This window comes from Culex pipiens, chromosome 3, assembly GCF_016801865.2.
Source record: "Culex pipiens pallens isolate TS chromosome 3, TS_CPP_V2, whole genome shotgun sequence".
Lineage (NCBI taxonomy): Eukaryota > Metazoa > Arthropoda > Insecta > Diptera > Culicidae > Culex > Culex pipiens.
Genome location: NC_068939.1, coordinates 45,313,100 through 45,568,174, shown reverse-complemented (window position 1 = coordinate 45,568,174; position 255,075 = coordinate 45,313,100). Strand labels below are relative to the sequence as shown.

Sequence of the window (255,075 nt, the reverse complement as noted above, 5' to 3'; positions counted from 1 at the left end):
ATTTCTGACGATTTCGTTGACAGCGTGAAATTCGTGAAATTTTTCAATTTCCTCAAATATTTTTTTAAAATAACAACATAATAAATATATCATCCATAAAGACTGATTAAGTAAATTTTAATAGTTTTCAATTGAAAAGCATGATATGTACCATTTGAAGAATCGGTCAGTTCCTTTTAGAATCTGACTAAATTTAGTAATATCTTCATTCGCTGCAATACAAATTTTACTGCTATTTTATTTGAAACAAAAAAAAATCAAATACATAAAAACGAAGAGTATTTCTTTAAAACTTTTAAAAACATTTCAGTTTTTTCCTGTTGAGTCCTATTTAATTTTAACGATATTTGCTTATTTGGGTGGATGATTCCCGTGAAAGTTAAAAAAATACTACTTTTTATGTTTTCTGTTCTCATTTTCAATAAAATTTTTGACTTCGTTACATTATTTTTGCCTTTTGATTTTAAGTTTTTGATAAGTGAGATGAAAATTTAAAAAAAAAAATTTCGTGTGCTAAACTGCCGTTCTACCCCCATGTCCCATGCCATTTTTGGACGATTCTGACTTTTTTCATTTTTAAGCTTAATTTTACGAATATTTTCAGAAAAAACACATAAAATCTAATACTTTGTTCAGAAAATCATTGAAAACAACACCAAGTCTGTTTATCCCATCGTTGAACTTCTACGCATATGTGTCCCACCAAGTATTTTCTATCGCGAAATCATGAGTTTTAAGAAGCATTTCATCTTGTGTACCTGTTTAGCTGTAAGAGGATTACAAATAAGGGTGATAAAATGCTAACCGAGGTGAATAGGGACATATAGGGCGAAAAGGGACCCACGGGACAATTTTGCATAGAAACACAGAAAATTAGTATATGTTCAGTAAATGAGAATACGCATGCCTTAAATTTTGTTTCAAAAAATATATAGAGCTCACCCATAAAACAAGTTGAAACTTTTTTGAAAATTTGGAGGATTTTTTTGTCACGTTCATATTTAGTGTAGTTTTTTTTAGTTTATCGAAGAATAAAATATATAAAAGCATAAAATGTAGTTTTAGTGATTTAAACATAAGTAGGCTTAGTGATTTTTCACGCTCGAAAATTGCAAATTTCACGGGGACCACAATTTCAAAACACCAAATTTCACGCAAATTTCGCGGAACTTTAAAAATGTTCAAATGACTCTGAAAATCCTATGTTTAAATCACAGAAACTACTTTTTATGCTTCATTATATATTATTCTTCAATAAACCAAAAAAAAATTCACTTAATTTGAATGCGACACAAAAAAAATCTCCTAATTTTCAAAAAAAAAATCCTCCTGGTATAGGGATGGACTCTACACATATTTTGAAACAAAATGTTGGGCAAGCGTATTCTCATTTACTGAACTGCTCTTTTAATATTCGACTAATAAAGCTTAAATGTTTTCGCTAATTTGCTTCTGTTATATCATTTTACATTTTATTGAATTTAATATCAAAGCAAGAATTAACAATCTTCTACGGTCAAAATCGGTAAAATAATTTAAATTTTCTGCGACATTTAGACAATTCAACAAATTTTATAAGGGTTTTAGCTCACTTTTCAAATACCGTAAAACGGGGTGACTTTGATAGCCGGGGTGACTTTGATAGGTTTGCGATTTTTCCGTAAAATGAAGAGTACAATTAAAATACGTACGGAAATGTTTAGAATCATACTGACCGTGGTAGAGAAGTGTTCAAAGTACCTCAAAAAGAACCTTTCATAAAATTTTGAAAAGTTTAAAAAGTTAGTTAACTATAGTTAAGAAAATGTTGATGAAAGTCATTATTTTAAACTTCTCAAAGTGTCATGATTTTCTCAGTGAAAATTATTTTAAATCGGAAAACGGATTGCATTTTCGGATTCTTTGGACAATTGTCCACTAGGAGAAGGTTAAATAAGTTTGTAAATAATAAATAATATGTGTTTTAGAAACACAATTTAAAAAAAAATCCAAATTTAAAGGCAATTTCAAATGAACAAAGTTCATGTCAAGTGTGAAAAATTGTGATTCGTGCTTCGAATTCAGTATAAAATGCAATTATTTATCGATAATTTTATAAACAAATTTAGTTAAACAAATTTCAGGTAAAATTCCGACTTATTAACAATTTTACCTAAAATTTGTATGTATTTTGTTAAAAAGCTTATAAATTTAGTTAACTAAATATAAACATTGATATTTTTTTTACTAAAACCTTTATTATCTACTTCAGTAATGGTATATTCAACGTACAAATAAGGTTTGAGCATCTTAAATATGATTTTAACAAAAAATCTATGACTATCAAAGTCCCCCCGGAATTAAAACTAAGAATTTTAAACGTAAATATTTTTCTAAACACTATTGAAAAAACTTTTTTTCCAAAATAGTTCATGGACTTTGTGTGGCCTACCCCAGTACATGTTTTAAAAATAATAATCTTGAGAAAAACCTCACCTGTTGGAAAATATTCCAAAAACAAATTGAAATCCTATCAAAGTCACCCCGGTTTACGGTACTAAATTTAACAATTTGCAAAAATAATATCATTTTTAACAAAATTTAAATTTTTGAGAAAGGAAAACAAAAAAAGTAATATTTTATAACTTTCACTGGAAAAAATGAAAATTTGATATGTTTTTAAAATATGATTCCAAAGAAAAAAAATACTCTTCATTTTATTTTAAGCTTAATTCTTTTAATTTCTTCCAAAACTTAATCATTCAAATAAAATAGCAGTAAAATTTTTAATACAGCAAATGAAAATATTACTTAATTTAGTTATTTAGATATATTTCTTCAAATGGTTCGTATCAACTTGACATACATGTATATTCAAAATATTTATCAAGTTGTTGTTGTTATTAAAAAAAAGGATTTGAGAAAATTGATAAATTTCACGAAATCGTCAAAAACTACTAACCCTATGTTAGTAATTAAACCAGGGTATTATTTCGCGGATTTCACGCTGTCCACGAAATCGTGAAAATTCACTAACCCTACTTATCACCATTAAAATTTCATCCATTTGATCCATCCAGTTAGGGGGAGAGGGGGTAATGTGCACCCTCGGGGCAAAATGCACCACCTGCTTTTTTCGGTATTTGGAAGAATTGTCCGGGAAAAAATCATTGAAATTGGATGCCTAATATTGCTAAACCATGCTGAAAAAATTTGAGCTTCGTAGTATAAAATTAGCTTAAGTTATTTGCAAAACATTAAAATGTTGTGTTTTCATCTAATTTTCATTGAAATTTCATTATGATTTTTGGACAATATAAAAAGCACTAACTGATATTGTAAGTGTTGAGGCATATAGTTTTTGCCATAATCTTCATTATTCTGTAGATAATTGAGACCAAAAATATCAAAAAATACATTTTTGATTGAATTTTCTACAAAAAGCGTAGTCGGGGCAAAATGCACCGATGTGAAGCTCCTTTGTAAAAACAGCGGTGTCACCTAGTGGTGACTAGTGGGAACTGCTTTTACCCGGTGCATTTTGCCCCATGTTGTGGTGCATTTTGCCCCGTTGTTGTAGTGCATTTTGCCCCAATGTTGCGGTGCATATTGCCCCGCATGGTTGTTTGAAATGAATCAGATATGCTATTAGAAATTTGATATTTTCAAACAATTTTGAGGTTTTTTAAGGCTTTTTCACATGAATGACGAAGAATAATAGTTGACTTAGAACATCGAACAAAATTCTTCCACAGTAATGCTGTAATGATTGAGAAATAACAGCTTTCCCTTAGGGGGTGCATATTACCCCCTCTCCCCCTACAAATAATGAAGAAAAACGTAAAAATCTCGATTTTTCTCTGGGCGGGAAGGGGTTAAGAATAAAAACAAATATTTTTTTTAGAGTGTCTATTTTTTTCCGAATTGTCCTTACCTACACAGCAAATTCTGATGATCGTTTTGAGTTAATATTTACTGAAAACTGCACTACTGAAATTTTCAGTTAGATTTTCGCTGAACTTCAGTTAAAATTGGTATCGAGCTGTCAAAGTTTGCTGAAATTTCAGCAAGTTTTCATTTACTGAAAATCTCAGTAGTGTAGATTTCAATAAATTTAACTGAATTCAGTAATGGGAAATTGGTGTATACCTACTTTGCCAAAAACACATAACAAATTCTCAAAATTAAGATTTTAGAATACCTAGATACAATTTTGGTATGGATAGCTGTCAAATTGTACCATGGCCATGGCAACCATGGCTTTTTGGTCAAAGGGAAGACCCTATTTTTAATGGCCGAAGATTTGGAGAATTTCTCTTTTGGCAAATGACCTTCTCATTTTCATCGAACCGAGGTGACCGATACGGAAAAAGCACTGTTTTGATATGCCTTGGGTTTGATTCTCGATATCGATACAATCAAATCAAGCTCACAATAAAAAGATTATTAAAAACATTATGAAACTTTTAAATCAAATTTCATGAGGCAATCAGCCTAGATTAAAATTTTCAACTAATTCAGTTAAAAACTTGTATCGTTTTTTTTTTATTCTGGAATTCGGGTTGCAGCTGATCCCAACATCCGGTTCGCTGCTAGAACAAACAACTGTTCCAAGGAGGCTGAACTGACCTCTGTGACAATGGTGCATCCTCCTCCGTCAAATCTCCAATCACGTTTTCTAAGAACCTATTTTCTATTCCACTCTCCCACTGCCACTCACAGCGTCGAAGATTAAGATGCATCGCCAGTCTATCTAACAAATTGTTTTGTCAACCTGCTGTGCAACCCCCCGCCGTCCTCCTCGTCGCCGTCGTCGTCGATTCCGGCAATCTTGACGGGGAGATCTCCGCGGCTTCGATGACCGCGCGCGCGCGAGTTGCATCGTGGTCTGGGCATTGTGGACCAACAAGCCATCAAACAAGCCATCAACAGGTAGATTATCTCTAGTTTGGTTCCCCCCCGGGTTGACCTTCGGGGATGCACGGCTCATTGTCTGCGCAGCGACCTGGATCATGACCACCTTCAACTTGAACGAGATTTGATCCCGCGGGCTTTGTGGGTGAAGAAGACGACTCAACCGGTTTTTGTTTTCCTGGGTGGATCGAAACCATAGAGCGCTGCTGAAGACAATAGTTGGGAAAATTAAAATAATTAATTGTCTAGTTCTAGTTGACGGAACGTGCTTTTAAACAGTGTTGCCAGCCATTTCCTATCTGAGTTTTTCATAATTAGTCTAAATCAGTGCTATGTTTAAGAATCAAATCATTATTAGGTTAGGTCAGTTCCTTTAATTCTAATCAGATCAAATTGATTGATAGACATTTCTCCCAAATCCAGCTAAGACCAATGATTGACGAAGGTTGACATGCCATAACAAAAAAAAGCGAGGTAATTTGTCCTGCCCAGCGATAGTTACGACGCGATAAGGAGTCCAAATTACCCATCCCCGACCGTGGGTTGGGCAGGGTTTGGAATGTAGGTTATACAACAGCCATAAAAAGCCGACTCGACCGTCCAAAATATATGATAATCAAATTGATCGAGCTTTGCCACTGTCTCCGTCGTCGTCTGCGAAAAATATGTCTTCCAGCAATTTTATTTGCCTACGCGAGACCGCGGACGTGCCCAAACGCCATGTGTGTGGCAATATTATGGCAACAACAACAACAACGCGTACCAATCGGCCGTTTGATCAACCATCGTAACACAGTCATGGGAAATTGCCAGCATGCGTTTGTGCGAAAATGGAAATCAGGGATGTGCCGTCCGAGTAATTAACCCCGAAAATAAATCATCGCGAACATTCGGGGTCGAACGGGCGCGCGCGCCATTTTTATGGCGGATGTCGCGCACCTGTCAAACGGGGTGTGCCATAATGGCGTCGCGTCACCATTAAGGCATCCCTAAACGATGTAACAAAATTCGGATTATCTCCCGCCGCGATGACAAGCGTGTTTTGTCTCTCTACCTTGTCTCTCCGCACGCAGATATTGACAATATTGGACCGGAACGAAGGATTCGAATGCCGAACGAAGGAGAAAGTCGACACACATTTTTATTCGCGCGGCCCCTCGTCGTCGAAGAGAAAGAGAAAAATGGATACAAATAAAGGCAAATCTTTGCGTGTGAAGTAATAATCCTGGCTTGGCTTGGCGGATGCTGGGGGTGGGCCACCGTTACGGTCGTGGTGACACAAATGGTATAATTTGTGAAAAATAAATATTATTTTTTTGAATATGAAACTCTTGCATCATACAGGGACATCGCGTGTTTTGGGGTGAGTGTATTGAACATTGTTGGGGGTTTATGTCATTTGCGATTCACTTGTGGATGTTTCTAAGTAATAATTTTGTTTTTTTTTTTTTAAATTAGTGAAGGAGGCAAACCGGGACTACAGCAAGGACTACAGTCTGCGAATTGGGTTATCTGTCTACTGGGGTAAATATGGAAATACATAGAAGATGGGGGCAGCAGGGACAAAAGGGAATAAAACATTCAATCGCTTATTTTCTAAGTTTACATAGATAAGTTATTAACTACCTGTTATGGAGTTGGCATTTATGATGTCAGGATTTTTTGAGGGACAGCAGTTGGAGTTGGATTTGACAAATTTGGAGTAATCATTTTCCGTGTTTCAACATAATTTCAAACAAAAGCAATTCTTTGATTTTTTTTCTGAGGAAGTGATTTTCATTTATTTTTCTCAGTTTTTGCATTCTTATGAACATGAGTAACATGATTTTCCAACACAAAATTCTATGACTTAGTGCCACTTAGTGCACGCTTTTATATTTGGAAATGAATAGGTTTACATTTTTTTGTGATTTTTTTTTTGCAATACAACTCGTGAGTTTCTTGCATTTTTCAGAATTGAAAATAAAAATTAATCGGGTTTGTCAAAATTTATAAATTTTTTCCAGGCTAGACCAGTTTTTGAATCTATTAATTATTTAACAAATTTATTCTTATTTATTTTTACATTCTTAAAAAAGCAGTTTATTAAGGACACATTTATTTAAAAATACAGCTCATTGAAAAATTTTAAGTTTCACAACTTTCATTTATTTATTTATGTGAGTTTCAAACATGAAAAAAAATCAAAAATACAAAAAAAATGCAGCAACAAAAAAAATCAAAAATAAACAACATTTCTGAATTCAATAAAATTACACAGTTAGATAAAATTCGAAAAGTCAATTAAATTTCCAAAGAAATTACTTTTTTGCAACCACATGACTTATTCAGATATAAAATAAACCTATGCGGAACCTATGCGATTTTCATTAATAAAAAAAATCTAAAATTAATAAAATTTCAAAAATAAAAATGATTTAAAAAATAAATAAGGTTTTAAAAAAAAGCTAATTTTAAAAATAAATTAAATTTTAAAAAATAATATAATTATAAAAATAAATTAAAATTCAAAATCAAATAAAATTCAAAACATAAAAATGAAATAAAAAAAAAATATCTAATTTCAAAAAAATGTTAAATTTAATAAAATTTCAAAAATTAATAAAAATTCGAAAAAAAAATAAAAAAAAATTTCATTAATATTTAACATTTCTAAAATAAATAAAATTTTATAAACAAATAAAATTTAATATAAATAAAATTTCAAAAATAAATATAATTTCAAAAGTAAACAAAATTTCAAAAATTGATTAAATTTTAAAAACAAATAAAATTTTGAAAATATAAATAAAACATTTTCGAAGGTTTTTTTTCCTTTTCTTGCCAAATCCATTGTTAGAATATCCAATTCAATCAAAATGAATTATAGTTCAAATCATAGTTGAAAGGAACTTCAAAATTTTGTTAGGTTATAAGAAAAACGGAATTGTAAAATGATTATTTACTAATAAAATAAATTTAATTGAATTGAATAAATAAAACTTCAAAAATAAATAAAATTTCAAAAATTAACAAAATAGATTAAATAGATAAAATTTCACATAAAAATAAAATTTCAAAAATAAATAAAATTTCAAAAATAAATAAAAATTTCAAAAAAATATTAAAATTTCAAGAATAAATAAAATTTTAAAAATATGTATAATTTCGAAAATTAATAGAATTCCAAAAATAAATACAACTTCAAAAATATTAAACATTTAAAAAAAATGTTTTCAAAATAAATAAAATTTCACAAATAAATAAGGCTTTAAAAAATAAAATTTTAAAACTAAATAAAATATAGAATATAAATAAAATTTCGAAAATTAATAAAACTTTAAAAATAAATTAAGTTTCAAAAATGTATAAAATTTCAAATAGAAAAAAAATTTTAGATTATATAAGGCTGGTACAAATATTTTTAAAAGTTTTTGTCACCCCCCCCTCCCCCCCCCCTTCGAAATTGGCCCGAAAAATCAGGGGGCAAAAAAAATATTTTTACAATAAACTTCAAAATTTCAATGAAAATTCAAGTGCAACCAGCTGAAATCAAATTAAAATACATTCTCCTGCATTTAAAATCATTTTTAGCATGTTTGGGTTTGTTAAAAAATCTTAAGATTTTTTGAAAATTTTCGATGCAAAATCTTTTTTTTCGATACAATTTTTGTTTTTGTCAGATCTTAGATTTTTTGAAAACTAATGATTGCAAAACAACTGAACTAGTGTAAAATGCATTTTAAAACACTTTTTTCATTGAAATGTGAAGACTATGGCTTGTTATTTAAATTTTTATATTTTTTTTATTTTTTTGCCCCCCCCCCCCCCTTGACCTTGGCCAGGGCCGAGGGACAAAAACTTTTTTAAATATTTGCATCGGCCTAAATTTTAAAAATAATTAAGGCCGTTGCAAATATTTTTCAAAGCAAAGTTGTCCTGATAATCAGGGGGCAAAAAAATATTTTTTCGAAAAACTCCAAAATTTTAATGAAAATTAAAGTTAAATCAACTGAAAACCAGTTAAAATACATATTCCTGCGTTTATAATCATATTCAGCATATTTGAACTCCTTTGAAAACATTTTAAATTTTCATGAATTACTAATGTACAGTCCCACGAAAAGTTTTTTTTTTGCGAAAAAAGAAAGCCGTCAATACCTCGATATTTTCAAAACAAATTATTGGAAAGCAACTGTACGCCTGTAAAAGTGTTTTAAAATCACTTTTTCATCCAAATGTTGAAACCTAGGCTTGTAATTTAAATTTTTATTTTTTTTTTATTTTTTCGCCAACAATTAAAATTTTAAAAATAAATAAAATTTCAAAAATAATTAAAACCACAGCCAAAAAAAATCGAAAATAAATAAATTTTCAAAAATAAACAAAATTTTTAAAATTTATAAAATTTCAAAAATAAATAAATTTTTAACAATAAATAAAATTTCAATAAAATATAAGGTTTCAAAAATGAATAAAATTTCAAAAATCAATACAATTTCATAAAAAACTATTCTTTCAAAAACCAATAAAATTTCAAAAATCAGGCCGTTGCAAATATTTTTCAAAGTTTAAGTTTCAAGTTTCAAAAATAAATAAAATTTAAACATTTTTTGCAAGTTTGGCATATTTGCAAATTTTTGGGATGCAGTTAATTCTGCAAGACTTAGTTTTGGATTTTCAAACGTTTTATAAAAATCTGCTATTGAAAATTATATTTAAAACACTACCGATACTTTTTTAAATGTAGAAATATACTTTACGCAAAATGTCTAATCAGCGAAACGACATTCGGCGAAATGTTCATTAAGCGAAACTACTTTTAGCTAAATGTGCTTTTGTATTCAGATGACTGACTGTATTCAGATGATTGCATTTTTGAATATAAAATCAGTTTGCAGAAGAATGCTTGAAGGTTTCTACAACTAAAAAACAGTTTTAACTTTGTTATATTTGTACTTTTTATGCCAAATATAACAATGTTAAAACTGGTTTTGGGGTTTTAGAAATCTTTGAGTATTTTTGGGATATTTTCAGAATTTGGATTTTTTATTTCAACATACTCATTAAACTTCGATGGATAAATGCACGACTCGTACTGAAAAAATCTGCATTTTTGCAACTTTTTACATACATTACTATTAAATACAGGTGATTTTTTGTCTTTTGCTCACAGGGTTTTGTGCAAATTGATTTGCAATTTAAAAAATATATACTTATATTTGCGCGAATGACCTGCATTATTCCTTTAACAAGGCTGTTAAGGCAAAATATGGAAAACCAATTCCGTGCAACCTGTCTCAAAATATCAATTTATACTGATTTACGTTTTTCTCATTTTTCCATGAAATGCAGCGGAACTTCATTATTTCAGCTTGATAAATCGCCCAACATTATGCCGATGGATCTCATCGCTTTTTGCTGATAAGCAGTGCCCTCCGGGCAAGCAAACAAGCCACTGATGACCCAGAAGGTAGCCCAACATGACCGCGTATAGCCGCCAATTCTTCATCTGCTTTTATGTAACGAAAAACGAAGAAGTTCCGCAGAGGACGCGTCCCCGCGCGGGAGGACCACGCACCAAAATACCATGCAAAATTAATCGCTGGTGTCTTCGCGGGCCAAAACCGAATTCCAAAGGCGGATGCCCCCGCCGTGATAACGTAACATGCCCTCGGCGGTCCCCGGCCGGACCCGAATAATGTAACGAAAAGACGACGCGTCGCGATAATCGCAAGCGGAGACTTGAATGCTTTTTACGCGCGCCAAAGCGATGAACCTTCCCTGAAGGGGGACCGCAGAAGGTCGTCGCTACCGTGTGTGCAGAGTTCACCACAGCATTGTAACAATATATCTAATCTATTTGGCAAACTGAAAGCAAAAGCAGCACGTGGAAGAACCTGGATTAGTATTCAGGTCGACCGTTCGCGTTCTTGAGGTCTTTCCTGTTGTGGCTAATGAGGCTAAACGCACTGCAGTGTCACTCGGTGGGTCGATTGTCCTATCGGCTGAGAATGCTGATGCAGTTTGGTCAGAGTGGATGAGTAATGCTCGTCAGTTATGGATTTGAACTTGATGGGTGGAATTTGCCAGAAGAAGTTCAATGTGGAGTAATAACTTGTCACTAATGTTTAACTGAATTAAACGTAGCAGAATTTTAATTCTCCTGCGAAACATTGTATGCTTTAGTTGTGTGAATTTATTCAAATTTTAAAATTGATGTCTCAGCAGTTTGTCCTATTATTTCATGTCAAAAATGAATCAATCTTGAGTTTTATTTGATGCTTTCAAACATTTTTTAAATAATGTTGAAGATTTTTTTTTAAAGAGGAATAATTATGAATTGATTAGCACTTACTCGAGAAATCTAAAATCAATTTCAATAAAAATTTTGTTTGATTTTAGACTGATCTTCAGTAAATTAATAGTTCCATAAAAACATTTTTAAACTTTTGACAATTCAAATTGTGAGTTCATTTAACACAAAAAAAATGCAATACAAAATTGATTTCATAAATGCATAGCCTTTTTAAATTTTTAAGTAACATGATAAATTTAATGATATCTTGTTTGAAATATAAATAGGTATTTTTAGCCATACAGGCATACAATTTACGTTTTGCTTTTTTTATATGTTTTGAACAGCGATGGAAGAATCATCATCAAAAGAAAATCTTTTGACGGTCATCAAGAGAAAAAATCCTCTCTCGTGCACGAAAAATCGGTAAAAGGAATCTCCAAAAATCATCATCTTGATTATTCGGTGGAACATTTTTTTCACTATGTACTACACTTGCAAGTGTATCGTCACACGTCGAAAAATAACCTGTCACTTTTTGTAGATGTGCAATGTGTGTAAACAAAGTGAAACAAACAATGTTAAGTGATGTTCGGGAGCGATTTTCTTTTGCGTGATTTGCCTGCTCGCTTTTTCGCTGGTAAAGCAAGTTCGCAAGCGAAAATGATTTTTGCCTTCCTCACGTTACTGAGGAAAGGCTATAAAATCACTCGAAAAATGAACTTCTCAATTAGACCTCCTAGACCCACCTTCATGTATACCTATCGACTCAGAATCAAATTCTGAGCAAATGTCTGTGTGTGTGGTGGGATGTTGATCAAAAAATTGTCACTCGATTATCTCGACATTAGCTGAACCGATTTTGTCCGTTTTGGCGTCATTCGATCCGTCTTGGGGTCCCATAAGTCGCTATTAAAAATCATGTAGTTTAGTTAAGTACTTCAAAAGTTATGCTAAAAAACTAACTAAATCCACCTATGTGGTTGATGCCTTCCTCACTTTTTACCAACAATGGGTAACATTGGACACATATTTCAGCTATTTTTTTAGATCCAGAAAAATAAGTACGCATATATAACTTAAGTGGTCATAATTCGGGACAGGATTGCCAGATCTTCAATGTTGTGGACTCGTTGGAAAGGTCTCTTGATTACCTAACCAACGATGGGTCGGATGATGGATCCGGACATCGTTTACATACATTTAAGTGAGATCCGGCTTCAAAAAACTCGAGACAGGGTCGCCAGATCTTCAATGATGTGGACTTGTTGGAAAGGTCTCTTGATTACCTAACCAACGACGGGTCGGATGAAGGAACCGGACATCGTTTACATACATTTAAGTGAGATCCGGCTTCAAAAAAGCACATAAATATCACTTAAGTGGTCATAACTCGAGACAGGGTTGCCAGATCTTCAATGTTGTGGACTTGTTGGAAAGGTCTTTTGATTACCTAACCAACGATGGGTCGGATGAAGGATCCGGACATCGTTTACATACATTTAAGTGAGGTCCGGCTTCAAAAAAGCACATAAATATCACTTAAGTGGTCATAACTCGAGACAGGGTTGCCAGATCTTCAATGTTGTGGGCTTGTTGGAAAGGTCTTTTGATTACCTAACTAACGATGGGTCGGATGATGGATCAGGACATCGTTTACATACATTTGAGTGAGATCCGGCTTCAAAAAAGCACATAAATATCACTTAAGTGGTCATAACTCGAGACAGGGTTGCCAGATCTTCAATGTTGTGGACTTGTTGGAAAGGTCTTTTGATTACCTAACCAACGATGGGTCGGATGATGGATCCGGACATCGTTTACATACATTTGAGTGAGATCCGGCTTCAAAAAAGCACATAAATATCACTTAAGTGGTCATAACTCGAGACAGGGTTGCCAGATCTTCAATGTTGTGGGCTTGTTGGAAAGGTCTTTTGATTACCTAACTAACGATGGGTCGGATGAATTATCCGGACATCGTTTACATACATTTAAGCACAGACAAACAGACGTAAATCTCTTTTTATGTTCATCAATCAGGAATATAATGGCTGATTTGAATTTAAATGAAGTTTTCGGAACGTCCACCAGCAAGGGATGGCGCTACAGTCAGAGCGCATATCACACTGACGTTTCAGCTAGCGCGCCAAAATATGTCTGCCTTTGTTTGTCGACAGTGAAAGATGAGAAACGACATGCAGAGAAAAATTGTTCAACGATTTTTTGCATCTTGATCCAAACTCCGTGTTAGAATTTGGAATAATCGGGTATACATTGCAATCAAGACTAATGCTAAACGAAAACGAAATAATGCTAACGATAGTGCATTGAGTAAGATCGGGAACGGAACGCGACGGGTGGTTTTCCGCACGCATAATCGGATAATGATTTCAGGGCTAAGTTATCTGACTTCTATCGGGAATCTCCGCCAGACATGTTATTGATAACGGCTTAATCATTTTCCTGCCACCCAAAAATTTCCTCACCTTCCTGCGAGGTGAACCTTCTTCTGAAAACATTCAATTTGACTCGTCAAAAAAAACCATTTTCTTACATGTCAGTAGAGTCTTATCCAGTGGACACTTTGTTGGCAGAGGAAAATTAAAACACTTTCTGTTCGTTTCTGCCTCTCGGAGAAGACTGGTCCTGATCATGCGAGGAACCGATCGCACTCACCGGGATTCCGAAGCCAATCAACCGGTCACGCCGGTCACTAGCAGCAATAGTGCTGACCTCGGTGCTGACTGTTATATTTTGAATTCTCGATTTGTCCTGAAACAAAATAGCTCGGCTGTCCTTGCTGCTGCTCCACCCACATGTTGGTTTTAGTAAACAAATTTCCCTACCCTCACTACCACATGAAAGATTGCGTGTACTAACACTTTCACTTTCTCTTTTGTATAGCAACACTCAATTTTAGAATTGGCCACCAGATTGAGCTAGTTACTATTGAATTTTTGTTGCATTTAGTGATTGATGGATTTTAGCGAAATTAGTTCATTGATTTACGTCTGTTTGTCTGTGATTTAAGTGAGATCCGGCTTCAAAAAAGCACATAAATATCACTTAAGTGGTCATAACTCAAGACAGGGTTGCCAGATCTTCAATGTTGTGGACTTGTTGGAAAGGTCTTTTGATTACCTAACCAACGATGGGTCGGATGATGGATCAGGACATCGTTTACATACATTTGAGTGAGATCCGGCTTCAAAAAAGCACATAAATATCACTTAAGTGGTCATAACTCGAGACAGGGTTGCCAGATCTTCAATGTTGTGGGCTTGTTGGAAAGGTCTTTTGATTACCTAACTAACGATGGGTCGGATGATGGATCCGGACATCGTTTACATACATTTAAGTGAGATCCGGCTTCAAAAAAGCACATAAATATCACTTAAGTGGTCATAACTCGAGACAGGGTTGCCAGATCTTCAATGTTGTGGACTTGTTGGAAAGGTCTCTTGATTACCTAACCAACGATGGGTCGGATGATGGATCCGGACATCATTTACATGCATATAAATGAGATCCGGATATATGTGAATACACATTTTTATACATAACTTTTGAACTACTTATCGAAACTTCAAACAATTCAATAGCGATGTATGGGACCCTAAACCAAGTCGAATGCAACTGGTTTGGTCAAAATCGGTTCAGCCAGTGCTGAGAAAACTCAGTGAGAATTTTGGTCACATACATACATACACACACATACACACACACATACACACACACATACACACACACAGACATTTGTTCAGTTTTCGATTCTGAGTCGATATGTATACATGAAGGTGGGTCTTTGAGCTTTTAATGAAAAGTTCATTTTTAGAGCAGGATTATAGCCTTACCTCAGTGAGGAAGGCAAAAACGATTTTAACAAAAGTCCGGAAGATTGTAAAAAGGGTGTTTTTGTAAGAAAACCCGTCATGCTATACATTTTCAGAAAGGAATTTAAAAGACCTTTCCAACTCGTCCAAGACATTGAAGATCTGAGAAATCTATCAAAAGTTATAAGCACTTAAGTGTTATTTATACGCTTTTTGGAGGCTGGATCTCAGATATGTTGATGAAAACGTTGTCCGAATCTCTCATGCGACCTATCGTTGGATAAGTATTCAAAAGTGCTTTCCAACGCGTCCTAAACATTGAAGATCTGACAACCCTATCAAAAGTTATAAGCACTTAAGTGTTACTTACGCACTTTTCCGAGGCCGGATCTCAGGTATTTTGATGAAAGCGTTGTCTGGATCTGTCATACGACTTTTCGTAGGATGGGTATTCAAAAGAACTTTCTAACGCGTCCAAAACATTGAAGATCTGACAATCCTATCAAAAGTTATAAGCACTTAAGTGTTATTTATGCATTTTTTGCATTTTGGATGGCACCCTTTAAATGTGAGGAAGGCGCCAACCACCTAAGGGTGGATTAAGTAACGTTTTTTTTTTTTGGTATTATTCCATCCCTGATTTTTAAACAATCTCCAACACTTCAAACTTACGTGAAATTTCCGGAAGATTCCTAATATGTCACAATTGATCCCAAAAAGTGTCCGTCTTGTTGACAAAAGTTAACGGTGTTGAAAGTCCGTAATTTAAAAAAAGTGAAACTCGACGGTAACATTTCAAAAGGCATCATGTACATTTTGACACTTTCTGGTTTATAAAATATTCTGAAAGTACTCCTAATAAGCTACCTCTCCACCAAAAATGAGCAAAATTTACTTCAGTAAAGTCTGTTTAATCAAGTTTTTAAATAAAGTAACATAAACAAAATCTCTGCCATCAGCAGTCCCTGTTTATGTAGCCCTGTCAACCTGTTAAAAAAAACTACATGAACCTCGTTACGAAAAAAAAGCATCATGAAAAAAGCGCCATGTACATTCGGTGAAGAAAAACGAATCATAACAAAGCGCCCCCCTCAATGACAGCAGGGTTGGTGATTTCAAAAGAAGTTACGTTTGTTTTTCTCAAATAAAATTACGGAAATAATGTTTTATTGAATTTGGATGATCAAGTATCAAGTATCATCACTTTTATCCCACTTCCCATTATTGTAAAGAGCTTATATTTCGTCGCTTGTGTGCTATCTTGTGACACGTCTGCTGTAAAAAGATAGGACGTGTCACAAGATAGCAAGAAAGTTTCTTCCAAATCGGAGCACCTCGAAATGACCTCTAGAACAAACCGAGCAAAATCTACAAAAAAGAGGCCGTTAAATCGAAAATTAACAAGTTTAGTAAAGTTCTACGTGTGTGGGCATCAACACACCCCTCGTAAGCAGTGTAACGTTTGACGTCTGATGACACGTCAAGGCAATGCAGCATCAGCGCTCGACGCAAGCTGCCGACTCGGGCTTTGTCCTCGTCCTCTTTCATCGTCCAACCTTCGTAGAGGTAAGTCATCATCTCCACGCTGGGAATCTCAAGTTGCACAATGGCGAATCCTGCCAGTGAATTTTTTTGTTAACTCGGTTTGGCATGGTTTTAACGAAAATTTTAAAACGGGTTTATCGAGAAAGTTTTCAGCAAAACATGGGAGAAGGGAAGTGATCAAGAGGGATAATGGATTTAAAAAAATGGTCCGTAGCGGAAGTTTCTTTTTCTTTGCACCCTGATTTTTTTTTCTCCACCATATTTTTCTGTGCATGTCTGCGATAAATGCTAATAGGGTCTAAAAGGGAATCGCACTGTGAGAGAAGAATACAAATGGGAAATAGTGAGATAAATTGTGATTTTACGACGGATATTTTTTTATAAGAAATCGAAGAATTTTATGGCTTGTAGACGTTCACTGAATAGGCCTGAAGGGGCTTGTGAACGTCTGCTGAAAAGGCCCCTCCGGATTGTGAGCTCTCACTGAATAGGCCTGTCTGGCTTGTGAACTCACTGAATAGTCCCAACGGCTTGTGGGCGTTCACTGAATAGGCCTGATGGGCTTGTGAACGTCTGCTGAAAAGGCCCCCCCGGATTGTGAGCTCTCACTGAATAGGCCTGTCTGGCTTGTGAACTCACTGAATAGTCCCAACGGCTTGTGGGCATTCACTGAATATGCCTGATGGGCTTGTGAACGTCTGCTGAAAAGCCCCCCCCCCCCCGGATTGTGAGCTCTCACTGAATAGGCCTGTCTGGCTTGTGAACTCGCTGAATAGTCCCAACGGCTTGTGGGCGTTCACTGAATAGGCCTAATGGGCTTGTGAACGTCTGCTGAAAAGGCCCCCCCCCCCGGATTGTGAGCTCTCACTGAATAGGCCTGTCTGGCTTGTGAACTCACTGAATAGTCCCAACGGCTTGTGGGCGTTCACTGAATAGGCCTGATGGGCTTGTGAACGTCTGCTGAAAAGGCCCCCCACCGGATTGTGAGCTCTCACTGCATAGGCCTGTCTGGCTTGTGAACTCACTGAATAGTCCCAACGGCTTGTGGGCGTTCACTGAATATGCCTGATGGGCTTGTGAACGTCTGCTGAAAAGGCCACCGCGATTGGAAAGGCCTATCTGGCTTGTGAGCTCCGACTGAAAAGTCCCAACGGCTTGTGGGCGTTCGCTGGAAGGTCCTCTGGTCCTTTGGTTAATGAGCAGACTCAACAGGCATTTACTGGACAGAATGAAAAAAGTGTTTTTATTGGTCTACTTTCAGGAAAAACATGAAGCGTTACAGAGGCGGGAGATTTGTAAAGTGGCCCCCGGAGAATTGGGAAGTTGATTCGGAAGGCAATCAAAGCTCGGACTGGGAAATATCGGATAGCATCGGAGGAGAGAATGTCGTCGAATCGACGAGAGTCATGAGTTCGAACCATCCTAACGTCGCTGAAGGCATCCAGAACACCTTCGTCGCTGAAGGCATCCAGAACACCTCCAGTGAGCCACCCCGGTCGATTCCCGATCGCCAGCTGAGGAACGTGTCATCGGACCCGCCAAGAGCTCTTGGGGCGTCGACTAGCTTCGACGATCGAATGACTGCAGTTGAGAAAGTGTTGAACACAATTGCTGGATCTCTGTCAGAGAGACACCAGAACAACGAAAGTTCGACAGCTGATGCCACCTGGTCGGCCACTGCAGATCCATCGACCACGCCAGCAAACGCGGTCAATACGGTCCGTGGATAATCCAAAAACAGTCGCGCTCAAAGGGAGACTGCAAATTCGGCTCAACAAAATACATGGTCATTGAACAAACTAACGGGAACCTCACCCTGGAGGACGACGAAGGCTTGCGCATTAAAAGACACGTATCCCAGACGAAGCGGGCGCACAAGTGGCGAGGTGAATCCCCCGAACACGGCGTTCGGTCTAGTACAGCAAACGATTCGCCGCAATCCGAAGAGGCCGTGCGGCCAAATGCATCTGCATATCCACTCCAACCTGGTGGCAGCGGCCGGCGAAGCGCTATACCCGACCTGTCCCGATCCGGACAGGAGGCTCGTCCTTCCAGGCAGAAGCAGGTTCCACTCTATCTGCAAGACTATGTGCGGCTGGTGGAGGAGGACTTGGCGTATCAGAAAGCGAAACAGGTAGATGCATGGGTTTCTCGGCTGTGTTGTTCGATATGACCTAAAATAAAATTATTTTATTTTCCAGAATTGATTTTTGTTTCACAGCATTCCGGTCCGGTTAGAAATCGACGATTCGAGGAGATTCTTCGGTTTAATTTTTTTTTTGTTTGTGCACAACGATTTGACAAGCAAAGGGCTCAAAGAATAAAGGGTTCAAAACAACAATTTCTAGCTTTAGTAGTAGGTATTTAACTGTTACGAGTGAATTTTATCTGGACAGAAACTGACTTGGCTGCTTGAGTTTTGAACATTTCGATGCAATTTGTCAGTTGTCATGCCAACTGTCAGTTGTTGAGGGATTCTGATACGATTTATTTTGGTGTGGAGATGGATTTTGATGTTTCACGACATCCAAATAGGAACAAAACGGAAAGTGAAACAACCCAGTGAGAAAAATCGAGGCAAGATTTAATTTTTTTTTCATTTCACCAAACGAAAGCATAGACTAAGAGCTAAGATCAAGCAAGGCTAAACAAATACCAAAACTTTTTAAAGTTTTTTATGTCTGGAGAGGGGGAGAGATGTGTGGGCATCAACACACCCCTCGTAAGCAGTGTAACGTTTGACGTCTGATGACACGTCAAGGCAATGCAGCATCAGCGCTCGACGCAAGCTGCCGACTCGGGCTTTGTCCTCGTCCTCTTTCATCGTCCAACCTTCGTAGAGGTAAGTCATCATCTCCACGCTGGGAATCTCAAGTTGCACACTACGCATACAAAATTCTCGTATGTTTGGCAGGTTAAGCACTCGCTCCTAATTCCATCCGATTTCTACAATCAATTGGGTACTAAAGCCCTATGTCAACTTTTATGTACAACGGTAAAAAAACACGATTAAAAACCATTTCTGATCGCTTTTTTTCATTTAAATGCAAAATTTATTTTTGACAAGACAACATTTTTTCGATGGATCAACTATGGTCCCCTTGGAACGAGCTGTCAAGTAGGAGCTTTTCTGTCAAGAAGGACCGCGAGGTTAATTTTTCAAAATTGATTTAAAAATCTATTTTAAACTCTTTGTGGTCGTACAAAGGGTCATTGAACTCAGAAAAATTAGCTTTATCGCTGTAAACAATAATATCAGCAATCTAAGCTTCATTTTAGGACCCAATTCTACAACGTCCAATCGTTATATTTTGCCTCGTTGCTATTTTGCATAATTGTCCTGTAACTTTATCAATTTTTTGAATGTTTTTCACATTTTTAAATATATTTTCTATTCTTAAGGCCGTTGCAAATATTTTTCAATGTTTATATCCCCCCCTTCAAAATTAGTCCAAAAAATCAAGGGGCAAAAAAAACTTTTTTTGTGCAAATATATACATTTTCGTCAATACTTAGGAAATTTGGAAACTGATTATTGCAAAACAACTGGACAGGTGTATAAATGCATTTCAAACACTTTTTTCATAAAACAGCAAAGCTAAAAGACACATGTCGCCACCTATGAACAAATAGCGTAAACCTATGATTTTTTGAAAAACATAGTTTTTTCCTTCTCAATCAACATTTTTATAAAACTTATGCCGGATTCGGATGAGAAAAAATATTTTCAACAATTTGGTGTACAACTTTCCAATATTTGATTGATTTTTCTATGAGAAATCTGTAAATTTAGAAAATGATAGTAATTTGGAGTATTTGGCAAGAAAGTCTGTCAAAAATCAATAGAAATGGTTTAATATACCTACGTTAACACATCTTCTATCATGATTTTCTTCCCTATCAACATGTTTTTAATTTTTTTTGTCTAAGCCTACTCTCTTGTTATCTTTCTGCGGCGATTAATTGAAGCGCAGGATTCTAATTTTTCTTGAAATCATTAATAACTGGTTATTTCATTGATATATACGGGGAAACTCATTTTTTCGAATTCCAAAACATGTTTTTTAAAGAAAAAGTTCACAAATTTTTGCACGCTCAACCATTGATGTTTATTATTTATTTTAAAGCAAAACATTTTCTCGTCTTTTGCAACCAGTTTCATTAAGATTGATGCAGGGAGTCATGAGACCTACATTTGAAACACAGTATCGCTGCAAAACCTCAATGGGTCGTAAATTAAATTTTTAAACTTTTTTATTTTTTTGGCGTTTAATTTTTTTTATATGATTCATTTATATATTTAATATTAAATTTTTATCCACTCCAATTTAAAAAAAATACCGATTCTACCATTTTCGCAGAGATTAAATCTCTTTTATTAAATACCAGCACTACGCTATTCACCGCTAGGTGTCGCGCCCTCCGTGTTCTCTGAATCCGCGCCCTGAATGCGGCCCTTTGCTTTTTACGCCGTCCGCAAGTCCAAAACATCAAAGCAAACCTGTCAAACGGAGAAGAAAAAACAACGCGCGACGCGTAAAAGGTTCTCTTTCTTGTGAAATTTCGTGAAAAATCCGGATTGCGAGTCGCATTTCTGTATACATCTCAGCACCGCGATGGGCGTCCGCAAGTGCATCATCGCCGGGTGTCCGTCGACGTCGGACCGGAAGGAGGACCGGGGCGTGTCGTACCACAAGATTCCGGCCAACGAGGAGCAGAAGGGACGGTGGTGGGTGGCCTGCCGGCTGCCCGACAATTACGTCATCAACAAGGGCTCGAACCTGTGCAGCCGGCACTTCCGGAAGGCGGACTTTCAGGCGTTCAAGGGGACGAAGTACCTGCTGAAGAACGGGGTCGTGCCGACGATTTTCCCGTGGACGGTGGCGAGTGGAGGGGGAGGCGGGGGACGCAAGAAGAAGGATGAGGAGAAGAAGAAGGCGGCGGCGGCGGTGGTTGAGGTGGTGAAGGAGGAGAAGAAGGAAGAGGTGGTGATTAAAAAGGAGAAGGTGGAGGAGGAAGTGGGAGAGAGTTCTAAAGCGGAAGTTGAGGAGGTTGCTAAGGATGAAACGAAGGAAGTTAAGGTGGAAGAGAAGAAAGAAGGGGAGGTGGAGCAGCCGGTTAAGGAGGATGAGAAGAAGGAGGAAGTGATTCCTAAGGAGGAACCGGTTTCGACTCCGGTGGCCACAGCCTCTAGCAAGAAGTCAACTCCGGCTTCGAAGAAGCGGTCCACGCCAAAGCGTCCGTCAAAAACTCCGACTTCGGCGCCGTCTTCGAAGAAGACGCGTCGGAGTGAACCGTCGGCGTCGACGTCCACTCCGAAGGACCGTAAATCGGTTCAAAGTCCGCGCAAGTTGAACCAATCGCTGATCAATTTCGCTCCCGGAACGAAGATCGAAGCGCAGGACTTTTCCGGCAAGTGGCATCCGGCCAAACTGGGCGAAGTGGACACCGAGGAGGGTGAAGTCCTGGTTCAGTTTGAGAAGTCCGGCGGTAAGAGCAAATCGGCCGCCCTGAACGACGAGTGGATTCCGATGGACAGCGTCCGCTTGCGGCCATTCCAAGCCCAGCCCAAGACTCCCCTGGGGAAGACGCGCTTTGTGGTGGGGGAGAAGTGCTTTGCCCGGTGGAGTGACTCGCGCAAGTTCCGGGCCACGATTCAGTCCGTGCTGGAGAACGACATGTACGAGGTGCTGTTTGACGATGGCTTCGTGAAGGTCTGCCGGGCGAATCACGTCAGCAAGCTGAAGAAACCGGACGGCACGATGGACACGGAGCAGGTTGAGGCGGCCCCGGAGATGCCGACGATCAAGCAGGAACCGATGGATGGTGAGTTGGGCATTTGGGTTGGAATGAATAGAATATTCAAATTTGTCTTTTTTCAGATTCAATCGCAACGGATACTTCGCTGCTGTCCCCGGGACCACCGCCGGCCGTTCCGGCCACGCCGACAGTCGCCCTCTACATTCCTCAGCTGGCCAAGGTGAGCGACTTCCCGGAGATCGCCCAAACCGGCGAGTGGTTCTGTCCCTGGATGAACGACTTCCCCGTCGGAGAAGAGGCCATTCTCGAGGTGGGCAACTCCAAACTGAACACGGTCATCGTGGCCGACTGGCGCCTTCCCGAGGGCTGGGTCAAGCACATCTACCAGCGGATCACGGCCTTCGGCAAGATGGACATCATCCTGGTGAACGCCGAAGGGAAGCAGTTCCGTTCGCGGCAGGAAATGAAAACCTACCTCGCGGAGAAGGGCGAAGAGTACGACGGCAACGTGTACGACTTTGGCCTGCACAAGCGTCGCGCCAAGGACATGGGCTTCTGCCGGTACACCCAGGAGTACAAGGACGCCTTCCTGCCTCCGCCGGTCCCCGCGGAACCGGTGCTCCTCAACACCGAGGTCAACATCGGCTCCGTCAAGGTCAAAATCATCGACAACCTGTTCCAGTGTCCGGATGTGGACTGTCTCAAAACGTTCCGCAAGGAGAACCACCTTCAAATCCACATCAAGCACTACCACAAGGAGCTGGCCAAGGGCCTCGGCGAGATCCCGAACATGCAAGATTTGGCCGCGCTGCGAACGCCTCAGGTTGAAATCGTCGAGACGCCACCGAAGCCAAGCCCGCGACGATCGCAGGCCTCTAATTCGGCCTCCAAGACGTCGGTCAAGTCGGAGGACGTCAAGAAAGAACCGACCGGCGATGACGTCGAGAAGAAGTTGGACTCCAACGCCGCTGAAGTCGACCCCAAGAAATCACCCGCAGCTTCAGACCCAACAAAGCCCGAATCCTCAACCGACATCAAGAGCCCCAAACCGGAAGCGTCAACCACGTCAACCGAAGGTGCCGCAGCTCCCGATGTAGCCACTTCCGGTTTCGACCCGGAAGAGGCCATCGAATCGCACGCCGTCACCAAACAACCCACGTCCCAGATCCCTTCAGCGACCTCACTCCCAGCTGTCCCAACTACTTCCGGCACCAGCGTCAAGTCGAGTGCCGCTGCCCCGAAGATCAAGCTTTTCTCGAAAAAGAAGAAGAAGAAGGGTGCCAAAAAGACCAAGGGCGGATTCGTTTCGAAGCGTGCCGTTCCCACAAAGAAGGGCAAAGCGAAGAAGAAGAAGGCCCCCGTTGGGCGGGTCGCCTCGATGGACTACATGGACGCCGTGGCCGAAGAGACGCGGCACTCGTTCGCGAACGAGAGCTTCTTCCGTCACGGCTACGGGTACGATCCGGACGCGAGCCAGACGATGACGACGAACGCGAGCATTTGTGGCCAGTACGGGGACGACTCGATCAACGCCGCCGTCAACAGCCCGCGGTTCATCAGCGAGAACGGCGAAATGATCAAGATCGTGTCGATGAAGAAGGAGGAGATCATCAACTGTCTGTGCGGCTACGGCGAGGAGGACGGACTGATGGTCCAGTGCGAGCTGTGTCTGTGCTGGCAGCACGGCATCTGCAACGGGTTCGAACGGGACACGCAAGTCCCAGACAAGTACGTGTGCTACATCTGCCGGAACCCGGTTGGAGGGCGCGAGTCGCGCCGCTACATCCACGACCAGGACTGGCTGTACGAGGGCAAACTCCCAGTCGCGAACTACCACGCGACCAACGCGCAAAAGAACGCCGCCAGGTTCGACATCCTCAAGCAGAGTCACACCCTCGGCGGGAACCTGCTCGAGCTGAAGCGCTTCATGCACAGTCTCAAGGTGAAGATCAACATCGCCGAGCGGAAGGACCACCCCAAAATGTACCTCTGGTCAAAGAAGTGGGAGAAGAGTCCTCCCCGCGGCGGAAACGGAGACCTCTCCGGAATAGTCCCGCTGAACGCATCGCTCACATCCACAGGCGGCACGCCTTCGGCCGCCGCCCAAGGATCCGGAGCGCAACCCAACCGCAGCGATCAACGGCCCGTCCCCATCCCACACATTCCCGTGCCGGAAGCGGCAATCGACCCCGCCGAATGCCAGGCCATCCTGCTCGAGCACATCCAGAAGCAGCAGAACGCGGCCATGGCCCGGCTGCAGGCGATCGAGGCGCAGATCATCGGTAATTTAACAAACCCAAAAAAATATATCTTCTCAAGCAAACTCAATTTCGATTTTTGTTTCAGCCCTGGAAGCGTACGACGACAAGTCCGAGCTGCTCGAGTCGCCCACCGCCAAGAACTACCCCAAGACGAAGCAGACGATCCACATGCTGCTGAACGATCTGACCAAGATGAAGAAGATTGCGGCGATCCACCGCAGCGCGCAGCAGCCGCCGCCGTATTGAGGAAACGTAGAACGGGCGTACGTTTTGTGGGGCAGGGATTTGCGTAAAATGTGGATTGTTTGAATTATTTTAACGTATACCTACATGAATAAACGTGGTTTGAACAAAGCTAAATGTTGAAATGTGTTGATTCATTTCTTCGATTATATAATGCATGCTTAAGAATGCAAATGGGCCTACGAAATAGTTGTTTATGCAACAAGTTGCAAAAAGAGGATTTTTTCAGCACGAGTCGTACATTTATCCAAAGAGGTTCACCGAGTTGGATAAATACGAAGAGTGCTGAAAAAAATCAAGTTTTGCAACGAGTTCCATACATTTTTTTTTGCAATTCCAAAAAACACACACTGAGTGAAATTTTATGTCAAATTTTCATGTATTTTGTCAATAAATCGTTCAAATCAAAAAAATGTTGAAAAGTGTTACTTTTCGAAACAAGTGCTGAAAAGTTCAACTTTTCAGCACCCATTTGAGTGCTGAAAATTAGAACTTTTCAGCATTTATGTTTAAAAGTGTTGCTATTCGATTCTGTTATTTTTAGTACAGAAAAGTAGGCCATTTCGTCGTTCAAGAATGACAGGAATAGTAAGTAGTTTCACGACGGAATTGCAAAAAAGAGTTTACAGAAATTTCATTCTGAGTATGTCGGTTGCTCTTGAAGTTAGGAACGAGCAGGATGGACTGTTTACACTTCTTTGTTGATTGCTTTACTTTGGCGCGGATGGCAATTTTGATAAATAAATAGATAAATAGGAGAACCGCATTTAATTCCAGCGTGCCTCTAATGTTGGCAGGTCAGAACTTTGTCATTCAATTAAAGCTAGTTAAAAGCGTTTTCAACTGAAATCGAGTGATAAATAGCTCAATAAGAAGTGAGCAAGCAAGTTTCTATCAAAAGTTTTGCAAAATTAGTTGTTTATATACTGCCCATAATTGAAAATTCGGCTATTATGCCAAATCAAGTATTCCGAGAAAAACGCGTTTTAGTGTTTGTCACAAAATCTCCGTCAAGGCAATTTCCCATAAGAGTGGCATATTAGCCGTTTGGTTTTTCGCATCGGCAGCCATGTCTAAACACTATTTCAGTGAAATTCAAGTTCCAGAAAATGCGTTGGAACATCCTCTACCACCTAGTGCTAATATCTCGTTTTTGCCAAAAGTGGATATTATCCGTTTTTTCAATGGTGGGCAGTATAGTGAAAATCAGCAAATTGGATCGAGTTAGGAGCGAATGCCTAACCTGCCAAACATACGAGAATTTCCTCTAGATAGAATTATTTACTTTCAAGTTTTTAAGAAAAATATTATCAAGAATTACGAGAAATTGTTTTTTTTTTTTTTCATTGAGTGCAATTTCAATTTCTTATTAATAGATTTTTTTTCTGAAAATGTTTGTTTGTATTTTCTTAATACGAACCGTAGAAAAATGAAGATGAAGATTATGTAGAGATTATTTTACAAACATGAGAATTCGCAATTCGCAATTTTCAGTGTAAGACCTGGCCTTGACCGATCTTATGCACTAGGTTCCCGACGAACACGCACTGCCCTTACACCTACATCTCACCCTTGCTCTGAGTCAGTACGAGCAGCACGCTAGAACACGCTTTGAGTGTTCGTGCCAGGCATGCACACCTTCTTTTCCGGTTACGCATTTTAACTCGGCCGGGGGTGGTACATTACGTAGGGTTTGATGCAAGTATAAGCGCTTAACCATTTAAAGTGTGCCTAGCAACTTTCATTAAAGCAAAAACAGTTTTATTTTTAGTTTGAATTCAAAAACTAGTTGTTATTTACTGTGTATTGTTTTCTCCTGAAATCTTCCCTATTGTTGAGTCGTGTTTATCTGTTGCTATTTCTTTTGTCGCGGTGTTTTGTTACAATATTTTGGTCCTAAGCATTTTAGAAAAGTTTTTCAAAAGTACAATAGTAATATTTGTGTTAATCCTTTAATCATTCCATAAATTGAGTAAGGGCTCAAACCTCACTTGTTTGAAAAAAGGGTGAAGATTGAAAACAATAGACAGTAAAAGAGAATTTATTTTATAAAAATCAAGTATCAATAGTAAGGGAATGATGAGCGTATTTTGAAGAATTAAAAATGAGAACCTAGATGTATTAGATGTAAAATTAGACAATAGTTAATAAATAGAGATACAAAACAAGCTTAGATTATAGTAATGATAATTTATAGGACAGATAAAGAATTATTCAAATAAATAAATTCGCAATAAAATCAAAAAAGATTAGGCGAATGATAAATAGACTTGATATTACTAGTACATTAAGGAAAAGTATATTTTTAAGGAAAAAAAAACAAAACAAAGTTTGTTACAGCAGTATCAATTGATAGAAAAGAGTGGAAAAGCTTTGAGATATAAGAGAATCAAAAGTTAGTAAAATTAAAATCAAATGTTGGATATTAAATAGAAGAATCAGTGACGAATTGGGAATCAGAAGAGCAAAATAAAAATAGGAGATAGGTGGTAGCTGAGAATGAAGAGAAGAGAAACCCCGTTGTGCGATGTTCCAGGTACATCCACAGCAGTTGACTCAACATACTGCGAATCAAAACAATACCGTCTACAATCACAAATTACTTCCCTTTCCCACATTGTCGCGCCCCTTTCTTTTAGCCGTCTCGACTCTGACCCGCGGTGGTCAAAGGTTTACGATCCGTTTCCACAGGCCACCAGCTAGGTCATCATGAAAACCAAGCCAACGTGGAGGTAAGAAAATAGGACACTCGCAAGGAACCAGAGCTATACTGCTCTGATCAAGATAATTCGGATGATCTAACAGAACTACGGATGTAGTTAGTTACGCTCCTTCCAGGATGTTCCTTACGTGAACGTCAACCGAAGAGCACGCAACAAGGTCAGTGCCATTGCATGCTCTTAGGTATCAATCCTTGGCCTGCTATTTTACAAACATGAGAATTTCTTAAATAAAATTATTACTACACTTAACTCATTTCTTAATATATCCGGCTCTGAATATGTAATTTCTTTTGAGTAATGTTTTTTTAGCCTTATTTATTTTTAATTTATAGTGGATATAATCAATTTGCATTTAAATTTTAAATAGGATTTAACCCGTAAAAAAAGATTTTTTCAAAAATGTAATTTTTTGAGGCATTTTTACCACTAAAGCGTTTATTTTCAGACTCATTGCAATGTTAACATTCAAAAATTAATGCTCCACCATTCAAAATTCAAATTTCAAAAATTCGAAACTTTTTCTATATTTTAATGGTTTTTTTAATCAAATTTTTTAAAATTCAGATTAAAAAAATTTTGATTTTCTAAAATCGTAATTAAAAAAAATCGAAATTTCTAAATTGAGAATTTTAAAAATCTGAAATTCAAAACTCCAAAATTCTAAAAAAAACAAAAATTCCAAATTTAAAGAAAAATTAAAAATTAAAAATAATCAAAATGAAAAAAACAAAATAAAAAAATTAAAAATTAAAAAAAAAAACAAAATATAAAAAAATCTAGATTTAAAAACTAAAAAATATTAAATTTAAAACAAATTTGAAAACAAAAAAAAGGAAATCTCAAAAATCTCAAATGAAATTTAAATGCTTAGATTCTTAAATTCTTATATTCTTAAATTCTTAAATTCTTAAATTCTTAAATTCTTAAATTCTTAAATTCTTAAATTCTTAAATTCTTAAATTCTTAAATTCTTAAATCCTTAAATCATTAAATTCTTAAATTCTTAAATTCTTAAATTCTTAAATTATTCAATTCTTCAATTCTTCAATCTTAAATTCTAGAATTCTTAGATTCTTAAATTCTTAAATTTTTAAATTCTTAAATTTTTAAATTCTTAAATTCTTAAATTGTTAAATTCTTAAATTCTGATATTCTGATATTCTTAAATTCTTAAATTATTAAATCCTTAAATTTTTAAATTCTTAGTTTTTTAGAAGAATATATTTCAAATATTGGAAATGCAATTTGTTTCGGAATGAAATTTTAGTGAGGTATTCATAGATTTAGAATTTTTAGAATTTCGAAATCTAAAATTTAATCATATTTCATTTGTTATCCGAGCATTCGTTGGTGAAGGTTGTCTGAATCAACATGACTCGTCGCGTCCCGGCGCAAAACGCCGGCAACACAGAAAAAAAATCAATTCCCGTAATCGTGAATAAAGTTCACGAATGTGAGATCCACGAAGGAATTTATTCATGAGTATGGTGCATTTGCACCATAAACGTGAATATATTCCTTCGTGGTTCTCATAATCGTGAACTGACTTCACGGTTTCGAGAATTGATTTTTTTCTGTGAATATCGCCCTACCTGCCGCTCAAGCAGGCAAAAAAGTGGGAATTTCCAAAAGGAAGGTTGAGGCCTCAACTGATGGCCAAAAACCGGGGATTTCCAAAAGGAAGGTGCTTTTGGAAGTGACATCGAACAGCAAAAAGACGAAAAAGAGCGACGGTACTGTACCGATGGATGAGGAGGAGGAGAACTCTTCATCGCACGAGGAGCAGCTTTTGAAGAACAACAAGTTTGCTGGACTGCCTGACGAGGACCAGGTAGCGGAAGCAAAGGAGAATGAAGTGAAACAGCGAAAGGAGAAACTGCCTCCTTTTTATGTGAGGCAATCAGCAGCAACGATCGACTTTCGAGCGGGGCTGGTTGAACTCATCAAGTCTGGGAAAGTCCTAGGCAACATTCGTCTGTGTCAGGACGGATTTAAGGTGCTGGTGCAATCCAGGCAGCACTATCAACTGGTCAAGGATTACTTGACCGAAAACGAGGCGGAGTACTTTACCCATGATGTCGCCATGGATAAGCCGTACAAAATCGTCGTCAGAGGTCTGTACGACATGCCAGTGGAGGAATTAGCTGCCGAGCTAAAAGTTTTGAAACTGGATGTGTTGGCCGTGCACAAAATGAGCCGACGCAACAAAGACATCAAGTACCGTGACCAGCTCTACCTGCTGCATTTGGCTAAGGGATCGACGACGCTTCCTGAGCTGAAGGCAATTCGAGCGGTTTTCAACATTATCGTGTCGTGGGAGCGATACCGACCAGTGCATCGTGACGTCACACAATGCTTCAACTGCCTGGGTTTCGGGCACGGAGGTAAGAACTGCCACCTGAAGCGTCGTTGTGCCAAATGTGGTACCGATGCGCACATCACATCCCAGTGCATCCAAGATTCGCTGGTGAAGTGCCTCAACTGCAACGGCGAGCACTCGTCAACCGACCGAAAGTGCCCCAAGAGAGCTGAGTTCGTGAAAATTCGGCAGCAAGCATCGACGAAGAATCAGCCTCAGCGTCGTAGAACTCCTCCAACCCTGGTGGAGGAAAATTTTCCACCTCTTCAACCGCGACGCCAGGTCCCGAACTTGGCACCGTTGCCGTTGGATCCCAGGAAGAGAGCTGAGATGAATCATCCACGGCCGGGTTCCAGCCAGGAGCCGAGACCGCCACCACCGGGCTTCAGCCAGGAGCCAAGACCAACCCAAGAACCAGCAGTTGAGGAAAATGGTAATGATCTTTACACCTCAACCGAACTCCTCAATATTTTCAAACAGATGTCCGCTGCACTACGTGGATGCAAAACCAAGACCCAGCAGATTGAAGTGCTGACCTCGTTCGTCATCCAGTATGGATCGTAGGTCCCTCAAGCTGCTGAATTGGAACGCTTGCTCCATTAGGAGGAAGAACTTAGAGCTGGTGGATTTTCTTCGCGATAAGGAGATCGACGTAGCTGCCATCACGGAAACTCATCTGAAGCCCGGTGAAAAAGTTTATCTGCAAAACTACAAGATCGCGACGCAGCTCGATAGGACCACCTCTGGAGGAGGAGGTGTGCTTGTCGCTGTTCATCGTGATCTCAAGCCACGCCGGCTGCCACACTTCAAGCTGGACATCATCGAGGCCGTTGGGGTGGAAATTCCCACTTCGGTTGGCCCAGTACTCTTCATTGCTGCATACTGCCCACGTCAGGTGAATTCCAGAGATGGTTCAGCAGCAAAACTGAAGGGCGATATCCAGAAGCTGACACGGCGGAGCGCAAAGTACATCATTGCTGGTGACCTCAACGCGAAGCATGAAGTTTGGGGCAACAGCAGGAGGAATCGGAACGGAGTGATTCTGCACAACGATCTGCAAAACGGATACTACAACGTTGTGAGTCCGGATCGTCCAACGAGGGTGGCTCGGTCTGGGAATCACTCAATCATCGACTTCTTCATTACCAATATGGCTGAGAACGTGGCTCATCCTGAGGTGTTTGAAGAGTTGAGTTCTGATCACTATCCGGTGGTTGTGGAGGTTGGAGCTTCCGTTACTCCGCAGCGGCAACCAACCCGGAAAGATTACCACAACGTTGACTGGCAGCAGTTTCAGCAAGTGGTCGACAGCAACATCGACTATGATCAACACCCGGAAACCTCTGCCGATATTGATCGTTCGCTGGAAGTGATCCAGCAGGCTATCAACCAAGCAGAAGCTGCCAACGTTCGGGAGGTTCCTGTTAATTTTAAGGTAACTGATATTGACGTAGATACTAAACACTTGATTAGACTTAGGAATGTTTATAGGAGACAATATCAACGGACTGGGGACTATGACAAAAAGATTTCAGTTAACAATTTAAACAAAATCATACAAGACCGACTTGACAATATCAGAAATCAAGAATTTTCAAAACATGTAAGCCAGCTTGGGATATTCAAAACCATTTTGGAAACTTTCAAAAGTTCTTAAAAACAAACCAAAGCCTATTCCTCCACTTATTGTTGAGGATTCTCGTTTGATTACATCCGAGGAAAAGGCAAATGCACTTGGGCTTCATTTTGTTAGTTCACATAATCTTGGCGCTTCCATGACCAGCCGTAAAGAAACATCAGTTGCCAATAGTATTTCAACAATCAATGACTCTACCTTTGAATTTCCTGCAGATTCCCATGTTTCTGGTGAGGAAGTCAAAGATGCAGTTAAACAAATGAAAAATATGAAAGCTCCAGGCTTTGATAACATTTTTAATCTAGTGTTGAAAAAACAGAGTGATCAGTTCTTTCAACATCTTGCCAATATTTTCAATAAATGTTTGCAACTTGGTTACTTCCCCACCAATTGGAAACTGGGCAAAGTCATACCAATTTTGAAGCCTCAAAAAGATCCAACATCGCCAACAAGTTATCGTCCCATTAGTCTTTTGAGTAGTCTGTCCAAACTCTTTGAGAAGGTCATCTATTCAAGGCTTTTGGATTTTACCAACGATAATAATATAATTTTGAACGAGCAGTTTGGCTTCCGCAAGGGACATAATACTGCTCATCAGCTTACGAGAGTAACTAAAATCATCAAGCAGAACAAGCTTGAGTCTAAATCAACTGCTATGGCTTTGTTGGATGTTGAGAATGCTTTTGACAATGTTTGGCATGATGGTTTGATACATAAACTGTATTTATACGGTTTTCCAATGTATCTTATCAAAATTATCCAGCACTATCTTTCGGAGAGATCGTTCAGGGTTTTTCTGAATGGGATTGCTTCTGGATTATTCAACATTGATGCTGGGGTTCCCCAAGGAAGTATTCTTGGCCCACTTCTGTACAATATTTTTACATCTGATTTGCCTACTCTTCCTGGTAATGGTGTGTTGTCACTTTTTGCTGATGACACTGCCGTTATTTATAAGGGTAAAATAACCAGATATTTAGTTGGCCGTCTTCAGAAGGGTCTTGACGTTCTTTCCGAATACTTTGGCGACTGGAAAATTCGCATAAATGCAGCCAAAACTCAAACCATCATTTTTCCACTTTCCAAATCGGCCAGATTTGCCCCAAAGGATGATGTTTTGATTAAAATGAATGATGTTTCAATACCCTGGTCAATGGAAGTTGTCTATTTAGGTCTCATACTTGACTCGAAACTATTGTTTCGGCAGCATGTAGAGAAAATTTTGAACAAGTGCAGCATTCTCATCAGGTGTTTGTATCCTTTAATTAACAGAAAATCAAAGCTATCTTTGAAAAATAAGCTAGCAGTTTACAAACAAATAATTTACCCCGTTATTGAGTATGCAGTACCTGTTTGGGAGTGTTGCGCTAGAACTCATAAGTTGAAGCTCCAGCGTGTCCAAAACAAGGTACTCAAAATGGTTTTGAATGTTCCTGGCTGGACAAGATCAAGTGAGGTTCATGAATTAGCAGAAGTAAAAATGTTGGATCAGAAGATTCAAGAAAAATGTTTGAAATTCAGGGAAAAATGTGCTATTTCTGAATACCCCTTGATTCAAGGATTGGTTTAGTTTATTGTAAGTTTAAGTTAGTTTTAGGTTAGGTTATGTTTTCTTAACATTTTTTTTTTCCTCATTGTATCAGAGTTACAAAAATGATAAATCATATACTTTTAAAGTTATGAAAATGAACAGTGTTTAAATCACGAAAAGCAAACTAAAGCTGAAGAGCCACAGCTGACCACTTATTATGTAAACCAAATGTAATTATTATAAGAAAGATTCAATAAAGTATATTTAATTCAAAAAAAAAAAAAAAAAAAAATTAATCATATTAAAATTTTAGATTTTGTTTTTTTTAGCTTATATTTTTTTGAAGTTAAATTTCATTTATTAGATTTTAAATATTGTTTATATTGGTTTATAATTTTCTATTTTGTTTATATTGGTCAAATTTATTGTAGTGTCCCTCTGATATGCAAAAAGCGTTTTTTTTTGTGACACTTTTCTTGACGTCTCTTGAGGTATTTTTAAATGGATTTTTTGCTTTCATTCTTTCAAACATAAAACGAGTTTTTTTTTTATCAAACACTTTCTGTATTATTTTTTTTTTCTTTGGAAATAACATTTCTTGAATGCTGGTCGCAATTTTTTTTTATGTGGCGCGGATTTCGCGCGGATTGGGGTTTTGCTCGGCGAGGATTTGGCGCGGATTTTTTCGACTTTCCCGTAACAACCCTATCTTTGATTAAATTGAATAATAATCCATAAATTTTGATGGAAAATAGAAATTATTTAAAGCATTATAGACGACTAACCCAAATCAGACTGCAGTCCCGATTGGCCCCAGTTGACGGTTTTTTTTACTGTCATAGAATGTTCAAATTGATGTTTTTTTTAAATGTCATTTAAGATTATTGAAAGCTATTTTTTAAGATTTCATTTCTTAAATAAATTGATGCTGAAAATTTCTGAAATTATTTAAATATAAAAAGCTTTAAAGCATAATTCTTTAAATTTTTTTAACATAAAAAAATAAATAACAATTCATCTCAACATTTGAATGAAAAAACTTCAAAAAAGTGTTTAAAAATGCATCTTACACTAGTTTAGTTGTTTTGCAATCATTAGTTTTCGAAAAAATGTAAGATTGACAAAATCGAAAATTTTACCGAAAAAAATGTTTTTGCGGTACTGTTCGTCGAAAATTTTCTAAAATTCAAAAGATTTTTGAATAAACCCAAACGCAGAGAAATGCATTTTTTTGGCGACAGAAACTTTTTAAAATGCTCAGCAATTCCCCACGAAAACAGCATGAAAAAAAACAAAAGTGCTCGGATCTGGCACACAAATTTTCTGGGGGATCCCTGGCCGAAATAGACTCGAATGTTTTGTTTGTTTGGCCATTAGGGTGACCTACGCAGTGTTAGGGTGGTCCGAAAAATGGCAATTTTCGTTAATTTTCGCAAAAACCACTTTTTTCAAAAAATCATAACTTTGTGCCATTTCAACCAATTTTATGCAACGTTTGTCGTATGAAACTTTAAGAGCGAGTTTTTCACCAATGTGTAACAGGTCGTATCGAGGTGCTCCGATTTGGATGAAACTTTCAGCGTTTGTTAGTCTATACATGAGATGAACTCATGCCAAATATGAGCCCTCTACGACAAAGGGAAGTGGGGTAAAATGGGCTTTGAAGTTTGAGGTCCAAAAAACCTAAAAAATCTTAAAATTGCTCGCATTTCCGTAAAACTTCATCAATTCCAACTCTCTTAGATGCATTCGAAAGGTCTTTTAAAGCAGTTCAAAATGTGCCATAGACATCCAGGATTGGTTCGACTTTTTCTCTTAGCTTTTGCAAATTACTGTCAAAAATGGATTTTTTTAAAACCTTAATATCTTTTTGCAACAGCCTCCAACACCCATACTCCCATAGGTCAAAAGATAGGTAATTACATGGACTATAAGCCTATGGTATTAACTTTTTGGCCAATCGCAGTTTTTCTCATAGTTTTACGATTTTTATAGAACAAACATTTTACAACGTTAGTTTTTGGCCGGTAGGCCGCCATAGCGGCACTTTTTAGTGTCAATTTTGTCATATTCGGAATCCTTGGACAATTTCACGTAAGTTAGAAGTATTGGAGTTGTAAATTTGATTGGAAAAATTGCCATTAAGAATGAATTAAAATATTTTTTAACAATTTGTTTAATTAGGAGTAAAACAGGTTTTCGCCTACTTGATACAGCATTTGACGTATTGATCACAGGGTAAATATTGCGCCTTGCAGCAATTTATAGAGTTTTGTGTCAATCGTGCTAGGCCTAGATTTTTTCATCACACTGCTTTGCATGACTGAGAACTGTCAACTTTGCGCACTTTGCACCTTGCTAGAGTGCTGCGGGATTATTTTCATCACAGTTGCCAGAAAAAAAATTATCATCACAGCTTATTCCAATAAACAAAAAGTCCCCGAAAAAGTTGAGAAACACAGATAAAATATTATGGAAATTGTTGTCCGATCAAGATCCGTTACCCAGTTCTGTGTTCTGAGAGCCTTCATATGTGGTCTGCTTTATGGGAAGGTTATATAATTACCTTTAAGTGAAACAGTCGTGTGTCTTGGCGCCAGAAGAATAAGTACCCTCGGTGTCACAAGTTCGTTTTGTTTGAAGCCCAATCCTTCCTTCTTACTTCCGTTTGCTGGTGTAGCTCAATCAAAAGACGCAATTTTTGAACTTGTTTTTTTCTCAAGGCGGAAACCAGCAACTAGTTTATTAGGGTTTTAAAGTCACTTCTAGCTAGTAATTTAGTGGATAGGTTCTAAATATTCGTAATTAAAACAGTTTTTAAACTATCGAAGAGTAATTATATTTCAGGACAAGGCAATTACATGTGTTCGTTATCGTTCTGCGTTCCAACGTGTTCAGCAAGAGTGTTAGAAAAATCAGTTTCTTCTACGCGCACCGCATCCTCAGCAGCATCGATGAACGAGCCAGTGCAGCTTGAACGTGCCTCCAAAGCCTCAATGCTTCGATCCAGAATCTGGAACTGCGAGGTTATCGTCTGGATTCCTTCTTTTAAGATGTTTGCGGCTTGACGAAGAGTAGCGATTTCATTCGGATATCCTGCTTGTACGTTATGCGCCATTGAGAAGTTTCGTTGAATGTTCCGTACAACTGCTGACTCCTTGGCTGCAAATAGTTGCACGATGTTCGCCGGTGGTGGTTCTAGCAGCATTTGGGAATGTTGGTGCGGTTCACCAGCGGTTATGTAGGTGGCCCACATTTTCCATGCGATGTCATGGGCCCTCCATTTGTCACCGTGTACCTCTCGAAGCTTCTTAACAACGTCTTCTTCGGCTCTTATAGCTGCTGCTCCAGATTTATCCTTTTCTGCCGGATCCAGCAAAGCTTCCTTGACGGTTTTAAAAACAGCTTTGCTGCTTACTGACAAGGAATACTGATGCAAAAGCACGTGAATTTCCTTTTTGCGCCAGTGTTGCAGAATGTTTTCCGTTAGCTTTTCTGGTGCATAAAGTCTACGGTTCGACTTGTCGTTGAAAAGCACAAATTTGCCGAAATCAGATTCTTGTGGATCACTTCCGAGCCATGCTGGCCGTGCTTCACCACCTTGCTGCTCCGTTGAAAAAACGACTTCCTGCTTAAGGTACTGCTTACACAGTTCCCAGCTGTTGTGAAGAAACGTCTGGACATCTTCACCTGCCACACCCCACTTTCCGATCTCCTTCCCCGAGGAATGTCCCTTGAAGTCGCGTATAGATATTAGAACCCATAATCCGTACTTTCCATCGGGGATTTTCTCTTTGGAGTACACGGTGGAGACCCCGGCAGAGGCGTCGACGTTTACTGAAGCCTTGGTGCTTGTCGATGCTCGAACAGGTTGATCACCATACACAGTACCCAGCAGATTACGTACTTGCCCCTCAACATCGTCGCTTTCCGACTCATCCGTATCAAGCGCACAGTCCGGATTGTATACTTTGTCGTAAACGGTTTCCGCTTCGTCGTCGGTATTGATTTGAGAGTCGTCCAAGCGTGGTCTCTTGTTGGGTGCACCGCTCTCCATGGTGGACTCTGTTTGGAACCAACGATTTTTTTAAAATGTAAGATTCTTTTGAAAAAAGTTCTTACCTTGCAACGATCTAATCAGCACGAGTTGTGTTCAATCAATGTTTTGAAAGTGCAAATGGCTTGACAGGTAGATTACTTGGATTTAAAAAAATTTGAATCTCAGCCAGCATGGTTATTTCAAATGTTGTTGACACTCGTTGTTTAGAGTCTGTCACTTATTTCAATCTCTGGATTAGTTGTTTTCGATTGCACGCTCTAGAACTAATTACCTAAATTTGAAGAAATCTAAGATCAAAACTAGGGTGATTTGTAACGGAGCTTTGCTCGGGATCGTCCGGTATAAAGTGTCCTGCTGCTTTTTCTCGACGGCGATTGCATTGAACGAGATCTTTTGTCCGCGCGCCTGTCTGTTGTTTTGGTATTGCTCGTCTTAGGTATTTCATTAAAAGTGTATCTAATTTTCAATTGTGTTTTTATGTTTGCAGCTAAGTCAGTTTTCGGTTCATAAGCTTCGAATATAGACGTCTTAATGGGTGATATTATAATCGAACAGCTCAAAAAGCGAGCTACAGAAAATACGGTCTACCACGCTCTCTACGGATATTACTTCCTCGGGTTAACCAAAACTAAACTGGCCAAAATCTACCGCAAGCACATTTCTACAATAACAAGCTGGGTCTCCAAATACGCCGCCAACGGATTCTTCTCAAGGAAGAAATATGAACGGGACGTTAAAAAGTTCGGAGTTGAGAAGATAGACTGGATTCTGAAGCAATATGAGAAAAAACCGACATTGTTCTTGGGAGAAACGAAGCAAATGTTTGAGCAAACATTCGGGTTAACCATCTCAGCATCAACGGTTTGCAGAATTTTGCACCACGCTGGACTTACTTGGAAGACAATCGAGAGGAGAGCCATTCAGATCCGGTCAGCGGACATCGTTCGTTACTGGCAGGAGTTGGCAAGCCTGCTCTGGGACTTCCACTGTCTACTTTTTCTTGACGAAGTTAGCTTCGACAATCGGACGCTCCTACGCAACAAGGGATATTGCATGCAAGGAGAGCGACTAGTTTGTACCGGAGAGTTCCTGAGGAAGCCTAGGGTTTCTCTTTTATGCTTCTTAGGGCAAAACGGTATGACTGAAGTTTATGACACCGAGGGCACCTTCAACAGGACGAAATTTTTCGAGTGTGTCCAGAAGTTCATTCGCGACAACAATGTGGAGCGTTATCCGGGCGCAAATTCCATTTGGATAATGGATGGCGCTCGGATACATTGCGATCCCATGATCATTTACTACCTTCGATCACTGGGAATCATCCCGATCTTTTTACCCGCCTATTGTCCCATGTACAATCCGATTGAGATAGTGTTCGGTCTGGTCAAGGATCGTCTGAGGTTCCTGTACAGAGAAAATTCCAAGCAAGACATCAAGATCGTGATTGCAGAGGTTCTCCAAACGTTTTGCGATCGTTCGATGGAGAATTTGTTCCGTCACTGCGGTTACATAAGAGGAGGAAAGTTTGATCCGACAAAGCGGATGCACCAAAATGTTGCAAACCTGTCCGCGTAACGGATTTTGTAAATAAATATATTGTAAAGCCTAAAAACTGATTTTATTTGAAAACTCGAGAAAATGATTGCATCGGCAAATGTGTTGTATTTGTAAAACTCTGATTCACCAAGGTTCGATGCACTTACGATTCGCTGCTGAAAACAATGAAAATTAAAGTCTTTTTAGAAACATCTACACACTCACAAAACGCTCTTGTACCTACTTCCCAAAAATCCGTTCCTTTCCTCTTTAGATAGTGTTTTAAAACACAACTCATAAAAGTTGATCTTTCATAAATAACATTGCCACTCAATGCAAAAATACAAATCAAAACATAAACAGCTTTCCTTGGCAACCCTTGGAAACCATACAGCTGTGATGAAAAATCACTGTGATAAAAAGGTACTGTGATGAAAATAATTGCGCAGGACTCTAGTAAAGTGCAAAATGCGCAATAAGATCTATTTCTTTTTTCAAAAATGTTTTATTTAATTATATTTTAAATAAAATTTACAGCTCCAATACTTATAACAAACGTGAAATTGTCCGAGGATTTCGAATATGACAAAATTGAGACCAAAAAGTGCCGCTATGGCGGCCTACAGGGCAAAAACTAACGTTGTAAAATGTTTGTTCTAGAAAAATCGAAAAACTATGAGAAAAACTGCGATTGGCCAAAAAGTTAATACCATAGGCTTATAGTCCATGTAATTACCTATCTTTTGACCTATGGGAGTATGGGCGTTGGAGGCTGTTGCAAAAAGATATTAAGGTTTTAAAAAAATCCATTTTTGACAGTAATTTGCAAAAGCTAAGAGAAAAAGTCGAACCAATCCTGGATGTCTATGGCACATTTTGAAGTGCTTTAAAAGACCTTTCGAATGCATCTAAGAGAGTTGGAATTGATGAAGTTTTACGGAAATGCGAGCAATTTTAAGATTTTTTAGGTTTTTTGGACCTCAAACTTCAAAGCCCATTTTACCCCACTTCCCTTTGTCGTAGAGGGCTCATATTTGGCATGAGTTCATCTCATGTATAGACAAACAAACGCTGAAAGTTTCATACAAATCGGAGCACCTCGATACGACCTCTAGAACAAACCGAGCAATATTTACAAATACTGCCTCTTAAAATGCCGTTTTGACAGTGTCTGGACCAAAGAGCCTATGTCTGGCAAAATTTTTATCGGATTCATCGGACATTTTTACGTAACATACTAAAAAAATTAAGGAGTTCATTAACAACGCCCTAATATGATTGTTGAAAATAAAATCCGAGGTTTTCTACGCGTCGCACGCTAAAACTGCGATAACTTTAAAATTTTAGCAATGACCTATAGTTGTTTGGGTACAGTCATCCCACATATTCGGAACACCCACAAATTCGGAACACTTTTGTGGTAATTTGTCAATAGGATACTAAATGCAACTTTTCTGTCGTCCCTGCTATTTTTAGGACCTTTATTTGGACATTCTCTTGCTATGTCACTAGTAAAAATAGTACTTTTTGAACAAAAAAACTTCATTTCAAAACTATTAAATATCCAGAGCAGCAAAAAACTGCCTCCAAATTGCCTGTTCCATCATTGTGGGATGTTATTGTGCCTCCCACAATTGTGAAACACCTGAATTTAATTGATATTTTCACAAAAAAAAATTATCAAACTATGTTTAAAACATCACTAAGCTTGAGTTTTATTGGTTACAAAGTGAGAAGTCATTTTTTTTTTGTAAAAAATATGTACTCTTGGAGAGAAAAAAAAATTTGTTTACATTGTAAGAAAAAAATGTTCCAAATTTGCGGATTTCAAGGGTCAAAGTTTTTCTTCAAAAACTTCATATAAATGGTAAAATTTGCAGTTATTCGATACAGCATTCGAAAGATCGCAAGAAAAGCTTTCACATGAAGGAAAAAGCAAATCATTATGTTCAATTATCGATTTTTTATGATTTGTTGAACATTGGCAGATTTGTAAACTGTTCCGAATATGAGGGATGACTGTACCAAATTTTTCATAATTAAAATACGCAAAACGCGTCGAAAAACACGTTTTTTTAAATCATATCTAGGAATCCTGTTAATGAACTCCTTAATTTTTTTTAGTATGTTACGTAAAATTGTCCGATGAATCCGATAAAAATATTTCCAGACATTGGCTCTTTGGTCCAGACATTGTCAAAACGGCATTTTAAAGTTTCATACGACATACATTGCATAAAATCGGTTGAAATGGCACAGAGTTATGATTTTTTGAAAAAAGTGGTTTTTGCCGGGAACCGTGGTGTAGGGGTAAGCGTGGTTGCCTCTCACCCAGTCGGCTTGGGTTCGATCCCAGACGGTACCGGTGGCATTTTTCGAGACGAGATTTGTCTGATCACGCCTTCCGTCGGACGGGGAAGTAAATGTTGGCCCCGGTCTAATCTAAAAAGGTTAGGTCGTTAGCTCAGTCCAGGTGTAGGAGTCTTTTTCTTCAACCATGCATTCCCGATTTCCCGACATGAGTGACAGGCATGTGATGTTGTTTTTTTAATTTATTTTCCACGCAATTTTGAATGAATTAATTATTTTATTTATTTATGCGTAACTGAAACCTTCAATCGATTTTATACTGTTGATTTCTATTTTCCCTTGTAATACAGAAGGGAAAGATAAGAAAATTAACCATATTTAAAAAAATATTAATTATAAATCAAAGCAAATCTTGTCCGGCAATAAAAAAGAAATAAAAAGAAATAAAAAGAACGATTCGAGCCACTCTGGCCCTGGAAGTGAGACCCTTCTAAATCTTCCGCTTGCGTTATGCGTTAAGTTAGGCCGCGGAACGTGGAACAAACTTTTCGTTGACAAACACGCGACAGAAACGGTTCAACCCGGAAACGCTGCCCTTCCAGGTGCCCTTGGCGTGAAGCTCCTGGAGCGTCGCGATGGCCAGCACTGGGTCCAGAATAGACAGATTTGCCTGAAACGATTAAAATGATTTGTTGAATAATTTTGAAAATGTTACTAGAATGGTTGATTCCATACCGCCTTGTAAACTCCCGACAAGGCCAGCTTGCGAAGATTCGACAGACTTTGCAGCGTTTTCAGCATACGAACGCCAAGGAACTGGTTGCCGACTCTGAAGTTGAGGTTCTCCAGCGTGGGCCACGCGGTCACTAGCGGTAGCCAGAGTTCTCGGTTGAACGCGATCGATTGGATTTCGAGCGCTTTGAGGTTCGGGCAGAGCTGCTTTAACTTTTGGAGTTCGGTGGCGTCATTGATTTTTATCGAAAGCGTTTCGAGGTGAGGCATCGGTTGGATGATTTCGGGGAGCACGAACGAATCGACATTCGCGATAAACTTGTTTAGTTTGGTCAATTGCCAAACGCCGTCCAACTTCAGAGGATGTTTGCCAACCATGGCGAAAAACACGATCGTCAGATCTTCCAGGTTGGCCATTCGGTAGACCGCCTGGGTAAGTTCGTCCGCGGTAAAACCTTCAACGCTGAATTGAACCCGCAAGTAGAGGACCTTCAGCGCCTTGAATTTCATCTCGCAAGGATAGCGCGCCAGGAAGCAGTTGATGTTCAAGCTCAGCGAGAGCAATCTGGGAGCCAAGGCTTCCAGCAAATCCATCCATTCAACAATCTTGTGAAAATCCGGATCACAATAGCGAATGACAAAGTGACGAATCGTCCGGTTCCGCATGAACAACTTCAGCAGATCCGGAGAATCCGAGTCCCGAAAATCACCCAGCTGCTCGAACGCCAGCCGTTCCAAGTTGGGCAACAGCCCACGTCCCTCATCCTCCTCGTCAACCACGTAAAACTCCTCACAACTCATCGTCAGCGAGCGAAGGTGGCAAAACTTCCGCAACAGCTGGACAAACTCTTCCTTTTGCGGTTCGCGAATTTCCAGAACCAAACTCCTTGCCCCAGCGGCCAATGCCTCAATCCGTTCGCCGTGAACATCCTCCAGACCGTCGAAAGTACTTCCGCACAGCTTAACCTGCCGGTAGGTCCGATACTCGGACAATGCTCCCTCCGGAACGTTGCGATCCTCTTGGCTAAGGCACAGGAAAATGTGCTCGTCGAGGAAACTGAAAACCAGCCCATTCCAGCGCTTGCAAACGATGCACACCTGAAGACGGTCGGCGAACGGAAGCAAGCGGAAGATCATGACGAGGACCTGGTTTTGAAGGAAAAAGTCGATTATTTCGAAACTTAATCCGAACTGGAAATGTGAATCCTTTCACCTCATTTGGAAGATCGTCGATGGAGGGCACAACCGGGGAAGTCGGAACGGATTGATTTTCTTTCACTTCCATTTTAGTTTGATGACTGCTGTGCAACTTTGGGCAATTACTTTATAGTAAAAAAGCTGAAAATTAAATTTAATTTGGTTTCAAATTTTAATCAAGATAAGCACAGAACAAAAGTGACAGTTTTCCAATTTTTGGTTTTTTTTTCCTGATGAGCTTGGACGCTCGTTGGATAATCTTCAAAATGTTATGAAAATTACCCACACTCAGCCAAAACAACTTTTAAAACATATATGGTCAGCCATATAACCAGTTGAGAAATCATTAATTTTTCAATTCATAAGGCGACCTTATACATATTCGCATAAGCTTTCAATTTTATAAGGTATGCTTATGACTTTGATACACATTGTTTATGTGAAAAAATCATAATCTTGCCATATAAAATCAAACGTGAAGATGGCCGTTTCGTACGACGAGCTGACACTCATCGCTGATCTTTTCGGAGACGCTCCGGCGGAATCAGAACGTGTTTTCTCGCAGTTTGGCCTAACTACAGTTGATTTGGTGACTATTGGCCAGACGGCATTCGAAAAGCGCCTCGGATTGCTTTTCCCGGAAACAATTTGTTTGTTTTGGGACGCAATTGTTGTGGAGAACCCGGAATGTAAGAATATTAACAAAATTTGTGATTTAAGTAAATAAGTTTTATATTCAATACTTTACAGAACTTAACGAGTGTGACTGTCCAGGAGCAGTTCGAAACAAATCCAACCCAAGATCCAGCCCCACCGGAAGAGGGACTTAGTCAGGATTATATTGAGGTTAAGTTCATTCCGGACCGTGAAACAGGGTCTGAATTGGTCGAGAGCGATCCAGACGACGAGGAAGTGAATCCGGGCGTCTTAGAAATGAGTTCCTTGGAAGAGGTAAAACATAAACATAAAAGTTATTTCTCGTATCAAAAGCTCATTTTATAAAATTTGTAGCCTAAAATCATTGTCCAGTCCCACCATGGTTCTGGGACACTTCAACCGAAGACGTCGCTTCAACGGTCCGCTGAATTCGACAGCACTGCTGTAGGCAGCCAAGAAGTGATTGTAGCCAGTACGCCCCAAGCGGCCAGTACGCCCCGAGCGGCCGGCAAGTCCCGAGCGACCGACACATCCAAGGCATCTGACACGTCCCAAGCGGCCGGCACGACCCATGTAGATGTGGACATTCCGGATGCTGGGCTTACGAAGCAATTGGAAAAAGGGTATCTTAAGCATTATAGAAATGAGCACAGTCGATAGGATGTCGCGTAATGTTATCGAAGTTAACAGCAGATATTATTTTAGATTAATGTAAAACTATGTTGTTAAGATCTGATTGTAATCGGAATAAAAAGTACTGAAATCATATTTCTTAACTTAAAACAACGTTTTCTTGTTTACAAGATTACTTGTAGCAATATAAAGAGAAAATTACATTCATAAGTTTACTGTATAAGTAAAAAACAGCGAGCCTCGGATACTTTAATTCTATAAGGTTTGCATATAAAAGCAAAAAAACAGTCATATATCAAATTTATAAGGTTTTCATATGGAAAAAAACCATTCAATGTTCCTATGAAATCTATATGGCAAGCGTATGGAAAAAATCTATACGGTTTCCTTATGGCTTGTAAAGGATGTTTTGGCTGAGTGCAGTTTTCCTCGTTTTCCTTAACCTTATACGCAAAAATGAAATTAATCAGCACATGTGTTAAAATTTAACACAGATTGATACCACTTTAATGACGCCCGGTCTTTTGTGGTCTCTATTAAATAGAGTTATCTACGTGCGCATGTATTGCGTGTACGTACACGAAAAAAAGTGAGGTTAAATTTTGTACCGTCCAGCAAAACAAATGGCGTGCTAGTGTTCGTGAGAACGGGCTTAGATAACTCTGAGATAAGATAAGATCTGAGATGATTTGAAAACTGCATTTTTTTCTTCTTTTTTCAAACACCAACAAAAAAAACTGAATTTAATTGCATTCGTACTAGAAAATTCCTATAACAATTACTAAAACGTTCATGTAGAGTTCACCAGATGATTTTTTTTTTTTTTTTTTTAATTTATATTTATTCAAATTTCTTTTCCATGTACATTCATTCAGTTAAAATATTATTGAGTGTCCAATCACAAACGATGACTTTTCACCTCAATTTTAAATACTAGCAACTTTCATTTATTCATGAAATATTGTAGCTTTCGCTATTCAGTGATTTCAAATGTAGGAGGTCCTACATGTACAAAAGGGAAAAGGGATACCTTAAAACTAACTTATAAACTATATAAAGAGCGGATCAATGCAGCTGAAGACTGCAATGATTTTTGTCGAAATGCATCAATTATCTTATTGGACATAACATCCAAAGTGTCAACTTCGGCTAATTGATGAAGTTCACTGGTGCTGAACCAGGGAGGAAGTTTCAGAATCATTTTCAGAATTTTGTTCTGAATCCTCTGAAGTTTTTTCTTCCTGGTTAAGCAACAGCTTGTCCAGATCGGCACAGCATAAAGCATGGCAGGTCTGAAAATTTGTTTATAAATTAACAGTTTATTCTTGAGACAAAGTCTAGAATTCCTGTTTATAAGTGGATACAAACATTTAATATATTTGTTACATTTAACCTGGATACTTTCAATGTGATCCTTGTAAGTAAGGTTTTTGTCAAAACCAAGTCCAAGATATTTCACTTGATCCTCCCACTTTAAATTTACCTCATTCATCTTTATAATGTGATGACTTTTTGGTTTAAGAAAATCAGCCCTTGGTTTGTGAGGGAAAATAATAAGTTGAGTTTTTGCAGCATTTGGAGTAATTTTCCATTCTTTCAAATAAGAATTGAAAATATCCAAGCTTTTTTGTAATCTTCTTGTGATGACACGAAGGCTTCTGCCTTTGGCGGAGATGCTTGTGTCATCAGCAAAAAGTGATTTCTGACATCCTGGGGGCAAATCAGGCAAGTCAGAAGTAAAAATATTGTATAAAATTGGACCCAAAATGCTTCCTTGAGGGACGCCAGCACGTACAGGTAGTTGATCAGATTTGCTATTCTGATAACATACCTGCAGAGTACGATCCGTCAAATAATTTTGAATAATTTTCACGATATAAATCGGAAAATTAAACCTTTTCAATTTCGCAATCAAACCTTTATGCCAAACACTGTCAAATGCTTTTTCTATGTCTAGAAGAGCAGCGCCAGTAGAATAGCCCTCAGATTTGTTGCTTCGAATTAAATTTGAAACTCTCAACAACTGATGAGTAGTTGAATGCCCAAGGCGAAATCCAAACTGCTCATCAGCGAAAATTGAATTTTCATTAATGTGCGTCATCATTCTATTAAGAATCATTCTTTCGAATAATTTACTAATAGATGAAAGCAAACTAATGGGCCGATAGCTTGAGGCTTCAGCAGGATTTTTATCCGGTTTCAAAATCGGAATTACTTTGGCATTTTTCCAACTACTGGGAAAATATGCCAAATCAAAACATTTGTTGAAAATTTTGACCAAGCAACTTAAAGTTGCTTCTGGTAATTTTTTAATTAAAATGTAAAAAATGCCATCCTCACCAGGGGCTTTCATATTTTTAAATTTTTTGATAATAGATTTTATTTCATTCAGATCCGTATTAAAAACTTCATCTGATGAAAATTCTTGTTCAACAATATTCTGAAATTCTACTGAAATTTGATTTTCAATAGGACTCAAAACATTAAAGTTGAAATTATGAGCACTCTCAAACTGCTGAGCAAGTTTTTGAGCTTTTTCCCCATTAGTTAATAGAATATTATCACCATCTTTTAAAGAAGGGATTGGTTTTTGAGGTTTCTTAAGAACCTTTGAAAGTTTCCAAAAAGGTTTGGAATAAGGTTTAATTTGTTCGACATCTCTTGCGAACTTTTCATTTCGCAGGAGAGTGAATCTGTGGTCAATAACCTTTTGCAAATCTTTTTGAATTCGCTTCAGTGCAGGATCACGAGAACGTTGATACTGTCTTCGGCGAACATTTTTCAGACGAATCAGAAGCTGAAGATCGTCATCAATAATGGGAGAATCAAATTTGACTTGGACTTTAGGAATAGCAATATTCCTAGCATCCAAAATTGCATTAGTTAAAGATTCCAAGGCTGAATCAATATCAGCTTTGGTTTCTAAAACAAAATCATGATTCAAATTATTCTCAATATGATGCTGATACCTGTCCCAATTAGCTTTGTGGTAATTAAACACAGAACTATTGGGTCTGGTAACTGCTTCATGAGAAAGTGAAAAAGTTACTGGAAGATGATCAGAATCAAAATCAGCATGAGTCACTAAAGGACCACAATACTGACTTTGATTTGTCAACACCAAATCAATTGTTGATGGATTTCTAACAGAAGAAAAGCAAGTAGGCCCATTCGGGTATAAAACCGAATAAAGACCAGAAGTGCAATCTCTGAACAGAATTTTACCATTGGAATTTACTTTTGAATTATTCCAAGATTGGTGTTTGGCATTAAAATCACCGATGATCAAAAATCGAGATCTATGCCGAGTAAGTTTATTCAAATCCCCTTTGAAATAATTTTTATTTTCCCCAGTGCATTGGAATGGCAAATATGCAGCTGCAATCATAATTTTCCCAAAAGAAGTTTCAAGTTCAATGCCCAAACTTTCAATAACTTTTAACTTAAAGTCACGTAACGTGCTATAAGTCATACTACGGTGGATAACTATTGCAACTCCACCGCCATTTCGATTCATTCGGTTATTAGTTATAACTTTATAATCTGGATCACTTTTCAAATAAGTGCCAGTTTTTAAAAATGTTTCGGTTATAACAGCAACATGCACGTTATGAACTCGTAAAAAGTTGAAAAATTCATTTTCTTTCGCTTTTAAAGAGCGAGCATTAAAATTCATAATATTGATGGAATTACTTAGATCCATGATTAAACTTCAGGGTAAGAACAACATCATTCGCAAATTTTAATCCAATCTGGATTGCTTCTATCATGGATGTAGCATTACTCATTGTTTGAATCAAACCAAACAGTGAGTTTTGCAAAAAAGTCATTTTTTCAAACGTAACATCGCCGAGATCAGAAGATCCCAAAGCGTTGCCAGCAGAAATTTTTTCAAATGAGATTTGAGGTACCTGCCCAATTTCAGAAAGATTGGTAGAGGATTTAAAATTCGTGGATGAACCCGAAACGACGTTAGCATAAGAAATGCCATTGTTGTTACCTAACTTTTCCACGGTAGGGGTATTTCTAGAATTGTTCGAGTGAGACAGCACGAACGTTTGATTTAAAGATGCAGGTACAACCTGACTTTGAGAAAATTTCGGTTTGGATTTCGGCTGATGCTTAGCACGAGAATCCAAAACCTTTTTTCTGATGGGGCAATCCCAAAAATTTGATTTGTGATTTCCACCACAATTTGCACATTTAAATTGGGTGACTTCTTTCACGGGACAATTGTCCTTGTCGTGAGAAGAATCCCCGCAAACCATGCATTTTGGAACCATGGCGCAATGATCAGTACCGTGACCGAATGCCTGGCAACGCCGGCACTGGGTCAGATTCTGGCCATTACCGCCATGTTTCTTAAAATGCTCCCACTTTACCCGTACATGGAACAAAAACTGAACTTTGTCCAAAAGTTTCAAATTGTTGATTTCATTTCTGTTGAAATGAATCAGATAAAATTGTGAAGTCAAACCAAAGCGAGAAATATTCCCGTTTGATTTTTTCTTCATCGGTATTACTTGGGATGGGGCAAAGCCAAGTAACACCTTAAGTTCGTTTTTGATCTCATCCACCGACAAGTCGTTGGAGAGACCTTTCAAGACCGCCTTGAATGGACGAGCATTCTTGGTCTCATACGTGTAGAAATTGTGTTTGTGGTTTTTCAAATAACCAACAAAAGTTTGGTGATCTTGTAAAGATTCCGTCAACAAGCGACATTCTCCTCTTCGACCAAGCTGGAACGAAACCTTCAAATTGCAAGTTTCCTTGCAATTCTTCAGTTGCGTTCGAAAGCTGGCCAAATCGGAGACGGAAGTCACTACAATTGGCGGAGCCTTTACTCGTTTCTCGACGGCAGAAGGCTCAGTACGAGGAGAAGGTTCCTTGTCATCAGTTTCGGATAAAACACCGAAACTGTTTGTCAATGGAATTGGAGGATTGACCTCACATTCAGAATCAGAATCAGACCTCAGAAGAGGCTGTTTTCTTTTTCTGTTTCCGTTAGCCGGTTTAGCGTTCAAACGCTTCACCGACGTAACGACCAAATCTTCAGAAGATTTGCGTTTACCTTTGTTTTGACGCATTTTGCAAGCAAAGTTCTCTTAAAAAGATGGCTTCGTTTGTAAAATACAACAAAATTTCAGGCGGGGTTAGTCTTGAAAAGACTGTTTAGAATTTTGGAAAATAACTCAGGTAGTCTTTAAAAAGACTGTGAATTTTGTTTTGAAATAACTCTGAGCTTAGGTAGTAAAAAATACCGCAGCTCTAGTGTCCGTTCACCTCGAAGGTTCGCAAGACACTCGTTCACCAGATGATTCATTTAGCATTTACGTGTTAAGCACGTAGAAACGACGTGAAATGATCTGGTCAAGCAAATTCCGTTTCTACTGGGCCGCCTCGTAGAAGTTACGTGAAAACTTTAGTGGAAAAATACCACATAGCTTTTCACGTAACTTGAACGTGAATATTTTTTTGAGTGTATATATATGTTTTCTGCTCGAACCTAGGAGTCCGAAGGCTTGAATGAGGAGGGCACCCAAACCTCATTCTACTCCAAGGAACCTTACACGCCAAAACGCCAGCCGATCGCAATTTTTGAGAAAAATGTCTCAAAATCGATTTCTTTTAATCGATCTCACTGTTGAGATGGAAATTCTATTGTTTGCCTTCTCAATTCTGAGTTGGCATATGCGAACTCAATTGCCGAAAAAAACCTGTTTGTTTTGATCAGTACTTAGACTCATTTCAACTTATTTTTTTTTTGTGCGGCAAAGTGCAGGCACTTTGCAGTCGTTGCAGTTGATTTCTTGCCCTCGGAGAAGAAGCCAAAAAAGGAACGATGTTTTTCGTTGACTCGGCCGTCGAACCTCTTTTAGTTTTCATCTTTCATGCCAGATTTAAACATCTTCTCATCCTCCAAGCTCAATAGAGATATCCACGCGCGAGAGTGTGTTAGTTTGTAACAAAATTTACACGCAGACATAGGCAAATCGAGTAGAATGATTCGTCTGTCAAAATCAGCTGTGTCCTTTGTTATACCACGAGCACGTGGTAAACAGCTGGTTTTTACAGGCGAATTCGTCTACTCGATTTGCCTATGTCTGCGTAAAAATAGTGTAAACAAAATCAGCTGCTTGGATTTCAGCCAATCACAATCGATCAAAACCAAAACAATATTATAAATACCAATACTAACGCAGGTTCATGGTGTTCGTGAGAGAAACCGTGGAGATCTCTATAGAGATCTCCACGGTTTCTATCACGCACACCATGATTCTGTGTTAGTATTTGTAATTAATGTATTGTTTTGGTTTTGATCGATTGTGATTGGCTGAATTCCAAGCAGCTGATTTTGTTTACACTAATTTTACGCAGACATAGGCAAATCGAGTAGACATATCGCCTGTAAAAACCAGCTGTTTTCCACGTGCTCGTGGTATAACAAAGGACACAGCTGATTTTGACAGACGAATCATTTTACTCGATTTGCCTATGTCTGCGTGTAAATTTGGTTACAAACTAACACACTCTCGCGCGTGGATATCTCTATTGTTTTGGTTTTGAACGATTGTGATTGGCTGAATTCCAAGCAGCTGATTTTGTTTACACTTTTTTTACGCAGACATAGGCAAATCGAGTAGCTCAATCGTCTGTAGCAAGGCTGTATATCAAAGGTACTCGTCATCTTGCTTTGCATTAGTGTGAGTGCATGACCCCGTGCCACTAAAACCAAAACAATAACAAAAGAACAATGGACCGTGCCAGGAAAACCAAAACATAAACAATGTCAGTGTCAGTGGAGTGAGAGAGTCAGAGATAGCGATTTTGACAACCGCACTACTACACACTCAATCGCGAGTACCTTAGGTAGAAAGCCATGCGTCTGTAGAAACCAGCTGTTTACCACGTGCTCGTGGTATAACAAAGGACACAGCTGATTTTGACAGACGAATCATTCTACTCGATTTGCCTTTGTGTGCGTGTAAATTTTGTTACAAACTAACACACTCTCGCGCGTGGATATCTCTATTGAGTCCTAAAATCAAGGTTAAATTTGTGATATTTTCGTTCACAACGTTAAAGCTTATTTTTCTTAGTACAATGACCCTTTGTACGACCGAAAAGGATTTAAAATCTGGAGATTTTTTTGTTTTGAAAAGGTCCAATAAACCAAATTTTCAGTTTTTGCTTTTTGTGTGTTTTTTTTAATACCCCTGACTCAAGGAGGTTTCAAAAACACCCAAACAACAAAAACTGGAAATTTGGTTCATTGGACCTTTAAAACAAAACTCCAGAAATGGATTTTTAAATCAATTTAAAAAAAAATAACTTCGCGATCCTTCTTGACCGAAAAGATCCTACTTGACAGGTCGTTCCATAGTTGATCTATCTAAAAAATGTTGTCTTTCAAAAAGTGAAGCAGGTTTTCTTTTACTTCTTCTTGGCGAAAACCTGCGCAAGCGAGATCGCTTTTTTCAAAATCTTCGCGCCACGTGGTTTAAAACGTAAACAAAGTGAGCCGATGATGCAAATTCATGGACACTTTTTGAAATGGTCGTATGAATTTATATTAAAAATACAAACTTAATGCCAAAAAACAGTTTCTAGCACCATACTAATGCTAAATGTTTTAATTAATTATTGCATGAGACATTTTGAGAAATCATACGTAATCGCGCGATGCTACTTCGACAACTTGAATGTAGATGGCGCAAGTGATAGTTTGCTTCAGAAATTTGAAGAATTTGTTCCTAGTGACATGTCCGTTCGTCCGTGATAAAACCATTACTGTTTTTAATCGTGTTTTTTTCGTTGTACATAAAAATTTACATTGGGCCTCGCATAAGGCCTTACTGGCCATGTTCGCATAAATATCTCATACGCAAAAACAACAATCTGCGGAAAACGCAAATCAAATTTGTCCCACACATAAGGCTACGTGTTAAGTTCTCACAAAAACACTGAATTTCCTCCTGATTTCTAGAACAAGGGCCTGGATGTTTTAAGCTTTTTTGAAAGAGCACACGATTTTTAACCAAACTGCATAAATAACTCAAAAATAATGAAAACGCATATCGGACAATTATGCGATCCAGGGGCAGTTTAGGACCCTATTTTCTGTTTTTTTAAAACATGAAGTTGAGTTGTTTAAAAAAAAGGGCCGGGACCCGTGGTGTAGGGGAAATCGTGGTTGCCTTTCACCCAGTCGGCCTGGGTCCGATCCCAGAAGGTCCCGGTAGCATTTTTCGAGACGAGATTTGTCTGATCACGCCTTCCGTCGGACGGGAAGTAAACACAGCAAATTCTGATGTTCGTTTTCAGTTAATATTTACTGAAAACTGCACTACTGATATCTTCAGTTAGTTTTTCGCTGAACAACAGTAAAAATTTGTATAGAGCTGTCAAAGTTTGCTGAAATTTCACGATGAAAAAATAAATGAAAACCATTTACTGGAAATTTCAGTAGTGCAGATTTCAGTAAATTTAACTTTATTCAGTAATAAGAAATTGGTGTGAATGTTTGCCCCGTTCTAACCTAGAAGTTAGGTCGTTACCTCAGTCCAGGTGTAGGAGTCGTCTCCCTGGTTTGGACTAACAATCCAAAGGTCTTCAGTTCGAATCCCGAGTTGGATGGAAACTAAGGTGTAAAAAAAAGGTTTGCAATTGCCTCAACAATCTCAAGCCTTTGAACACCTAAGGGCTTTTGTTAATTTGATTTTTGTTAACCACGGTGGATTTTCTTGAAATAATTCGAACTGTCAAAAATCCACCAAAGCATCTACCACATTGATCGCACAAAAATCTGTGGTAGAAAAGTATCCACCGGTAGATGCTTTGGTGGATTTTTGACAGTTCGAATTATTTCAAGAAAATCCACCGCGGTTAACCAAATCAAATCAACAAAAGCCCTCTAGTTTCGAGTAGGATTTCACAATCGAGAACGCCAAGGCAATGCTGTAGAGCGAATAATTTGATTTTTTAAAAAGACTAAATCAAATGCGACGACTATACCTTTCTCACCTAAACGTGCACAGAGTTCATCGCGTTCATCCGCAGCTTTCAGCTCAGCAGCAGTGCCAGATCAAAACAAACTTCAGCCTTCTTCACTGCAGTCCGGTTCAGTATCAGTTCGCGCGTTGGCCAAGCCGGTTCCTCTCATTACGCTCTCGTCCGTTCGGCGTGTAGTTTGCCGCTGTTCCGTTTCGGGTAGATTCTCTTCTTCGCGGCTCGTGCTCCTCTTCTCCCCCCCCTGTTTGTGGCACTTCAATCCACGCATCCCCACGATGTGGCCCCACTTGATAGTGTGCAGCTTGTGACGAAGGCGGTGTGTTCTGTGTTTGCGTTGCAAGTTTGGGAACCGGGTGCCGGTGTTCCTGTGTGTTGAGGACACAATAGGGATAGGCAGACAGTGTGCGGTGTGGTCCCCGTGACGTTGACCACGCGGAGAGTGACGCCGGCCGCTTGTTTTATCGTAGAGAGTTCAAGGTCGAGCATTTGTTCGAGAAGGAAATTTTGAAGAGATTTGAATTCCTGGAATTGAGGCGGAACCGGTTAGTTAGTACAACTCAACAGTTGCGGAGTGACCGCGACTTGTGGATGGATTAGGTGGAAAATACAGAAGAAAGAAATTCAACCAGCAGAAATTTAATCAAAACCTTGAGGAACGTGGCCATCCCCCCATTGGCATCACAGGTAGGTGGACAAAGGCCGACAATACATAATTTTATTCCTTGAAAACCCTTTCGCGAGACACACAAGTCTCAGTTCAAAGCACAGAGAAATGTGAAATTAGTCATAAGCAGAGCGGAAATTGCAGCTCTTCAACGCAGAAGTCGCAAGTATTTCGTAATAATGGTTCACTACAACCAACGAAGACGACGACGACGACGAGGATGGCACACTATCGTGTGGTAGAAGAGTGCATGCATTCTGTCTGATGTGGTTTACAGATAGAGGAAAAACGACGACCGGGCGGCAATACCAAGCTGTAATCGTCGTTTTTGTTTGGGTACAAAATAATAACCGCACAAGTAGAAGCTGGAGCTGGGGGAGCAATATCACATGGCATTGTGTAATTTGTCATAGTAGAAGTTTCAATCGTTGATGGATTTTGTGATTTAATGATTGTTTACTTCCCTACATTGTGTGTAGGTCAGCTGCTCATAAGCTCGTTTTTGATATTGAAGGTTAGCCCTTTGACATAATATCAAAATATTTTTTTTTTGAAGATTGATTTAGAGCAGCATGAGTAGGATAATAGTCCTTACAGGGCTCTAAAATTTTCAAATAAGTATCGATGTGGCTAATGTACGGCCACAAGTTTGAATTATTTTATATGTTGTCAAAGACATCATGATTTAAAAAAAATAAACAAAAAAATGGGTCAAACATTTTGTTTTAGCCTGAATGTTTTCCTACAAAGTTTAAAAATGACATAATTTTTCATCAAAGATTCACTTAGTGACATTCAAAATCAGACCAATAGCGTCTAAGATATCAAACGAAGAACTTAGAAAAAATGACCGAAGTTTGCCACCTATCTTGACGGCAAATAAGATTGAAACGGGAAAACAAACGGATCACTGAAAACAACCTTTTTAATGGGTGTTCTCCCAAATTGCAAAAAAAAAATGAAGATTTTTTCAGCACTAGAGCAATTGGGTACTAAAGCCCTATGACAATTTTTATGTACAACGGTAACAACACGATTAAAAACCATTTCTGATCACTTTTTTTTCATTTTAATGCAAAAAAAAATATTGACAAGACAACTTTTTTCCGATTGATCAACTATGGTCCCCTTGGAACGAGCTGTCAAGTAGGAGCTTTTCTGTCAAGAAGGACCGCGAGGATAATTTTTCAAAATTGATTTAAAAATCCATTTTAAACTCTTTGTGGTCGTACAAAGGGTCATTGTACTCCGAAAAATAAGCTTTATTGCTGTAAACAATAATATCAGCAATCTAAGCTTCATTTTAGGACCCAATTCTCTGAGATTTCGGTCATACGATTTTTTTTTTGGTATTTTTATCCAGCTGAACTTTTTTGGTACCTTCGGTATGCCCAAAGAAGCCATTTTGCATCATTAATTTGTCCATATAATTTCCCATACAAATTTGGCAGCTGTCCATATAAAAATGATATATGAAAATTCTAAAATCTGTATATCTTGAAGGATTTTTGACTGATTTGGTGTCTTCGGCAAAGTTGTAGGTTTGGATAAGGACTTTACTGAAAAAAATGATACACGGTTAAAAAAAGGTGATTTTTAACTTTTTGTCACTCAAACTTGATTTGCAAAACAACACAACTGTTATTTTTTTTTCTGATTTTTATTTTAGGAGATATCAATTGCAAATTTTTCTGAAATTTCCAGAACAATATTTCACATTTTTTTTTTATTTAAAACTAAAATATCTAAATATTACGCAATTTTGAAATGTTCGTCTTGATTTTTTAAATATTGTTTTCGAAAAAATCTAAAAATTTCACGAATGTTTCATATTTTAACATTGTATATCGGACCATTAGTTGCTGAGATATCGACATTAGAAAATGGTGGGTTATTTGGGTGAAACTTAGAAAACATCAATTTGCATAGCAATATCTCAGCAACTGAGGGTCGTAGCAACAAAGGTCAAAAAAGCAAAATAAAGAGAGTTTCTCAGCCTTTCAAAAATATTTTTTTCAAAATTGGGCGAACATGGGCACTAATTAAAAAAATTAATAACTTTAACTATTTTCAAAAAAAAAGTTACCTCAAGTAATGACTATAAATTGAAAACGGTGCACTTTATCAAAATTTTACCAAAGTACTTTTTGATTGCATCTAAAAATGAAGTTGAAAAATTTTGCGACCAGTAATTCGATTTTTCGAAAAAATCTTTATTGATTCAAAAAATCATAACTTGGTCAAAGATTTTTCGCCGGTTCTGTAAATTTCTGAAAAGTTGACATTTGATGTCTCCTAAAACATATCAGAAAATAAAAAAATAAAATAAAATATTGTTTTTTTTTTTGCAACTTTTATCATTTTTTTCAGTTTAGTGTATGTGTATTAGAGTGTAACAAAAATGATTTTTTGGCGAGCATTCAAGGGTTGTGGCTTTTATTTAAAACTATTGACGCTTTAAAAGGTTACCAGTAGAAGTTAGAGCTGGGTTGACACCCTGTAGGTGTGTCACCCTGCATGTCAATAATTTTAAATAAAAGCCACATTCATATACAACAACTTTTCCTAAGGCACCATTTTGCTAGGTTGCTTCCTTATTACGTTAAAAAATAAGATTTCGAAATATCTACCGAAGTACTGGCAGTGTTGGCAAGAAATATAATTTTCAGCACTTATTTTGAAATGCCTTTTAAAAAAAAAGTTTCTTTATCCACCATTAGGCGGGTAATGCCTTCCTCACATTTACAAAGTAATAATGAAAATAAGTTCATGAAAAAAATATATACCTGATACAGACTTTTCCAGAAAACATGCAGACTCTCATTTGAAGCAATATGGCAACCGGGCGTTTCGCATCTGGCGCGACTCTCGCACGTAAACAAAAAGACCCGGCCTTTTGAGGTTATGCAAAAAATGACCCTTTTTTGTAGATACAAATATCCTTTTCTTAGCATAACTTTTAAAATACTTTACTAAACAGAATAAATTTTAATAGGGTCTTATGGGACCCCAAAACGAATCGAATGAGGCTGACCCGGCCAAAATCGGTTCGGCCAGTTCTGAGTAAATCATGTGGAAAAAAAAATCATGTCTACACACATCCCCACAGACATTTGTTCAGAATTTGATTCTGAGTCGATATGTATAGGGGAGAGTGGGGAGACTTGATCCCCGGGGACACTTGATCCCAAGCCTGTATCTCGTCAGCATGTGGGTAAAACAATTAGCTTTGTTCTAGAAAGTTGTGCGAAATTAACTAAAACTCATTGTAGAAAACAAAGAAAAAAATTAAAAAATGTTTAGATTGAGTTACACACATTTTTTTAAAACGAGCTGCAAAAAATTTCCAAGAGATCTTTTTTGCTTTTTTTGATATGCATAAAAAACACTAAAAAAATATTCAAAAAAATATTTTTTGTATATGAATTGTTTGATAAACTTATCAACTTCAAAACCCTTACGCATTTGATGTTAAATTTATCGTCATACTATTTTTACAATCAATTGTTTAAAAAAGTGCGTTTAGGGAGACTTGATCCCTGCATTTTTGCAGTCACTGGAATCAGCCTCAAGATTAATTAATTGGGCTGGGATTTCATACTTAGTTTCCTTTAGTATAGTTGTACATAACTCACTGCAGTTTGAACCTTTTTTCAAAAGTTTTGTAAACAAAAATTTCCAGCTTTTGTAAACATGCTTAATTTTGATCTAAAAAATAATATTTTAAGTTTTTAAATATTTTACATACTAAACTTGTTAAATTTTGAACAAAAACGTACAGGTTTTATGTGAAATTGCTGTAACTAATAGAAAATTTAAAGTTTGCATGAATAAGAAACATTTTGCTTAAGATTTCTTCAAAATGTTGAAAGGGGGATCAAGTTACCCCTAACATTTTAAAAATGCCGGTTTAAAATATTTTTTTAAAACGCTTGGCTAGATTCGAAGAGTTTATCTGATGATATATCCTTATTAGGCAAACATACATGAATGTTTAAGCTTTCAATTCATGCAAAAAGATCATAGTTTTGTGAGTGATTGACAGAGTTATGTGCGATACAAAAAAAGGGGATCAAGTCTCCCCACTCTCCCCTACGTGAAGGTATATCTAGAAGGTATATTTAAGAAGTTCAATTTTCGAGTGATTTTATAGCCTTGCCTCAGTGAGGTGAGGAAGGCAAAACTCTGTATCTTTTTCCAGTAGCAAGACAGGACCATACTTTCTTCGGGAAAGTTTTAGAGGACATTGAGGACTATACTTCTACGGTGTTAGTTTTTAAATTGAGTGAAAAATGAAAATTTTAAAAATCAATATATGTAAAAAAGAGGGTTTTCCATACAAATTTCCACACAAATTTGAATCGCTTTGCGGAAAGTCGGGTGTTCTGTAAAATCGATCATGTCGAGCCACCCTAATGTCCATACCTATAACTTTGCTGAAGACACCAAATCGATCAAAAAATTCCTTCAAACGATACAGATTTTTTAATTTTTATACATCTTTTTTGTATGGACAAACTAACGATGCAAAATGGCTTCTTTAGGCATACCAAAGACAACACAAAAGTTTTAACCAGATAAAAAAATAAATAAAATAAAGAAAAAAAATGTTTTTTCTGTTGAAAATGCATTTAAAAGTAGGAGTAAAATTAGTTTGTTTTAACTCTGAATGTTAAAAACATCGTCACAAACTTTTTTATGGTTTAACAAAAAAAAAATCAAACAGAAACATCCATTCCAAACTAGTTGAACAAAAGTCAAAGTGTTTGTAAAATATTTTAAAAAGATAAAATTTATAAGACTTTTATAATATAGTTGATTCCTTGCTCATTTCATACAAGAAAACCAAAAAAAATCATGCTTATGAAAAGTATTTCTCCTGAAGCTTGCAACAGTAGTTTGTAGCTCAATTCAAAATTCTTTTGATAATAAATTTTGATACGGTTTTATGATTTTCATTTCTAAATATATCCCACATATTCAAAAACTCCACTAATCAAAATTTTAAAAATCTTTAGTGTTTTGCAATCTTTTATAAAGTTTTTTCTTTTCTGATTTGCACATTTTTATGAGTAAATGACACATAAAACACATCATTTGACAAGTTTCGTTAACTGTTAATAAAAAGTTTCCAATAAATAATAAAGGAATTTAAAACAAAAACTTTAAAAATATATATCTCTGAAATTTCTCGATGAATCATTTCGGTAGCAATGACTATTTTTTTCTCCGTAAGGTTGTCCAGAAAGCACGCCGTGATACGATACTAGATCAATCTTGAGTTTCGGGCCGGAAATGAAACTTTCTTAATTAACAAATACGACTGCCCTTTGAACTCAGAATTTGCAGCTACTCGCGATGTTGGAGAAAACTTGAGTCTCGCCGTTGCTCTTTGCGAGGCAAGGCCTGCTTCGATCGTGTTTGGCCCTTCGTCGTTGTTTCGCGCGGGAAAAGAGGAAGAAAAAGTGTTTTTACCCAAATGCCACTTATTCATCATTATGTACGCGCTGATCCCTGTTTTGCCTGATGGGATTGGAAGTTTAAAGATAGTTCGAGGATCCGTCTGGTTCTTGTTCTATGTTTAGGCGGGGCCAGACAATGCCCAATGACCTCGGAATTGGGCCGCTAGGATCTCTGCCATTCTGAAATGGGTCATTGGCAGGGTGGCCACTCAAGTCGGGAAATCGGGAAAGTCGGGAATTCGCCAAAATCCGCCAAAAATCGGGAAAAAGTCGGGAATTTATGATTTTTTGTCAAAAAGTCGGGAAAAGTCGGGCATTCTAAGCATACTTGTTTGAAAATTATTTTTTAACTCTTGAATAATTTTGTTATATTTTGTGTAATTTTCAAATTGAAATCGTTCAATCCTGCTTTAGTAACTAACTTTAAATTTAAGGTTCTTTTCACTATTTCAATATATTTGAGTATGGAAAAGCTGTTTAAGACCTTAAAAATCTTAAATAATATTGGAGACTTTGACACAGATCTTCATAATATTTTTCATGAATCATATGATCTATATATTTTTTTGTTTATCAAACAAGAGGTTAAGTTAATGAACAACTAATATAAAAATAGAGCCTAATGGCTAGCTATGAGTTATGATTCTATTTCATTTTGTCACATAGATTTAATATTTGAAAACAGATTCCAACTTGAGTTTGGCAATGGTTTTTTTGGTAAATATTTTCAATTGTTTAACTAAATTCATTAAGTAATTAAAAATATGTTTTTTTTTTCAAGTGTTCCCTTTAAACTTTTTTTTGAGAGTATGGGTAAATCACCTACTATACATAAAGCATGTTTTCGGAAAACTTAAATATCGAATAAAATCCAAAATTGAAAAACAAACGTTTTGAAAACATAAAGAAAATTTTGAAATTGCAAAAAAAAAATCCAAAAAGTTTAGAGTTATTGCAAAACTGTTAAAAATTGTCTCTTTAAACATTTTGCTCAAAATAAGTGGAAAAACATAAAAATTGAAAAAAAATTAAATACTGACCACAAGATAAATTAACATTGATTAAAAAAACAATATCAAAAATTACAAAATTAAAAAGGGAACTTGGCGGAAAAAATAAGAAAATATAAATTCCTTTACATTTTTCTAAATCCTTTGAATGAATGATATCAGTAATTATGTTTTAATCATTCTTCGATTTAAAATGATGATGAAGATTTAAAAAAATAGGAACGAAATTTTAAGTTCAGTTATCTTTGACTTTTTGTCATTTCCAGATGAAATGAAGTATTAAAAACCATACTTTTACCAATTTAAAAAATAACATGTTAGCTATAACTTAGCCTATAAGTATTGTTGAACTTTCGATATTTTTTCAAATACTAATTGTTTGTGTTTCTACTCTGAATCATAATAATTAAATTCCATCTTTGAAGTTTTTTTTTTTCAAATTGTTGTTCAGTTTCTGTATTTACTGAAAATACCTAAATTTGGATTGGAGTTCGATTTGCGATGCCTTTTCGTTGGGTCGCAAATTTTTTCGCGTCCGTCGCAGTGTGTTTTTCGTTTTTTTCGCGTGCGTGTGTGCGTGTGAAGGTGCGGCTGGCTTTGACTGTCCCGATGACAGTCAGTTCGATTTGCGATGCCTTTTCGTCGGGTCGGTAAATTTTTCGCGTCCGTTGTCGATGTGCAACAACAACAAAACCCTATCATACCATTTCATCTCGATACATCGTAACTCGCCGTTCGCAAAGTTAATCAGTACCTCACTAAACATCAATCATTCAAAACTCGTGAAATCATCTCAAGTTAAAAATTACACTGTTTAACCCTTCAGTTTTAATTACAAATGATTTTGGTTCTATCTTTCCACAGCCGGCTGTCTAAGACTAGACCATTTCATTTAAAATTTAACAACAGATAAACGGGAAATGTCTCATCCGCAGCCTCCGATTGCTTGCCTTGAGAATAATACAAAATACCGTTCAACAAACACTATGATTTTGGGTCGCATCATCATCTTCTATGATGAATCCTGACCAAACACCCTATCCTACTAACAAGTTTTCAGGTTCCTGGCGCTCGTGGGGTGTAAGCACAGAGTAAATCAGCTGCCCTAGTAGCAACCTGCGCTAACTAACATTCCCGTCCCTTAAAATCGAGGTCTACAAACTGACATGGCGGGCGCCGTTGGTGGCCAATGACTGTTACCTATTCGCAACTGATCTAGCTTTAGCAATCATGGTGTTTTATCTTTTCAGCGCATTCATACATGCTGTTGATAAGGGAAACACCACTAGATCGTCGAAGCCTATAATCAGTAGTGCTGAAAGGATATTACGGTTCTGTTCAGCAACGGAGGGGCAACCATGGGTGATCTCTCATGCTCATGCTCATGCTCATGAAAATACCTAAATTTGGATTATTTTTAAATTCATTTATTTTTTTTCGATGGTTAATATTGACTTTTCTTATAGAAAGTTTTTTGTTTGAAATCATTCTTTAGATAAGAAATGCGTATTTTTTGAGCATTCTGGAGTGGTCACCCTGGTCATTGGAAGCAGCGCGAGGGCTGTCACCACCTAATACCCGGGACTGAGATAAGCTGTATCAGCATAACCCAAGTCTGATACAAATTATACTTTCCCATAATTTCGCTGCCGGCCAGCGGGTATTGGATTGGACCACACACACACACACACACACACACACACACACACACACACACACTCGCGATGTTGGAGAAAACTTAAGTTTTCAAAGCAAGTTGTTTATTTGCTCAACGCGCTCAAGTGCCGTAGTTCTTCGCCTAGCACGTGAGAATTAATTCCTGTTTATTAAAGCCACTTTTAAAATAGCGATAAAATATACTACCACGAGATAAGGGCGATATTCGAATTCAAAGAATCATTCGATGTTCAATCTCATTTTATGTGGGAGCTATGTTCACGAAGTTCCCTGTTGAGTTTTCCGAAGCAACAATTCACATCTGATGACGCATGATGACTTTGCATAAACTATTCTTCAAAGTGCCACCCTTGCATTATTTATCGTATCGCAGACCACAACTGGAACCGTTCTTTTTCAAAGCATAAACACCAACCGTCAGCATTGTGGGGCTTCTCACGCAAAAAAAAAAGCTTATCAAGGCGTAAAAAATCATGGGTCGTCCAACCGGTATAGAACCACAACAAAAGTAAAACTTGTAACATGATGCATGGAATACAGCACCTCAATATAACTCGACTCGACAGGATTCGACTTACGGTGGGAAGCGCTGGATCGATTTACTTCTTGTTCTGTTCTGTAATTCAGGAGCCGATATGATAAGTGGGGTCATCGCTTCTTGGGGAACACGTGTTAACCCAATTGTTGCTGATAGAAGACAGAAGAAGAAGGAAAATTGACTTGCGTGGTAGAGAAAGCCAAGAGCAAGGATTTTTAGTTTCTGGTTGAGTCTGACGGTATCGGAGTTCGATCAGCCGTGACGGGCAGACCCGAAGTAAGAGGTCATCTATGTCCAGATAACCATTGAATTTACATCAAGAGCTCCGCTCAAAATAAAACTCATTCATTCAAAAGCTTAAATCTCAGGCGACACAAAACTGCTCTGATGCATTTCTACCGTTTGTCACTGGGTGCTGAATAGTGGTTCGCAAAACGGCCTCAATTTTGAACTGTCAAAGTGGAACCAATTTACTGTTCGCCAAAAGTAAAGAGTATTGTTATCGATCATTACATTTTTTCTGCAAGAATGAAAAATTAGTGGCTTTTGAGGACCGGGAGTTGTAGTCAAGAAATCTTAAGAAAGTTGGAGGCGAGATCGTCATTTTTTATAATTATGAATTGAAGTTGTTTATGAAATAGATGCGGTTGTATCCATCTAGAAGCTGTCTTTATTGATTGATTCCGTTTGAAAACCTACTGGTTTAGTGAAAATCTTCTCTGTTTGTTGGATCAGCTTAACTAGAATAAGCGATGTTTTTTTCGCTGGACCAGGAAGAGCTACAGGTTGACTGCAGAATTCCACCAGCCAGGGGTTTTATCTGCGACATCGCAAATGACACTCGCCGCAGTTCTTCATAACCCGTAAAAAAGAAAAACCTCATCTAACCGATCGAAACATGAAAACACACACACAATATTCCGGCTAAAAATTTCAAAAACTAGACAAAATAAAACCCATACTACAGATTATAAAACAGCTCATTTACCAGCAAGAAAAAAGTCATGCTTATGCTTGAACAGCCTCCTACTTTGTAGATGTAAACAAAGTGGAATCATTCGAAAATCACGTTACACATTCTCTCTATTCATCACTGATTGCGCTGCATTGAAATTTACAGTCCACATTTTTCCCAGTGTACCCACACTAACACATTGCAAACCCCAAACCCATCATACCTCAAAACTATGACACTTTGACACTGAAAAACACAAGTAAAACCGTTCTTGCACCGAGCAGACGTGTTCCCTTTATTGAGCATGAGAGCATGAGCATGAGAGATCACCCATGGTTGCCCCTCCGTTGCTGAACAGAACCGTAATATCCTTTCAGCACTACTGATCATAGGCTTCGACGATCTAGTGGTGTTTCCCTTATCAACAGCATGTATGAATGCGCTGAAAAGATAAAACACCATGATTGCTAAAGCAAGATCAGTTGCGAATAGGTAACAGTCATTGGCCACCAACGGCGCCCGCCATGTCAGTTTGTAGATCTCGATTTTAAGGGACGGGAATGTTAGTTAGCGCAGGTTGCTACTAGGGCAGCTGATTTACTCTGTGCTTACACCCCACAAGCGCCAGGAACCTGAAAATTGGTTAGTAGGATAGGGTGTTTGGTCAGGATTCATCATAGAAGATGATGATGCGACCCAAAATCATAGTGTTTGTTGAAAGGTATTATGTTTTATTCTCAAGGCAAGCAATCGGATGCTGCGGATGAGACATTTCCCGTTTAACTGTTGTTAAATTTTTAATGAAATGGTTTAATCTTAGACAGCCGGCTGTGGAAAGATAAAACCAAATAATATTTGTTTTTAGTATGAGGTGTTAAACGCAATGCTGCAATGATAGCGTAGTCTGATTTTTAATTATATAATCATTTAGTTCATGAATTTGTTACGGAATAGACGCGACGAACTCAATCATCAAGTGCCTTCCTATCTTCTTTCTATTAGCTAGATTAGGTATTGATTTTCGTTGCCTCTCGAGCTACGATGCTATGGAGAGGGCTTAACACACAAACAACCGACGTCGAGCCCTCCGAGCTACGGAGCTATGGGAAGGTCTTTTCAACACAAAAAAGACTAGCGCACCACACGACGTTCTTGATGAATCAAAATAATTTTGTTACGCGATAAACCTAACGAACTCGGATCGTTTTTATCGAAAACTATATCACAATTCACGACAAAAATGCGAAACAAAAGGCACACACAAAAAAAAAATCACTTTTCACTCCGAATATTTTTTACGACCACGCGCTCCCTTTGCCAATTATGCACTGATGACGCTGCATTTTCAGAGGGTCATCTTCTCCTCGCAGCGCACAATTCACGACAAAAATGCGAAACAAAAGGAACTAACAAAAAAAAAAATCACTTTTCACCCCGAATATTTTTTTACGACCACGCGCTCCCTTTGCCAATTATGCACTGATGACGCTGCATTTTCAGAGGGTCATCTTCTCCTCGCAGCGCACAATTCACGACAAAAATGCGAAACAAAAGGAACTAACAAAAAAAAAAAATCACTTTTCACTCCGAATATTTTTTTACGACCACGTCTCCCTTTGCCAATTATGCACTCCGAGCAGACGTGTTCCCTTTATTCGCTCGAAACCACGAAAGAATTCGCGAAGTCCGACCAGTGAAAAATTCCCCCGAACATTTTGGTCCTATCGGAACCGGATAAGGACATTTCGCGATTCGGAAGTGACTCGGTTACGCGGATCGGTCGCGAGTGCAAGAAAAGTTCTCGGATTTGCATCACGTGCAAAAGCGTGCCGCCATTTTGTACCGTCGCGTCGGTGGTGTGCACAAAAGAGACGTGTGGAAGAAGTGCGAGGCTTCTAGAAGCACGAAAAGTAAATCTGCACCGTGTGCGGAAATTGTCCCGGATCGGCGCTACGCCACCGGACGCATAAAAAGTGAAGTGTTTAAGACGCACCAAGTGCGGAAGATCGCCACGCGGTCATCTACCGGATTGCCGCTACGCCACCGGTCTGGAAGAAAATAGTGAAAAGTGACGCACCAAGTGCGTAGGTCGCCAAGCGGTCGTTTTCTCCCAGATTGGCGCCGCGCCATTGGTAGGAAAAAGTGAAGAATTGAAGTGTCGCACCAAGTGCGGTTTGATCGCCACGCGGTCGAGTGTCCCGGACTGGCGCTTCGCCACCGGAAGTGAAAAGAGAAAAAGCTCCGTGCTTGCGAGTTCGTCGAGCGAAAGAAGAGAGGAAAAGCTCCGTGCTTGCGAGTTCGTCGAGCGAAAGAAAAAAAAAGTGTGAGGTTATACGTAACCTAAAGTGAGAGTGCAAATGAAGAAAAAGCTAAATGAGTGAACAACAAAAGAAAGTAAAAGAAGAAATCAGTGCTACTCCAAGAGTAACGAGAAGTGTAACAAGGAAAAATCTGCTAGCGGCGTTAACGGGATCGGGCGCCGATCGTGAGGACGCTGTCACGACAGTTGAAAAAGCTGTACAGTTTCCAGAGCCGTTGCTACCTGCCGGAAGCGCCGTGCTGAGTATTGCCGAACAAAAGGAGTTGGATCGGCTGAAAAAGGAACGGGAAAAAATGGAGCGCAACTTGGAGAACCTGAGCGATCGTGTGGACACGATTAAGCAGAAGTTGTTCCGCATGAAGGAGGCGCTCGGGACGATGGACAATGTGCACTACCTCAACCTCCAGTTGCAAACACTGCAGCGCTGCAACGAGGAATTCGACACGCTGCACAGCGAAATCGTCGCTCTCGTCAAGAAGGAAGACAAAGTTAAGTGGAACCAGGAGTACCTGAACTTCGAAGCCCTACACGGTGAGTTGTACGTGAACGTGCAGACAAAGATCGCCAATCTCCAGAAAGCTGATTCGAACCGGGCTTTGACATTGAACGCCAGCGCGTCAGAGTTCCTCCCGAGAACGCAAGTAGTACAAAACGTCCCCCACCTGAACGTGCCGTTGCCTTCCTTCGACGGAGCCCCAGAGAATTGGTACGCATTCAAATGCATGTTCCAAACAGTGATGGGTCGGTACCCCAACGAATCGCCAGCGATTAAACTGTACCACCTGAAAAACTCTCTGGTAGGGCGCGCTGCGGGCAAGATTGATCAAGACGTGATCAATAATAACGACTACGAGTCGGCATGGCAACTGTTGGAAGACACATACGAAGACGAGCGCCTAATCATCGATACCCACATCGATGCGTTGCTGGATCTTCCAAAGCTGACACGAGAGAACGGTGACGAGATGCGAAAACTGGTGGAGACTTGCACGAAGCATGTGGACGCCCTCAAGAATCGTGAACTGCCGGTGGAGGGCCTGTCGGAGATGATTCTCGTCAACCTGATCAGCAAGCGATTGGATCGAGAGAGCCGAAAGCTGTGGGAGACGTCGCTAGTTCGTGGGGATCTTCCGTCTTTCGATGACCTAATCGACTTCCTCAAGGATCGGAGCCGAGTTCTCCAAAGGTTGCCGAGCAACGCCAGCACGAGCCAGTCACAAGCGGCACCGAGAGCCCCTGGTCAGCAGCAGGTAGTGGCGAAGCTGTTCGTGCAAACCAACAAGGAGTCTTGTCCGTGCTGTTCGAGCTCGCACCCCGTCTTCAAGTGTCCCGAGTTCAGGAAGCTGCCTGTTGGTGAGCGGTTTGAGAAGGTGAAGAAGGCAGGTATGTGCTACAACTGTCTTAAACCTCAACATCGTGCCGACGCCTGCGCATCGACTCAGCACTGTAAGACCTGTGGCAAGCCGCACCACAGCCTCCTCCACAGCGAGCGCCCCGATAATCCCAAGAAGCATACCGAACCAGACCAGCCGAAGAACCCAGTGGACGCAGAGAAGCAAGAAGAAACACCAGCTGCTCCCGAGCAGCGCACAGTGAGTTGCTGCACGCAAACGCAAGCGGCCCAGAAGCAGATCTTCCTGTCTACTGCGAAAATCGTGGTGTTTGGTTCCGGCAATGCGACTACGACCTGTAGAGCGTTGCTTGACTGCTGTTCCGAGTCCAACATCATCACGGAGAGGTTGGCCAGAAAGCTGAACATGCAGATGCTGGAGATGAAACCCCCGATCACGATCTGCGGACTGAACGGGATGAAAACGACGGCGAACAAGATCGTCCAGACGAAGGTGTCGTCGCGAGTCGGCGATTTCACTGCCGTGCTCGACTTCATCGTAACGCCCTCGATCACCGAGTTACCAACAGGTAAGGTAGAAACCCATACTTGGCCCCTCCCTGCTGGCATTGAGCTAGCTGACCCCACATTCAATGTTCCTGACGACGTCGACGTGATAATCGGCGCTGAGCTGTTCTACGACGTCCTGAAGAAGGGACGTGTGAAGATCGGCGGTGACTTCCCGACACTAGCCGAAACAGCATTCGGGTGGGTCGTCAGCGGTCCTGCGCGGACCAAGCTACCAGCTGGGCAGAGAAGAGTCTGCCAACTGGCCACCACGTTCGAGGACGTCAACCGTACTCTCTCCAAGTTTTGGGAGTTGGAGTCAGGGTACTTCTCCAGCAAGATGACCGTGACGGAACGTGCGGTGGAGAAGCATTTCGAGGAGACGCACAGCCGCAACGCCGAAGGACGGTACGTTGTCCGACTACCGTTCAACGAACTCAAGAGTCAACTGGGCGACTCGTACGAGAACGCCAAGCGTCGATTTGGGAGGCTGATGGTTGGCCTTACCAAGAACCCATCCAAGCGAGAAGCCTACACGCAGTTCATGAAGGAGTACGTGGCGTTGGGCCACATGAAGGAAGTGAACCACAGCCCGGAGGAGGGCTACTTCCTACCGCACCACGCGGTCTACAAGGAGGCCAGCTCAACGACAAAGGTTCGAGTGGTCTTCGACGCCTCGGCGGCGACGACAACGGGCGTGTCCCTCAACGACACCCAGCTGGTGGGCCCGACGGTGCAGAGCGACCTGGTAACGATCATGCTGCGCTTCTGTACGCATCAGGTAGTGCTCACAGCGGACGTACCTAAGATGTACCGACAGGTACAAGTGCACCCTGACGATCGAAAGTACCAGCGAATTCTGTGGCTCAACGACGCAAACGAGATGGCTACTTTTGAACTAGCAACAGTCACCTACGGCTGTTCGAGCGCGCCGTACCTCGCCACGAAGGCGTTGACGCAGCTGGCCTCGGACGAGGCGGACAAGTTCCCGAAAGCGGTTCGAGTAGTCAAGGAGGATAGCTACATCGACGACTTTCTCACCGGCGGAAAAACGGCGGCTGACGTCGTCGAGATCTACGAGCAGCTGAAGGACATGCTGAGTCGAGGTGGATTCGGTGTGCACAAATTCTGCTCCAACAGCGCCGAAGTCCTGAAGCACATCCCGGCCGAGCTCCAGGAGAAGCTGGTAGACTTCGAAACTTCCGAGATCAACGACACGATCAAGACGCTTGGGCTGATCTGGAATCCGAACTACGACTACTTCACCTTCAACGTTCCACACCTGGTGCTCAAGGGAAGTCGGCCCACAAAGAAGATCGTGCTCTCGGAAATTGGAAAGCTCTTTGACCCACTTGGTTTTCTGGGACCGGTGGTAACGAAGGCGAAACTGATGATGCAAAAGCTTTGGGAGCTAAAACTTGGTTGGGACACCGAGTTGCCGGACGAACAGATGCAGCGGTGGTTGGTGTTTCGCGAACAACTCGTGCTTGTGCGGAATATCAAGAAGAGGAGATGCGTCATCCCGGCTGACGCCAAGAAGTTTGAGCTGCTTGGATACTGCGACGCCTCGAAGGCGGCGTACGGAGCGGTCTTGTACGTCAAGAGCGAGCTCAAACACGGCACGATCAACATTCAACCGGTGTGCAGCAAGTCACGCGTCGCCCCACTGAAAACCACGACGATCCCTCGACTCGAAGCATGCGGAATGGTGGTGCTGGCAGAGCTGACACACAAGACGCTGGGAGCCCTGAACGTGAAGTTCGACAGAGTGCGCCTTTTCTCCGACTCCATGATCTGTCTGAACTGGCTGAAAAAGTCCCCGGCGCAACTGAACGAGTTCGTGTGCAACCGAGTGGCCACAATCGTCGAACTGACCCAGAACTACGAATGGGGATTCGTCCGATCGGAGAACAACCCCGCTGATTCGTTGTCACGAGGCCTGGACCCCGAGGAACTGATCGACGACGAGCTTTGGTGGGACTGCGACCCAAACCAGCGACAGCCCAGTGACACCAGCGAAGCCGAGGTTCCTGAACTGGCTGATGAAGATCTCCCGGAGCTGCGCAGTGCGAAGGTCGTCCTTGCTGTAACCGTGGAGAAGCCGTGCACCAACTTTAATCGCCTCAGCAACATCAACCGACTGTACCGCGCGTGGGCTTACGTGTGGCGGTTTATTGAGATCACCCGATCGAAGAAAAGGAATCCTCCCAGCAACCCGTTGACGGCGAGTGAGTTGTCCAGGGCAACCACAACCATCGTCAAGATCATCCAGCAGGAGGCATTCACGGAGGAGATCAAGCAACTGCGTACGGGACAAGCGAAGCGGAACAAGCTGTCGAGTCTTGCGCCCTTCCTAGACGGCGATGGCTTGATTCGAGTTGGCGGGCGATTGAAGTACTCGAACATTCCCTACGCCGGCAAGCACCAAATCCTGTTACCCGAAAAGCACCCGTTCGTCACTCTACTGGTTCGCCACCTGCACGAACTGAACCTGCACGTAGGACAAAACGCACTAGTATCGATGATCCGCCAGCAGTACTGGCCGATCAAAGTGAAGAACACGGTCAAGCGAGTCACCTTCGACTGTGTCATCTGCTTCAAGCACAGACCTCCACAAGTACACCAACCGATGGGTGAGCTGCCAAGCTACCGTGTGACACCCGCGCCAGTGTTTGCTTCGACCGGTGTGGATTTTGCTGGACCCTTCACACTGCGAGAGAGTGGCAGAAAGCCGAAGTTCTACAAAGCCTACGTAGCAGTGTTTGTGTGTATGGCGGTCAAGGCGGTGCATTTGGAGCTGTGCACGGATCTGCGGACGGAGACGTTCCTGGCAGCACTGCAGAGGTTCACCAGTCGACGAGGCCTCCCATCGAACCTGCACTCCGACAATGCCACGACATTCGTCGGTGCCAAAAACGAGTTGGCCGAACTGCGGGAACTGTTCGAGAACCAGGTGCACAAGGACAAGCTGGCCGACTTCTGCAGTTCGAAAGGCATCACCTGGCACTTCATCCCACCCCGTAGCCCTCACTTTGGCGGGATATGGGAGGCAGGAGTCAAAGCGATGAAGTACCTGCTCAAGCGCGTCGTGGGTGAAACACGACTCACCTACGAAGAGATGACGACATTCCTGGCCCAGGCTGAAGCAACAATGAACTCTCGTCCGATGTGCCCCCTCTCGGACGACCCAAACGATTTGCAGGCTTTGACGCCCTCCCACTTCCTGATCGGGCGACCGGCTCACGCCCTTCCAGAGCCCTCGTACGAGCAGGAGAAGATCGGCAGGTTGTCCAGGTGGCAGCACGTGCAGTACATGAGGGAGCACTTTTGGAAGAGGTGGTCTGCGTTGCACGTTGCAGCAGCGGCAGAAATGGAAGGACGGCGTGCTGGACATCAAAGTCGGAGCCTTGGTGTTACTGCGAGAAGAGAACATTCCACCCCAGCAGTGGAAGAAGGGCCGCATCACAGCCACACATCCCGGCGAGGACGGTGTGGTGCGTGTGGTCACCGTGAAGACGGCGAGCAACGAGTACAAGCGGGCAGTGACCAGGATCTGCCTGTTTCCGGATGTTGACTCTAACGACCCAACGGGGGGAGTATGATTGCGCTGCATTGAAATTTACAGTCCACATTTTTCCCAGTGTACCTACACTAACACATTGCAAACCCCAAACCCATCATACCTCAAAACTATGACACTTTGACACTGAAAAACACAAGTAAAACCGTTCTTGCACCGAGCAGACGTGTTCCCTTTATTCGCTCGAAACCACGAAAGAATTCGCGAAGTCCGACCAGTGAAAAATTCCCCCGAACAATCACCCAGGTTTGTCACTTCCGCACCAATCGCTCCTGATTACTGCTCTCTCTTTGGCTCTTCCTCTCACTCCAATCGGGTAGTACAGCGAATGAGTCACAGAGATCGATTGCGCTATGTCACTCAAAGCTGACTGAAAATAGTCCGCGATTGGCTTTGTTTTACTCATTTATTTAACTGCTTAAAATCAATGTAATCCAAAATGTTTTGCAATTTTGTTTTTAAGACACAATTAAAGACTCAATTGACAGCAGGCCAAAAGAGCACTGCGCTGGTATTTTGTTAGATTCTCTCCTCTCTGAGCATATTCGTTTGTGACTCTGGTCGACGAACGGAGTAGGTATCGCTGTGTAAAGCAATTGACCAAGTCGATGGCAGCTAGCGAGTCGTGTTCGCTCACGAATGGTTGCGCGCTTCAATCTGCAAAGATTTGTTGGGCAATGAGTGAACGATTTCTGATCATTTAAGTTTGTTATTTCCTACTTTTTTGACAAATTTAAAAATTTTAATTTATTTAGTTTGAGCACTAAATTCTCGTGTTAAAATCAGAACGGAACAATTTACCAGTCAATTAGTGAAAACATGTTGTAGCCTTAGCAAAAAAAACTCCCTCAGACTAAGAAGTAAGTCGATCGCACTCTGTGTAACGAACCGAAACGGCTTGTCAGGGCATCGCCAATTGCCAAGAGTGCGTGTGAAGAAGCTTCAGTACAGGAAGTCTGCTAAGTCTAGTCCAATCCGGAACTGACCGACTTAATTTTTTTTAATTGTCGGTCACTAGAGCGCGATTGAGTAATAAAATTTATAGTTTTGTTTTAATTGAAAGTGACGATTTCCTCAAACGTTGAAAAAATCCACTTCGATAGCCTTGGCTAAAGAATATGCCAACCAGCAGCGATGAGCTGGATTCGCTGGAATGTCTGTTTGGGTCGACGGCGTTGTTCCACTTTGTGCGCTGATTATCAATTCTAGCTTCTCGGCTGATGCGACTTGAGGACGTTTTGTATCAATTGATCGTGATTAATGCGTGCCGATTGAATCGACACGCGACGATGCATCATGAGATTTGTGTCAGCATGGTGCACAAAGTCTGTTTTTGCTTTTTGGTTGTTTTTCAATACTCCTGACTCAAGGCGGTTTCAAAAACACCCAAAAAGCAAAAACTGGAAATTTGGTTTATTGGACCTTTTCAAAAAAAAACTCCAGACTTGAAACTTTGGCTCCATTTTTGTCGGGGGGATGGCAACCCTATTCCGACCAAAGCAAACTGTCAACAGTCGACATTAGCACGGTTGTCAAATGAGGGCCCACAACAAAAGCACTAGCTGTCAAATGGTAGCCCATAACAAATCATTGTTTGGGGTTTTGATTTTCAAATTTTCCGCAATTTAAACGATAAATTCCTGAAAAACACGTGAATTTTGTTGCTGATGGCAAATTCTATCATATTTTTGTAGATTCAATCCCAATATTGGCTGAAAATTCATATCGTAATTTTCTGTTTACCTTTTTTTGCTTTTTTTTCTTTTGGTCGACAAAACCAGGGGGTAGTGAAGAAGACGCCATCTTGGAAGTTTCAGGGTTGTTACGGACGGCGCGGATCGCGCGGATCTGGCGCGGATTTGCTGGCTAATTTTGCCTAGGCGCGGATTTCGCGCGGATGGCAATTTTGATAAATAAATTAATTGAGAGAGATAGAATTACTTTCAAGTTATGAAGAAAAATATTATCAGGAATTACGATAATTTGTTTTTTCCTTTGAGTGCAAGAATTTCATAATTTTATTAATTGAATTTTCTTCTGAAAATGATTGTTTTTATTTTCTTAGTACGAAACGTCAAAAAATGAAGATGAAGATTATGTAGAAATTATTTTTTATATGTTTCTTGTCATTTCTTAACATCTCCGGCTCTGAATATTTAATTTCTTTTGAGTTTTGAGTAATGATTTTTAACCTTATTTATTTTTAATTTTATACTGGATTTACTCAATTTTTAATTTTGTAAATCAAATATTACAAACTTTTCCCGAAGATAAAGACATTAGAATGTGTAACAAAAACTATTATTGGGGCTTGTTCTGGTGACAGAAGCTGGCCTCCACTTTCGAATGGAATTTAATCGATAAAAATATTTTTTTTTTCTAAATTTAAACATTCTTGGTGAAAATAAAAAGATCAGATTATTCAAAATTCAAAGCTTTAGAAATTCAAAAATTAAAAAAAATTAATTCAATAGTTTTTATTATAACACCAAAAAATCAAAATACATATTAATTTTTTATCGAAATTTCTAAAATCGTAATTTGAAAAATCTGAAATTTCTAAATTTAAAATTTTAGCAATCTGAAATTCAAAATACCAAAATTTTTTGTAATCGAAAATTTAAAGATTTTAACAAAAATTAAAATTAAAAAGCCAAAATTTAAAAACTTAAAAAAATCAAATTCAAAACAATATAGAAAAAAAATCTCAAATCTAAAATAATTTTAGTATTCTGAAGCTTATTATTTCTAAAACTTTTAAATTTTTAAATTCAAAAACCTAAATTCTTGAATTCTTAAATTCTTAAATTCTTAAATTCTTAAATTCTTAAATTCTTAAATTCTTAAATTCTTAAATTCTTAAATTCTTAAATTCTTAAATTCTTAAATTCTTAAATTCTTAAATTCTTAAATTCTTAAATTCTTAAATTCTTAAATTCTTAAATTCTTAAATCCTTAAATTCTTAAATTCTTAAATTCTTAAATTCTTAAATTCTTAAATTCTTAAATTCTTAAATTCTTAAATTCTTAAATTCTTAAATTCTTAAATTCTTAAATTCTTAAATTCTTAAATTCTTAAATTCTTAAATTCTTAAATTCTTAAATTCTTAAATTCTTAAATTCTTAAATTCTTAAATTCTTAAATTCTTAAATTCTTAAATTCTTAAATTCTTAAATTCTTAAATTCTTAAATTCTTAAATTCTTAAATTCTTAAATTCTTAAATTCTTAAATTCTTAAATTCTTAAATTCTTAAATTCTTAAATTCTTAAATTCTTAAATTCTTAAATTCTTAAATTCTTAAATTCTTAAATTCTTAAATTCTTAAATTCTTAAATTCTTAAATTCTTAAATTCTTAAATTCTTAAATTCTTAAATTCTTAAATTCTTAAATTCTTAAATTCTTAAATTCTTAAATTCTTAAATTCTTAAATTCTTAAATTCTTAAATTCTTAAATTCTTAAATTCTTAAATTCTTAAATTCTTAAATTCTTAAATTCTTAAATTCTTAAATTCTTAAATTCTTAAATTCTTAAATTCTTAAATTCTTAAATTCTTAAATTCTTAAATTCTTAAATTCTTAAATTCTTAAATTCTTAAATTCTTAAATTCTTAAATTCTTAAATTCTTAAATTCTTAAATTCTTAAATTTTTAAATTCTTAAATTCTTAAATTCTTAAATTCTTAAATTCTTAAATTCTTAAATTCTTAAATTCTTAAATTCTTAAATTCTTAAATTCTTAAATTCTTAAATTCTTAAATTCTTAAATTCTTAAATTCTTAAATTCTTAAATTCTTAAATTCTTAAATTCTTAAATTCTTAAATTCTTAAATTCTTAAATTCTTAAATTCTTAAATTCTTAAATTCTTAAATTCTTAAATTCTTAAATTCTTAAATTCTTAAATTCTTAAATTCTTAAATTCTTAAATTCTTGAATTCTTGAATTCTTAAATTCTTAAATTCTTAAATTCTTAAATTCTTAAATTCTTAAATTCTTAAATTCTTAAATTCTTAAATTCTTGAATTCTTAAATTCTTAAATTCTTAAATTCTTAAATTCTTAAACTCTTAAATTCATAAATTCTAAAATCCTAAAATTCTTATATTCTTAAATTCGTAAATTCTTAAATGTTTTTATTTTTAAATTCTTAGTGCTTAAATTCTTAAATTCTTGAATTCCACAATGTTTGAAGTCCTATTTTATGTAATAGATTTTGAAATTATGAGAAGACATTATTTTAAATATCGGAAATTAAATTTCTTTCGGAATGAAATTTTAGCGAGGATTTTGGATTACAAACTGTATAAAAATTCTTAGATTTTGAATATTTAGGCTTTCGAAATTTAAAATTTTATCATATTATAATTTTAGATTTTGATTTAATTTTGAGGATATATTTTTGAAGTAAAATTTTTTGGTTTTTAAATAAATTGTATTTTCTATTTTGAAGATTTTTTTTTTCATGACCCTTGCCTTGACCGTCTCCTGAGGATTTTTTTAAATGGCTTTATTGCGTTCATTCTTTTGGAGCCTATAAACATAAAACGAGTTTTTTTTTTATGAATTACTTTCTGAATTAGTTTTTCTTCATTAAAAAATAAAATTTCTTAAATGTTGGTCGCGACATTTTTTTATATGGCGTGGATTTCGCACGGTTTCGGATTTTAGGTCGGCGCGGATTTGGCGCGGATTTTTTTTCGACTCTCCCGTAACAACCCTGCAACTGTTAACAGTTTGCTTTGGTCGGAATAGGGTTGCCATCCCCCCGGGCAAAACAGTGCGCCCGTACACTGAGAATCGGCATTACACATTTACAGTTTGCTTTTACACATTTGCATGGGACTTTTGAGTTCAACCAGGATAACGCACTTCGTGTAACCATAGTAATATGTATAATACTAATTCTCAGTTTTCTGAACTTCCAAGATGGCGTCTTCTTCGCTACCCCCTGATTTTTGTGTCCAATTTTGTTCGACAAAAACATCAGTTGTATTTTTTGTGCAGCCTGAAAAACTGAAACACTGTTCTGATTAAAATACCAACGACTGAATCCCCGCGTACAATAACAGCTGATAAGAGATTTTTGAACTTAATTCGAAAAATAAACAAACACAAATTGTGACTTTACAATTTTTTGCCATATTTTTAAGTCCAACGCAATCTTGAAACTGCTTGGGGTCAACAGTTATTAATTGAATTAGTGTAAACACCTCGTCTAACACATGTTTTTTTTAACACTCTCTAATTTATTCACGGTCCGATGCTCTCAAAAGGCAGCCCCCCGGAAGCGATTAGAGACACCGCGGTAATGTGTTTGCAATTTGTTTTTGATTAATGTGGGGCTTAATTGAATGTAAGCTTGATTTTTTTTTCTATATAGTGATTCGCTGATAAGAAGCTGCGTGTGTTTTGGAGTAGCCGTAGATTAGTACTAGATGAGTTATTACATATTAAGTATGAAAGCAGATTAGATAAGGAAGTTGACAGCAGGGATTTTAAATAAAACAAACAGACGTAATATATCTGTAAGAAATGTTTAATGTTATGCTTCACGATGACAAGGCACTTTTTCTATACGCGGTTTATGGACGGCCCCCCACTTATAACTCAGTTTATAACTATCGGTTTACCCAAATTACCTAATTCTGATAAATTTGTTCAAACATCGTTAGCGCCTGCCAGAGTGGTGTCCTGTTTTCAAACTGACGTCATTCGACGGAACCAACCACGTGTCTGCCACAGGAAAGCCATCATCAAGCCACTCCCACGTGCTCGCGTTTTTTCGGCAATTAGGAGAGCCCAGAACAAACAATCAGCCGCGTCGGGAAGTGTCTGGCGTGCGAGTTTGTTTTTTGTGTTATCATTAATACCTGTTGCCATTCACGTTCGTTATTCTTTTTTCTTTGCGAAACCTTTTTGCCATCGTCATCATCGTCCCTTATCACTACCTGAAGTCTTCGTCGTGGTCGGCAATTCAGATTACGCGCCGAATTCAATTACGATTGGTGTGATGGTCCTATATATTGATTGTAATAGATAAACGCAGACATGGGGCATGACGAAGCAGTTACTGTGCAAGAGAGACAGGAGGAATGCTATCGGGAAACCTCTTGACAGGGTCATAAATAACGTCTCGTTGCGTGGCATGATAACGCGCCTGGACCGGAATATTTCCAGAAGGAATGAGTTTTTATTTTTTCGAGTCTTTTAGAAAATGCGAACATTGCTGGTTTTGCACATCTTTTCAGTAAGGTTTTCAATCAATGCTGATATTTAAATCACATGCTCAAATCAAACCATCAGCTGGATAACAATGATGATAGACAATTTAACCTTAACCGTTCCCACCTGGCTTTTCTCACATCAAATGGGTTCAGTGAATAACATATCTAGGCACCTGTATAGTCGCTTTGAGTGAATGCACTTTTCCACGTGACTTGATACAACGGTGGTGCACTGTGTCAATTGAGCTCGAGCAAACGCACAGAATAAACTTTAAAACGAATACACGGTCCGACGTTGGATTATACTGCCGTTCTACGCATAATTGTCCCATGTTCAAAAAAGTGCAACTGAGGAAAACGCGATTGAAATTTTTCGACCGATTTCTGTGTTTCTACGCATAATTGTCCCGAGGGTTCCTATTCACCCTGTGTGTCCCTAATCGCCCCCATTAGCACTTTATCACCCTTATTTGTGATCCTTTTGCTATACAACATGTAAACAAGACACAATACTTTGTAAAAAGCAGTTCTCTCAGATTTCGGTCACTCCATTTTTTTTGTATTTTTTAATGCGACTGAAACTTTTTTGGTGCCTTCGGTATGCCCAAAGAAGCATTTTGCATCATTAAATTCTCCATATAATTTTCCATACAAATTTGGCAGCTGTCCATACAAAAATGATTTATGAAAATTCAAAAATCTGTATCTTTTGAAGGAATTTTTTGATCGTTTTGGGGAGCGTTCTTTTATTACGTAACGCGAAAAATCGGACTTTTAGACCCCCTCCCCCCCCCCTCGTAACAAAATTTCCATACAAATTTTAAAAAAATTGTATGGAACGTAACACGTCCTCCGACCCCCCCTCCCCCCCTACTGCGTTACGTAATAAAAGAACGCTCCCTTGGTGTCTTCGGCAAAGTTGTAGGTATGGATTGGACTACACTGAAAAAAAAATGATACACGGTAAAAAAAAATTTGGTGATTTTTTATTTAACTTTTTGTCACTAAAACTTGATTTGCAAAAAAAAACACTATTTTTTTTTTTTTTATTTTAGAGGACATCAAATTCCAACTTTTCAGAAATTTCCAAGTTGTGCAAAAAATCTTTGACCGAGTTATGAATTTTTTAATCAATACTGATTTTTTCAAAAAATCGAAATATTGGTCGTAAAAATTTTTCAACTTCATTTCTCGGTGTAAAATCAAATTTGCAATCAAAAAGTACTCTAGTGAAATTTTGATAAAGTGCACCGTTTTCAAGGTAAATCCATTTTTAGGTGACTTTTTTTAAATATTTTTTTCGAAGAGATCGGAAAATTTCACGAATGTTTCATATTTTAACATTTTAAATCGGACCATTAGTTGCTGAGATATCGACATAAGAAAATAGTGGGCTGTTAGGTTAGGATGAGACTTAGAAAACATCAATTTTCCTGTTTTTAAACACTTGCATGGCAATATCTCAGCAACTAAGGGTCGTATCAACAAAGTTCAAAAAAGCAAAATATAGAGATTTTTTTTACCGTGTATCATTTTTTTTCAGTGTAGTTCATATTCATACCTACAACTTTGCCCAAGACACCAAATCGATCAAAAAATTCCTCCAAAAGATACAGATTTTTAAATTTTCATACATCATTTTTGTATGGACAGCTGCCAAATTTGTATAGAAAATTATACGTAGAATCTAATGATGCAAAATGGCATTTTTGGGCATACCGAAGGCACCAAAAAAGTTTTAGTCGGATTAAAAAATACAAAAATTAAAAGACCGATTTCGTGGAGAATTGCTCAAAACTGATGATTTCATGTAAGAAAATACTTGGTGGGACAATTATGCGTAGAAGTGTAACGATGACAGACTTGGTGTTGATTTTCAGTATCCAAAGTACTAAATTTTATGTGTTTTTTAAAAGAATACATAAAAATGACAAAAAGTCAGAGTCGACCAAGAATGACATGGGACAATTATGCTTGGAACGGCATCCAAGAAAGGCATCGGAAACTAGAAATGAAAATGGCCTGTTCCATGTTTGATTCTTTTTCGCAAAACTGGTTAGTACGATCAAAGATGGCAATAACTGAATAATACCATGCCCTTACAAAATTGTATGGAAAATTAACCCGTCTGCAATCGTGTAGATTTAACCACTAGCATGCACAGAGTGGGGTAAAATGAGGCAGCTGCCGCACCATCCTCTCATTTTTCTTTTCTAAATTTAACCAGGGGGTGTTCATAATTGACGTAGTTTCAAAAACGCCCGTATTATTGCCCCATCTTTTTTCATTTTCCCGTGTTACCGTGTTTCTTGTTTCTGTTTTAGTATTTTAATTTGCATTTATCTTTTGTACAATTTCGCAAAGGGTATTCGATTCAAAGGTGCTTTAAGTATATGGTGGTTGCTAACCGAACCATATAATTTTTACTTTTTAGAATGAGTTTTCACAATTGATAAAAAAAAAAATATTCAAAAATATCTGTCCCCGTGAAATTTGTTGTCCATGTTTCTCTGTGGTTCAAAAGTAGACTTTTCGATGGAAATTGTATATAATATATAACTTCACCAGAAACAAAAAAAAACATTTTTTAATGTTTATCAATGCCACAATGGTCGGAAATCGGGAAAGTTCGGAAAAAGTCTGGAAATCGAGAAAATGTTGAGAATTTGTGATTTTTTGTTGAAAATAGGGTTACCAGGTCAAAGTTTGGAAAATCTGGCAAAGTATCGATTAAAAATCTGGAAAAATCTGGCAGACGAAAATCTAAGTGAAGGGAAGGGATGATATAATTTTTTTCTAATGTTTGTAGAATTCAGATGGTTTCACTGATTTTATGGCCTCAAAAATTTTGAATTTGAATTTTCGTTGAGAAAAAACACCTTTTTTATTTTTTTTGGTTGTCAATTAAATTCGTTCAAATTAATCAAAAAATTGTTTAAAATACTTGTTACCTGGCAACCCTGGTCAAAAAGTCGGGAATAGTGTGGAATCCCATGCAATTTAAAATAATGTTGTGATATTTTGTTCAATTTTCAATTCAAATACACCTAATTCGTTTTGAGTTCTTAACAACAAATTTAAGGATCCTTTACCTATTTTAATCTATTTATTTTGGTGTTGTTGATTTGTATTTCAAATCAATTGTTTGAAAGTTTTTTTTAACAAAACTGTTGGAAAAATGTTATTTAAAATCCGGCTCCGTGGCTTAATGGTTACGGCTTCTGCCTCACAAGCAGAAGGTTCAGGGATCAAATCCGGTCGGTACCTTTGAAACATGGAATCATGAATTTGAACTTTGAATATGAACAAAAACGAAAATGAATCAGGTGGGATTCGAACTCACACCTCTGGATTGGTGGTCTGGGACGCTAAGCAGTCGGCCATCAGAAGGTTTACACTCTAGCAGTGAATTGATCCGTAGTGTTGAAAGATGTTATCTATCTTCTCATATTAAATACGCGCTGATCCCTGATTTGCCTGACGGGATTGGAAGTCTAAATATAGATCGAATTTCCTTCAGATGCTTGCTTCTATGTTTAGGCGGGGCCGAACAATGCCCAGCGACCTCGGAATTGGACCGCAAGGAGCTCTGTCATTCTGAAACGGGTCGTTGGAAGCAGCGCGAGGGCTATCACCACCTAATACCCGGGACTGAGATAAGTTGTATCAGCATTCGGCATATACAAAGTCTGATACAAATTATGCTTTCCCATAACATCGCTACCGGTTAGCGGGTATTGGATTGGACCACACACACACAACTGTTGGAAAAATGTTATTTAAAAAAGCCAAGGCATACCTGAAAAAAAAACAACTTCATTTTTTTCTTATCGAAATATCAAAAATATTGAAGTTGTAGAAATGATAGATTCAAAAATTAGTCTCTTAAAAAAATTCGCATAAAATCAGAGGTAAAGTTCTTATTAAATTGGATGTTTTCTCGGATTAGTTTTCAAAGAGCCCGAAGAGTCATTGGTAAACAAAGTCCTTTTTACATCGGTATTCGACCTACTTTTGTAAAATTAATATCAAAAAAACGTTACTTAATCCACCAATAGGTAATTAGTGCCTTCCTCGCATATTGTTATCAAAATATCTGAGATCCGGCCTCAAAAAAAGTTTATTAAAAGTACTTATAGCTATTGATAGGGTTATCAAATCTTCAATCTTCTGGGCTTGTTGGAAAGGTCTTTTGATTACCTATCCAACGATGGGTCGCATGACAGATCCGGACAACTTTTTCATCAAAATATTTGAGATCCGGCCTCAAAAAAGTGTATAAATAACACTTAAGTGCTCATAACTTTTGATGGGGTTGTCAGATCTTCGCGTTGGAAAGGTCTTTCAAATACCTTTCTAACAATATATAGCATGACGAGTTTTCTTACAAAAACCACCCTTTTTCAAAATATTTCAAACTACAGGCAAATCGTATTTTTAGCATAACTTTTGAAGTACTTTTCTAAACTTCATAATATTAACTAGGGTCTTGTGGAACCCCAAGACGGATCAAATGAGACCAACACGGTCCAAATCGGTTCAGCCAGTCCGGAGATAATCGAGTGCATATTTTTCGGTGCACACGGATAGAAATCCTGTCCGCGAAATCGACAACATTGTTGTCGATTCGTTCTAAGATTCGTTTCGGAATGTTTTCGATCAGTCGTCCGGTAACAATTGCAACGAAATCGATAAAAAATGTTGTTGATTTCGTCAACATCAATTTCACGGTTAGAATGCGCCTAAATGTATGCATTTTGCAAAGCATCGATATAGCGTCGATATTTTGCTTTTCAAGTTGGCCGTTATTGTTCAAAACTGTTTCGGAATAGTAAATCATATTAGAAAACTATTTATTTGCTTAAAATTTCTTTTAATTTTCAAAAAATTAGTTTCGCACAAAGGGGTACACTCAATTTATGTATAATGTGGATTAAAATCTAAAAGACTAGTGGTAAATTCCGTCAGTTTTGGGCCAGCACAGGCGGATGGTCCAATGTCCAAATTGATGTCGGAACGTGGCATGTCAGCATCGCTGCGTAGTCGGGTTGACGAACTCCTTTGGCGAGAACAGAACACTTCTGGACCGACGAAGCGGAGCCCTTAAGTATTCGCGCAGTGTAAGCAGGTGGTTTGTAGTCATGATGAGCTGGCATCCAAAAATCCGCTGGCATTTCTGATGTTCAAAGAGCTGAATGGATTAGGAGAGAGATTAGTGAATGTACAAAGGAGTTTGAGCTTTAGAATCTTACCCGCTGCCTTTTTAGATCAGCACTTGGAGCGAATCAGATGCGATGTACCCATCGGGCGAAGTCAGCGTGACCGCGTCGGTGCGCAGCATCAGCTCAAAGAATTCCGGTTAGTCAGACATGAGCGAACGGCAGGCGCCTTGACAATCGGCATTATGGAAGTTACTGCTTGGAGTTGCCGAATAGATGGAGGACTCCGACCTGTTGAAAGTGGTGGTTAGCCTGATGAAACATGAATATAAGACTACTTACTTCCAGCAGACTATGGGACACTGCTAGATTGGGATACACGTCGGGGTCCCAGTAGCTTTTCCTCGCCACCAAGAGCAGACCCCTGACTACTTCCAACGCCGACGACGTCGCCGCAATCAACCAACAACATGGTTGCGGTCTCTGGACAACGACAACGGGTAATGGTCATCGAATTAGACCACAAGGAATGACACGAGCTGCATGCACCAAGCAAATCTCATGATCGTCTAGCAACCCCTGCAGAAGAAAGGAATAAGTTAAAATCTAAAAATCTAAAAATCTAAAAATCTAAAAATCTAAAAATCTAAAAATCTAAAAATCTAAAAATCTAAAAATCTAAAAATCTAAAAATCTAAAAATCTAAAAATCTAAAAATCTAAAAATCTAAAAATCTAAAAATCTAAAAATCTAAAAATTTAAAAATCTAAAAATCTAAAAATCTAAAAATCTAAAAATCTAAAAATCTAAAAATCTAAAAATCTAAAAATCTAAAAATTTAAAAATCTAAAAATCTAAAATTCTTTAAATACTTTAAATTCTTTAAATTCTTTAAATTCTTTAAATTCTTTAAATTCTTTAAATTCTTTAAATTCTTTAAATTCCTTAAATTCTTTAAATTCTTTAAATTCTTTAAATTCTTTAAATTCTTTAAATTCTTTAAATTCTTTAAATTCTTTAAATTCTTTAAATTCTTTAAATTCTTTAAATTCTTTAAATTCTTTAAATTCTTTAAATTCTTTAAATTCTTTAAATTCTTTAAATTCTTTAAATTCTTTAAATTCTTTAAATTCTTTAAATTCTTTAAATTCTTTAAATTCTTTAAATTCTTTAAATTCTTTAAATTCTTTAAATTCTTTAAATTCTTTAAATTCTTTAAATTCTTTAAATTCTTTAAATTCTTTAAATTCTTTAAATTCTTTAAATTCTTTAAATTCTTTAAATTCTTTAAATTCTTTAAATTCTTTAAATTCTTTAAATTCTTTAAATTCTTTAAATTCTTTAAATTCTTTAAATTCTTTAAATTTTTTAAATTCTTTAAATTCTTTAAATTTGTTAAATTCTTTAAATTCTTTAAATTCTTTAAATTCTTCAAATTCTTTAAATTCTTTAAATTCTTTAAATTCTTTAAATTCTTTAAATTTTAGAAATTCTTTAAATTCTTTAATTTTTTTAATATTTTATGTTCTTTGGATGAACCAGTTTAGCTAAATCGGTTCAGTTTTGAAACAGAACGACTATTCATGAAATTTTGAGAAGTTAGATGTATTGCATAATTATGTTTCTGATGAAAAGTTATGTTTTTTGTTCTCTTTCTGGAGTAAGTATATAGAACAATATAAGTTTACCACCCTTTTAGTAAAACTTTGTTGAAAACGTACTCTTTTTATATTTTTAACGCTAAGTTTAGATAAAGACCTTTCGAAAACACTATTTAACTTTGAGTTTTGGTCATGTTTTGCATGAGATATAAATTTTACAAATTTACTGTAACACATTTTGCTATGATATTTTTTTCGTTCAGCCCCTCTCCCCCGTGCCCTGCCCAAATACACTAATTTGCATATTTTCTCCTTCAAGTAGACATCCTGACGATTCCAAAGCATTATAAAACATTAAAGTTGCAATTATGCCTATTTCCCAAGCCTGCGAAAATTTACTTTAACGCATTTTGCAGCCTTCGGGTTGAACAGGGTTTTTTTCCTTCGGGTTCGGACTGTTAAGTTGTCCCGAAGGTAAGAATTGTTGGTGGTGGCCGATGAGCTTCACTCTATAACACTCACTTGGCTGATCCGGGCTGTTCCGGCTGAAACTTACCAAACTAACCCATCCAAAACTGCGACCAAAGAAAAACACTGACAAAGCACTTCATCACCGCACCGGGACTGTTTCGTATTCGAAAGCTTGGACGAGGAACCGGTCGCGTCTGCCGAATTCGCCAATAAAAAAACGACCACCGTAATCAAAACTCCGGAAACGTTGACGACATTGGAAATACTTGGCCACGGTATTAGCAAAACGGCCCGGAAACCCGGCGCTACGCGACTAAGTGGCCAAAAAGCATGTTTTGATCTGTTTGCCAAAAAAAAACAAAGTCCCGTAACGTCATCACTGTTTACCGTGGTGGTCGATATTTTGTAAAGCAGAAAACGGCGGGCGCCGAAATGTAGGCAACAAAATCGCCGATTTCGTCGACATTGTAGACATTATCGAAAACTTTGTTTTCAAAATCGAAAACATTCAATGTTTTCGATTTTATCGCCAAATGTTTCCAAACACACGGACAGGATTTCTATCCGTGCACGGACTTACAGACATACACACGCACAGACATTTGTTCAGTATTTGATTCTGAGTCGATAGGTATAAGCGAAGGTGGGTCTACGAGGTCAAATGAAGAAGTTCATTTTTCGAGTGATTTTAAAGCCTTTCCTCATTGAGGTGAGGAAGGCAAAACGCTCGAGATTGTTCATCTGCACGTCCTTCAAGTGCCCTATACTAAAAATAAATTAAATTTTGTCTAATTTTCGAGAAAAACGAAAATTAGTGGAAGAGGTCACGGTGGCTCTTACTGCTTTTTGAAAACTCACCCGAGTTTTCATTGAAATAAAATTTGAAAACATTTAAATACTGACATAATAATAAATCAACGTGGATTTTTAGGATTAAATATCAAATACACAACATAAAAAAGGAAACTTGATAAAAACAATTTTTTGCGTGAACTCTTGGATATTTCGATTTTTTTTAAAATAATAGTTCCTTTAATATATTTAGAAATTATGTTCGGTGGTGGGTGGTCACTTTTTCGTAAAGCGGTTTTCGAAATTATTTATTGGGTGAGAAATTCAATTAATTTGAGGTTTAGAAAAAGTTGGGAATTCAATAATGGGATTTGAGTGGCAACCCTGATTGAGAAACATTCTTTAAATTTTATATATTTTGTCTGTTTATTGCTATGAATTATCTCGACATTAAATATTCTCCTCGAGACAACCTCGCGCATCGGGACTGCTCGCGTTATCGTCCGTCACGGCTGATCGAACTCCGGTACCGACAAACTCAATCACTAACTAATGCAGCCTTGCTCTTGACATTCTCTATCACGCAAGTGAGGCCTAATAGGAAGTGCAACGCATAGTCCGTCAATCAGTTGTTTTTTCGTCGGTCTATCAGCAACAATTGGGTTAACACGTGCTCCCCAAGAAGCGATGACCCCCCTCCTTCTCATAAGTCATAGCTACTATCAATTTGTCCAAGTGTATACAGAATTACGGAACAGTAGAAGAAGTAAATCGATCCAGCGCTTCCCACCGAAAGTCGAAGCCTGTCGAGTCGAGTTATACTGAGCTGGTTCTGGTTTCCATGAATCATGTTACATGTTTTACTGGTGTAGTTCTATACCGGTTGGACACATGTAGCTCTTTTACGCCTTGATAAGCACTTTTTGTGCGTGAGAAGCCCCGCACAATGCTGATGGTTTGTGTTTACTGTTTATGCTTTGAAGAATGAAAAAAAATGAAGGGGTTTTCTGCAACGGTTCAAGTTGTGGTCTGCGATACAATAAATTATGCAAAGGGAACAGAAGTGAGTCACCAGGTTAGATTTAATATTCGAAATACCTCAAAAAAATGTTTTCAAATAAAAACTGGCTTTACATTTGACGTCACTCTAAACAGAAGATCAAAATAATTCCAAGTGCAAACCTTGGGTTAGCTTCTTCTGTTTGTTCAGCTTTAGTAGAAATCACACATCTAAGTATAATAAACTCTCAGTACAACAAATTGTGTTTGATCAAACGTAATCATCGTTTCTCTTTCTCTCTCCCCCTCTTTCCAGCGCAATGGAAGCCAACAAATCACACACCAAGCTGCCGGTGAATCCCGCCCAGAAGGCCAGCTTCCTGTCGTACATCGTGTTCGGCTGGGTCATCCCCATTTTCTACAAGGGCGCCCGCAAGGAACTCGGCCCCGAAGATCTGTACCAACCGCTGACGGCGCACAAGTCCAACTCGCTCGGGAACCGCCTGTGCGAGGCCTGGGAAGATGAGGTCGCCCGGAAGCGGGCCAAGGGCCAAAAGCCCAGCCTGATGCGGGCCGGATGTCGCGTGTTTGGCTGGAACATCGCGCTGCTCGGGTTGATCTTGGTCGTGCTGGAACTCGCCTTCAAAGTGACCCAGCCGATCTTTATCGGTGCGCTGGTGCGGTATTACTCCAAGGAAAACGGGGACATCAACGAAGCTTATCTGTACGCCGGAGCCGTCGTCCTGGGCAGTGCCATCAGTGTCCTGTTCATGCACTCGTACATGTTGTCCCAGCTGCATCTGGGTATGAAGCTGCGCGTGGCCGCTTGCTCCATGATCTACCGCAAGTCCCTCAGACTCAGCAAAACGGCACTCGGTGACACCACCGCCGGACAGGTCGTCAACCTGCTCTCCAACGACGTGGGTCGGCTGGATTTGGCCGTCCTGTTCGTGCACTACCTCTGGATCGGGCCGCTCGAAACGATCGTTGTGACGTACCTGATGTACCGCGAAATTGGCCTGTCCGCGATCTTCGGAGTGATCTTCCTGCTGATGTTCATCCCGCTGCAGGCTTACCTCGGCAAGAAGACGTCCCAGCTGCGACTGCAGACGGCACTGCGCACCGACGAGCGGGTTCGGCTCATGAACGAGATCATTCAGGGCATTCAGGTGATCAAGATGTACACCTGGGAGAAGCCATTCGCGAAGCTGGTGGCGTTGGCGAGAAAGTGAGTATCATTTTTCAAATATTAGCGTGCACCGCGGGTGTGTTCAACGCGGAAATGTTTGCCACTGCTATCGCACCAAGTGAACTGTTTGCTCATTGGAGGTCCCTCTGATATCGAAGTGCCATATGCCGCGCCACGTGCTGCGCTGAGATTTGACCTACCCCTTTTGTTAGAACTTATCTCTGTTTGTACAACGCAATATGCGCTTAGTTTGAAGTATTTAAATATTTGTAATCTTTTGCACATCCTCGCTGGCGACCTAATATTCGAGTACTTTATATCCCACTTTATTGTCCGCTGTGCAACTTGAACTGCGTTTCTACAGCTGGGTAGACCTGACCAAGTAATAATATTCATCCAAAGATCAACATAAGTAAAACGATCAATTTAATGTGATCAAATAATCATGATTCTTCAGAATAGTTCTCAAGTCTTTTTTGTCAAAATCCTACAATATTTTTCACAAAAAAATAATAAGCAAAATTAAGGATCAATTCTAATTCTGACAAATTTTGTGTCTTTCGTTAAATTTAAGGTTTTAGGTAAAAATAAAAAAAATACCTTTTTTACGTTCGCATTTTTTTTTATTATTATTATTTTTTATATATGTTTAAGAGAATCAGAAAATGACAACTTTTGAGCTTTAACTCAGCAAGGCATACACTATTTGGCAGTGCTGTCAATTTTAGGCATGATTTTTGAAAAAAAAACATGATTTACAAAAATACTAACCTTATTCTTAAGTTTAAAAAATGGTTCTTTTTGTAGCAGTATTCCAAAAAACGGCAAATCAGACGTTCTAAAATTAAAAACCATAAATTTTAAAACTCTAAAATATAAAATTATGAAAAATGAAAATATAAAATTATGAAAAATGAAAATAAAAAATTTAATTTTACAAAAAAAATCTTTATATTTAAATTATTCTATTCTTCAATACTCAAATTCAAACGTCCCTAAATTCTTAAAATTCAAGGTTGTTAATCTATTTACTATTTTACAAAAAAAAAACTCTTTAAAGCATACAAAATTTTGGATCGTTTTTTACCCATATTGCATATTTTGAAAATTTGTGTATTTTTGAAAACACAGTATTTTGGGAAAATTTTAGCATTTCCTCAAAGAAACTTTTTAAATGTGAAAAAGCAAACCAAATTTCGCTTTGTTTGATATCCATATTGCAAATTTTGAAAATTTGAGTATTTTTGAAAAAACGGTATTTTACGAAATCTTTGTATTTGCCACTTTACACAAACTTAAGAAGCATACATATTTTAAAAATTTGAGTATTTACGAAAATACGGTATTTTGAGATTTTGTTTTATTAATGTAAAAAAGCATAACAAATTTCATAAACTTTAGAAGCATACATATTTTGAAAATTTGAGTATACGGTAAAATACGGTATGTTGTGAAAATTTAAGTTTCTACCAAAAAAACTTTTTTATTAGGTGAAGAAGCAAGCAAAATTTTGCTTCGTTTTTTACCTAGTTTGATACCCATATTGCGAATTATTAAAATTTTAGTATTTTCGGAAAAATACGGTATTTTGTGAAGAATTTTGACTGCATATTCTACTTTGAAACTTACTAGATTTAAAAAAAATTGCTTATATTATATAAAATTTATCATGAAAGGGTTGAATTAATAGATTTTAGAAAGAATTTAATAATAAGTTATCGTCCATAATTCTTTCATTAACAACCTTGTAATAAAATTCTTAAATACAACCAATTCAAACATTCTTCAATTTTCAATTTATAAAATTTTAACACTTTAAAATTTTTAAATTGCAAAGATCTTAAACACTAAAATTATTAAATGCCACCATCTCTTATTAGAGAAAATCAGATAACATTGAATTATGTTTGGAGTCATATTTTAGGAAAGAAACCCTAATTCTAAGGAAGATACAAATTTCGTTTTCTGGAGTGAAATTTTAACAAAAACATCGGATATTTCTGGAGTTTTTTGCCTTCCTCACCTCACTAAGGCAAGGCTATAAAATCACTCGAAAAATAAACTTCTTAAATACACCTCCTAGATATATCTTCACGTATACCTATCGACTCAGAATCAAATTCAGAACAAATGTCTGTGGGGATGTATGTAGACACGATTTTTTTTCCACACGATTATCTCAGAACTGACTGAACCGATTTTGGCCGGATCCACCTTATTCTGTTCGTTTTGGGGTCCCCTAAGACCCTATTAAATTTTATTTTGTTTAGTAAAGTATTTAAAAAGTTATGCCAAGAAAAAGATTTTTGTAGATACAAAAAACGATGATTTTTTGCATAACCTCAAAAGGCCGGATCTTTTTGTTTACGTGCAAGAGTCGCGCCAGATGCGAAACGCCCGGTTGCCATATTGCTTCAAATGAGAGTCTGCATGTTTGCTGGAAAAGTCTGTATCAGGTATATATTTTTTTCATAAACTTATTTTCATTATTACTTTGTAAATGTGAGGAAGGCACCACCCGCCTAATGGTGAATTAAGAAACTTTTTTTTTAGAGGTCAAATTTTCAGTTTTTGCTTTTTGGGTGTTTTAATACCCCTGACCCAAGGTGGTTTCAAAAACACCCAAAAAGCAAAAACTGGAAATTTGGTTTATTGCACCTTTTCAAACAAAAAAAAAAAACTCCAGATTTGAGTACGAACTCTTTTTAAATCCCAGGAAATCTAAACTTAAAATTTTGAAACGTCATATATTTTGAAATTTGGAATTAATTGTTGGATTTTCTGAATTATAACTTCTTCATTTTTTTTGAATTTGTAAATTAATAAATATTCCAGTTTTAATTCTTTAATTTTAAAATTTTAAATTTTAATCGTGTACACATTTATTTTTTTCCAAATCTGATAGTTACAAAACGGTAAATTTAAGATCTGTTAACCATCTGTCCAATTTGAACAAAATCTTACCGAATATCGGTTGTACGGTGAACAATAATGGGAGCGTTCTTTTATTACGCAACGTAGTTGGTGGGGAGGGGGTTGGAGACTGTGGCTCCATACCAAATTAAAACAATTAAAACATTTTGTTACGAGGGGGAGAGGGGGCTCAAAAATCTTTTTTTTGCGTTACGTAATAAAAGAACGCTCCCAATAAACTTCAATACCGAATAGAAATTCTTTTACCGAATGCTGTTAATAAAATTTAAGTGTGTAAATTTTTATTTATTTATTTATTTATTCAAAAATGCATTTCTACTTCTAAATATGATTGTCCTTAGGTCTCAAAAGTTTTGTGAGAGCAAAAAAAAGGTATTTTAGAATATTTGGATTTCTTTACCGAATTCGGTAGTTGAAAAATCCGTAAAGTTTAGATCGGTAAACCATCTGTCATAATGAAACAAATTTTACCGAAAATCGGTAGTATGAAGAACAGTAATATACATCATTACCAAATTTCTGTAAGATTTTACCAAATTCAGTAGTTTTTAGATTACATCACAGTTCAGCAGTTAAAAAATCGGTAAAATTTACCGAATTCGGCAAAAAAAAAAATCTAGGTGTGTACATAGATACCATTTTTATAAGGGCAGGTGGCAAATTTCTATGGAAACTTGTATTCATATCTTCTGAACATCAACAACAGGTTACTGTTTTGCAAAAGGATTATAAATAGGGGTGATGAATGAATAACTGGGGCAAATAGGGACATATTGGGCAAATAGGAGTACTTAAACCCAATAAAACTTAATAAATTGAATCAAATAAAACAAATACTTTTTCTCCCCCTCTCCACTTCCAGGAAGGAAATCCACGTGATCCGCTACGTGTCCTACATCCGCGGCATCCTGCTCTCCTTCATCATGTTCACGACGCGCGTGTCCATCTTCATCAGTCTGATCGCGTACGCCCTGCTCGGGAACTTTGTAACGGCGGAGAAGGCGTTCACCATCACGGCCTACTACAACATTCTGCGCGCCACCATGACCATCTTCTTCCCCCAGGGCATTGCGCAGTTTGCCGAGGCGGTGGTGTCGGTCAAGCGCATCCAGAACTTTATGTCCCACGAGGAGGTCGAGTCGGCGCTGGGCGTTTCGATGACCGATCCGGGCCGGAAGAAGGGTGGTGAGGGTGCTGGGGATAGTTCGATGGAGGACAGCGAGGATGATGGGTTGGAGAATGGGGTGGCGGCGGGGAAGAATGGCAAGACGATCAGGCACTCGGAATCGGACGGGTTGAAGGAGAATGAGGGGGGTCACCTGTCGGAGGCTGGGGTTATTGTGGACTCGATTACGGCGCGGTGGGATCCGAAGTCGACGGAGTACACGCTGGATAAGGTTAGCTTGCATGTGCAGCCGGGGACGTTGGTGGCTGTGATTGGGCCGGTTGGATCTGGGAAGTCCAGTTTGATCCATGCGATATTGAATGAGTTGCCGTTGGAGGCTGGCAGTATAAGGGTCAATGGAGAGGTCAGTTATGCGTCGCAGGAGCCGTGGCTGTTTTCTGGGTCGGTTCGGCAGAATATTTTGTTTGGACTGCCGATGGAGAAGGACCGTTACAAGAGGGTGGTGAAGACTTGTGCGTTGGAACGAGACTTTCAGCTGTTTGCGAACGGAGATAAGACGATCGTGGGTGAACGGGGGGTGTCGTTGTCCGGTGGACAAAAGGCTCGTATCAGCTTGGCTCGTGCCGTTTACCGACGTGCCTCGGTATACCTGCTTGACGATCCTTTGAGTGCGGTTGACGCCCACGTAGGTCGACATCTGTTTGACCACTGCATGCGAGAATACCTTAAGGGGAAGGTAGTGATTTTGGTGACCCATCAGTTGCAGTACCTGCAGAACGCCGATCAGATTGTGATACTGAAGCATGGTAGGGTGGAAGCTGTGGGAAGTTACGATAGTCTACGGGAAAGTGGGCTGGACTTTGCACAATTGTTGGCGGCGCCCAGTTCCAAGGAGGATGACGACACCACCGACACGGAATCGTTCAAGCGATCCGGAAGTTTGTACAAGCGTCAGAACAGCGAATCAAGCATGGACTCGACGACGATTGACGGCGACGGTGGTCCGGAACCGGCAGCGAACCAGGAAAAGCAAGAGCATGGAACGATCGGATACTACGTGTACAAGGCGTACTGCAAGGCCAGCGGTGGCTTCTCGATCATCTTCTTCCTGTTTGTCCTGTTTGTTTTATCTCAGTTGGCGGCGTCGGGTGGAGATTACTTCCTGACCTACTGGGTCAACAAGGAGGAGGCCCGCATCCGGGAGGTCGACCTGAGCGCTCCGGTGGACAACAGTACGACGAGGTCAAACGACACAATGCTGGACGACTCTGCTGGTGCGGGAGATAGTCCGACCGGCCTGTTTACGTGGCTGTTTGCGACATTCCGGGATTTGACCGGAGTCGGTGATGATAATCGGGACATTGATATCTACATCTTTACCGTGCTTACGGTTGCTACCATCGTGATTACGCTCAGCCGAAGCATGTTCTTCTTCCACGTGAGTTTTGAGTGATTTTTTTATAGAATGTCCTGAATGACATCTTTTTATCTTTACAGACCGCGATGAGAGCCTCCCGACGGCTGCACGACGCCATGTTCAACGGGGTGACCCGCGCGACCATGTACTTCTTCAACACGAACCCCTCGGGCCGTATTCTTAACCGCTTCTCCAAAGATATGGGCCAGATTGACGAATATCTGCCGTCGGTGGCGGTTGACGTGTTCCAGATCTTTCTCTCGCTGCTCGGTATCGTCGTCGTGGTGGCCATCGTCAACCCGTACAACCTAATTCCGACGTTCGTAATCGGTGTCATATTCTACTTTATGCGCGAGTACTACCTGTTGACGTCCCGGAACATCAAGCGTGTCGAAGCCATCACCCGTTCCCCAATCTACTCTCACCTATCCGCTTCCCTGTCGGGACTGTCAACGATCCGTGCCTTCGAGGCGGAACGGGTTCTGGTGCGCGAGTTTGACAACCACCAGGATCTGCACAGCTCGTCGTTCTACCTGTTCATCTCGACGTCCCGCGCTTTTGGCTTCTACCTGGATGTGTTTTGCGTGATCTACATCGCGATCGTGACGCTGACCTTCTTCATCAACGGGGACAACGGAGGCAACGTGGGTCTGGCCATCACGCAGGCGCTCGGAATGACCGGTATGGTGCAGTGGGGCATGCGACAGTCGGCGGAACTCGAGAACACGATGACCTCGGTTGAGCGAGTTGTGGAGTACGAAACGGTTGATCCGGAACCGGCGCTGGAAGCTGACGATGGTAAGAAACCGCCCAAGGAGTGGCCCCAGGAGGGAAGAGTCAAGTTTGACAAACTGTCGCTGCGATACCAACCCGACCCGGACACGGACCGGGTTCTGAAGGACCTAGAGTTTGAGATTCAACCCCGTGAAAAGGTCGGAATCGTGGGTCGAACCGGCGCCGGAAAATCCTCCCTCATCAACGCCCTCTTCCGGTTGTCGTACAACGAGGGTTCCATCGTGATCGATACGCGAAACATCCACGAGATGGGCCTGCACGACCTTCGCGGCAAACTGTCCATCATTCCGCAGGAGCCGGTGCTCTTCTCCGGAACGTTGCGCTACAATTTGGACCCGTTCGACGAGTATCCAGACGAAAAGTTGTGGCGTGCGCTGAAGGAGGTCAAGCTGGAGGACGCCGTCAACGAGCTGCCCTCGGGATTGTCCTCGAAGATCAACGAGGGCGGAAGCAACTTTAGCGTTGGCCAACGTCAGCTGGTCTGCCTGGCCCGGGCTATTCTGCGCGAGAACAAAATCCTCGTCATGGACGAGGCGACGGCGAACGTGGACCCGCAAACGGACAAGCTCATCCAGCAGACGATCCGGGAGAAGTTTGGCAACTGCACCGTGCTGACGATCGCCCATCGGTTGAACACCGTCATGGACTCGGATAAGGTGAGAAGCACAAACTTTTTATAATTAAAATACACTTCTATCAGCAAATTACGACTGATGATCGAACAAATCTCGATATGTGTTCGAAGCTTGTTTTAAAAAACTCCAAAATTCATGAATTCAATAATATATAAAATCATAATTTAAAAAAAAAATCTCAATTCCAATATTTTTAAATTTTTGATTATTTTTTTCTTAAATAAAAAAATTAAATTCAGAAATTTAAAAAATTCAATTGAATCAAACAATTTAAAGTTACGAAATTAACGGAAAAAATTACTGAAATAAAACATTTTAAACATATAAATTCAAAACAAAAAAATGTAAAATTTAAGATTTTAAAAATACAGAAATAAAATGGAAATTCAAAAACTTCAAATTTTTAAATTTCTAAATTTCAGTATTATTTCAAATAAGACTTTTCAAATTACTTAATTTTTAAATTTATAGTCGACTTTCTGGTTTTCGATCTTCTCGATATCAATATTGATCCATCTACCGATGAATTCTTCAGTCCCTTAACTGCATATACTTTGATTCTCTCCATTCCTCGATATTTTCTCTTGCTTCTCGACGGTCCCTTGGATTCCGTTTTGCTTGTAATGACTTTGTTATTTGCGAAACGAAGCTTTAAAAGGGTGTTTGACATTTGTTTATTATTGTTTGCTGGACGTTGCCATGGTTCTCTCGCATAGCAAGGAACAACGAAAAACATATTTTCAAACGAGTCTTCATTTTGCATTGTTCTGTAAACTGATGATTCTCTTCTTCGATGGTCTCTTCAATATTGACAACCTGTATTTTTTAATTTTTGAAAATATGTTTTTGTTTTCTGTTTAGTAATTTTGTTGTTATTTTTGATTTTTTTCTTTATTTTTAATTTTTCAAATTCGATTTCATTTTTTTTCAGTATAAATAAATTGTTTTTTGCCTTCCTCACCTCACTGAGGCAAGGCTATAAAATCACTCGAAAAATGAACTTTTTAAATACGACTCCTAGATATACCTTCACGTATACCTATCGACTCAGAATCAAATTCTGAACAAATGTCTGTGGGGATGTGTGTATACATGATTTTTTTCCACACGATTATCTCAGAACTGGCTGAACCGATTTTGGCCGGATCCGCCTTATTCTGTTCGTTTTGGGGTCCCCTAAGAACCTATTAAATTTTATTCTATTTAGTTAAGTATTTCAAAAGTTATGCCAAGAAAAATATTTATGTAGATACAAAAAATTGTGATTTTTTGCCTAACCTCAAAAGGCCGGGTCTTTTTGTTTACGTGCGAGAGTCACGCCAGATGCGAAACGCCCGGTTGCCACATTGCTTCAAATGAGAGTCTGCATGTTTTGTGGAAAAGTCTGTATCAGGTATATATTTTTTCATAAACTTATTTTCATTATTACTTTGTAAATGTGAGGAAGGCACCACCCACCTAATGGTGGATTAAGAAACGTTTTTTTATATGTATTTTTCAATTTTTATAATTTTGCAAACTTTAAAAATTGAGAATTGTTGTTTTTTGTTATTTTACAATATATGGATTGTTTTGTTTAAAATATTAAACATTTAAAAATTTTGTTTTAAATGATAAGAAAAATTAAATTATTTTTTAAATTGGAATCTCCGAAATTATTTTTTTTTCTTAATCTCGATTATTTTTGAAATTTTTGATAATTCTGACATTTTTGAAATTGTTATAATCGTCAACTGGGACGAATCGGGACTACAGTCTGAATAGTGACAGCACGTTTTAAAGCAGTTAAATTTTTCAAATTTAGAAATGAATGTACACATTTTATTGCTCCGAATCTGGTCTAACAGAAACCTTTCAAAAATATCAAAATGTGAGGCTGCAACATTGCTTAAACAGCTGTCCCGATTCGCGCTAGATGACGGTACAAATTTCGATCGTAATTTGTCGATGGTAAAACGAAATCTTGTTATCGAGAAATCTCGATCATGAGTAGAGAAATTATGATCAAGTGCAAGAATCACCACGTAATTTTGAACCCACCCCAACAGGTGCTCGTGATGGACGCTGGCCGCTGCGTAGAGTTTGGAACGCCGTACGAGCTGTTGACGGCCACCGACGGACCAAAGACGTTCTACGGAATGGTCAAACAAACCGGCAAGAGCACCTTCGAGCATTTGCTGAAAGTCGCCAAAGAGGTAAGAACAACTTAAGGAGATATTAGACTAAGGCAAACAAACAAACTCCCACTTTTTTTGTATTTGACAGTTTGCCAAACTCGCAAATGCAAAAAAGCAGGCAAACTGCCAAACTGTCAAAAAGTGTGTTTGTTTGTTTGTCGTAGTCTAATAACTCCTTTAACATGCAAGGAAAAATAACTTAAAATTTCCACCTTTCAGGCTCACGAGACAAAGAGTCAACCAGAAGAGACGACCGAGAAACCCACCGACTAAGCCGCCAGTATGGCTTGCCACTAGAGAGGAAACTCACCCCACAACCCGTTGCAGCGAGAAGCCATCGTTCTCAGTCTTGCCGATCTTCACGCGAGGGGCGAGGGAAACTTAAGATATTAAGGTAACTATACCGATCCACTTTGTATCACGTTTTGAACTTATTTAGAAGAAGAAGAAAAAAAAAAGATTAAAAAAAAACAGTGCCTCAAAACGCAAGTGCTACTTATACATTTAGGCAATTAAGCGATGAATTGTGCTTGGATGGAATGAAACCAACTGCAAGTACAAACCAGTTTAGTGTTTATTATAATATATATTTAGAAGCGGAACGCGTAATCGATCACAACTAGATGTATTAGCGTGCATTAGCTGGTGTCTACGTCGTTTAACATTAAGTTTGGTGCTGAAGGACTGAGCTACCTTTCAATAGTGACGTAAGTAACAGTAAACGTACTTAGCAAGCAAGCAAGCATACAAAAATCCACTTAAAAATTTCAAACTCGATATACTTAAGGTAGTCGTGCTGTTTACTTAAGTTTTCGCTGCATGTAATTTATGTCCACTCTAGCCCCGCTGAATTTCAAAAAGTCGTAAAACTGGAGCGTACTTAGGTTTTTGTGTTTTTGAAGAAAAGAAAAATCTTTTTATTGTTTTCGTTTTGTTGCTGAACTTTGTTTATAGGAGTAATACAAGATGTCAAAAGAAATTGGGTTCTCCTTCAATCAAAACATTTCTTCGAAAATCCCAGCTTAACAAGGTAGAACCCTGGAGTTTTTTTTTGTTTTTTTTTTATAAGATCCAATAAACCAAATTTACTGTGGAAAGGCTATAAAATCACTGGAAAAACGAAATTCTTGATTCTCCTAGACCCACCTTCATGTATACATATCGACTCAGAATCAAATTTTGAGCAAATTTCAGTGTTTGTGTGTTGTGGGATGTTGATCCAAAAAAATTGCACTGAGTTATCTCGGCACTGGCTGACCCGATTTGGACCGTTTTGGTTTCATTTGATCCGTCTTGGGGTCCCATAAGTCGCTATTAAAAATGATAAAGTTTAGTTAAGTACTTCAAAAGTTATGCTAAAAAAACGAATTTAGCAATAGTCCGGAAGATTGTAAAAAGGGTAGTTTTTGTAAGAAACCTCGTCATGTTATACTTTTTTAGAAAGGTATTCGAAAGACCTTTTCAACAAGTTCAAAAGATTGAATATCTAACAACCCTATCAAAAGTTATTAGCACTTAAGTGTTATTTATGAACTTTGTGGAGGCCGGATCTCAGATACTACCTAGCATTACACTCAAAATGTGAGGAAGGCACCAACCACCTAATTCGCATTCGCATGGAGGTGGTGATCTTAGCGGGTTGCAGACTGGATTTCGTCATGTAGTATGTGTGATAATTGTCCAGCCCAGGTTGCTTAGAAATTGATTAGAGGGAATTAAAACCAATTCTACCAGAACAGGACAGGTAGCACCATGAAAGCCATCCATTGCCGGCCGCTCCCATCTCCATCATTCACCGGGAGAGGAATAAGGATTAGGAGCACGGGAAGTGTTGATGCTGAACTTACATAGAAAAAGGTAGCGAAACCGCAGGCTCTTTTTCCCAACCTTATAGTGGAACTCGATCAAACTGACCATTTGATCAAATTTAATCGAATTTAAACAACAAGAATGCGTAAATATCGCGTGGAGTTGGTAGTTGTGATGGGTAAAGGTCTGGGATTCACCCTGAGCAAGCGATACGATCATTGGCATAAATGAAGTTAACTGTTAGATTTTTATGCTCAAGGCAAGCAATCGGATGCTGCTGTTGAGGCAATTCCCGTTTAGATTAAGGGGTTACATACATGTATATTGGCAAAAAAGTCAGAGGTTAGTATGAGCACACACTTCAACTTTATTCAAATTCTTTTTTCATGGCATTAAAATATACATTTTCACCTACTTTCAAAACAAATTTGAAGATATTTGGTTGCATCGTTGCCGAGGTATAGCAATTTTAAGTTAGCAGTTTCAAAAAACGGGTGCCACGATATCTCAACACAGTCTTGACCAAATCGGCTCAAAATTTTGGTGAATACTCGTTAAACCGATTCCGTGTGCATGACGAAGCCCGATTTTCAAAAAGTTTATTATAAAAAAAGATAAAAATATTTTTGTGTTTTTCATATTAAAAACCCGTTTGTTTCTGATTTTTGTATTTTTTAAAAAAGCTAATTTTAAAAATTGGGCTTCGTCATGCACACGGGATACATCTTGAAAGTCTTCACCTAAAATTTCAGCCAATTTGGTCCATCCCATATCGAGATATCGTGGCACCCGTAAATCAACTCGGGGTTTAGAGAAAAACGCCAACAAAGTTTGACAGCCCGCTTTGCGCATGGCAAAATTTTGAACTTAAATCGTCTCTTACTCAGTTTAATCATTAAATATCTTCATGAATCTTTCAGGAGTGATTAAAAATCATGTTTTGAGTGGATTTATCAAATAATCTGTAATATAAAATTTAATGATTTTCTACATGTATGGGGTAACCCCTTAAGTGAAGTTTATTATTTTAAAAGGATTGAAAATTTATTCTCGTAAATCGCGGGTCGTAATCTCGCGCGGTTTCCCTGCCGAATATGGGAAAAAATAAGTCAAAGGCCCCGCCGGACGGCGTCCCGGGGGTGAAAAAAACGACGCAGCACACGTTCGATCGACGAGACTACGGTCCGAAACTGAAAACTAACCCCACTTTGGACACCGAAGTGAAAAAACTCGCAGCTGCGGGTCACGGCTATTCACTCCGGCGTAGGGCATCCTACTCGGATTTGTCTAGCACGAGAAACGGAAATACCTGGGCTGGTGCGTCCACACAGCCAATCCCACTTGCCAACGGGTTTGACGCTTTGCAGTCGATGGAGGACGATTCGTCCAGCAGTATCAGCGGTGACAGCATCGCGGGAGTTGTTGACATCCGCGTCAAGAAAACGGTGAAGGCTCGCTGCCCCCCAATAACAGTGCGAAACAAGACGGCAATCGAAATTAACAAACTGATTTCACGCCTCGGAGGTGGCGGCGGCAGCTACAGCCTACGTAACTTTGAGAAGGCGGTCCAGATCAAGGTGAAGTGCGCGGAACTTTTCGAGAAAATTACCGCTGAGCTGGTGCAGTTGAACGCGGAGTTCTTCACCCATGCCAAGCCGGAGGACGCCCTAGTGAAGATCGTCCTTTCGGGTCTCCCCGTGTTCGAGGTTGATGATCTGATCGAAGAACTAGAAAAGAACGACATTTTCCCGCGGGAAGTCAAAGTGCTGTCGAAATCGGAAGGTGGGAATCGTGCACTCTATCTTCTCAACTTTTTGAAAGGTTCGGTGAAGTTGACGCAGCTCCGCGAGGTGAAAACCATCTGCAACGTCGTGGTCTGGTGGCGTTTTTTCACTCGAAACAAAACTGACGTGATGCAATGTTTCCGTTGCCAAGGATTTGGTCATGGCAGCCGGTATTGCAACATGACACCTCGCTGTGTCAAGTGTGGGCAGAAGCACGGATCGAACGAATGTCAGCTCCCAACGAAGGCCGAGCTGGAGAAAGCCCCGGATGACGTCCGGCAGAAGATAAAATGTGCCAACTGTAACCTCAACCACACGGCCAACTTCAAGGACTGCACCGCTCGCAAGGACTACCTCAAGCACCAGGAGAAGAAAAAACCTCGCAAAACAGCACCGCAAGCAGAGAAGGCGACGCCTTCGCCACGGAAGTTCACCTCTAACGTGGTGGCACCCGGACTGTCCTTCGCAAACATTGCTGCTGGTCCGAGCACTGGAGCTCGCGGATCGGCGGAACAAAAAGACGGTTCTCAGGATGATTTGTTCACAGTAACCGAGTTCTTGGGCTTGGCGAGGGAAATGTACGCTCGGCTCAGCAAGTGTGCGACAAGAGAGGAACAGTTCTTCGCTCTACACGAGCTTATGGTGAAGTACATTTACGTTCACTAGCTTGAATAAACTCAAAGTTTTGAACTGGAACGGACGATCCGTTCCGAATAAGGCACTTGAGCTCTCTGAGTTCATTGTGTCGCAGAAAATTGATGTTGCCGTCCTTACTGAAACGTGGCTGCAGGTAAATGTTTCGTTCTTCATCGATGGTTACTCAGTTGTACGACTGGATCGATCATCAGAAATTGCAGAAAGAGGAGGCGGAGTTGCTGTTCTGATCAAAAGGGGAATTGACTTCAAGCCGATGGACGATCTACGGACGAAGGTGATTGAAGCTGTTGGCGTTCGGGTTCAAACAGATGACGTTCCAATCAACATAATTGCTGCTTACTTCCCGGGAGGACGCAGCAAAGAAGATCGAGTCAACTTCAAGCGTGACATCGGAACCCTGACGAGGCAAAGTGGAGCTTACTTCATCGTGGGAGATCTCAACTCTCGCCACAGGATGTGGAATTGTACGCGGGCAAACCAGACTGGTAACATTTTGATGAATCTGTTTCGTTCTTCTGACTTTTTCATTCATGCACCCACTACGCCGACGTACGTCCCGCGTGGTCGCGCACGCCCTTCGGTCATCGATCTGGTCCTGTCGAACAACCGGGTCAACATGTCAGTTCCTAAAGTACATCAAGAGCTTTCATCAGATCACCTTCCCGTGACGTTTGAGATCGACTGCAACATCCAGGCGGAGTCACAAGCTAAACGAGTTCGCTGCTACGACCGAGCGGACTGGGTCCGGTTCCAGCGGGAAGTTGGCGGAAAGCTGGACGTAACCGTAGAGTCGCTGAACAACATCCAGACAACAGCCGAGATCGACGCTTCTGTTCGCCGATTCACGTCTGCAGTACTGGAAGCTGAGGACGTTGCAGTCCCTTGGGCGGAGTACAATCCGCAGAAAGTGGTTCTACCAGATGGAGTGCGGCTGCTGATTACACTGCGAAACACCCGTCGACGGCAGTTCATCCGATCGCGAGATCCTGTGCTGGGCCTGATCGTCGAAACGCTGAACCAACGAATCCAAAAAGAGTGCAGCAAATTGAAGTACAAGAACTTCGGCGATACGGTCCGCGATATCGCCAATGGCCACAAAAAGTTCTGGAAAATTTCCAAGCTCGTGCGGAATAAAGTTAAACACAATCCTCCTTTCCGTATTGACGATGGTCTGGTCATCTCCCCCGCGGAGAAAGCTAGAGTGCTCGCCGAAAGTTTCGCGAAGGCACACGACAACACCTTGCCGGGTGACCCTTCAGTGAACGACGAGGTAGCGCGTTCGATGTCGGCGGTGACAGAGGCGAACGAAAGCAACGACACACACAAAGCCGAGCGAGATTAAAGCTATCTTCCGGAAGCTGAAAAACAGGAAAGCCCCGGGTCAAGACGGTCTGCGGAACATTACGCTGAAGCACCCAAGGGGAAAACCACTCCGCTCATTGCCCTCGAGTAGGCTGTGCCCTAAAGTTGCCCAAACGTGCCCGAAGGTGCCCGATTGAGCCCTGAGGCGAAGAAAAAACAGGACGGTACATAGCAACCGTGTTTTGATATTTGTTTATAAAGTTTTCACAATCTTGTCAGCTAGAAAAGTTAATAAATTGTTTTAAGTTCAGCTGGAATAATCTTAATGTTGCCGAGTTTTCTCATTTCTTTGTTGGTAAGAAGCATTTAATGGATTATAGAATGTTATTTGATCAAAATCTTTGCTATTTTAGGAAAAATCGATTGAAAAAAATCTTATCAAAACAAACACACACGAAATGAACCCACTGGAAAATTTTGCAATCTAATCCCAAATGAAGAAACCAATCCCCCGAAGGACGTTATTCTATCATAAGACTAAGAACCGATCCCGCCCCGCCATGCGCACAGCTCTTCCTGTTTGCAAATATCTCGGCGATTGCCATAGTTGGTTCAAGAGCTAATCCATGTGGCCCTAAAAGCACGCCCTGTGTGTGTTTCGAGGAAATTAATACCATCGATACCAATATTCAATAAATTTTAAAGAAAAAAACTGGTTTTCATTACAAATATTACAAATATTGAAATTTTACTTCTCTAATTTTCACTGATCCGAAGCGGAAGCCCGAAGTAATCAACAAGGTTACATCCATGTCAAAAAAATCACATTGGAAGTGTTTTAATGTACCTAAATCGACGTTCTTCAAATTCAAAATTTGAACTCGATCTGTGACCAAATGCTGGATGGTGACCAATCAAGGCGACAAAACCAATTTATAGACCTCAAACCTCGTTCTGACTCTTTTTCTGTTTTCCAAAAATATATACCAGAAGCTGCTTTCATTTTAGTTCAACTAAAATGCATTACAAAATATTTATTATCAATATTTCAAAATGAATCTCTTCCAATGCCGAATTTGAAAATCTTAAATTTTGCTTCAATTGATACATCTCAGGGACGAGTTTTTTTTCCTGCGTCTAGAAAAGATAAGTGGGTTTAATATATATAATGTCATGGTTTAAAAATTACTTTCCTTTGCTCTTAAACAAAATGCGTTTCCACAATTGGTCCATATTAGTAATTTATCTTATTTTTTTTTTGTGAATAGTTTTCACTTGAAACATAAATGTATACAATAAATATAATGTATATACATCTATACAATGTTAACAAATGGATTTCACAACAAAATACACTGATTTAGCTCAAACATTATTTTAATTCTAGAGTTTTTTTGTTTAGGTCCTATAAACATATGAAAGACAATAGTTTATTGGTACTTTTCAAAAAAAAAACTCTGGAATTGCACAAAATTCACGAACAGAAAAAAAAACTTCCAAAAACTAAAACTGTTTAGGACAGAATCCAGATTACTTTAATATTTTGAATTGGATTTTCCAATTGTCAAAATCACAATGTGCAAAGGTGCCCGAGCATGTGCCTGAAAGTGCCTGAAGGTGCCTGAAGGTGCCTGAGAACGTTCCCGATGGTGCCCAGGGCTCTTTGATGAGAGTGGTTTTCCCCTTGGAAGCACCTCCCGCGGAAAGGATTAATTTACCTCACAAAAATCTACAACGCCTGCCTGAAGCTGTCCTACTTTCCTGCTGCGTGGAAACACGCATTGGTGGTAGCGGTACCAAAGCCGAATAAGGACATCACGCAACCCGGAAACTATCGTCCCATAAGTCTGCTGAGTACGCTCAGTAAGGTCCTGGAACGGATAATACTCGCACGAATGAACCGACACCTGGACAACAATCGCATCGTCCCCGACGAGTAATTTGGATTCAGACGAGCGCATTCGACGAACCACCAACTCGTGAGGATCACGCAAGCAGTCAAGACCCAAGTAACATTTTTTGTTGCGGATCCTTAAATGCAACTATTTCGTAACACCCAAAATGTGCAACCACAACATAGTTAGAACACTCGTGGTGCCTTAAAAAGCGCACGAAAATTTTGTGTTGGCAACATTTAGCCGCTTGTTTCAACTTTGTTACGACGAAGTTCCAGAAACAATTTGTTTGTCTAAATATGTCGGTAAAGTAGTTTGTTGTGTTGTCATGATGTTGCCATTATGTTGTCGTTTAATTTGCGTAAAACAAAAATAAAACTTTTTTAACAAAAAAATTTAAGTGCCCCTGTCGAGATTCTAGACTGGTACCTTCAGATCTTCACACCTTGCCTCTACCACTGAACCATGGTTGAATTGATGAAAGGTGAAATGGTTGGGCTCAACTGTATCTAAGGATTTTTGATTTCAATATTACTCTTGGCACACAAATCGGGCTAAGTCACATGTTGCAACAATGGAACCAATAAGTTTTCAATATGTTTCGATTACAAAATGAAATGCATTGTTGCAAAGTTGTTTTCAATTCGAAAGGTTTGCAACATTGCAACGTATTGTTGCTAAAATGTCAATTTTATGTTTCTACAGCAAAACAAAACAAAACCTGGACTTAGTCAAATTTATCATGTTGCCAAATGCTACTTGGGGAAAGGATTTGACTCGAAGAAATCGACGGGCATGCTGATGCTGGACGTAGAGAAAGCCTATGACACGGTGTGGCAGGAAGCTATTGTCCACAAACTGGTAGTAGCCAACTTCCCACTGTATCTTGTCAAAATGTTGCACTCCTTCTTGAAGGGCAGAAGTTTTCAAGTAAACGTCAACGGTGCACTGTCGGCCATTCACGGAATACCGTGTGGCGTGCCTCAAGGATCGGTTCTAAGCCCAACGCTGTACAACATCTTCACTGTTGATGTACTGATGATTGACGGAGTGTCGTATGCGTTCTTTGCTGACGATACTGGCTTCTTTGCAACAGACAACGACCCGAAAATCGTCACAATCAAACTACAAGCTGCTCAGAACCGTCTGGAGGAGTTCTAACAAAAGTGGAGGATCAAAATCAACCCTTCCAAGACGCAAGCCATCTTCTTTACGCGCCGAAGAGCGCCCAAGTACCTCCCGAGTTCCAAGGTCAAAGTCTGCGGCTTGGAGGTGGACTGGTCCAAAGAGGCCAAGTATCTAGGCCTTGCCCTAGACACCGGGCTTCGCTACGACAAGCACATCGACCAGACGCTCAAAAAGTGCAAAAACCTGACGAAGGCTCTCTACTCGCTGGTGAACCGACGCTCCCGATTACAACTCCACAACAAACTGTTGCTGTACAAGTGCGTTTTCCGTGCAGTCCTGACGTACGGATCTCCAACGTGGAAAACCTGCGCAGCTACCCACCGCAAAAAGCTTCAAAGGATGCAGAATAAATTGCTGAAGATGATCTACAACCTCGATCCGTGGCACCCCACCGATGATCTCCACCAGCTTGCCGAACTGGAGACGATCGACCAGTTTATCGATCGCTTGTTCCAGAAGTTCCGGACCAGCTGCCAGATGTCGGACAACCCACTGATAGAAGCCATCCTTCCCCTTTAATGAAGCGGAACTCAACCCCACCACTCGTCTGTGATATTAGTTTTAAGGAACCCCACGTTTCGATCTCACTAGGTTTTTTGGCCAAATTTTCCCTAGTTTTTGTTTAATTGCATTCGAAGAACCTTCTGTTACCAAGCGGTTATTGAAAAGGAAATAGTTGCAAGGAACACCAAATCTCTATGAACCAGTCATTCACACAAGTTGTAAAATTGTTATTTCGGTAAATAAAATGAATTGAAAAAATTTATTCTCAAAGCAAGCAGTCGGATGCTACTGCTACTGAGCTACTGAGAAAGTGTTATTATTATTTCAGTGTATTTTATATTTTAATCCCGACGCGAATATTTGTTTGAGATCTAATCTTAGACAGCCGGCTGTGGAAAGATAAGATCGATGCGCTTAAATTTCAATCATCATTTATTCCAATACGATTTATTTTTACGTTTACGGAAGCGGCTCTGCTGTGAGCAAAATTAATAAAAAGGCACCAACCACATAATGGTGGATTAAGTAACGTTTTTGAAAAAGCCATTAGTCAGGGATATTAAAAAAAAACCTTTTCAAAAAAAAAACTCAAGAACTGCAGAGCACCTCTGAAACAATATTTTTCCTTCTATTTTCTCTCGTAAACATTTATTTTTAATATATTTTTGGCAAAATTTTCGATATTTTCCACAAAAAACACTATTTTTTTAAACAAATTTTATTGTACTCCCCAAAAACAAAACAAAATACGAAGATTGAAAAATATGGATTTTTGGAATTTAACTTTTAGTGATAAAAGGTTAAATAAAAAAAAATGTTAAACTGCAACTTTGCCGAAATTCAGAAAATAAGTACTCAAGATACAGATTTTCATCGCAAGATCGGATCTCTGGTTGCTGAGAAAAAGAAACAGGAAAGTTGAAGTTTTCTAAGTCTCACTTAAACAGCCCGCATTTTCCAATTAACGGTTCAATTTTCAATTCTTGAAAAGATATTTTTTTCAAATATTTATGTGTTCAATTTTTGTATGGACAGCAGTCAAAGTTGTATGGAGACTTGCATGGGGGAATCAATGTTTATTTGTTTCTCTTTGGATAGGAAATGTCAACGATCGTTGATCACTGAAGTTGACATAATTTGTTTTGCAGAACAATGCCTGCATGCGCTACATCGTTATCTTATCAATCTGGAATGATTCGTCCAATTTTCTGCACATCATCGTCCCTCGCCAACAGGCTTAATGGTCAGCTCGTGCACCTGAACCCGGGGTGGCGTTCCGACCGCGTACAGCACGGCCCCGGCAATGTCCTCCGGTTCGAGCAATGGTGCGCCCGAGTCTCGCAACGCTTGCGAAATCATTTCCGTGTTGACGGCACCGGGGCTGATGCTCTGAAGATTTGAAAATTTGAACATTAAAATGTTACGAAAATAGTGACTTAACGAACCGTTATTTTGATCTTGGTGCCCTCCTGTTTGAACTCCTGCCGCATGGTTTCGGTGAGCGCCGTAACAGCGTACTTGGACGCACAGTACATGTTCATGTTCGGCAGGGCTGTACTATGGCCTGCGATGCTATTAATGTGTACAATGTGACCATCCACCGATCGTTTCTTCATCGATTGGAACGCCTCCCGGGTGCAGAACACCAGTCCCATCACGTTGGTGTTCATGATCTCCCGCAACTTCTCGGAATTGTCCGTATCCACGAGCTTAGTCTTGATGAAGGTCGCGGCATTGTTGACCAGAACGTCCACACCTCCGAACTGTTCCTCGATCCAGCGGAACGTTTGCAAGATTTCCTCCTCCTTGGACACATCGCACTTGGCCGCGTGCAGTCGATCCTTGGCCGAACCCTCCAAGTCTGCCTTCAGCGCTTCGACGCGTTCAATGCGCCGTGCCAGCCCAATTACTACCATTCCGGCGTTGGCCAGAGCCTTGGCGGTGGCCGCTCCGATTCCCGAGCTGGCACCGGTTACGACGGCGATCTTTCCCTGCCAGCGGTCCATGGTGCAGTGGTGATAAGGTTATGAGTCCGTCTGCTCAGCGCCGAAGATAGCTTGAGACTGACTTGTGAGTGGACTGATAGCGATAAGCAGAGCAAAAATGTATGGTTTTGTGAATACAGAATGAGTATTTAGTTACACCCAAAAAGAAAACTCATTTGAAAAATAAAATCAGAACTGTTTGATTCATTGGTTTGGAGTCATTCTATCAAATATCAGTATTTCTGGAGTTTTTTTTTAAGTTTTTGCTTTTTGGGTGTTTTTTAATACCCCTGACTCTAGGCGGTTTCAAAAACACCCAAAAAGCAAAAACTGAAAATTTGGTGTATTGGACCTTTTCGAAAAAAAACTCCAGATTTGCTTGATATCCTATTACCCGACGATTAATTTATTTTTGTTTACATAGGCATTTCGGAAGTTGTCGTACAGTAGTTTGTTGTATTCACACGAAGTTATTATTTTTGCCTTCCTCACCTTCCTGAGGAAAGGCTATAAAATCTCTTGAGAAATGAACTATTTAATTTAACATCCTAGACCCATCTTCACGTATACATATCGACTCAGGACCAAAATTCGAGCAAATGTCTGTTTGTTTGCGACTCAGTATGAACTTAATTTGATCCATCGTTGGATGCATATGCATAATCAAAAGAACTTTCAAGTGAGCACTAAAATTGCATCCAATTTGATCGATCCAGTTACGAGTAATTTGGAAAAACGTTAAAAATCTTGCTCTGAGCGGGAAGGGGTTAATAGAACATAAAACACCATGCGTCTCCAGCAAAAGCTACTGGGAACTCATTTCGATGGAGAAGCAAGGTAGGGTAAATACACCCTTTCTAATCAAACACCTATCTTCGTCATATGAAGAGTTTGATGCTCGATTAAAGCTCCAAAAATACTATTTAGGCTATAAACTTACCAGCAACAGCACCGCCTCAAGTAAGCATGCAAATTTATGCCATTTACAGGGATGCCACATGATTTTTTAAAATGTCTGTTAAAAAGTCTGTGTATGTCTGTGCATTCGTCTAAAATTCAAATATATCAATTTTTAGTCATAGAAATCCATCAAAAATTGTGTTTTAAGCATTAGAAGATTAACGAAATAAGTTTCGATTTATATTTTTACAAAATATCAATTAAATGAAGTTTTTAAAAAGTCTGTGCACCTCAAAAAATGTCTGACACAAGCTCAAATGTCTGTGAAACACAGACAAATCTGTGTATCTGGCATCCCTGGCCATTTACTTGCCAAAAAGATCAAATTTAATGCACTTTTGATCATAATTTCTATTTTGCGAGACCATTTCTCATCATTATGGTGGCACACACATCCACACACAAGATGAGGAGTTAACTGCTTAACGAAAGTCGCCATCAATATCTTTTCACTTGCGCCAACGATTTAAAAGCGCTTAAGATATGAAATTGCTTCCAACTACCGGCCACATGTTCTTTTGAACATTAGTTAGTTACTCACTTGAAAAATAATCCCGAAACATGTAAATAATTAGCAAGCGCCATCAACAAAACAAACGCGCCAATGAATTTTGACGTTTGAATTTTGACGACCCATTCCAATCAAAAGCTGAAGAGAACCAAGCGAGAAGCGAAGGCAAATAAAGAACAAAGGGTGGCAGCCAGCACTACCAGCAGCGCCTGTTGGAGTGAGCCAGCGATTCCAGGAAATTTTCTCTATAAATGCTACTTTTTGTGAGTGTTTGTTTAAAATTTTATCAATTTTGGCAGCTCTAAGCAGACCCAAAAGAGCGTTGGAAGAAAAAAAGAACTAAGCTGAAAATAGGAAAATGGGTGTGGCCCAATGCACTCGACTGATTAGAATGTATCTGGGAAATATTTTTTTTAAATGCTTGTTAAAGGAATAGCATAACTTTTAATAAAAGTGAAAATAAACAGAAATGTTCACAAAATGTTGCTCTACTCGTTGGTGTACTTGGTTTTAGTAAATATCAAGGAACACTCCAGATTCTCCAGCATCATTCAAACACGACCGCCTATTAGGCTTAAAACGGGTATATTTCCCCTACTTTGGGTTCGATTGATAATCCAAACCATAAATGTAAAGTAACTTTTCAATTTTATGAGTCTGTTTTTTTCTTCAATTTTTATTAGTTTTAATATAAACCAACAGCTATTAGAAATCACTTAAGTGCACATAACCTTAGATAGGACCACAGACTGTGATGGGACTATCAGCTCCATAAGATTTTGACACTTTTGGACTTTCGGGGAAGGTCTTTCAAACATTTATCCATAAACGGGTCACATTAGGGATTCGGACATAATTTTCATCAAAATACTTGTACTGATCCTCAGATTGGAAGAATCGCTTCACAGTCTTCAGCAAAGTTGTTTCAAACGAGCAATTAGCTCGTGAGGTAAAAGTTTTGAAAAGATTGAAAGATGTTGAAGGGATCGAACCAAATCATTGGTCATGATCAAGGGCGCCCATTTTTACGGCAATCTTATGAAATTCAAATGTCCGAAAAAGGTACAACTGATAAGGCACGCGCGTTATCACTAAAACTGCTGGTAGCATATATTTAGCCCCGCCAAGTTCCATTCGACGTTTAGTCAATCGATAACATTCAAACATCTCCCAACACAATGGATCGCTGGGAGGGTAAGGTCGCCGTCGTAACCGGTGCCAGCTCGGGAATCGGAGCGGCTACCGCCAAGGCACTGGCCAATGCCGGCATGACCGTGGTCGGGCTGGCACGCCGTTTGGAACGGGTCAAGGCGTTGAAAGACGAGCTGGAGGGACCGGCGAGGGGTCGTCTGTACGCGGCCAAGTGCGACGTGTCGAAGGAGGAGGAAATCGTTAAAACTTTTGCTTGGATCGAGGAACAGTTTGGGGGCGTGGACGTGCTGGTGAACAACGCGGGGATCTTCCGACACACCAAGTTGGTTGAAGCGGACAACTCGGAGAAGTTGCGGGAGGTGATCGATACCAATGTGATGGGACTGGTGTTCTGTACGCGGGAGGCGTTCCAGTCGATGAAGAAGCGATCGGTTGACGGACACATTGTTCATATTAACAGCGTGGCAGGGCATAAAGCAAGTTTACCCAACACGAACATCTACGCGGCGTCCAAGTTTGCCGTTACGGCGCTCACGGAGACCATGCGGTTGGAGTTTAAAACGGAGGGAACCAAGATCAAAGTAACCGTAAGTCTAGTCGTTGATTGGTTCTGTAATTGGATCAAACTCACAGAGACTTCTTATTTTCAGAGTATTAGCCCGGGTGCAGTTCGGACGGAGATCCTTCCAGAGGCCATCATCAATTCTGGAATTCCATTGCTGGAAGCCGAGGACATTGCCGAAGCCGTTCTTTACGTCGTCGGAACGCCACCCCGGGTGCAAGTTCACGAGTTGACGATTAAACCAGTATGTGAAAGCTTTTAATCTGGAATAATAATAAAAGACTACGTTGAAATATGTATATTTTTAATAAACCAATTTAGAAATTTTCTCCAACGGGTCTGATGGTCAGCTCGTGAATCTGTACCCGGGGTGGAGTGCCAACGGCGTACACTACAGCTGCCGCGATATCCTCAGCCTCCAGCATTGGCAAATCTTGGTCTTTTTGCATTTCGTTTGGCACCATATCCGTTTTCACCACACCGGGACTGATGCTCTGCAATTAATAAATTCATTAAACTGAAAAAAAAACACAAACCGTTAGAACCACCAACCGTGACCTTAATTTTGGTTCCCTCTGCCAAAAACTCTCGCCGCATCGTTTCCGTAAGGGCCGTAACGGCATACTTTGAAGCCGGGTAGATACTCAACACCGGAAGATTCGGTATGTAATGACCCACCACGCTGTTGATGTGCACGATGTGACCATCAACGGACCGTTTCTTCATTGACTGGAACGCCTCGCGACTACACAGAACAAGCCCCATCACGTTGGTATCGATCACCTCCCGCAAATCACCAGTATTTCCCGGAGCGACCAACTTGGCATCCCTCAGAACTCCAGCATTGTTCACCAGAACGTCCACCCCACCAAATTTCTCCTCAACCCAGCGAAACGCCCGAAGAATGTCCTCCTCCTTGGAAACATCGCACTTGACCGCGTGCAGACGCTTCCTGGTGGCTTGGTCCTTCAGCCCATCCCTCAACGCCTCCACGCGTTCAACGCGACGTGCCAGCCCAACCACGACCATACCGGCGTTGGCCAGGGACTTTACGATGGCGGCACCGATTCCGGAACTTGCACCCGTTACAACGGCCACTTTACCTGCCCAGCGATCCATACTTTGGAGACAATATCGTACAACTTCAGCGACGAATGATTGAGGTGGGAGTGTAGGGAGAATTAATAGCGGCAAAAACTTCTGTAATCACTGTCCACTTGAGGCGTTACATCAACAAGTTTGTTTGAATAGAACACCGCCCATGACTGAGCACAAATGAGAATTTGATTACGCAATAGCTATCATATGTGAGAACCCTGTTAAAGCGTGATGCATTTTATTTTATTTTTTAATTATACACATACTAAATGTAGGAGCTGAAACAATTCTTAAACTACATGATACATACACCTAAGAGCGAATTTATAAGAAAACTTGAAATATACAGTATGTAAAAAAGTATTTACACCCCTCGGGCACTATGCACATTTTGTGATGAAACATGTAAACAATTTAAAGTTTGACAGGAACCTAGTACTACGTTTTGTTAAGAAACTCATGCCAGACATTTTGCTGCAAAAAGCTCATGAAAAGATGGTTTCCATAAAAAGTTATATAACAAATACTAGGGGAAATATACCCATTTTAATCACTCTAAGCCGTTCGACCAATTCTCATCACTTTTGCCATTTTCCGCTATTAAATCAAAATTTTCAGATGTATCAACAATGGAGAATTGCTTGCTCACTTTTCTTTAGGCTATTTATTACTTTGGAACAGTCAAAAACACTTTATGAAAGCTGTAATTCATGATCAAAGTGCTGATAGGCTGATAATAGAAATAGGCTGAAAAAGGGTATAGTTCCCCTATTACGAAAATAAAAAAGGTGCAAAAAAAGTTTGTACACCTTTCGAAAAATTAACATAAATAATGTTATTTGTTAACAAATCACCATAAATCCAGTCTCCCAACTCCAAATAGGCATCCTTGACTGATTAAAAAAATAATTTGGATTGATTATTGATTGATTCTATATAAAACTTATCTAAACTTAATTTTGCAAACTTAAAATTTAACTAAATGTCAATATATTACCATAGAATTGCTAAATAAACATTTTGGAGTGGGTATAACACCGTTTTGGGGGTATTTGTATCGATAGAATAGATTTTTCGTTGGAGTTTCGTACCAACCCGGAATTACGTCGTCGGAAAATCCGCCGGCATCTGAACAGGTCCACAATTGACAAGCCAACCTATGTGGCATCAGAAAGGGCATAACATTTCCGATCTTTTGATAACCATACTTCCAGGTTTTCTATAAAACCCACGTTTTTAAATACCTAAGCAAAAACGTTGTTATGGTTTCGTTTGAGCAACCTGCCAAAAATGTATGGAATTTCGTAATTTTTGTTCTCGTGGATCAAACTTACTTTTTGCCCAGGTATTTAAAAACGTAGGGTATAAAGAAAACCTAGATGTTTGGGTATCAAAAGATCGGAAATTTTATGCCCTTTCCGATTCCACATAGGTTGACTTGTGAATCGTGGGACCGGTTCGGATGTCGGCGGATTTTCCGACGACGTAATTCCGGGTTGGTACGAAATTCCAACGAAAAATCTATTCTATCGATACTAATAACCCCAAAACGGTGTTATACCCACTCCAAAATGTTTATTTAGCAATTCTATGGTAATATATTGACATTTAGTTGAATTAAAAGTTTGCAAAATTAAGTTTAGATAAGTTTTATATAGAATTTCCAGAGTTATATAAACTTTTATACTAAGTAGTTAGTAAACTTTATATTCAATCCAAATTATTTTTTGAATCAGTCAAGGATGCCTATTTAGAGTTGGGAGACTGGATTTATGGTGATTTGTCAACAAATAACATTATTTATGTTAATTTTTCGAAAGGTGTACAACAGGGGTGACCAAAGTATGGCCCGCGGGCCAAACGTGGCCCGCGAGTTGATTTTTTGTGGCCCGCGGACCCTTTTTGAATGATCATGTAAAATGGCCCGTTGACCATTTGTAGTGAGTTATAATTTTTCAAATGAAATTTTATTTAAGAGGCAGTATTTGTAGATTTAGCTCGGTTTGTTCTAGAGGTCGTATCGAGGTGCTCCGATTTGGATGAAACTTTCAGGGTTTGTTTGTCTATACATGAGATGAACTCATGCCAAATATGAGCCCTCTACGACAACGGGAAGTGGGGTAAAACGGGCATTGAAGTTTGAGGTCCAAAACACATGAAAAATCTTAAAATTGCTCGCATTTCCGTAAAACTTCATCAATTCCAACTCTCTTAGATGCATTCGAATGGTCTTTTGAAGCCCTTCAAAATGTGCTATAGACATCCAGGATTGGTTTGACTTTTTCTCATAGCTTTTGCAAATTACTGTTAAAAATGGATTTTTTTAAAACCTTAATAACTTTTTGCAACAGCCTGAAACACCCATACTCCCATAGGTCAAAAGTTAGGGAATTTCATGGACTATAAGCCTACGGTATTAACTTTTTGGCCAATCGCAGTTTTTCTCATAGTTTTGCGATTTTTCTATAACAAACATTTTACAACGTTGGTTTTTGTCCTGTAGGCCGTCATAGCGGCACTTTTTGGTCTCAATTTTGACATATTCGGAATCCTGAGGAAATTTTACATTAGATTGAGATGTTGGAGTTATGAATTTGAATAAGAAAAAAATTAAATAAAACATTTATGAAAAAAAGTTAGATTTTTCATACCCTGTGTTCAATACGTCAAATGCTGTATCAAGTAGGCGAGTATCTGCTTTACCCCTAATCCGACAAAATGTTAAAAAATATTTTAATTCATTCTAAATGGCATTTTTTCCAATCAAATTAACAATTTCAATACTTCAAACTTACGTGAAATTGTCCGAGGATTCCGAATATGACAAAATTGAGACCAAAAAGTGCCGCTATGACGGCCTACAGGACAAAAACTAACGTTGTAAAATGTTTGTTATAGAAAAATCGAAAAACTATGAGAAAAACTGCGATTGGCCATAAAGTTAATACCGTAGGCTTATAGTCCATGAAATTCCCTAACTTTTGATCTATGGGAGTTTGGGTGTTTGAGGCTGTTGCAAAAAGTTATTAAGGTTTTAAAAAAATCCATTTTTAACAGTAATTTGCAAAAGCTATGAGAAAAAGTCAAACCAATCCTGGATGTCTATAGCACATTTTGAAGGGATTCAAAAGACCATTCGAATGCATCTAAGAGAGTTGGAATTGATGAAGTTTTACGGAAATGCGAGCAATTTTAAGATTTTTCATGTGTTTTGGACCTCAAACTTCAATGCCCGTTTTACCCCACTTCCCGTTGTCGTAGAGGGCTCATATTTGGCATGAGTTCATCTCATGTATAGACAAACAAACCCTGAAAGTTTCATCCAAATCGGAGCACCTCGATACGACCTGTTTCACATCGGTGAAAAACTCGCTCTTAAAACTTTTTTATTCTATTTTTTGCTGGTATAAACCAAATGATTTATCCATATTTTGATCCCCATTTTACGACACAAATATTTTGTTCAAAAATCTTTTTATTCGGGATTCAAATTCATTACGGTTTGATAACGAATCTGATTGATTACCATTTGATTCAGGCAGGCAAAATGTTGAAATTGGAGAAATAAGACCGTTCCAAAATTTTACAAAGCTTTTTTTCTGTCCAACCCTCCCCCACCCGGCTCGGCTCGAAAAATAAAAGACAAATAATATTTGAAAAAAACTTTAAAATTTCAATGAAAATTTAAGAACAATTTTGAGCATGTTTGGGTTTATTCAAAACTAATTTGAATGAAGTGTTTTTACGTTGAAATGCTTTTTTTTGGAAAATAATTATTGGTAATCAACTGTGCTGGGTGTATAATACATTTTCTATTTTTTTATTGACATGTGGATATTCTGGCTTGTAATTTCATATTTTTATTTTTCTGTCTTCACTCAATCATGGCTAGAGTAGAGAGACAAAAACTTTTTAAAATATTAGCATCGGCACTAATTGTGGGAAAATAATTTTGCAACGATTTTTCAATAGTTACACTAAAGATAAAATTACACCGTTACATAAATTGTTCATATTTCATGTCAACAATTTGAAATATAAAACACACTTCAAAATTTCTATGAATTTCAACTCAATACAAATTTGTAAAACTGTAAATTTTTGATTGATATTTTTTTAAAATAATGAAAATGTTCAAAAAATAACAGAAATTTCCAAATACTTTATACTTTTTTAGTATATTTTAAATACAAATAATGTAATGTAATTTTTTAAATAATCTTTTTTGTGCGTTTGGCCCGCAAGCTCTTTTGAGCTTAAAATTTGGCCCGGCTTCCAAAAACTTTGAGCACCCCTGGTGTACAAACTTTTCGAAAGGTGTACAAACTGTTATGGACCCCCTTTTCCTATAGTGGACCCGGGTCCACTATAGGAAAACTGTTATTTTTATACCAAATTTCACCGATATTTGATGTTTTGATGCATGGTGTAGGTCTAATGATAGATATAATTAATAAAAGATGAATTTTGCTCACTTTTCCTCATAAACAAATATGTTTTGTTAACAATTTTGGCTTAAAACAACAAAAAACCTAACAGACATTTAAACACATTTATTTCCGTAAAGGATCAGAGAAAACGTTTCAAAAACTACTGTAAACATAAAAATGATTAAAAAAGTAATTTTGATGCATTTTTTCATATTAATTACATATACAATTACAAATAGTTGACCGAAACAAAACAATAGATTTGTTTACAGTTACTGATAAAATCACGCGTGTTTATTTTCCAAATATGTTTTGTTATTGATTTATCATTATAAAATATCATTTCAAACTTCAATTTTGATGTTTCAGTTAAGTACAATTAAGTATAGTTTTGATTAATTATAAATTCTTACGGCTTCAGCATTTTTGATACTTTTAACATGAAAACAGCTATATTTATACTCATAATTGAAAAAAATATGCAATCAGGTTGGTTACAACAAGCATTTATTGTATGATTAAGAGAAACTTTTGCTTAAATACACAGTTTTCTTCATTTTTGAAGGTTAAATTAACAGGGGTCCACTTTTGGAAAAGTTTGGATTTTCGTTGTTCTATATTGGACCCCCCTAATTTTTGCTTGAAAACGAAGTTTTATTTTAGTAAAGCTACTTAAACTTACATTATTAAGACTTGCTGAAGTCAAAAAATGATTGGATAGCTAATTCAATCATAAAATATAAATGCAGTTTTGTTGCGAAAATGCTAGTGGCCTTGGCAGATTTCAGGTGTCGAACTCAAAACACTTATTTTGGTGAAAAGGGCAATTCAATGTTAGTCAACATTGTTTGAAATGATGCTGAACAGGCCAAATAAAAGATTTGTACACAACAACATGCTTGAAATTGTGATTTTATTGAATTTTTCATCAAAAACCCTTCAGAGGGTCCACTATAGGAAAGGGGTCCACTAATGGATAACGTACCCTATTTTTTAAATTAAATCTAACCAAAATCTATACATTAGAAAAAAAATACAGTTCGTATTCGATTACACTCAAACCGCGATGGTTTGACACTAACTGTTGTCAAACGAACGGGGTCACTTTTTAGTTTCACGCCCCTTTTACACGGAGTTCACACACACTACCAAACGTTTGTTTTGATAGTGTGCGTGAGCGCCGTGTAAAAAGTGACAGTTTGTCACTTTTTAGTTTGACTTTGACCAACCAACGGGGTACAAACTAAAAAAGTGCCAAACGAAAAATCAACCACCTGGGGCAAAAAAATATAAAAATATTAAAATTGAGGCGACATAAACTTTAAAAACGTTACTTAATCCACCTTTAGGTGGTTGGTGCCTTCCTCTCATTTATAGTGATTTCAATCCCCCTAGAGTGTCCACATGTTTATGGATCTTCCCTAACGTTCGCAGCACCTAAGAGGTCCTAATAAAAATAAGTGATGAGTAAAAAAACCAGACTAGCTACAGACTTTTTGTCAAGTTTATACAGACACGGCCTTTGAGGAAAATGGCATCCCTCTACACGGCTTTTTCGTGGCGATCAGACCCGAGTAGTTGAGGTTATGTGATTTCAGACCATTTTTTAAACTGCTTGTAATTTAAGATAGGTAAGTCAGATCTTGAAAATTCTTACTCCACCTAAAAGGTCTTCTCATATGCTTTCTAAAAATATATAACATGTGAGGATTTCATGAAAAAAAAACACCCTTTTTACCATAATTTTAATTTAATATGAAACAGTTTTTTCAACATAACTCTTTAAATACATGATAATACTGCATGAATTTAAATAGCAACTTAGGGGACGTTAAGACGGATCGATTAAAACCTTTCCGGCCAAAATCGGTTGAGCCTGTGACGAGATATTCCAGTGACATTGATTTGGTACACATGTCTACATACAGCCAAACACACATACATTTGCTCAGCTGGTGATTCTGAGTGGATATGTACAAATGAAGGTCTAGGAGGTCTAAATAAAAAGTTCATTTTCCGAGTGATTTTATAGCCTTTCCTCAGTAAGGTGAGGAAGGCAAAAAATATTTGCAACGGCTTTATTCAAGAATTCATGATTAATAGATTTTATGAATTTAGGGATTTAAGATTTTGAAAATTTAAGAATTTAAAAATGAAAAATGAGTTTTGAGAGCTATTCATATAAAATGATTGATTAGCCTAACAAACCAGCCATCAAAAGACACAAATTATTGCACATACTAAATTCGCGAAAAATGGACTTTTTCTTCCAGTTTTTGTATGGAGATTAGGGCGGATTGTCGCAAAACTTCGAAAAAATTTAAGAACGGTTTTTTTGCTCATAATGAAGTAAACGAGAGAGAAAAGCCATAACAATAATAATTGAGTTTTTTTTATGGCAAAAAATCCAAACAGATGGAATTAAAAATAAATTAAATTTTATATTTAAAAATGCAAATTAAAACTTTCATAACGCAGTTGTTTTAAAAGAAAACTGGATAACTTTTCTTTCGAATTAAAATACTCTTCATCAACAACATAAGCAATTTGTAAAATGTAGAATCTACATGCGATAAATTTTATTTTTATTCATATTTTCCTCTATAATCATCTTTTGGTTTCCAAAGATTTTTATTCTCTTATTTAAAAACTCTCTCCAACTGGCTTGATGGTCAGCTCGTGCACCTGCACACGTGGTGGCGTGCCAACGGCGTACAGCACAGCATCGGCAATGTCCTGCGATTCCAGCATTGGGAATTTCCCAAGTTCCTTCATTTCATCGGTGATAATCTCCGTATCCACCGCTCCAGGACTAATGCTCTGTAAATTTGTCAAATATAATTTTTCGTTTGTTTGGCGAATGTTGAATAAGTACTTACCGTAACCTTAATTTTTGTCCCCTCGGCCGAAAACTCCCGCCGCATGGTTTCCGTAAGTGCCGTTACGGCAAACTTGGACGCCGAGTAGATATTCAGACCCGGAAAGTTTGGCACGTTATGCCCGGCAATGCTGTTGATGTGCACGATGTGTCCATCAACCGATCGCTTCTTCATCGACTGGAACGCCTCGCGGGTACACATGACCAGCCCCATCACGTTGGTATCGATCACCTCTCGCAACATCGCGGTATTTCCGGGCGCGACGAGGGAAGTCTTCCTCGCAATACCGGCATTGTTGACCAGCACGTCCACCCCGCCAAACTTCTCCTCAACCCAGCTGAATGCCTTCAGGATGTCCTCCTCCTTCGAAACATCGCACTTGACCGCGTGCAGACGCTTCCGGGTAGCCTCGTCCTTCAGATCATCCCTCAGCGCTTCCACGCGTTCAACACGACGAGCCAGCCCAACCACGACCATGCCGGCTTTGGCCAGGGACTTGGCAATGGCGGCACCAATTCCGGAACTCGCCCCCGTAACAACGGCCACTTTACCTGTCCAGCGATCCATCGTTTAAAATTGGCGCTTGCAGAATCAGACTTCCGACTTGCTCAGAATAAGACTTTAGACTGGAGCGTGATGCGTGAGTCGGTGTTCATATCTGGACGCGGTTTTCTAGTCGTTTCGCCACTTGAGCGCTATTCTCTCACGTTGGGACATTTGTTTAGATTGATTCGCCAAATGACTGCGCACAATTTTAAAATGATGACGATGGGTTGGGTTGGGTACCATATTAGGAGTTTTGGCTGCGGTGCTCAAATAATAGGACTTATTATGATACCTGCTTTATTCCTCACGGCTAGATCTACCGTAGTTCTACACCAAACATTTTTTATTGGACTTTTTAAAAACAAACTCCGAATTTGTAAAAAAAAATACAACTAAATGATTATTGTATATAACTGAATATAACTGCCCTTCTACGCATAATTGTCCCATGTTCAAAAAGGGCAACTGAGAAAAACGCGATTGAAATTTTGCGATCGATTTCCCGATCGTAGGTCCCTATTCGCCCTATTTGTCCCTAATCACCCCGGTTAACATTTTATCCCATCCTTATTTGTAATCCTCTTGTAGGTAAACAGGTAAACAATATGAAATGCTTCACAAAACTCATGATATCGTGCATGACAATACTTGGTGGGACAATTATGTTCAACGATGGGACAAACAGACTTGGTGTTGTTTTCAATGATTTCTGAACAAAGTACTAGATTTTGTGTGTTTTCGGAAAGTATACGTAAAACTAAACTTTAAAATGATAAAAACTCAGAATCGTCCAAAAATGGCATGGGACAATTGTGCGTAGAACGGCAGTAAAATACCGTCAACAAGGGTGACAGAAATTTGTATGACCCAATCTCACCCCCAGACCCAATGTAACCCCTGATGACGGTATTAAAGTCGAGAACAGAACACTGATGAAGTCTGCAAGTAGTAGACGAAATACGTATCTGTCAAGATATCAAAAATATATAGCCGAATTAAAAGGAACAACTCGTCTCTTTGTATTCACAGTAATGCATTCTGCTAAAACGCTCAACCAAACCACAAGTATTAAAGCTTAAAGCTAACCAGTGTCACCTTAGCTATCAATGGCCGTTGTTATTTTGTTCTAACCCAGGGCTGCTCAACCTCCGGTTGAGCCAGATCCGGCCAGCGAAGCCATTTTATCCTGCCCACGACTCGTTGAGCTAATGGATAGCGACGGCTTTTTGAAATTATTCAATGACCGGCAAAAAAAACTGATTATTGCCTTTGTGGAAATTTGATTTTTTTTATATATTTTTGTGTGTGAGGAACTTGAACATTAAAAAATAATTGCAATGCCAAAGTATTTTTAAATACTTTTCATTGCAATCGATAAAAACTACTATTACAGTTCAGACTCGATAATCCGAAGGTCTTGGAAAAATTTAACTTTGGATAATCGAACCAGCGAAAAAAAAATCGTTGTATTAAATATTTTTGATTGTCTAGTTTAAGTATGAGCATGAGCATGAGAGACCACCCATGGTTGTCCTTCTCCGTTGCTGAACAGAACCGTAATATCCTTTCAACACTACTGATCATAGGCTTCGACTATCAAGTGGTATTTCCCTTATCAACAGCATGTATGAATGCGCCGAAAAGATAAAACATCATGATTGCTAAAACTAAATCAGTTGCGAATAGGTAACAGTCATTGGCCACCAACGGCGCCCGCCATGTCAGTTTGTAGATCTCGATTTTAAGGGACGGGAATGTTAGTTAGCGCAGGTTGCTACTAGGGCAGCTGATTTACTCTGTGCTTACACCCCACAAGCGCCAGGAACCGGAAAATTGGTTAGTAGGATAGGGATAGAAGATGATGATGCGACCCAAAATCATAGTGTTTGTTGAAAGGTATTATATTTTATTCTCAAGGCAAACAATCGGTTGCTGCGGATGAGACATTTCCCGTTTAACTGTTGTTAAATTTTTTGAAATGGTTTAATCTTAGACAGCCGGCTGTGGAAAGATAAAACCAAATAATATTTATTTATAAAATGAGGTGTTAAACGCAATGCTGCAATGATAGCGTAGTCTGATTTTTAATTATATAATCATTTAGGGGAAATTCTCGTATCTTTGGCAGGTTAAGCTCTCGCTCCTAACTCCATCCAATTTGTTGATTTTCACTATTTAAACAACTAATTTTGCAAAACTTATGATTGAAACTTTCTTGCTCACTTCTTATTCAGCAATTTATCACCCGATTTCAGTTGAAAACGCTTTTAATTAGCTTTAATTGAATGTCAAAGTTCTGACCTGCCAACATTAGAGGCACGCTGGAATTAGATGCTGTTCCCCTAGTTTATGAATTTGTTACGGAATAGACGCGACGAACTCAATCATCAAGTGCCTTCCGATCTTCTTTTTGTTAGCTAGATAAGGTATTGATTTTCGTTGCCTCTCGAGCTACGATGCTATGGAGAGGGCTTAACACACAAACAGCCGACGTCGAGCCCTCCGAGCTACTGAGCTATGGGAAGGTCTTTTCAACACAAAAAAGACTCGCGCACCACACGACGTTCTTGATGAATCAAAATAATTTTGTTACGCGATAAACCTAATTAACTCGGATCGTTTTTATCGAAAACTATATCACAATTCACGACAAAAATGCGAAACAAAAGGCACACAAAAAAAATCACTTTTCACTCCGAATATTTTTTTACGACCACGCGCTCCCTTTGCCAATTATGCACTCTATTTTTGATTGTCGAGTTTAAGTATGACCCCTAAACTACGCTAAAGTTATACAAAAATTTTAAATCCGAGATGGCGGCCAAAATAACAGAGATGAAATGTTGTAAAATGCATTTTGTTATTTAATAAGCAACCAAATATTAAAATTTGGCTAAAATGGGGTCGCAGAACTCGAAATTGATAAAAAGCAAGAAAAAAAAAGTTACTTAATGGTTGGTGCGTTTCTCGCATATTGTTATCGAAATATCTGAGATCAGGCCTCAAAAAAAGTTTATTAAAAGTACTTATAACTATTGATAGGATTATCAGGTCTTCAATCTTTTAAGCCTGTTGGAAAGGTCTTTTGATTACCTTTCCAACGATGGGTCGCATGACAGATCGGTACAACTTTTTCATTAAAGTATTTGAGATCCGGCCTCAAAAAAGTGTATAAATAACACTTAAGTGCTCATAACTTTTGATGGGGTTGTCAGATCTTCGCGTTGGAAAGGTCAAATACCTTTCTAACAATATATAGCATGACGAGTTTTCTCACAAAAACCACCCTTTTTTACAATATTTCAAACTACAGCCAAATCGTATTTTTAGCATAACTTTTGAAGTACTTTTCTAAACTTCATAATATTAACTAGGGTCTTGTGGAACCCCAAGACGGATCAAATGAGACCAACACGGTCCAAATCGGTTCAGCCATTCTACGAGTCTACGAGGTCAAATAAAGAAATTCATTTTTCGAGTGATTTTACAGCATTTCCTCATTGAGGTGAGGAAGGCAAAAATCGAAAAAATGGTTCGTAATTCGATTTTTCGAAGTCCCATAAATATCTTTGGATAATCGAGTCTGGACTGTACAATAAATATTTTTTATATATATTTTTATTTTAAAATAAAAGTAAAATATATGACCTTATATACAAAACTTCTTTTATTATTATATGATTTATTTGTGTACTGGTGAACTTTTCACAAATATTTGTAATTTCTGTTCACATTTTTTACGTAAAATTACTCAAAAAAGAGATAATATTCAGCCAACCAAATGTTCAACCTTCCAAAATTCAACTTTTCTTGTCTGTGAAAATAACAGTAAGGTTATTATTATTATATTTTTTTCCAATTTCGTATTTTTAATAATAATCTCTAAACACTTAGAACTATTAATTTTTCTTTAAAGATTAAATAATACCTAGCTTGGAATAGTTAAACAAAAAGAATTTATGAATTCAAAAATTTTAACAAAATCTGCAAAAATTAAATAAATATGAAATGTCGAAAATTAGTTATACTTACTGGAGTTTTGTTGTTTGATCTTGACTTATTTTCAACATTTTTTTTATTGATGAATTATTAATAATTTTTTATGTTATTTTTAAAATGCTTAGCAATAAAGTAATTTTTAAAATATATTCATTTTCATGAAACTAAAACTATGTTTAAAATAAGTTAATTATTCCAAATTTCATGAAGCGACCAAAAATGCAAAAACTCAGCATTTGCGTAACCGTTACTCACCGATTCCTTATCTCAAACAAAAAGTGCGATACGTAATAATGATAAATGAAGCCTAATAGATATACGAGGTACAGGTTGGTAGAACAGAGTTATAGGCGTAATCCATAAAGTACGTACGCTCTTAGGGGGAGAGTTACCGTAGGTGTGACAAGATGTGACGAAGGGGGGAGGGGGGTTTGCGAGACTGTGACGTCACGCTAGGTTGTTTTTTTATGATTGCATCGTTTCTAACATTGTTTGCTTACTATTATTTAGCAGTATCACATTATAATTTATTATATAGTCACTTTTTCAATATAAATAAATGCTTTGAAAGCAGGGTGTTCATAAAAAAACTGCTATACAGCAATTCCATTTGCAAAGAGCCTGAACCGAAAAAAGTTCTCCCATAGGGCTCAACATTTTTCTGGGGGTTCCTTGGCTAAAATAATTAGACCCGTATTTTTTTTTGTTTGGCCATTAGAGTGACCTACATCGTGCTAGGGTGGTTCGAAAAATGGAAATTTTCGTCATTTTTCGCAAAAACCACATTTTTTAAAAAGTCATATCTCCGTGTCATTTCATTCGATTTTAGCTGTCTTAGACGCAAAAGAAAGGTGATTAGTTTGGCTATTTGAGAAAAATAGTAAAAGTTTCAAAATTTTCGTAGTTAAAATACGCACTTTTTGGTACCCAAACATGTATAGGTCATCGCTGAAATTTTTAAGTTATCGCAGTTTTAGCGAAAAAAGTTGTTTTCTTGCCGAATTTTTTTGCGTCGAAAAACTCAGTTTTTATTTTCAAAAAATCATATCTCGGAAACGTACGGTTCGACATGTTCCGACAATTTTCCGAGAAATCCGATGAAAATATTTTCAGACATAGGCTCTTTGGTCTAGACACGGTCAAAACGCCATTTCAAGTTTTCAATTTTGGCCGATTTTTGCGTGACATACTTTATGGATGACGCCTAAGGTGGGTTTATTTTGTTGTGGTTTTTGGCTGAAATATTCATAAGGAGAAAACAATTCCTAACGCTTCAAGATGTTCTCAGGTCACGATTGGGCTTTTTTGTCAACCTCCAAAGAGCAAAACTCGCATAATAAAAACAAAATAGTTTGTAACGGAATTCAAGTGATCAAATGAAAAAATTGGTCAGTTGTTGTATGCTGTTCTAAGTTTGAAGTTTTAAGACAAAAATATATTTTTTAAATATTTTTCTCAAAAATCTTTTATTACATCATTCTATGGAAAAATATCAAATTAGTTAGCTCTCATCAACCTAGTAAAAGCGGTGTGATGTTCTTTTTTGCAGTATCACTTCAAGTGATATTCTAAGTAACGGGTGTGATTTAAGAATACTGCGAAGTCATTATAAAATCAAAACCTTTGAAGGTGGCAGAACGGTCAATAATAGATGTGCAAATATAGCAAAGTGGCGTCACGCTAACTTAAACCAGTTGACGGCAATTTATTCCCATGCAAAGCCTGGTACAGACTTGACGTAATTCTCAAACAACTCCAAACGATGGATCGCTGGACAGGTAAAGTGGCCGTTGTTACGGGTGCGAGTTCCGGGATCGGCGCCGCCATCGCCAAGTCTCTGGCCAGCGCCGGCATGGTCGTGGTTGGACTGGCACGTCGCGTTGAACGCGTGGAAGCACTGAGGGATGACCTTGAAGACGATGAGTCCCGGAACCGCCTGCACGCGGTCAAGTGTGATGTCTCAAACGAAGAGGACATTCTGGAGGCGTTCCGGTGGGTCGAGGAAAACCTCGGCGGAGTTGATGTGCTGATCAACAATGCTGGAGTATTGCCGGAAACGACGCTGGTCACACCGGGCAATACCGAAATTCTTCGCCAAGTTATGGACATCAACGTGATGGGGCTTGTGCTGTGCAGTCGGGAGGCGTTTCAGTCGATGAAGAAACGCTCCGTCGATGGACACGTCGTGCACATCAACAGCATTTCCGGCCATACCGTGCCGAACTTTGCCAAGCTGAACATGTACTCGGCGTCGAAGTTTGCCGTGACGGCCCTCACGGAAACCATGCGGCGGGAGTTTGCAGCCGAGGGGACTAAAATTAAGGTCACGGTGGGATTCTATGCAAGCTGCATTGTGCGAGCTAGTTTTTAAAGATATCTTATTCACAGAGCATCAGTCCTGGTGCGACCGGTACCGATATTCTGCCGCCCGAAGTAAAGGAGGTCATGCCGTTGCTAGAAGCGGAGGATATTGCGGCAGCGGTTCTGTACGCCGTCGGAACACCGCCACACGTTCAGGTTCACGAGCTGACCATAAAGCCCATCGGGGAGTTTTTCTGAACCGTTGAACAATGATTGTAATTTGTTTATTGAAAAAAGGCCACAAAATACTCACTAGGATGTAACAAAAAGTGGGCATACTAAGCCCAAATCCAAAATATGAACTTGATTGGACGTAACAGGAGCTGGCGCTCTGCCCTTCAATTTTAAATGGGATTTAACCCGTAAATATTTTTTTTCAAAAATGTCACTTTTTGAGGCATTTTGGCCACTGAAGCGTTTATTTTCAACATCATTGGCGTGTAGGCCAGATCCTTGCGCATCTTTTGGTATATATAACATTGAAACTTGGAGCAAAAAAAAATTACGGGTTAAATCCCATTTAAAATTGAAGGGCGGAGCGCCAGCTACTGTTACGTCCAATCAAGTTCATATTTTGGATTTGGGCTAAGTATGCCCGGAACCGGAACAAACCCTTGAATGCCCGCCAAAAATTCATTTTTGTTACACTCTAATACTGACTCTTATTGCACACTTAGCACTGTCAAATAATTGTTAGTCGAATTTTAGGATAACACGTTTTGCAAAAGTTGAATAAAAAAGCATACTTAATTTGTCTTGCTCAAAGAGGTATGGTTATGATTCTGCTCTGAAAATGAACTTTCTTTAAAAACACACACACACACACACACACACTCTGAGACCCACCTTCATGTAATGTATACTTATAAACTCCGAATTGAAAACTAAACAAATACCTAGTTATCAGAGTGTGTTTGTATGTCACAAAAATGTAGCAAAGTTTTCTCAGCACCCATTTTTATTTTGAGGCATCATTTCTTTTCACTTTGATTGCACACACACAACCTCACGCAAGATGTGAGCTTAACCGCTTCACGAAATTCGCCATCACTATCTTTTCACTTGCGCTAACGTTTTCACATCGTTTAAGATATGAAATTGCTTCCAACTACCGGCAACATGTTTAGTCACCCACCTGAAAAAACATAATAATCCCGAAACATCCGAAATTCGTAATTGTCAGTGTAAGAACGGGCCTTGACCTATCTTAGTCTAGCCCTTACACCTACATCTCACCCTTGCTCTGAGTCAGTACGAGCAACACGCTAGAACACGCTTTGAGTGTTCGTGCCAGGCAATCACACCTTCTTTTCTGGTGTGGAAAAGTACTTAGATATAAGAGAGCAGTTAATAAAATTAAACGATGGATAATAAACAGAAGAAGCAGTGAAAATAAAAACAGGAGATAGATGGTAGCTGAAAATGAAATGAAGAGACACCCCGTTCTGCGACGTACAAGTACATCTACAACAGGTGACTCAACATGCTGCGAATCAAAACAATACCGTCTACAATAAGCCTGCCCAACCTTTTTGGCTCAATTTTCACATTTTTTATCGTCAAAATAACAATTGTTAATTTTTGCCTTCCTCACTTTACTGAGGAAAGGCTATAAAATCACTCGAAAAACGAACTTTTTAGCTAGACTTCCTAGACCTACCTTCATTAGTACATATTGACTCAGAATCACCAGCTGAGTAAATGTCTGTGTGTTTGGCTGTATGTAGACATGTGTACCAAATCAATGTCACTGGAATATCTTGTCACAGGCTCAACCGATTTTGGCCGGAATGATTTTAAACGATCCGTCTTAACGTTCCCTAAGTTGTTATTTAAATTCATGCGGTTTTATCATGTATTTAAAAAGTTATGTTAAAAAAACTGTTTCATATTAAATTAAAATTATGGTAAAAAGGATGGTTTTTTCATGAAACCTTCACATGTTATATATTTTTAGAAAGCATATGAGAAGATCTTTCTTTTGGATTGAGAATTTTCAAGATCTGACTTACCTATCTAAAATTACAAGCAGTTTAAAAAATGGTCTGAATTTACATAACCTCAAATGGTCCCGACTGATCGCCACGTAAAAAGCCTTGTAGAGGGATGCCATTTTCCTGAAAGGCGGTGTCTGCATAATCTTGACAAAAAGTCTGTAGGAAGTCTATTTTTTTTTACTCGTCACTTATTTTTATTATGACCTCTTAGGTGCTGCGATCACGTGAGGGGAGATCCATAAACCATGTGGACACTTTAGGGGATTGTAATCACTTTATAAATGAGAGGAAGGCACCAACCACTTAAAGGTGGATTAAGTAACGTTTTTCCTGATTTATTTGATGGGATCGGTACTGGTACATAACTTTGACAAAAGTTTGGAAAAATATTTTTGCAATTCGTTTTTATGTAAGTTTTAAATGAAAAACTGGTCTGGCCCGCGGGCCGTATTGATTTTTGACGTATAATGTCAATAAAAACGACCAGTATAAATATTTTTTCAAAATTTTGGCAAAATTTTGTTCAATGGTCATTAGAGAACCGATTCCATGAAATAAACTATGAAAAAATGAACAATTTTCAATTTGACGATCAAAAATATGAAAATTGAGCCAAACTGGTTGGGCAGAATGTGAAAATTGACCCTCGCTGGTCAAAGGTTTCCACAGGCCACCAGCTAGGTTACACATTGTCATCATGATGACTAAACCAAGCCAACGTGGCGGTAAGTATATCAGGGTTGTTACGGAAAAGTCGAGAAAAAAATCCGCGCCAGATCCGCGCCGACCCCAAAACCAAATCCGCGCGAAATTCACGCCATATAAAAAAAATCACGACAAACATAGAAGAAAGTAACATAATGAATGAAATTTTAAACAAAAAATAATAATGCAGAAGGCATTTGGATCAGTACCATTGATCAGTTGTGGATTCATATCCCACCTGTACCAAATGAAACCATTTTTGCCATTTCTGAAACAATATTAGCATTTTTTGCAACACTTTTAATATCGTTGCTTTAAAAACAAATTCAGGAAAAAAATTTAATTCAAAAATTTAAAAAAATTAAAACCATAAAATAAATCACCAGATTATAAAATCTAGGGATTTAGTACTTGATAATTCTCGCCAAAACTTTACTCTGTAAAATCGATACACGAAATTTCTATTATTTTCTTCTCTAAATTTGTCTAAACTAAAATATGACTCCGAAATGATCCGAACTAAGAAAACGGGAAAAAAATCAAAATTTAATAATTTAATAATTTAAAAATTTTATAACTCAATAATTCAATAATTTAATAATTTCATGATTTAATAATTTAAAAGTTTAAAAATTTAATAATTTAATAATTTAATAATTGAATAATTTAATAATTTAATAATTGAATAATTTAAAAATTTAATAATTTAAAAATTTAAAAATTTAATAATTTAATAATTTAATAATTTAAAAATTTAAAAATTTAATAATTTAATAATTAAATAATTAAATAATTCAATAATTTAATAATTTAATAACTTAATAATTTAATAATTTAATAATTTAATAATTTAATAATTTAATAATTTAATAATTTAATAATTTAATAATTTAATAATATAATAATTGAATAATTTTATAATTTAATAATTTTATAATTTAATAATTTTATAATTTGATAATTTTATAATTTTATAATTTTATAATTTATAATTTAATAATTTAATAATTTAAGAATTTAAGAATTTAATTATTTAATTTAAAAATTTAATATTTTAATAATTTTTTAATTTAATCTTTTAATAATTTGATAGCTTAAGAACTTTCTTAAAAAAATAAAAATTAACCAAAAAAAATCAATTGTAATATTTTCGTAATTTTTCAATTAATAATTCGTACTTTTTTACGTTTTTTTGAGTCTGTAAGTTTTGTCAATTTCAAATTTTGAATTCTGTTTTTTTTATTTCAAATTGCTAAATTCCAGATTTCTTATTTTTAATTGTAACATTACATTTCGCTTTTATACGGAGATTTTAGCAGATTTCTAAGTGGATTTTGTCATGTTGTGATAATTGGGAATAGAATCAATTCTACCTGGATCAGAGTGGCAACAGAATTTTAAATTTTTTCAATAAACCAAAAATTTAAAAATTTAAATTTTTATTCGCAATTCGCAATTTTCAGTGTAAGAACGGGCCTTGACCGATCTTATGCACCAGGTTCCCGACGAACACGCACTGCCCTTACACCTACATCTCACCCTTGCTCTGAGTCAGTACGAGCAGCACGCTAGAACACGCTTTGAGTGTTCGTGCCAGGCATGCACACCTTCTTTTCCGGTTACGCATTTTAACTCGGCCGGGGGTGGTACATTACGTTGGGTTTGATGTAAGTATAAGCGCCTAACCATTTATAGTGTGCCTATCAATTTTCATTAAAGCGAAAACTGTTTTATTTTAGTTTGAATTCAAAAACTAATTGTTATTTTACTGTGTATTGTTTTCTCCTTAAATATTCCCTAATGTTAAGTCGTGTTTATCTGTTGATATTTCTTATGTCGCGGTGTTTTGTTACAATTTTTTGAACCTAAGCATGTTATTCAAAAATTTATCAAAAGTACAATAATGTTATGTGTGTGACTTTAACCATTCAATATATTGAGTAAGGACTCAAACCTTACTTGTTTGAAAAAAAGGGCGTAGATTAAAACAATAGACAATAAAGGAAAAAGCATACTACATAAAGTTCGCTACTGAAAGAATAATTGTATGTTGAAGGAAAGAAGAGTAAAAGCTGTATGAAGTAGATTAAAAATATAGGCAATAATTTATGAAAAAAGCTTTGTGATAAAGGATAAATAATATCATATAAGCTTAGATAGCATTTAGAAGCCGATTAAGCCGATTAAAATAATATTTTAATTAATAAATAAATGAGACAATGAATAAAGAATACTTTATATATGGACAGGAATTAACCCGAGAATTAACCTCGTTCGCATATTAAGGAGATCAGTTTTTGTTAGGGAAAACACATAGCAGTTAAAACTGGCAAATTGAGTAGAGGAGACTTGAAAGATAAGTGATACAGAACTAAAGTAGTTGGAGATAATAAGAAGAGATACTCCGAGATGCGATGTTCTAGGTACATCCACAACAGTTCGTTCAACATGCTGTGAATCAAAACAATACCTTCTACAATCACAAATCACTTCCCTTTCCCACATTGCCGCTTTATAATGTAGTCCATGCTCTGCAAAGAAAGGGATGTTAGTAAAATATAAACACTATAAAATAATGATACAGTTACTTGCGGGAACCTGAGTGATATCAGGGTTTCTGATGTTGTTGCTGTTGTCTCCAGTGTGATAATATCACTCCGAAGTGGTTGTCGTGGTGCAATCGTTCTCCAACCGTAGTCCCAGACAAGACATGAAAATGAAAACAAACAAAAACAAAAAGATGCATTAGTATATGAAAATAAGAGAAACAAAGGATCATGCAATCAAAATAAAATGGTGGATAGTAAACAGAAGCCGAATTAGAAAATCAGTAATAGGTACATAATAAAGAAATAGAAGATAGATAGTAGCTGAAAGTGGAAAGAAGAGAAACCCCGTATTGCGATGTATCAGGTACATCCACAACAGTTAACTAAACATGCTGTGAATCAAAACAATACCGTCTACAATCTTCCCTTCCCACATTGCGCATCCCTTTCTTTTGGCCGTCTCGACTCTGACCCTCGCTGGTCAAAGGTTTACGAGTTCGTTTCCACAGGCCACCAGCAAGGTCACGTGTTGTCATCATGATGACGAAACCAAGCCAACGTGAAGGTAAGAAAATGGGTAACTTGCAAGGAACCAGAGCAGCTGTTTTGACCAAGGTCAGCTAACAGCACTACGGGTGTAGTTCCGCTCCTTCCAGGATGTTCCTCACCGGGTGTCAACCGAAAAGGTATCATTTCACCCTTGGCCTGCATTTAAAAATTTAAATTTTTATGTTGAAAAAACATAAAATATCTAAAAAGTTTCATAGCTTCAATTTTTTAAAATTCTGTAATTTTTCGAATTTTGTTATTTTGATTTTAATAAAATTGGTATTTATTGTATTGTTAAGCAGATGTTTTAAAAATAATGAGTTGTAATGTTATGTTAAATTAATATAACAAATCTCACTACATTAAAAAAAATCGTTCCTTGAAGATTATTTCAAAGTTTCGTAGAAAAAAAAAATCAATAATTTTTAGAAGAAAATTTTCTTCATTAACAACTTCTTAGAAATTGATGTTTTCGCATTCAACGAAAGAGATTGAATTTATTTAATTCCTAATAATATTTTCCTTTGTAGTTTGAAAGAAATTCTATCGTTCTTAATTATTTTGTTTATCAAAATTGCTATCCGCGCGAAATGCGCGCCTGAGCAAAATTAGCCAGCGATCCGCGCCGTCCGTAACAACCCTGTATATAGGGCAATGGAAGGAACCAGAGCCAAACTAGTTTGACCAAGATGATCTAACAGCGTCAACCAAAGGGGCATCATCAGTATCATCCACCCTTGGCCTGCAAAATACTCACACTTAACATTGATAAGAAATAATAGTTTCATTTATCTGCGTAAAATTAAAGTCAAATTCAAAAATGAAAACATTTAAATACAAAAATTACGAGTGGAAGGAAAACCAATAATTAAACACAACGGTTTGAGTTAAAAAATAGTATATTCATAAAATATATATATAAACCCACGTAAAATTCACACCCCAACTAATCCCACAGTTCCTCATCGAGCCTATCCCCTTCGGAACCTGGCCCACCACCACCGCCGCCGCCGCCATCCGCCCCATCCCACGCATTACCCTGCTCTCCTTCCGCCGGCACTTCCTCCTCGTCCAAATCGTACTCAAAGTCCTCCTCACTGCCCAGCACCGACTCGTCATCCCCGTTCAGCGTTATCACGTTCTCTTCGGAAATGCGGTACGAAGCCCCCGCCAGAATCGGCCTCAACTCGTCCAAATCGGTGGTCAGTTCAACGTTCATGCAGGACACTACCAGCTGCAGCGGAATGCGGTATTCGTTCTCCTCGTAGTGGTAGTAGTCTTCCTGCTGGAGTCTTAACCTGCGGATTTGGTATTCCGCTTCTTCGAGCAGGCGTTCCGGTCGTTGCCGCAGGTCGGGTTCCTGCACAGGGTAATCAACGCTGTAGATCAGCTTGTACTCGTCGCTGGTGGGATCGAGCAGTTCATCGTCGTAGTTTCCGCTGTCGTTCCGTGATCGTTCGACCGGGACGTAGTAATCGATGTCACGGCCGAGCGGTTGATCTTCGTCGTCACTCGGATCGATGTCGTCCCCGTTGGAATCCACCTCGTCTAGGACATCACGGAACTCTTCAAGACCTTCTCCTGGTGCTACCGCCGCGTCAAAATCATCAGGGTCTTCGTCCCGTTCCATGACGATTTCGCCTACTTCTTCATCAAAGTAGATCTTTGGCTCGGCTGGTTGACCTTCACCGGAAGGTCCAGGTGGTTCCTCAGACTGTACCGTGGGCGCGACTTGCGTCGTTACCACTCCACCTTCAGCTTGAGCAGCGCGTTTCGCTTCCAACACCTCCAAGAAATCCTTCCTCACAAACACTCCCATCTGGCTGACGGGTCCCACGTCCGGCGAGTCCTTCGGCTGTGGCCCAATGCCAAAGTACTTGACCACGTACTCCGGAAAGCGCTGGCAAATGTTTTCGCACCACTCCCGAAACTGAGCCCGCGTCCACTCGAACTTGTGATCCTCGTGGCGAAAGCCAGTCTCCAGCAGACCATCAAAGTGCACGTTGTACTCGGAGTTGGGCGTGCTGAACATCGCGACCTTGGGTCGAATCAATCCGAAGATGTTGTGTGGGATGGCCTCCAGCACCAGCGGGAACAGGTGCTCGATGCTAAAAAATCGAAAATTGTAATTATTCCTTAACCAAAACGATATGAACCCCGAACGCCCACTTACATCTCGATCCCGATGACCACGTCCGTGTCCTGGAGGCACTCGTTGTAGCTGGCGATGCTGCCGCGCCACACCTCGACGGCAAACTTGCTCGGCCGGCGCTGGATAAAATCCACCATTAGTGGGCGAACCGTGTAGGCCCACTTGGATATCAGCTCCTCGTCGATGTCGACCTACGAGTTGAAAATTGAGATTTTCTTGGGAATATGGTTTGCACTTGATTGCAATCGTGGTGACTATTGCACTCGATCGTAGTACAGTCCTGACTCGAATATTCGAAGGCCATGGCAAAATTTCACTTGAGCAATTCTCTACCAAAACCGGAAATGGATTTTATTTGTATTTTTTGATTTGGCTCAAACACCCATACAAGTCTCCATACAATTTTGGCTGCTGTCCATACAAACATGGTATGTAAATATTCAAACAGCTGTAACTTTTGAGTAAATTTTCTGATCAATTTGGTGTCTTCGGCAAAGTTGTAGGTATTGTTGAGGACTTTTTAGAAAAAAAAATGGTACACGGAAAAAAAATTGCAGATTTTTTAATCAACTTTTTTTTCACTAAAACTCAATTTCACAAAATACGTATTTTTTGATTTTCGAGATTTTTTGATATGTTTTAGGGGACAAAAATCCGCAACTTTTGAGCCATAGAGAAACATGGTCAAAAAATCTGCCGCCGAGTTATGAATTTTTGAAAAAATAGTGATTTTTGGAAAAAATCGAAGTTTTATACAAAAACAAATTTGACATTATTTTTATCATGCAAAATTGAATTTGCAATCGAAAAATAGTACAGATTTTTTGATAAAGGGCTCCGTTTTCAAGATATAGCCACCGAAAGTTTCATTTTAGTGAAATATTTGCAGTTTTTCGATTTTTAAAAATAGTGACCATGAGTGACCATTTCTATAAATATTTTTTTTGAAGAGTTCAGAAAATTTGCTATAAATTTGTCTAAGAGACATTGAAGATTGAACCTCGGGTTGCTGAAATAGAGCCACTTTAAGAAAAAGAAATAGGGGAAATATACCCATTTTAAGCCTAATAAGCGATCGTGTTTGAAAGATGCTGCATAATCTGGAGTGTTCCTTGAAATTTACTGAAACCAAGTACACCAACCAGAAGAGCAACTTTTTGTGAACATTTCAGTTTAATTTGATCTTTATCAAAAGTTATTCTATTCCTTTTACAAGCATTTAAAAAATAATAATTCCCAGGGGTATTTTAATCACACGAGAATGCACTTGGCCACGCCCACCTTTCTAATATCGGCTTAGCTCTTTTTTCTTCCAGCACTTTTTTGTGTCTGCCTATTGTTGCCATTTGTGACGAAATTTTAAGCGAACGCTCACGAAAAGTGGCATTTATAGGGAAAGTTTCCTGGCATCGCTGGATGCGCTGCTGGTGGTGTTGGTGGCCATCCTTTGTTCTTTATTTGCCTTCGCTTCTCGCTCGGTTTTCTTCAACCTTCGTTTAGAATAGGCTTTACGTCAAGTGACTCAGTGCGTTTGTTTTTATTTATGGCGCTTGCTAATTAATTACATGTTTCGGGACTACTTAACAAGTGAGTGACTAAAATATGGCCAAAAGAACATGTTCCCGGTAGTTGGAAGCAGTTTTATCCCGAAATAGCTGTGTAAACTTGGGCGAAAGTGAAAAGATGATTTTTGCGAAATTCATTAAGCGGTTGATAGCTGCTCGCGTGTGTGTCAGTGTGTGCACGCAACGTGATGAGAAATGGTTTTGCAAAATATAAATTTTGATCAAAAGTGCATTAAATAAGATATTTTTGGCCAGTAAATGGCATAAATTTGTGTGCTTACTCGAGGCGGTGCTGTTGCTGGTAAGTTTATAGCCCAAATAGTATTTTTGGAGCTGTAATCGAGCATCAAACTCTCCATATGACGAAGATAGGTGTTTGATTGGAAAGGGTAGATTTCCCCTACGAAAATTGAAGTTTTCTTAGTCACCCACCACCAACCCACCATTTTTTAATGTCGGTATCTCAGCAACTAATGGTCCGATTTTCAATGTTATAACATGAAACATTCGTGAAATTTTCCGATCTTTTCGAAAAAAAATATTTTGAAATTTTTTAAATCAAGACTAGCATTTTAAATGGGCGTAATATTCAATGTTTGGCCCTTTTAAAATGTTAGTTGATTTTGGGAAAATGAGTTTTCACTCAAAAGTTACAGCTGTTTGAATATTTACATACCATTTTTGTATGGACAGCAGCCAAAATTGTATGGAGACTTGTATGGGTGAACCAATGACGCAAAAAAGCTTTTTTGGTCATAGGGAAGGCCCGCACAAAGTTTGAGTCAAATAAAAAAATAAAAAAAATAAAAATGGTCGAAATCGGCCGATTTCGTAGAGAGTTGCTCACTTCGGTTAATCGAATAAAAAAAATGTTTTTTTTTTCGTTTTCTTAATATTTAATATATTTAATATTTAAAATATAATATTTTTGATTGTCTAGCTTAAGTGGCTTAAGTATGACCCCTAAACTACTCTAAAGTGATTAGTAATTTATAAATTAAAGATGGTGGCCAAAATGGCTGCAATGAAATATTAAAAAAATGTATTTTTTATTTTAATCCTCTACTGCCCAACATTTTCTTTTCGAACATTTTTATTTCTCCCGTGTTTAGGAAGTTATTTTGAGCAACTTTTGTTTTACGAAAAATTTTGTGATTGTTTTCAAATTTTTTGTTCTAGAATAACACCGTTATCATTTAAATTGCTTAAAAAAATGCGTAGAGGCATAGTCTGAGACACTACAAATTTCTGCTTAGTTCTTTTTACTTAAAATATAGGAAATGTTAGTAAATAACACAGCCAAAATTGACCCCTAAAAAAATAACATTTTTAAAACCATTGGTTGGCAAAGTCACATAAAACAAATCAAACATCCAACCCTAAAATTTTCTTAAATTTTAAGAGTTCTTCTTTCCAATGCCTGTTAAACATCAAAAATTGGTTGAAAATTGATTTTTGGCGATTTTTTAGATCGAAGCCCGTCCAAAAGCGGGGTTGGGTTGTAGAGGGTTAATAGACAATCAACCATTCAAATTTGACTAAAATGGGGTCGCAGAACTCGAATTTAAGGTTAAAGTTAAGGTTAAACGATTTTATTTTTTTCGTGATTTGATTATTGTAATAGATTAAAACAACGTTTTTATTAACTTTCCCATTTTATTGCAAAGCGTATCGTTTGCTCGCGCGACTCGATCTAGAGTCTTCTGTCATTCGTCCACTGACAGATACGAGGGGCTGCTTAAAGCACCTACGTCACAATTATCCGAAGTCCCATACAAACCTTCGGATAATTGAAAGTTCGGACAATCGAGGCTTCGGATAGTCGAATATGGACTGTATTTCGATCGTAATTCCTCGAATCACGATTGAGATTACTCGATTGAAATATTACGATTTTAAATTGTCAACGGTAATTCGAACGTAATTTTTTGACAAATTACGATCGACGATAGAGGAAATCTCGATTTATTCAAAAAAGTTCAAAGGTTCAATAACTCTGGAACTATTTTTTTTTAATTTTAACATTAAAATACAAAAGTATAAAACTTAAAAAACTCCGAAATTCTAAACTTTTAAAAAGCAAAAATTCTAACTGGAAAATGGAAAAAAATTGAAACTTCTAAAACAAATTAGTATTCTAAACTATGAAAATTTCAAATTTCTTAAAATTTAAAAGGTTGAAATTAAAAGTATATAAATTCCTAACTTTTCGAGATAAAAAATTCCAAACTATTAAAATTCAAATGAAAAAAAAAATAAAAAGAAAAAGAAAAAGAAAAATGCGAAAATTTAAACATTCTAAAAATTCAAGAAAACTAGTTTTTAAAATATTGAAAAAAAAATACAAAATTTTTGAATAACCGATACTTAGTTTTTTTTTATTTCTAAATCTAAAAGATTAAAAATAAATTGAACTTCTTCAAAATATTAAAATGTTTGAGATCCTTAAATTTTATATTTTGTGTATTGTTGAATAACAATTTAGACTCGATTATCCGAAGCCTAAATTTTACGAACTTTCGATTATCCAAAGTCTTCGGATAATCGAATCATGAACAAAAAAAAAATCCAAGGCCTTCGATAATCAATTCTGGATTGTATTCTAAAATTCTAAATATCAAAAATTCTGGAACTAAAAACTGCAAAAAAAAAACTCAGAATCTAAAAAAATAAAATTACATTTTTTTAAAAAATTAAAAAATTATGTCAAGGATAAAAATTGCGAACATTAAAAATTTAAAGATTCGTAACTACCAAAAAAAATTTTTTTTTATTAGAAATTTAGGCCGATGCAAATATTTAAAAAAGTTTTTGTCCCTCGGCCCTGAGGTCAAGGGCGGGGGGGGGGGGGGGGGCAAAAAAATAAAAAAATATAAAAATTTAAATAACAAGCCATAGTCTTCACATTTAAATGAAAAAAGTGTTTTAAAATGCATTTTACACTAGTTCAGTTGTTTTGCAATCATTAGTTTTCAAAAAATCTAAGATCTGACAAAAACAAAAATTGTATCGAAAAAAAAGATTTTGCATCGAAAATTTTCAAAAAATCTTAAGATTTTTTAATGAACCCAAACATGCTAAAAATGATTTTAAACGCAGGAGAATGTATTTTAATTTGATTTCAGTTGGTTGCACTTGAATTTTCATTGAAATTTTGAAGTTTATTGTAAAAATATTTTTTTGCCCCCTGATTTTTCGGGCCAATTTTGAAGGGGGGGGGTGACAAAAACTTTTAAAAATATTTGTACCAGCCTTAAATATTAAAAAAAAAACAAAAAAATCCTTTATTAAAGATTCATAAAAACAAAAGCTCAATAACTTAAAAAAAATAAATTCTGAAATATTAAAATCAAGAAATAAAAAGAAATATTTTTAATTTTATGTTTCAGATACTTTTTCTAAATTAACTAAAAAAATTGTTAAAAATATTGAATTTCTTAAATTTTTTAAAATGTTCAATTTTGAATTTAGAAATTTTTGTTTTTTAAATACTATTGATTTGCAGTTCAGGCTCGATTATTCGAAGCCTCAATTGTACAGTACCTGTTCGGTAACAGTCACCGAATGCTGCTCGCTAACTGGGCTGTACGAAAAATAACGAGGGGACCACCGATGCATAATATTTTTCTCATGAAATATAAAAATAAAAGTTAATGAAATGTATTTACAATCCTTACGTTTCATATTTTTTGAATGTGACTTAAAATTAAATTAAAGTTTTTTTTTATCTATTGAACATGATTTTTGCACCCCTCTGTCATTTCAGTTTGTTTTGGTTTTTTGACGTTGGTCTGCTGGGCGGACGCCTAGAAATGAGCAGAAACTTGCAACTCAGACCACAAAAGACCCGGGGGTCGTTAAAGTGGTTTGCTTTGCTTTTTTCTGCATTCGAATGAGCGAATCCAAATTCGCTAATTGGAACGACTGACAGCTGTCAAAAGCTTGAAACCACGTGTTCGGAAATTGTGTTGAAACGTCAACATCAATTTGACAACTGATTTTGACGGTTGACTGCTTTTTAATTCGAATACGTTCGAATTAGCGAGCCCTCGAATTAGCGGACATTCGAAAGAGCTAAATTCGAATTAACGAGTCCGCTCTGTACCTACAAGTTTTTTCAATAACTTAAAAGCCTGCCAAAATTGTATGGACGAACTCGTGATGCAAAATATCTTCTTTAGTCATAGAAAGTTTATCCAAATCAAGCAAAACAATGCAAAAGTGCCGTTGTGGGTTTGTGAACAAAGAGTGTGTCCTGCTCACGCTAAGGATGTTTACATTTGGCACAAAAGGGATGCACTCTTTGTTTACAAACCCACAACGGCCCTTTGGCATTGTTTTGCTAGAAATCATCAAAAACAAATAAAAATATGTTCAATAAATTTGCTCATTCTTCGGAAAATTGCTTCTTGGGAAAATTTCGGTCAATTTTTGCCAATCGAGCACTCTTCACGAATATGTCGACTTATTTCGATCAGCAAACGAAAAAAATACTAACGTGGTGATTATTGCATTCGATCGTAATACAGTCGACTCTCTGGCTGTCGATCTTCTCGATATCAATAATTCTCCATCTATCGATGAATTCTTCAGTCCCTTCAATCTGCATACTTCAATTATCTTCATTGCTCGATATTTTCCCTTGCTTGAAGGATCTCTTCCTCGACGGTCCCTTGGATTCTGTTTGCTTTAAAAATCTCTTCCGGTTGTCAATAATTTCACTTTCTCATGGCTTGCATAGACATTTTTCTTGGCGGTGTTTGACATTAGGTAGTTTGTTTTTGTTTGATGGACGTTGCCATGATTCTCTCCCATAGCTGGGTATCAAGAAAAAAATATTTTCGATCGAGTCTTCATTTTGCATCGTTCTGTAAACTGATGATTCTCTTCCTCGACGGTCCCTTGGATATTGACAACCAGAGAGTCGACTGTATTACTATCGTAATTTCTCGACTCACGATCGAGATTTCTCGATCGTAATATTACGATCGTAATTTGTCGATGAAAAAAATCAAATTCAAATTATTCGCTCTACAGCATTGCCTTGGCGTTCTCGATTGCGAGATTCCTACTCGAAACTAAGTGTCCGAAGGCTTGATTGTTGAGGCAATTGCAAACCTCTTTTTACACCTTAGCTTCCATCCACCCCGGGATTCGAACTGACGACCTTTGGATTGTTGGTCCAACTGCCTACCAGCGACTCCACCAGGACAGGACCCAGGGAGACGACTCCTACACCTGGACTGAGCTAACGACCTAACCTTTTTTTTTTTAGGTTAGTCCGGGGCCAACATTTACTTCCCGTCCGACGGAAGGCGTGATCAGACAAATCTCGTCTCAAAATTTGTCATTGGGACCTTCTGGGATCGAACCCAGGCCGACTGGGTGAGAGGCAATCACGCTTATCCCTACACCACGGTCCCGGTCAATTTGTCGATTGTAAGTCGTAATTTGTCGAAAGTAGATTGAGATCATTCGATCGTAATTTCTCGACCTACCGACTGACGATCGAGAAAATCTCGATACGTGTTTTAAAAAATTCAAGTATTCAAAAATTAAAAAAAAAAACAATAATTTCAAAAATTTTAAAAATATCAAAAATTTTAATTTCTTTTAATTTTAAAAATTTAATTTTTTTTATAAATTTTAAAAACTTAAAAAGTTTTAAAAATTTTATAAATTTTAATTTTTTTAAAAATTTCAAAAAATTTAAAAATTTTAAAAATTTTAAAAGTTTCAAATTTTTTTAAAAATTTCAAAACTTTCAAAAATTTCAAATTTTTTTAAAAATTTTAAAAATTTCAAAAATTAAAAAAAATTAAAAATTTTAAAAATTTCAAAATTTTTAGAAGTTTCAAAAATTTTAAAAGATTAGAAAATTATAAAAATTTAAAAAAAATCAAAAATTATAAAAATTTCAAAAATTTCCAATATTTCGAAAATTTCAAAAAAATTAAAAATTTATTTTTTTTTAAATCTAAAAAAATTCAAAAAAAAAATCAAAAAAATTTATTGGCCACCATTTTGCATTACAAAAATTTAAATCACTTTAGCTCGACAATCAAAAATTGAACAACGAAAAAAATTGTATTTTCGTGATTCGATAATCCGAAGTGAATTTTTTGCGAGGCCTTCGGATAATCGAGTGTGGACTGTACTGCCCCTGATCGCATAAATGTCCCATATGCATTTTTATCAATTTCGAGTTATTGATGCAGTTTGGTTCAACATCGTGTGCTTTTTCAAAAGAGAAAAAAAAACAAATCAGGAGAAAATGCAGTTTTTTCGCGAAAGAGTTATTGGATTGGATTGGATTTTATTTCATTTTTTTTATAAATTAAAAAAAAATTAAATTAAAAAAAATTAAAATTGTTGAAATTTTTAAAACATAAAAAATAATTTAAATTTTAAAAAATATTGAAATTTTCAAAGTTTTTAAAATTTGTTGAATTTTTTTAATTTTCGATGTTTTTAAATTTTTTTAAATTTATTTTTTTTAATCTTAAAATTTCTGAAATTTTAAAAAAATTTAAAATTTTTTGAAATTTTTGAAATTATTGAATTTTTTAAAAATTTTGAAATTTTCGATTTTTTTTTAAATTTTAAAAAATTTCAATTTTTTAATTTTAGAAATTTTTAAAATTTTTGAATTTTTTGAAACTTTTGAAATTTTTGAAATTAAAATGCCGTTTAAATAAAAAATATTCAAAAAATGGTATTACAAATTACGATCGTAATTTCTCGATCCACGATCGAGATTTCTCAACAGTAAAATTACGATCGTAATTTCTCGATGGTAGATCGAGATTTGTCGATGGTAAGTCGTAATCTTACCATCGAGAAATCTCGATCGTGAGTCGAGAAATAACGATCGTAATATTACGATCGAATGCAATAATCACCACGTAAGACTACATAGAAAAACACCCGGTTTTGTTTCATTTAATCAGTTTCAGAAACTTGACTGTTTTATTATTGAATTAATCTTAAGTTAGGTTGGCTGTTTGCAAATATGTACACTATTTCTTTCAAATATATAGTAAAAGAAACTTCTGGTTGATTGCTTTCAGAAACGCAACTCTCGTAATCCTCTTTCACGCAATTACACACAAAACAAAACGGACCAACGGATATCTTCGCCTCAATTGAAGATACCATTCAAGGGATTGAGTGTGGCGGGTACCGTACAACCAGATAGGTGTACGGTTAAATAAATAAGCTTGCTCACACACACACATACACACGCTAGACGATCTCGCCCTGGTTGAGCTGCTTCCAGAAGCGAGCATCCTTCCGGTGCACGAACGTGGCCAGCATCAGCTTCGTGCGGCCACTCACTTCGTAGCTCGGGCACCACCGGCACAGCCACTCGTAGATGTCGGCAAACCCGAAGCGGGTGAACCGCACGAGCCCGGCGACGGCCGCCTCCTGCACGCGCTGGTTGCCGCCGGCGAGCTGGACAATGTTGCCGAACATTTGCATGAAGCGCGACACGTCCTGGAAGTTGGGTTGCGTTTTCAGGATCGCCGAGATGGTGAAGATGAGACAGCAGATCCGATCGTCCAGCGCGTCGGTGCGGTCTGCGTGCTCCAGCTGCTTGAGGTAGTCGTTGAGGAGCGGGTACAGGTGCTTCTGGACGATGGCGTCCTTGGCCCACTCGTAGCCCTTGCGTTTCGCGACCAGGATGAGGCAGTAGTCGACGTTCTTGAGCTTGTTGGCTTTGATCTTTTCGACGAGGTTCGTGATGAGTTCGTCGTACGTGGGTTGGCCGGGCTGGTAGCCGTAAAAGTACTTGAACAGCTTCATTAGTTCGGCTTTCTTGTAGAGGGCCGCATCCTGGGCGTGGCTCCGCTCCATGAAGTTGATGTTCATGAGCACGGTCCGGATGGTGCTGACCATGGCGTCCGAGTTGTCGTAGTAGACGCTGCCCTTTTTGGGCAAGGCATGCGGGAAGGCTTTTAGGACGAGGTAGATTAGCGGGAGACCCTTGAAGTTGAAGTAGTACAAGCACTTGTACATGAAGAGTCGAGCCGTGCACCCGTACAACCGGCTGCTGTCGGACATCCCGATGTAGAGGTACGTCAGCGTCGTAACGGTCTCCAGCATGACTTTGTCCGCGCCGGCCTTCAGCGTAAACACCCGCCGGTCAATCTCATGCAACAGAACCTTGTCCAGCGTAAACAGCGTCTCGTTCATCGTTTTGACTAGCAACACCAACTGCTGAACCGTTTTCGGCAAGACCGGCGCCGGTGGGGAACACTGCACGTCCAGCACCAAGTCCTGTTGAGCCACACCAAAGTCCATGACCGCCACCGAAATCAACCTCGTATTGTCCGTAAGGGCTAAAATTTCCGCACAACTCCGCTGCACGTTCTCCACCGTCCATTCTGCGGCCACGTGCCTCTGGATCATGGCCACAATCCGTCGCACCATTCCCGCCTCCTTGGGCGCCATCTCGGGCGCCATATTCCGCAGGACCTCCGCTCGGCGCCCGCTGCTGTACCGCGCAATCGTCTTGCCGATCGGCGTATTGTCGTACTCCTGGGACAACCTACTGGCCAGCGGGTTATTCACCGGAATCACCCTCGAATCTACGGTGTACATCGAGCCGCGACTCTCCGGTGGCGGAGACATTGGCGAATCGTAGCTGAGGGGGGTGCCGTCGTCTTCCGGGAGTGGGGACATTGGGGAATCTTCGGCGGTAAATGCTTCCGCGTCCGGCGACATGGGCGAATCTTCCAGCGGTGGCGACTCGGGAGAATCGGTCGTCGCGATGTTCGACGGAGGAACGTCAATTTGCAGGGGGACCTTGAAGTCGTTCCAGGGCGCGGTGCTGGTCGAGGGTTTGGGTTCTGAAATGAAAGTTATGTTATGGTATTGCTTGAAATACTGTAAATTCTAGTGAACAAACCTTCCAAAACCGGTGCCACCTTCCGCTCCTCTTTAACAACCGTTTGCGACAGCGGTTCCAACGGCATCTTAAACTCCTCGTCCATGTCCTCATCGTCCTCGTCATCCCACATAACACCACTATCGATCGGGTTCAAGCTCGACGGCAGCGCAAAGTAGTCCTTAATCGTGGAAAACTTCCGATCCCAATCGTCCTCCAGCAGCGACTCCGTCTCTGGTGACAACCGCCCCCGCTTCTTCGGATTCCTCGCACCCGCACTACTCCTACTCGAACCGGCCGAGCTGCCCGAATCCGTCCGCTCGCGCAGCTTGCGCTTGCTAATGGCCGGACTCGTCGGCGTTTTGAACTGATCCTTGACCAGGTCGTTCGTTTCGCGCACCTTGATGGGCGATATCAACGTGCCGTTGCTGCCGATCGAGGTGCAGCTCGAGCTAGCCATAGACCGCGCCGGTGACCCCTCCACGATGATCATCATCCGTTCGGTGGACTCTTCGTCGTCGGTCGCCGTGGCCGAGTCGCTGCCATCGTCGCCAAGCCGCACGTCCAGGTAGTGCTTCTTGCCCGCACCGTCGCTGTCGGAGAGGTCGGCCAGGGTGAACTCCGCCGGGAGGGACTGGTTGAGGGCGGGTTCTTGAGGTGTGGGGGAGCGGGCACTGGGAATTTCTTCGGTCTCTATCGCAAGCGGCGAATCTGGCCGAATTTGAGCCGGTTCGATTGAGGAGGTGGCTTGGATTTCGACGGGTTCTTGTTCCGGTTCAACGGAGGCACTTTCTTGGGCGATCTTTTCGGGCTCTTCGTTCGAAGTAACCGCCGACGTTGCCGCAGGACTTTGCTCCTTTGAGCATTTTTCGATTTCTTTGGTTTCATCCGTTGATGAGGAAGTATTCACAGGTTGTTCAATTGTTGGCAAAGACGTTACAATTTCTGGAAAATTGAAATTTTGATAATGAGTTGGTAATTAAAAGAAACTTAAAAACTTACCTTCTTCAAGCTCCGGCGGCAAGCTTTCCACCACCGAATCTTCAATCTCCTGCAACGCCTCCGAAGCAGTTTCAGTAAATTCATTCACAACCTGTTCTTGCTCCTGCTGTTGAATCACATTTTCAGCAACCTCCATCACCGGCCTTTGCTCCGGAGTCTCCTCCTCTTCGTCAGGCATCTCCGGAGACCGCTCCGAAGGCACATCCTCCCACGGTTCGTTGGAAGCTACCAAAAAAGTGATTTTAAATTAAAAATGCCCTTTTTCAAAACGCAAATTCGCCAAACCTTCCTCGGCGACATCCGCCTCGTAATCGTCGCCGCCTTTCCCACCCGCCGGGACGCTCGCCGCCCGTTTCACAACCGGCGTCACCTTCCTCGCTCCGTCCCCGAGCATCGCAGCTTGCGCGGCCGCCGCCGCCAGCGCCTCGCTCATCATCAGCTGGGTCGCGCTCGGTCCCCGCCGGACCGCTTCCGGATCGATCAGGCTGTTGACCATGGCCAATCGCTCGTTGATGGTGTTGAAGCACTGCTGCTGGCTGTCAAACATGCGCCCATTGCCGAGCAGCCGGAACATGGTTTCGCCGAGCAGGGCCCAGATTTGCGTCAGCTGGGGGTTCACTTCGGTCGGAGTGGCTGCGGCGGCGGCGGCTGCCACGGCCGTCGGCAGGTTCTGGATCGAGCTGGCCGGCGAGATGGTTTCCTCTTTTTTGATGGTCAAGCCGCCGGCGAGGTTTTCAGTCTTGCGTACGTAATCTAACCGCCGGCGGATGTTCCGCAGCGTGGTGTTGGTTCCGACGGTGGTCGTGGTCGTTGTGGTGGTGACGGCGACGACTTCAACGGGCTCATCGGTTTGCGTTTCGATGGACTCCTTCTGGACTGGCGGGAGGTCGTCCAGGATGGGTGAGAGGAGGGAAGGCATTTCGATGACGCACTCGCGCAGAATGTCGTCGATGGACTTGGGCACGACCTCGGGATAGTTGACGCCAACGTCGACGCGTCGGATGAAGGCGGATGTGCACGTGGACCGGGTCACGGTCGAGCTAGAGTACATGGTGGCCTTGTCGGCAAAGGTTTTGGCTGGCGCGGCAGCTGGAGAAGGTTCTGCGGTGGTGTTGACCGCCGTAGAAATGAGCGTGGGACCACAGGTCATCGTGGCCTGATCGCGGAACTCCGCGTCCGATCGTCGCTTCTTACGAGAGAACTTCTTCTTAGCCAAGATTGCCACCAAGTCCTCCGGCAACGCCACCCCACTTTGCTGTTGACTTTGCCAGTAGTGCCTCAACTCTCGAAGCCGTGGCTGCTGGTCGGCCGGAAGAAGCCCACTCTCGGCCAGCAGAACCGCATTCCTCAACGCATCCCCGGCCAACCCGTCGTACCGCTCCTGGCTCGCGTCCAGCTTCCGCTCCAACTCCGCCACCGTTTCCTTCTCCCGCAGTTCCGCATTGACCCGGGCATTCTCCGCGTCCCGTGTCCGCTCCTCCAGCTCCCCCAGCTGCCTTATGTAATCCTGCTCGCGTTCCGCCGTCCCTCGGTTCTTCCCCAGTTCCGCCTCGTACAGCTGCTTGATCTGCAGCGCCGAACTCCGCAACGACGTAATCTTCTCCTTCAGCGCACCATTCTCCTCCTGCTGGGCCTTTATCTGCCGGATCAACGCATCGGCACTGGCCAACGTGTTGGCAATCACGTTCAAGTCCAGCTGCCCCACCGTATCACTGTTTATCACGCTATAAATAAACTCATCCGCACTCATCCTTGCGCCACCCCCACACAATCCTGGCCACCCCTCGTCGCCTCAAAACGGTTCCACAACCTCGTTTCAACCAACCAAATTTCTTCTCTCAAATGGAAGGGGAACGCAAACTTCAAGTAAACGTTTCCGGGTGATCCCACTCCATCGCTCTCCAAATCGCGACGACGTTTCGGATGGCAGCCGGCGCGACCTCGGAACTTGCCTTGCGCGGACGGGGTCACGGTTTTATGGCGTGAAAGTGCTGCTGCTGGCCTTCTTGTTCCGATTTCCTCCTTGCACCTCTTTTTTTTTCCTTTCTTGACTTGACACAAAACTCGCGAACAGGCTCTGGCTGCACGTCGAAACGCGAAGCGAATGTGGGGAGCAAAAGGGAACGCGCGATGACAGATGTTGGTGTTTGACAGAAACAGAGGAGGGAAGAGGCCTTTTTGGCGGAACGAGCGCGGCATGCCCTGTGGTAGTTTTGGTTTTGTGTTGGGCCTCCCTCTCGACAGGGTTGCTCGAAATTAAAATTTAATCTTCTAAAATACTTATGTTTTGGTTTAAGAATGGGTATCGAGAAATTAAATGTGCAAGTATATGCAACATGGAGTTAAACTTTCTGTGCAGTTGCAGTGAAGGATCTCCACGGTTTCTCTCACGCACACCATCATTCTGTGTTAGTTTTTGTATTTGAAGTATTGTTTTGGTTTTGAACGATTGTGATTGGCTGAATTCCAAGCAGCTGATTTTGTTTACACTTTTTTTACGCAGACATAGGCAAATCGAGTAGATCAATCGTCTGTAGAAACCAGCTGTTTTCCACGTGCTCGTGGTATAACAAAGGACACAGCTGATTTTGACAGACGAATCATTCTACTCGATTTGCCTTTGTGTGCGTGTAAATTTTGTTACAAACTAACACACTCTCGCGCGTGGATATCTCTATGGCACTTCGAAAATTTTAACTCCATGTTGCACGCACACACTCTCACTTTTAATTTCTCGATAGATCTTGGTTTAGCGGTAATACTACACTTCGGAAAGAACCAAAGAACCGGCCAAGGAAAAGAATCAAATGGGCAACAGCGGCAGCGCAAGAAAGTCAGAGAGGGTGAAGAAAAGCCCCAAGAAATCGCTCCCTCTCCTTTGTTCTGCTGTTTCTAAAGCTGTTTCTTGACCCCTTTCCTTCCGATGTGCATACTAGCCTTAAATCAATTAATTGCCGAGCTTCCGTGGCCGTGAGGTTACGGGTTTCGCCTTGTAAGCGGATGGTGATGGGTTCGATTCCTGTCTGGCTCGGCAAAGTCAGATCCCTTAAAGGAGTAAATATGCTCACTGCGAGTACTGACCGGTAAGGGATGAGTTTCGACTAGCGGCGTGCTGGGTTTCCAATCCAGAGGTCGTGAGTTCGATTCTCGTACCGGGATGATGAAATTTAAAGTTTAAAATCAATAAGATAAATGAACTCTAATTTCCAGAGTTAATTAACCTTTTCAAAATTTAATGTAGATACGAAAAAAATTGTAAGTTCACCGTTTTAAACTAATTACATAATATAGGGGCTTTTTTCAAAAATTTACCTAAATTTTACAATATTTTTTCCAAAAATGAAAAAAAAAATCTTCCAAAATCGAGTCAAAAATGGTACCCATGATGGTACCAAATTGTAAACCATCCTGAACATCATACTCCAGCTCCATACAAATTTTAACTGAAGTTCAGATAAATACTGACTGAAAATTTCAGTAGTGCAGTCTACAGTAGATATCTGGAGTTTTTTTAAAGGTCCAATAAACAAAATTTTCAGTTTTGTTATTTAAGGCGGTTTTTTTTTTATTGAATTAGAGAGATTTTACACTTGTGTGCATTCATCACTTGGAAAGGTCTTCACTTCATCTCTTAATAATAGCACTTTTGATTTTCTTTTTCTTCCTGCTGCTATCGGGTCCGCACGTCGTGTTATTCATCAATGTTTATCCTGGTACTCCTTGATTTGTTGACGGCTGCGGCCATCTCACGAGCTTGCTTGTATGCTGCTTCTTTCCATCTTTTTTTTTTGATGATGCTGTGTATTTTCAGCATTAGCAAAATTGCCACCATAAGGGACCATCCATAAACCACGTGGACACTTTAGGAGGGGGGGGGGGGGTATGGCGATTGTCCACGATCCCTACAAAAAAGTTTTTTTTTGTATGGACAATTGTCCACGAGGGGGGGGGGGGGTGTTGAGATTTCCAAAAAAGTGTCCACGTGGTTTGTGGATGGTCCCATAATCAAAGTTATCCAAATGTTGATTTCAGATCTTTCCAGGGTTTCCGTGTGCACCTCTTGATTCTCGATTACAGTGACCTGTTGATCACCGATCTGCTTCACATTATCTTCCTTCGACGTTTCGTTTCCCATAATGGATTTTGGGCTATCGCTTATTAGTTCGGAGCTTCACAACTGACTGGCTGGGAGTTCGTTAAATGAGTGTACTTAGGTTGGCTTCGTTGAAAAATTGCAGAATTTTTTTTGCTGCTTCTTCATCATCGGCAAATGCTTCTCGGACATTTGGTGGTATATTATTTTTTTTTCGCTCTGGTTCGTACCCAATGCAGTCAGCAATTATGTGTTTAATTGTGACTGGTTGGTAGCACCTGGGGCATTTGGGGGCTTCTTCTTTTTCTAGCAGGTATTTGTGTGTTAATTTAGTGTGCCCAATTCTTAATCTGGTTAGGGTTACTTCGTTTTTTCTATTTTGATTTATGATTTTGGAGTAGGGTTTTATGGTATTTGTAATTTCTCTGAGTATGTTGTTTGTTGTATTGTGCCATTCATTTTGTGCTTGGTTCCATATAGCGTTTTTCACTATTTTTTTGATTTCTTCGAAAAGTAATTCAGGTTCACTAATATTTAGCTGAAGTGCGTTTTTTGCTTCTTGGTCTGCTTTTTCATTGCCAGGGATTCCAATGTGGCTTGGGATCCACATAAAAATGGCTGAGCTCCCTTTGGCTTCTATTTCTTTGTTTAATAGTTGGACTTTATCTTTGAGTTTGTTGTTTATTCGATTTTTTTTGGATGTTTAAGATTACGCTCAGTGAGTCAGAGCAGATAACGTATTCTTTGATTGAATTTTGGTTTTTGATAATTGTCAAAGCAGTGATTACTGCTAAGTACTCTGCGTGAAAAATTGAGCAAGCTCCATTCATTCTTTTTTTTATGACTGACTGGTTATGACAAACACTATAGCCGGTTCTGTTATTCATCTTTGAGCCGTCCGTGTAGATTATATCACTGAATTTGTATTTCTTATTCTTTCTCTCGTAGAAGGTTGCTAGTATAGTTCTTCATTGGTTGCACCTTGTTTGTTTTTGTTAATTAGTGTATTGTCTGATCTAATTTTTTTTCCACGGAGGGCATTTTGGTGTTTGAAAAATTGTAGAGAGAGGCAGCTGTAGTTTTAGTTTTTCCATAATATTTTCAACTCTGTGTTTTATTGTGTTTGGTTTCTGGGCTTGTTGCTCGTTCCATAGTTCCCCGGAGCTATCAGTTTCAGTGCTTTCTGGACTATGTTCACTTTCCATGTTTTCATTTAAGGCGGTTTTAAAAACACCCAAAAAGCAAAAACTGGAAATTTGGTTTATTCGTTTTCGTTTTCGTTTTCGTTTTACGGAGCAAGGTGGGGGACGCGGCCTCAAGTCAGTCCAAGTCCGGTTTCTTGTGGAAAATAGGGTAGTGGCCGAACTAGTATTGCATACCAAATGAACACCACCGGAAGATATAGAGGATCAGGAGGGGGAAGGTGAAAGAAAATTAGTGTAGGTGTGAGTAGTAAGAACTTGGATGACTTAAGCAGTTACGTTAATCTAAGTTTAACACTGAATAAAGGAAATCTGAAATTATGATTCAAAGTAAAAAGGCCCGGAAGAAATTGAATTATTAGTTAATTAAATAAGAAAATGTAAATAATCTGAGATTTATACAAAGGACACCTATGATCGAGGGGCAGGACACAGTTAATCAATCAGATTTACACTAATTAATTAGCGCTGATTTTCGTCAACTAGCTAATTGATTAGCGCTGATTTGATAGTCCATTCCCATCTTATATTTAGTTATCTTGTCGTTGAGAGAAGTCATTTTGACAGCTTTAAAATGTTTAATCCGAACCGCAGGAAAAATAGAGCTATCTAAGCCCGATCTCACACACACTAGCACACCATTTGTTTTGCTGGCTGGTACAAAATTTAACCTCACTTTTTTTCGTGTACGTACACGCAATACATGCGCACGTAGATAACTCTATACTACATTCTCGTTTGAGTGGTTCTACTGCTGCGATTCTGTTCCGGTAACAACCGACTTTTTGCTCTCGCCTCGGATGCTGGCCGCCCGTAATAGAACCGGCTTTGTCTCCATCACTGCCTCGAGCTGGGTCGCGCTCGGTCTTCGGCGACCTGTTTGCTGATTGACTACTGATTATCATGGACCAACCGCTCGCGGATGGTGTTCCCGAGCATGTGGCCGGCGAATGAACTGCAGCGTGGTGATGGTTTCGAGAGTCGCCGTGGTACCACCACCACGGTGGCGACATCGTCTACCTACAAGGTCATTCGTTTGCGTTTCGATGGATTTCTTCTAGAAATCGTCCAGGCGTTGACGCGCCGGATGAAAGCGGATCTGCACGTAGATCGGGTTACGGACTGGAGAAGGTTCTGCGGTGCTGATGGCCGTCGTTGAAGTGAACGTGGGAGTACATGACACAGTGGCATGACCGTGGACTCCACGTCCGAATTAAACTTTTTAGTGGAAAACATTTTTCTGTTTGTTTTTTTTTTCAAATTTTAATAGATTTATTTCCTTTTTAGTGAAACATTAAACAATATTCCATGACCATGTAGTTGGGCATATAGCTCGTCGGCCTCCTTGCGGGTCTTTACCCGCAGCAGCACCGACGTCGGTGGTGGCTTCGTCTCCCTGCACCGGCACCACCTCGTTAAGGATGATGTTGAGCAGAATCTGGCCGATGCTGGTGTCGGCCCGCACCAGGACCTGCATCTTCACGTCCACTTTTTTGATGTGCAGCGTTCCGATGCCACTGTCCGAGTAGTTGCCGTCGGTTTTGACGAACAGTTTGCACCGCTTGGAGAAGATGCTGTCCTTTTCCTTGATCGGCGTGAACTCAACCTTGGACGATTCGTCCTCGTCGTCATCAGCGGTGGCCTTTTCGTCCGGCTTGCTGTCCTTGGTGGGTTTGGCCACTTTGGCGAAGCTGAAGCCCATTCCGGGCGTGGAACTTGTCGAGCCAAACCGTGGAACTTGTCGAGTTGAATGGTTTGGCTGCCGCTGGAGACGGTGCCGCGGCCGTGTTTGTTGTCGTCGCTGGCGCTTCCAAACATGAAGCCGCTGGTGGCCGGCTATGCGGCCGTTGACTCCTTTGTGTCCATTTTCATGCTACTCTGCTTGGTCTCGAACTTAAAAAGATACTATTCGTAATTCTTGAAGATCGGATTCTCCTTGAACTTCCCCGAAATCCCAGCGACCACGGCCACATTGAGCGCCTTCACGTTAACTGCATTTTTCTCATCCCCGGTGTTCTTGCCGCCGGAGTCTACTGTGCTTTTCATTGGCGGGCTTCCAACCCTGGAAAAGTTCATCTTGCTCGAGTCGGTCGTAGCAAAGATGCTGGCTCCCTGCGTGGCGTCGTGGCCGCCGTCCTATTCGTAGGTTTCGCGATTCCACTGAGATGCGAAAATGGACTGGTTCCTCCGTCGGTCGGCTAGGATTCGCCGCACCAAACACCGACGACAATCCACCGCTGCCCGAGGAATCTGTCCGGTGAATCCGTTTGAATCCGTAATGACGCGTTTTTTCGGTTGGTCCTCGAACTTCTGGGCAAGTCGGCTCACCAGCCGACGGAACTTTTGTGGCTTCTGCGGGAAAAAAAGTTTTTGTTTTGTGTTTTTTGACATTTCTCCATCAGACCAAGATAATGATAGAAGGTGGGAACCGTTAGTTGATTAGCGTCACACTAATTGATTAACTGATAATATCTAATCAATTAGCCGATTATTTTAATTGATTAGAGCATGTGTCCTGCCCCTCGCCTATGATGTATTTCAAATTTAAAGGAAATTAAAAAAAAACTGGAAACCGAAAGATGAAAACTAACTTGTCTATGGAATATAAATCTTGATGCATTTTTTTCTGGGCCCCGTCCTGTCGCGTCTGTCAGTAGTCTTATCGTACATTACAACTAGAAGCAGATGTGCAAATGAAATAGTACACTTCGACCAGTTTAACCATTGATTAAAGTCCAATCTATTATTTACGGAAAACAAACATTTATCAACAACCTAAACTAAACTTTCTGAAAGAAACTTGAATCTCAAACTCCCAAATGCCAAACATTCCTTTACCTTGTTTTTAACCCAATAAACATAACTGAACAGTTCATACTTTACAAGTTGAACACTCGTTGTTAAGACGACTATTTCCGTAGTAACAGTTCAATAGGGCGAATCTGCATTTGTAAACAAGCAGTCTATCCCCCTCTTACTTGACGTGAACTGTCACTTGAGCGAAAGGGATAGACTGTCTGTCCACAAACGCAGACGCGCTCCATTGAACTGTTATTACGGATTTCGTGCCTTCCATTTCATTAGGGCACAGAAGCTCTGCAAACAAGAGTGTATCCCTATCATACATTATGTAAACTGTCATTTGAGTGAGAGAGATGCATCCCTGTTCACAAAAACCATGTGTCCCTTTGAAATGTTAGGCTCCATTTGATCGTCAAAACTCCAGTAGATCCTCGATTCGCAACAATGGTCGATACAACCATAATCCGAAAACCGTTAGTTCAACAGATTAACGAATTTTGTCCGATATCATTTCATTACTGATTGATCGAGACTCTATGGATTTTTTTGACTATTCCGAATGGTTAGCATACCACATAAATTGAAATCAGAGATTCTGAAAGCATTACTTAACTCACTTACACACAGATGGAGTCTGGAACTATTAAACAACCTAAAGTTACAAAAAAATACTAACTATTCTGAGTGCCTTGCAACAAAACTAATTTATCAAAATACCAAATCCTAACCTAACACCCACTTTGAAAAAAACGAAAAAAATCACAATGCCTAGAAGAGGCCTCTCTTACTGTTTTGTGTAAGCGTTGCTGTGCTTTATGAATTTCTACCTAAGCTAACGACGTATCAAAAAGATTAAAACCTGTTCAAAGCAGATTTTACAAACAAGAATATTGAGATGCAAATAAAAAAAATCAATATCTTGCAATTTTACATAGTACAATAGTTGTGATTTCTATCAACACAAGTATATAAATATAAAATAAATGTGTGATATATATCAACATCGGAAACCATCTTTGCAAATAGCCCTGAAACGACGGCAACGTGTGGCTCCATCTCCAGGGAAAAAAAAATAAAAAAAAAAAAAAAAAAAAAAAAAAAAAAAAAAAAAAAACTGGAAATTTGGTTTATTGGACCTTAAAAAAAAGCACCAGATGTTAACTAAAAACGAACATCAGAATTTGCTGTGTGCGTACAAAGGCAAAATCATATTGAGAAATTTTTTAATGTTTTAAAGTTCTCTGCAGCAATCTTCACTTTCAGTATGACTAATTTGTTTTTTATAAGCTTTTTCAAACAAAACGTTATCACGGCAATGTTTACAAATACATTATATTTTGCTTACTCACTTATTAAAATAAAATCAATTATAAAATCAAGTTCCTCAAAAATATAAGCTTCAATTTGCAGTACATAGTAAAAATTGTTAGAAGTTTAAATTTAGTATCATATTGTGCGTTTCTAGACAGCAATCAAAGTTTTTTCACTTTTTTACGAAATAATTTGTTATCTTGCGCCATTTTATAGTTTAATAATTGATTCTGAAACTATCAATATAGAAATGATATTAAAAAATAATAAGAATGTTTGATTCTGGAAGAAAAAAACATTTAAAAAAAACAAAGGCGAAATCCAAATAAATACGTTTATTTAGCACGGCGTAGCTGGAGCGAAATAATATAAACCGAGATACCCCATCGGAGATTTATACGTAGAAAGTTGTGTTTTACCGGCCTGAATCAGAATCTAAATATATGAAAAGATTCTATCGGTGAAAATTGCGTTTTTTTGAGTTTTGGTACTGATTTTTAAATGATCTGGCCTTATAAATGGATCGATCTTCAAAACATATTTTTTATTACAGATTTGTATAGGAATCTCTTACCTTTGAAATGCTTTTTAGGGTTTGTAAATTCGTTTAGATAGTCGAAAGACATTCCACTTTTAAGACATCCGTCTTTTATGCGAGCTTCGTTTGACCTTGAACCTCTGGGACCATGTTTGCGTCTCAAAAATCAGCCCAAATATGGTTGTCTTAAAAGCGAAATATCCTTTGACAATCAAGACGGATTTACAAACCCTAAAATGCGTTTTAAAGGTGAGACATTTCTCTACAAATCTTTAATAATTTTTTTTTAAAGATCGATCCACCTATAACGCCAGATCAATTAATCAGTGCCGAAAATTAAAATACTTAATTTAAAAAAAAAACGCAGTATTTTTATATATATATACATAGCTTCTGATTCAGGCCGGTAAAACACAACTTTCTACGTATAAATCTGCGATGGGGTATCTCGGTTTATAATATTTTGCTTCAGCCACGCCGTGTTTAGCTTCATTTTATTGCAAAAACAAATAAAGAAAAAATAAATAAAATGAATCTTATTAAAAAATCATAGTATGTATAAATTCGATCTGAAGCTTATTTTTTAAAAATTTAGACACTCAAATTATCTATTGAATATTTTACGATCAGCCTTGAGGACCGGTCACAGAATTATTTTGAAAAGCCGTCGCACAGTTTTGTAAAGATTGTCCAGGGAATGTTTCATCCCGAGGAAGGGGTTTCAGAGAAAGAATAAGTTTTAAAAAATTACTGATAAATCGACGATGTCCACCTACCTCGAGAATCTGCTCCACGCTCTGCAAGGTTTTCAGCAGTGTAAAAAACTTCATTTCCGCGCAACCAAATTCGACGACCTGCAATGAATTTGAATAATCAAAACTATTCACGGATAACAACGATAACAACCGAATGTTGGAATCATACCTTTTTGAACGAATCCTTCCACAGGTCCAGCTCGAGCAGTCGCAACACGGTCAGATAGCGCTGTTCGTATATCGGTGGCTCGAAGCGGATTTTATTTTCCTCGTCAAAGTAGCAACTGTTGTCAAAGTTGTAGGGCGGTTTTATCAGCTCCATTACCGTGTCCATCGTGGCAGTTCCGGTATGGTTTCAAGTTTCCTGAACGTGGAGCGGCGGCACTAAAATTGAACTTGCAGATTCCTGCGCGCACTTCTCAGCCAGGTAAAAACAGAAATGTAAACAAAACACAAATTTGAAAAGGCCTTTTCGTTTGTGTTTTGAGTCTTTCGCTTTGGATTGACGCTACAACTCCAGTGGTGGAGATAGAATAGTATTCGGAGGGGGGCTTGATGCAATTGGGTACTAAAGCCCTATGTCAATTTTTATGTACAACGGTAAAAAACACGATTAAAAACCATTTCTGATCACTTTTTTTTCATTTTAATGCAAATTTTTTTTTTGACAAGACAACATTTTTTCGGTGGATCAACTATGGTCCCCTTGGAACGAGCTGTCAAGTAGGAGCTTTTCTGTCAAGAAGGACCGCGAGGTTAATTTTTCAAAATTGATTTAAAAATTCATTTTAAACTCTTTGTGGTCATACAAAGGGTCATTGTACTCAGAAAAATAAGCTTTATCGCTGTAAACAATAATATCAGCAATCTAAGCTTCATTTTAGGACCCAATTGGGTACTAAAGCCCTATGTCAATTTGTTTGTACAACGGTAAAAAACACGATTAAAAACCATTTCTGATCACTTTTTTTCATTTTAATGCAAAAAAAAATATTGACAAGACAACATTTTTTCGTTGGATCAACTATGGTCCCCTTGGAACGAGCTGTCAAGTAGGAACTTTTCTGTCAAGAAGGACCGCGAGGCTAATTTTTCCAAATTGATTTAAAAATCCATTTTAAACTCTTTGTGATCGTACAAAGGGTCATTGTACTCATAAAAATAAGCTTTATCGCTGTAAACAATAATATCAGCAATCCAAGCTTCATTTTAGGACCCAATTTATCCCAATTTGGTTCTAAAATAAGGTCTTAAAGCCGAGCTTAAAGCCCTATATATGCAAATGTTTATGTACACTCAACCCCCGGTGGTTGATCACTTTTTCGTTTGACCCTTTTTAGTTTGTACAACGATTAAACACCTTTTCTTTTAACATGTTTTTATTTTATTGCAAAACAAATTAATTAATAGGACAACATTTTATCGATGGATCAACTATGGTCCCCATGGAACGAGCTGTCAAGTACACTGATAATCAACATTACACATTGTTCAGTTCACTTTTACACACTTGTACGGGATTTTTCAGTTCAAGTATGATTACACGAAAGTGTGTAATCATACTTGAACTGAAAAATCCCATACAAGTGTGTAAAAGTGAACTGAAAAAGTGTAATGCTGTTTACCAGTGTAGAAACTTTTCTTTCAAGAAGGGCCGCGAAGTTATTTTTTTAATTCGTTTTAAATCCTATATCATCGTAAAAAAGGTCATTGCCTCAGAAAAATACGCTTTAACACTGTGAGCAATAATATCACAAACGTAATCTTAAATTTAGGACCCAGTTTAGCTTAAATAGGGTCCTATGTTAATGTTTGTGTACAACGGAGTACAACGGTTAAAAACACGATTAAAACCCATTTCTTATCACTTTTTTTTCATTTTGAACCAAAAAAATAAATTGGGTCCTAAAATGAAGCTTAGATTGCTGATATTATTGTTAACAGCGATAAAGTTTATTTTTCTGAGTAAAATGACACTTTGTACGACCACAAAGAGTTTAAAATGGATTTTTAAATCAATTTTGAAAAATTAACCTCGCGGTCCTTTTTGACAGAAAAGCTCCTACTTGACAGCTCGTTCCAAGGGGACCATAGTTGATCCATCGATAAAATGTTGTCTAGTCAAATTTTTTTTGCATTAAAATGAAAAAAAGTGATCAGAAATGGTTTTTAATCGTGTTTTTTACCGTTGTACATAAAAATTGACATAGGGCTTTAGTACCCAATTGGGTCCTAAAATGAAGCTTAGATTGCTGATATTATTGTTTATAGCGATAAAGCTTATTTTTCTGAGTAAAATGACCCTTTGTACGACCACAAAGAGTTTAAAATGGATTTTTAAATCAATTTCGAAAAATTAACCCCGCGGTCCTTCTTGACAGAAAAGCTCCTACTTGACAGCTCGTTCCAAGGGGACCATAGTTGATCCATCGAAAAAATGTTGTCTTGTCAGAAAAAAAATTTGCATTAAAATGAAAAAAAGTGATCAGAAATAGAGTTATCTAAGCCCGAGCTCACGCACACTAGAACCCCATTTGTTTTGCTGGCGGGTACAAAATTTAACCTCAATCTTTTTCGTGTACGTACACGCAATACATGCGCACGTAGATAACTCTATGGTTTTTAATCGTGTGTTTTACCGTTGTACATAAAAATTTACATAGGGCTTTAGTACCCAATTGACAAGACAAACATTTTTCGATGGATCAACTATGGTTCCCTTGAAACGAGCTGTCAAGTACACTCAACCCCCGGTGGTTGGTCACTTTTTCGTTTGACTCTTTTCTGTCAAGAAGGGCCGCGATTTTTTTTTTTTCAAAATTGATTTAAAAACCCATTTTAAATCCTTTGCGAAGGTTATGTGTGGTTAGTCACCCAAAACCTCTTTTACGCAAATGGACTGACGTTTTACTTTTCCATCCGACAGAAGGCCAAAAGGATATGGCAGGAATCGAACCCGCACCCCATAGCGACTTAGGGATCGGCAGCCGAAACCGGCAACCACCGCGCCACGAAGCCCTCCTCGTCCTTTTGCAACTTATCTTAATTTATGATTAATTTCACAATTTAAACAACAATCTTAAGCAAACCGCTCGATTTTTTCAGCACTTGTCGTATTTATCCAACTCGGATAAATGCACAATTCTAGAGTTTTCTGTAAAGGTCCTATAAACTAGAGTTTTTTTTTAATAGGTCTTATAAACTATTAATAGTTTATAGAACCTCTTAAAAATAACTCTAGATACGTTTATAGGACCTATTCAAAAAAATTCTAAAATTTGCGCTGAAAAATCTTTATTTTGCATCTTGTTGAGTAAACAAATATTTTATATCTATGTTTTATTTCTAAATTATTATTTTTAAATGCCTTTCCATTCTCAGAAATAAAACTGGCCACCCTGGTGCGGCGCGGCGCGGAACCGCCCGGAAAGTGGCAGCTGGCATAAAACCGTGTGCCTTTTCAATCCGCTTTCGACAGTTCCGTGCCGTGTGTCAAGAAGTGAGGAAGTGTGTCTCGTAGCACAAGACGAAACAGAGAAAAAAAAACTAGAGAGCCCCATCAGTGCCAGACTTAGTGCCAGTCATCAGCCCTAATCGTCGTCGTCGTCGTCGTCTGCCGGATCCAAAGTACAAAAAGAGCCACACGAGTCCAGAATGTCGTCGGAAGTGAAAACCTACTCCCTGGCGGAGATCAAGGCCCACAACACGAACAAGAGCTCCTGGATCGTCATTCACAACAACATCTACGACGTGACGGAGTTTTTGAACGAGGTAGGTTCCAGCCAGAAGCTCCAGGGCGACGTGGACATTTTGCCACTTCTAATGGTAGCCGGGAGAGCGACTTAAGTCGCTCGCTGATAAGTGTGTGTATAATTGCTCAGATAACTCTTAGAGATGGGGGGTAAAACGGGGCTTCCAAGTGGGGTCTTTTGGAGATTTTACCACCCACCCACCGCTACCTCCCATTGCCGTCGTAGCTGCGACCTCCCCGCGGATTATGTAATGGAAGAAAGCGGTTCAACGCGAGTCTTGTTTTGCAACTTGTTGGTCGGTGGCGCGGTGAAACCGTGGCAAACTTGTTTTAACCATAAACCGTAGAGGCGACTTGCAAGTTCAGGGTTTTTGATGAACTTGCCCGTTTTAGTATTGGTGGTGAATTTCTTGAACAGCGCCCAAGTAACCATCCAGCACTAAAACATGGTCACTGTCCAGCACTGAAAGCGCATTTACAGCTGTGAGTAAAAGCTGAGAAGCTTTGAAAACAGCACTAACAGCTACTTCAGTGCTGAATAATGACCGAGTTTGGACTTTACTCGGCTGTTTTAGTGCTGGCCCCTACTGTTGTTGTCCACCCCTGCAGAAAATGTCAAAAAAAATGAGAGACAAAAATATTGCTCTCCCCTCCTCCTTATGCACGCTCCTCTCCATTCTATTTTGGTATTGCTTTTGTTTCTGCTTTATCGACTCAGCTGACCGTGTCGGAAATTCTATTTTTAGTTGGTAGATGTGATGTCACATGTTGGAAATTGCTGCCGTAGATTGATGATTCCTGCGCCCGTGCCACCACGCCTAAATTAGAGGTGTAGCATTCAATTAAACTTTTGCAGCATTGGATCAATCGAGCTATCAATATTGGCTGTAAATGAATGACGATTCACCACTTTGGAAGAGTTTCACTTCTGATTTTACTTCATTTTTCTTTGTATAAATAAAAAAAAACATAAACAGTAAATTTTACTATCATTTATTACACTACAATAGATACGATTCGATCGTCACTACCGTGGTCACTACATCCCAATCCTGTGCTGGGTCCCAGGAACTCCACGAACGTTACACACCTGAAATCGGTTTTGCAAATCCAGAATCTCCAGCCTTGAAATCGCACCATTCCTGTTTGGCCTATAAATTCGTGAACTACGGAATGGCCGCAGTAAGAGCTGGAACATCTTTTAGCACCCATTTCCTGAAAGAATTCATTGAATTGTTATGCTCAAATAATCGAAATTAAGACAGTTTTATACTTACGAGAATGAAGCAAGTCCGCTTGCACTTTTCGCTCTGTTTATTTTTTATGCCATGAGGAAGCGAGACACACACATCTTGTTTTTTATATTCTCACACTCTCTCTTTCACTCTTCTCTCATAATGATAAAAGAGTTGCCAGTTTGGTGAAATACAGCTTGGCAGTGTTGCTAGTGGTGGCACTAAACCAGCAATTAGTCAGCATTGCATAATGCAGTTGAATACGTGCAGATTTGCACTAGCAACTGCTGTTTTGTGACTGATTAGCAATGGAATGCCAAACTACTGCTGATTTATGACTTTTTTTAGTGCTGGATGGTTGCTTGGGCGGGGTTAACTTTCGTGTTCAGCACGCAACGCTTAAATACTTAAATACGCGTTCTAGGTTCTAGATATCTGGAACAGAACTCTGCTGCTGAGCTGTTGCGACGATGTGTATCGCAAGGTTCAAGGTCACCAATCATCTGGTTCAAGTGATTGAAAGCGATTTCTTCGCAGTATATCTACGACAGCTTCATTGTATGTACCACGTATTGCGAGATGTTTTTCCCCACCCGTGATGAGTCGTCCAGCTCAGTATAGGGGAGAGTGGAGCCATGCGAATTCGTGAACTAAGAGTTATAAAGTTTTTTTTTTCGATTTTTCGATCAAAATCTAAACATAACGATTTGTGTCAGATCATTGCAGATTTGTATTAAACTTGTTGATTTTTTTTCTTGCATACATAACTTAGGACTTAAATACAGCGCAATAATATAAATATAAGCTAGTCAGGAGTTTAAGAAATCTTCTGTTTCCATAGTGAATATGTATATTTTTGGATCAACATTTGAAAAGGTAGCCGGGGAGGCTAGCTATTATTGTACATTAGGGTGGTCCAAATCCGGACTTTTTTGGGGCTACCCCCTGAAATCAAAGATTGACCCATCACTAGGCTAAATTCCAAATTTGAGCTCATTCTGACCACGGGAACCCCTCCCTCCAATCGCTTAAAGTTTGTATGGGAAAAATCGTCAAAATGTATGGAGAAAAGCAACTGTTTTACTTTTTTACCTGTGGAAAGCGCCATAATTATCCGATTCTTACCATTTCTCAAATGTAGAACCTTCATTAAATTTTGAACAACTTTCCCGAAGACACAATATTTTTAGGATTTTTTCCCGCGAAGTTATTAGCGCCCAAAACTGGCCATTTTTGCGCGGCCAGCTGTAAGGGGCTACCTAACAACGATGTTTATTTCCAATTCGTACACGCACGTGCTCTCTCTCAGGTTCAAACTCTCTCACGAGCTTGCTCGCCTGCCTGCCTGCCTGTTTACCTACAAGCGCGCGCTGTTTCTCGGCTTGGACTTTTGTCGTCGTCGTCGTTTTCGTTTGCTATCCGCTACGCTGCGTTCCTGGCATGTTAATTATAATTTTCAACAAAAATAGTCGGTTTGTATTGAGATATAAAATCAAATGTAATATGTGAACAACAAAACGAAAAAAAAACACAACAATAGATATCATATTATAAGAGCGTGTGAGAGAGAATACAAATTTGATGAATTAGTTCATCCATGAATCGTCATCTGTTCTGATCCAAACCTAATTGCAAACGTTTTGGATTTTAATTTATCTGCTTTTGTTACAAGAAATACCATGCCTTCTATCGGATGGGGAAGTAAAACGTCGGTCCATTTGCGTAAAAGAGGATTTGGGTGACTCACCACACAAATCCTTCGGACGCCTAGAAATGAGCAGAAACTTGCAACAGAGCCCACAAAAGACCCGGGGGTCGTTAAAGTGGATTGCTTTGCTTTTTTTACAAGAAATACCATGAACATGGCATGAAGTTTTTTTTTGATAAAAAAGGAAGGAATTTTCTTTAGATTTTTTTAAAAACTGAATCCAAAAGAGTATCTTAAAGGAAGGCCGCAACTGCAAGATCTGAAGGTTGTTAACGATTGTGCAGAAAGAGATGTTTCCTGAAACGAAAAATTTACAGGTAAACTGACAAACAATGATAAACAGTTGCAATATTTGTGTCTAGGAACACAGAAAGAAATTTCCAGAAAGATTAAAAAAATAATTTTAGAGAGTATGAATGAAAATTTGCAGCAGTAATTGTAAAATTGCCTTGATTTGTTCTGATTTGTACTAAAGTATATTTTTGTTAAAGCAAACTTTGTACTAAAGTATATTTTTGTTAAAGCAAACTACCTAAAGGAACAACATTTGTATTACCTGAAGATTTTTTTTCAAATAATTGAATCATTATCATGTTTCTTTAGCATATACGAAAAACTGCGTGCAGTGCTTGGAAAAACAAACAAACCCTGTTCTCATGACATTTGCTGTATTTTTTTAATTGAGCCTAAGCTGTCTTTTCTTTAAACTTTTTTTTTCGGCGCAGTTTTTTTTAATTTTTGACATAATTTAAGAAATTATATGCTAAATATATCTCAAAACAATCCTGCTATTTTAGTTGAAAATTATAATAAACATGCCAGAAACACAGCGCAGCGGATAGCAAACGAAAACGACGACGACGACAAAAGTCCAAGCCGAGAAACAGCGCGCGCTTGTAGGTAAACAGGCAGGCAGGCAGGCGAGCAAGCTCGTGAGAGAGTTTGAACCTGAGAGAGAGCACGTGCGTGTACGAATTGGAAATAAACATCGTTGTTAGGTAGCCCCTTACAGCTGGCCGCGCAAAAATGGCCAGTTTTGGGCGCTAATAACTTCGCGGGAAAAAATCCTAAAAATATTGTGTCTTCGGGAAAGTTGTTCAAAATTTAATGAAGGTTCTACATTTGAGAAATGGTAAGAATCGGATAATTATGGCGCTTTCCAAAGGTAAAAAAGTAAAACATTTGCTTTTCTCCATACATTTTGACGATTTTTCCCATACAAACTTTAAGCGATTGGAGGGAGGGGTTCCCGTGGTCAGAATGAGCTCAAATTTGGAATTTAGCCTAGTGATGGGTCAATCTTTGATTTCAGGGGGTAGCCCCAAAAAAGTCCGGATTTGGACCACCCTATTGTACATTTCTAGCAAAACATAACAATAGGGCCGAAGCCGAAGTGTAAACAAAGCTAGCTTACTTTTTCAAAAAGTCCTATGTTCATAGGAAACCCATGGCGCACTGGTTGTTTTGAAAAAAGTAATCTAGAAAGAGTTTATCCTGCTCGTTCCTAATGTAAACATCAACTGACGGAAGCAAGATAGACTTTTTGTTTACACTTCGGCTTCGGCCCTATTGCAATGTTTTGCTTGAAATCGAGTTTTGTGAAAAAAATTACTTGTTGAAAATTTGAAAGGGACTGTACGACATATTGTACATACGGCCTTTCATAACACGCGTTTAAATGGGACGAAAGGCCGTAAGTGCAATGTCGTACCGCCCAGTTGCTCCAGACATAATTGCAAATCCACTTAAAAAAGAAAGTGTTTCAATTTTGACGTGTTCGTACTGTCTTGTCGTAAGTCGTAATGTTTCGAGAAAATGAGTTTGACCTTAAATAAACAAAAACACGATTACGGATGTAAACAATAACAAACATATTTTGTGTGGCTGACCGTTCTATGGATTGTCGCGAAATTTGGTTGAATTTGGTTGCCTGAGTCCCGAGTTTTGATCAAAACTGAATATAGTAGACGTGCAGGTAAGAGTGGCAAAACGGCCGCTGCCTATAAATTGGCAACTTGTAGCAATTGCAGGCTGTGTCAAAATAGCACGATCTAATCCGAACTATCGAGAAATTAAAAGTGCAACTTGGAGTTAAACTTTCTGTCAAGCTTCTGTGAAGTTTTCCATGCCAGCTGGGAAAATTTCACTCTATATATGTTATCGGCTCACAGAGAGCTTTTTAATTTATCGTCACAATTTATATAAGGAGTGCCAATACTGCATGAAGGTTTTTTTTAGCAATTGTGTCCTAAAATTAAGCTTAAATTTGTGATATTATTGTTCACAACGATCAAGCTTATTTTTCTGAGTACAATGACCCTTTGAACGAACGCAAAGGATTTTGATTTTTTTTAAGTTAACTTCACGGCCCCTCTTGACAGAAAAGGTCCTACTTGACAGCTCATTCCAAGGGGACCATAGTTGATCCATCGAAAAAATGTTGTCCTGCCAATAATTTTTTTTGCGTTAAAATAAAAAAGAAAGTGATCAGAAATGGTTTTAAATTGTGTTTTTTTACCGTTGTACATAAAAATTGACATAGGGCTTTAGCACCAACGAACGGACATGACACCAGGAACAAATTTACTTCAAATTTCTGAAGCAAACTATCACTTGCGCAATCTACATTCAAGTTGTCGAAGTAGCATCGCACGATTACGCAATATTTCTCAAAATGTCTTATGCAATAATTAATTAAAACATTTAGCATTGGTATGGTGCTAGTAACAGTTATTTTGACATTAAGTTTGTCTTTATGATTCTATGTAATTTATCATGGATACTAAAATTGCCGAAAAATTGATAGAAATTGTATTTTTAATATAAATTCATACGACCATTTTAAAGTGCCCATGAATAAATATTTGCATCATCAGCTGGCTTTGTTTACGTTTTAAACCATAACCATTTGACATAAGCGATCTCGCTTGCGCAGGTTTTCGCCAAGAAGGAGTAAAAGAAAACCTGCTTCACTTTTTGAAACCCCGTGTCATGTCCGTTCGTCCGTGGCTTTAGTACCAAATTTTTGAAGAATATCTCAGGGTTGAAATCGAGTTTTATAGAATCACTCGTCTCATAACTGAGTTTTTTGCAAACTCATTGTGAATGTCCTAGTCAGCGCTGATAGCACATCGCGACGGTGATGAGAAGACAAATCTTTTTACCAGTCCATATTTGGACCCAAGAAACTGATAAGCCTCCCAAAGCTATCGTAGAAAAACAGTATCGTCATTGCTCCCCTCGGCTAGTTGCTGATTAGGCTGAATTTTATCTTATCACAAATAGAATGAACAAAAAAGGCAACACCTTCCCGGCAAAGTTATAGCTGTATGGCAATGCATCTTCTGGAACCTTCGCCTCACACTCGAGAAAATGCACTCAAAGCACATGGTAATTTACCCCTGTCTCGTTAATGACCCGCGCGCCACACTCGTTCGCGATCGTCGTTTACAGGTAACATGTGTGACCTAACTAACACTGCAACACAACACATTCAAAGTTGATCAGTCGGGAATAAAAGCAAGCAACAAAGCGGATTCAAGACGACGGGGAGTGATGGTGGTGACCTTGGACAAAATTTGGACACATTACGATTGGGGTTGTGCACTGACTCTTGTTTTATTTTACTTGATCTTACTGATAAAGAGACCAGTTCGCCGTTAAAGCGCAATTTGGGGATCCAGTTTGTTTCCGATCGTTAAATTCGATTAGACGTCAATTCTTGGAATCCCAATTGGAAGAAGCTCGTTTAGAAAAATATTTCAATTAAAGGCGTTTAAATGAATGTCCCAATGCTAACAAATGTGCTGTTCACTATTTTTTGTAGCTCAAATGCAAATAATAACTTTAATTCGCCAAAGTGGAGTTCGGATTTCCTAGAATAGATAAACCAGTTGATTAAAAATGTCGAAACATCCAAAGTTATTTTTTAAAAGTTTATAAACGAGAATTGTTTGAAGAGCTGTCTATACCAATATAATTTACTGATGCAATTTAGTTAATTGTCTACCAATCAGCATGCAATACTTATTAGACTAAAATCACTTTAGTTTTTCTACGGCATGGTAAATACCGGAACCCGGTTTGAGACGTTTCATTGTGATGGTGATATCTATTATAGTCTCAGTGTGAATGGATGTTTGATTTATACTTCAATCAGTGATACTCATACAGTTAGCGGTCAGTGATACATACAGTTGCATAGTTGGTAATTGTGGTGAAACCCGTAAACAACAAAAATACCTGATCGCAAACTCGCGTGCGGCTGTCTAGGGAATAGGGGAAGATGGAGCCACTTCTAATACAGTTTGCGAATAATAATTTTTGGTAATACCAAATATCTGGAGTTTTTTTTGAAAAGGTCCTATAAACCAAATTTTCAATTTTTGCTTTTTGGGTGTTTTTAGAACCGCCTTGAGTCAGGGATATTCAAAAACACCCAAAAAGCAAAAAATGAAAATTTGGTTTATAGGACCTTTTCAAAAAAAACTCAAGATATATTTTTTTATTTTTTATCTTTTTCATGACAATATAATTATTCTCCCGAATGTACTTGTTCCTCAGAAAGGCAGAAAATCCTCCAGAATTCTAAAGATATTTTGTTTTACCCAATTTTCTTACCACTTTCCACTATATTTTAGTAGTTTACAATTCAATTCAATTTGTGTTTTTATTAGAATTTAGCATCAATTCATAAGCCTTTGCAGGGAGGGTACATATTTTTACGTTTAGGATTTTAAAAATAAATTTTGAGAAAAAAAACCCTACATCTATGATTTTAGTAGTTTTTAAAATTTAAAATTAGCAGTTTTTGCAATTCCGTATTAAAACAATATTATACCCTTTTGAAATGTTAGTCAGCAGCAATCAGAAGTCCAATCTTCAATAATTCTTAAACAAATTTATATGAAACAAGCTAAACTCGAACAACTTCGTCTTGTCTTTGTTCGTTTCTTGACGTTTTTAACTTGTTTGCTTATTCTGCCTCCTGCGATCAAAATTTGATTTTACGTAACTTTTTCCACACAATCTGCTGATTTTCCGGAATCAGTTCCAGAGTGGCCAAAGTTGTCACTTTTTGGCGTAAGAACCTTCCTTGGACTTATACGAACCCAACGCATTTTTTATATATCTAGAGTAAATTTTCAAAACAACCTATGAGTCACTTTGCGCAAAGCGATTCAATTTCCATATAAATTTGTATGAGGAAAACTATTTTTTTGGATTTTGGATCGGATGCTCTGGAAGGTGCTCTACAACTTGCCGAAGAGAGTATGGTGCTAACTTGCTCCTGTAAGAAGATATTAGGTTTTACAGCGTGACGTCACATGCTCACACGCACACACATTTTTACAGAGACACACGTGCAAAAAATGTAAACAGTGCAGCCAAGCTGTCAAATTTCTTACCTCAAAATCGAGTCGGCGTAAAACCTAATAGCGTCCTCAAAACTCGTCTAAAACGTAGTTTTGTATCTTTTTTAAGGGGCAAGCTGAGCAATTCTCTACGAAATCGGTCTTTTTCTTAAATTTTAATTTTTGTATTCTTTAATCCGACTGAAACTTTTTTGGTGCATTCGGTATGCCCAAAGAAGCCATTTTGCATCATTAGTTTGTCCATATAATTTTCCATACAAATTTGGCAGCTGTCCATACAAAAATGATGTATGAAAATTCAAAAATCTGTATCTTTTGAAGGATTTTTTTGATCGATTTGGTGTCTTTGGCAAAGTTGTAGGTAAGGATAAGGACTACACTGAAAAAAATTATACACGGTAAAAAAATGGTGATTTTTAATTTAACTTTTTGTCACTGAAACTTAATTTGCAAAAAAACACTATTTTTATTTTTTTTATTTTTTGATATGTTTTAGGGGCGTAAAATGCCAACTTTTCAGAAATTTCCAGGTTGTGCAAAAAATCTTATACCGAGTTATGAATTTTCGAATCAACACTAATTTTTTTTCAAAAAAACGAAATATTTGTCGCAAAAATTTTTCAACATCATTTTTCGACGTAAAATTGAATTTGCAATCAGAAAGTACTTCAATGAAACTTTGATAAAGTGTACCGTTTTCTAGTAGTTATAGCCATTTTTATGTAACTTTTTTTCAAAATAGTCGCAGTTATTGATTTTTTAAAAATAGTGCCCATGTTTGCCCACTTTTGAAAAAAATATTTTTGAAAAGCTGAGAAAATTCTCTATATTTTGTTTTTTTTTTAACTTTGTTGATACGACCTTCAGTTGCTGAGATATTGCCATGCAAAGGTTTAAAAAGCAGGAAAATTTGTGATTTCTAAGTCTCACCCAAACAACCCACCATTTTCTAACATTGATATCTCAGCAAGTAATGGTCCGATTTTCAATGTTAAAATATGAAACATTCGTAAAATTTTCCGATCTTTCCGAAAAAAATATTTTCGATTTTTTTAAATCAAGACTAACATTTCAAAAAGTCGTAATATTAAATGTTTGGCCCTTTTGAAATGTTAGTCTTGATTTGAAAATTTTAAAAGTATTGTTTTCGGAAAGATCGGAAAACGAATATTTCATATTTTAACATTGAAAATCTGACCACTAGTTGCTGAGATATCGACGTTAGAAAATGGTTGGTTGTTTGGGTGAGACTTAGAAAACATAAATTTTCCTGCTTTTTAAACCTTTGCATGGCAATATCTCAGCAACTAAAGGTCGTATCAACATAGTCAAAAAAAGCAAAATATAGAGAATTTTCTCAGCTCTTCAAAAAAATTTTTTTTCAAAAGTGGGCAAACATGGGCACTATTTTTAAAAAATCAATAACTGCGACTATTCAAAAAAAATCCTAAATATGGCTATATCTTGAAAACGGCGCACTTTATGAAAATTTCACTAAAGTACTTTTTGGTTGCAAATTTGATTTTACATCGAAAAATGAAGTTGAAAAATTTTTGCGACCAATATTTCGATTTTTTTGAAAAATTAGTGTTGATTCAAAAATTCATAACTCGGTCAAAGATTTTTTGCACATCCTAGAAATTTCTGAAAAGTTGTCATTTTATGTCCCCATATCAAAAAATAAAAAAAAATTAAATAGTGTTTTGTTCAGAATTTGATTCTGAGTCGATAGGTATACGTTAAGGGGGTCTGCGAGGTCGAATTAAGAAGTTCTTTTTTCGAGTCATTTTATAGCCTTTCCTTTATAAGGGATTCGTTTACCTTTCTTACTAAAGAAAGGTATTGGATTTGCTTTTGGCTTCGTAATCCGATAATTTCTCGAGAAATATTCATTGGAAAAATCTCCAAAAAATATCAAGGACCGATCGATTGACAATGACAGAATTGGTCTATCTCCCATATTCGAATTTTGGGGATCATTTTTTTATTCCATTTTCAATGTAAAAAAAATAATCGTTAGGGATTTCTTTTTATTTTAAAATCTTTCTTATTATTCCTTGCAGCACCCCGGCGGCGAAGAGGTCCTGCTCGAGCAGGCCGGCAAGGAAGCGACGGAAGCGTTCGAGGATGTCGGCCACAGCACGGACGCGCGCGAGATGATGAAGAAGTTCAAGGTGGGCGAGCTGATCGAGTCCGAGCGGAAGCAGGTCCCGGTCAAGAAGGAACCCGACTGGAGCACCGAACAGAAGGACGAAAAGTGAGCATCTAAGGAGTAGTTTAGTGGTCATGATTTTCTTATGGTTCTTTTTGTTTTGTTGCAGCTCCCTCAAGTCGTGGATCGTGCCGCTGATTCTGGGACTGCTGGCGACCATCATCTACCGGTTCTACTTTACCCAGTAAAACCGCGGAAAAGAACAAGAGAGAGAGAGAGTGTGTGTTACTTCAGATCCGATGCTGCTGTTTCTGTTTCCGTTCATTCCAAACAAGAGCATCTCTGCTTCCTCCAATTACGAGAATATTTTGTAAGCTTGCACCGCGCGCACACACACACACACATTTTGACCACCACCACATTGCCAATGACAAACGAAGGAGAAGAACAATAGACAAATCCAGCGAAAGCTCAACGCTGCTTTTTGATGGTGAGAGATTTGACAGCTCCCATACTAAATGTCTCGATTTTCATACTTTTTGTCAATTTTCTTCTAAAATAAAACACTTAACATAAGAAAACTATATATTTTTGGTGCCCAAAATTCCTGCTGAATCGAATGGTGTACTTATCTCAATTGCAAATTTTTCGAACAGTTTTTATTTTAATAATATTCTAGACACATTTTGTGCACCTAATCAATCAATACTTTTATCATAAATAATCATTTTATTGCTTAAAAATCGAATTTTCCTGAGCTCCCTTATTCAAAAACATGGAAGCTGTCATTTCTAACACCATTGGCCACCTAGCGGCCATTTCAAACTGGATACGTCTATTTTAGCGATAGGAGGGTACAAAGGTAACTAAACGCGTAAGAACCAAAAAAAGCAGTTGAGAGAGATAGAATAAAATCGCGTTCGCGGTTTGTGTGCGTGCTTTACGTTTCTTCGATTCAGGGATATCGTTCCGGCCAGCTCTAGGCGATTCGCACCACACGAGGGAACTAAAATGGCATTTCATTGCGTCGATTATGACGAGCAACAAAAAAAAAGAGGTTTCTGTTTTCTATTATAACATTGTCTAGTGTGATGGGGAATAGTGTTCGCAAATCAAAATTTTTAACACCTACGGCTAAACGAGTTTTTCTTATTTAAATAATTATTATGTTAAACTGATTCGGGAATAAAAACCTATATTTGTATGTATGTGCAATGTTATTCCTTTCCACGCCGAAATTCAACCTCAAATTGTGCTAGATTGGTAGTCTGTAAACAACTCTCAAACAGAGACAACGCAATTCAGCATGTCCAGTTTCTTCGTCACAACTGATAAGCTTCGAATCTACTTCTTAATCACCCTGCTAATCCTAACCTCAAAGCTCACATCATCCGAACCGTGCGGAACCCGGCACAATTCAACTTGGCCATGGCACGTCCAACTGGTGGACGCAAACCCAGCCAATCGGACCGTCTTCTGCGCTGGCACCCTGCTCAGCGCTCAGCTGGTGATTACGGCGGCCCATTGTCTGCACGACCGTAACGGAGATCCCATCGAGCTCGACCGGCTGCTGGTTCTGTTGGCCAACGGTGACCTTAGACCTGCCACGAACACATTTTACCCCAAACCGTACGATCCGAAACGGTTGGACCACGACGTGGCAATGGTGGCGCTGGATCGGAAGGTTGCGTTCAGCAATCTGGTTGGACCCGTTTGTTATGCGGATTTCGGTAAATTTGAAGATGTTCGGAGCCCTGCCTTTGAGGGTCGTTCGTTGGAGATGCAGAACGAGGAAGCTTGTCGGCAGACGACCACCAAGCTGTTTAAAATGACGTACGAAAAGGCGATTTGCTTGGGCGCGTTTAATGGTGAGTTTTGATGAAAAGGTAAATTTTTAAATCTCTATATTTTTTAAATTTTTTGTTGAGTTTTTTTTTATTATTTGATTTTTTGAATTTGATAATTTTCGAATTTATATTTTTTTGAACTTCAACTTCAAGTTTTTCAAAAAAATAAATCCATAAAAATTTAATTCTTATTTTTTTGAGTTTTTCTAATTTTTTTTTAATTTTTAATTTTTTTCAAAATCCAATTTAGGAATTTAGGAATTTGGGAATATAGGAATTTTAGAACTTAGGAATTTTGGAATTATGGAATTTCGGAATTTAATAATTTAGGAATGAAAGCAATAAATCCATTTAAAAACAGAATCCTCAAGAGACGGTCAAGGCAAGGGTAATGAAAAAAAATCTTCAAAGTAAAAAATACAATATTTAAAAACCTAAAAATTTTACTTCAAAAATATAACCTCAAAATTAAATCTGAATCTAAAATAATATGATAAAATTTTAAATTTCGGAAGTCTAAATATTCAAAATCTAAGATTTTTTATACAGTTTGTAATCAAAAATCCTCGCTAAAATTTCACTTCGAAAGAAATGTAATTTCTGATACTTAAAATAATGTCTTCTCATAGTTTCAAAATCTCATAAAATAGGACTTCAAAAATTGTGGAATTCAAGAATTTAAGAACTAAGAATTTAAAAATAAAAACATTTAAGAATTTACGAATTTTAGAATTTTAGAATTTTAGAATTTTAGAATTTTAGAATTTTAGAATTTTAGAATTTTAGAATTTTAGAATTTTAGAATTTTAGAATTTTATAATTTTATAATTTTAGAATTTTAGAATTTTAGAATTTTAGAATTTTAGAAATTTAGAATTTTAGAATTTTAGAATTTTAGAATTTTAGAATTTTAGAATTTTAGAATTTTAGAATTTTAGAATTTTAGAATTTTAGAATTTTAGAATTTTAGAATTTTAGAATTTTAGAATTTTAGAATTTTAGAATTTTAGAATTTTAGAATTTTAGAATTTTAGAATTTTAGAATTTTAGAATTTTAGAATTTTAGAATTTTAGAATTTTAGAATTTTAGAATTTTAGAATTTTAGAATTTTAGAATTTTAGAATTTTAGAATTTTAGAATTTTAGAATTTTAGAATTTTAGAATTTTAGAATTTTAGAATTTTAGAATTTTAGAATTTTAGAATTTTAGAATTTTAGAATTTTAGAATTTTAGAATTTTAGAATTTTAGAATTTTAGAATTTTAGAATTTTAGAATTTTAGAATTTTAGAATTTCAGAATTTTAGAATTTTAAAATTTTAGAATTTTAGAAATTTAGAATTTTAGAATTTTAGAATTTTAGAATTTTAGAATTTTAGAATTTTAGAATTTTAGAATTTTAGAATTTTAGAATTTTAGAATTTTAGAATTTTAGAATTTTAGAATTTTAGAATTTTAGAATTTTAGAATTTTAGAATTTTAGAATTTTAGAATTTTAGAATTTTAGAATTTTAGAATTTTAGAATTTTAGAATTTTAGAATTTTAGAATTTTAGAATTTTAGAATTTTAGAATTTTAGAATTTTAGAATTTTAGAATTTTAGAATTTTAGAATTTTAGAATTTTAGAATTTTAGAATTTTAGAATTTTAGAATTTTAGAATTTTAGAATTTTAGAATTTTAGAATTTTAGAATTTTAGAATTTTAGAATTTTAGAATTTTAGAATTTTAGAATTTTAGAATTTTAGAATTTTAGAATTTTAGAATTTTAGAATTTTAGAATTTTAGAATTTTAGAATTTTAGAATTTTAGAATTTAGAATTTTAGAATTTTAGAATTTTAGAATTTTAGAATTTTAGAATTTTAGAATTTTAGAATTTTAGAATTTTAGAATTTTAGAATTTTAGAATTTTAGAATTTTAGAATTTTAGAATTTTAGAATTTTAGAATTTTAGAATTTTAGAATTTTAGAATTTTAGAATTTTAGAATTTTAGAATTTTAGAATTTTAGAATTTTAGAATTTTAGAATTTTAGAATTTTAGAATTTTAGAATTTTAGAATTTTAGAATTTTAGAATTTTAGAATTTTAGAATTTTAGAATTTTAGAATTTTAGAATTTTAGAATTTTAGAATTTTAGAATTTTAGAATTTTAGAATTTTAGAATTTTAGAATTTCAGAGTTTTTAGAGGAATTTTCGAATTAACTATTGTTTATTGTTTTTTTTTTTCGCTATATCATAGAATCCCACCAGTACAATCAAAAAGCTGGCAGTGGGCTGGTGATCGATTCCGGCTCCACCTGGATTCTAGTCGGCGTTCTGATGTACACAACGGGGCAATCCGCGGACCAAATTGACTATGCCGGAGGAGTCAGCATCGAGCGATACTACAAGTGGATCGGGCGGATTATAAACCACTTCTCGGATCCGGATCTCGTTAATAAAAGTTTGTAAATATCGCGATGGACTTGGCATTTCATTAAAGGTTGTTAATTTTAGAATGCAAGCAGTACACTGGTGGTCGTGAAGCAATTTCAAACATCCTGTATTCAGTGCATGTAATGGATACACAGGTGAACCAGCTATGCCATGGAGTCATCGTGAGTCCTCGTTTCGTGGTGACGATAGCAGAATGTGCTAAGAAAACTAGTAAGTTAAACTTTATTGTTTGAGAGAGAATTAAACAACTCGATTAAATTGCAGAACGGATAATGGTCTACAATGGACAGAGTTTTAAAAGTCAGGAAGTCTTTGCCAAAGCAAAGGTGCACTATGAAGAATGGAACAACAAGTTGGCACTCATTGACCTAGGTCGTAACATAAGGTTAGATATTTTTGAAAAATTATCCTGATACAATTACATTTCCCCAAACTTTAACATTTTGCAGTTCTCCCGGCTCGGTCATCAGTTGTCTGTGGAATGGACGCGTAGTGCAGAACTTCACCAAGGTCCTGTCCCTCCGTGGTGGGTCCCTGGCAGAGCAATATGTAAGCCACGTCCAGTACCGACCGGGAGCGCCGCTGCAGGTCCGTTATCGCTGTCCGGCGCACCAGCAACACTCTTGGAATAAAACTTTCGGCGATCTGATTGGAGTTAAAGTGGCTCGAGAACAGCGGCCCCGGATTGCGGGCCTGCTGGACGGAGTTCCCCCGTGTGATACGTTTGACCATTTCTACAACAGGCAGAGAACGGCCGAGGCCATCAGCTTGCAGCAGTACTTGCCCTGGATTGAGGATCTCGTTTGGAGAGGTGGATCGGGATAAGAAAACCGCTTTAGTCCAATCTTACCCCTGCTGACGGTTAAAAATTTCCTACTCATCTAACGAATGCAATCTTCTTACGCAACTGTAACTTTGGAAAGCAACGAGGTTTATTATTGATTTAGTTACGATAGAATCCGAATGTTTTCTTAAATACTTTAATAACAAAACAAAATTGTTTTAATTTTGCTGATAACAGTCCCAAACGTACTTTCCTGCATATAACTACTATCAGTAAATCTCGCCAGTTGCAGTTCAATCGTGTAGCGAAGAGGATCAGCGATTAACAGGGACATACAGCTACAATTTTCAATCATGAAATTGGTAAGATGGACTTGGATTATTTCTTTTACTAACAATTGTGATTATACAATTCTCTTATTTTGTCAGACAATTATATTCCTGGTACTAATGGCTATTTTCGGAGTTGCTTTCGGATATCCTGAAGGGGAGCCAGATACTGCTGTTGAGCCTGCGGTAATAAAGTGTTCTACAGTTAATTGCGTTGCACAATAACTTACATAAGCCATGTTGAATTATAATTTCAGAAAGAAGCTGGTTCCTCGGCTGGTTCTCACGAGCATCATCACGGGCACCACTGCGGTGGTGGAAAGTCGCCAGCTCCGGCAGATGGCGCAGCTTCACAATCCTTTTTGGAACCGATAGTAGATTAGTTTGGGCAAATAAATATAAATCATTGCAGGCCAGTTGCAAAACCTCAAATGATTACAATAAATCAATGAATTGAGTTAAAGAAAATAAGGTCAACAATAAAAAAAAATATCTGATTTTTGTAATTATTGATTAAGATGCCACATTGCCATGAAAAAGAAGCAATAATTCCATTAATTATTCCATACTCCTTACAATTGTAAGGCTGATCATATGACTTTTTGGAAAGAAATTGTATTTTTTAGATAATATCGAACATTTGATCACACTAAATATTAGAATTATTTTGTTTAATAAAGTTCATCATTTTAACTGCTACATTTTGCTGGGACCATGACAAATTTGGAGACGCCGGAATGAATCGGCTTCAAGGCAAGACCCCAAAGGCCTTGGATCGTTTTGTACCCTTTAAAGGAATTGTTCGCAAAGGTATGCAAATTGCGTCAGATTTTTATTACTTTTACGGGTAAATTTCCATTTAAATTTATTCTGCTCAAAGCAGGCAAGTTTTCAACCGAATGTGCTGAAATTTGAGCTATATGCGATGCCTCATTTTCAGATGCTTTTTAACTCGATAAACACATTTTTATGCAGAGTCTTCCTATAGCGTTAAAAGTTTACATTGAATAACCAGTTACAATTACAATAATCGATCATTTTGATCGGTTATCGCAATGCAGATAATCTGTACAGAGAAATTCCAGCTCAAATCAGGAATTTTTCAGTAGACAAGTTATCCTAGGCCTATATAAGCCATTTTTGTGTAGCCAATTGTACTCGAAAATAACATTTGAGAAGGGCGTAAGTTATTTAAATATTTTTGTATTTTTCAATTTAAAAATAACTGTAAGCCGTTGCATCGTATCAAAAAGTGGTCAAAGACAAACTTGTAGGAAATTGGACGGGCTTTTTGAAAAAAAAAATACACTGAAATAAAATACACGCCACTTATATGAGATATAAGCTTAAATACATTGATAATAACTAAAAATAGAATATTTTTTCAGTGTGGTAGAAATCTGAATAGTAAATAAGCTTACGCAAATATTAAAACGAGTCAAACTAAAACGCTGTCAAAGGCAAACTTATGGGATATTGGACGAGCTTTCCGGTAAAAATATGAACGAGACTGAAAAATCAAGTCTGTCACATAGAAATTACCAAAAACCACCAAAAAAACTATTTTTTCGACATTTAAATTTTTTAAACCAGTGTATCTTTCCAAAGATTGGACATAGGACAATGGTCAATATGAAGACTTTTATGTAAAATTGTCTGACGAATCGATTCCCACTACACTCAACCGCCGGTGGTTGGTCACTTTTTCGTTTGACACTTTTTTAGTTTGTACCCCGTTGGTTGGTCAAAGTCAAACTAAAAAGTGACGAACTGTCACTTTTTACACGGAGCTTACGCACACTATCAAAACAAACGTTCGGTAGTGTGTGTGAACTCTGTGTAAAAGGGGTGTCAAACTAAAAAGTGACCCCGTTCGTTTGACAACAGTTCGTGTCAAACCATCGGGGTTTGAGTGTATCGGTTTTTAAAAACTTTGACGTTTAGACCACTTTTCAAAAAAACAGTTTTAGTAAGTGATGTTTGTGTTTTTTTTAAAGAGACATACCATCTTGCAATTTTCGTCAGTCTTTTTGTAACACCTTAGGCTATTTCCTCAAAAAAATTAAAAAAAAACGTGACATCACCTTAAAATTTTACTTTCTAACTTAAAAATCAAAAAATCTCGTAGAAGTGGCGTGTATTTTTATTTCAGTGTATTTTTTTTTTTTTTTTGAAAGCCCGTCCAATTTCCTACAAGTTTGTCTTTGACCACTTTTTGATACGATGCAACGGCTTACAGTAATTTTTAAATTGCAAAATACAAAAATATTTAAATAACTTACGCCCGAATCTATGACATTTCCCCGAAACCCACATTCCCGAAAAGACATTTCCCCGAATGCCACATCTCCGAAAAGACACTTTCCCGAAATGTCATTTACCCGAAAATCATTTCCCCGAACAATCCATTTCCCCGAATGGCCACATCCCCGAATGGCGACTTCCCCTAAAAACCATTTTCCCGAATGGCCACTTCCTCTAATTTTCCACATCCCCGAAAATCATTTTCCCAAATGACCATATCCCCGAACGGCCATTTCCCCGATCGCCACTTCCCCGAACCCGGTCAGGCGGGTATGCCCGTTGCCCAGAACCGCGCGCGCGGTTCTGGACAACGGGCATACCCGCCTGACCGGGTTCGGGGAAGTAGCGATCAATGAAGTATCATGTCCACAATTGAACGTTCAAAAAATTCCGAGATTTTTACGAGCGTTTTATTCCAGCTTCACTTAAATTTTGAATATTTTCCAAGTCTGTGGAATTAAAGGATTCGAATTCCGGATTCTGAGATTTAGTTACTCCAACTGCATTTCAAAAAGAAATGACTCCGCCGAATCCAACAAAAACTCCGACTATGACAAATGATGTAGAGAAGGAGAACATCTTGAGCAGAGTACATTTCTAATGAACAAATCTAAATAGCTGCGTGCCGCTTAATTCATTTGCCTATTTTTCTGCGTTGCAGTCGAGCTAATTTGTCATACGTCGATTTTGGGTCAAATTGAATTAAGAAAGCCATTTTGTGCAGCTCACAATGCCCAAAACTCGATTTCAATTCTGAGATATTCAATAAAAACCGAAAAATTTTGTCTCGTGCTAACTTGACACACTCTGAAAATTGCTGTAAGTGAGACAACTGGCCAAAGAGGTTTCAGATCAGAATGCGTTTGACACACGTACATGCCCGCCTACCGTGAACGATTGTAATTATAACTCGGGACCTCACCAATAAATTCAAACAAATTTCAGGACAATGCACAGAATGGTCAACAATATAAAACGTGATTGTTATTGTTTACATAGCGTGCTCTATTTTTCGTTTATTTAAGGTCAAACACTAACACTCGTTTTTCTCGGAACGTCAAAAAGCGACAAACGACAAGATAGCACGACAGCGTCGATTTGATACATTGATCATTTCGCTTTTTTTGCATTTAGTTGAAAATCAAAATACAGTCCAGACTCGGATATCCAAAGGCCTTGTCAAAAGTTCACTTCTGGTAATAACCCCTAAACTTCTTTAAAGTGATTTAGTAATTTTAAACCCAAAATGGCGGTGATGAAATATTTAAAAATATGCATTTTGTAATTCAATAATCAACTATTTAGATTTCACTAAAAAGTTAAACAAAATCTAGAACAAACTGATTCCTGTGTTTCGAGTCGTCGCTTAAAGATATTGTTGCTTTGCAATCCTTACCACCTGGATACTGTTTTGGAAAATTGTTCTTTGCTGAAAATTGCCCATACAAAAAAAATCTTTTTTATTGAACGTGGATGATCTCAAAACCCCGCTTTCTTGAAGTTTCCGCGTGGTTTATGAATGGCTAGGGTTATTTGTTTTTTCTTTTTTTCATATTTAAAAACACACGTAGGAGAATTTAATATTAAGGTCATACTTTTGTAAAAATATCCCTAAAAACAATTTAGTTTATATCTAAGTTAATATCATTCGGGAAAATGGAACTTTCGGGGAAATATCCATTCGATGTAAATTCAGGAAAACGACAGTTCGGTAAAATGGCCATTCAGGTAAATGACATTCGGGGATATGGAATTTTCGGGAAAATGATTTTCGGGGATGTGGAAATTTCGGGAAAATGATTTTCGGGGAAATGATTTTCGGGAATGTGGAATTTTCGGGGAAATGATTTTCGGGGATATGGGATTCGGGAAAGTGGGATTCGGGAATAAGGGATAAAACCCTTACGCCCTTCTCAAATGTTAGTTTCGAGTACAATTGGCTCCATATACACAAAAATGGCTTATATAGGCCTAGGATAACGTGTCTACAAAGGTTCATTGAAATCGGAGAGGGTCGGGTACAAAAGTACCAGAAAAATTCCTGATTTGAGCTGGAATTGCTCTATAATATATAATTGCTTGCAAGACGGATTTCCTAGCAAAGTAAATTTATTTCTGTTCTGTAACAAACCATCAAATGTCTATATCTGGAGTTTTTTTTTTTTTTTTTTTTTTTTTTGAAGAGGTCCAATAAACCAAATTTCCATCAAATATATCAAATATCAATATCAAATATATATCTGGAGTTTTTTTTTTTTTTGAAAAGGTCCAATAAACCAAATTTTCAGTTTTTGCTTTTTGGGTGTTTTTAATACCCCTGACTCAAGGCGGTTTCAAAAACACCCAAAAAGCAAAAACTGGAAATTTGGTTTATTGGAACTTTAAAAAAAACTCCAGAATATGAATAAAAAAAGATCTGAGAACTTAACCCTCTATAACCTAACCCTGTTTTAGACGGGCTTCGATCTAAAAAATCGCCAAAAATCAATTGTTCAACCAATTTTTGGTCTTTAAAAAGCATTGGAAAGAAGAACTCTTAAAATTTTAGAAAATTTCAGGGTTTGAAGTTTAACTTGTTTTATGTGACTTTGCCAATGTTTTTAAAAATGTCATTTTTTTAGGGGTCAACTTTGGCTGTGTTTTTTACTAACCGTGAAAAAATTAGATAGGCAAAATGTAATTATATTAGGTGGCAGAATAGGCTAAATACTACCAAAAACAAACATAAACTGCAAATTAAAATACTAAAAATAAAACAAGAAAAAGATAAAACAAGAGAATTAAAGTTTTTCTTTAAACAAAAGTTGCTCAAAATGACCTCCTGAACAAGAGAAAAATAAAAACTTTCGAAAAAAAAATTTAGGTAGAGGGTTAATGCAGCAATTTCATTGAAAAAATCACATTTCTCAAAAAAAAATCATAACTCCATGCAATTTCATTTTTTTAGCTAACTTTAGGACGTAGAACAAGATAAGTAAAGTATTTCTTAACAAAACATTCTTAAAATGATCTTCAAAAAAAGCATATACGGCAGTAAAGGGTTAATATGGTAGTTTCAATACTTGCACTATCAACATCTCCAACTTATTCTATCAATATTTTAATTAAGCTGCATCGTTGCGCTATAATAAATTTCACCGTTCAGTTATTGCAACTGATGAGGACACCAAGTTTAAATACAACTGGGATGCTGCAAAACTTGTTAGTTACATTTCTAGAGTTGAAGCAAAAGGTTCTGATAGGTTAAAAGTGGAAAGCAAAGGAAAAGCTTATTATGAAATTGGTAGGTAACTTGGATTGAAACAAAAAAAACATAATTAGTTTTTTAAATGGATGTGTCAGCAGTGATTTGTTTTATGGATTTTTTCATGTTTTTCTTGAACTTGAATAACTTTTTTAACAAAATAAAGTTATGTTTAGTTATGGTTAATGCAACTGAAAGTATACGTAACAACGTTTAAAAATACAATTCTTCAATTTTCCACCAGACAATTATATTCATGGTTCTAATGGTCATTCTCGGAGTGGCCTTCGGAAACCCTCAGGATGGAGTTAATTATTATGAGCCTGCGGTAATGTGGAATTTTACACAAGCTGAACCAATTTTGTTTTGCTAAATCATTTTATTGTTTTAGGCTGAAGTACGATCTTACATAGAAACCGCTCAGGAATCGTCGCATGAAAATGCAGCAGAAACTCAACAGGCAGATTTGAATCAAAGAAGCAGTTTGGAGAATGCTTAAACTAATCACATTAAAAAAAATCACAAAGCTAATTTTATAAAACTACAAAAAAGATTACCAATGACCAAGAAATATATATAAAAAAAAATATAATACAGTCTCAGTCTAGACTCGATTATCCAAAGCCTTGATTATCCAAAGTTTCGACTATTCGAAGTTCGATTATCCGAAGGTATGTATGGGACTTCGGATAATCTAATCACGAAACCCATTTTAATCAAATTTGAGTTGTTGACTGCCTATTAGAAAATAAAATGCATTTTTTCAATATTGCATCGCCGCCATCTTGGATTTAAAAATTCTAAAACATTTTAGCGTAGTTTACGAGTCATATTTAAGCTCGACAATCAAAGATTAGGCAACGAAAAATTTGTTTTTCATGATTCGATTATCCGAAGTGAAATTTATATAATCGAGTCTGGACTGTAGCACATTTCCTTATTTTTTAGATTCTACGTAAATCAAACATCAGTCCTTGTCTAAATAATGTTTCAAAAATCACAACCAACAACACGATAAATTAATCAAAACACGTGACACTCCTTGCAAAACAACATACTTGCAGCTCCGATTTGCATAAATTCCACGCCACCTAGCCCTTATCAATGACCAAAGGTTGGTTGTTCTACAACACTCATACAGCGATTTCGCCAATCCTGTCGGACAACATTAACACTGAACACTGACCGTATCAGCTCCCGCGGTCGTCCACTAACGAGTTCGCGAAGCTTATCATGCCGTCGTCGCCGTTGTTCTCCCGAAGATCAAGGGAAAACGTTTACAATGAAGCGGTACTGGATCGAGCAAATCAGTTTGAAATTAAACGTTGTCCAGAGCGGTTGCGAATTTAAAAATATACAAGGTGTAGTCTGGTAGTAAAAATGTTCCGACTAGGCAAACGCAGCTTCACCAAGTTCAAAGAGCAGATCGCCGGCCAAGGAGTACCATCAGTGACCAGGATCGGACAGGGATTATCCAGAAGAAGTTTGTCCTCGGAATCGACACTTCCGGAAAGTGCTGATGTCGTCATTATTGGTTAGTATTGGGCTTTTAAGGACCTTATGTAACTAGATTCATCAAAAAACATTCAAACTTACCACCAGCGATCCTCGCTAAAGAGTCATACTGGATCGGGCAAGCAGTTTCCCTTTCGATAACCTTAGCGAACTTTGCCGAACGCAGATTAGTTCAGCGATCGAGGCTAACTTATCAATAGCTGACGCCAATACCCCTCTGAAAAGGTCAAACTCCTTATCGGTTCCAGGTCCGGACTTTGTTTGCAAACAACCCTTGGACCGTTACGAAGATGTTGTTGACCGACCGGTTCGGCTCATCTTAATGACTTGTTTGTGATGTTTTTCTCCCATACAGGTGGAGGATCCGCTGGATGTAATACGTTGTATCAGCTGACGAAGCGAGGTATTCGGGCTGTTCTGCTTGAGAAGAACAAGCTAACCGCTGGAACCACATGGCATACGGCGGGGCTGGTGTGGCGTCTGCGGCCCAACGATGTGGAGATCAAGCTGCTGGCATCGACTCGTAATCTACTGATGAGCTTGGAAGAAGAAACCGATCACAATTCCGGATGGATCAACAACGGAGGACTGTTTATATCGCATTCCGACGAACGGCTCAACGAGTACAAGCGACTGGCAACACTGGGCAAGTGTTTCGGCATTGAAAGCCACATCCTGACTCCGGAAGAGGCGCAGGAAGTGTTTCCACTGCTGGATCCAGCAGGATTCACTGGAGCTCTGTATTCTCCTGGAGACGGAGTGGTTGATCCGGCCATGATGTGTACCGCATTGACAAAGGCTTCCGTTGCTAACGGCGGAATGATCGTCGAGGACTGCTCGGTCAGTGAGATCGTAACGGGAGAGAACCTGCTCGGAGTTCGGGATGTGCGAGGAGTTGTTACCAACAAGGGAATGATTCGTACGAATACGGTGGTTAATGCGATGGGTGTTTGGGGACGAGATCTCATTGAACCCTTGGGCATTCATCTGCCACTGATTCCGATGAAGCATGCCTACGTGGTATCGGAAACCATGGACGGCATCAACCAGATGATGCCAAACATCCGCGATCATGACTCCAGCATCTACTTCCGTATCCAAGGCAAATCAATCTGCATGGGAGGATACGAGAACAACCCGATTCTGCTCGATCGTGTTCCTGGAGATTTCCACTTTGGTCTGTACGACCTGGATTATTCCGTGTTCGACACGCACATTCAGGGTGCGGTGAAGATATGTCCGGAATTCGGCAAAGCCGGCATCAAGAGTACGATCTGCGGTCCGGAGTCGTTCACGCCGGATCACAAACCGTTGATGGGGCCCGATCCGATCATTAACGGACTGTTCCACAACTGTGGCTTCAATTCTGCCGGGATGATGCTTGGCGCGGGATGTGCTGAGCAGCTTGCCAAGTGGATCATCCACGATCGTCCCGATCTGCACATGTTTGCATACGACATCCGACGATTCAGCCCTAAACAGAAGAAGGCGCTCAACTGGGCTACCGAGAGGAGTCACGAAGCGTATGCCAAGAACTACAGCATTGTGTTTCCGCATGATGAGGCGCTTGCCGGAAGAAACTTTACCGTGGATCCATTCCACAAGGTGAGTCAAGATCAATTATGTTTCTACACAGATGATAACTTCACTCTATTACGTTTCACAGCAAATGATCCAGCACGGTGCCGTGATGGAGGAACGCCACGGCTGGGAACGTCCTGGATACTTCCTGCCGGAGGACACCGTTGTGGTACAACCGTACGATTGGTACGGCTACTACGACTACCCGAAGAACACCAACACAAACTACGAGGAAGCGCTGCAAAAGGACTACACGTTTGGCTTTCCCGAGCATCACGATCTGGTAAGAGCTTCTCACCGTTGACGACTAAATGATCTTCCAACGTCATGACACCCCGTAGATCGGCGAAGAAGCGCACACCTGTCGCCAGGAAGCGGTCCTGTTTAATCTGAGCTACTTCTGCAAGCTGTTCCTGACCGGAAGCCAGGCAAAGGAAGCGGCCGACTGGATCTTTACCGCGGACACGAACAAACCAAAGGGCAAGTAAGTGTTGGGTTGGTTCTTTTGATGGGGATTCGAACGCAGATCTAACCCTCCTATTTTAAGGACCGTCTACACTTGCGCCCTGAACAAGCGAGGCGGTGTGGAAGCTGATGTTACAGTTAGTATTGTGGAGTCAGGACAGGGTGAACTGCACGATCCTATCTTCAAGGTTGGTGGCGGATCATTGGGAATGGGGGAATGTGTATGTAATGAATCTTTTTGTACAGGGTCGCGGGTACTACATCGTTGCGGGTGGAGCCTCGGCGTATCACACCAAGTCGCACCTGCTTGCTACGATCCAGGAGAAGGCGCTGCGAGCAGTTGTTACTGATCAAACGGAAGAGTTGGGGGTGCTTTCGATCCAGGGACCAAAGAGTAGAGAGATCCTGCAGAAGATCACCGATTTCGATCTGAGCGATGAGGAGCAACTCCCGCCGAACTCGAACGCCGTGTTGAGCTTGAAGATCAATCCGTTCTACTCGTGTAACGTCCGAGTGCTGCGGGTTAGTTTCGTAGGAGAGCTCGGGTACGAGTTGCACATTCCGGAGGAGAGCTGCAACGACGTGTACAACGCGTTGATGAAGGCTGGATACAAGGATGGACTTAGGAACGCTGGTTACCGCGCGTTGTACTCGCTGAGCAGCGAAAAGGGTTATCACCTTTGGGGTAATGACCTGCGGGCGGACGATACCCCGGTGGAGGCCAACCTTGGATTCACGTGCAGAAAGAAGGGCGACTACCAGGGAAAGGCGATCGTCGACCGGCAACTGGAGAATGGAATCAACAAGAAGCTGGTGTTCTTCACGTTAAGGGATCAGGTAATTGATCAATGAACTAAAAACTACAGACTTGATCGACGATCACCTCCAACAGGTACCAATCTGGGGGCTGGAGGCGGTCTACCGCAACGGCGAAATCATCGGACACATGCGACGTGGCGAGTACGGATACACCCTGCAGAAGCCGATCGGTCAAGCTTACGTGACCCGGCCGGACGGTGATTACGTGACGAACGAGTTTATCCGAAGCGGTCGCTACCAGGTCGAGGTCATGGGCAGGATGTACGATGCCGAGTGTCACCTGCGCAGTCCGTTCGATCCCAAGGGCGAACGAATCCTGGGCATCTATAAATAAAGATTTACTACCAACCCTACTCTGAATACCCCGTAAAATCCGTGTTAACTGCTTCTTGTTAATCCGGAAAATTTGAGAAATTGACGTCCTTTAAAAATTTATTGCGCAGCTTCGGCGAAACTCCCGCAATCCAAATTTATGGCAATCGCTTACGAGCTACTCGAAAGTGAGAACAGATTAACCACAAATTTGTGAAATTTGATTCCGGGTTCCGAGCTCTCTAGGGCGAGGGCGACGAAGAAAAGAAAAACAAATGAAAGGAGAAAGGTCATGTCACTGCTGCGTGGACACTTTTCAAGTGCAGTCAATATGGTAATTGGAGACCCTCCTCGAATTCAAACGGTGAAGGATTCTTCTCAAAAGTGCTTTCACTGAGTTTGTTGGAGAAAGACATTGTGAAAGAAAGAACAACATAATAAATTACACACCAATTTGTCTTAATTTGGTGGCAGTCGCGGCTTAGGAAGACACGCGACTTAGTTGACTGAGCGTTAAGCCGCAGAGGATTACACGGATGGGTTGGATTGATATTTATTTCTTAGTGTGTTTTTGTCTTGTTTTTTGGTCGTTGGAGATCAAGTTGGCGGTGATGAAATATTGGGAAAATGCATTTAGTACCTATTTATTGTAACTCCAATTTTATATTAAAAGTCGAAACTCCCGAAAATCGAGTCTGGACTGTAAATAGATTTGTATTTTTGTGGTTCAAATTTCAGAGTATTCTTTTTAAATCTGTAATGTACAATTTCTAATATGATAAATAGTTGCTTCATTTCCAAATAAACAATCATAAAATAAAAATTTGAATGAATCGTTAAAATTTAGTTTCATCGAATAAAAAACTGATTTACAGAATCATACAGAAATATTTCCGGACATGAAAAGCTCTAAACTTTAAACTAAGGCACTGAGGTTCATGATTGGTCAAACAACGCAGCCAATAGGAGAAGCAAGAGACTACATTTGACTCCGCCCACAAGTTAAAACCCAAAAACGCATTGCGCATATGCTGCGCATGAGATATTGAGGTGGTCCTGTGCGATTTAAACAAATAAATAAATGAAAAAAATATCTTTTTTTTTTTACAACGCGCAAGTAATTTTTAAAGTTTTTCAAATAACTTTTTTTGTTTTGATTAAATTGATTTATTTTTTCGCCAAGAACCACCTTAACTTAAGCTGGTTGTGATATTTCCCTCTTCAAATTCATGTGGGAAACAAAACGAAGATGAGCTAAAACAAACAACTCACTCTCAGTCTCACACAAAGTTGAGTGGAGATTTCCTAGACAGGCACAACCGCGGGGAAAATTGGTCCCAAGAAAATCGCTTCCATTCAGTATTAACCGAGCCGTGTCCTTTGACAAACACACTTTACGGAAAAGTGACTTGCGCGAATCAGTCAGACATTACGAAAACGGTGTGAAGTAGTGAAGTGTGTGATGGTGATACATTGCAACGAGTGTGAATTGTGACACAATTAGAAAACGAATATTTACGCAAATAATTTGCGATCGAAACGAGTTCAGCGATGCCGAAAAGAAAACGCAGTAAATCACCCAATTTGGATTTAATTGAGGATGGATTTGACGATGAGCTGGACTCGAACGGTGAGTCAAGTAGATCTTGTTAACGATCGTTGAGTGTGATTGAAAGGAAATGCCTAAACATTGTTTTGGTGATTTGATTATTAATTAATTTTGAATTTCAATTGTTTCCATTTTTTTGCTTAAAAAAATAATTGTGGGACAACAGCTCGGAGCATACTAAAAACTTTGAAAGAAGTGTTATTCATTAGTTTTGAGATAGTTTAAAAATTGTTATTATGACCAGTGTTACAGTTTACTTCAGAATGAGTAAATTAGGTTCGAAGTAATTTCGTTATTATTCAAGTCAACCATTTAAAATGTTCATTAAACTTGTACAATTTATTTTAACCCTCTACAACCCAACCCCTCCTTTAGACGGGCTTGGATTTAAAAAAAATCCATTTTTCAACCAATTTATGATCTTTAAAAAGCATTGGAAGTTATGTGACTTTGCAAATGATTTAAAAATGCCATTTTTTAGGGGTCGACTTTGGCTGTGTTTTTTAACAACAAATTCTGTATTTTATGTAAAAAGAACTATGCAGTAATTTTTCTAGTGTCCCAGACTTTTCCTCTTCGCATTTTTTACAAATTAAATGATAATGTTGCCATTTGATAGCAGAAAATGTGAAAAACAAGCAAAAAAATTAAAAAGTACCTAACTGTAAAAACATGAAAAAATTAGATAGGCAAAATGTAATGATAGGAGGTGGTAGAATAGGCCAAATACTACCAAAAACAAACATAAACTAAACAAAATAAATGCAAATTAAAATACTAAAAATGAAACAAGAGAAACATAAAACAAGACAAGTAAAGTTTTTCTTCGAACAAAAGTTGCTCAAAATGACCTCCTGAACACGGGAAAAATAAAAATTTTCGAAAAAAAATGGGCAGTAGAGGGTTAAGAATACATTGAAGAGTGTATGTAAATGTTTGTATTTCAAGCAAATATATCCAGTCGAAATATCGAGAATGTTTCGGTACCCTGGAGATAACCTAAATTATGTTCAAAAATCAAACCATCCACATTAACGACCCCCGGGTCTTTTGTGGTCTCTATTGCAAGTTTCTGCTCGAACCTAGGAGTCCGAAGGCTTGAATGGGGAGAGCACCCAAACCTCTTTTACTCCAAGGAACCTTCCACCCCAGTGTTTGAACTGACGACCTTTGGATTGTGAGTCCAACCGCCGTCAGCGATTCCACCGGAGTAGGCTTGGTTTGGTGTGTTGTTTGTACTTATGGCATGGAGACGACTCCTACACCTGGAATGACTTAACGGCCTAACAACCAAGGCCGGGACCGACATTTTACTTCCTCATCCGATGGAAGTAGAGCGTCCAATTTCCCGGGGTTACAAATTTCCCGGGAAACGGGAAATTTTCAACCAATTTCCCGGGAAATCCCGGGAATTCCCGGGAAATTTTAAAATTATTGAAAATTGTTATGATCTTGGTTTTAATTAATATTATGCAACAAAATTGTTTAGGACATCAACATTAATGGTTTAAATAAGTGTGAAGATCAATTAACAGCTTGACTGCATATAAAAAATCATTCAACTACAAGAAAATGTAGTTTGGTATTTTTTGATGAGAAATTTTAAACTTGCCTCTGTGACCAGTTTATTGAAATGAGAAAAAAAAACATGCAGAAATTATGTTTTTCATGACAAATACTGGTTTCAGCTCTTGAACAAATGGTAAAGCTTTTTAGTGTTGGTTTTACTCCAAACAACCCAATGTTTTCAAATATTTGAAGCTAGCTTTGAATATATTTTTGCATTTTTTGAGAACAAACAATAGAAAGTAATTTTTCAATGATATTTTTTTGTATTATTATGCAACATGATTTAAATTATACAATAAATTAACATCATTCCACAAAAAGTCATCTATTTTTTCACATTTAACCCTCTAACACCTGTAGTTGCATCAGTGCTCCATAATTCTTTTATTTCTTTAGTACTAGGTATTCAACCAATTGAATTAATTCTTTTTGCACAAATTCGATTTTCATCTCATTTGATCATAAAACAAAAACGTAAAAAAACTCAGTTTTAATTTGGAGGCAAGGAGTTAATACTGTTTTGATGAAATAACATCAATCTGTTAAAAGCTTACCTAATTGTAATAATTTAATACTCATTAAACAATATCTTTTCCCAGTTGCTTCAAAAATTTATATTAACAGAAATAATTCTGATATCATAATTTCTGATAATCTGATTAATTTAATATAAACCAAACAATACATTTAATTGAAATTTAAGAAAATGTATGCTTCCGCATGAATTTCGGGAATTCCCGGGAAATTTACAAATTTCCTGGGAAACGGGAAATATTTTTTTTTCGGGAAATCCCGGGAATTCCCGGGAATTTTTTTCCCGGGACGGGAAATTGGACGCTCTAGATGGAAGGTTGCAAATTATGTTATCCAACGCTATTCCGGTTATGTCTACAGAATCACTACTTTTTCAAATTCAGATTAATGATCGAAAAATGGCATTTGTTTCTTTTGAAAAATTAATAAAAAATCCGAATATCAACATTTAGGGGAAATATACCCATTTTAATCACTCTAAGCCGTTCGACCGATTCTGATCACTTTTGCCGTTTTCCGCTATTAAATCAACATTTTCTGATGTATCAACAATGTAGAGTTGCTTGCTCACTTTTACTTGAGCTATTTATTACTTTGGAACAGTCAAAAACACTTTAGGAAAGCTGTAATTCATGATCAAAGTGCTGATAGGCCGATAATAGAAATAGGCTGAGAAAGGGCATAGTTCCCCTAAATAAAATAAAAGTGGTTGTTAAAAGCATTATACACTTGTATAGTAAGTTTACAATCACTAGTTTTAAAACAAAAAAGTTTTAACAAACATCTAAAAATTAAAATATTTTAATTATCGAGAGACGAAATGGCCTTCTTTTCTCTACCAAAACTAACAGAATGGAAAATGTATACCTTTCAAACCAGTGCTGAAAAGTTCTAATTTCCAGCACTGCAATGGGTGCTGAAATAGTAGTTTATGCAACAAGTTGCAAAAAGAGGATTTTTTCAGCACGAGTTTTCAGATACATCAACAATAGAGAGTTGCTTACTCACTTTTATTTTAGCTAGGTATTTATTACATAGGAACGGTCAAAAACACTTGATGAAATTCGCAATTCGCAATTCCCAATTTTCAGTGTAAGAACGGGTCTTGACCGATCTTATGCACCAGGTTCCCGACGAACACGCACTGTCCTTACACCTACATCTCACCCTTGCTCTGAGTCAGTACGAGCAACACGCTAGAACACGCTTTGAAAGCTGTAAAAATAGGCTGAGAAAGGGTATATTTCCCCTATATATTTGTCTGTGGTTTTATATAGCCCGAGAACGGAATCTTTCAAATAATTTTAACTTGCAATTTAAAAACTATTTTATAGTAGATATTAAACTATGTCAATTTAATAGCACTTTTTTAAATTTCAACAGACGACAAATCCGACACCCCCATCCAGCGGAACGCGGCCAACGCCCGGGAACGAGCCCGAATGCGCGTCCTGTCAAAGGCATTTTTCAACCTGAAGCGAAACATCCCGTGGGTCCCCGCAGACACAAAACTCTCAAAGTTGGACACTCTGCGACTAGCGAAAAATTACATCAGCTATCTGGCCGCCACTCTGGACGGCCAATCGGTGGAGAATATTTCCACCAACCTTGGCCAGCCGGCGAAAACGGTAAGTGACGTTTTTATATTTTAATATATTAAATTCTAATTTAAAACTCAAATCGTTACCACGACTTGCAAGCATGGCCACTTCACCGCCGGATGGTCACAACGGCTTACAAATGATTTGTTTACGTGTTCAAAGTGTTTGTTTACGCGTCTCTTTGTAGAATCTCTAAACAATCCCAACTCGGTTCGAGTTTTCCTCGGATTGTTGATGTGAACAATACTAATAATTGTTGTAACGATCAGAATGGTGGTCCTAAATCGTTTATTGCTCTCGGAAACGACCCATAAAGCAATAAACCTACCGCACAGATTTATGCCATTTTATCCCTTCAAAGCCCAGATTAGTACACCCATCATCACTATGGGCAGAGAAAAAAAAAGAATCATAAAAGACCAGAAAGACATCCGTCAACTTTGGAGGAGATGGAGCACAGCCGGAAGAGGCAATTAGAAGTGGCTTTCACTCAAAGTGTCACCCATCAAAAATGGGACTCTCTTTCCGATTTGTTCACACTTTCCCTCGATTTTCCGAAGCCGTGAACCTCTAATGATTCGAGATAAACATCCACTTAGTTTGTGAAGAAGCCGCAGAGCATTTTATGACGCCTGGACGGTTTGATCCGATCCACCTGGAAGCTGTCCTCGCGGCTAGAGTGCTTCGCGGGATCGCGAGAATTCCGTGTTGGGGTTCCCGTTGTTGAGCTGATCAGACACAAATGTCGATCGTTGTGAGTATTTTTAGAAGCATATCTGGGCCATTTCAGCACAGGGTCGAGAACAAAAGCTTTTGAAAGAAGTTTTCAATATCAAGTGAGAGATATTGCATATTGTCGTTGGTATTTTATGACTAAAGAAACAAACTCGTTTCGATTATTTTGTATGTTAATTCTATAACAATTTCCAAATAGAAATGAAGGTTTTTTTTTGCTTTGGAGCTGCGTACTGGCCCTCAAAGATTACATGATATCTGAGAAATTGTAGAAACATTTTTTTTTTTGTAATTCCGTCATGAAACTACTTACTAAAACTTTAAAAACTAAACCCTGCCCAGTGAGAAAAAAAAAACATTTTTTTTACAATTAAAAAAAAATCTATTTAAATAATCATTGCGATTCCAAAACAATTCGTCCGTCAAACACTGTTCAACACAAGTTGTACTCAAACATATCAAAAATTGAAGATGGTAAAGTTTAAAAAATCAAAAAGTCTTTGCAATGAAAATTAAATTAAAAAAAAATAGAAAACTATTGGAATTTTTAGTAGATTTAATTTCAAATTAAATTAGGTTTTGCAATTGTGAACCAATATTTTTTTTAAATAATAATTATTTTCCAATTGACATTGTTGATTAAATTTTCACTTTTAATCTGAATTTTTGAAATAAGAAACGAAATGACTACACGCTTGAATTTTATAGATTCGGTAGTTGAAAAGTCAGTTAAGTTTAGATCGGCAAACCGTCTGTCAAAATGATTAAAATTTTCCCGAATATCGGTTGTACGATGGACAATTATGATCTACATGATTTTCAGTTTATCGAACTATTCTGCGGTTGAAAATTTGATAAACTTTACCGAATTCGGTTAAAATCTAAGTGTGCAAATTGCCCGAATATTTAAATAACAATTTTCAACGCAACTTTTTTCGAAAGGCAAAATATTCAAAACAATTGATAAGCATACTTTGACCTACCCCAGTACACTCAAACCCCGATGGTTTGACACCAACTTTTGTCAAACGAACGGGGTCACGTGTTAGTTTGACAACCCTTTTACACGGAGTTCACACATACTACCAAACGTTTGTTTTGATAGTGTGCGTGAGCGCCGTGTAAAAAGTGACAGTTCGTCTCTTTTTAGTTTGACTTTGACCAACCAACGGGGTACAAACTAAAAAAGTGTCAAACGAAAAAGTGACCAACCACCGGGGGTTGAGTGTACATGTTTTCAAAAAACTCTAGAAACAAGCCTTGCCGATTCAATGTTTGCAACAAAAACAATCAGTAAATTCGAGCCAAACATTTCATTAGGGTACAAAACCAAAAACCGCGATTAGGTTTTACAGCGTGACGTCACGAGCGCACACGCACACACATTTTTACAGAGACACACGTGCAAAAAATGTAAACAGTGCAGCCAAGCTGTCAAATTTCTAACCTAAAAACCGAGTCGGCGTAAAACCTAATTCGAGAAAATCGCTTGCAAAAAGTGGACAACTTGTTTTAATTCCCATTTAAAAAAGAAGCGTGATTGATGGTATTTTCACTGATGATACGATGAAACACATCATTATCCTCAACTCTGCTTGAATGCTTCTTAATTTATGTTGATTTTCGCAATATAACTCATAATTTAATAAAATCTCGTTATTGGGCCCTTTTAACTTTCCAACTGTTGTTCATAATGGGCCCTTTCTAAATGCAATTTCGAAGAGAACTGAAAGGGCACTAAAGCGCTGTCACCCGATTGTTGTTTTGAATGATGTTTATGGGCCCTTTTGTTTAGTTCTAAATAATGAGGAGTTTAGTGGAAATTTTGATAATTGGTGAAGTTTAGTGATTGAATGGTGTAGATAAGGTATTTGAAACATAAAAATTCTTTAAAAGTGTACTGAACAGCAGCCGCGGGACCGTATTAAATATTGCATTTCGACGAAGTATTTTTCTGCACAAATCCTTGGTGAAAAGTAAACCAAACTTTGTTTTGAAGTGAATTAGTGTTAAGCATGTTTGAAAGTTCACTTCTCAAAACGAAAAAGCAAAGGGCACATTTAAACTTTTTTTTTTGGTTTGGAGTGAACATTGTTATGTGCCCTTGTGTGTTTTTGATTTTTTTCAATAGAAATTGTTTGCTATCAATCTGATTCTTGGAGGGCATGTAGGAACTGTACTAATGAATGGAATAGTGGAATGATCCCGAATTTTTACGTTTTGGTTTTGTGCCCTACTGAAATGTTTGGCTCGAATTGTCAAAACTTTGAAACTTGGTTTTAATAAAAAAAAAATCAATATTTAAGTTACCTAAAAAAAAAGTTTGAATGGTTTGGATTGTAAATAAACATAATTAAACGAAGACTAAGAGATAACAGCAGCTTAAGTAGCACGAATAGGGGTACCAAGCCAAGAAAATGTTGAGAACAGCTCAATTTAAATCAATTTAAATATAATCAAATTAGCAAATTAATCAGGTATGAATCTTCAAAGGGAATGAACATTTGCATATTTCCTCATATCTTAAAAAAAGTTATGAGCGACAACTTCAATCGTAACTCATCTACATTGCAGCAGCCAACAACGACGATCCCCACACGATCCCTTCGTTTGTTTATTCTGCCCAAGTGTTTTCCTTAGCTCGCGATCAGAATAGATTTTCAAAATTTGAAAAGTATCGAATTTCATAAGGCCAGCACCCTGGCAATACAGGAAACACTTTGCATTGCCCGGGCGCTCATCTTTATTTCACTTTCCCATAAGCAACTGAACAAATTGCATGCAAACAACACAATAATAACGCTAAAATTATTCTTGAAAATTCGTTTCCGTTCCGCAGGCATGGCCCTTCATATTCCAACCGGTGCAGCCGCACGATGCGACGTCCAACGCCAAGGCGTCGAGGCTGGTGTCCGTGGTTAGCCGAACCGACAAGAACGGTATCAAATCTCAGCCGTCAACGGCAGCATCTGCTCCGACGGGATCGTCATTCGCCGCGACGGCCGATTCTGGCTTCGAAGAATCTCGATCGCTGAACCAGCAGTATCATCACGCAATCGTGCATCATCATCACCAGAACCAGAACCATCGAGGACATTCATCGGCAGCAGATGCTGGCAATCATCTTCACGGCTATTCTCATCTTCAGCATCACCATTTAGTTCATTCTATGAGCGATTGATGAGCGAAAGAATGTCGTACTTTGGCACCAAACTGATCGTACTGCAAATTTTCAGTTAAGATATTTAAGTAAAAGTATTATTTATCGGTAAACAGAGTAACTTTTTCAAATTTAATTAGATCTGCATAGGATTAAAAATAAAATTCTAGTTGAGCTTTTTGCAACTACGTTTCTATGAATAAAGAAAATATCACTTTCCATTTCATTAGAGCAATTCTCCCCGGTTAATGGTACGTCAGTATTAGAAAGTCTGTATTTCTGGGGGAATTTTCTGATCGATTTGGTGTCTTTGGCGAAGTTGTACACAGCAAAAAATCCCATTGTAAAATCGCATGCAAAAGCTATATATGTCAGGGTGCAATATGACATAAAATTTCATAAAATAATGCCAAATTTAGTTTACAGCCAGGCCTTTTACACGCTACTAATTACTACTTTTTTTGCTGTAAAAAAACATCACACGTCACATCACATCACACAAATTTTAATAAGGTGCCCCGTTCTCGAGACTGATATAGCCACTTAAGGAGTTACATACATGTAGAAAATCACACCTTAAAGTTTTTTTTAGCATAGCATTGGTGTCTACCCGTAGTTGCTACTCTGTTATTGACCAGGACCTCCAAGATCTGCTCTGAGGACCACAGATGAAGAGTAGGAACCAATCATCACCACTTCGCAACTTTCATATGTCCCTATCATGCTAGTCAATCACAGCGCCAGCCACGACCAGTGGTAAGACACGGGAAGTGGATAGGATTTTTTAGTCCAATACTTGAGTGATGAAGACCGCCAAATCGGCTGCGTCTTCGGCAAAGTATTAGTGAGGTTTGAGGGTGTTAGTAAGATGGGTGTGAAGCCAGGATTCACCGTGGTAAGTGATGTGGCCGGTCAAAGTTATGTATAGTCTTTAATTCTTCGTATGTTCTTAGATTCACCGTGAAAGCTTTCCGATTTGGTTCACCAAGCTTTTTGTGGTGAATTCTGGTCGTGTTGAAAGTTCAATCACAGTGGTTCAATATTCGCCTAACGTCTATGCAACCAGTAAAGTTCTTGAGTTCAACTTTACACGTTCAATATTTGCATTGTCCTGTTCTTAGGTTCACAGATTCCAATCAAGTTTCTTGGATTCTTATAGCATTCTTAATCCTTCTAGTCAACTAAGCCTCGATGGTCTGGTCATAGACTAATAGAAGACTAACCACTTCGAAGAAATTTTTCATAAAAATATGACTCATGTGCTGTGAACCGCGTGAACCACTTTGGACCGCATTGGCTCGCCCCCCGTATGACAGATTAGCTTGGCAGCACTTTCTTTTTTCGATTTTGTTTTGCGCTACTTTGCGCGCGCATTTTGGTAATCACAACAAAGTCAGCTGTTTGTTTTGATTTTTTTTGGACATCTAGCAATTTGGCTTTGTGTTGTGTGATAATTTGACACGACCGTGTGGAGCACCAGCACGGCCGGAATCGAAACCGTTCTGGCAACAAACTTGGCGCGGCAGCCTTCAGCAACGCGGAAACCTCCAGCATAACCCACCTGCCAAAGGCAACAGCACGTCCAGCACCTGCTCAAGAATAGAAACCAGAAGGTCACGGTGATGAATAGATCCATAATAATTCCCCGCCGAGCCACGATTTGCTACAAAACGTTGGAACTAGTCTACAGTCAACGATGAGTGCAGCTTTCTCAACTACATGTCCTGGCGGAAGTTGCAGCTGTCCTGGAATTAGCTGAACGCATCAGAGATACTGTCTGGATTACCCATGGTCGCCTGAGTGGACAAAGAGACGAGCTTTTTACTGGCAATGCTGGCACGTAAGCAAGAAGAAAACCTTCACCAAGACCTCCAAGAAGTGGGCTAGAATAAATCAAGGAAAACTTCAAGATCTACTGCATTGGAGCTGGAATCTACTCCAAGGATGGCAAGTTCGTCAAAAACAGCGCCGCTACCTAGGAGGACGGCATCCGCGAGGAGAACTCCCAGGTAGTGACTACCGCCGGCAAGTCGTGAGCTTATTTAAGGTTAAGAATACTTATTATGTGAAAATATATGAAATATAGCTTTTGAACAATGTGTTCGTATAGTATTTTGGATAAGCACCGAATTCCGGGTAGTAGGGGAGTCTTTTTTGTATGGTCTTCTCCTCTGAAGTGTCCACGTCAGCGGCACCGATTTCTGACTGAGAATGGGGAGGGAGAGGAGCAGCTCAACTCGCCAAGGGAAAAGGGTCAACATTTGGGGGACTTAACTATTTGGAGCTACTACTACTACTGGTTGTATCACGCGCGCCATTTCGGTACATGGAACCCAAGAAACGGTCCCGGAGTTGGCACTCTAACGCCATCGCGGGCTTTCCGGAAAGCTCAGAATGCCTATTGGTAACGGTTACTCTCGCTGGCTTCATTCTTTGTGCGTCAGGTAATCGACGTTACATGACCGGATGCGGCAGCTGCTGATCAACCCGGAACCGATGGACATACGTTCCATCGGTGACTTGGAGTGAAACCGAACGTTCGAATTGTGCGAATGTGTGTGTTTGTTTAGATTAACAAATCAAAACAAAAACAAAAAAAAGAAACGTCAGAAAATCGACAGTGGAGCCAGTTCTTGACATTTTGATCTGTCATATTTGACAGTGAACCGGCCGTGCCGAGGGGTCATAAAAAGGTTGAGTCATGGTTTAGAGCCCAGTGAGTAGTCTTTTATTAGTCTATGGTCTGGTCGACGATTTTTGATTGGGATTTTCCACCGAGTGTCTTGTCGTGTCGTCGGTCTGGTGGTTAGCATTTTTGACTGCTGACCCAAAGGACAGAGGATCGAACCCCGCCGCGAGCTAATGAATTTTTCGTTCATATTGAAGTGTTCAGAATTCCTTCTTTCCATAATTTCTCGATAGGAGCAGATCGAACCCAGAACCTCCCGCTTACAAAGCGAACAGCGTAACCATTCAGCCACGCCTACTCCCCGTTCTCGAGACTGATATAGCCACTTAAGAGGCAGTATTTGTAGATTCTGCTCGGTTTGTTCTAGAGGTCGTATCGAGTTGCTCCGATTTGGATGAAACTTTCAGCGTTTGTTTGTCTATGCATGAGATGAACTCATGCCAAATATGAGCCCTCTACGACAAAGGGAAGTGGGGTAAAACGGGCATTGAAGTTTGAGGTCCAAAACACATGAAAATTCTTAAAATTGCTCGCATTTCCGTAAAACTTCATCAATTCCAACTCTCTTAGATGCATTCGAAAGGTCTTTTGAAGCCCTTCAAAATCTTCTATAGACATCCAGGATTGGTTTGACTTTTCTCATAGCTTTTGCAAATTACTGTTAAAAATTGATTTTTTTAAAACCTTAATAACTTTTGGCAACAGCCTCCAACACCCATACTCCCTAGGGAATTTCATGGACTATAAGCCTACGGTATTAACTCGCAGTTTTTCTCATAGTTTTTCGATTTTTCTAGAACAAACATTTTACAACGTTAGTTTTTGCTCTGTAGGCCTCCCTAGCGGCACTTTTTGGTCTCAATTTTGACATATTCGGAATCCTCAGAAAATTTTACATTAGATTGAGGTGTTGGAATTTTGAATTTGATTGGAAAAAATGCCATTTAGAATTAATTAAAATATTATTTAGAATTTTGTCGGATTAGGGGTAAACAAGTTTTCGCCTACTTGATACAGCATTTGACGTATTGATCATAGGGTAAATAAGATCTATTTCTTTTTTTCAAAAATGTTTTATTTAAAAAAATTTTAAATCAAAATTACAACTCCAATATTTCTAACTTACGTGAAATTGACCGAGGATTCCGAATATGACAAAATTGAGACCAAAAAGTTCCGTCTTCTTGGCCTACAGGGCAAAAACTAACGTTGTAAAATGTTTGTTCTAGAAAAATCGAAAAACTATGAGAAAAACTGCGATTGGCCAAAAAGTTAATACCGTAGGCTTATAGTCCATGAAATTCCCTAACTTTTGACCTATGGGAGTATGGGTGTTGGAGGCTGTTGCCAAAAGTTATTAAGGTTTTAAAAAAATCAATTTTTAACAGTAATTTGCAAAAGCTATGAGAAAAAGTCAAACCAATCCTGGATGTCTATGGCACATTTAGAAGTGCTTCAAAAGACCATTCGAATGCATCTAAGAGAGTTGGAATTGATGAAGTTTTACGGAAATGCGAGCAATTTTAAGATTTTCATGTTTTTTGGACCTCAAACTTCAATGCCCGTTTTACCCCACTTCCCTTTGTCGTAGAGGGCTCATATTTGGCATGAGTTCATCTCATGCATAGACAAACAAACGCTGAAAGTTTCATCCAAATCGGAGCACCTCGATACGACCTGTTTCACATCGGTGAAAAACTCGCTCTTAAAGGGTTACATACATGTAGAAAATCGCACCTTAAAGTTTTTTTTTTTCGACAAAAATAACCAGTTTATCGCATATCAAAAATAGGGAATCTAAAATCATAGGAAAAAAACTCACAATAAATCATTGTGTAAATTTGGAAGGTGTTATTTTAGAAGGTTGAGAATGAAAAAGTGGCATTACACCATAAAAGTGGCAAAATTACACATTTTCAGCTGTAAAATTACACATTCATGTATCCCTTCCCAGATGTAATATTACCATGATTTTGTACTGTGTTTATATTTTACAAACTGCATACACAATCTTTTATATTCTTAAAGGTTTTATCTATAATTTTCCCTTTTTTCTACCTTATTTCAAAATTTTATGGCTTGTCTCAAGGGGAAAACCACTCTGCACAGTGCCCCTGAGCAGGCTGTGCCTTGAAGGTGCCCAACGTGCCCGAAGGTGCCCGATTGAAGGTGCCCTGAGGCAAAAATCAACAATCGATGGGTAATGCTAAGCAACCATTATATTAGAAATGTTTACATTTTTTTGAACGGTCAGTTGGCATTTTGTAGAAACAAAATTTGATTTTCAAACTGGTCTGTCTTTTTCGAGGTGGTAGCGAGTCGATTCCAACTGCAGGCAAAATTGTGCTAGGAACTACGGAACAAGGACAAGAAGGAGATGACCAAGCAGCTCGAGTAGCTCACCTGAGCTGCTAAAGTTGTTCGTGGCTGAGGCCACAGAGTGGTGCTTGCTGTCTAAAATCAGCGTTGTCCGCAAGGCCATCTCCCGGGTGTCCATGAAAAAGGCAGAGGAGAACCAAGAACTGCGTGTCCCTGGATATACGTAACAAAAAGACGTACCCCGTGCGTATGGTCCTGAGCAGCCAAAGCGCGCCAAGATCCAAGAGCAAAAGCGCGGCGTCAAGGCTTAAACACGTCGGTCAAGTTTACTTTTTCCTTCAACAAAAAATCGCTGGAATCGTGAAAATATTGTCTGTGCGAGACAGGCGTTTATCCGCCGAAAACAAATACCGCATCCTGAAGTACCGCGGCCTCGGTGCAGAGAACACGCCCTTCCGCTCTGAATTTTGGATTAGAGAAAGATGCAAGATGTTTTCCTTCGAAACAAGATGAAAATTTTATAAATGTATTGTTTTGTAAACTCAGTCGTGAATAAAAATGTATTTTTAGTTGGACACTTCCTTTATTAACTTTTATGTTAGCCAACTTTCTTTTCTCCCGTTGTCAGCTATCAGTGGAGCTATTTCTTTTCCGTATCCTGAGAGTTGTCCATTGGATTATGCAGCACGGTAACAATGGAACCTCCTTGCCGTGTTGACCGACGCTGCAATTGACAATGTTTGAGGTGTTCTTCTTGAACAGGTCCTTATTTTTGCCCTTGGTCGTCACCGTGGGGGGTTGTTCATCCGCGAGGAATCGAATAACTGGTCCGCTGAGCAGGGTTGCCTTCGAACTAAAGTTGCTGTCGTTCCATGAGAGGACGCTGTTAATCAATTTCACGTCAAAAACGAATCTTTTAACAATTTAGAGGTAAACTCACTTCGAATCGACACCATCATCACGAATTTAAAAAATAGTCTTAAAACTTCATTTATCCGATTGTTAATTTTCTCGTATTTTTGTTGGGAAAACTGCAAACTGACTATATAAATCAAATTTGTGGCCGAAGTTATAGTTTTCCTCACCGAACTGACAATGTTTACAAATTTTAACCTGATTACTAAGATAATTTGAGTTTGCTTGATATGCTGTCAAAATAGGTGCCGAACCTCGTGCCGAACTGTGCCCGAAAGGTGCCCGAGAGGTGCCAAATCGTGCCCGGGGCTCTTTGATCAGAGTGGTTTTCCCCTTGGCTTGTCTTATATCTTAAACTCTTATTTATTGGCTGCATTTTTGTGTGTGCAGAAAATCCTTGAGAATAGTTTATCTAGAAATTAAAAGTGCAACATGGACTTTCTGTCAAGTTTCTGTGAAGTGTACCATGACAGTTGCGAAAGTTTAACTTCATGTTACCGGCTCACATCTCTCTTTTTAATTTCTCGATAATTTTGATTTGTTGGTTGTTTTTGAAACCACCTTGAATCAGGGGTATTCAAATATACTCAATTTTTTTTTTTTTTTGGACCTTCTCCAGATGTGCATGCAACCTAAAACACCATGCGCCTCCATCGTCTCTAGAATTACAGTGGACTCTTTCGTTGTCGATGCTGAAGGGACCGTCGAGAGAGGGAGGAATTAGAGAAAGAAAGAAAAATCAAAGCATACTACTTGAAATTCTTGACAGCTGGTGCAATATTGATAGCGCGAAGATCGACAGCCTCCGATTCGACTGTATTAAATAAGATGAGAGTTTGGATGAGACACAACATGGCATTTTTTTATTTTTCAAAAATTTTTTAAATAATTTGTTGAGCTCTAGGTTGTACTTAATATTTTGTTGTACTTAATATTTGATTTTAATTTTTTAACTAACCAATTCTTATTTTTGGCGTTTTGAGTGTTTTTGAATATCCCTAACTTTAAAGGAGGTATTAGATTATGACAAACAAGCCAACTCATAAATTTTCGTGTTTGACAGTTTGACACTCGCAAACTTGTTCGCAGCATTCTCGCAAACAAAGCGAAATATATGCAGGCTGACATTTCTGCAAACAAATCCAGTTTTTTTTTTAATAGGTCCTGTAAACATATGGAAGACAATAGCTTATTGGACCTTTTGAAAAAATGTAGAAAACTGTCAAAAAGTGCGAGTTTGTTTGATTGTCATAGTATTATACTTCCTTTAGACGCTCGTTTAGACAGTTTTAAAATAATCCCAAAAGTAAAAAAAAATGTTTATTGGACTTTTATAAAAAAAAAAAACTCTACAAGTAGCTACTAGGTCATGTATTTGTTTAAAATTTGTTTAAAATGTATTTTTTAAATTTGTGTTCTTTTAAATTTTGCAAATTTGTAAACTTTTTAATTTTGTGTGTACCGTTCACATTTCACACTCACACCAAAACAACCCCGCTGTCACTTGTACTGTTTACCTCCACCGAAACGTCAACGACGGTTCGACCATGTGCGTTTGATTTTGTGCGCCGCAAGTTTTGCTCGGTCCTGAAAATCCTCAAATTCCGTAAATTTTGCTTGTTAAAAAAAAGTTTTAAACCCCCTTGTGCACACCATGTCCTCCCGCGACGAAGAACGGATGGAGTTCGCCGAGGACCAGAACATCGAGGATGCGATCCTGGCCGGGGAAAGTGACGACGGCGGCAGCGACGATGAAGAAGCCGGTGATGAGGCGATGGGGGACGAGGAAGGGGCGGGTGGCGGCCAGGTGTATCTGCCGGGACGGAAGCTGAACAACGACGAGGAACTGGTTTGTGACGAGTCGGCTTATGTGATGCTGCACCAGGCCCATACGGGGGCGCCTTGCTTGAGCTTTGACATCGTTGCTGATCCGCTTGGGGATGACCGGGAGGCGTTTCCGTTGACGGCGTTCATGGTGGCGGGGACACAGGCGGCGCGGACCCACGTGAACAGTGTGATTGTTATGAAGATGGGGAACTTGCACAGGACGTCGAAGGAGCGGGCGGAGGACGATGAGGATGATTCGGATTTGGAGAGTGACGAGGAGGATGGGGAAGAAGATAAGCGGCCGGTGATGAGTTGCGCGTTGATTAAGCACGCTGGGTGTGTGAACCGGATTCGGGCGACGACGTTTAACAACACGCACTACGTGGCCACTTGGAGCGAGATGGGTCGGGTTAATATCTACAATATTAATGATCAGCTGGCGGCCGTTGACGATGAGCACGCGTGCAAAAATTACGAGAATAACAAGGTTGGAGATGGGGTGAAGCCGGACTTTGTGTTCTCCGGTCACCAGAAGGAGGGCTTTGCCGTGGATTGGTGTACGACGACGCGGGGAATGCTGGCCACCGGGGACTGCCGTCGGGACATTCACATCTGGCGGCCAAACGATAAGGGATCGTGGACGGTGGACCAGCGGCCACTGATTGGACACACCGAATCGGTGGAGGACATCCAGTGGAGTCCGAACGAGCCAAACGTGCTGGCCAGCTGCTCGGTGGACAAGTCGATTCGGATTTGGGATTGTCGGGCGGCTCCTTCGAAGGCGTGCATGTTGACGGCGGAAAAGTGCCACGAAAGTGACGTCAACGTCATCAGCTGGAACCGGAACGAACCGCTGATAGCTAGTGGTGAGTTGGTTGAGGTTTGTGTTGTGTTGTCGTAGAAATAACCGACTTGTTTCTTATTAGGTGGCGACGACGGTTACCTCCACATCTGGGACCTCCGTCAGTTCCAGTCAAAGTCGGCGGTCGCGACGTTCAAGCACCACACCAACCACGTCACCACCGTTGAGTGGCACCCGAAGGAGTCCACGATTTTGGCGAGTGGTGGCGACGACGATCAGATCGCGCTGTGGGATCTGTCCGTGGAACGGGATGACGACGACGAGCGGAACGATCCCCAGCTGAAGGATCTGCCGCCGCAGTTGCTGTTTGTGCACCAGGGTCAAACGGAAATTAAGGAGCTGCACTGGCACCCCCAGCTTAAGGGTGTAATTTTGTCCACGGCCCACAGCGGATTCAACGTGTTCCGAACAATCAGCGTTTAAAGAGCAAACAGGCAGGGAGTTGTTCTTTCCCGAATCATACAATTGCATCGATTGTAACTTGAACATACACATATATTGGCCCAAAATAAAAAGTTTAACAAGTACATACCCTGAATTTACTGCTCGTCATGCTCCTGCTTCGGCGTGGTTTGCTCAAGCATGGTCAAGTTCACCAGGTGCCGCATCGTAGGTCGTCCGTGGGGACAGTTCTGTAAGCAAACTTGTTAGAAGATCTAAAATAAGGCGACTATTTTGTTCTTCCTTACCCAAGGTTGCTCGATCTCGCCCATGTGCGTGACCAGCCGGCGCATTTCTGCGACCGTCAGCGCCTTCCCGATCATCACGGACTTCCGGCAGGCTCGCGAAGCAAACATCGAGCGCACTCGCGACGGTCGACACACCGTGTTCGGGACGGCGTCCTGCAGCATGAAGATCAGCTCGTCGATGTCCTCCTTTCCAAACTCCCAATTTTTGCTGAACGGTTTCGCCACCAGTTTGATCTTCTTCGTCGGTTCCGCGCCGCCATCGACCTCAAACTGGAAGCCGTTCATCTCAAAGATCTCCAGGCTGTCCATCAGGATCATCTCGTTTACGGCGGTCAGCTCGAGCGGTTGAGGCACGACCAGCTTCTGGTTCTGCAGGACCGTATTTCGCTGCAGATCTTCAAAGTTGTACTTTTCATCTGTCGCGTGCTGATCGATGATGAACAAATCCGCGTCCAACCTCGCAATTATAAAGCCCAAATTGAACTGACCAATGATCTCCATCTTCGCAAACTTTTCCTTCGTGATCTCCATCTGCAGCTCGTCCTCAGCCGCGCGATTGCTGTTCGGATTAATCTTACACTTGAACTTTAGCTTGCTCAACGAAACCCGCTTCCGGGCGGCCTCCTGTAGCTCCAACTTTCGCTCACGATCAACCAGCTCCTTCAGCGCGGACATGTCGATTTCAAGGTTGCGCTGCCCGCTCACCGCGAGGGACGTTTCCGCTTCCAGCGGCGATTCCTCAATCTCGATTGTAGTTTCCGTTGGCCTCATGCAGAGTGGCTCCAGCACCGTTTCGTTTGGACTTTTACTGCGACAACGGATGACCCGGACCTCGTCGGGTACGTCGAGCGCTGAAAGAACATTCGTACTCGAACTACTCGCCACCGGTTCCGCATCCGCAACGCTGGGTTTGACGTCAATTTCTACTGGTCGATCCACTTTCTCCGCAACTTGAAAGATCTCGACTTTGCTCGAAGGAGGAGATCTACTCTTCACAGTTGCATCGCTATCCTCACCGATCATGGTCGAATTGCGCGCCATTTTCGGTAGCCTTTCCAGTGTCGCATCATCCTCAAAGCTTGCTTTCTCTTGCTTCGGCGTAGAGATCATGAACACGTCAATCTTCGGCAGCTTGGCCGGACTGTCCCGTTTCCGTTTGCTGCTCACCGGCGGCACTTCCTTCCGCCCAAACGCGTCCGTCAGTCGCCGCAGGGACGCCCCACTCGTCGTGAAGCTGTCCTCCCGCTCACTCTCGTCCTCGGTGCCGCGATCCGACTTGAACGAAATGTTGAGCAGCCGCGTGGTTTCGCTCACGTTGAGATTCTGCATCTTGAAGGTGGACGGAATGTTGCCGAACGTTTTGAGCAGGGACTTTTTGAGCGCGAGCAGCAGGATTTTTTCGTTGTTCATCAGCAGTTGGCGCTTGTCCGGGGTCAGGTTGACGTCGACGTCGGCGCGGTCCATTTTCAGGTTCAGGAACACGAACGGAGTGTGGCTTGCGTTGTACTTGTGGTAGGTTTCGTTGACCAGCTTGATGATCTGTTTGGGTTCGCAGGGTCGCGAGTTTACGAAGAAAAATTGACGATCTCGCGCGGATCGACCGGAACCGTGCGCGCAGCTGGAGATGTACCCTTCGATTGTGTACCTGGACAAGTTTAGGCTGTCCACTTCCTCCTGTGTCATCGAGATATTCTCGTCAAAGTCGCTTTCGTTCAAATCCAGAATCTTTCCATTCGTGCCAATAGCTTGCTTCAATTGGACCAGCTCGGCGGTCTGTTTGGTGCCGAAGACTGTCGTTATGTTGTCCAACACGGAACCTGTCCCCTGAGTGCTCATCACCACTTCCTTCTGACCTTTCTTCTTCTGATTCGTGCAGATGATCCTGACGCCCGTTGACACCAAACAGTAAGCTTGCAAAATCTGACTCATCTTGAAAAACTCCTTCTTAACATTCTTCTGGAACTCCTTCTTCCGCACCGGCAGCGTCGAAAACAGATTACTCAACGACACCGTCGTCCCAACCGCCCTCGCAATTGGACTCCGCTTCGTTATGACCCCGCGATGGTTCAGTTCCAGCTTCGTCCCATGCGGCGCCGTTTCGTGTCTCGTCACGATGACCATGTCCGCCAGGGCACACAGCGAGCTCAGCGCTTCCCCCCTAAACCCAAACGTCTCAATCCCAGCCAGATCGGAAAATTCCCTCAGCTTCGACGTGTGGTACTTCGCGGTCATGCCCTCAAAGTTCTTCGGCTCTACCCCACTGCCATTGTCCACCACTTCGACCAGTTCCGCCCCGTAATCTTTAAGCTTTACCTCGACCACGGTGGCACCGGCGTCGATTGAGTTCTCGACCAGTTCTTTTACGGCGATCGCCAAATTCAGCACCACTTGGCCGGAACAGATCCGATGCACCGTGTCGCGATCAATCGCGGTGATTTTCTTCGAGTCCGCGGCCGTTGGCGTCGGCGCGATCATGTCCTCCTCGGCGTCGATCATGATGGGATGGGCTCGTTTTCACAAACTTTTACATCAAAGAACTTTTACTTAAAAAATATAATTTTATTGAAAAACACGACAAACGACACTGCAGTCCAAAGTTTTGTATTTTTTGCGATTTTTGTTTACAATCAAAATTTGAGCCGCGCGTCCGAAATTACCAAACCCTTCAGAAACGTTTGCGGAATTAGAATCACGTTTCTAGTATACTTTTTCAAAAAGTTGTAAGCAAAATATGTCCAAAATGTGGTGTAATGCGACAAATCTGCAGAAATTTTGCGATTGTGCACAGTCAACTCAATCGAAATTCTGAAACGGAATTCGTAAATGATTCAAATAAAATTCCATTTCAGAATGCTGATTGATTTAACTGGGATGTGATAATTTAAAGAAAGCGTCCCACTTGATCTAGTGGCAGTTCACGTTGAGTAAGAGTGTTTTACATCCATGGTTTCGCCCTATTAAAAAAAAATTATGAAATTATGTTTAAAACTCATAGATAAATTATTAAATGATGCTCATGAAAAGTATGCATATGCATTTAATGTAACTGTTACTGGTTAAATCCAACATTTAAAAGTGGGTCTGAGTTGAAAACATCACAATAATTTAGCCTGATGTCGACCGTAATTTCTGGGGCTGAACTGTATCGAGGTTTTTAAGCGAAGATGGCGTTCGAATGGTGAACGCCCGAAATGTCAAAATCACGCAGTAGTACCAACATTACGGAACAAGTGTGCCATGGCATGACAGCCATATTTTTTTTCTAATGTTAGTGCTACTGCGCTATTTTGTCATTTCGGGCGTTCACCATTCGAACGCCATCTTCGCTTAAAAACCTGGTTACGTCAACAAGGTTAGCCACGTGCTTCGCGATTTCAGCCAATCAGAAGGTGGGTCGAAAATATCCACGTGGTCTATAGATGATGCTTTCAGGCCAATGGACCCCGGGCCATCCATAAACCATGCAAACATTTTTTTTTCAGTCAGCCCTTTCCTGCCTCGTGAACGTTTGTTCATAATGCTCATATTTTTTTCCTATGAAACGTGTCCATTGTTAAGCATCACACTTGGCTCATGGATGGCTCCTTATTCCTTCCCTTCCCTTATGGTCTGCAAATCCAGAAATTTCAACCACCGGGACCGTGGTGTAGGGGTAAGCGTGATTGCCTCTCACCCAGTCGGCCTGGGTTCGATCCCAGAAGGTCCCGGTGGCAAATTTTGAGACGAGGTTTGTCTGACCACGCCTTCCGTTGGACGGGAAGTAAATGTTGACCCCGGACTAGCCTAAAAAGGTTAGGTCGTTAGCTCAGTCCTGGTGTAGGAGCAAGGGGATGGAAACTCTTAGAGCTATAATTATTATGTTGACCAGTATATCAAAATATATGTTAGTATACTTATTATTTCCTTTACATATCGCCACAATCCAAAGATCGTCAGTTCGAATCCCGGGATGGATGGAAGCTAAGGTGTAAAAAGAGGTTTGCAATTGCCTCAACAATCAAGCCTTCGGACACCTAGTTTCGAGTAGGAATCTAGCATTCGAGAACGCCGAATAATTTTATTTTCGATTGATTTGATTTTGCAAAATTTAAAAAAAATCAAGATTTAAAAAATAAGACATAAAAAATAGAAACTAACAAATTTAAAAAAAAAACTTAAAAAAATATAAAAATTAAAAATACAAATTTTTTAAATAAATCAAAAATTATAAAAAAATCCAAATTTTAAAAAATTAACAATTTTAAACATCTTAAAAAATTAAAAAAAAATTAAAAGTTCAAAGATTTTTTATAAAATTAATAAATTTAGAAAATAAAAAAAAATAAAAAAATGTAATATTGAAAAAAAATATTTTAAGTGCTCTCAGATTTTTAAAAAATTCAAAACTGTCACAAAATTGAAAAATTAAAAAAAAATCAAATTGTTTGAAAATTTTATTTTTATAATGCTCTCAGTTTTTTTTTTTAAATCAAGAAATTCAATAATTTCAATTTTTTTAAATGTTTAAAAAGTTTGAAATTTTTGATTTTTGTAAGTTTTTAAGTTTTAAATTTGCCAAAAATTTTAAAGTTTTTGAAATTTTTAAAATTATTGATTTTTTCATTTAGTCAACAGTTGAGTTACTCAATTCGAAACGTATACGACTTTCGTCTCAAACGCAACAACCAGGTAGGTGTTCGTATTGGTTGTTGCGTTTGAAACGGAATTTGTACACGATTCGGATTGAAGTCCGTTTCAGAATTTTATTGAAACTGACTGGGTTAAGTCTAAAAATATGTTTCAAAATGCATATTATAAGAGTAATAGATTTTTTTATTAGTCTCGATTACACATAACCATTTGCTTTAACTGGCTTTCATAGAGAGGAAGTAAAATCCAAAAAATAAAAAGTTACAATCTTGCCACATCACCGATCCTGTCCCGCAATCCTCCTCAAACTCTCCCCGATCACCCCCACGTCCCTTCGCTGTCCCGGCGAAATCAGTCGCTCCATCCTTTCCAAAACCTCGACCTGCCGTCGAATTTCCGCAATCGCATCCGCCACCACCTGCCGATCGCCTTCTTCGTCCAGTTTGATCCGCTTCGCCGCGGGATCACCGCCATCTAATCGATGCACCGACAGGACCAGTTCTTCCTCATCGGGAAACATGTCGTCAATTACGTCGCTGATGTGCTGCGTTAGGTTGAGGGTTGGTTCGGGTGACGCGTTGCAGAAATGTTCGTGGGTGGGTTGTGCTTGCTGGTGGGTCAGGCGTGAAACGATGAATGCTTCGTTGGTTTGGGAAGGTTTTCGGGGTTGTTGAGATTTAAGTGTCGCGATGGATTTGATTATTGGGTTTGAATCGTTGGATAGGTTTGTAAGAAGTTGGTGGTCGTCGCTGGTTTTGGGTTGCTTGTCAATTAAGTGGAGAGCGTCTAGCTTTGCGGCCAATTCAAGTGATTTGCAGTTGCTCAAAATTGTAGTTCTCACGACCTTGTCGAATTCTTGGAGACAGCAACCATGTCGCTTCAAATGTGTCGCCAAACGTAGAAAAACGCAGATTAGAGTCGTAAGGTTTGGATCATTCAGGTTCTTCACCGAAACCGACTTGAGCAGCGCACCAACATTTCTGGCTGTCGTTTCCAGGACCCTCCTATCGCTAGTCGTGCAAGCCAACGTCAACGTGTGCATCAGATCGTACGCTGCAGCGGTAGTGACTCCGTTCCGAACTTTCACCCTAAACTCCTCAATCTTTGCAGGTCGGAACATATCCTCGCCAGCGTTCTTCAACTCAACTGCGATCCAAAGTTTGCAGTTCGCCGGTCCGGGATATTCATCGCGAGCTCTTCGCTGCATCCGCGGTGGCATAAAGACGAACATGTTGCGCAGCAACCGCCGCACGAAAACAACCCTCGGTTGGGTGGAAAACACCGGGAACTGGTCGTTGATGGTCTTCCAGAAGCGGAAGTACTGCCAGTGAAAGTCGGGCTCGGTGAGCCGGAGGAAGGTGTTCCAGATGTCCAGTCCGGCAACGCCAACCCAGAACGAATCCTGGAGGATCATCCGAACGAGCGTTTCTTCGAGCAGCTTTTGACGGGTTTTGGGTGGTTTTCGGGCGCACTGCAGGACGAAGCCGGCGAGGTGGGTGATTAGTTTCTGGTACAGAGATTCTTGCTTGTTGAAGAGCACGTGAGCCTTTGGGAGGTGTTCGATGCAGGCTGAAAGGAGGTTGGTTTTGGACATGTACAGATCGATGGCTGGGCTGTTGGAGTCTTCTGCGAGTAGCTTCGAAATAACCTCGATTACGATTTCGAAATAAGCGGCAAGTTCTTCCCACGACTCGTAACGGCAAGCAGCGAGGGCCTGAAATAATCAGTTTGCTTTAGTTGGCAAAACCAAGAAGAAAAATTGCACTTACCTTGGCGAAACTAGAAGTTCGGAAACTCATCCCGATGAGACTCATGTAACCGACCTTCAAGTTGCTTCGAATCGCTTCGACCGCTTCCTTTTCCAACGATTGTGCAAGCAGAGCTTTCGAGATGCTTACGATAGTGTCCAAAAGCTGCCCGAAGCAGTCTAGTTCTTCCAGCTTTATCGAACGCAACAGTCGCAGCATCAGCTGAAGCATCAAGTTGAGAAATTTGAGTGTTTTCAGTTCAATTTGACCGGCGTTGGCGTTCGCCACGAGCGACTTCAAAAGTTTGTCAATCTCGTCGTTCATGCTGAGTATGAGCTCGTGTAGCCAGCAGGTATCGTTCTGCGCAATATATTTCAAATGTTTCGTCGAGAGAACCAGGATGGCCTGCCAGGCGTGCTTGGCGTCGATCAAATCTATTTGGATTGTCGTGCAGCCTATTTTGCCGAAACAGATGATAACTGAAAAAGTTGTAAAATAAAAGTCATGTTCTTTCCATTAAAACAATCTTCAAACCAACCGTTCTTCAAGCAGTCAAACTCCTGCTCAACGTCCAGATGTTGAAAGTAGTAGCCGGTTCCGTTGAACGCCGCCACCATGCTGACCATCTTAATCTGCAGCGAACGACACGCGGCCGCCAACTGATCGATACTAGTTCGCTCTGGAGTGTCCGCCTCAATGCCCGGTTTCTTCTGGGCAACGACGGCAAAGGCACGCACGAGAAAGTCCATAAACACGAGCACCGTGCCGTACACCTGATACACCTGCGCCTGACTTGCGACGTGCTCCAGAAATTTCAACATTATGTTGGCCAACCCCAGCAGCGACTTGAGATTGTCGTCCAGAAAGCATGATAGGGCTTGATCTTTCAATTCGGACTCGAGCTGCAAGAAATCAACGATTTAAACTAGACACTTAAAGTTAAATAACACAAAAGTTTCACCTTGCACAAATGCTTGACCAGCTCCGGCAGCACCACGTCGCACACCTCACTCTCAAACTCGAACAGCTCAAAATGCTGCACGGCCCGGTTGAACAGAAACTCGTAAACCTCCAGATCCGTTTCCTGTCGGCGCAAGCTGTTCAGCGACAGTCGCGTAATTTTCTGCAGCGGAATCCCCCCAACGTCCTGCGCCAGCCGTAGATCCGCGAAGGTTCGCACACTTTCCACCACCTGCGAGGTCATGGTCCGGGAACGAAATTCACATTCAAAATCGCACGGATTTCACGGGACCTGTTCCGATTGCAGCGTCAATAAAAACCAACGTAAACACAAAAAGTGCGCGCCGCGCGCGCTTAATCTGACTGCCCTTCGGAAACGGAGATCCGCGTCAAAGTGTCAAACGAGGTGGGCCGAGTTGCGAGGCCGCCACTTTATCGCACGTGCTCGTTTGTTGTTGTTTTGAAATTTCGCCGACGAAATCGTGCGCGCACGGTGATCAGTGTGGAAATTAGCGGTAATTTCGAGGTTTTTCCACTGAATTTGTGTTAACAAATTGTAGCATTTGCGAGAATGTTTGACGGTAAGTAGAGGGAATTTCAAATTCAATGAGAATGTCTAAGGGTTTGAGGAAAAATGATTACAAAATTATTTTGTTGTGTGCTTTAGAATTCCCTATAAAAAATGAAGGTGATAGCAAATGTTTGTTAGTCGACATCAATGTCGAGACTCGACTCGAGAAAACCATGTCGACACAGTAGGACCGATAAAGTCCGATATTCTGATTTAAGTAAACGATTTTTTTAAAAGTCCAATTAAAACAAATTTTCATGTTTTTTTTGTGTTATTGATATTAATACCTTTGTCTCAAAGGGGTTTCAAAAAGACCTAAAAGCAACAATAACAATTATTGGACCTGTATTTAAAAAATAACTCTTGATTGTCTTAATGTTTCTTCGCCGATTTTTTTTGCTATTTGGATTTAAAATTTTAAAATCACTTAAGAGCATTTTTGAGGCCATTTTTAACTCAAATTAAAACGGGAGAGAATGACCCATAGGGTTAAATCTCCCCCAAAAAATTAACAACAACTCAAAATAAGAGAACGAAAACATTTTTATTTTCATGATTAGTTTATCAAAAGTAAAATTTCAGTTACAAAGTAACCGCCGACCTTACAAGTCGCAGGCGGGCCAGATGCGGGCATAAAAATGTCAAAATCTCTCCCCCCTCACTTCGTCTCACCATCCAGCTGCAGCTTTGTTGACAAACAAACGGAGCACGCGGTCGCATTATGGCATCATCGAGCCAGAATTAGGGTTGATCATGTGATAAAAATGAATATTTTATCATGAAAAATAATATTTTTTCGACCGAATAAAAAAATTGCGAGCATGTTTAAACAATAGAGATCTCCACGGTTTCACTCACGCACACCATCATTCTGTGTTAGTATTTGTATTTGAAGTATTGTTTTGGTTTTGAACGATTGTGATTGGCTGAATTCCAAGCAGCTGATTTTGTTTACACTTTTTTCACGCAGACATAGGCAAATCGAGTAGACCAATCGTCTGTAAAAACCAACTGTTTACCACGTGCTCGTGGTATAACAAAGGATACAGCTGATTTTGACAGAAGAATCATTCTACTCGATTTGCCTATGTCTGCGTGTAAATTTTGTTACAAACTAACACACTCTCGCGCGTGGATATCTCTATTATTCCTGATGTCGCAGAAGTGAATAAAAACCAAAATTTTAATCCATATTTTTTTCTATAAATTGAACTTTTTCACTCCAACTGGGAACTCCTAGGTCTATCCACGATCGTTTCCAATGACCGTGAGAAGATGCAAGAAAATCCAGCTGCGAGCTAAATCCACAATTAAAGTGATGAGCAAATATGGCGAAAATTTGACCATCACCAACGACCGCTGGATTATCTTCTTCCCAGGAATCCCAAATGGAGTTCGGACCCTGCGGATGTTGCTGAAACAGCCAACGCCGAAATCAATCACTGTAAACAATGCTGCTGCAACAGTGACGATTATAGGCAAAAAATCGCTTTGCAAACTCAAAGCAAAGAACAAAAAATGTGCGGATTCAAGTAAAAAGGTGAACCAAAAAAGCAGTACACAATCGATTGAACCTGAGCCAAGCAGCAGCAGCAGTAAAAGCAACAACAGTAAATCATACCAAAATGCAATGCAAACAAGTGAAATTGACGAAGAAGACAATGATGGATTCGAGACCGTGCTTTCTAAGCACACTCGCAAAACCCGGAAGCGCTTACAGACATATTTGGACGCGGATGACGAATTAACAACAAAACGAAGAGAGATAGGATGGCTGAAGACGAAACAACAGATGAAGAAGATGAAGATGTAAAAAAAGCAAAATAGTATAGGGAAAAATGTTATGAGATAACTGTTTCATCCCTGGAGGAAGAGGACGAAGATAAAATTGAAGAACTTGATAATTTAAGATCAAAATTTTCCGCTAAATATTTGAAACATAGACAGAAATCGTTAGAAAAAAGGCATGGTAACAATTATTGAAATTTAGCTAGACAAGTGATTAAAAACTCAGTAATCTTTCCTCTTCCACTATCCACCTTTAAGAGATGAATGCACAATGGTGTAAAGTCCCCATTAAAAAAAAAGTAAAATTTCCCTGAGGACTTAGAATACCTAATAGAAAACTGACTGAAGTTAGAAAATTCTAAAATCTGAAAAAATATGGAAAACGGACTGAAGTTTAAAAACACTTTTTTTGGGAATCTGCTAATTTAAAAATTTATTTAGCTCATTTTAAAAAAACTAGAAAATAATAAGAAAAAAATAGTATCAAACAACTTCTGAACAAATTCTACAAAACCAAATTTAATTCAATCTTTGATCTGATCACCCTCTTTTTCAGATCCCCAAAGCTCGGACGAGGAATCTCCCGTTCCCGACGCGGACTCGTGCGACCCGCAGCAGCTGCAATCCCACTTTAAATCCTCCGTCCGGTCTCGCTCGGAGGTGGCCATCTCGCTGAAGCGAACCTGCGGCCTGCATCTGTCCCTTTCCAGCGACTCGCGCAAACTGGCCGTTGGTTCGTCCCGCAAGGAGCTTCAGCTGTACCAACTGGCCGAAAATGGGGACCTGCTGGTGGAGAGCACCGATTTTGACAAGTTCAAGAGTCCCATTCGGGGGGTTCGGTTCTTCAACGGCGATCCGAACTTGTTGATGGCCTGCACCGAGGAAGGGGTGGTTAGTTTGTACGATTTAAGGTTGGGTAAGAGCGTGTTTGGGTTTGAGGATGGTTCCGAGGGGCCAAGGAAAACGATGACCACGTTCGACGTGAATCAGAACGATCGCGTGTTGTGCGCGTCTACGGAGGTGCAAAAGGGCGGAGATAGTTTTCTGCTGTTTTTCGACATCCGGGAGAGGAAGTTTCTTGGGTCGTACTGGGAGTGCCACAGCGAGGACATTACAAACGTGCGGTTTCATCCGAGCAATCCGGACCTGCTGGTCAGCGGAAGCGTGGACGGGTTGATCAACGTGTTTGACATTTCTCAGCCGACGGAGGATGACGCGATGCAGTACTGCTTCAACGTGGACACGGCCATTGAGTCGTTGAACTGGCATCGGAATCCGGGAACGGGGAAAGACTGGGTGTCCTGCGTGACGACGACCAACGGGTTTCAGCTGTACGACGTGGAGAGTCAGGATCCTGAGGTGGAGTTTGATCGCGAGAAGATTACGGAGTTTATCTGTAGAAAGTCGTCGATCGATTGCAACGTCGTTGGGGCGTACAACGAAGGTGATGGAGCGTTGACATTGCTAGCAGGGTCGAACTACAATAAAGGGTAAGCAAACGTGACCAACGAAAAACCGGTTCAGTAGGTAATTCATCGTCTTTCTACAGTGAATGTCTCCGTTCGCTTCGGTACTCCGACAAAAGCTTCCAGCCGTTCCAAAACTTCCTACACAACAAGCAAATCGTTCGGGCCAGCGTGTACAGCGAAAAGGTAATGTAACAACAACTTTGAAAAGTTCTTATCAGCCGTCCCGGCTCCAATCATTACCGCTTCAATTGGGCCATCCATATATCGTCATATTACTTCTTATCTACAGGAAAACGCACTGATAACAACCGGCGAAAGTGGACTGATCACGGTGTGGAGTTGCGGCCAAGACACGGAACAGGAAACGACGGAGGGTAGCATCGCGAATAAGCTCAAGCAAAAGGCCACCATCGGTAAGCGCGCCAAGCCGTATTAAAGTTCGTTCTGTTGTACGGTTGCGAATAAGTTTTGGGTCTATTATGTAAAAATATAAGCAAAATGTGAACAAGTTTTTTAAATGAGATTGATTATTTGTATCACAGGCTACCCAAGGCAAAGAATCGCTCGCATTGTTTGGAAGAAGTCGCCGGTTTGCGATGACCAGGCGCGAAGAAACAAGTTGAAACGACGACGACGGCATTCCATTAGGGGTAATTGATTTTTCATCGTCGTTAATCAATTGTGTTTATTATTTTTCGACAATTTGTGGCGGTCGCGTGATGCAGTGGCCAGAACATTAGAATCAAAGCTAAACGGGAAGTCGTGTGGTGATGGGCGCCAAAGAGAGCAGTCTGCTGTCGGCGGAACAGCTGGAGGATTACGCCGAGCTGACGTACCTGACCAAGTGGGAGATACTGTTGATTATGGACAAGTTTTTGCCGCTCGAGCCGGATGAGATAAGGAAGGATCTGCACCGGAGGATACCGAACAGGAAGATTATGGAGGCGTTTCCGCAGTTGAAGGTGAGTTTCGAGTTAAGTTCTGGAGTTTTTTTTAAAAGGTCCAATAAACCAAATTTTAAGTTTTTTGCTTTTTGGGTGTTTTTAATACTCCTGACTCAAGGCGGTTTCAAAAACACCTAAAAAGCAAAAACTGGAAATTTGGTTTATTGAATCGTTTTAAAAAAACTCCAATTAATCAAATTAATATCAAAAACCCAAACTTCTACGCTTTGTACCACCATAATATGTATATCCAGGTTTTTAAGCGAAAATGGCGTTCGAATGGTGAACGTTCGAAATGTCAAAATCGCGCAGTAGCACAAACATTAGAAAAATAGTGTGGCGGTCATGCCATGGTACACTTTGTTCGCAATGTTGGTACCACTGTACGAATTTGACATTTCAGGCGTTCACCATTCGAATACAGCCATTCCACGTCAAACAGGAAGTCTCCAAATCAAAAGTGCTCCGATTTGCCTCAAATTTGAAGTGGGGGTTCTTTGGCCCAAATAATTAGAACCGTTTTTTTTTGTTGTTTGGTGATGTGGTCCTATCCGAAAAAGGGTGTTCCATAAAATTGCGTTTTTCGTCGATTTTCGCTAAAACCACATTTTTCAAAAAATCATATCTCCGGAACGGCTAAACCAATTTTGGAGCGCCACAATTCAAAAGAAAGGTTATTAGTTGGGCTTTTAAGAAAAAATATGTTGAGGTCCAAAAAAACTAGCTGAATATTTGAAAAGGTCCTATAACAATTTCATTTGCCGATTTCAAAGTCTCGGGACCAAAGAGCCTATGTCTGAAAATAGTTTTTCCTGATTCCTTGTAATATTTTACGTAACTTATCAAAAAATGGCGAATATCCATTGACATGTTTTGGAGATATGATTTTTTTAACATAAAAACTGGGGTTTTCGACGCGCCGCGTGCAAAAATGAGAAAATGACAAAAACGGGTGAAAATCAACTTTTTTCACTAAACCGAAATAACTTGAAAATTTCAGCGATGACCTATACATGTTTCGGTACCTCAATTTTCGTAATTGAAAGACGCAACTTTTGGTACCCAGGCAAGTTCCTATTGACCTATTGTAATTTTAGCCCAAAAACCACAATAAAAGGATTGACGGATGCGCATATCGCACGGATTTGTTGGTTAATTATGTTAAGGCGGGGATATCAATTTCATAAATAAATTTAATTATTGATAAGGAGAGCCATTCTCAACCAACACCGAAAATGGATTTTATTTGTATTTTTTGATTTTGCTCAAACTTTGTGAAAATTTTCCGATCTTTTCGAAAACAATATTTAAAAAATATTTGAATCAAGACTAACATTTCAAAATGGCCAAACATTCAATATTACGCCCTTTTGAAATCTTGGTCTCGATAAAAAAATATATTTTTTTCGAAAATATCGGAAAATTTTCGAATGTTTTAACAATGAAAATCGGAAAATAGTGAGTTGTTAGGGTGAGACTTTGAAAACTTCAATTTTCATGTTCAGGGTTGTTACGGGAGAGTCGAAAGAAAATCCGCTCCAAATCCGCGCCGACCTAAAATCCGAAACCGAGCGAAATCCACGCCATATAAAAAAAATATCGCGACCAACATTTAAGAAATTTTATTTTTTTAATGAAGAAAAACTAATTCAGAAAGTATTTGATTAAAAAAACTTGTTTTATGTTTAAAGGCTCCAAAAGAATGAAAGCAATAAATTCATTTTAAAACAAATCCTCAGGAGACGGTCAAGGCAAGGGTCATGAAAAAAAAAATCTTCAAAATAGAAAATACAATATTTAAAAACCTAAAAATTTAACTTCAAAAATATAACCTCAAAATTCAATCAAAATCTAAAATTATAATATGATAAAATTTTAAATTTCGAAAGTCTAAACTGAAAGACGAAGATTTTGTTCTCTACATTCCAAACAGTTTGGCTTCAGCCGCTGCATATTATTCTCTTTGCACTGACATTGTGTTTGTGTTATTAAAACTATTATTTTCAATATCAAATATTTTTTATATAATTGCATTTATTATTCTTATCCAAGTTCCAAGTTATAATAAGTTATATGAGTTTATTTAATATTTAGTACAAGAATTAGCTGTGAAATAAAATTATTTTAGTTTTTTCTTGAATCCATTGATCGGTTTGAACTTCGAAACATTTGTTAAGATCTGAGGACATATTTATACATTTTATATTATTATTATATTTGTGATATTTTTTATTTAATATTTAACATTTATTATATTTATCATTATTATATTATCACTATACCATTACTCTCTATATTTCGAATTGCGTTGAAAAACTTATAGCACCATTGTTTTTCAGGACCACTTGATTTACCATCTGAGAGTCTTTTTAATAAAATTCAGTAGTTATTTTTTGTCATGTCACGATTTTGGAATCAGTAATTTTTTTGTTAAGATGTTTTCCAAGATTTAATTATTCATTTGCATGAAATGTCGTTTTTAAAGCTTTTCCAATTCATAGGATTGTCTTCTGCCTAGTTTCAATGGCATTATAAAATGCCTGCTTCCAAAATTGGGACATTTGTATCAATTCTAGGCTTTAAAAGCTGTTTCGAAGCTTTTGTTACCTAGCCACTACAATTCTTTCAGCTTTTGGTATATTTTATTTGACGAGCACCTTGATTTTCTTTTTTCCATTTTTTTTTTATTTTGATCTGATTTTTTTTCATTCCAAATTGAACTATTCCATTTATTTATGTTGATTAAAATGAATAAATGCTTCGAAACAACTTGTTAAGTTCTTATGGCATATATTGATACTTGTATTATTATTTGTTATACATTATATACTCTTTATTTGTTTTCATTATATTATATAACCCATATTAACATATATTTCAAACGCCTAACAACCCCCCAAAAAAATACTAACCCCTCTCAAAAAATAATCCCAGGGCCTTCATATATTTTATGGACTGGATGAGGGAGTCGTGGATCGCCTGGCCCAAGTCACATGAATGTCATTGTCTATTTAATCATACCATAACAAATGGTTGGATAGAGAATGATAAGCTTTTAAGGTCCTTAAGATATAAGTCGGTTACTAACCAAACCGTCTCAGTTGAAACATACTGCGGTCATGGCCAAGTCCTGCCAAGACGGGGGTACTAATACATACATACATACATACATACATACATACATAAAATTTTAAATTTCGAAAGTCTAAATATTCAAAATCTTAGAATTTTTATACAGTTTGTAATCCAAAATCCTCGCTAAAATTTCACTCCGAAAGAAATTTAATTTCCAATATTTATAATAATGTCTTCTCATAATTTCAAAATCTCTTACATAAAATAGGACTTCAAAAATTTTGGAATTCAAGAATTTAGTAATTTAAGAACTAAGAATTTAAAAATAAAAACATTTAAGAATTTAAGAATTTAGGAATTTAAGAATTTAAGAATTTAAGAATTTAAGATTTTTTTTCTATATTGTTTTGAATTTGATATTTTTTAGTTTTTAAATTTTGACTTTTTGATTTAGATTTTTTTATATCTTCAAATTTTCGATCACCCAAATTTTTTTATTCTGAATTTCAGATTGCTAAAATTTTTAATTTCGAAATTTCAGATTTTTTAAATTACGATTTAAGAAATTTCAAAAAAAAAAATAATATGCATTTTGATTTTTTTTTTGTTATAATAAAAACTTTAAAACATTTTTTTCGATTTTTTGAATTTCTGAAGCTTTGAATTTGGAATGTTCTGATCGTATTATTTTCGCCAAGAATGTTTGAATTTCGAAAAAAAATATTTCTACCGATTAAATTCCATTCCAAAATTCAAAAGTGGAGGCCAGCTTCTGTTACGTCCATTGTTGGAATTCGAGCGAGAAGAAGGAAAGCATTTCTCGCTCGCGAACGAGGGAGAGAACTTGTAGTACTTTTCTCTTCTCGCTCGCGCTCGCATTTTCGTTCGCGTTCTCGCTCTCGCCGCGAGCGCTCGCGAGCGCCTCGTGCTAGCCGTTCGCCCCAAGCTAGCAATTTGTTTATCAGGCTTATGAATAAGAACCAGGCGATGGTATAGAGGTGTAACTTCAATCAGTGTGTTGTTTTTTGTTCGTTTCTAACACGTTCAACTTCTCGCGAACGGGTAATTCTGGCTCGCGATAAAGCCCGTTCGCGAGCGGAGGAGAGCACGGGCAAACGGTGAGTTTCTCTCGGCAGCTCGAGACTCGCGGCGAGAACTCGAGAGAGAGAAAATTTTCTCGCGAGAGCGCGATAATACCAACACTGGTTACGTCCAATCAAGCTCATATTTGGCGCCCACCAGAACAAGCCCCAATAATAGTTTTGTTACACATTGTAATGTCTATCTTCGGGAAAAGTTTGTAATATTTGATTTACAAAATTAAAAATTTAATAAATCCAGTATCAAATTAAAAATAAACAAGGTTAAAAATCATTACTCAAAACTCAAAAGAAATTAAATATTCAGAGCCGGAGATTTTAAGAAATGACAAGAAGCATATAAAACATAATTTCTACATAATCTTCATCTTCATTTTCAGGGTTGTTACGGAAAAGTCGAGAAAAAATCCGCGCCAGATCCGCGCCGACCCCAAAACCCAATCCGCGCCATATAAAAAAAAAATCGCGACAAACATAGAAGAGAGTAACATAATGAATGAAATTTTAAACGAAAAAAGAATAATACAGAAGGCATTTGGATCAGTACCGTTGATCAGTTGTGGATTCATACCCAGGGTTGTTACGGAAAAGTCGAGAAAAAATCCGCGCCAGATCCGCGCCGACCCCTTAACCCAATCCGCGCGAAATCCGCGTCATATAAAAAAATAGCGAAAAACATAGAAGAGAGTAACATAATGGATGAAACTTTAATAATTTAATAATTTAATAATTTAATCATTTAATAATTTAATAATTTAATAATTTAATAATTTAATAATTTAATAATTTAATAATTTAATAATTTAATAATTTAATAATTTAATAATTTAATAATTTAATAATTTAATAATTTAATAATTTAATAATTTAATAATTTAATAATTTAATAATTTAATAATTTAATAATTTAATAATTTAATAATTTAATAATTTAATAATTTAATAATTTAATAATTTAATAATTTAATAATTTAATAATTTAATAATTTAATAATTTAATAATTTAATAATTTAATAATTTAATAATTTAATAATTTAATAATTTAAAAATTTAATAATTTAATAATTTAAAAATTTAATAATTTGATATCATAAGAACCTGGGTGCGGAATAGTTGTCCGCAAAGCGGCCTCGATTTTGAACTGTCAAAGTGGAACCAATTTACTGTTCGCCAAAAGCTAGGGAAAAGTAGCAAGTATTGTAATCGATCTTTTTTTGTCCGAAATAAAAAATCGGTGGCGTCAAGCTTTTGAGGAATGATTCGAAATTAACAAATCTAGAGTTTTTTTTAAAAAAAAAAGGTCCAATAAACTATTGTTATAAGCTTTATAAAAAAAAACTCTAGAAATGTTAAGAAGAGGGTTGAAATCGAGATGGGCATAATAGAATAGACATTGTTTTTGGATTCGTTTGGGTCTTATGTTCTTGTACAAAACTTGTTCCTTGTTTTTCCAGACGGTGTGAGCACTACACAGCCTCGAACTTCCATTCGGTGGCTCCTCAGATACACAAAACTCCACCCACTTCCGACGCAATTCTTCGTCACGTGGAAAACGAAAAAGGCCTCCTTTGGCCGTCCATCGTTTAGTGTAAGAATAAAAACGCGCGGAACATTTCATTTTTCAACGATAAGTTTAGCTCCAACAGACCCACAATGTTTGAAAACAAATCACTTTAGCTACAAAAAATAAGTCACGCTTGAGCTTGAACACAGCATTCTACTTTGTTTACGTTTACAGCTGTTTCGCAGCTGGAGCAGTGGGGAGCATTCAAAAATCACGTTACGCATTTTGTCTATTCAGCACCCAGATAAGAACATTATTGAAAAATTAAAAATTAACAAAAAAAATCAATTGTAATATTTTTGTAGTTTTTCAATTTAATAATTCGTACTTTTTCACGTTTTTTGAGTCTGTAAGTTTTGACAATTTCAAATAATGAATTCTATTTTTTTTTTATAATTTGAATATGTAAATTCTGAAATTTCAAATTGTTGAACTCCAGATTTCTTTTTTTTTTAATTTAACATTACATTTCGCTTTTAGACGGAGATTTTAGCAGATTTCTAAGTGGATTTCGTCATGTTGTAATTATTGGGAGTAGAATCAATTCTACCTGAATCAGAGTAGCAACAGATTTTTTTTTCAATAAACCAAAAATTTAAATTTTTATGTTGAAAAAACATAGAAAATCTAAAAAGTTTCAAAGCTTCAATTTTTTAAATTTTGTATTTTTTCGAATTTTGTTATTTTGATTTTAATAAAATTGGTATTTATTTGAATTGTTAAGCAGATGTTTTAAAAATAATGAATTGTAATGTTATGTTAAATTTATATAACAAATCTCAATACATTAACAAAATCGCTCCATGAAGATTATTTCAAAGTTTCGTATTAAGAAAAAAAAAATCAATAATTTTTAGAAGAAAATTTTGAGCATGAGCATGAGAGCATGAGCATGAGAGATCACCCATGGTTGCCCCTCCGTTGCTGAACAGAACCGTAATATCCTTTCAGCACTACTGATTATATGCTTCGACGATCTAGTGGTGTTTCCCTTATCAACAGCATGTATGAATGCGCTGAAAAGATAAAACACCATGATTGCTAAAGCTAGATCAGTTGCGAATAGGTAACAGTCATTGGCCACCAACGGCGCCCGCCATGTCAGTTTGTAGATCTCGATTTTAAGGGACGGGAATGTTAGTTAGCGCAGGTTGCTACTAGGGCAGCTGATTTACTCTGTGCTTACACCCCACAAGCGCCAGGAACCTGAAAATTTGTTAGTAGGATAGGGTGTTTGGTCAGGATTCACCATAGAAGATGATGATGCGACCCAAAATCATAGTGTTTGTTGAAAGGTATTATGTTTTAATCTCAAGGCAAGCAGTCGGATGCTGCGGATGAGTCATTTCCCGTTTATCGGCTGTTAACTTTTAATTGAAATGGATTTATCTTAGACAGCCGGCTGTGGAAAGATAGAACCAAAATTATTTGTAATTAAATGATGAAGAATTTAACAGTCTGACTTTTTAATTGAGATGTTTTTACGAGTTTTACATGATTCATGTTTAGTAGGGTACTGATTAACGAAGCGAACGACGAGTTACGATGTTTATCGAGCTGAAATGGTATGATAAGGTTTTGTTGTTATTGCACACCGACGACGAACGCGAAAAAACCCTGCGACCCGACCGAAAGGCATCGCAAATAAGACTGGCTCAATTGTCATCGATGACAACCAGAACCAGCCGCACTTTTACACACATACACGCACGCGAAAAAAAAAAACAAAAAACACACCGACGACGAACGCGAAAAAAAAAACACGACCCGACGGAAAGGCATCGCAAATCAAACTGAGGAAATGGAGAGAATGAAAATAACATAAAAAAACGTTACTTAATCCACCTTTAGGTGGTTGGTGCCTTCCTCATATTCATAAAGTCAATACATTCAGTAAAAATAGCAACATTCCCCCTTAACATGTTTAACAAATCAACTTTATTACTCATTTCTTTTGATATGGTTCGCAGACCATCAATATTTCTGGCTCATCGGCAAGGTCTGATAAAAAATACCTATCCAACGATAGTTCGCATGGAAGATTCAGACAATATTTTTATCACAATATCTGAAATCAAACCTCTAAAAAGTGTATAAATAACACTTAAGTGCCAATAACTTTTAATAGGGTTGTCAGATCCTTGATGTTTTAGGCTCATTTGAAAGGTCTTTCGATTATCTAACTAACGATGGGTCGCATGATAGACCCGGACATCATTTTTACTGAAATATCTGAGATCCGGCCTCCAAAAAGTGTATAAATAACACTTAAGTGCCAATAACTTTTGATAGGATTGTCAGATCCTTGATGTTTTAGGCTCATTTGATTATCTAACTAACGATGGGTCGCATGATAGACCCGGACATCATTTTTACTGAAATATCTGAGATCCGGCCTCCAAAAAGTGTATAAATAACACTTAAGTGCCAATAACTTTTAATAGGGTTGTCAGATCCTTGATGTTTTAGGCTCATTTGAAAGGTCTTTCGATTATCTAACTAACGATGGGTCGCATGATGGACCCGGACATCATTTTTACTGAAATATCTGAGATCCGGCCTCCAAAAAGTGTATAAATAACACTTAAGTGTCAATAACTTTTGATAGGATTGTCAGATCCTTGATGTTTTAGGCTCATTTGAAAGGTCTTTCGATTATCTAACTAACGATGGGTCGCATGATGGACCCGGACATCATTGTCATTGAAATATCTGAGATCCGGCCTCCAAAAAGTGTATAAATAACACTTAAGTGCTAATAACTTTTGATAGGATTGTCAGATCCTTGATGTTTTAGGCTCATTGGAAAGGTCTTTTTAATACCTTTCTGAAAATGTATAACATGACAGGGTTTCTTACAAAAACCACCCTTTTTACAATCTTCCGGACATACGCCAAAATCGTTTTTTTAGAATAACTTTTGAAGTACTTTACTAAACTTCATAATTTTCAATAGGGACTTATGGGACCCCAAGACGAATCGAATGAGACCAAAACGGTCCAAATCGGTTAAGCCAGTGCTGAGATAATCGAGTGCATATTTTTTGGTGCACAGACCCACATCCCTACACACACACACACACACAGACATTTGCTCAGAATTTGATTCTGAGTCGATAGGTATACGTGAAGGTGGGTCTACGAGGTCAAATTAAGAAGTTCATTTTTCGAGTGATTTTATAGCCTTTCCTCAGTAAGGTGAGGAAGGCAAAATAAAACCTAATCACATAAAACCTACTCACATAAAACCAATCACCCCATGCACACAAATAGCAACACAACAAATAGCGCGTCCCAAGAAGCACTGCACTTTTGATGGCATTATTCAATTATTATGCCCAATCACCTCATCAATTTTTAGAAGAAAATTTTCTTCATTTACAACTTCTTAGAAATTGATGTTTTCGCACTCAACGAATAAGATTGAATTTATTTAATTCATAATAGTATTTTCCTTTGTAATTTGAAAGAAATTCTATCGTTCTCAATTATTTTGTTTATCAAAATTGCTATCCGCGCGAAATCCGCGCCTGAGCAAAATTAGCCAGCAAATCCGCGCCAGATCCGCGCGATACGCGCCATCCGCGCCATCCGCGCGATCCGCGCCGTCCGTAACAACCCTCCCCACCTGTACCAAATGGAACCATTTTTGCCATTTTTGAAACAATATTAGCATTTTTTTGCAACACATCTGATATCGTTTCTTTAAAAACAAATTCAGGAAAAAAAATTAAATTCGAAAATAAATAAATAAAATAAAATAAATAAAATAAATCACCAATTTATAAAATCTAGGGATTTACTACTTTCTCGCCAAAACTTTACTCTGGAAAATCGAAACACGAAATTTCTATTATTTTCTTCTCTAAATTTTTCTAAACAAAAATATGACTCCAAAAATGATCCGAACTAAAAAAACGGCAAAATTTTTTTATTAACTTAAAAATTTAATAATTGAATAATTCAATAATTTAATCATTAAATAATTAAATAATTAAATAATTAAACAATTAAATTATTAAATAATTCAATAATTTAATAATTTAATAATTTAACAATTTAATAATTTAATTATTTAATAATTTAACAATTTAATAATTTAATAATTTAATAATTTAATAATTTAATAATTTAATAATTTAATAATTTAATAATTTAATAATTTAATTATTTAATAATTTAATAATTTAATAATTTAATAATTTAATAATTTAATAATTTAATAACTTAATAATTTAATAACTTAATAATTTAATAATTTAATAATTTAATAATTTAATAATTTAATAATTTAATAATTTAATAATTTAATAATTTAATAATTTAATAATAAAATAATTTAATAATTTAATAATTTAATAATTTAATAATTTAATAATTTAATAATTTAATAATTTAATAATTTAATAATTTAATAATTTAATGATTTAATGATTTAATAATTTAATAATTTGATAATTTAATAATTTAATAATTTAATAATTTAATAATTTAATAATTTAATAATTTAATAATTTATTAATTAAATAATTTAATAATTTAATTATTTAATAATTTAATTATTTAATAATTTAATAATTTAATAATTAAATGATTTAATAATTTAATGATTTAATAATTTAATTATTTAATTATTTAATAATTTAATGATTTAATAATTTCATAATTTCATTATTTATTTATTTAAAAATTTAATAATTTAAAAAATTATTTTTAAAATAATTAATTAATTTAATAATTTATTAATTTAATAAAATTAATTAATTAAATAATTTAAAAATTTGATAACTTAAGAACTTTCTTAAAAAAATAAAAATTAACAAAAAAATCAATTGCAATATTTTCGTAATTTTTCAATTTAATAATTCGTACTTTTTCACGTTTTTTGAGTCTGTAAGTTTTGATAATTTCAAATTGTGAATTAGTTATGTTTCGTTTTTTATTTCAAATTGTTGAATTCCAAATTTCTTATTTTTTAATTTTAACATTACATTTCGCTTTTAGACGGAGATTTTATCAGATTTCTAAGTGGATTTCGTCATGTTGTGATAATTGGGAGTAGAATCAATTTTACCTGAATCAGAGTGGCAACAGAATTTTTATTTTTTTCAATAAACCAAAAATTTAAAATTTTAATTTTTATATTGAAAAAACATAACAAATCTTAAAAATTTTATAGCTTAAATTTTTAAAATTCTGTAATTTTTTTTAATTTTGTTAATTTGATTTTAATAAAATTGCTATTTATTAGAAGATGTTTTAAAAATAATGAGTTGAAATGTTATGTTAAATTAATATAACAAATCTCAATACATAAAAAAATCGCTCCTTGAAGATTATTTCAAAGTTTTGTATAAAAAAAAAACAATCAATAATTTTTAGAAGAAAATTTTCTTCATTAACAATTTCTTAGAAATTGATGTTTTCGCACTCAACGAAAAAGATTGAATTTATGTAATTCCTAATAATATTTTCCTTTATAATTTGAAAGAAATTCTATTGTTCTCAATTATTTTGTTTATCAAAATTGCTATCCGCGCGAAATCCGCGCCTGAGCAAAATAAGCCAGCAAATCCGCGCCAGATCCGCGCGATACGCGCCATCCGCGCCATCCGCGCGATCCGCGCCGTCCGTAACAACCCTGCATTTTTCGACGTTTCGTACTAAGAAATTACGAACAAACATTTTCAGAAGAAAATTCAATTAATAAAAATTATGAAATTCTTGCACTCAAAGGAAAAAAACAAATTATCGTAATTCCTGATAATATTTTTCTTAATAACTTGAAAGTAATTCTATCTCTCTCAATTAATTTATTTATCAAAATTGCCATCCGCGCGAGATCCGCGCCTGAGCAAAATTAGTCAGCAAATCCGCGCCAGATCCGCGCGATCCGCGCCGTCCGTAACAACCCTGCATGTTTCTTTTTCTTTATGCCACTGTATCTCAGCAACTAGAGGTCTAATCTGCAATGTCTCTTAGACAATTTTATCGCAAATTTTCTGAACTTTTCAAATAAAAAAATATTTTTAGAAATGGTCACTCACGGTCACTATTTTTAAAAATTAAAAAACTGCAAATATTTCGCTAAAATTAAACTGTCGGTGGCTATATTTTGAAACCGAAGTCCTTTATCAAAAAATCTGTAGAATACTTTTCGATTGCAAATACAATTTTACATAAAAAAGATAAGGTAATTTTTTTATATGAAATTTTGATTTTTTTTTTTCAACAATCAGGCCGTTGCAAATATTTTTCAAAGTTCATGTCGCCTTTTATTTTTTATTACCTCATTTTTTTTATTTTTTCTAATTATTTGCCAAAATTAAATGAATATAATTAGTGCGGTGCCTGTGGGGACGCACAGTCCTATTTTTCCGTGTTAATTTTAATTCCTTTTGTGTCGCTGTTTGTGTGCACGGGTTGGTTTGGATACACTAATTGAATAATGCCATCATTAGTGCGCTGGCCACTGGGACGCCCAGACTCGTTTTTGCGTTTCCATTGTTTCTTCCATTTCTTTTGTATCGTTGTTTGGATTCCGTTGCGAGTAGCGGAACCTCGCGGTTGCTTTGCATCCTGCTTTCCGGAGCCTTTTATTTCTTGCTAACAGTGATAAGTCCTTCTTTTATCATCGTTTATCGGAGGGCACGCCGCCCAGCTAGCAGTTTTAGTATTAACTCATCAAGCTATCCGTTTTATGGAGAGGAAAACGTCTTTTATTTAGTATTTTGGGCCTAAATATTCTTCGATTTTTTTAGGCAAAAATATTAATCTGAACAAATATTGTTTGGAGGGTTTGACGAAATAGGTGATTTTATTTTGGAATAAATCATTTCATAGCTTTAAGACTTTAAGAAGTTTGAAACTTGAATATAGTCGTCCAACTCACCTGTTATTACTTCATTCAGTTCAACCCGTTCCGGGACCGCATCTTCGAGGTATTTTCCTCCGGCGGCGACACGCGCTGCTCCTTCGAGGACGTGCTCGATCTGTTCAGCGTCATGTCCGACCGGTGCCCGCACCGGGTGAAGGCCGCCTGGGCCTTCCGGGTGTTTGACGTGGACAACGACCGCCAGATCAGCGCCGACGACATCGTGGCGCTGTGTGACCGTCTCGTCGGAACCGATCCCGGCCTGCACCGCGACGAGAAGACCTGCATCGCCGAGGTGGTAAGTGGCTAGCTGGGTTTGAAGGTGTTTTGCGAGTTGTTAAAATTTGTGTTATTGTTGTAGATTCTAGAAGAAATGGACCTGCAGAAAAACGGCAGTTTGGGCGAATTTGACTTCATTCACGCGATCGCCAAGGTGCCGGAATTTTATCACTCTTTCTCTTTTCGACCGTAGCTTTTAACGTTGTTTCATTGATAATTTAATCTAAAAAACTAGGGAATTCTTTCTAACCATTCTAGAAGTGTAATATGTTCGATGTGTTTATCCATTTCTTAAACTTTTATTGTCAATATACAATAGTTTTTAAACACAGATCCACTGGTAAGTTTACTGTTCGGTAAGCCTGTACTGTTCAAATACGTTTAGTTTACGTGTCACGTGTTGTTGAGCTGATTATTTGTAGGTGTTTATCGTAAAATTACAACATTTTCGCTCTACTTATCGCCTTAATGGAAGTCTGGTGGATTAGTAATACGGTTTGTTTTGCATTTGTGTTTCACGAAAAATATACACTTGATGATCACTTTTCACTTTTCTTCAAGTACAACCCAATCACAACGTGTCCAGCGCCCATAAATTCGGTAGTCGGTAGTGTTAGAAACTTCATCTTCTCGCAGTTTTGCAATGAGAATCGGATAAAACAATAATATCGGAGAGAAGGAGAAAACGAAACAGCTTTCGCTTGAGATAAAGTCGATACGTTGCGTTCATTTAAGTACAAATAAATATTTAGTCATAATCACTGAGAGCTTCGTTCAAGGTTTCGATAAATCACTAACTACACTTCTTCTTCTTCTTTCTCTTCTGTTAATAGGATAAAACACATACAACACAATCAATACTCGTCATTCGAACTTTCACTTGTGCCTAGTTTGTTAAACGCTAACAGCTAATCGTGTGTGTGTGTGTCGTGTGAGCTACCTGCGCATCAGTCTCACTAAAAAACAAAAGCTAGCACTAGCCTAAAACCTCCTAACTAACTAAACACGTAAAGAGAGTAGAGTGTGTGCATATAATCTTCAATTGACCCCGCGCATGTTTTTGCAAATAGTTTCAATTACCGGCTCTGCTTCTGAAGCTCTCCCCGCTAGGCTTAAACTTTAATCGTAATTTAATTATTATTTTTGGTTGTAAGCTAGACACGACAGAACAGGAAGCGCGCGGGCGGGTGAGCGGCACCATCGTACCGGCCGAGTAAAACGATAGGAATAGAATGTGTTCACTGTTCTTCAACGAAAACCCGGAAACAGACAGGCCGCCTTCCGTCCGGTGTGCGAAAGGTACTGAGCGCTGGAAACGGGACGACGTGCCCCTTCCCCGGGGATGGTCCGGGGAAGTCTGGAAGGAGAAACAAAAAAATATTTGAGAAACGCCTAGGTAGGTACAATTTTATTCGCAATTCGCAATTTTCGCAATTTTCAGTGTAAGAACGGGCCTTGACCGATCTTATGCACTAGGTTCCCGACGAACATGCACTGCCCTTACACCTACATCTCACCCTTGCTCTGAGTCAGTACGAGCAGCACGCTAGAACACGCTTTGAGTGTTCGTGCCAGGCATGCACACCTTCTTTTCCGGTTACGCATTTTAACTCGGCCGGGGGTGGTACATTACGTAGGGTTTGATGTAAGTATAAGCGCCTAACCATTTATAGTGTGCCTATCAACTTTCATTAAAGCAAAAACTGTTTTATTTTTAGTTTGAATTCAAAAACTAATTGTTATTTACTGTGTTTTGTTTTCTCCTGAAATCTTCCCTATTGTTGAGTCTGTTTATCTGTTGCTATTTCTTTTGTCGCGGTGTTTTGTTACAATTTTTGGTCCTAAGCATGTTATAAAAGTTTACCAAAAATACAACAGTAATATTTGTGTTAATCCTTTAACCATTCCATAAATTGAGTAAGGGCTCAAACCTCGCTTGTTTGAAAAAAAGGGTGAAGATTGAAAACAATAGACAGTACAAGAGAATTTATTTTATAAAAATCAAGTATCAATAGTAAGAGAATGATGAGCGTATTTTGAAGAATAAAAATGAGAAGCTAGATGTATTAGATGTAAAATTAGACAATAGTTAATAAAAAGAGATACAAAACAAGCTTAGATTAAAGTAATGATAATTTATAGGAAAGATAAAGAATTATTCAAATAAATAAATTCGCAATAAAATCAAAAAAGATTAGGCGAATGATAAATAGACTTGATATTACTAGTACAAGTATATTTTTAAGGAAAAAAAAAACAAAACAAAGTTTGTTACAGCAGTATCAATTGATAGAAAAGAGTGGAAAATCTTTGAGAGATAAGAGAATCAAATGTTAGTAAAATTAAAATCAAATGTTGGATATTAAATAAAAGAATCAGTGAAGAATTGGGAATCAGAAGAGCAAAATAAAAATAGGAGATAGGTGGTAGCTGAGAATGATGAGAAGAGAAACCCCGTTGTGCGATGTTTCAGGTACATCCACAGCAGTTGACTCAACATACTGCGAATCAAAACAATACCGTCTACAATCACAAATTACTTCCCTTTCCCACATTGTTGCGCCCCTTTCTTTTAGCCGTCTCGACTCTGACCCGCGGTGGTCAAAAGTTTACGATCCGTTTCCACAGGCCACCAGCTAGGTCATCATGAAAACCAAGCCAACGTGGAGGTAAGAAAATAGGACACTCGCAAGGAACCAGAGCTATACTGTTCTGATCAAGATAATTTGGATGATCTAACAGAACTACGGATGTAGTTAGTTACGCTCCTTCCAGGATGTTCCTTACGTGGACGTCAACCGAAGAGCACGCAACAAGGTCAGTGCCATTGCATGCTCTTAGGTATCAATCCTTGGCCTGCAGGTACAATTTTATTGTTTAGTGATTTTCGAAAAAAATCTTTTTTTAACTAGTATTTTTTACAGCTAAAATATTTTAAAAATAAGGATTTCTAATTCGGATGTCTGCTTCAAGTTCGAGCCAAACATTTCATTAGGGCACAAAACGTAAACATTCGGGATTATTCCACTATTAGGGTGGATTTTCATAACTCCTGAATTATTGTCCTTGAATTCATGTAACCGGTTCAAATTTTACAAGAATTATTTTTCAATCATTTTCAAAGTTTTAACTACGAAATAATGCAGAAATGTGTTTGCTTACATGAATAAAAGTGACTGACATCAATTTTTCATCAATTCTTATTGAATTATTTAAAAAAACTGATGTTAAAAATTCAAGGTGAGCGCGACAACAATTGAATTGATGTCGAGCAACAATTCAATTCTTGTCGAACAAGAATTCAATTCATGTCGAGCAAGAATGAATTTATAGCTAACAAAAATTCGTGCTATAACCTGATTTGACAGATGTTTGTGTACATTTTCGTTATTCTGCGATTTTTTACGGCTGTTTGATACCAGGAAGGTGCTGTGTCCTATCCCTCGCCTAGACCAGACCAAAATCCATGATAAAACGTTTGATACAGGTCGCCGGAGTGGAATCGCTTCGCCAGCCGGGTAAAGCAACAAAGGCAGGTTCTGCTCGCATCTTGGTACGGATCGTGTTGCTACGGGTCGTCTACTATCGGTTCCAGAAGAGCCACGTGACGGGATAACTAGCGGTTAGCCGTGGCGGAGAAGGATCCGGCGGTTTTGATCATGATTTGAATGATTTTATTTCTCAAGTCAAGCCAATTCCGTACAATTCAAGTTTCTTCTCACTGGACTAGTTCTCGTAATCTCGTGATCGTCGGTTCCTCAAAAAGGCCAGTGCAACCGTTGGATTGGTACAAGGTTCTATTTTTTGTAAATCGGCAATTGATTCTTCCCGAACGACGGATGAAACAGTTCCGGCAGTACTTTCTCCCACTTTGCTGGAGGATGGGACTTGATGAGATGTGTTAGTCGCAAAAGTGTCGTCCACTTGTCTTTTGGTGTCCAAAGCTGGGATATTCCTAATGCTTAGGCTGTTACAAATATTTATCAAAGTTTTTGCATGAGCCTCGCCCCGCAGCCCCCCTTCCCCCTTTCAGAATCGGTTAAAAAAATCAGAGGGCAAAATACTGAAATATGAGTTTGAGTGAATTTTCTATGTAAAGTACCGCAATTTATTTTTGATTTTTTTATATCGCATATTTGCATCAAGTTGTGAAAATTTAGAAGAAGTCGATTATCTTCAAAAATCTAAATCAAATCGTCCTGCAACATTTCCTTGGCGGGATTCCTACTCGAAAGGCTTGAAGGGTGAGGCAATCCAAACCTCTGTTTACACCTAAGCTTCCATCCCCCCAGAGTTCGAACTGACGACCAGCGACTCTACCGAAACAGGACCCAGGGAGACGACTTTTTCAACTGGACTAAGCTAACGACCTAACCCTCTAGTTTAGACCGGGGTTCACATTTACTTCCAGGCCGACGCAGGCATGCCAGATTTTGAAGATTTAAGGGCACATCACAAAAACGCAAATGAGTTTAACTTGTTGGCAAAATAATATTTTACAAATCTGTTTTTGGCAAAAGAAGCAAAACATTGTTATCTTTTTCGTGAGTAATTCATTTAATTAAAAATTATCGAATAACATGGCGAAACAATACGTTTGAGCATTGAGCCTGTGCTCGAAAATCTTCAAATGTGGCATCCCTGGGCCGACGGAAGGCCACCGAATTTTGTCCTGCAAAAGAATCGAAGTGAACTAATTGACCGAAACTGATCGATACCGCAATCCGACATGGTGCAAATCTGCCTTTTCTTTCAATTTTTAAGCTTAGAACAAGATTGTCCGTTCGACGCAGTGGTGAACGCAGAACGCTGTGCCAGTTCGATTTTTCCAACAACTGTCAGTCGAACAATCTACAGGGGTTGCTTTGCTCAATGGTCGATGACTGGCAGGGTATGATGACAGGCGCAAAATTTTGCGTTTGCGTCCAGGTCTGACGGACAATCTTGTTCTTACCTTTACTCGCTGGCAAAAATGAGTTGGGGGTTCCCAATCGTTTCATATTCCTGCAAAAACAATTTTAACTGAGATTGAATGGTTCCGCAAACATCAGTCGTACAGTTTTCATTTTTTACCATCTGATTTTGACAGAAGGGCCACGTTCACTCATTCATTTTGCGCGAACGCAACCCAATTTGGCTGCTTTGCCATAAAATTGCATGCAACATTGCACCGGTTCGGAACCGGTTTGACAAGAATTCAACAGCAAGAAACAAGAATTCAGGAGTTATGAAAATGGACCCTTACATTCATTAGTACACTCCCTATATGTCCTCCAGGAATCAGATTGATAACAAACAATTTCCTATTGAAAAAATCAAAAACACAAAAAGGCACATAACCATGTTCACTGCAAACCAAAAAAAAAAGTTCAAATGTGCCCTTTTATTTTCCGTTAGGTTCTCGTACTTGAGGAACTTTTTGTGTTATAAAGTGAACTTTTCATACATTCTTAACACTAATTCACTTCAAAAAAAAGTTTTTTTTACTTTTACCCAAGGATTGCTGCAGGGAAAAACTTCGTCAAAAAACAATATTTAAAACGGTCCCGCGGCTGCTGTTCAGTACACTTTTGAAAAAAAAAATTATGTTTCACATACCTTATCTACACTATTCAATCACAAAACTTCACCAATAATCAAAATTTCTACTGAATTACTCATTATTTCTAACTAAACAAAAGGGCCCGTAAACATCATTCAAAACAACAATCCGGTGACAGCGCTTTAGTGCCCTTTCAGCTCTCTTCGAAATTGCATTTAGAAAGGGCCCATTATGAACAACAGTTGTAAAGTTAAAAGGGCCCAACAGGGATGGAATAATCGCGAAAAAATCAATTTCGCTTGCGACTTTTCTTCACCTGCGAAAGAGAGAGGAGGCAAATCACGCAAAAGAAAATCGCTTGCTGATGATTTTTTTTAATTTCCTTGTCAGCACCACTTAAAGTCATTTATTTCACTTTGTTTATACACATTTCCCATCTACAAAATGTTACAGGTCATTTTTCGACGTGTGACGTTACACTTGGATTTTTTCTCTGGATGAACATCCAAAGATTTTCTTTTGATGATGATTATTCCATCGCTGGGGCCCAATAACGATTTTTTTTAAATTATGGGTTTAATTGCGAAAATCAACAAAAATTAAGAAGCATTTTTTTTAGGATAACGATGTGTTTTATCGTATCATCAGTAAAAATACCATCAGTCAAGCTTCTTTTTTGAATAGGAATTGAAACAAGTTGTCCACTTTTTGCAAGCGATTTTCTCGAATCGCGGTTTTTGGTTTTGTGCCCTAATGAAATGTTTGGCTCGAGGTGTCCTATGAAACAGCACGTATAAATTTGTTTTTTTTTCAATCAAAATCCCTATGCACAGTGGTCCAGATCGCAAAATTAAGTGGAAAATAGATTTCCCGAAAAATTGTGTACCGTCATCAGGGGTGACATTGGGACTGGGGGGTGAGATTGGGTAATAAAAAATTTCTGCATTTTTGTATGACCCAATCTCACCCCCAGACCCAATTTCACCCCTGATGACGGTAGTTTAGGAGCGTTGGTGTCTTGAGAAGAGTTGTTGTAAATGAAAAGAGGCAACTTTTGGTTTGGTTGAAAATTAGGGTGGTTCACAATTAGAGTGAAAGTGAACTTTTCAGGAATATTTTTGGGATTTTTTTTTTGTCTTCTAGATTGGGCTTGCCAATCCAAGTAACTTTGTCGAAGACACCAAAATGTTATCTCGTAATCACTGTAGCTCAATTCTAAGGGCAGATTCAGATTTAGCGGGCAAAATTACATGGAAAAACATATATTTGGACAATTTTCGAATTTCGTTAGGGTCTAAAGTGACCAAAAATCGATTCTTGGCCATATTTTAGGTTTTCATGAAAAATTATCACTCAAACACCCCTGAGATTTTTTCAGCGTTTTTAGTGCTGGATCTCCTTTTTCAAATGCAACCTGGCGCTTCAAATTTGGCTAGCGTCTTTTCGTGATATTTGAGTTTTAAATTTGCATCTTTTTTACCTTAAACTGGCTGTAACTTTTCGCTTCGCTAGGAGACGGTGATTTTAGCGGATTGCAGACTGGATATCGCCATGTTAAGTGATGATTGTCTAAGCCCAAGTTGCCTAGGAATTGCTATCTGGGAAAAGAACCAACTCCACCTGAACCAGATTCTCAACACCATGACAGCCGTCCATTGCCGGCCGCTCCCATCTCCACCGCGCACCAGGGACAAGGAAAGGGATTTGGAAGACGGGAAGTGTTGATGCTCCACTTTTTTAAGGGGACAAGGGAAAATCTCCACGGTGTCCCCAAGTTAGTTTCGCTTGGAGTTGGCCGATTTTTGGGAAGGTAAAAGGCCTAGGATACGCTCTAAGCAAGCGTTGCGACCATTGGAATGGTGTGTTTAACCCTCTAACGCCCAGAGCTGTTTGCCAATCGTAAAAATAGTAAATGGCTAAATTTTGGTACAATAATGCAGGAAATACTTTACTTTGACCCACAAACATCGAATTGGGGCAAAAAAGTAGAATTTGAAGTGGTGCACCAGAGCACCATCAGGAAGATGAGCAACTTTTTTTGAAACCACAAAATCTCGTTTTCTTCAAATCTATTGGTTCATTTGTTTGAAAACGCTTCGAAATGTGTTAAAAACTACTTATTCTTTGCTGTAAGAATATATTTCTGAAGTATTAACTACAAATTCTTAAATCTCTGCATTTTCCGGTTTCTTAGATTGGCTCATTCAAAACCCACAAACAACCATTTTCATAAAAAATGAGGAAAATAATAAAACTATCGGTCTAATAACAATGTTTTGTCTTGTTTATGAATAGTCAAAACGTTTATAAACTTTTGTTTTGATAAAAATAAGCTTTTTCTGTAATTTAGAAAAAAGTTCTCCTGAATATTTAGTTGCTCATATGCCTAGGTGGTGCTCTGGTGCACCAAATGAAAAAGGTTGAAAAACACTTAAAACCGGTCCAAACTCACAATGTTATTCACAGAATTTCTTGTCCAAGGTTCAAATGATAGCAAAACATTTTCTGTTTTTATAAATTTTTGTGTTTGGTAATTTTTACGGGCTTTCGAAAACAGGTCTTATTTATTTCCCTAAAATTGGCCCATTTTTGTTTACATTTCACACTGTAACTTTGCTTGTGCTTAACCAAATTTGATGAAATTTGAGGGGATGTTAGTATACATTCTACATGAACACCTGCAACTTAAAGCACCATGAAAAGTTGTGTCAGTTCTGAGATATTTGAGTTCAAAGTTTTGGTGCTCTGGAGTAACCATGGGCGGGAGAGGGTTAAGGGCTGTTTAGTTTTAAAATTTAATTAAACAGTTCAAGCCTAGACAGCCGGCTGTGGAAAGCTTGAACTGACCAAAAGAGCATAAAACTATGTAAACCACTTGAATTAAACGCGCCCGGTGTCAATATGCGATTTAATTCTCTCTCATTTTAAAGAAATATGTAGCGATTTTATCGAATATAGAATGCATACAAGACGCGATTTTAAATCAAACAAAAGAAAACACGAAAAAAAACGACCACGCGTCTTCGCTCCTTCCAAAGACAAGAAATCTGGAGTTTTTTTTTTTTTGAAATGGTCCTATAAACCAAATTTTCATTTTTTGCTTTTTGGGTGTTTTTGATTACCCCTGACTCAAGGCGGTTCTAAAAACACCCAAAAAGCAAAAATTGAAAATTTGGTTTATAGGACTTTTTCAAAAAAAACTCCAGAAATGATTTTTTTTAAGAAAAACTATGTATATAATTTAACAGGAAATAAATAATATCCTTAAACTGGTTGTAACTTTTGACCCTTAAGTCCAAATTGACTTGTCAAATAATAAAAAATGTTTAAAAATGCTTGATTATTTTTTACATGCATATTTGTATTTAATTTTTTTTAAATACCTGATTAATTTTAACCCTCTAACGCCCATGGTTACTCCAGAGCACCAGCAATTTTTGTCTTCAAAACTAAATTTCTCTGCAACCAACGATTTTTTCAACCTGGTTCAATCTGCATTAGTTTATATAGAATGTTAACTTACAACCGTTAAAATTTCATCCAATTCAGTCGATCCAGTTACGAGTAATGGTGAAAAACGTAAAAAAATCGATTTTGCTCTGGGCGGGAAGGGGTTAATATACTTGTTTTCAATGAGTTTTTGAAATTTTTAATTTAAATAGAAAACAAAATGCCAATGATTTTCACATATCTTAGGTTGTTGCAGGGTTCTGACACGCATGCAGTTTCCTGAAGTCCCCACCAGAGGCGCTGTCAATATTGTTTACGTATAGTTTTTGAAAAGGTCGTATGAAATAAATACATATTTTTTCTCAAATTATGTTTTTTGTTAGTTTCTACCTCGGTTTTTACTTTTTTTTGCATAAATATGCGAGATAATTACAAGCATAATGTTATTTTTTTACATTTAACATTTATTAGATCAATTAAATAAAGTTCTACTTGGCCATTCAAGAAAAACAACACAACACACTGAACTAAAAACTGAATAGCTTCAGTTTCCTTGAAACAAAATAAAATTTGTTTGATATTTCCTGTCCGTTGTATTCAAATGAAGTACGCTTTCAGAATAGTAAGTAAATTTCTGTCGAAAATGCTTTAAGAGCGAGTCCACGAACAGGGCATACCCCTTTGTATGGGACGTTGTTTGAACCTCACCAATCTGCCTGAAATTTTCAGGGGTTGTTTGTACATATAAAACTAGCATCTGGCCAAAATATGAGCACTCAAGGTCAACGGGAAGTGGGGCAAATCGGGACACAAAATTTGAAGGTTCAAAAACGTCAAAAATCTTAAAAATTCTATAACTTTGGCAAAATTCAATTTAATTTCAAAATTCAAAGTGCATCTGAAAGGGCTTAAAAAATGCAACAAAATGCAGGTAGAAGCATCCCAATTGGTCAATTCTAAAGGGAGTAAATAGCATAATTTTTAAACTGAAATAAAAAAGTGTTCCATCCAGATATCAACTCGGTTTGACCTGCAGCTTATAAGGGACATCTGGGACTACCATTTGAGACTGAGAACGCTTTGAGGAAGGCAGTTCAACATATTAAATAGACACTTTTACTTTTAGTAAATTTTTCGGTTGTAAATTTTTGCTCGGGAGACCCCGTAGATCCCATTTTCTGGTGATAATTTTATCATATTCGTGTTCCTGATACAATTTCACATAAGAAACATGCATAAAAATGGCTATTTTCGTCAATTTTAATCTTAAAAAAAAATAAAGTTAAAAAAAATCTTCGATTCACATTTATTGAAAATCAAGATCGTTTCCAAGGATACTAGATGACATAAGAAAAAAGCAGCTTCTTAATTTTTTTTATCTTTCATTTTTTAAATGGTTAAAATTTTGCTTGCTTTTTTTAGGTTGTTATGTATTTTTTTTATTTTTCTATGGAATTTTGCCGTTTTTTCTCCAGCAAAGTAAATTTTCAAGGAAGCAAAAACACTAGCAAAAAATAAAAATAAATAAAAACATCGTCCTTTCGTTGCAGTGACATTTTAAAGGGATTCATTGGTCTTGTCGAAATTATTTTTGTGTTGGCTAGCCAGTAGATTGACCGAGCAACGTAGTCTAGCGGTAAGGCTTTCGCCTCGTAAGCGGTAGATTTAAATCCCTGCTCGCACCAACACAACTTGTGTTCGTTTCCCTTCTGAATTCGATTGCTTAGTAAAAGGAAGGTAGTGTATCATCACAAGCTCTGGACCTTATCAGACACCTTAGGTGAGACGGCTCATGGAATGTTAGCATTAGTTAAGTAGTTTTGCCTGAAGCTGTTTGTCAAACAAATTTTCGACAATTAGACACACACATTCGCTTACCTTTATCAGTGGTTCAGGATCCACACCATTTCGTCGTAGATCGCAAAGTAGAACGCCGACATGAAGCACGCCTTCAGTAACGCCGGATGCAGTCCCTTGTACAGGCCCACGAATCCCTCCTGCTTGACGATGTTGTACATACAATTGGCCATGCTGCCGCACACAAAGTGCCGCCCGAACGTTTGTCGGCTCTTGGCGAAGCCCTGGATCTGCATTCGCTTCTTGGCTAAATCCAGCGGATAGACCATCAGTTTGGTGCAGATTCCGGCTAGGCCGCCGCAGATGAGCAGCTCTATCGCGGGCAGTGGTTCTCCCTTGACGGTGGCTTCACTTTTGAAGTACTTCCGGAAGAGACTTCCGAAAATGTTGTAGAACATGAATTGACCACCCGTAAGCGGGGCTATTTGCAGCACACTGGGACTCAACCCTCGGTACATTCCGCGAATTCCTTCCTGCATGTAGATCATTCGGAGACCTTGAACGGAGTTTTTGTACCCGCGGTTTCTGTCTTGAGAGATGAGCCGTGTCCGAACGACATCCAGCGGCAGCGTAATCACAGTGGCCACGGTTCCGCTCAGGGCACCGCACATGAAGTTTCGCACGTTGTGGTGTTCCTCGAAGGTCGCAAATCTTCGCAGCAGAGCGTTACAGTGTTCGTAGGAGCTAAACTGCGAGACGCCGTAGATAATTGAGAGCACCTGGGCCGGATTGTGGCCCTTCCAGAAAGCGCGTAGACCTTCCTCCTGATACACTAGCCGGGTCGATTGCACAATCGTGCGGTACTTGGACGTCATGTGATCCTCACTAAGCGGTTCCACTTGCAATTGAAAGCGAATTTTTAGCACATCCAACGGCTGGCAGATGAAACGGGTCACGCAGGCCGCGAATCCACCCGCGATTCCGGTGTTTGAAGACTTGTCATCCTTGTCGCGGTCCATTTCGAGTGCAGAACCGGTCCCAGCCGCTGCCGATTAACCGATTTCCGACGAGATTCCGTTTTCAACCACTTCGAACCGATGTGTGCAAAAGGTGTTATATCACAACCTCTGGCTGCTTTTTTTTCGGGGGCGCTCGCCTCTCTTTCGTTTGAGGTTAGCAGAAAGAACACTGCGCGCCGTGACCTAATGCTGCTACTGATTATTATTTCGTGCCAATGCCAACCAGCGTGACTGTTGCCGCGGCGGTTCTTTCTTCGCTCGCGTGCTGATATGTTTGCGTTGAATCTGTTATCTCTTCGCTTCTGTTACTCTTACTTTCCCAAAAATCGCATCATTCTCCTCTTCCCCTGTACACTTAATTGCAATCTTCTTGTGCGCCAGGATTACAACAAGTCCACCACCAGCACCCCTCCTCCGACTGTCGTCATCCCTCGAGCTCTCGTAAGTTTGTTATTGTTTGTTGTTATCGATCGACACACCGATGTTGATGGCCCGAGGTGCATTACAGCAGCTGTTGTTGGCAGCGTCCCAAAAAAGCGGACAACCGCGCTGCAGCATGCCTCCTCCTCCTCCCGCTCACGGCTGCCTCTTCCAGATGTTGTGTTGTGATTAGGTCATCGATGACGAACCGCAAACAAAACACCTGCAAAATGAAAGGGAAAGCATGGTGGAAAGTTAAAAATCGACGCCAATCATCGCACAAACACACTTTTTGCAGTCTTTAAAGTTCAAGCTACCAGTGATTGTAAGAAAAACAATTTTACCTTTCGCCCCCGCACGAGAATTACGTAAAAATCAACGTTTCCTTGTTTACTTCTGGCCACGGTCTGCGGATGTAAAAGATGGTTCCTCCAAACTGCGCATGGTTTGTTTTGATCTGTTTTGATCGCGATGCCGGCTTCTCGCGACTCGCGCGAAGCAAAACGTCAAAACGTTCCCGATAGAAAATTTGACGGGTTGGCGAAGTTTACGAAGGGGTCGACAAAGTCGATCAAATTTTCAACTGTTTTGTCGAAGGAAGTCGGGTTGAGAAGGAGGGGAAATACACTCAACCCCCGGTGGTTGGTCACTTTTTCGTTTGACACTTTTTTAGTTTGTACCCCGTTGGTTGGTCAAAGTCAAACTAAAAAGTGACGAACTGTCACTTTTTACACGGCGCTCACGCACACTACCAAAACAAACGTTTGGTAGTGTGTCTGAACTCCGTGTAAAAGGGGTGTCAAACTAAAAAGTAACCTTGTTCGTTTGACAACAGTTGGTGTCAAACCATCGGGGTTTGAGTGTATACACATTTTAATCACTTTACACGCAAAACGGACATTAGGTATAAATTCCTAATTTTTAGGTATAATCGAACCTGACTGCAATAAGGTATTTTATTACTAATCGGCTATTAGTAATAAAATTACTAATAGCGTTTTAGTACGAGAATTCCTATATTTTAGGTATAATTGTAGAACCAAAACACCTTAATTTTAGGTATTTTCTAGAAAAGTGAGGGAACCAACATTACTAATATTTAGGTATAATCCAAGATGGCGGATCATGATTATTCCTTATTTCTAGGCATAAATATCTAAATTTGAGGTATTTTCTGGAAAAGTGAAGGATCCAAAATTACTAATATTTAGGTATAATCCAAGATGGCGGACCATGAATATTCCTTATTTCTAGGCATAAATACCTAAATTTTAGGTATTTTCTAGAAAAGTGAGGGAACCAACATTACTAATATTTAGGTATAATCCAAGATGGCGGATCATGATTATTCCTTATTTCTAGGCATAAATACCTAAATTTGAGGTATTTTCTGGAAAAGTGAAGGATCCAAAATTACTAATATTTAGGTATAATCCAAGATGGCGGACCATGAATATTCCTTATTTCTAGGCATAAATACCTAAATTTGAGGTATTTTCAGAAAAAGTGAGGGATCCAAAATTACTAATATTTAGGTATAATCCAAGATTGCGGACCATGATTATTCCTTATTTCTAGGTATAAATACCTGAATTTGAGGTTTTTTTCTGGAAAAGTGAGGGATCCAAAATTACTGATATTCAGGTATAATCCAAGATGGCGGACCATGATTATTCCTAATTTTTAGGAATAAAAACCTAAATTTGAGGTATTTTCTGGAAAAGTGAGGGAACCAACAATACTAATATTTAGGTATAATCCAAGATGGCGGACCATGATTATTCCTTATTTCTAGGCATAAATACCTAAATTTGAGGTATTTTCTGGAAAAGTGAGGGATCCAAAATTACTAATATTTCGGTATAATCCAAGATGGCGGACCATGATTATTCCTTATTTCTAGGCATAAATACCTAAATTTGAGGTATTTTCTGGAAAAGTGAGGGAACCAACATTACTAATATTTAGGTATAATCCAAGATGGCGGACCATTATCATTCCTAATTTTTAGGTATAAATACCTAAATTTGAGGTATTTTCAGAAAAAGTGAGGGATCCAAAATTACTAATATTTAGGTATAATCAAAGATGGCGGACCATGATTATTCCTTATTTCTAGGCATAAATACCTAAATTTGAGGTATTTTCTAGAAAAGCGAGGGATCGAAAATTACTTATACTTAAGAATAATCAAAGATCAAATTAGGTATTATCCAAGAGATATGCAGGCAGAAGAAAACAATGGTTTATATGATATTAATATTTTTATTTACATCAAACACAACTATTTCATAAATGTTCTCACCTAAAAATAAATATTAAAATTTAAATTATATTTAAATTTTTTAATGTATCTATATTTTTAATATTAAATTTATCTATATATTTATATTTTGTTTTTTTTCATGTTTTAATTTTGTAATAGTTAAATATTTTAGTATTTTAATATTTTAATATTTTAATATTTTAATATTTTAATATTTTAATATTTTAATATTTTAATATTTTAATATTTTAATATTTTAATATTTTAATATTTTAATATTTTAATATTTTAATATTTTAGTATTTTAATATTTTAATATTTTAATATTTTAATATTTTAATATTTTAATATTTTAATATTTTAATATTTTAATATTTTAATATTTTAATATTTTAATATTTTAATATTTTAATATTTTAATATTTTAATATTTTAATATTTTAATATTTTAATATTTTAATATTTTAATATTTTAATATTTTAATATTTTAATATTTTAATATTTTAATATTTTAGTATTTTAATATTTTAATATTTTAATATTTTAATATTTTAATATTTTAATATTTTAATATTTTAATATTTTAATATTTTAATATTTTTATATTTTAATATTTTAATATTTTAATATTTTAATATTTTAATATTTTAATATTTTAATATTTTAATATTTTAATATTTTAATATTTTAATATTTTAATATTTTAATATTTTAATATTTTGATATTTTAATATTTTAATATTTTAATATTTTAATATTTTAATATTTTAATATTTTAATATTTTAATATTTTAATATTTTAATATTTTAATATTTTAATATTTTAATATTTTAATATTTTAATATTTTAATATTTTAATATTTTAATATTTTAATATTTTAATATTTTAATATTTTAATATTTTAATATTTTAATATTTTAATATTTTAATATTTTAATATTTTAATATTTTAATATTTTAATATTTTAATATTTTAATATTTTAATATTTTAATATTTTAATATTTTAATATTTTAATATTTTAATATTTTAATATTTTAATATTTTAATATTTTAATATTTTAATATTTTAATATTTTAATATTTTAATATTTTAATATTTTAATATTTTAATATTTTAATATTTTAATATTTTAATATTTTAATATTTTAATATTTTAATATTTTAATATTTTAATATTTTAATATTTTAATATTTTAATATTTTAATATTTTAATATTTTAATATTTTAATATTTTAATATTTTAATATTTTAATATTTTAATATTTTAATATTTTAATATTTTAATATTTTGATATTTCAATATCTTAATTTTTAAATTAGATATTTTCCAAGAGATATGCAGGCAGAAGAAAAAAAAAGTTTAAATGATATTAATATTTTTATTTACCTAAAACACAACTTTTTCATAAATGTACTTACCTCAAATAAATATATAATGATAAGAATATTTTAACATTATAATTTTGTATTATATTATATAATATGTTAGTTCTTTAATATTTTGATATTTATTTATTTTAAATATCTTTTATTATTTTAATATTTTTACAACTTCAACATTTTAACCTTTAAATATTTGGAATTGTAGAATATAAGATTTTTTGGAGTTTTATAATGTTTGGAATTAAATTTTTTTTAAATTTTCTCTCTCTCCCCTCTCTTTCTATTTTCTCGCTCTTCCTGTTCCCTACTTTCTCTCTCTTCCCTTCCTCTCAATTCAACTTTTTCTCTTCCTCTCCTATCCTCTCTCCCTTTCTTTCTCTCTCATATTTTCTCACCTCTCTCTTTCCCACTTTCTCTCTGCTTCTCCTACTCTCTCTCCCTCTCCTACTATCTCTCTCCCTCTCCTACTATCTCTTCCTCTCATACTATCTCTCCCTCTCCTACTCTCTCTCCAACTTAATCTCTTATCTCTCTCTTTCTTCATCTTTGCCCGTCTCACTCCCACTTTCTCTCTCTTACTTTCTATCTCTCTCTTCCTCTACCCTCACCCTATCTCTCTCCCACATTTTCTTTCCCTCTACCCCTCCAGCCTTCTCTCACAAACTCCCCCTTTCTCTACCTTTCCCACTTTCTCTCTCCCTTTCCCATTTTCGCTCTCTTTCACTCCCTCTTCTCTCTCACTTTTTCTCTCCTTCTCCTCTTCTCTCTCCCACTTTCTCTTTCTTTCTCTCTTTCTCTTCCTCTACCCCCACCCTCTCACTTTCAGTCTCTCATACACACACACACACACACACACACACACACACACACACACACACACACAAACACACACAAACACACACACGCGCGCGCGCGCGCGAGCACACACACAAACACTTTCACAAACGCATACATACACACACCCGCAACGTCCAACCAAATCACAAAAAGATAAAAATTGGTTCGTCAAACTAAAACTCGATACAGTTTTTCATTCACACAATCGCCACGCAAATATCCGTCCCGAGATCCGTCCTCCAGAGCACGAGAGGGAAGAGGCGGCTTTTTTAATTTCGCCGGGAGTTGAAGGTTCCGTCCTCCTCCTCCTCCTCTTCCACAAGCACGCGAGCCACACTTCCTCTGACAAAGATGCTCCGGGTTCCGTTCTCCGTGCAGAACCGGAGAACCACTTTTCTTCCTGCACAAAACTTACTTTGCCAAAGGTCCTAAGTTTTCAGCAGCACTGCGGAACACCAACTCACAGCCACGAAATTATTTTATTTTGACTTGTCAAAACGTGAATCGCAATTTTAGAACTAAAAAAAATACTAAAATTTAGGAATTTTTAAGAATTACTTCAGTGTTCTAAAAAAATCCTAAATTTTAGGAAGAAAAAAATACTAATTTTTAGGTATAATTTGACAAGCTAGAACATAAGTTCAAAAAATACTAAAAATTAGGAATTTATACCTAATGTCCGTTTTGCGTGTAAGCCATTCGACCAATGGAGCACTTCCATTCGAGCAGTTTTTGTTTTTTTCTACAATGTTTTTCTTATGGAGCGAACTGTCAAAAACTGCTCGACTGCGGGTGCTCCATTCTAGATGTCTATGGCACAATGGAGCATTTCCATTCGAGCAGTTTTTGCTTTTTTATACAATGTATTCCTTATGGGAGAACTGTCATTTCTACCACTTGAATAGGGTGCTCCATTTGAATTGCCTTAAAAGACCTTTCGAATGCATCTAAGAGAGTTGGAATTGATGAAGTTTTACGGAAATGCGAGCAATTTTAAGATTTATTATGTTTTTTCAACTTCAAGCTTCGTAGAGGGCTCATGTTTGGCATGAGTTCATCTCATGTATAGACAAACAAACGCTGAAAGTTTCATCCAAATCGAAGCACCTTGATACGACCAGTTACACATTGGTGAAAAACTCGCTCTTAAATCTTTTGGTCAGTCAACTTTGGCTGTGTTTTTTACTAACATTTCCTATATTTTAAGTAAAAAAAAGATTGCTGTAATTTTCGTAGCGTCCCAGACTATGCCTCTACCCAATTTTTACAATTTAAATAATAATGGTTCCATTACTCGTTCCATTGTATCCAGGTTTTTAAGCGAAGATGGCGTTCGAATGGTGAACGCCCGAAATGTCAAAATCGCGCAGTAGCACCAACATTAGAAAAAAACATGGCTGTCATGCCATGGCACACTTGTTCCGTAATGTTGGTACCACTGCGTGATTTTGACATTTCGGGCGTTCACCATTCGAACGCCACCTTCGCTTAAAAAACTCGATAGCGAAAAATGTGAAAAATAAGCAAAAAAAAATAAATTAAAACAGTGACTGTAAAAACATGAAAAAATTAGATAGGCAAAATTTAATAATAGAAGATGGTCGAAAGGCCAAATACTACCAAAAACAAAAATAAACTTAACAAGATAAATGCAAATATTTTAATAAAACGAGAAAAACATAAAACCAAAGAAGTCTGGAGTTTTTTAAAAGGTCCAAAAAACCAAATTTCCAGTTTTTGCGTTTTGGGTGTTTTTGAAACCGCCTTGAGCCAGGGGTATTAAAAAACACCCAAAAAGCAAAAACTGAAAACTTGGTTTATTGGACCTTTTCAAAAAAAAACTCCAGAAGTAAAGTTTTGCTCAAAATGATCTAAAAAATTTCGAAAAAAATTGGGTAGTAGAGGGTTAATCTTTGAAGAAACTGATTGAACTTTTCAAGGATTGAAGAACCAAGGGATTTAAAATGTGATCCAATGCCAGAAATAGCTTCAAGGTATTCTTTTTAGTTCTATGAAGGCCACAAACCGCTTGTTAAATAAATTATTTCTTTTTATTATTTTTCGACAAACCGCAAACTTCATTTATGTACAGCCTAGTAATGGTAATAATAATTCATGTAGTCTATAAATAATAAATGTTCTTTGCTACCCTTCCATTAGGATGCGAACCACAATTGGCAAATGAAGCGCAGACCTCCTGCTAGCCATTTTGCATTCGCACAATGTTCAAAAAAGTATTTTTAAATGCAACAAAAAACCATGGTAATCTGAATGAAAAGTATTCACACCAAGCCGTCCCCCCAAAATTCACTCGAACGAAATCTGCCGCTTCGCCTTCAGAATGCTCGGCGTGGCCCCTCCACCCACCAGAAGCTTCGCCTTGGCGTGCGAACCCGCACCCTTCTGATCCGCGTACGGACTAAGGTTCTTCTGGTCCTTACCGGAAAACGAAACCTGCTTCTGGGCGGACGACTTTTGCCGCAACTCGCTGTCGATGTTCTCCCGCAGAACCGAGGCCGCCGCCGCCGCCACCGTCGTCGTCTGCGACAGTTGGTTCAGAAACTCGGAACTCTGCGAGAAAACGGAACTCTGGCTGAGCAGAAGCTGCTGGCTGCCGTCGGCGGCGACCGAGCTGGACTCCGAGAGGAGCGTCGAGGTCGAGGTGCTGCGTCGCATCAGCTGCTTGCGCTGTTCGTACTCCTCCGGGGCGATGTAACCCTGGAGTTTGGTGTGGTTGCGGGCGTTCAGGAGGCGGGTCTTTTCGCGCAGGTAGATGTCGTCGACGGTGCGGCCCTGGATCACGTCGAACACGTTCTTGTTGGCCAACCTGGAGGGAATTAAATCAGTGGAGGTTTGCAATTGAAGATATGGAAACTGCCTACCGTAACAGCTTTTCACTGGTGCTGGCCACGGTCTGGTCGTTGAACTCGAGGAACAACCGCTTCACCACACGCGCCAGGTTCGACGCGTACGTCTTGAACTGTTCGTGCTTGACCGAGATCTGCTTCGATTGCAACGCTTGCGAAACCGCCCAGAGAAGTTTCTGCGAAATGAGAGCAACGTTTAGATCGAGATTTTGTTCAACCAGGAGATGAACTCACCTTTTTGTGGTTCTCCGTCAGCACCGTGACGGGCCGTGCCGGATTCGAGTCCGGAAAGCCAACCTCCGAGTTGGCGCGGAACAGTGACCGCCCGCAGAAGCTCGTCTCGGACGCACTCTTTGTGCTCAGATTGCGCGAGCCCACGCAAAAGCTCTGACTGCGGGCCATCTTCAGCGAGCGCGGCGTCAAGTCCTCTTCGTTGATGGACGCGGACGAGTCTATCCGGGGCATCTTTCCGGACCGCGCGTCGCCGAATGGGTCATCTTCGCGTCTCCGCTTGCCGGCAGCCGACGATTCGCCGAGATCAATCGACTCTCCGGTGGAGAGGTTTCGCAGCCCGGAATCCGGCAGCGTGTCGATGTTGTTGGTGGAACCGTACCGCTGGGACGAGGACGAGAGCAGCGATTCTTTCACGGACAGGTCCGGCCGCGAGCCGGTTACGGAGGAGAATCGGAGGGCGCGCTTCGGCGGAGAGAAGAGTGCCCGTTTCGATTTCTGTACTCGACTTGCGGTGGCCGAACTTATGGTTGTGGAGGTAGACGCCTTCGCCTCGTTTGGAGGACTCTGGAAGAGAGCCCGCTTGGAGGTTTCCCGGCTGACGGTTGAGAGGGCAGGTTTGGCGACTGGGAGGCTCAACGTGGCACGCTTCTTGGCTGATGAACCGGGTGTTTTCCGGCGTGGAGTCTTTCGACGACCGGGCGTGCGCCGTTTTGGGGTGCGACCCTTGTTTTTACGACGATTGTTGGATTTCCTGGAAGTTTTACAAATGTTACACAAATGTCTTAGATAAAGACAACTTGAAATGCCTTACTTTGGATCGAGTAGAATCTGTCTATTGCACAAACGGAACGCGGACGGTTGACTGGATGACGAGGAGGCCGCTGACGCCGACCCGTGCGACGTGTTGAGCAGGTTGGCCGAGGAAAAGACGGCGCGACGACGAGCCAGATGGCTTAACCGACTTCCCGGAGATTGGTTCAACATTCTGAAAATCAATCGACAATCAAAAAAATTGTAACTTCATTAGCTGAATACCAAAACTCACTTGAATCGCTGGTTGCGCTTCTTGGCGCTGGACGGTGACCGCGGCACATTGAACGTCGACCCCGTTTCCGACCCAATGTAGCGATCGATATACTTCAGCCCGAGCAACTCGATCTTCTCCGTATCGGTGGACCGATTGTAGCAAACGCCGTGGGCACGCAACTGCAGCAGCTGTGGCCACTCCGTCTGCCGCAGTTCGGCCATCGAGTGGGTTGGCTTGTTCAGACTTCCGGTGGTGGACTCTACATCTTCAACCTCCTTCGCTGCATCAGTCTCACGATAGCAAAAGTTCGCCTCGTTCTCCCTGTACAACGTAATCATCCGGTCGACGTCGATGCGGGAGTAGGTCAACGACGGCGGAGGCAACACTCCCGACAGAGATGCCTGCAAGCGCTTCAAAATTGCGCGCTCGATCTGGTCCACTTGACTCATCGCGCTCGCATTGCCCGTGACGGACACGTTGAACGATTTGTCCTCCTCGACGTCTTCCGGGTCCGACTTGGAAGGTTCATACTCCTCCTCCTCGTCATCGTCGTCCGCAAAAAGATCCGGAGACTTTTCGTTGTTGTAGTGCATCAGAGAACTGTTCTCCTTCGTCAGCAGTTCGAACGACTCGTTCAGCTTTTCCCGGTTGACCTTCGAGTTGGTCGTTGACTCGCCCCGCGAGCCATTGTCCTCATTCAAACTCTTAATCTTCCCATTAAACGAAAGCTCCTCCGGAGCCACCTCGTTACTCTCCGCGTCATCCGATGAAATCTTATTATCCACGGCGTTACAGCTATCCTCCGCCATCAGGATACCACCGATCGGGGTCGGCTTCACCAATTCCTTTGCTTCTTGCACACTTGTTGCCTCTTTCGACGAACTTTCGTGATCCTCCTGGCTGAGCAGACTCTTAATTTTGTTTTCAATGTAAACAGAATCTACCAGCACGGCAGCAGAAGTGTCCCGAACTTCTTCGTTGGACGGCTCCGATGAATTCGTGTCCACTTCGGAACGACCGCAGGTTGAGACCTGTTAAGAGAAATCTATCAAAATTGTGTTCCCAAAAATCAAATTCTACAAACTCACCGCCGACACGTCCGCAATCGATTCGTTGTTGCTCAAGTTCAGTCTGGCGCTTTTTGTAATCATTTTCCCCTAATTTAATCCAACCAAGTTCTGCAATAAATCAGAAAACATTCCACACCGCCGAAAATGTCAGTTGAATCAAGCGCCAAATCAAACCCAAAAAAGTCAGTTTGTGTTGTGTTCTGATTACACGTCACAGTAATGACAGCTGCTCGAGCCGCGCACTTTACCTGTGCCGAGTTGCGCACTTTTTTTCAAACTTCTTCTTCCTCTGTCTCTCCGTTTCGGCGCTTGCTCGTGAACTTTTTTTTTTCAACACATTTTTCACCGCTGAATAAGGTTCGATTTTGGGAAAAGTCGAGCTGAATGCACGCACCGATCGTGGAACTAATCAATTAAGGCGGAATATTTAAGTAAGCGCACGATTAAACGCGATTATTTTAAGTAAAATGCACGCTCCCATCAGCGAGTTGCTGATGGCTTTGCGCCGATTTGATGATGACACTTTGCGGGGAGGTTTGACTGTTTGAGAGGGAGGGATACTAGAGCTTTCTAAGCCCGATCTCACACACACTAGCGCACCATTTGTTTTGCTGGCTGGTACAAAATTTAACCTCACTTTTTTTCGTGTACGTACACGCAATACATGCGCACGTAGATAACTCTCTTGCGAGTAGCACAGTTTGAAAGATTTCAATGTTTTTATAACAGATGTGTACGCTTGATTAAACTAAGTCAAATCGGGTCTTAACACGCACACCCAAAATTTACTTTCTAATTTCGTTTGAAGTTCGAACCTTCGAAGTTTTCAACTTTTTTGTTAAAATTTTTAAACTTTCAATGAATATTCACTAACGTGGACTTTTAATGCAAAGAATGATCTTTTCAACCGAACATCTCTTTTTCTTCTGCCTGTGTGGATCAATCGGACCGCGCACTGGACTCACAATCCAGAGGTCGCCGGTTCGAATCCCGGGGCGGACGCAAAAAATTCTAAGTGTAAATATAGGTATTCGGTGCCCTCTCCCCGTGCCCATACCTTCACACTTAGGAGACCCGGGAGGCGGAGTCTTGTCGCAAAAAGAACGATACACGCCTGTGGATCCGTTGACGAAACCGCAAGGTTTAAGAGGGCCACATTATAAGGTGTTACGTCGATTCCGTTTTTTTTCTCTTTTTCTTTGTGTGTAAATTCTTATATATTTGAATTCTTAAATTCTACTTCTTCAATTCTCAAATTGGGTACTAAAACCCTATGTCAATTTTTATGTACAACGGTAAAAAACACGATTAAAAACCATTTTTGATCACTTTTTTTCATTTTAATGCAAATTTTTTTTTTGACAAGACAACATTTTTTAGATGGATCAACTATGGTCCCCTTGGAACGAGCTGTCAAGTAGGAGCTTTTCTGTCAAGCAGAACCGCGAGGTTAATTTTTCAAAATTGATTTAAAAATCTATTTTAAACTCTTTGTGGTCGTACAAAGGGTCATTGTACTCAGAAAAATAAGCTTTGTCGCTGTAAACAATAATATCAGCAATAAGCAATAAGCTTCATTTTAGGACCCAATTGTTAATATCATAACTATTATAGCCTAGATTATAGCTCTATACATATATTCTATAATTCCAGATATCTTTATTTTTTAAATTATTTCTTCTAAAAAAAATCCTGAAACTCTAAAATTCATGAATTTTCTCGTTTAATATAAGTTATGCACTTCGGAAGTGTGGGAACCTACTTCGGGTTTCCAGGGACTCTTCTGCTGGCCACGATTCCGGTTCCAGGGCGCGCTACTTGCGGCCCTTTGCACTCGCGTCCTCTCACTCCTGCAGTCTGTTCGTGACTGCCGCTCGTGTGTATGTGTGTGTCTTAGTTTTACAATCCGCCAAGATGTTGGCGCCTTAGGTGAGCACCACATCTCGTTTTCTCTAATAGATGTTAAATAAGGCCTATTGTAAGCGGACAACGACAAACTAAATAACTAACATAAAGCTCTTGACTAGGAATTACAGAACATGAATAGTAATAGCGATGTTAAATGACATAACTGAATTGAACCGTGCGTCAGAGAAATAATCACATAACATAGTCCTTTTCAAATGTGATGTAATAATGGTTCCTTAGTTGATGTATTTTGGGTAAACATATATTTACTATATTATTGCTGTATTTTTGTTCATTAGTTATTTACTCTATGGTATTTGGTATATGTTTTATGGAGTGACGCACAAGAACGTAAGATAGTTGTACCGTCGGTTGTACCTGGTTTTACCCTTGGCAGTATCCTCCTTTAATTTGTATTGATATCTGATTTGATTTAGTTTCTAAGGTTCTGAAACTTCGATTATTTTTCTTATTTATTGTGTCGATAACTTTTCTATTTAGTTTTTTTTATGAGGTCTTTGCTCTTTGGCAGGATTGTTTCGCTTTTTTTTTAGGATTGCTTCGTTTTTTTTTTTTTTATAACGGCCCCGTGAGAAGCTTGTAGCTCGGAGTTCTGTTTGTGCTCGATGGTCAGAATTTCTTCTTTTTTTTATAGCGAACTTGAAGTGCAGTCTATTGAAGAGCTCGAAGCTCGTAGTTTTGTTTTTTTTTTTAACGAGCTCGAAGCTCTATTTCCTAAAGAGCTCGAAGCTCGGAGTTTTGTTTTTTTTACGAGCTCTAAGCTCTGAAGAGCTCGAAGCTCGGAATTTTATTTTGTTAACGAGCTCTAAGCTCAGACTCCTGAAGAGCTCGAAGCTCGAAGATTTGTTTTTCTTTTAATGAGCTCGAAGCTCATACTCATGAAAAGCTCGAAGCTCGGAGTTTTGTTTTTTTTTTAACGAGCTCGAAGCTCAGACTCCTAAAAGGCTCGAAGCTCGGAGTTTTGTTTTACGAGCTCGAAGCTCAATCCCGGGCTCGAAGCCCAATCCCGAGCTCGAAGCTCATTCCCGAGCTCGAAGCTCAATCCCGGGCTCGAAGCCCAATCCCGAGCTCGAAGCTCAATCCCGAGCTCGAAGCTCAATCCCGGGCTCGTAGCCCAATCCCGAGCTCGAAGCTCAATCCCGGGCTCGTAGCCCAATCCCGAGCTCGTAGCTCATTCCCGGGCTCGAAGCCCAATCCCGAGCTCGTAGCTCCAACCCGGGCTCGAAGCCCAATACCGAGCTCAAGGCTCATGGCTTCGATGATTTGGGGTGCGGGTTACCCCGTTTCCAATCAGGTGCTGAT

The 255,075-nt window shown here is 38.5% G+C and overlaps 30 protein-coding genes and 1 long non-coding RNA gene across 32 annotated transcripts; 18 read left to right on the top strand and 13 right to left on the bottom strand.

Annotated features, from left to right (window-relative positions):
- The first annotated feature begins 18,334 nt into the window (after positions 1–18,334).
- Positions 18,335–18,902, top strand: LOC120420110 (uncharacterized). Its single transcript, XM_039583058.2, has 2 exons — positions 18,335–18,685; positions 18,753–18,902. The coding sequence occupies exons 1-2, from the start codon at positions 18,335–18,337 to the stop codon at positions 18,756–18,758; spliced, it is 357 nt and encodes a 118-aa protein (XP_039438992.1). The 3' UTR covers positions 18,759–18,902.
- A 2,135-nt stretch (positions 18,903–21,037) lies between these two features.
- On the top strand, positions 21,038–24,932 carry LOC120420082 (uncharacterized). Its single transcript, XM_039583011.2, has 3 exons — positions 21,038–22,377; positions 22,434–24,593; positions 24,658–24,932. Exons 1-3 carry the CDS (start codon positions 21,168–21,170, stop codon positions 24,816–24,818), a joined length of 3,531 nt encoding a protein of 1,176 aa, XP_039438945.1. The 5' UTR covers positions 21,038–21,167; the 3' UTR covers positions 24,819–24,932.
- A 10,420-nt stretch (positions 24,933–35,352) lies between these two features.
- LOC120420127 (uncharacterized) lies at positions 35,353–37,329 on the bottom strand. The gene is made up of 2 exons (XM_039583078.2): positions 37,187–37,329; positions 35,353–37,129 (listed from the first exon to the last, which is right to left on the bottom strand). The coding sequence occupies exon 2, from the start codon at positions 37,119–37,121 to the stop codon at positions 35,922–35,924; it is 1,200 nt and encodes a 399-aa protein (XP_039439012.1). The 5' UTR covers positions 37,122–37,129; positions 37,187–37,329; the 3' UTR covers positions 35,353–35,921.
- A 76-nt stretch (positions 37,330–37,405) lies between these two features.
- Positions 37,406–39,088, top strand: LOC120420128 (uncharacterized). The gene is made up of 2 exons (XM_039583079.2): positions 37,406–37,544; positions 37,612–39,088. Exon 2 carries the CDS (start codon positions 37,656–37,658, stop codon positions 38,697–38,699), a length of 1,044 nt encoding a protein of 347 aa, XP_039439013.1. The 5' UTR covers positions 37,406–37,544; positions 37,612–37,655; the 3' UTR covers positions 38,700–39,088.
- Positions 39,089–41,227: 2,139 nt separating this feature from the next.
- LOC120420091 (uncharacterized) lies at positions 41,228–43,119 on the bottom strand. The gene is made up of 3 exons (XM_039583023.2): positions 42,916–43,119; positions 41,706–42,848; positions 41,228–41,640 (listed from the first exon to the last, which is right to left on the bottom strand). Exons 1-3 carry the CDS (start codon positions 42,985–42,987, stop codon positions 41,491–41,493), a joined length of 1,365 nt encoding a protein of 454 aa, XP_039438957.1. The 5' UTR covers positions 42,988–43,119; the 3' UTR covers positions 41,228–41,490.
- Positions 43,120–43,186: 67 nt separating this feature from the next.
- Positions 43,187–44,602, top strand: LOC120420101 (uncharacterized). Of its 2 annotated transcripts, XM_039583049.2 has the most exons (3): positions 43,187–43,588; positions 43,650–43,850; positions 43,911–44,602. In XM_039583049.2, exons 2-3 carry the CDS (start codon positions 43,833–43,835, stop codon positions 44,214–44,216), a joined length of 324 nt encoding a protein of 107 aa, XP_039438983.1. In that variant the 5' UTR covers positions 43,187–43,588; positions 43,650–43,832; the 3' UTR covers positions 44,217–44,602. The 2 variants fall into 2 exon arrangements, with proteins under 2 accessions (XP_039438983.1, XP_039438982.1); XM_039583048.2 differs by having other exon boundaries at positions 43,187–43,850.
- Positions 44,603–53,306: 8,704 nt separating this feature from the next.
- On the top strand, positions 53,307–97,802 carry LOC120420106 (probable multidrug resistance-associated protein lethal(2)03659). Its single transcript, XM_039583053.2, has 6 exons — positions 53,307–53,885; positions 86,867–87,778; positions 91,536–93,237; positions 93,297–94,667; positions 96,695–96,841; positions 97,043–97,802. Exons 2-6 carry the CDS (start codon positions 86,871–86,873, stop codon positions 97,094–97,096), a joined length of 4,182 nt encoding a protein of 1,393 aa, XP_039438987.1. The 5' UTR covers positions 53,307–53,885; positions 86,867–86,870; the 3' UTR covers positions 97,097–97,802.
- LOC120420070 (uncharacterized) lies at positions 65,146–71,298 on the top strand. The gene is made up of 2 exons (XM_039582993.1): positions 65,146–65,503; positions 65,596–71,298. The coding sequence occupies exon 2, from the start codon at positions 65,881–65,883 to the stop codon at positions 71,296–71,298; it is 5,418 nt and encodes a 1,805-aa protein (XP_039438927.1). The 5' UTR covers positions 65,146–65,503; positions 65,596–65,880.
- A 3,288-nt stretch (positions 97,803–101,090) lies between the features above and the next one.
- Positions 101,091–102,415, top strand: LOC120420069 (uncharacterized). Its single transcript, XM_039582992.2, has 2 exons — positions 101,091–101,206; positions 101,265–102,415. Exon 2 carries the CDS (start codon positions 101,327–101,329, stop codon positions 102,413–102,415), a length of 1,089 nt encoding a protein of 362 aa, XP_039438926.1. The 5' UTR covers positions 101,091–101,206; positions 101,265–101,326.
- Positions 102,416–105,369: 2,954 nt separating this feature from the next.
- On the top strand, positions 105,370–106,206 carry LOC128093635 (uncharacterized). Its single transcript, XM_052711197.1, has one exon. The coding sequence runs from the start codon at positions 105,798–105,800 to the stop codon at positions 105,975–105,977; it is 180 nt and encodes a 59-aa protein (XP_052567157.1). The 5' UTR covers positions 105,370–105,797; the 3' UTR covers positions 105,978–106,206.
- An 817-nt stretch (positions 106,207–107,023) lies between these two features.
- On the bottom strand, positions 107,024–108,031 carry LOC120420108 (farnesol dehydrogenase-like). The gene is made up of 2 exons (XM_039583055.2): positions 107,408–108,031; positions 107,024–107,351 (listed from the first exon to the last, which is right to left on the bottom strand). The coding sequence occupies exons 1-2, from the start codon at positions 107,966–107,968 to the stop codon at positions 107,178–107,180; spliced, it is 735 nt and encodes a 244-aa protein (XP_039438989.1). The 5' UTR covers positions 107,969–108,031; the 3' UTR covers positions 107,024–107,177.
- A 2,135-nt stretch (positions 108,032–110,166) lies between these two features.
- On the top strand, positions 110,167–111,406 carry LOC120420109 (farnesol dehydrogenase-like). The gene is made up of 2 exons (XM_039583057.2): positions 110,167–111,157; positions 111,221–111,406. Exons 1-2 carry the CDS (start codon positions 110,597–110,599, stop codon positions 111,392–111,394), a joined length of 735 nt encoding a protein of 244 aa, XP_039438991.1. The 5' UTR covers positions 110,167–110,596; the 3' UTR covers positions 111,395–111,406.
- Positions 111,407–111,415: 9 nt separating this feature from the next.
- Positions 111,416–112,297, bottom strand: LOC120420107 (farnesol dehydrogenase-like). Its single transcript, XM_039583054.2, has 2 exons — positions 111,685–112,297; positions 111,416–111,626 (listed from the first exon to the last, which is right to left on the bottom strand). Exons 1-2 carry the CDS (start codon positions 112,249–112,251, stop codon positions 111,450–111,452), a joined length of 744 nt encoding a protein of 247 aa, XP_039438988.1. The 5' UTR covers positions 112,252–112,297; the 3' UTR covers positions 111,416–111,449.
- Positions 112,298–119,199: 6,902 nt separating this feature from the next.
- LOC120420114 (farnesol dehydrogenase-like) lies at positions 119,200–120,191 on the bottom strand. The gene is made up of 2 exons (XM_039583063.2): positions 119,540–120,191; positions 119,200–119,480 (listed from the first exon to the last, which is right to left on the bottom strand). Exons 1-2 carry the CDS (start codon positions 120,104–120,106, stop codon positions 119,304–119,306), a joined length of 744 nt encoding a protein of 247 aa, XP_039438997.1. The 5' UTR covers positions 120,107–120,191; the 3' UTR covers positions 119,200–119,303.
- Positions 120,192–125,668: 5,477 nt separating this feature from the next.
- On the top strand, positions 125,669–126,729 carry LOC120420115 (farnesol dehydrogenase-like). The gene is made up of 2 exons (XM_039583064.2): positions 125,669–126,413; positions 126,473–126,729. The coding sequence occupies exons 1-2, from the start codon at positions 125,847–125,849 to the stop codon at positions 126,641–126,643; spliced, it is 738 nt and encodes a 245-aa protein (XP_039438998.1). The 5' UTR covers positions 125,669–125,846; the 3' UTR covers positions 126,644–126,729.
- A 6,450-nt stretch (positions 126,730–133,179) lies between these two features.
- Positions 133,180–156,982, bottom strand: LOC120420120 (uncharacterized). The gene is made up of 4 exons (XM_039583069.2): positions 156,725–156,982; positions 156,577–156,654; positions 134,419–134,588; positions 133,180–134,353 (listed from the first exon to the last, which is right to left on the bottom strand). The coding sequence occupies exons 1-4, from the start codon at positions 156,887–156,889 to the stop codon at positions 133,192–133,194; spliced, it is 1,575 nt and encodes a 524-aa protein (XP_039439003.1). The 5' UTR covers positions 156,890–156,982; the 3' UTR covers positions 133,180–133,191.
- On the bottom strand, positions 142,894–147,976 carry LOC120420119 (uncharacterized). The gene is made up of 4 exons (XM_039583068.2): positions 146,140–147,976; positions 145,855–146,079; positions 144,874–145,797; positions 142,894–144,814 (listed from the first exon to the last, which is right to left on the bottom strand). The coding sequence occupies exons 1-4, from the start codon at positions 147,602–147,604 to the stop codon at positions 143,208–143,210; spliced, it is 4,221 nt and encodes a 1,406-aa protein (XP_039439002.1). The 5' UTR covers positions 147,605–147,976; the 3' UTR covers positions 142,894–143,207.
- Positions 151,755–153,669, bottom strand: LOC120420122 (nuclear pore complex protein Nup50-like). Its single transcript, XM_039583071.2, has one exon. The coding sequence runs from the start codon at positions 152,849–152,851 to the stop codon at positions 152,444–152,446; it is 408 nt and encodes a 135-aa protein (XP_039439005.1). The 5' UTR covers positions 152,852–153,669; the 3' UTR covers positions 151,755–152,443.
- Positions 156,983–160,028: 3,046 nt separating the features above from the next.
- On the top strand, positions 160,029–171,984 carry LOC120420123 (cytochrome b5). Its single transcript, XM_039583072.2, has 3 exons — positions 160,029–160,326; positions 170,688–170,881; positions 170,946–171,984. The coding sequence occupies exons 1-3, from the start codon at positions 160,210–160,212 to the stop codon at positions 171,022–171,024; spliced, it is 390 nt and encodes a 129-aa protein (XP_039439006.1). The 5' UTR covers positions 160,029–160,209; the 3' UTR covers positions 171,025–171,984.
- LOC128093468 (uncharacterized) lies at positions 161,283–162,443 on the bottom strand. Its single transcript, XR_008212511.1, has 2 exons — positions 161,584–162,443; positions 161,283–161,521 (listed from the first exon to the last, which is right to left on the bottom strand). It is a non-coding gene; the product is annotated as an uncharacterized LOC128093468 (long non-coding RNA).
- A 69-nt stretch (positions 171,985–172,053) lies between the features above and the next one.
- Positions 172,054–175,892, top strand: LOC120420121 (uncharacterized). The gene is made up of 5 exons (XM_039583070.2): positions 172,054–172,644; positions 174,864–175,067; positions 175,121–175,270; positions 175,325–175,445; positions 175,510–175,892. Exons 1-5 carry the CDS (start codon positions 172,083–172,085, stop codon positions 175,883–175,885), a joined length of 1,413 nt encoding a protein of 470 aa, XP_039439004.1. The 5' UTR covers positions 172,054–172,082; the 3' UTR covers positions 175,886–175,892.
- A 156-nt stretch (positions 175,893–176,048) lies between these two features.
- Positions 176,049–176,650, top strand: LOC128093467 (uncharacterized). Its single transcript, XM_052710340.1, has 3 exons — positions 176,049–176,206; positions 176,273–176,359; positions 176,431–176,650. Exons 1-3 carry the CDS (start codon positions 176,198–176,200, stop codon positions 176,554–176,556), a joined length of 222 nt encoding a protein of 73 aa, XP_052566300.1. The 5' UTR covers positions 176,049–176,197; the 3' UTR covers positions 176,557–176,650.
- A 6,400-nt stretch (positions 176,651–183,050) lies between these two features.
- On the top strand, positions 183,051–186,473 carry LOC120420098 (sarcosine dehydrogenase, mitochondrial). The gene is made up of 7 exons (XM_039583044.2): positions 183,051–183,255; positions 183,592–184,841; positions 184,903–185,100; positions 185,159–185,301; positions 185,365–185,470; positions 185,529–186,119; positions 186,175–186,473. The coding sequence occupies exons 1-7, from the start codon at positions 183,102–183,104 to the stop codon at positions 186,433–186,435; spliced, it is 2,703 nt and encodes a 900-aa protein (XP_039438978.1). The 5' UTR covers positions 183,051–183,101; the 3' UTR covers positions 186,436–186,473.
- Positions 186,474–187,771: 1,298 nt separating this feature from the next.
- Positions 187,772–195,806, top strand: LOC120420099 (neurogenic differentiation factor 1). The gene is made up of 3 exons (XM_039583045.2): positions 187,772–188,043; positions 191,509–191,753; positions 195,301–195,806. Exons 1-3 carry the CDS (start codon positions 187,965–187,967, stop codon positions 195,640–195,642), a joined length of 666 nt encoding a protein of 221 aa, XP_039438979.1. The 5' UTR covers positions 187,772–187,964; the 3' UTR covers positions 195,643–195,806.
- Positions 195,807–203,082: 7,276 nt separating this feature from the next.
- On the top strand, positions 203,083–204,760 carry LOC120420078 (glutamate-rich WD repeat-containing protein 1). Its single transcript, XM_039583003.2, has 2 exons — positions 203,083–204,237; positions 204,298–204,760. The coding sequence occupies exons 1-2, from the start codon at positions 203,199–203,201 to the stop codon at positions 204,654–204,656; spliced, it is 1,398 nt and encodes a 465-aa protein (XP_039438937.1). The 5' UTR covers positions 203,083–203,198; the 3' UTR covers positions 204,657–204,760.
- LOC120420077 (mismatch repair endonuclease PMS2) lies at positions 204,708–207,527 on the bottom strand. The gene is made up of 2 exons (XM_039583002.1): positions 204,923–207,527; positions 204,708–204,865 (listed from the first exon to the last, which is right to left on the bottom strand). The coding sequence occupies exons 1-2, from the start codon at positions 207,416–207,418 to the stop codon at positions 204,773–204,775; spliced, it is 2,589 nt and encodes an 862-aa protein (XP_039438936.1). The 5' UTR covers positions 207,419–207,527; the 3' UTR covers positions 204,708–204,772.
- Positions 207,528–209,799: 2,272 nt separating this feature from the next.
- LOC120420086 (uncharacterized) lies at positions 209,800–212,569 on the bottom strand. Its single transcript, XM_039583016.2, has 4 exons — positions 212,261–212,569; positions 211,838–212,201; positions 211,321–211,778; positions 209,800–211,265 (listed from the first exon to the last, which is right to left on the bottom strand). Exons 1-4 carry the CDS (start codon positions 212,501–212,503, stop codon positions 209,829–209,831), a joined length of 2,502 nt encoding a protein of 833 aa, XP_039438950.1. The 5' UTR covers positions 212,504–212,569; the 3' UTR covers positions 209,800–209,828.
- A 123-nt stretch (positions 212,570–212,692) lies between these two features.
- LOC120420088 (WD repeat-containing protein 89) lies at positions 212,693–216,592 on the top strand. The gene is made up of 4 exons (XM_039583019.2): positions 212,693–212,840; positions 215,175–216,108; positions 216,168–216,270; positions 216,377–216,592. Exons 1-4 carry the CDS (start codon positions 212,831–212,833, stop codon positions 216,521–216,523), a joined length of 1,194 nt encoding a protein of 397 aa, XP_039438953.1. The 5' UTR covers positions 212,693–212,830; the 3' UTR covers positions 216,524–216,592.
- Positions 216,593–216,857: 265 nt separating this feature from the next.
- LOC120420089 (calcium and integrin-binding protein 1-like) lies at positions 216,858–230,466 on the top strand. Its single transcript, XM_039583021.2, has 3 exons — positions 216,858–217,049; positions 229,683–229,943; positions 230,007–230,466. The coding sequence occupies exons 1-3, from the start codon at positions 216,858–216,860 to the stop codon at positions 230,115–230,117; spliced, it is 564 nt and encodes a 187-aa protein (XP_039438955.1). The 3' UTR covers positions 230,118–230,466.
- LOC120420068 (mitochondrial thiamine pyrophosphate carrier-like) lies at positions 230,244–242,651 on the bottom strand. The gene is made up of 3 exons (XM_039582991.2): positions 242,497–242,651; positions 240,795–242,375; positions 230,244–231,281 (listed from the first exon to the last, which is right to left on the bottom strand). The coding sequence occupies exon 2, from the start codon at positions 241,730–241,732 to the stop codon at positions 240,800–240,802; it is 933 nt and encodes a 310-aa protein (XP_039438925.1). The 5' UTR covers positions 241,733–242,375; positions 242,497–242,651; the 3' UTR covers positions 230,244–231,281; positions 240,795–240,799.
- Positions 242,652–248,684: 6,033 nt separating this feature from the next.
- Positions 248,685–252,369, bottom strand: LOC120420084 (uncharacterized). Its single transcript, XM_039583014.2, has 7 exons — positions 252,093–252,369; positions 251,863–251,952; positions 250,793–251,805; positions 250,559–250,732; positions 249,748–250,498; positions 249,529–249,689; positions 248,685–249,473 (listed from the first exon to the last, which is right to left on the bottom strand). Exons 2-7 carry the CDS (start codon positions 251,923–251,925, stop codon positions 248,954–248,956), a joined length of 2,682 nt encoding a protein of 893 aa, XP_039438948.1. The 5' UTR covers positions 251,926–251,952; positions 252,093–252,369; the 3' UTR covers positions 248,685–248,953.
- Positions 252,370–255,075: the final 2,706 nt, after the last annotated feature.

What these genes read in the sequence shown, in the direction of transcription:
- LOC120420110 (XM_039583058.2), top strand. Translation starts at nt 18,335, where the DNA reads ATGGTCATTGAACAAACTAACGGGAACCTCACCCTGGAGGACGACGAA.
- LOC120420082 (XM_039583011.2), top strand. Translation starts at nt 21,168, where the DNA reads ATGGGCGTCCGCAAGTGCATCATCGCCGGGTGTCCGTCGACGTCGGAC. An exon ending in CAAGCAGGAACCGATGGATG is followed by an intron (nt 22,378 to 22,433) that starts GTGAGTTGGGCA and finishes GTCTTTTTTCAG; the next exon opens with ATTCAATCGCAACGGATACT. An exon ending in GATCGAGGCGCAGATCATCG is followed by an intron (nt 24,594 to 24,657) that starts GTAATTTAACAA and finishes TTTTTGTTTCAG; the next exon opens with CCCTGGAAGCGTACGACGAC.
- LOC120420127 (XM_039583078.2), bottom strand. Translation starts at nt 37,121, where the DNA reads ATGGAGAGCGGTGCACCCAACAAGAGACCACGCTTGGACGACTCTCAA.
- LOC120420128 (XM_039583079.2), top strand. Translation starts at nt 37,656, where the DNA reads ATGGGTGATATTATAATCGAACAGCTCAAAAAGCGAGCTACAGAAAAT.
- LOC120420091 (XM_039583023.2), bottom strand. Translation starts at nt 42,987, where the DNA reads ATGGAAGTGAAAGAAAATCAATCCGTTCCGACTTCCCCGGTTGTGCCC. An exon ending in TCGACGATCTTCCAAATGAG is followed by an intron (nt 42,849 to 42,915) that starts GTGAAAGGATTC and finishes CTTCAAAACCAG; the next exon opens with GTCCTCGTCATGATCTTCCG. An exon ending in TGTCGGGAGTTTACAAGGCG is followed by an intron (nt 41,641 to 41,705) that starts GTATGGAATCAA and finishes TAATCGTTTCAG; the next exon opens with GCAAATCTGTCTATTCTGGA.
- LOC120420070 (XM_039582993.1), top strand. Translation starts at nt 65,881, where the DNA reads ATGAGTGAACAACAAAAGAAAGTAAAAGAAGAAATCAGTGCTACTCCA.
- LOC120420106 (XM_039583053.2), top strand. Translation starts at nt 86,871, where the DNA reads ATGGAAGCCAACAAATCACACACCAAGCTGCCGGTGAATCCCGCCCAG. An exon ending in GAAGCATGTTCTTCTTCCAC is followed by an intron (nt 93,238 to 93,296) that starts GTGAGTTTTGAG and finishes TTATCTTTACAG; the next exon opens with ACCGCGATGAGAGCCTCCCG. An exon ending in TGCTGAAAGTCGCCAAAGAG is followed by an intron (nt 96,842 to 97,042) that starts GTAAGAACAACT and finishes TCCACCTTTCAG; the next exon opens with GCTCACGAGACAAAGAGTCA.
- LOC120420069 (XM_039582992.2), top strand. Translation starts at nt 101,327, where the DNA reads ATGGACGATCTACGGACGAAGGTGATTGAAGCTGTTGGCGTTCGGGTT.
- LOC128093635 (XM_052711197.1), top strand. Translation starts at nt 105,798, where the DNA reads ATGCAGAATAAATTGCTGAAGATGATCTACAACCTCGATCCGTGGCAC.
- LOC120420108 (XM_039583055.2), bottom strand. Translation starts at nt 107,968, where the DNA reads ATGGACCGCTGGCAGGGAAAGATCGCCGTCGTAACCGGTGCCAGCTCG. An exon ending in GCACCAAGATCAAAATAACG is followed by an intron (nt 107,352 to 107,407) that starts GTTCGTTAAGTC and finishes TCAAATCTTCAG; the next exon opens with AGCATCAGCCCCGGTGCCGT.
- LOC120420109 (XM_039583057.2), top strand. Translation starts at nt 110,597, where the DNA reads ATGGATCGCTGGGAGGGTAAGGTCGCCGTCGTAACCGGTGCCAGCTCG. An exon ending in GAACCAAGATCAAAGTAACC is followed by an intron (nt 111,158 to 111,220) that starts GTAAGTCTAGTC and finishes TCTTATTTTCAG; the next exon opens with AGTATTAGCCCGGGTGCAGT.
- LOC120420107 (XM_039583054.2), bottom strand. Translation starts at nt 112,251, where the DNA reads ATGGATCGCTGGGCAGGTAAAGTGGCCGTTGTAACGGGTGCAAGTTCC. An exon ending in GAACCAAAATTAAGGTCACG is followed by an intron (nt 111,627 to 111,684) that starts GTTGGTGGTTCT and finishes TATTAATTGCAG; the next exon opens with AGCATCAGTCCCGGTGTGGT.
- LOC120420114 (XM_039583063.2), bottom strand. Translation starts at nt 120,106, where the DNA reads ATGGATCGCTGGACAGGTAAAGTGGCCGTTGTTACGGGGGCGAGTTCC. An exon ending in GGACAAAAATTAAGGTTACG is followed by an intron (nt 119,481 to 119,539) that starts GTAAGTACTTAT and finishes ACAAATTTACAG; the next exon opens with AGCATTAGTCCTGGAGCGGT.
- LOC120420115 (XM_039583064.2), top strand. Translation starts at nt 125,847, where the DNA reads ATGGATCGCTGGACAGGTAAAGTGGCCGTTGTTACGGGTGCGAGTTCC. An exon ending in GGACTAAAATTAAGGTCACG is followed by an intron (nt 126,414 to 126,472) that starts GTGGGATTCTAT and finishes TCTTATTCACAG; the next exon opens with AGCATCAGTCCTGGTGCGAC.
- LOC120420119 (XM_039583068.2), bottom strand. Translation starts at nt 147,604, where the DNA reads ATGAGTGCGGATGAGTTTATTTATAGCGTGATAAACAGTGATACGGTG. An exon ending in GGCGGATGTCGCCGAGGAAG is followed by an intron (nt 146,080 to 146,139) that starts GTTTGGCGAATT and finishes CTTTTTTGGTAG; the next exon opens with CTTCCAACGAACCGTGGGAG. An exon ending in GCCGCCGGAGCTTGAAGAAG is followed by an intron (nt 145,798 to 145,854) that starts GTAAGTTTTTAA and finishes TCAATTTTCCAG; the next exon opens with AAATTGTAACGTCTTTGCCA.
- LOC120420122 (XM_039583071.2), bottom strand. Translation starts at nt 152,851, where the DNA reads ATGGGCTTCAGCTTCGCCAAAGTGGCCAAACCCACCAAGGACAGCAAG.
- LOC120420120 (XM_039583069.2), bottom strand. Translation starts at nt 156,889, where the DNA reads ATGGACACGGTAATGGAGCTGATAAAACCGCCCTACAACTTTGACAAC. An exon ending in GGAAGGATTCGTTCAAAAAG is followed by an intron (nt 156,655 to 156,724) that starts GTATGATTCCAA and finishes AATTCATTGCAG; the next exon opens with GTCGTCGAATTTGGTTGCGC. An exon ending in GTGGTCATCGGGATCGAGAT is followed by an intron (nt 134,354 to 134,418) that starts GTAAGTGGGCGT and finishes TCGATTTTTTAG; the next exon opens with CATCGAGCACCTGTTCCCGC.
- LOC120420123 (XM_039583072.2), top strand. Translation starts at nt 160,210, where the DNA reads ATGTCGTCGGAAGTGAAAACCTACTCCCTGGCGGAGATCAAGGCCCAC. An exon ending in TGACGGAGTTTTTGAACGAG is followed by an intron (nt 160,327 to 170,687) that starts GTAGGTTCCAGC and finishes TATTCCTTGCAG; the next exon opens with CACCCCGGCGGCGAAGAGGT. An exon ending in ACCGAACAGAAGGACGAAAA is followed by an intron (nt 170,882 to 170,945) that starts GTGAGCATCTAA and finishes GTTTTGTTGCAG; the next exon opens with CTCCCTCAAGTCGTGGATCG.
- LOC120420121 (XM_039583070.2), top strand. Translation starts at nt 172,083, where the DNA reads ATGTCCAGTTTCTTCGTCACAACTGATAAGCTTCGAATCTACTTCTTA. An exon ending in TCCGGATCTCGTTAATAAAA is followed by an intron (nt 175,068 to 175,120) that starts GTTTGTAAATAT and finishes TGTTAATTTTAG; the next exon opens with AATGCAAGCAGTACACTGGT. An exon ending in AGAATGTGCTAAGAAAACTA is followed by an intron (nt 175,271 to 175,324) that starts GTAAGTTAAACT and finishes ATTAAATTGCAG; the next exon opens with AACGGATAATGGTCTACAAT.
- LOC128093467 (XM_052710340.1), top strand. An exon ending in ATACTGCTGTTGAGCCTGCG is followed by an intron (nt 176,360 to 176,430) that starts GTAATAAAGTGT and finishes TTATAATTTCAG; the next exon opens with AAAGAAGCTGGTTCCTCGGC.
- LOC120420098 (XM_039583044.2), top strand. Translation starts at nt 183,102, where the DNA reads ATGTTCCGACTAGGCAAACGCAGCTTCACCAAGTTCAAAGAGCAGATC. An exon ending in ACGAACAAACCAAAGGGCAA is followed by an intron (nt 185,302 to 185,364) that starts GTAAGTGTTGGG and finishes TCCTATTTTAAG; the next exon opens with GACCGTCTACACTTGCGCCC. An exon ending in TCTTCACGTTAAGGGATCAG is followed by an intron (nt 186,120 to 186,174) that starts GTAATTGATCAA and finishes CACCTCCAACAG; the next exon opens with GTACCAATCTGGGGGCTGGA.
- LOC120420099 (XM_039583045.2), top strand. Translation starts at nt 187,965, where the DNA reads ATGCCGAAAAGAAAACGCAGTAAATCACCCAATTTGGATTTAATTGAG. An exon ending in CGATGAGCTGGACTCGAACG is followed by an intron (nt 188,044 to 191,508) that starts GTGAGTCAAGTA and finishes AAATTTCAACAG; the next exon opens with ACGACAAATCCGACACCCCC. An exon ending in TTGGCCAGCCGGCGAAAACG is followed by an intron (nt 191,754 to 195,300) that starts GTAAGTGACGTT and finishes TCCGTTCCGCAG; the next exon opens with GCATGGCCCTTCATATTCCA.
- LOC120420078 (XM_039583003.2), top strand. Translation starts at nt 203,199, where the DNA reads ATGTCCTCCCGCGACGAAGAACGGATGGAGTTCGCCGAGGACCAGAAC. An exon ending in CGAACCGCTGATAGCTAGTG is followed by an intron (nt 204,238 to 204,297) that starts GTGAGTTGGTTG and finishes GTTTCTTATTAG; the next exon opens with GTGGCGACGACGGTTACCTC.
- LOC120420077 (XM_039583002.1), bottom strand. Translation starts at nt 207,418, where the DNA reads ATGATCGACGCCGAGGAGGACATGATCGCGCCGACGCCAACGGCCGCG. An exon ending in GCGAGATCGAGCAACCTTGG is followed by an intron (nt 204,866 to 204,922) that starts GTAAGGAAGAAC and finishes GTTTGCTTACAG; the next exon opens with AACTGTCCCCACGGACGACC.
- LOC120420086 (XM_039583016.2), bottom strand. Translation starts at nt 212,503, where the DNA reads ATGACCTCGCAGGTGGTGGAAAGTGTGCGAACCTTCGCGGATCTACGG. An exon ending in TGGTCAAGCATTTGTGCAAG is followed by an intron (nt 212,202 to 212,260) that starts GTGAAACTTTTG and finishes GATTTCTTGCAG; the next exon opens with CTCGAGTCCGAATTGAAAGA. An exon ending in GTTTGACTGCTTGAAGAACG is followed by an intron (nt 211,779 to 211,837) that starts GTTGGTTTGAAG and finishes CAACTTTTTCAG; the next exon opens with TTATCATCTGTTTCGGCAAA.
- LOC120420088 (XM_039583019.2), top strand. An exon ending in GGGTCGAACTACAATAAAGG is followed by an intron (nt 216,109 to 216,167) that starts GTAAGCAAACGT and finishes GTCTTTCTACAG; the next exon opens with TGAATGTCTCCGTTCGCTTC. An exon ending in CCAGCGTGTACAGCGAAAAG is followed by an intron (nt 216,271 to 216,376) that starts GTAATGTAACAA and finishes TCTTATCTACAG; the next exon opens with GAAAACGCACTGATAACAAC.
- LOC120420089 (XM_039583021.2), top strand. Translation starts at nt 216,858, where the DNA reads ATGGGCGCCAAAGAGAGCAGTCTGCTGTCGGCGGAACAGCTGGAGGAT. An exon ending in AGGCGTTTCCGCAGTTGAAG is followed by an intron (nt 217,050 to 229,682) that starts GTGAGTTTCGAG and finishes TACTTCATTCAG; the next exon opens with TTCAACCCGTTCCGGGACCG. An exon ending in AGACCTGCATCGCCGAGGTG is followed by an intron (nt 229,944 to 230,006) that starts GTAAGTGGCTAG and finishes TTATTGTTGTAG; the next exon opens with ATTCTAGAAGAAATGGACCT.
- LOC120420068 (XM_039582991.2), bottom strand. Translation starts at nt 241,732, where the DNA reads ATGGACCGCGACAAGGATGACAAGTCTTCAAACACCGGAATCGCGGGT.
- LOC120420084 (XM_039583014.2), bottom strand. Translation starts at nt 251,925, where the DNA reads ATGATTACAAAAAGCGCCAGACTGAACTTGAGCAACAACGAATCGATT. An exon ending in CGATTGCGGACGTGTCGGCG is followed by an intron (nt 251,806 to 251,862) that starts GTGAGTTTGTAG and finishes TTCTCTTAACAG; the next exon opens with GTCTCAACCTGCGGTCGTTC. An exon ending in TGACGGAGAACCACAAAAAG is followed by an intron (nt 249,690 to 249,747) that starts GTGAGTTCATCT and finishes CTCATTTCGCAG; the next exon opens with AAACTTCTCTGGGCGGTTTC.